This window comes from Misgurnus anguillicaudatus, chromosome 23 (assembly GCF_027580225.2).
Source record: "Misgurnus anguillicaudatus chromosome 23, ASM2758022v2, whole genome shotgun sequence".
Lineage (NCBI taxonomy): Eukaryota > Metazoa > Chordata > Actinopteri > Cypriniformes > Cobitidae > Misgurnus > Misgurnus anguillicaudatus.
In genome coordinates this window covers 8,482,503-8,722,129 of record NC_073359.2, presented here as the reverse complement: position 1 = coordinate 8,722,129, position 239,627 = coordinate 8,482,503, and the positions used below count along the sequence as shown (strand labels likewise).

At 41.4% G+C, this 239,627-nt stretch overlaps 4 protein-coding genes and 2 long non-coding RNA genes across 13 annotated transcripts; 1 reads left to right on the top strand and 5 right to left on the bottom strand.

The window, feature by feature from the left end:
- Positions 1-7,669: 7,669 nt before the first annotated feature.
- LOC129453090 (sialoadhesin-like) lies at positions 7,670-213,001 on the bottom strand. Of its 8 annotated transcripts, none has more exons than XM_073862009.1 (9): positions 170,173-170,330; positions 169,915-169,986; positions 168,058-168,405; positions 167,775-167,984; positions 142,283-142,609; positions 138,123-138,332; positions 31,447-31,555; positions 8,051-8,105; positions 7,670-7,954 (listed from the first exon to the last, which is right to left on the bottom strand). In XM_073862009.1, the coding sequence occupies exons 2-9, from the start codon at positions 169,961-169,963 to the stop codon at positions 7,772-7,774; spliced, it is 1,491 nt and encodes a 496-aa protein (XP_073718110.1). In that variant the 5' UTR covers positions 169,964-169,986; positions 170,173-170,330; the 3' UTR covers positions 7,670-7,771. The 8 variants fall into 8 exon arrangements, with proteins under 8 accessions (XP_073718110.1, XP_073718111.1, XP_073718107.1 ...); XM_073862010.1 differs by having other exon boundaries at positions 169,915-169,968; XM_073862006.1 differs by lacking the exons at positions 138,123-138,332; positions 142,283-142,609; positions 167,775-167,984; ... (1 more) ...; positions 169,915-169,986; positions 170,173-170,330 and adding exons at positions 31,653-31,862; positions 38,489-38,818; positions 40,706-40,918; ... (1 more) ...; positions 50,315-50,367; positions 50,859-51,103.
- On the bottom strand, positions 62,314-62,812 carry LOC141359470 (uncharacterized). Its single transcript, XR_012365939.1, has 3 exons — positions 62,728-62,812; positions 62,555-62,615; positions 62,314-62,458 (listed from the first exon to the last, which is right to left on the bottom strand). It is a non-coding gene; the product is annotated as an uncharacterized lncRNA (long non-coding RNA).
- Positions 75,439-77,452, bottom strand: LOC141359454 (uncharacterized). The gene is made up of 3 exons (XR_012365900.1): positions 77,295-77,452; positions 76,709-76,825; positions 75,439-76,035 (listed from the first exon to the last, which is right to left on the bottom strand). It is a non-coding gene; the product is annotated as an uncharacterized lncRNA (long non-coding RNA).
- On the bottom strand, positions 121,272-136,507 carry LOC129453453 (uncharacterized). Its single transcript, XM_073862327.1, has 6 exons — positions 135,804-136,507; positions 130,547-130,894; positions 130,264-130,473; positions 123,863-124,192; positions 121,336-121,545; positions 121,272-121,282 (listed from the first exon to the last, which is right to left on the bottom strand). Exons 1-6 carry the CDS (start codon positions 135,850-135,852, stop codon positions 121,272-121,274), a joined length of 1,158 nt encoding a protein of 385 aa, XP_073718428.1. The 5' UTR covers positions 135,853-136,507.
- LOC129438270 (uncharacterized) lies at positions 197,023-208,632 on the top strand. The gene is made up of 7 exons (XM_073862020.1): positions 197,023-197,464; positions 199,162-199,188; positions 203,572-203,783; positions 203,912-204,876; positions 204,956-205,025; positions 205,881-206,049; positions 207,723-208,632. The coding sequence occupies exons 4-7, from the start codon at positions 203,959-203,961 to the stop codon at positions 207,883-207,885; spliced, it is 1,320 nt and encodes a 439-aa protein (XP_073718121.1). The 5' UTR covers positions 197,023-197,464; positions 199,162-199,188; positions 203,572-203,783; positions 203,912-203,958; the 3' UTR covers positions 207,886-208,632.
- Positions 213,002-218,173: 5,172 nt separating the features above from the next.
- On the bottom strand, positions 218,174-233,134 carry LOC129453454 (uncharacterized). Its single transcript, XM_055217709.2, has 9 exons — positions 232,496-233,134; positions 232,303-232,411; positions 220,489-220,836; positions 220,208-220,417; positions 219,764-220,093; positions 219,274-219,483; positions 219,003-219,114; positions 218,845-218,890; positions 218,174-218,748 (listed from the first exon to the last, which is right to left on the bottom strand). The coding sequence occupies exons 2-9, from the start codon at positions 232,346-232,348 to the stop codon at positions 218,683-218,685; spliced, it is 1,368 nt and encodes a 455-aa protein (XP_055073684.2). The 5' UTR covers positions 232,349-232,411; positions 232,496-233,134; the 3' UTR covers positions 218,174-218,682.
- Positions 233,135-239,627: the final 6,493 nt, after the last annotated feature.

Here is a 239,627-nt window from a genome sequence, read left to right as displayed (position 1 = left end):
CATTATATTACCACATCAATACCTTAAAATCACTGGTAAAACTAATAGATTTAGCACACACAAAGCAAAAACATCATCAATGTATGTTCAACTTTTTTTCCTTTTGTTTGATTGACATTGAGACAAACTGCTTAAAATCTAAGTGATCTAATATAATGTTACACATCAGATAGTTTTACCCAACAGTTAACCAAACATTTACTTAAAACATAACAGATTATAGAGCCTACCTGCGTGAATTCTTATCAAAACAGATATTTGTAAAACTGTAATTTTGTGTAGATGTCTATATATCCGGGTCGCGCACTCGCGCGTCTGTGTGCACGCGCTTCAGATGTCAGTCAGTCAACGTGAGGGGATCGCTTTTGAGTCTTGTCGCTCTTAATAACTCTTTAACATTAATCAGGAACCGAACTTTATCTCTCTTAATGACTCTTTTAACATCAAGCAAGTCCTGCAGTCTATTTTCTAAGTCATGCATAAAAGAGAAACCAAAATGAATTGAGACGCATCTTTGTATTAGATTAAGCATTAGGAGGACGGTAACGTTACACCTCTCAGACGTATAAATAAAGATCATATCAGATGTCCAACGAGCATTTAGAGCATTGGATTTGGTAGACAATTTGCTTAATGTTCTTATTTCTATGAAAACCTTTTACTCATTTAGAGAGAGTCACATTTGTCTGCGTCTCTGTTCATTCAACTATGGGCTGGACCAAGGGTCAAACAGAAATTGCGCGTTGCGTTAATCTCCGTTAATAAAATTAGTGGCGTTAAAATGAATTTGCGTTAACGCGTTATTTTTGACAGCCCTAATATATATATATAGAACAAATGTAGATGCAGTGTATTAACAGTAATATAATAAAAACAACCTACAAAATTTTCCTTTTCAATTATGGCATGATTGGCATCGTTATTATCAACAAAACCAGACACCTGGGGTCTCATTTATAAATCCTTACTAAAAGTCTACATACGCACAAAAGCCAAAAATGGCATACGGCAAAAAACACCAAGACAAAACAAAGCACTGTTCCCTTTATAAATCACAGATCACCTGCAATTGTTCATACATGAATCATTCTCAGGTCCCACCCTGCAAGCCCATCTCCCATTAAGTTCGGTTTTGTATAGATCACAACCTTTGTGTGGGAACTGGCGTATGCACAAAACGGGACTGGAAATGTGCGTACACCAGTTCCCACACAAAGGTTTTGTTCTATAAAAGAAAAAACTTAATGAGAGATGGGCTTGCAGGGTGGGACCTGAGGACGATCCATGCACGAACACTTGCAGGCGATCTGTGATTGATAAAGGGAACAGTGCTCCGTTTTATAGGTCTTAATATTTTTTTGCGTATGCCATTTTTGGCTTTTGTGTGTACGTAGACTTTTAGTAAGGATCCTACGCACAGTTTTATAAATGAGACCCCTAAACGATGTGAAATTGGTTTATTACCCATCTTAAGGGAACAGCTGGAAACAATATATGTAGCATGAGTTTTTCACTGCTGAAAGTTACAAATCATTTTTCTTCAATCAGTGATGTGCAGAACCTAAACCTATTGTTTTGCACTTTTTTAGTGGTAGAGGCAGAGGATGGCGAGGCAGCGGCAGTAAAAACACAGGCTCTGAGGTCTTAAGCCCATGGTCTTTACACATCCAAGCAGGCCCCACACCTTGCATTATCTGCAAACATAAGAAGTATAAGGTTCAGAAAAACAGCAGTAAAGGGGTTAAAATAAAATTAACAATATAAAACAAGGTATCACTTCACCTGCCCTTACAAAAATTAACCATTGTTTTTCTACAGTTAAAAAAATGGTTACTGTAGTAAAACCATGGTAATCACAAAATAACTATTGTTTTGACAACTATGGTTTTATAGTTAAATCGTGGTTAGTGTAGTAAAACCATAGTTTTGCTGATAGTAATCAATACAACAAAATACATTGGTTACTACACTTTTACCACAATAAAACCATGGTTAATTTTCGTAAGGGTGCTATCGAGATTATACCCGGTACCTCACCACACAAAAACACAAGAACATTAACACACATATGCAAATGGGTAACGTTACAAGCACTTCGGCAAAGCAGTCATTGAGGAGAGGCTGTTAACAACGTGAACTTTGACTGTAAACATTGCAGCTTATAAAAACTATAATACTGTGAAAAGCATAAATTATATAAAAATGTACATTTTCGCTGCTCTAGTTGTCTACACACCCAGCAGCTGTCGAAGTGTGGCTTGCCCACCGGTCATTTTAAAGCGCAGTGGGCGCAAACTTTATGAAATATTACAAGAACATTCGGCTGGGGTGTGTCTCTCTTAAACGGAGATGTAAGAGAAATGAAGACGACACATATATATATTTTGTGTATGATCGGCGGTAAAAGTGAATCTGCACGGAACATCGTTGTTGTACGGAACGGTTAACGTTAGTCTACGCCTACGTAAAACAACACTAACGAGACGCATACATACGTTTGAACAAACCAATGTACACAACAAACATTTTAAATAGATATCAATTAAATCAAATGAATACTTACAATCACACAAAGAATGTCCTTGGCGATGGTCAATTCCGCTGAAGCTCGTGTCTGAATCCGTGTAACAGCTGATCTACTAACCCACGTCTGATTGGTTAATAATAATCCTTTGTCAGTATCTTGCCGCTCTATTGGTTCGACTGATATAGTAGGCAACCGCGTTTGCCTGCATATTTACGGGGACATTTGATCATTTCGGGGGAAAATGTGCAATAAATGCGAGTGGCAACACTTTTCATATCGTTGAGAATAAAACAACCGTCCAAACTTTACAAATTCAGGTTCTCCCTCCATGAGGATCATCCATTTCGAAAAGTAAAGCAGATACGGAGCCTCGGCCCACCGTCTAGAGGGATTTATTATAAAATATAATGATGAGTGAATAAGATTACAGAAGCCTACTTTTTAGATAAGCCTTCGTGTATCTTGTTCTCGTTGGAAACATTTTTACCAGGTTTTGGATATTTTCTAGACAACATATGAATTACTTTCGGGTGGTTTGGGGAATTTTGTCAAGGCTTATTGTCTAATTTACACGAGTAAGCTATTACATGGCTATTATAAAAAAAAAATGAGAACGTTCTTGCAACCTGGTGGCAACTTGTCCATGACCCGGAACTGGGTCGCGATACGGTGGTTGAGGACCTCTGCTCTAGCTGCCATAAAACAGAGCTTTGATGTGCAGAATCTGTCAAAATGAATGCGCTTTCAAGATGAACACGACGCCACTTTCGGTCTGAAACCACTAGCAATGATCCGACTAGCACACTCTTTTATCCTTTCTCACCACAATAATCCTACAGTATTTACTGTTTACTTAACCAAACTTTAGCACGTTCGTAACATTTTAACGTTCGTAAACTTTTGGACAGAAATCACAAACCTACCCACATTTGTCGAAATCCGTGAAATCCTGTCAACTCTTCCTCCTACGAAGAGCATGCGTGACCTAGACAATCTTATATCTGACTTAAGAAGCGCTGAAACATCAGGAGATGGAAATTTAGCATCAGAATAAAATGTTCGAACGTTATGATTTTTTGACAGAAACTCTCTACCCAATTTATTAACAGTTTATCATTTAGCAATGCATATCAGAATTTAACCCACACAAGATGTTTTTATCGTTTTTCTACTTATAGTACATGGAAATATTATATCTCTGTTTCCTTTAGATTCATAGTTAAACATTTGTAACTGTTTGGACAGAAGGAGTTACCACCATTAGTGAATGTTTCCATTGCATCGTGGTGGATTAAGGAAATTATACTTTAAGCAGTCGCTGTCAGCAGTCTGCTTTCATCCATAAACAGCTCAAATACTCATCAGCACTGTAATAATATTTTTGTCTTCATCTCGGCACTGAATAATGAAATAAGTCCATAAGAACGTGTTTGTCACTTTAACGTAAGTAAATTAAAACAGTGGACAGTATATGTGAGTTCATCATGTGTGCTCTGCATTGAGCTATGTGTGAATAGTAAGCAAAATCATTAGCAAATAATGAGAAAATAAAAACTGAATGTAAACAGGAAAGAAGAGTCACGTAAACATCTTTCTGCGATTAAGTCCTTAGTCTGATTATTGGAAATGATAGCATTATTGGTGAACATATAAAGATAGTAAATAGCTGGGTTTCCATACTAGTAACCAACAGTAAACCAAACGGCATGCTTTGAAAATGGACACAGGGTTGCATTGTTGTCATGACTGGGAACAGGAATCAGGACGCACTCGCAGGGTTCACATGAAATAAATAACATTTAATATAAAACGAACAGAAATAAAACACGAGGAGTAAAACAGCAACACAGGAACATCCAATACAGAGAACAACAGGAACTGATGTGGAACGACGACAATGACAATGATCCGGCGACAGGTGAACAGACAGCAGTATAAATACACAACACTTAACAGGGAACAGGTGTGATGAATCAGTCCGTGAATTGTCCAGATGACGTAATCGGAGACACAAACAAAACATGACACGGATCACCGTGACATAACCCTCCCCTCTACGAGTGGCTACCAGACACTCACATAAACAAAAAACAAAAACAAAGTCTGGTAGCGAGAGTCCAAGGGAGGGGTGGAGGGCTTGGGGACCCTGGCGAAGCCGGCAGCCGCCGGGATGAGACCAACAGGAACGGTAGGCCGGACTGCGCCAGGAGAACCGAAGCGATCGCTCCAAGAACCGAGGCAGACGAATTACCCCCCTCCTGGGAATCGCCGACGATCAGCTGCCCCCGGAAGTCATCTCCCATCCCCTCGCGGAAACGGAGACCCTCTCTCGGTAGCCACCCCGGGGAAATGATCGGGCGTGGTCCGTTCCGGATCCCCCTGCGAGCAGGATGGTGATCCTCCGAGGGACCGTCGACGACGACTCAACCGTTGGGGGACCGCCTGGGCCGATCCTCCTCCCGCATGCTCGCAGGAGCGAGCGATCGCTCACGGTGGTCCCCAAGAGACATCGGGGCTGATGGGTAATGAACCCCGATGTCACTACTCCCCCTCGACGAAACTCCTGGGGGAGCCGCCCTCCGTGAACCCGCTGCGTCCAGTCTGGCCGGATCATTCTGTCATGACTGGGAACAGGAATCAGGACGCACTCGCAGGGTTCACATGAAATAAATAACATTTAATATAAAACGAACAGAAATAAAACACGAGGAGTAAAACAGCAACACAGGAACATCCAATACAGAGAACAACAGGAACTGATGTGGAACGACGACAATGACAATGATCCGGCGACAGGTGAACAGACAGCAGTATAAATACACAACACTTAACAGGGAACAGGTGTGATGAATCAGTCCGTGAATTGTCCAGGTGACGTAATCGGAGACACAAACAAAACATGACACGGATCACCGTGACAATTGTAGTCACGATGGGGCAAGTTATTTATTTATTAGCAGTGCAACTTATAATTGTCAAATTAAATGCTGTGCACAGAAGAAGGAATGCAGCATTTTTGATGCAGACACTAGCAGTAAGGGCATTAAGACGACGTCAAGCTCCATATATGTTAAAGACGACAGCGGAAACAGCTAGACGGTCAGTCCCGTGGGTTTAAGGTTTGCTACGTCAGAATTTATTCGGCAAATGTGTTTCCATCCCCCATGATTGACATTTAAACTTTTTCGTATAAATCAAAAACCACCTCAACCAGACGTAAAAACTTTTTTGTGAATTAAAGGATTTTTAATTGAAATAAAAACGCCCAATTTTGATTAAACATTTCTTAATTCAAACTTAAATATGATCCTAACCTAAAGACTGACAGAACAAGTAACAGGGTTTTGAGTTTAAGGGACTTTTTACACCTGGTCACTTCATGTGTTTTCTCGGATCAGATATCTGATCTGATTTGTTTCATTTACATTAGGCCACATAAATGCATCTTGTCAAAACGGTAGGGATGTAACGATTCAATTGCGATTCAATCGCGGTCCTCATTAAAAATCTGACTGAAATCGATTCTGAATCGCAAGGCTGCGATTCTTTGTTTTATGCACAGCTTGTGCCTGTATTACGGCATTTGGTCAGTATGTCCTTATCAATCTAAAATCATTATGAGTCTGAGTCGTTTATAACGTGCATTTAAAAAAGCAACACTCAAAATCATTCAAAATATTCTTTATTATCATGAAAATACCTGAAACAATTTGAAGAACAGCGTAGAAATATTCCTGTGTAGACATTTCCTGGAATAGCGTTTGTAATGCTACTTCTTGTGTGGCACAAAGGGAGTTTCTGCATGAGAGCGCCCCCTGGCGTTCGGATGTGCCGGGTTTTCACTGTAATTCATTCAAATTCATTCATTGAGAAAACGCGCATTTGCAGGATTAATCGTTACACCCCTAGAAAACGGATATGAATCCGATCTTCTCCTGCGCAAAATGCAAATACACTATTCATTACTCCGGCTTAAAAAATTAAGACGACATTTATGCAACAAAAGGCAGCAGTTACTGTATGTTCACTGTATGTTGGGCATGTGATGGATCACGAAGTATAGAGCAGCCGGAAAGTCAGACAGTGTGATAACTGACAGGACCATGACGGGGAAAATTGCTTCACAAAACGCCCTCTAAAAGTTATATTTCTTTGTTTAATTTAATTGAGTTTGTCATTGGTTCTAGAAAGCTTTTTTACTCACTGTCGTAGCTCCATAAAGCAATAAGCATGTCGTCTTTGTTTGTTTGGCTCTCTTCCGGCTAACTTGCGAGTGACGTGCTTAAGTTTGGGAGGAGAAAAGCATTTAGTCTGAAATGCGTCCCAGACCACCTCCTGAAGTGGTTTAAGCGATCAGATTTAAATCCGTCTTGGAAATGTTTTGGAGGGCATTTACACCTGGTTAATTCCGGATAGCTATCCGATCAAAGAAAATGCATCAAGTGATCAGGTGTAAAAATAAATTAAACATTCAGTAGAGGCTTTAGCTAATTTGTGGGTTAGTTTTTTAAAAACATTCAGAAAAATATTTGCACAAGAAATTGCTTATTTTCAGTTACATAATCTGTTTGATTGATAGCGGCCTAAAGTTTTCTTTTTAGATGTGCACATATATTTTTTTAATATTGTTTCATTTGTGTAGCACTCCTCTGTTGATAAGACTCCCAGTGGTTTTATGACGTTGCTAAAAAGAAAATGATTTTGTGTATTTGATGTCTTATAAACACCCCTTCAGGTAAAGTGTTAACTATTATATAGTAAATATAAAACACATTTCTTAAAGTCATTATGATCTCAGTGAGTTCAATACTTTTGCTTTGTAAATGCATTTTCTTCTTAAAGAAGACGCCTTGCCAAGTAAAAAAAAATCATATTTTTCCTTTTTAGCAAATAATCTATAGTGTATAAGCCTATCTCATCCATTTATCACAGCGCACTATACACACAAGCCAAACGAAGATATTAGAGACTGCGTCTAAATTACAGTATAGCATCTAAAAGAAAGACTGAACATTTTAATACTGTATGCATCATCTGCTAAAGTAAATTATTTTCACTATTTAAGGGCTACATTAGGAAATATATAGAATAGATAACATCATAGCTGTTAGATATAAAAACTAAAAGACTCAGTTGGTCTGTTTGTTAATTTTTTCTTCTTTGCAACATACATGTTCAGGATTAATGCTACAACACAGCAACATAATAGCAATGACAAAGTTATGCAATAATTACAACATTCTGTTAACTAAACATTACAGTGGCGTACTGAATATCTTCATTTTCTGTGGTGTTTGTGGTGTCTGAAGATGTCTGCTTTGTTTTTGAATTTACAAAATTAACGCTGCTATAATGAATATCCTCATTTTTGCAATCTTCTTTCTGTGTCTGTTCAGACGGCGCTGCATCAATGTGCACTGAATCATACTAAAGATAAAATAAAGTTAATCAGTTAAGATTACAAACAAGAAACATTTTTAAATATATGTGTGTCAAATCAAATCTTTTATCAGACATTATCACCTGTGCCTCCTCCTTTGCATCCTTGTTATTTCTAGACAAGATACAGCTTCTCATCCTTATAAAGAAACAGATTAAATTATGCATCAGTTTTAAAGAGTTAACATGATCAGTGTCATAAATCACAATTCTAGAGATCAAGACATATGTTTTCTTCATTTTATGTCATAATTTTTCTTTGTTTAAAAACTTAAGCTGAAATATAGCTGCAAGCAGCGATGGCGGGCCCTCGCACGTATTTTTACCGCTACACGGTGCCTCCGAGAAAACAATGCACGGTGGGCAAGTGCATCAAATGGGTAAATATCAGTGGACTATTTATGTTGTTACTGACCCATTTGGGACTGTAGGTAAAAGAAACCCCACATTTTGGACAAACGGGGGTGCTAGTGAGCGACTTAAGAGACACGCCTATGTCTGACCTGTTTGTCAACACTTAACAGTTGACAACTCTGATGTGTGTGCCAAATTTGAAGTTAATCTAAGCATGCCAAGAGGCTTAAATATTCCTGAAATAATAGTAAACTTTGATCCGTTGCCATGGCGACAGCGTTCGAAATGTCAAAAATCCCTTCGCATTTTATCATCTCCAATGTCTCGGCATCATGTTGACCACTTCTCGTGTCAATCGCATGAATGTCCTAGAAGGAGTATTGAAAAGTTCACTGCATGTAACTGTAAGCCTTAAATATGCCGGAAAATGAAAGCAAAGTTTGACACGTTGCCATGGGAACACCGTTTGAGATATCAAAATTCCCTTCGCAATTTATCATCTACAATGTCTCGGCATCATGGTCATCATGTTTGGTGTCAATCGCCTGAATATTCTTGAAGGAGTATTGAAAAGTTCACTGGATGCAACTGAAGGGCTTAAATATGCCTTTAAAATGAAAGTAAAGTTTGACACGTTGCCATGGGAACAATGTTCGAGATATCAAAAATCCCTTCGCAATTTATCATCTACAATGTCTTCGCATCATGTTGACCACTTTTGGTGTCAATCGCATAAACATTCTAGGAGGAGTATTTAAAAGAACATCGCATGCGCCTGTCAAAAAAATCCACCTTTGTGACTGTCACACTTCCTGGCGCCTGGTGGTGGCGCTATACCCGGGAGTCACAATAGGCACATCGATGCGATCGGAATCTTCAGACGAACAAACACCCCGCGTGTCATCACAATAAGACATTTTTTGCCTTAGATATTAGACACTTCCTGTTTCTCTGATTTCACCATGAATTTGTCGCCTCGCCATGACAAAACCGTTCGAGATATCAAAAATCCCTTCGCAATTTAGCAAGTACAATGTTTCAGCTTCATGATCACCACGTTTGGTGTCAATCCCATTAATCCACTAGGAGGAGTATTTAAAAGTTCACCGCATGCATTTTTTAAACAATCCAAAATGGCCGACTTCCTGTTGGGCGGAGCTAATATGTTAGAGTACGAAAGTTGTTCGGGTCAATGAGATCTATATGCGTACCAGCTTTCGTACATGTGCGTACATGTTTGTCCGATCTGTGCACCAATGTTTTTTTTTTCATTACAGGGGGCGCTACAGAGCCCCCCTGCCACGCCCGTGTTCCAGCCTTTGGTTTTCTGCGATGACGGACGACTCTGACGTCTGTGCCAAATTTCAAGAGTTTTCGAGTATGTAAAGGCACTCAAAATTCCCAAAAGTGTTGAAAAAAAAAATAAAAAAAAATAATAAAAAAAAAATAATAAAAAATATAGCTGCAAGCAGCGATGGCGGGCCCTCGCACGTTTGTTTACCGCTACACGGTGCCTCCAAGAAAACGATGCACGGTGGGCATGTGCATCAAGTGGGTAAATATCAGTGGACTACCCATTAAGGGACTGTAGGTAAATGAAACCCAACATTTTAGATAAACGGGGGCGCTAGTGAGCCACTAAATAGACACGCCTTTATCTGACGTTTTTGTCAACACTTTACAGCCGACAACTCTGATGTGTGTGCCAAATTTAAAGTTAATCTAAGCACGCCAAGAGCCTTAAATAAGCCTGAAATAAAAGTAAAGTTTGACGCATTGCCATGGGAACAGCGTTCGAGATGTCAAAAATTCCTTCGCAATTTATCATCTACAATGTCTCGGCATCATGTTGACCACTTCTTGTGTCAATCGCATGAATCCCATACGAGGAGTATTTAAAGGTTCACAGCATGTAACAGTCAGCCTTAAATATGCTGGAAAGTGAAAGCAAAGTTTGACGCGTTGCCATGGGAACAGCGTTTAAGATATCAAAAATCTTTTCGTAATTTATCATCTACAATGTCTCACCATTATGTTGACCACTTCTGGAGTCAATCACATTATTTCCTCAGGAGGAGTATTTAAAAGTTTACCCCATGCAGATGTAAGGTTTAAATATGCCTTAAAAACGAAAGTAAAGTTTGACAGGTTGCCATGGGAACAGCGTTTGAGATATCAAAAATCCCTTCGCAATTCATCATCTACAATGTCTCGGCATCATGTTGACCACTTTTGTTAACAATCGCATGAAAATCCTAGAAGAGTATTTAAAAGAACATCGCATGGAACTGTGAAAAAAATCACCTTTGTGACTGACACACTTCCTGGCGCCTGGTGGTGGCGCTATACCCGGGAGTCACAATAGGCACATCGATGGGATCGGAATCTTTAGACGAACAAACATCCCGCATGGCATCACAATAAGATATTTTTTGCCTCAGATATTAGACACTTCCTGTTTCTCTGAATTCGCCATGAATTCGTCGCCTCGCCATGGCGGAACCGTTCGAGATATCAAAAATCCCTTCGCAATTTAGCAAGTCCAATGTCTCGACATCATGTTCACCACTTTTGGTGTCAATCGCATTCATCCTCTAGGAGGAGTATTTAAAAGTTCACCGCATGCATTTTTTAAACAATCCAAAATGGCGGACTTCCTGTTGGGCGGAGCTAAAATGTTAGAGGGCGAAAGTTGTTCGGGTCGATGAGATCTATATGTGTACCAACTTTCGTAAATGTGCGTACATGTTTGCCCGATCTGTGCACTACTGTTTGTTTTTGCATTACAGGGGGCGCTACAGAGCCCCCGTGCCACGCCCGTGTTCCAGCCTTTGTCTGTTCGCAATGACGAACGACTCTAACGTCTGTGCCAAATTTCAAGAGTTTTCGAGTATGTTAAGGCACCCAAAATGCCCAAAAGTGTTAAAAAAAAAAAAAAATAAAAAAAAAATAAAAAAAAAAATAAAAAATTCGAGCAAAAACAATAGGGCTTCGCACCTTTCGGTGCAGGCCATTCTGGCCTGCTCCTCGGTGCTCGGGCCCTAAATATAGCTGCAAGCAGCGATGGCGGGCCCTCGCACGTTTTTTTACCGCTATACGGTGCCTCCGAGAAAACGATGCACGGTGGGCATGTGCATCAAGTGGGTAAATATCAGTGGACTATTTTATGTCGTTACTGACCCATTTGGGGACTGTAGGTAAAAAAAACCACATTTTAGACAAACGGGGGCGCTAGTGAGCCACTTAAGAGACACGCCTATGTCTGACCTTTTTGTCCACACTTAACAGCCGACAACTCTCATGTGTGTGCCAACTTTTAGGTTAATCTAAGCATGCCAAGAGCCCTAAATATGCCTGAAATAAAAGTAAAGTTTGGGGCGTTGCCATGGGAACCGCATCATGTTGAGCACTTTTGGTGTCAATTGCATGAAAATCATTGGAGGAGTATTTAAAAGTTCACTGCATGCAGGTTCTAGAAAGCTTTTTTACTCACTGTCGTAGCTCCATAAAGCAATAAGCATGTCGTCTTTGTTTGTTTGGCTCTCTTCCGGCTAACTTGCGAGTGACGTGCTTAAGTTTGGGAGGAGAAAAGCATTTAGTCTGAAATGCGTCCCAGACCACCTCCTGAAGTGGTTTAAGCGATCAGATTTAAATCCGTCTTGGAAATGTTTTGGAGGGCATTTACACCTGGTTAATTCCGGATAGCTATCCGATCAAAGAAAATGCATCAAGTGATCAGGTGTAAAAATAAATTAAACATTCAGTAGAGGCTTTAGCTAATTTGTGGGTTAGTTTTTTAAAAACATTCAGAAAAATATTTGCACAAGAAATTGCTTATTTTCAGTTACATAATCTGTTTGATTGATAGCGGCCTAAAGTTTTCTTTTTGGATGTGCACATATATTTTTTTAATATTGTTTCATTTGTGTAGCACTCCTCTGTTGATAAGACTCCCAGTGGTTTTATGACGTTGCTAAAAAGAAAATGATTTTGTGTATTTGATGTCTTATAAACACCCCTTCAGGTAAAGTGTTAACTATTATATAGTAAATATAAAACACATTTCTTAAAGTCATTATGATCTCAGTGAGTTCAATACTTTTGCTTTGTAAATGCATTTTCTTCTTAAAGAAGACGCCTTGCCAAGTAAAAAAAAATCATATTTTTCCTTTTTAGCAAATAATCTATAGTGTATAAGCCTATCTCATCCATTTATCACAGCGCACTATACACACAAGCCAAACGAAGATATTAGAGACTGCGTCTAAATTACAGTATAGCATCTAAAAGAAAGACTGAACATTTTAATACTGTATGCATCATCTGCTAAAGTAAATTATTTTCACTATTTAAGGGCTACATTAGGAAATATATAGAATAGATAACATCATAGCTGTTAGATATAAAAACTAAAAGACTCAGTTGGTCTGTTTGTTATTTTATTTCTTCTTCTTTACAACATACATGTTCAGGATTAATGATACAACACAGCAACATAATAGGAATGACATAGTTATGCAATGAAATCAACTTGGTCTGTTAACTAAACATTACAGTGGCGTACTGAATATCTTCATTTTCTGTGGTGTTTGTGGTTTTTGAAGATTTCTGCTTTGTTTTTGAATTTACAAAATTAACGCTGCTATAATGAATATCCTCATTTTTGCAATCTTCTTTCTGTGTGTGTTCAGACGGCGCTGCATCAATGTGCACTGAGTCATACTGAAGATAAAATAAAGTTCAGTTAAGATTACAAACAAGAAAAATTTTAAATATATGTGTGGCAAATCAAATCTTTTATCAGACATTATCACCTGTGCCTCCTCCTTTGCATCCTTGTTATTTCTAGACAAGATACAGGTTCTCATCCTTATAAAGAAACAGATTAAATTATGCATCAGTTTTAAAGAGTTAACATGATCAGTGTCATAAATCACAATTCTAGAGATCAAGACATATGTTTTCTTCATTTTATGTCATAATTTTTCTTTGTTTAAAAACTTAAGATGAAATATAGCTGCAAGCAGCGATGGCGGGCCCTCGCACGTATTTTTACCGCTACACGGTGCCTCCGAGAAAACAATGCACGGTGGGCAAGTGCATCAAATGGGTAAATATCAGTGGACTATTTATGTTGTTACTGACCCATTTGGGACTGTAGGTAAAAGAAACCCCACATTTTGGACAAACGGGGGTGCTAGTGAGCGACTTAAGAGACACGCCTATGTCTGACCTGTTTGTCAACACTTAACAGTTGACAACTCTGATGTGTGTGCCAAATTTGAAGTTAATCTAAGCATGCCAAGAGGCTTAAATATTCCTGAAATAATAGTAAACTTTGATCCGTTGCCATGGCGACAGCGTTCGAAATGTCAAAAATCCCTTCGCATTTTATCATCTCCAATGTCTCGGCATCATGTTGACCACTTCTCGTGTCAATCGCATGAATGTCCTAGAAGGAGTATTGAAAAGTTCACTGCATGTAACTGTAAGCCTTAAATATGCCGGAAAATGAAAGCAAAGTTTGACACGTTGCCATGGGAACACCGTTTGAGATATCAAAATTCCCTTCGCAATTTATCATCTACAATGTCTCGGCATCATGGTCATCATGTTTGGTGTCAATCGCATGAATATTCTTGAAGGAGTATTGAAAAGTTCACTGGATGCAACTGAAGGGCTTAAATATGCCTTTAAAATGAAAGTAAAGTTTGACACGTTGCCATGGGAACAATGTTCGAGATATCAAAAATCCCTTCGCAATTTATCATCTACAATGTCTTCGCATCATGTTGACCACTTTTGGTGTCAATCGCATAAACATTCTAGGAGGAGTATTTAAAAGAACATCGCATGCGCCTGTCAAAAAAATCCACCTTTGTGACTGTCACACTTCCTGGCGCCTGGTGGTGGCGCTATACCCGGGAGTCACAATAGGCACATCGATGCGATCGGAATCTTCAGACGAACAAACACCCCGCGTGTCATCACAATAAGACATTTTTTGCCTTAGATATTAGACACTTCCTGTTTCTCTGATTTCACCATGAATTTGTCGCCTCGCCATGACAAAACCGTTCGAGATATCAAAAATCCCTTCGCAATTTAGCAAGTACAATGTCTCAGCTTCATGATCACCACGTTTGGTGTCAATCCCATTAATCCACTAGGAGGAGTATTTAAAAGTTCACCGCATGCATTTTTTAAACAATCCAAAATGGCCGACTTCCTGTTGGGCGGAGCTAATATGTTAGAGTACGAAAGTTGTTCGGGTCAATGAGATCTATATGCGTACCAGCTTTCGTACATGTGCGTACATGTTTGTCCGATCTGTGCACCAATGTTTTTTTTTTCATTACAGGGGGCGCTACAGAGCCCCCCTGCCACGCCCGTGTTCCAGCCTTTGGTTTTCTGCGATGACGGACGACTCTGACGTCTGTGCCAAATTTCAAGAGTTTTCGAGTATGTAAAGGCACTCAAAATTCCCAAAAGTGTTGAAAAAAAAATAAAAAAAAATAATAAAAAAAAAAATAATAAAAAATATAGCTGCAAGCAGCGATGGCGGGCCCTCGCACGTTTTTTTACCGCTATACGGTGCCTCCGAGAAAACGATGCACGGTGGGCATGTGCATCAAGTGGGTAAATATCAGTGGACTATTTTATGTCGTTACTGACCCATTTGGGGACTGTAGGTAAAAAAAAACACATTTTAGACAAACGGGGGCGCTAGTGAGCCACTTAAGAGACACGCCTATGTCTGACCTTTTTGTCCACACTTAACAGCCGACAACTCTCATGTGTGTGCCAACTTTTAGGTTAATCTAAGCATGCCAAGAGCCCTAAATATGCCTGAAATAAAAGTAAAGTTTGGGGCGTTGCCATGGGAACCGCATCATGTTGAGCACTTTTGGTGTCAATTGCATGAAAATCATTGGAGGAGTATTTAAAAGTTCACTGCATGCAACTGTAAGGCTTAAATATGCCTTTTAAATGAGAGTAAAGTTTGACACGTTGCCATGGGAACAGCGTTCAAGATATCAAAAATCCCTTCGCAATTTATCATCTACAATGTCTCAGCATCATGTTGACCACTTTTGGTGTCAATCGCATGAAAATCCTAGGAAGAGTATTTAAAAGTACACCGCATGCAACTGTCAAAAAATCCCCCTTTTGTGACTGCCACACTTCCTGGTGCCTGTTGGTGGCGCTATACCCGAGACTCACAATAGGCCCATCGATGCCTTCGGAATCCTTGGCCGAACATACACACTGCGTTTCATCCCAATAAGACATTTTATGCTTTAGATATTAGACACTTCCTGTTTCTCTGAATTCGCCATGAATTTGTCACCTCGCCATGGCAACACCGTTCGAGATATCAAAAATCCCTTCGCAATTTAGCAAGTCCAATGTCTCAGCATCATGTTCACCACGTTTGGTGTCAATCGTATGAATTCCCTAGGAGAAGTATTTAAAAGTTCATGACTGACACACTTCCTGGCGCCTATTGGTGGCGCTATACCTGAGACTCACAATAGGCACATCGATGCGATCGGAATCTTCAGACGAACAAATGCCCCACTTAACATCACAATAAGACATTTTTTGCCTTAGATATTAGACACTTCCTGTTTCTCTGATTTCGCCACAACTTTGTCGCCTCGCCATGGCAGGACCGTTCGAGATATCAAAAATCCCTTCGCAATTTAGCAAGTCCAATGTCTTGACATCATGATCACCACGTTTGGTGTCAATCCCATGAATCCCCAAGGAGGAGTATTTAAAAGTTCACCGCATGCGTTTTTGAAACAATCCAAAATGGCCGACTTCCTGTTGGGCGGAGCTAATAGGTTTGAGTGTGAAAGTTGTTCGGGTCGATGAGATCTATATGCGTACCAACTTTTGTACATGTGCGTACATGTTTGCCCGATCTGTGCACCAATGTTTTATTTTGCATTACAGGGGGCGCTACAGAGCTCCTTTGCCACGCCCGTGTTCCAGCCTTTGCCCGTTCGCAATGACGGACGACTTTGACGTCTGTGCCAAATTTCAAGAGTTTTCGAGTATGTTTAGGCACCCAAAATGCCCAAAAGTGTTAAAAAAAATAAAAATAATAATAATAATAATAAAAAAATAAATAAATAAATAAATTCGAGCAAAAACAATAGGGCTTCGCACCTTTCGGTGCAGGCCATTCTGGCCTGCTCCTCGGTGCTCGGGCCCTAAATATAGCTGCAAGCAGCGATGGCGGGCCCTCGCACGTTTGTTTACCGCTACACGGTGCCTCCGAGAAAACGATGCACGGTGGGCAAGTGCATCAAGTGGGTAAATATCATGCTACTACTGACCCATTTAGGTACTGTAGGTAAAAGAAACCCCACATTTTAGACAAACGGGGGCGCTAGTTAGCCACTAAATAGACATGCCTTTATCTGACGTTTTTGTCAACACTTAACAGCCGACAAATCTGATGTGTGTGCCAAATTTAAAGTTAATCTAAGCACACCAAGAGCCTTAAATATGCCTGACATAAAAGTAAAGTTTGACACGTTGCCATGGGAACAGCGTTAGAGATGTCAAAAATTCCTTCGCAATTTAGCGTCTACAATGTCTCAGCATCATGTTGACAACTTCTGGTGTGAATTGCATTATTTCCCTAGAAGGAGTATTAAAAAGAACATTGCATGCGACTGTCAGGCTTAAATAAGCCTTTAAAATGAAAGTAAAAAGTTTGACGCGTTGCCATGGGAACAGCGTTTGAGATATCAAAAATCCCTTCACTTTTTTATCATCTCCAATGTCTCGGCATCATGTTGACCACGTTTGGTGTCAATCGCATGAATATCCTAGAAGGAGTATTGAAAAGTTCACTGCATGGGCTTAAATATGCCTTTAAAATGAAAGTAAAGTTTGACGCGTTGTCATGGGAACAACGTTTGAGATATCAAAAATCCCTTCGCAATTTATCATCTACTATGTCTTGGCATCATGTTGACCACTTTTGGTGTCAATCGCATAAACATTCTAGGACGAGTATTTAAAAGAACATCACATGGAACTGTCAAAAAAATCAACCTTTGTGACTGCAACACTTCCTGGCGCCTGGTGGTGGCGCTATACCCGAGACTTACAATAGGCACATCGATGCGATCGGAATCTTCAGACGAACAAACACCCCGCGTGTCATCACTATAAGACATTTTTTGCCTTAGATATTAGACACTTCCTGTTTCTCTGATTTCACCATGACTTTGCCGCTTCGCCATGGCAACACCGTTCGAGATATCAAAAATCCCTTCGCAATTTAGCAAGTCCAATGTCTTGACATCATGATCACCACATTTGGTGTCATTTGCATGAATCCCCTAGGAGGAGTATTCAAAAGTTCACCGCATGCATTTTTTAAACAATCCAAAATGGCGGACTTCCTGTTGGGCGGAGCTAAAATGTTAGAGGGCGAAAGTTGTTCGGGTCGATGAGATCTATATGCGTACCAACTTTCGTAAATATGCGTACATGTTTGCCCGATCTGTGCACTCCTGTTTGTTTTTGCATTACAGGGGGCGCTACAGAGCCCCCGTGCCACGCCCGTGTTCCAGCCTTTGGCTTTCGGCGATCACGGACGACTCTGATGTCTGTGCCAAATTTCAAGAGTTTTCGAGTATGTTAAGGCCCCCAAAATGTCCAAAAGTGTTGAAAAAAAATAATAATAATAATAATTAAAGCTGCAAGCAGCGATGGAAGGGCCCTCGCACGGATGTGCACCGCCACCCTATGGCATTAGTTAAGCAGTGAACCAGGGGGATATGAATTAAAGTGGGTAAATATAGGTGGAAATTCAAAGGACAAAAAATGTGCCACACCGCCTGTGTGCAGCAGGTGGCGCTATAACTGTACCTGATTATTGTTATATTGACGTGTTTTAGGCCGGGACCCTTATCAAACTTGTGAAGTCGGGGGCAGATCGGATAATGTATGCCTGAATTACAACAGCTTCCTGTTTCATGGCAAAATATCACACTTTGCCAGGCTGCCACGGACACGCCCTTCAACAAAAAGTCAAGATCTTCGCAATTTATCATCGCAAAGGGCTTAAGATCAGTCTGACCAGATATGATAATGATTTGATTAAATCTCTGAGAACAGTAAATCACAGTGTAAAACAAGGCATTTCCTGCTACCTCTAGGTGGCGCTATGACTGAAGCTGAATATTGGCATTTAAATGTGTTCAGGTCAAGACTCTTATCAAACATGTGAAGTGTGGGGCAGATTGGACATTGTATGACTGAGTTATAACAACTTCCTGTTTCATGGCAAAAACGCTGAACTTTGTCAGGCCTCCACGGACACACCCTCCAACGAAAAGTCAAAAGCTCCGCAATATAACATCGCAAAGGCCTTTAGATGAGATTGACCAAATATGATGACGGTCTGATAAAATCTCTAGGAGGAGTTCGTTAAAGTACAAAGCCTGGAAATGACAAAATTTGCACAGAAATCACAGCAAAAATTCAAAATGGCAGACTTTCTGTGGGGTTTAGAGCTTCGCTCCAAGAGACTTTTTTGTAGGTCTTGGGGTGATAGATGACCCTACCAAATTTAGTATCTGTAGGTTTTTCATAGCGGCGGGGCTGTTCTCTTGAAATTTTGCAGGTGGCCCTATCGAGCCATTTCTACATGCACACTTCTGGCGCCTATGCCACATGTACATTTTCGCCACTTCTGACGTGTGTGCAATGTTTTATGACTTTTTGAGCTTGTTTAGGCTGTCAAAAATGCGATTAATTTAGCGATACTTTGCGATGCCGCCACGGACACGCCCTTTAATGAAAAGTCAAGGTCGTTGCTTTTTATCATCACACAAGGTCTTGAGATTACACTGGTGAAATATAATGTTAATATGGTTAAATATCTAAGAGCAGTAAGTCACAGCGTAAAACATGGTATTTCCGGCTGCCTCTAGGTGGCGCTATAAGTGTTACTGAGTTATGCCATGTTGATGTGTTCAGGCCTGGACCCTTATCAAACGTGTGAAGTCAGGGGCAGATCGGACAATGTATGCCTGAATTACAACAGCTTCCTGTTTCATGGTGAAACATCACACTTTGCCAGGCTGCCACGGACACGCCATTTAATGAAAAGTCAAGATCTTCGCAATTTATCATCGCAAAGGGCTTAAGATCAGTCTGACCAGATATGATAATGATTTGATTAAATCTCTGAGAACAGTAAATCACAGTGTAAAACAAGGCATTTCCTGCTACCTCTAGGTGGCGCTATGACTGAAGCTGAATATTGGCATTTAAATGTGTTCAGGTCAAGACTCTTATCAAACATGTGAAGTGTGGGGCAGATTGGACATTGTATGACTGAGTTATAACAACTTCCTGTTTCATGGCAAAAACGCTGAACTTTGTCAGGCCTCCACGGACACACCCTCCAACGAAAAGTCAAAAGCTCCGCAATATAACATCACAAAGGCCTTTAGATGAGATTGACCAAATATGATGACGGTCTGATAAAATCTCTAGGAGGAGTTCGTTAAAGTACAAAGCCTGGAAATGACAAAATTTGCACAGAAATCACAGCAAAAATTCAAAATGGCAGACTTTCTGTGGGGTTTAGAGCTTCGCTCCAAGAGACTTTTTTTGTAGGTCTTGGGGTGATAGATGACCCTACCAAATTTAGTATCTGTAGGTTTTTCGTAGCGGCGGGGCTGTTCTCTTGAAATTTTGCAGGTGGTGCTATCGAGCCATTTCTACATGCCCACTTCTGGCGCCTATGCCACATGTACATTTTCGCCACTTCTGACGTGTGTGCAATGTTTTATGACTTTTTGAGCTTGTTTAGGCTGTCAAAAATGCGATTAATTTAGCGATACTTTGTGAGGCCGCCACGGACACGCCCTTTAATGAAAAGTCAAGGTCGTTGCTTTTTATCATCACACAAGGTCTTGAGATTACACTGGTGAAATATAATGTTAATATGGTTAAATATCTAAGAGCAGTAAGTCACAGCGTAAAACATGGTATTTCCGGCTGCCTCTAGGTGGCGCTATAAGTGTTACTGAGTTATGCCATGTTGATGTGTTCAGGCCTGGACCCTTATCAAACGTGTGAAGTCAGGGGCAGATCGGACAATGTATGCCTGAATTACATCAGCTTCCTGTTTCATGGCGAAACATCACATTTTGCCAGGTTGCCACGGACACGCCCTCCAACGAAAAGTCAAAAGCTCCGCAATTTAGCATCGCAAAGGTCTTTAGATGAGACTGACCAAATATGATGATGATCAGATTAAATCTCTAGGAGGAGTTCGTTAAAGTACGACGCTTCGAAATGTCAAAAAATGACAGAGATAATTCAAAATGGCCGACTTCCTGTGGGGTTTAGAGCTTAGCTCCAAGAGACTTTTTTGAAGGTCTTGGGGTGATAGATGACCCTACCAAATTTCGTATCTGTAAGTTTTTCGTAGTGGGGGGGATGTTCTCTTGAAATTTTGCAGGTGGCGCTATCGAGCCATTTTTACACGCCCACTTCTGCCGCCTATACTACATGTAAATTTTCGCCACTTCTGACGCGTGTGCAAATTTTCATGAGTTTTCGGGTATGTTTATGCCCTCAAAAATGCGATCCATTTCGGAGAAGAAGAAGAAGAAGAAGAAGAAGAAGAAGAAGAAGAAGAAGAAGAAAAATAATAATAAACGGAGCAAAAACAATAGGGCTTTGCACCCACGGTGCAGGCCATTCTGGCCTGCTCCTCGGTGCTCGGGCCCTAAATATAGCTGCAAGCAGCGATGGCGGGCCCTCGCACGTTTGTTTACCGCTACACGGTGCCTCCGAGAAAACGATGCACGGTGGGCAAGTGCATCAAGTGGGTAAATATCATGCTGCTACTGACCCATTTAGGTACTGTAGGTAAAAGAAACCCCACATTTTAGACAAACGGGGGCGCTAGTGAGCCACTAAATAGACACGCCTTTATCTGACGTTTTTGTCAACACTTAACAGCCGACAAATCTGATGTGTGTGCCAAATTTAAAGTTAATCTAAGCACACCAAGAGCCTTAAATATGCCTGACATAAAAGTAAAGTTTGACACGTTGCCATGGGAACAGCGTTAGAGATGTCAAAAATTCCTTCGCAATTTAGCGTCTACAATGTCTCAGCATCATGTTGACAACTTCTGGTGTGAATTGCATTATTTCCCTAGAAGGAGTATTAAAAAGAACATTGCATGCGACTGTCAGGCTTAAATAAGCCTTTAAAATGAAAGTAAAAAGTTTGACGCGTTGCCATGGGAACAGCGTTTGAGATATCAAAAATCCCTTCACTTTTTTATCATCTCCAATGTCTCGGCATCATGTTGACCACGTTTGGTGTCAATCGCATGAATATCCTAGAAGGAGTATTGAAAAGTTCACTGCATGGGCTTAAATATGCCTTTAAAATGAAAGTAAAGTTTGACGCGTTGTCATGGGAACAACGTTTGAGATATCAAAAATCCCTTCGCAATTTATCATCTACTATGTCTTGGCATCATGTTGACCACTTTTGGTGTCAATCGCATAAACATTCTAGGACGAGTATTTAAAAGAACATCACATGGAACTGTCAAAAAAATCAACCTTTGTGACTGCAACACTTCCTGGCGCCTGGTGGTGGCGCTATACCCGAGACTTACAATAGGCACATCGATGCGATCGGAATCTTCAGACGAACAAACACCCCGCGTGTCATCACTATAAGACATTTTTTGCCTTAGATATTAGACACTTCCTGTTTCTCTGATTTCACCATGACTTTGCCGCTTCGCCATGGCAACACCGTTCGAGATATCAAAAATCCCTTCGCAATTTAGCAAGTCCAATGTCTTGACATCATGATCACCACATTTGGTGTCATTTGCATGAATCCCCTAGGAGGAGTATTCAAAAGTTCACCGCATGCATTTTTTAAACAATCCAAAATGGCGGACTTCCTGTTGGGCGGAGCTAAAATGTTAGAGGGCGAAAGTTGTTCGGGTCGATGAGATCTATATGCGTACCAACTTTCGTAAATATGCGTACATGTTTGCCCGATCTGTGCACTCCTGTTTGTTTTTGCATTACAGGGGGCGCTACAGAGCCCCCGTGCCACGCCCGTGTCCCAGCCTTTGGCTTTCGGCGATCACGGACGACTCTGATGTCTGTGCCAAATTTCAAGAGTTTTCGAGTATGTTAAGGCCCCCAAAATGTCCAAAAGTGTTGAAAAAAAATAAAAATAAATAAATAATAAATATAGCTGCAAGCAGCAATGGCGGGCCCTCGCACGTTTTTTTACCGCTACACGGTGCGTCCGAGAAAACGATGCACGGTGGGCAAGGGCATCAAGTGGGTAAAATATCAGTGGGCTATTTAATGTTGTTTCTGAGCCATTTGGGGACTGTAGGTAAAAGAAACCCCACATTTTAGACAAACAGGTGCACTAGTGAGCCACTTAAGAGACATGCCTATGTCTGACCTTTTTGTCAACACTTAACAGCCGAAAACTCTGATGTGTGCAGAGATGTATAGTAACGAAGTAAAACTACTTCACTACTGTACTTAAGTACTAATATGCAGTATCTGTACTCTACTGAAGTATTATTTTTTTCTCCTACTTCCACTTTTACTTCAGTACATATTTTCGATGAGTTTAATACTTTTACTCCAATACATTTTTTATGTGCTGCATAGTTACTCGTTACACTCAAATGTTACGAATCATTCCAAACCTACATTATCACTGCCGGAGCGGTGATACACATTAGAAACACACACAGATTGTGGTCTAAACCAATAGGAGATAGTGAAGAGCGGACCCCTCCCTCCCTCTCACTCACAAATATGAGCCGCGGTTGTGGACAAATGTGAAGTGAAGAGAGAACCAAAGTGCACGAGAGAGACCGATAGAGAGAGAGAATTCGCGAGAAAGGGCGAGTGTGTGCGAAAGAAGGAAACCTAAATACATTGAAACATCTTGTACCTTTACCTATTACCATTACATCGACTAATATTTTATTAATTCTGAATTTTCTATTGCCATATTAGTTAAATTAATCTGAACATTACTGTCCTTGTACTCCTGCTACAGCCAAAGCAATTGTGAGTGTCCTTTAGCTTAAACATTTGAAATAATATAAACAATATTATATTCAAACTTTTGACTGTTTTCTTTAATAACTACATTACACAATACTTGTACTTTTACTTTCAGTACTTGAGTAGTATATTTTAAAATAAACTACTTGCAATACTTAAGTACAAAACATGTTTAATACTTCAGTACTTCCACTTAAGTGGTGTGCTCACTTTTTTGATAGAGCACTTGTACTTTTACTCAAGTCTGGGTCTCTAGTACTTTATACATCTCTGGATGCGTGTGCCAAATTTAAAGTTCAACTAAGCACGCCAAGAGCCTTAAACATGCCTGAAATTAAAGTAAAGTTTGACGCGTTGCCATGGGAACAGCGTTCGAGATGTCTAAAATTCCTTCGCAATTTATCATCTACAATGTCTCGGCATCATGTTGACCACTTCTGGTGTCAATCGCATGAATCCCATACGAGGAGTATTTAAAGGTTCACAGCATGTAACTGTCAGCCTTAAATATGTGTAAAAATGAAAGTAAAGTTTGATGCATTGCCATGGGAACAGCGTTTGAGATATCAAAAATCCCTTCGCAATTTATCATCTACAATGTCTCGGCATCATGTTGACCACTTCGCGTGTCAATCGCATGAAAATCCTAGAAGGAGTATTTAAAAGTTAACTGTATGCAACTGAAAGGCTTAAATATGCCTTTAAAATGAAAGTAAAGTTTGACAGGTTGCCATGGGAACAGCGTTTGAGATATCAAAAATCCCTTCGCAATTTATCATCTACAGTGTCTCGGCATCATGTTGACCACTTCTCGTGTCAATCGCATGAAAATCCTAGAAGGAGTATTTAAAAGTTAACTGTATAAAACTGAAAGGCTTAAATATGCCTTTAAAATGAAAGTAAAGTTTGACGCATTGCCATGGGAATACCGTTTGAGATATCAAAAATCCCTTCGCAATTTATCATCTACAATGTCTCGGCATCATGGTGACCACTTTTGGTGTCAATCGTATGAAAATCCTAGAAGGAGTATTTAAAAGAACATTGCATGGAACTTTCAAAAAAATCCAGCTTTGTGACTGCAACACTTCCTGGCGCCTGGTGGTGGCGCTATACCCGAGACTTACAATAGGCACATCGATGCGATCGGAATCTTCAGACGAACAAACACCCCGCGTGTCATTACAATAAGACATTTTTTGCCTTAGATATTAGACACTTCCTGTTTCTCTGATTTCGCCACAACTTTGTCGGCTCGCCATGGCAGAACCGTTCGAGATATCAAAAATCCCTTCGCAATTTAGCAAGTCCAATGTCTCGACATCATGATCACCATGTTTGGTGTCAATCGCATGATTCCTCTAGGAGGAGTATTCAAAAGTTCAACGCATGCATTTTTTAAACGATCCAAAATAGCTGACTTCCTGTTGGGCGGAGCTTAAATGTTAGAGGGCGAAAGTTGTTCGGGTCGATGAGATCTATATGCGTACCAACTCTCGTACATGTGCGTACATGTTTGCACGATCTGTGCATCAATGTTTTTTTTTGCATTACAGGGGGCGCTACAGAGCCCCCGTGCCACGCCCGTGTTCCAGCCTTTGCCCGTGCGCAATGACGGACGACTCTGACGTCTGTGCCAAATTTCAAGAGTTTTCGAGTATGTTAAGGCCCCCAAAATGCCCAAAAGTGTTAAAAAAAATAAAAATAAAAAAAAAAAAATAATAAATTCGAGCAAAACCAATAGGGCTTCGCACCTTTCGGTGCAGGCCATTCTGGCCTGCTCCTCGGTGCTCGGGCCCTAATAAAAAGAATAATCCGAGCAAAAACAATAGGGCTTCGCACCTTTCGGTGCAGGCCATTCTGGCCTGCTCCTCGGTGCTCGGGCCCTAATAATAAAAAGAAATATAGCTGCAAGCAGCGATGGCGGGGCCTCGCACGTTTGTTTACCGCTACACGGTGCCTCCGAGAAAACGATGCACGGTGGGCAAGTGCATCAAGTGGGTAAATATCATTCTGCTACTGACCCATTTAGGTACTGTAGGTAAAAGAAACCCCACATTTTAGACAAACGGGGGCACTAGTGAGCCACTAAATAGACACGCCTTTATCTGACGTTTTTGTCAACACTTAACAGCCGACAAATCCGATGTGTGTGCCAAATTTAAAGTCAATCTAAGCACACCAAGAGCCTTAAATATGCCTGACATAAAAGTAAAGTTTGACACGTTGCCATGGGAACAGCGTTAGAGATGTCAAAAATTCCTTCGCAATTTAGCGTCTACAATGTCTCAGCATCATGTTGACAACTTCTGGTGTGAATCGCATTATTTCCCTAGAAGGAGTATTAAAAAGAACATTGCATGCGACTGTCAGGCTTATATAAGCCTTTAAAATGAAAGTAAAAAGTTTGACGCGTTGCCATGGGAACAGCGTTTGAGATATCAAAAATCCCTTCACTATTTATCATCTCCAATGTCTCTGCATCATGTTGACCACGTTTGGTGTCAATCGCATGAATATCCTAGAAGGAGTATTTAAAGGTTCACTGCATGCAACTGAAGGGCTTAAATATGCCTTTAAAATGAAAGTAAAGTTTGACGCGTTGTCATGGGAACAACGTTCGAGATATCAAAAATCCCTTCGCAATTTATCATCTACTATGTCTTGGCATCATGTTGACCACTTTTGGTGTCAATCGCATAAACATTCTAGGAAGAGTATTTAAAAGAACATCACATGGAACTGTCAAAAAATTAACCTTTGTGACTGCAACACTTCCTGGCGCCTGGTGGTGGCGCTATACCCGAGACTTACAATAGGCACATCAATGCGATCGGAATCTTCAGACGAACAAACACCCCGCGTGTCATCACTATAAGACATTTTTTGCCTTAGATATTAGACACTTCCTGTTTCTCTGATTTCGCCATGACTTTGCCGCTTCGCCATGGCAGAACCGTTCGAGATATCAAAAATCCCTTCGCAATTTAGCAAGTCCAATGTCTTGACATCATGATCACCACATTTGGTGTCATTTGCATGAATCCCCTAGGAGGAGTATTCAAAAGTTCACCGCATGCATTTTTTAAACAATCCAAAATGGCGGACTTCCTGTTGGGCGGAGCTAAAATGTTAGAGGGCGAAAGTTGTTCGGGTCGATGAGATCTATATGTGTACCAACTTTCGTAAATGTGCGTACATGTTTGCCCGATCTGTGCACTCCTGTTTGTTTTTGCATTACAGGGGGCGCTACAGAGCCCCTGTGTCACGCCCGTGTTCCAGCCTTTGGCTTTCGGCGATCACGGACGACTCTGATGTCTGTGCCAAATTTCAAGAGTTTTCGAGTATGTTAAGGCCCCCAAAATGTCCAAAAGTGTTGAAAAAAATAAAAAAAAATAAAAAAATAAAAATAAATATAGCTGCAAGCAGCAATGGCGGGCCCTCGCACGTTATTTTACCGCTATACGATGCCTCGGAGGAAACGATGCACGGGGGGCAAGTGCATCAAGTGGGTAAATATCAGTGGGCTATTTAATGTTGTTACTGACCCATTTGGGGACTGTAGGTAAAAAAAAACACATTTTAGACAAACGGGGGCGCTAGTGAGCCACTTAAGAGACACGCCTTTATCTGACCTTTTTGTGCACACTTAACAGCCGACAACTCTAATGTGTGTGCCAAGTTTTAGGTTAATCTAAGCATGCCAAGAGCCCTAAATATGCCTGAAATAAAAGTAAAATTTGACGCGTTGCCATGGGAAAAGCGTTGGAGATATCAAAAATCCCTTCGCAATTTATCATCTACTATGCCTCGGCATCATGTTGACCACTTTTGGTGTCAATCGCATGAAAATCCTAGAAGGAGTTTTTAAAAGAACATCGCTTGGAACTGTCAAAAAAATCCACCTTTGTGACTGACACACTTCCTGGCGCTTGGTGGTGGCGCTATACCCGAGACCCACAATAGGCACATCGATGCGTTCGGAATCTTCAGACGAACAAACGTCCTGCGTATCATTACAATAAGACATTTTTTGCCTTAGATATTATACACTTCCTGTTTCTCTGATTTCGCCGTGACTTTGTTGCTTCGCCATGGCAGAACCGTTCGAGATATCAAAAATCCCTTCGCAATTTAGCAAGTACAATGTCTCGACATCATGTTCACCGCGTTTGGTGTCAATCGCATAAATCCCCTAGGAGGAGTATTTAAAAGTTCATCACATGCGTTTTTGAAACAATCAAAAATGGCCGACTTCCTGTTGGGCGGAGGTAATAGGTTTAAGGGCGAAAGTTGTTCGGGTCGATGAGTTCTATATGTGTACCAACTCTCGTACATGTGCGTACATGTTTGTCCGATCTGTGCCCCAATGTTTGTTTTTGCATTACAGGGGGCGCTCCAGAGCCCCCCTGCCACGCCCGTGTTCCAGCCTTTGCCCAGACCTGATGGCCGACGACTCTGATATCTGTGCAAAATTTCAAGAGTTTTTGAGTATGTTAAGGCCCCCAAATTGCCCCGAAACGTAAAAAAAAAATAAAAAAAATAATAATAATAATAATAAAAATAATAATCCGAGCAAAAACAATAGGGCTTCGCACCTTTCGGTGCAGGCCATTCTGGCCTGCTCCTCGGTGCTCGGGCCCTAATTAAAGCTGCAAGCAGCGATGGAAGGGCCCTCGCACGCATGTGCACCGCTACCCTATGGCATTAGTAAAGCAGTGTACCAGGGGGATATGAATTAAAGTGGGTAAATATAGGTGGATATTCAAAGAAAAATGTATGTGCCACACCGCCTGTGTGCAGGAGGTGGCGCTATGACTGTACCTGATTATTGTTATATTAAGGTGTTCAGGCCGGGACCCTTATCAAACGTGTGAAGTCTGGAGCAGATCGAACAATGTATGTCTGAATTACAACAGCTTCCTGTTTCATGGCGAAACATCAAACTTTGCCAGGCCGCCACGGACACGCCCTTCAACGAAAAGTCAAGATCTTCGCAATTTATTATCACAAAGGGCTTAAGATCAGTCTGACCAAATATGATAATGATGTGATTAAATCTCTAAGAGCAGTAAATCACAGCGTGAAACATGGCATTTCCTGCTGCCTCTAGGTGGCGCTATGACTGAAGCTGAATATTGGCATTGAAATGTGTTCAGGCCAAGACCCTTATCAAACGTGTGAAGCGTGGGTCAGATCGGACATTGTACGCCTGAGTTAGAACCACTTCCTGTTTCATGGCGAAAACGCTGAACTTTGTCAGGCCGCCACGGACACACCCTCCAACGAAAAGTCAAAAGCTCCGCAATTTAGCATCGCAAAGGCCTTTAGATGAGATTGACCAAATATGATGATGATCGGATTAAATCTCTAGGAGGAGTTCGTTAAAGTACGAAGGCTGGAAATGACCAAATTTGCACAGAAATCACAGTGAAAAATCAAAATGGCCGACTTCCTGTGGGGTTTAGAGCTTCGCTCCAAGAGACTTTTTTGTAGGTCTTGGGGTGATACATGATCCTACCAAATTTCGTATCGGTACGTTTTTCGTAGTGGGGGGGCTGTTCTTTTGAAATTTTGCAGGTGGCGCTATTGAGCCATTTCTACACGCCTACTTCTGGCGCCTATGCCAAATGTAAATTTTCGCCACTTCTGACGTGTGTGCAGAATTTCATGAGTTTTCGAGTATGTTTAGGCCCTAAAAATTGCGATTCACTTTGGAGAAGAAACGGAATAATAATAATAATAATAATTAAAACTGCAAGCAGTGATGGAAGGGCCCTCGCACGCATGTGCACCGCCACTCTATGGCCTTAGTAAAGCAATGAACCAGGGGGATTGAAATTTCAGTGGGTAAATATAGGCGGATATTCAAAGGAACGTTGAAGTGCCACACCTCCTTTGTGCAGCAGGTGGCGCTATGATTGTATTTGATTGTTGTAACATTGATGTGTTGAGGCCAGGACCCTTGTCAAACGTATGATGTCTGTGACAGGTCGGACATTGCATGCCTGAGTTACAACAGCTTTCTCATGGAGAAACATCACTCTTTGCGAGGCCGCCACGGACACGCCCTTCAACGAAAAGTCAAGATCTTCGCAATTTATCATCGCAAAGGGCTTAAGATCAGTCTCACCTGATATGATAATGATTTGATTAAATCTCTGAGAACAGTGAATCACAGCGTAAAACAAGGCATTTCCTGCTACCTCTAGGTGGCGCTAGGACTGAAGCTGAATATTGGCATTGAAATGTGTTCAGGCCAAGACTCTTATCAAACATGTGAAGTGTGGGGCAGATTGGACATTGTATGCCTTAGTTATAACAACTTCCTGTTTCATGGCGAAAACGCTGAAATTTGTCAGGCCGCCACGGACACACCTTCCAACGAAAAGTCAAAAGCTCCGCAATTTAACATCGCAAAGGCCTTTAGATGAGATTGACCAAATATGATGACGATCTGACAAAATCTCTAGGAGGAGTTCGTTAAAGTACGAAGCCTGGAAATGACAAATTTTGCACAGAAATCACAGCAAAAATTCAAAATGGCTGACTTCCTGTGAGGTTTAGAGCTTCACTCCAAGAGACTTTTTTGTAGGTCTTGGGGTGATATATGACCCTACCAAATTTCGTTTCTGTAGGATTTTCGTAGCGGCGGGGCTGTTCTCTTGAAATTTTGCAGGTGGCGCTATCGAGCCATTTCTGCACGCCCACTTCTGGCGCCTATGACACATGTAAATTGTTGCCACTTCTGACGTGTGTGCAACGTTTTATGACTTTTTGAGGTTGTTTAGCCTGTCAAAATGCGATTCAATTAGCGATACTTTGCCAGGCCGCCACGGACACGCCCTTTAATGAAAAGTCAAGGTCGTTGCTTTTTATCATCACACAAGGTCTTGAGATTACACTGGTGAAATATGATGTTGATATGGTTAAATACCTAAGAGCAGTAAGTCACAGCGTCAAACATGGTATTTCCTGCTGCCTCTAGGTGGCGCTATGACTGTTACTGAAATATGCCATGTTGATGTGTTCAGGCCTGGACCCTTATCAAACGTGTGAAGTCAGGGGCAGATCGGACAATGTATGCCTGAATTACATCAGCTTCCTGTTTCATGGCGAAACATTACATTTTGCCAGGCCGCCACGGACACGCCCTCCAATGAAAAGTCAAAAGCTCCGCAATTTAGCATCGCAAAGGCCTTTAGATGATACTGACCAAATATGATGATGATCGGATTAAATCTCTAGGAGGAGTTCGTTAAAGTACGACGCTTGGAAATGTCAAAAAATGACAGAGAAAATTCAAAATGGCTGACTTCCTGTGGGGTTTAGAGCTTAGCTCCAAGAGACTTTTTTGTAGGTCTTGGAGTAATAGATGATCCTACCAAATTTTGTATCTGTAAGTTTTTCGTAGTGGGGGGGCTGTTCTCTTGAAGTTTTGCAGGTGGCGCTATCGAGCCATTTTTACACGCCCACTTCTGACGCCTATACTACATGTAAATTTTCGCCACTTCTGACGCGTGTGCAAATTTTCATGAGTTTTCGGGTATGTTTAGGCCCTCAAAAATGCGATCCATTTTGGAGAAGAAGAAGAAGAAGAAGAAGAAGAAGAAGAAGAAGAAGAAAAATAATAATAAACGGAGCAAAAACAATAGGGTCCTCACACTTGTGTGCTCGGGCCCTAATAATAAACCGAGCAAAAACAATAGGGCTTTGCACCCACGGTGCAGGCCATTCTGGCCTGCTCCTCGGTGCTCGGGCCCTAATAATCCGAGCAAAAACAATAGGGCTTCGCACCTTTCGGTGCAGGCCTTTCTGGCCTGCTCCTCGGTGCTCGGGCCCTAATAATCCGAGCAAAAACAATAGGGCTTCGCACCTTTCGGTGCAGGCCATTCTGGCCTGCTCCTCGGTGCTCGGGCCCTAATTAAACTATAAAATCCTAAAGTGGTCTCAGACTTTAGGATCTCACTGTATTGAAACACTTTAAATAAAAGTTTTACTGACCTATACCATCCTATCAGGACTCCTATGAGTGCAAGAGTCAGAAACACAGACAAAATGATTGCTGTATTTAACCATGTGGATTTATTTGGGTCTGTAGAGGACACTGAATCTAAAGAGTTCAGAAATAAATAAGATCAATTAATTACAGACAAACTGCAGCAAACATTTAACACTAAAGTCAGATGTATTATGAGATGTTGTGTTACCTCTTACAGTACATGAATACTGTTGTAGCTCCTCACTGTTGATTGAGTCCAGATACAGCTTGTTTAATAATCTCAATCCATCTGTTACCTGTTGTCCATTCTTATACCAGATGTAAGTATGTTTGCTATCCAGAGTGCATTCGGTTGAACAGCTTAATATCACTTTTTCTCCATCTATCACAGGGTTTGGGCTGGTTATCACCTGAGTATCTGAGATTTCATATAACAGAATTCACATGAAACACTTTTCAGAATTAGGCTTAAAAAATACCAATCAACATTTAAAGTTGATAAAAAAACATTCATTGAAGTTGTCCTAAGACAAGAACAGGTATTGTGTATTGGTTTTAAGACAATTTTAAAGAAAGGTTTTCATCCACTTCAAATGTTGAACGGTGTAGTTTGTCGATTAGCTCAACTGGTGGAGCATGGCATGAGAAAGCCAAGAATATAGATTTGATTCCTGAAGTTCAAAAACATTTTAATAATAGTAATGCAAAGATTTAATGTAATATTAATACTTTTCTTAAGACTCAAAACACATAAATAGAAATAAAGAAATAAAGCTGCTAAAAGGAGTGTCATCAACCAACTGAGCAAAATTTTCTGGCTTACGTAGACAAAAATAGACTGTCTATCCAACAGAGACCAACCACAGGGTTTGTTCCCTTTCAGTCGGTCACTACGACGTCACGTCGTGACCGACGAATTGGGAGCTCGCTTAGAGAGACCAATCTGCTTCGAATACTACTAAAACGCCAATGAACTTGGCATTGAGATATTTGCATAATGCTGGCGCCGCCCCGCCAGGTGCGTATATAAGGCGCACGTGCAAATAGGGAAATCAGCTTTTTATCGCTTCGAAAGCCGGCAGTATCTGCTACTGAGAAGATACTTCACTCTGTTGGGATCGATTGCGGAAGTTGGTTGGACTGGCAGTACCACAGCGGACGCTTCGCAGTATTCCACTGGCTCTGCATCTTTTTTGTTTTGAGTTTAGTGTGTGCGTTGCCTTCCCTGTGCGCATCATCAACTGAGCATCTGAGTGAATTTCCCTAAAAGAGTGATACGAGAGAGCTTTGTGCCTTGTTAAAGGCAGCCACTCTCTCGTATATCCGGACATTAGCGTCCTTTTCAGGATGGCTTTTCGTCCGTGCGATCTTGGATGCGGGAAGTATATGGGTCCGAAGGACGGTCACAAGCGTTGTCTTTCGTGCTTGGGCATCGAGCACGCGGAGGCAGCGTTCGCTGGGGGTAAGTGTTCTCACTGCGAGAATATGTCCCTTGTGGATTTGCGGAGATGGTTGTCTTTCCTTTGGGAAAAACGCAACCCACGTCCGACGAGCTCTGATCGCCGCCACGGTGCGGCTGTGAAGCTCTCGAAGGATGATCTCCGCATCACTGTGCTGAACCGGGCAGGGGATTCGTCCTCTGCCTCTCAGCCTCCTCATCCACAGCCGGTTGATGCGCCGATGGAAACTTCAGAGTCGTGTTCTACGATGTCTGTTGGATCTGTCGTGCCTCCCTCCGGGTCCACGGAGACCGCAGCATCCGAGGGTGGGTCCTCTACCTCTGAGGATCTGGATGTCCTCCCCCCTTCCGGACGGGTCGTGACGCCGGATTTCGATCCAGAGATGGTGGCCGTGCTCTCTCGAGCGGCGGAGACCGTCGGGTTGGAGTGGGTTCACCCCCCACAGCCCGAACCGTCCCGCCTGGATGATTGGTTCTTTGGAGCTGCCCGGGTTTCACAACCCTCTCCGCCGGTACCTTTCTTCCCCGAGGTGCACGAGGAGCTGACCAGGACCTGGAGGTCGCCGTATTCTACCCGTTTACGGCCGTTTCAGCCCTCCCCCCTCACCTCCCTCACCGATGGAGCCGCTAAGGGCTATACGGTAATCCCCCCCGTGGAGCGTGCGGTTGTGATGCAATTGTGTCCGGCCACCGCTTCCACCTGGAAGGATCGCCCAGCCCTCCCCTCCCGTGCTTGCAGACAGTCTTCCGGTTTAACGGGGGCTGCCTATCATGCATGTGGAGAGGCGGCTTCAGCCCTGCACGCTATGGCGTTGCTGCAGGTCCACCAGGCCAAGGCCTTGAGAGATCTGCACGAGGGAGGACACGACTCGCCTGTGCTTTCGGAGCTCCGGGCCGCTACGGATCTGGCCCTCCGTGCTACGAAGGTCACGGCACAGGCGATCGGTCGTGCGATGTCCACGATGGTGGTCCAGGAACGCCATCTGTGGCTCTGTCTGGCTGACATGACGGATGCAGAAAAGAACAAGTTCTTGGATGCGCCCGTATCCCAGGCAGGCCTGTTCGGCGAGTCGGTGGAGTCGTTTGCCCAGCAGTTCTCCGCCGCCCAGAAGCAGACGGAAGCGATCGCTCAGATCATGCCCCGGCGCAAGCGACCTGCATCTCGCCCCCCAGCGCCGGCGGCCCCGTCTGCTCCTCGCCGAGGGTGCCCTCCGGCGGCTGCCTCCGCCCCCCCCCGCTAGAACGTCTTCTAGACCACGGAGAGGGAACAGGGTGTTCTGAGGAGTTCGAGCTCTCCCCTTCGGAGACCGGACCACCAGCAACCCCTTCGGAGTCTGCGTCCTCAGCTGAGGAGACCGGACGACCGTTTACCTCAGCGGGCTCAGGTCAGTGTCACACACACACATACTGTAGATGCTTATGCTGTCACGGCAGACGCACCGGCAGTCCCGCCTGTCCCGCCTCGCTGCCCCGCCGCGGGTACACCGGTAGTGCCGTTAATTCCTCTCGTACGGTCCCTGGGGGCTTGGCTTCAGCTTCCCAGTCCGTCTCGTTGGGTTTTACGCACGATCCGCCTCGGTTACGAAATTCAATTCAATCGGCACACTCCCAAATTTGCGGGCATACGTTTCACCACGGTGAAAGCGTCCGTTGCACATGTACTGCGTGCAGAGGTCGAAGTCCTGCTGGCGAAGGACGCGATCGAGCCGATCCCTCTTACCGAGATGAGATCGGGTTTCTACAGCCCGTATTTCATAGTACCCAAGAAAGGCGGCGGGTTAGGACCGATTTTGGATTTGCGTGTCCTGAACAAATCTCTTCAGAAGAGGTCTTTCAGGATGATTACACCGAAACAAATTTTCAGTGCAATACGCCCCCAAGATTGGTTTGCAGCGATAGACCTGAAAGACGCGTACTTTCATGTGTCCATTCTCCCTCGTCACCGACCGTTTCTCCGGTTTGCGTTCGAGGGGCGGGCATACCAATACAAAGTACTACCGTTCGGGCTGTCTCTCTCTCCCCGTGTGTTCACGAAAGTGGTAGAGGCGGCGTTAAAGCCCCTCAGAGAGAGCGGTGTTCGCATTCTGGCTTACCTCGACGATTGGCTTATAATAGCGCATTCTCGGCGGACGCTGTGCGAACACAGAGATCTAACACTTCAACATCTCGCCCGTTTGGGTCTTCGGGTCAACTGGGAAGAGAGCAAACTCTGCCCCACGCAGAGGATCTCTTTTCTCTGTATGGAACTGGACTCGATCGATTTATCGGCACGTTTAACAGAAGAGCGCGTCCAATCAATTCTGACTTGCCTCGGTTCATTCCGAGGGAAGAATGCGGTCCCTCTGAAACAATTTCAGAGACTCGTGGGGCGTATGGCAGCAGCAGCGGCCGTGACACCGCTCGGGCTGCTCCATATGAGACCGCTTCAGCGTTGGCTTCACGATCGAGTCCCGAGGAGAGCGTGGCGCGCTGGCATTCATCGTGTAACCATTACACCTGCGTGTCGCCTAACATTCCCCCCGTGGTCAGACCCCGCGTTTCTCAGGGCCGGCGTGTCCATGAGACAGGTCTCCCGGCATGCTGTTGTGCACACAGATGCCTCCGACACGGGCTGGGGAGCCACGTACGACGAGCTCACGGCTTCGGGGGTGTGGACAGCACCCCAGTTGCATTGGCATATCAATTGCCGCGAGTTATGGGCAGTACATCTGGGACTCGTACGCTTCGCTCAGGAGCTGCGAGGGAAGGATGTACTAGTGCGCTCAGACAACACTGCGACCGTAGCGTATATCAACCGTCAAGGCGGTTTGCGCTCTCGTCACCTGTCGCATCTCGCTCGTCGTCTCCTCCTTTGGAGTCAGAAGCATCTGAGGTCCCTTCGTGCCATTTACATACCGGGCTCGCTCAATACAGCGGCAGACGCGCTTTCCCGAGCGGCGCGCCCCGGCGAATGGCGACTCCACCCCCAGACGGTCCAGCTGATTTGGAGGAAATTCGGCCGAGCGCAGATAGACCTATTTGCGTCACCGAACAATACCCATTGTCGCCTGTTTTATTCACTAACCGAGGGCAGCCTCGGCGTGGATGCGTTGGCACACAGCTGGCCGCGGGGCATGCGCAAATATGCGTTCCCCCCAGTGAGTTTAATAGCACAGATACTGTGCAAAGTCAGGCAGGACGAGGAGAGCCTTTTAATGATCGCCCCATATTGGACGACCAGGAATTGGTTTCCGGAACTAATGCTCCTCGCGACAGCCCCTCCCTGGCGGATTCCCCTGAGGAAGGACCTTCTTTCTCAGGGAGGGGGCACATTATGGCACCCGCGCCCCGACCTGTGGAATCTCCACGTTTGGTCGTTGAGCGCGCGCAAGGTTTAAGTGATTTGTCCCAGGCGGTATCTAACACTATTGACGCGGCACGAGCTCCGTCCACAAGACGGGCTTACGCGTTAAAATGGAACCTTTTCGTCACCTGGTGCTCTTCGCAACGCGAGGACCCCAGAGAATGCCCTATTAACATTGTGCTTTTATATCTTCAACAAAGGTTAGATGGTAGGCTGTCACCGTCCACTATTAAAGTTGATATCGCCGCTATATCTGCGCATCACTCACTTATTAACGGCAGATCAGTGGGCCAGCATGATTTGGTTATTAGATTCCTGAGAGGCGCTCGCAGGCTAAACCCCTCGCGCCCTCCTTCTATTCCTCCCTGGGACCTGTCCATGGTGCTGAAAGCGCTACAGAGTCCTCCGTTCGAGCCTTTGCAGTCTGCGAGTCTGAAGCTTCTATCCATGAAGACTCTGACCCTACTAGCATTGGCCTCGGTGAAGAGAATAGGGGATTTACATGCATTCTCTGTTGACGATTCGTGCCTTCAGTTTGGTCCTTCTGTCTCGAGCGTGACCTTGAGACCCAGACCAGGCTACGTGCCCAAAGTTCCCACTACTCCCTTTAGAGATCAAGTGGTGAGCTTGCAAGCATTGCCTTTGGAGCAGGCAGACCCAACCGAGGCTTTGTTGTGCCCCGTACGCGCACTGCGATTCTACGTGGACCGCACGCAAAGCTTCAGGACCTCAGACCAGCTCTTTGTTTGTTATGGTGGCCAGCAGAAAGGGAAAGCTGTCACTAAGCAGAGGATGTCTCATTGGATAGTTGATACTATCGCCCTGGCTTACAATTTGCAGGGCATTCCTTGCCCCTTTAATTTGAGAGCGCACTCCACTCGGAGTGTTGCCTAATCTTGGGCATTAGCTCGTGGTTCCTCGCTAACAGACATCTGTAGAGCTGCTGGTTGGGCGACACCTAATACGTTCATTAGATTCTACAATGTTCGTATCGAGCCTGTATCCTCTCGTGTTCTGTCCTCACCAGGGAGGACACGGAGAGCAGACTCGCAAGTCGGCTTGCAGCCTCCGACTGAGGCTCCAAATTGAGTTTTCAGTATGGAAGGCTAACAGAGCAAAAATGCGTAATGGTTTGATTTGCTCTCTCCACTGCCTTGACAGCCTTTGTTGCGGAGCATTGGCTGTCAGCCTTTCACTAGTTGTATTCTTACGAACCTACGTGTTTGGCCAGGGCCCCACATTGTGTCCCAACGGGTTCCGTTGTGAGTATTATTCCGTGGGGTTAATCCTACCAGCCCACGTTTCCCTTAGCAGAGCACTGCTTTGCTTACACAGCCACGGCTGTCATTTTTACCTCAACTACGGTTGACTTTCGTCCACCATTAGCCCTTAACGGGGCGGTGGCTTCCGCAGCGTCCCTATACCGCTCAGTTAGGGCGCTTCCCAGTCGCTGGCACTACTGTGGGGTTAAAGGAACATCTAGTGCCCGGCCTTCTGCCTTGAAACCTAATTCTCCTATCCTTAAGTGGAACCGGAGGGCTTTAAGCAGACACTGGAAGAGGTCAGCCCCTAGTGGCGTTTTAGTAGGGTTTCCCAATTCGTCGGTCACGACGTGACGTCGTAGTGACCGACTGAAAGGGAACGTCTCGGTTACGGATGTAACCCTCGTTCCCTGAAGGAGGGAACGGAGACGTCACCTCCCGTCGCCACAGGTGCTGCCACCTGCTGTTTAGGCCGGTCACCTTCCGGCTTTCTCAGCGAACAGAAGCTGATTTCCCTATTTGCACGTGCGCCTTATATACGCACCTGGCGGGGCGGCGCCAGCATTATGCAAATATCTCAATGCCAAGTTCATTGGCGTTTTAGTAGTATTCGAAGCAGATTGGTCTCTCTAAGCGAGCTCCCTATTCAGGGAACGAGGGTTACATCCGTAACCGAGACGTTTTATTGTATGTGATATTAAGGACAATTTTTAAATTTAAGTATGCATTACATTTATTTCTTATTTAATCTTAGGAGAATAACTAACAACTAGCAAAACAGCATTCTATGCAGAAAACAAAACACAAAATATTCTGCTTTTCTTAGAAATTAAAACCTCAAACATTCAGTGTAAACTTCATGGAAAGAAGAGCAGGTCAAATTCATCAGCTGTCTGGACACCAAATCAGCAGCATAAATATATTCATTATAATCTGATCAGTGAATGCAGCTTAACAAAGAGTTTATTATGAGCAGTTACCTGTAACAGTAAGAGTGACTCCAGGATAACCAGAAAATTCTTTTGATGTGTTGGTGATGATCCTGAATAGATATTGACCAGAGTCACTCGTTTTGACATCTTTGATTCTCAGTGTGTTTCCCACAAACTCCACACGACCAGCAAAATGATGATCCTCACGCAGATCTTGATATTTTGAAGTATTATTGTTTGGTAAATGCCAGAATGTTTCCTCTACTGTATATCCAGTGGGATGTGAGTATGAAGAGTGAATATCTACTGTTGATCCCACTAAAGCACAAACTCTTCTAGAGGTGTAAGTCACACCCCAACAGACACTGTTAGAAGGACCTGCAAGAAACAATTGATTTTGAACATCTGTATAAATAAAATCAACACAAGATTGTACAAATTTTACTCTTTCATTTTAAAGTCTTCATGAAATCAAAATTAAACTTTTTCTTTTTAGTATAAATATATAAAGGACACAGTATATAAGCTGTTATGGCCCAAAACACAGACAACATTGGCATATATAAACATTAAAAAAATGTTTTTGAATGTGGACAAAAAGCATTGGCAGCCGGTGACGGCGCACGACGTGTAGCTCGTGAAAACGTATTTAACCCATCATGTGTGGCTCATCATGTCAAAATACATGTCTGCTGCAGATGCTTCAAAGGGGTTTATGATAAAACAGACGCTTGTGTGTGCCAGATAATCAGAGTTTAGTGTTAGGTTAGTGTCTTGAGAGGTTTTTTTATGCGAGCGTCTCTTTATCATAAACCCTTATAATGCGTCTGCAGCAGGGACCTATTTTGACATAATGCATGATGCTCATAGGTTCAAATGACTCACTGAACACATATTTTGACATGACGAGCAACACAAATAACACTTCAAACACATATTTTGAATTCACACCTCTCAGAAGAGAAGTCACCGGCCGCCACTACACCCTACACCAGGGTTCCCCAAATCTTACCATTAGAAAGTCCACCTCATACCATACATTAAAAAACCATATTAAGGACTGGCTTTTGTGTACACAAAGATGTGAGCATTTCTCATAATAATTTATATATGCTTGTATTTACATTTTAGCTTTTTGTAACGTATGACAGATAGATGGATAGATGGTAATTTTATTAATTTCCCAACAGTTGTATGGCTGTCTGGTCATATGTTTTAGGTTTTTATGATTTGATGTTTAATGTAGCTAGTATTATGTATATTAATTGTTTTGTGATTTAATATGTTGCGTTTTTAGCCACTATAACATCTTGCCAAATGGACTACAGTTGAAAATTAGCCTGCTGGCTAATACTGGCACATTTACAGAAATGTTTATTAATGTGCACTGTCCTTAAATAAATAAACTAAACTAAACTAAACTACCCTGGAGGGCCGGAGAACTACAGAGTTTAGGTCTAAACCTAATCAAACTTACCCATCTGTGATTTTCTAGTGATCATGAAGACCTTGTTTAGCTTGATCAGGTGTGTTTGATCAGGGTTGGAGCTAAACTTTGCAGTGCTCCGTCCCTCCAGGGTAAGATTCGGGGAACCCTGCCCTAGACTTTAGCTCAGCATCAAATTTCCTTTCCAATCAAATGCTCTATAGGCGCTAAAGGGTACCACCCCCTATATTGCACTTAACCTCCGCCTAAAAATAACAAGAGGCTGAAATGAGACACTTGTTTATACATTTACTAGTTTTTTGGCACATAGCGCACTATGTAGGGGATAAGAAGTGATTCAGACTGTGTACTCGGCTTCGCATTGTGCCGCATTACCACCTTGAGTGTGCATTATTTTCAAATAATTCAACAGTTAATTATTCCTTACATAACAGTTTTTATATTATATCAAAATCAGGACTCTATTAGACTTTATTTTAATAAAACTGTGATGCTCATAAGTTGTCAAATGCGGCTTTGCTGGACTGCTCTAATTTAAATGCTATTGGTTACTTTTCAGACCCCTTTAGCACTTAGTGACAAATCAATCAACTATTTGGATGACCCTTATACAAATCCCCTGACTTTTTGGATGAGCTGTAGCTTGAGATCTGTTTGTATTTTGTGTGCCCTGTACTGTCCCGCAAACACAAGGTTGTGTATAATAGATAGCAACACTACTTCCTGTTTCAGTTAAAATGATGTCACCACATCAAATGATGCTGCACGTTTCAAAGCACTTCAGTGAGCCTTTAAACTAAATATTGAATCACACTTACACACAGAAGAAGATTGAGTGTATTCGCTATACGTGGAGCAGGAATAGCTGTCAGTGTTTCCTCTGGATAGCTCAAGTATGTTTGTGCTGGATTGTAAATATCGTCCATTCTTGCACCAGAAGTAATAATTTTCAAAAATGAGATTGCAGGAAGAATCACAGATCAGTTTTACTTGACCATCTGTAGATTCAGGATTCATCCTCACCTGTAAAACTAAATAAGCAAAACCTTACATTACATGAGAAATGAAAAGAGTTGAACTGGACTGATGAGAATGTAAATGTACCTGTTACTGTTAGATTGACTGTGTCTGAGCTGAGATATTTAACTCCATCCTTCATAATGATCATGAACTGATATTCTCCACTGTCTCTCTCTATCAGATCATATATTTTGAGTCGTGAGTAGCCTTCATTGATCTCCTGTTTCACTCGTCCTGAGTAATCTGAATCTAAAGTCAAATCTTCAGGTTCATCTTTGTTTCTCCAGTTTGTTCTCTGTTTTTGGCTTAACCAGAATCCAGTTTTGATGTTGATGTTTGAGTAATCGTACCTCAGTGTCACCTGTCTCCCTCTCACAGCACAAATATTCAATTTATCACAGGTCACAGTAAACCTGTTCAATATTATGGACCCTGAAAAAAAGGCATTATACTGATATTTGTAACATACTGTACTGTAAATGTAACTTTTTTAAGTAAAGCAAAATCAAGGTTTTAATCTTAATCCAACCAACTTTAAGTTAAACATCTTACATTAAATAATTTTAACAGTTATAAATATTTATAAATATTTCCCTGTCTCGTATCTTGACCCCCTCTTTCTCCTTATTAATTATCCCATTATTGTTTCATGATCATCACCTGTTCCCCCTCTTGATTTTCAGCCTTATTTAATGCCCTTGAAATGAGATTAAGGTCTAGTTCACACGGACACAGGTAATTTTACAACCGGAGGTTCCCCTTCGAGGGAACTCAAGCTGCGTCGCCGAAGTTACGCTATGGGAACGCCCTCTGCGTGATTGCGTCTGAAGCACGTAGGTCAAATCAATCCAATGGTCAAGTGACACGTCATAGGCGGGTGACGTGGGAACCAGGAAGCTATAAAAAGAGCACCCGGCAAGCCGACTTCAGCTCTTTGTGCCTCAGCAAGCGAGTGTGTGTCATTATCATGTCCAAGTCCAAACAAAGTTTTAAGGAGTGTGCTTCCCCGTGTCCTCGTTTCATTACGAGCGAGGACTCTCTGTGGACACAGACTCTCTCGGGGCACAACACGCACAATCATCTCTTGAGAGGGGTTGTTGTGCACATTGTGAAAGGATGCCGCTCCGTACGTTGCGCTCGCGGCTCGCACTCTTCAAAGAGGGTGGTGAGCCGCGTGTTCCCTACGGTTCTGGCCCCGCTGCTGACGAGGCAGAGTGGAAGCTGCGATCGTGGGGATCACAACTAGATCTCGCGGACGAGCTTGAGACGGATCTTCCCCTTTCTCAGCCTTCACCAGCGGGATCTAGTGCCTCGTCTCTGGATTCGGAAGCCCGCGCTGCGGTTTCTTCCGCCCGGGGGGAGCCCAGATTTGCATTTATCGTCGTCCGAGGAAGTCGATATTATGTCTGTGGACGTGGTGGACGCTGAGGAGCCTTCTCATTCGTCCCCCGCGTTTGATGATTTAATGGAGGTTGTCACTAATGCCGTGCCTCGCTTAAAATTAGACTGGCCGGCGGAGACACAGAGCGCGCATCCTCAGAGCATGTTAGACGAGCACTTCTTAAAACAGAAACCTCAACCTTCGCGGCGCAACATGCCTTTCTTTCCTGATCTCCACAGCAAGCTGTGGATATTTAACGATGCCCCGGGTGGAGCAGACGCTTGCGAGCTATCTCTCCCCCGCTGCGGCGTCATCATTAAAATCGCCTTTGCTTCCCACAAAACCGGTTAGATTAACTTCGTCTTTAGTGGGTAAAGCTTATAAGTCTGCAGGGCAGGCTGGGGCTTCACTGCATACCTTAGCTATCTTACAGGCGTACCAAGCAGAACTGCTTAAAGATTTAGATACCGAGGCGGGGGGTACATCTGATATATTTAAAGAGCTTCATTGAGTTACTGATGTGTCACTCAGGGCGATTAAAGAAACTGCGAAAGCCGTGGGTAGATCAATGGAAGCTCTTGTAGCCACGGAACGCCATTTATGGCTTAATCTGTCCGAGCTTAAAACCTCAGATAGGGCATTTCTCTTAGACGAGCCCGTTGGGCCCTCCGGTCTCTTCGGCGATGCCGTTAATACTGTCGTTGAGAGATTTGCGGAGGCTCGTAAGCAGTCGGCGGTGTTCGAAACGCTATCTCCCCCGCCGTGCTCTTGATTCTAGGGCTGCTGGGCGGGAGCAGCCATCGACATCGTATAGAGCATCGCAAAAGCATAGTGTTGCCACTCATGGTCCCCCTCAAAAAAACTGGGGTTCGGGCGGTCGCACTCAGACTTTATCCAAGCAGAAAACAGACCTGAGGACTGTTATTATGGCGAGGAAGGCGTCGGCTAAAAAGAAGTCCTGAGGGACGTAGTGTCATATTTCCGAGGGCAGCCCCCAGTCGGGGAGAGCCGGCAGTCACCTCACAACACGGTGCCCGTCTCTCCTTGATGCCATCGGGATGCCAGTGTGTTAACCCCGCCGCAGTGTGTGTTTCGGGGCACAGCGGCTTCATATTCTTGTGTGCCTCATGCGCGGGGCACGCAACACCTCTCTCCGAGGAGGGAGGCATTAATATCACCCAGGTTAAACCCTGCCAGTTTGGTTCAGGGCACCGGGAAAAGTTTAAGCAGTACACCAAAAGCCAGTCTCGAGAGGCTGGTCCCCCTTATAGAAAATTTGGCAGCGTGGAAACTCCTGCCAAACGTGTCTCAGTGGGTTCTGCAAATAATAGAAAAAGGCAACCAGCCACCCCAATTCAACGGCGTGTTATCTACCATAGTGGGATCTGGGCAGGCTCTAATAATGGAACAAGAAGTAGAAACTCTCTTGTGCAAGGAAGCCATAGAATGTGTTCCTCCTCACAACAAGGAGTCAGGGTTTTACAGCCGCTATTTCATAGTTCCAAAGAAAGACGGGGGGTTACGTCCTATTTTAGATCTACGTCATCTGAACCGGTCTGTTGCAAAACTAAAGTTCAAGATGTTAACTATAAAGCAGATCGTCACACAAATCAGATCCGAGGACTGGTTTGTGACGATAGATCTAAAAGACGCGTATTTTCACATATCTATCCTCCCGCAACACAGGAGATTCCTGAGGTTCGCCTTCTGGGGCCTGGCTTACCAATATCGGGTTCTCCCTTTCGGTCTATCTCTGTCACCTCGTACATTTACAAAGTGCATGGATGCAGCGCTGGCTCCATTACGACTCCGGGGCATCCGTGTCTTAAACTACATAGACGATTGGTTAATTTTAGCCCAATCAGAGAGTATGGCAGCGCAGCATCGAGATGCTGTGCTGACCCACATGAGAGGACTGGGGTTAAGGCTAAATGCAAAGAAAAGCATCCTCTCTCCAGTACAGAGGACAGCTTTTCTTGGCGTTATATGGGATTCAACAACAATGCAGGCACATCTGTCCCCTGCTCGTTTGGAATCCATACTTTTGGCTGTAGGCAGTGTGAAGTTAGGCCAGTCACACAATGTAAAACAATTTCAGAGGTTGTTGGGGCTCATGGCAGCAGCGTCCAATGTGATACCCCTTGGGCTGCTTCACATGAGACCGCTACAGTGGTGGCTTAAAACCAAAGGGTTTTCCCCGAGGGGCAACCCGTTCCGTCTGATCAAGGTCACACGCAGATGTCTTCGTGCCTTAGATCTTTGAAAGAGACCATGGTTTCTCTCCCAAGGACTGATGTTGGGGGCTCAGTACCGTCGAGTTACGCTGACAACGGATGCTTCCCTCACAGGCTGGGGAGCAACTATGGAGGGCCATTTGGCTCATGGATTATGGGGGGCCAGACACTCATCTGGCACATAAATTGCCTAGAGATGATGGCGGTGTTCTACGCCCTGAGATGTTTCATCCCTCACCTGCGGGGCCATCACGTGTTAGTCCGGACAGACAACACGTCGGTAGTCGCGTACATCAACCACCAGGGGGGTTTGCGTTCACGCCCTTTGTACAAATGTGACCCGTCAGGGAAATCAGGGACACACGTCGGCAGCACAAGTTTCGAGAAAATGAGAAACGTTTTTTTTTTTCAAAATTTGTGATTTTTGTTTTATTGCAGAGTCTGTTAGTTGAGATCACGAAGAAGCCTCTCCATGTTTGAGATAGCAGTTTATGTATATTTGAAAGCGTACATTTTTATTTTACATTTTAAAATAGGCTTGTTTTTCCGGAGATTCTAGCGTGCAGCGGGGGGTGTCATTGTCTGTGTGTATATTTACATACTGGATAAGCTTGTGTTTTCGCCTCCGCCCCCAAAGGGAACAGCGTGAAACTGAAAATAATGTCATTAATGACTTACCCTTATGTCGTTCTAAACTCGGAAGACCTCCGTTCATCTTCGGAAGACAGTTTAAGATGTTTTAATATTAGATTTAGTCCGAGAGCTTTCTGTCTCCTCCATTGAAAATCTATGTACGGTTTCCATGTCCAGAAAGGTAATAAAAACATTATCAAAGTAGCCCATGTGACATCAGTGGGTCAGTAAAATTGTGTTGAAGTTCCAAAATACAGTTTGGTCCAAAATAGCAAGAATTATGACTTTATTCAGCATTGTCTTCTCTTCCGGCTCGAGCGTGAAGTCACGTGACTGTAGTGACGTGGCTGCTCTGTCCCTTAGACATGTTTGCTTAGTTTTATTTATTTTTTTCAAACTTATAGCGTGTGTCTCCCCAGACTGTAAATGAAGCTCGGGCGCACAAAACAAAAGAAATATAAAAGAAGCTGGGGCGGAACAAATAACAGTCAGCCGCATCGTACGTCAGCCTGACTTTATGGGGCGCCGCAGTCGGATGACGTCAAAGTACCGTGAGAGCTCTTTAAGAAATCTTACGGAGTAGTTCAATTTCGACTCGCTCTCGCGGTACTTTGACGTCATCCGACTGCGGCGCCCCATAAAGTCAGTGATGCGGCTGACGTACGATGCGGCTGACTGTTATTTGTCCAAACACACAGAAGTTACACAGAGATCGTTGTATTCTTTATATAATTGGCTACATGTTTTGTCTATCAATATTTTCCATGAAGTCATTGGCTGATGGAGGAACGAGCGAGCGATTGGTAACATCTCTTAAGGACTTCACGTTTTCGACGGTGCTGTTTTTGGATTATCTATTATTTTAAATACAAACTTTGAAGGCGGGTTCATGTGTTTAACGGAACGTAAAAACCGGAGTGTAATCTGATATACCCTTACATGTTACGATGTTAATAGTCCTCCGATTGTATATTATATTGTATTACCAGAAGTTCATGCGAAATAGACTATATATCTATATTTCACGGATTATACGCATTTGTGGACAAAAATCATTGGATGATTCACACATCTGAAACAGACTGGATTCGACTTGTGATCCCCACAAAGGTAACGTTAAAAGTCCTGTTTATTTTTGCATTTTGTCATTCGGACTTCTGTAATAAAATACTACATATGCTGCTAGAACAGCTGTATCTCAAAACGGCTTTACAGGGGGTATGGCTTAGCTAAATGAGATGTAAATGAGCCCTATTGTCTCTCCAGCCAGGGAAAAGGGAAAGTGTTAACTTTTTTCTTTCTCAAATTTCTCAGCATTCTCTTTCTTGAATGTGTTACATTCAAATGGCCACAACTTCTCCAAATCTTATCAGATTTCCATGTGTTGCACATCGTTGGAAAGCTTAGAATCTGCACTTTCAGAATCTATGAATAACTCAAAATGCCCCAGATCCGACATGTGTCCCTACTTTCCGTGACTGGTCACAAATTGGCGCGGCATATCCTTCTGTGGACACAGGGGAAGTTGTTGTCCCCCAGAGCAGTGTACATTCCCGGGTGTCTGAATCAGGGAGCAGGCGTCCTGTCGAGACAGGGGCTGAGGCCCGGGGAGTGGAGGCTCCACCCTCAGGTGGTGGAGTCCATTTGGACGAGATTTTACCAGGTGGAAGTGGATCTGTTTGCTTCCAGAGAGACGACACACTGTCCGCTATGTTTTCTCTCACACGCCCAGCACCGCTGGGACTGGATGCCATGGTTCACCCGTGGCCGAGGCTACGGCTGTAGGCTTTTCCCCCAATCGCTCTGCTCCCGGGAGTTCTGGAGAGGGTTCGTCGCAACAACGTCCGCCTGTTGTTGGTAGCCCCACTCTGGCCGAACCGAATATGGTTCTCGGACCTGGTGTCCCTCCTTGACGGCTCACCTTGGGAAATACCCGTCAGGAGGGATCTCCTCTCTCTGGGGGGTGGCTTGATTCTTCACCCCCGCCCAGAGTTATGGAAACTGTGGGTCTGGCCACTGAGGGGGCCAGACTCATAGAATCTGGTCTCTCAGCTGAGGCTGCCGAGACCATTCTTCACTCCAGAGCTCCCTCCACGAGGAAGCTTTATGCCTTTAAATGGAGAGTTTTTACTTCCTGGTGCAGCAAACACCTGCATGACCCTGTGAACTGCCCAATTGGTACAGTCTTGGAGTTTCTGCAGGAAAAGTTCACCGCAGGGTTATCTCCTTCTACGCTGAAGGTGTATGTGGCGGCCATCTCGGCTTACCATGTTCCTTTGGTCGGGCAGTCCCTTGGGAGAGACCCGCTGGTGGTTCGCTTCCTTCATGGCACTTGGAGGCTGAGGCCTGTAGTCTGACCCAGGGTCCCAGCTTGGGACCTGGCTGTTGTGCTGGAAGGTCTGTCCATGGCTCCGTTTGAGCCCATTGAGACCGTTCCAGTCAAGTTTGTGGCACTTAAGACAGTACTTCTGTTGGCAGTCACTTCTCTGAGGAGAGTGGGTGACCTTCAGGCCCTGTCGGTTTCTCCTACGTGCCTTGAATTTGCACCGGGGATGGTTAAGGCTTTCTTGTACCCAAGGCCCGGCTATGTGCCTAAGGTACCGACTTATGTGCCACGACCTGTCGTACTTCAGGCCCTCTGTCCTCCCCCATTTAGGGATAGGAATCAGGAAAAGCTTAAAGGAATATTCCATTTTCTTAAAAGAAAAATCCAGATAATTTACTCACCACCATGTCATCCAAAATATTGATGTCTTTCTTTGTTCAGTCCAGAATAAATTATGTTTTTTGAAGAAAACATTGCAGAATTTTTCTAATTTTAATGGACTTTAATAGAACCCAACATTTAATACTTAACTCAACACTTAACAGTTTTTTTCAACGGAGTTTCAAAGGACTATAAACAATCCCAAACGAGGCATAAGGGTCTTATCTAGCGAAACGATTGTCATTTTTGACAAGAAAAATAAAAAATATATACTTTTAAACCACAACTTTTCGTCAAGGTCCAGTCCAGCGCGATCTAACGTAAATGCGTAGTGATGTAGGGAAGTCACGTGTTACATATCTAAAACGCACATTTGCGGACCATTTTAAACAATAAACAGCCACAAAGACATTAATTAGTATCAGTTGACATACAACAACGTAGGAACGGTCCTCTTTCTCAACACATGTAAACACTGGGGCGGAGTTTCGCGTTCGTCCTCTGTGACCTCTTGACGTGATGACGTATTGCGGTGACGTAGTGGGGTCAGCTGGCGCATCAAGACCGGATCTACACGACGAGAAGTTGTGCTTTAAAAGTGTATATTTGTTATTTTTATTGTCAAAAATGACAATCGTTTCGCTAGACAAGACCCTCATGCCTCGTTTGGGATTGTTTATAGTCCTTTGAAACTCCGTTGAAAAAACTGTTAAGTGTTGAATTAAGTATTAAAGGGGACATTCCATGAAAATCAGACTTTTTCCATGTTTAAGTGCTATAATCGGGTCCCTAGTGCTTCTTCCAACCCAGAAAACATGAAAAATAGCAACCCTGTAACTTTGTTTTGGTAAGGCTCTCTCTGCAAGCATGTGAATAAATAGGTCATGCGGATTTCGCTCCCCCCATGACGTAGGTAAGGGCTCCAATTATAATGATACCGCCCCTTTAACTGCGCTATCCAACCATGAACGGCCTCACGAGTGCGATAGACAGAGAGAAAGAATGACTGACAGCACGACGCGTTTGTATTCCATCAAACACAAACAGGAGCCTACAATCTTATAACTTGTAGTTTTAATAATCTTTCTAAAGATTGAATCAACGTTCTAAAGGATTAACGTTACCTTAGTGCAAGAGAGAGAGAGCGAGTGAGCGAACGAACGAGAGAGAGAGAGAGCAACGCGACGGTTCGCTTTCAAGCAAGTTATGTTGTTTAATATGTTTCTCTGAAGTTTATATAAATGAACACGAGGATTAATGCACTGCACGAGACCGAGTGAGTGAACAACGCGTATTCACTATCATACACAATAAGTAAATATGTTGTTTAATGTTTCTCTGAAGTTTCAAATGAATGAGGAGTTACAAAATAGATGAGAGACTGACAGAAACGCGAATGTGTTCAATATGTGTGCACAATAAACTTAAACATGTAATTTGATCTGTTTCTCTAAAGTTTAAGCATTAAACGTGTTGTTTTATTACAGATCATTTAAATGTGCTCGTGTGGTTTGGTCAAAAAGCAAACTTCTGAGTGTTTGTGGACGTGTATTTTATTGTAACATGCTGAAAATCATTGTGCCTGTTTAAAACAAGGGTCCCATGAGACCTTAAGTCTTTATTTTTATTCCACAATGTTCCCCATCTACTGATAAACATGTATTTAGTATGCATAAAACAGATACTTGACTTTTTAAACTTGTTCATATTTATAATGCTTAACATCGCTCACAAACTTCTTTCGTGAGAGAATCTCCCTCGATGTTCTGTCAGCTCTACAGCGGGAGCGCTTGAGACTCCGCCCACCTGAGCAGCTCGTTTGGATTTAAAGGGATACACACAAAAACGGTGCATTTTTGCTCAGCCCCATAAATTGCCTATTTTAACATGCCACAATAAATTACCTATATGGTATTTTGAGCTAAAACTTCACATATGTACTCTGGGGACATCAAAGATTTATTTAATATCTTAAAAACGTCTTCTGGAATGTCCCCTTTAAATGTTGGGTTCTATTAAAGTCCTTTAAAATTAGAAAAATTCTGCAATGTTTTCTTCAAAAAACATAATTTCTTCTCGACTGAACAAAGAAAGACATCAACATTTTGGATGACATGGTGGTGAGTAAATTATCTGGATTTTTCTTTTAAGAAAATGGACTAATCCTTTAACTTGGTGTGTCCTTGGTCGGCACTGGATGCCTATGTGCACAGATCTTCTTTGTGGAGGAGGTCTGAACAACTGTTTGTGTGCTTTGGCTCACAAAAAAAAATCCATCCACACATAGAGACATAGCACAAAATGTCATAACCTGAAAACCACGCCCACCAGGGGGGAAAACAATCCATCTGTCCCCATTGACTTTGTTAAAAGGTTCAAGAAGAAAGCTTTGGTGATTTTAACAACAACAACAACATCAACTAAACTGTAGTGCACTCAATAGTGTTCATACCTTGAATGTGTAACAACAGGATCGGATATGAAAGTCTGGAGTTCATCATTTCACTTTGAAGAATTCACAAATATTCAAACATGCTTGAAATATTATTTTATAATTCAACTTCAGTAAAAGATTAAACATACATACAGTATATACTGGTGTTGAGTTGTCTGACTTCAAGTTGCAGCAGTGGTGTTTAAGATTTTGTTTTATAAACTAATAGCTATAAAAAGCTGCTGATCTCAGTTCCTTCCTTTTTCTTACTAAAGCCAACGTAAACACTTGCAGCAGTCTTAAACTGTAAATGCAGTCTAACACAAACCGCATGAATCAATTTCTTTATTAGTAAATGTTCAACAAAAATAGCTTAACTCTTAGAAAATGTTAAATACAAATTCAGTGTCAAAATAAATATTATACACTTTGTTTTTTTTCAATTGTGTGAACAGTATTTCAGCCATGTTTAACACGTTGACTCATAAACTGAAATCAAATAATACCAGAACAGCTAAATTAACCTAATTTAAGAGAAGAATAAAAATCATAACATACATACTTAGTTGTTCACATTTACACATAAATTATTTTCATATCGCTGCTCCAAACTCCAGCACAGTTCTTGATGTCAATGTGTTTTACAGCTGCCAGTAAACACAATAAGATCAAGAGGAAGAGGAAATACTCTGGGTGCTTCTTAGATTCATGATTCATCTTTTTCTCGCTCCTCTGTCCACCAACCCACAACTCAGAAAACTCAAACTCAGTCATGAAGCACATTTCAAAAGTTTAATAGCAGAGCGAGAAGCTGAGGATGGAGGAGTGAGGAGGTTTTCAGAGGAGTTGTGAGAGAGGATACACAGGTGTGTCACACGTGAACGTGTTGTGTCGACAAAACCTGACGCACATATAAATTCTCTCTTTTCACATCATCACATAATTCTGTCTTAACTTGATTTTAATCTTTGAAGTTCAATTATAATTACAGTAAAACACAACTGTTATGACCACAAACATGCTTTGAACTTAAAATATTAAATATATTCACATTACATATTGTTGTGGAGTTGACTGACTTTAAAGTGGCAGCGGTGGTTTGTGAAGTTCTCACTTTAAGTCTAAGTTCCTTCCTTATTTTTTACTGACGTTGGAGTCTAAAACGGAATAATTTTTTTCCAGTGAATTGTCAAACAGCTTAACCAGTCATGCTCTGAGGTAATTTTGGGTAATTCCGCATGTATTTGGCCTATCCAAATTCAAAAGCTTCCCATACCCACATGCAGAGGTTTACATATGTAACCCTATAGTAAGACACAATGGCGCTATTAATAAATGAAACAGTACGTCCTGTGCCCTCAGCTGCTTGAATGTTGAATTCGTGCTGAATTTTCTCTTTAAGTATACAAGCAGAAATAAGTGACGCGGTGCCTCCAATTAAGAGAGGTGTACACACAAGAATTTGTAATACACTACATCTCTTAATAAAATCAATAAAGTTGGACTAAGTGTCTTTGTGTAGACTTATTTCCTTAAATAATTTCTTCAACAAGGTAATTAGAAAAGATGAAACACTGGTTTATTTGTTTACATTCTCATATGTCCACAAATTAAATGGTTATCAAAAAAAACAAAACAAAAAAAAAACAAAGAAAAGTACTCTCTAATACTTTCCTTTTTTAAACTTTCAATATAACACGACCACAAGCTCTGCCCACATGCAAATCTTGTTCAAATACCGTGACGATTCTCTATTGGGAAAAACTGACCGAGAATTTGATTCAGTTCGAAGGAGCCGAGTAGGTAAATGACTCAGTAGAACAATCTAGAAATGTAAACAGTGCCCTTTTACATGTAACTCTAACTCCGCTTTCAAACGGAGTTAAACTCTGCAATGAAACAAAATGTAAACCTAAAATCACAAATGTTTGAAACACACAGTTTAATAAAACATTACCCAGATTAATTTACATTATCCAGTTCGACATTCAACTGTCTCTATACCAAGCGCTTGGATTTTCGTTGGGGCCCTTTACGTTGGTGCACATTGAAATACGCTGAAAACCCGAGTGTATATAAATCACTTGAAGTTAGTACTCACAACCTCCACGCAATATGGCCGGAAAAATCCTCCGATACAGACCCAGGGTGCTCAACACTGCCAGGCCGCGAGTCCTCGCGGTTACGCACGGGCGAATCCACCAACACGACGAGCTTGCAGATCACACGAAAATGAAGGACGGCTGCTAAACCTTGACGATGGAGACGGGGTGTTTTCCCATCAGGTGATGTCCGTCTTGTTATCAGCGTGTGCAGAACTGTTACCACAACATGGCGCCCGCTGAACTCTGCGCCGACTTCGTAAACAGTCACAAAACGCAAAACAACAAGAAAACTGTCCTACTATAAACCCAACGGAGAAATAAGAACAGTTCTGGATATATGTTTACTCCTAATAGTTGTTAGTCATTGACCAACTCATCCGATCTCTGTCTCCGTCTTTCTGAAGGGCTCCTCTTTTTCCCCCGCTCTATATTAAAAAAAAAAACTTTATTTTTCCCTTGAAAACCTCCCACTTTTACTCTGATTGGTCATTTTCCAAGTCCATCAAATTACACATAACAGCTCATTGGATACAATATATATAACAAATATGATGCATTACCACTTACAGTAAGGCAGAAATAAACATAACACAAATAAACAAATTGTATTTTAATCTACAGTAGGTTACACATACAAAAGTTTGGTATCATTTTACAGTAAACTATTTGAAATTACATAAAACACATTTGAAAGTGCTAAACATGGTTGTACAGTACATGGTGCTGTAAACTCCAACCCAGGAGGACACTTCAGAGGAATCAAGGGTGCGTTAACTTGTTCGATGATATAATCTGAATAATCTTTAAAAGATTAAGATTTTATGTAATGAGACGATTTGTTAAAATTACCAAAATTTATCCTATAAATTATATTTTCATTTAATCCTCTCTAAATGTGATAGTACTGTAATGTTTTACTCTTTCTCAATACACAGATCTAACAGTGGTTTGGGGGCATTGTAAGACCATGATTACCTGGAAACATCTCCTATTATGGAAGAGCACAACATCATGCTCGCAACATTTGTGTCTTGGATCAGTTTTCTTGTTTCTCTGCTGTATGAGGCAGGGGCTTCTTTCCGCAGATTTAGCTGTAAGGTTTAAAGGTCCCGTTTTTCCTGATCCCATTTTTTAAAATGAAGTTTGTGTATAATGTTGCCGTTAGAGCATAAATAATACCTGTAAATTGTAAAGCTCAAAATTCAATGCCAAGCGATATATTTTCTTTAATAGAATTTCCCTTTTAAAGCATACAGCAAACGGACGGTTTGGACTACAGCCCTCTACTTCCCGATTGAATGATATCCAAAGAAGAGTTTTTTTTACTAACTTTCACCCACAGGAATACGTCAGTCGCAAGCAAAGCTCAAATGGGTCTGCTAAGCTAAGTTGCTGTTAAATCACAACACACTAAACAAACAACTACACAATCAAAACTCGATATATATTTCTGAAGGAGGGACTTCATAGAACAAGGAAGAAACCAGCCCGATTTTAGGACAGTGAAAACAGTGCTATAGAGATAAGTAATTATGTGAAAAATACTGTGTTTTTTTACACACAAAACATGAACACACGCTATATTGCACAACAGAAACACAATCATAGTTTTAAAACACAGGAAAAACAGGACTTTTAATCTGTCCAAGGCAACAGTCAGTCGGATATGCATAACATGGGCTAATGTCCAAACATCTTTTCACTTCACAAGAGGTGCAAAGTTTGGACTCTCATTCTCACGGCACCCATTCACTGCAGAGGATCCAATTGTAAGCAATGCAATGCTGAATTTCTCCAAATCTGTTCCAATGAAAAAACAAATGCATATATTGGGTGAAAAATTCCTTTAATCCCCAAAACAGACATTTCATTTAAATGTTTTTACTTTGCTTTACTATTACAATTTGTACAGTAGATAGAAAATATACATTGGAACAAATTTATAAACAGTGGTGTGAAAAAGTGTTAGCCCCCATCCAGATTTCTCATGTTATTGCATATTTGTCACACTTTAATGTTTCAGATCATCATTCAAATTTAAATATTAGTCAAAGAAGATAACACAAGTGAACACAACATGCAGTTTTTAAATGAAGGTTTTTATTATTAAGGGAAAAAAAATCTATTGTATTGTATCTACCCTTTCCGTAATAAACGTAAATTTGTTTTACAACTTGTAATTTTATTCGCTCATTGTAAATTTATTTAAACACTTGTAAATTTGTTAAAAAACTTGTACATTTGTTTACTTATTGTAAATATGTTAAAAAATTTTGTTTGCTCATTGTAAATTCGTTTAAAAAACTTGTACATTTATTCACTCATTGTAAATTTGTTTAAACACTTGTAAATTTGTTAAAAAACTTGTAAATGTGTTCATTCATTGTAAATTTGTTGTAAAACTTGTACATTTATTTAAAAAATTGTACATTTGTTTAAAAAACTTGTAAATTTGTTTTAAATCTTGTAAATAAAATTGCACCTCACGGCCACCGTAGTTGTTGCTTGCCACACTGTGCGATCAATATCGTAGTTAAGTTCATGTCACACTGTATAATCTCTGTTTCCATCAATGTCAGACTGTACGAGTTTAAAGACTTTTAAAAAGCGGACGCACGCAAACAAACGCGTCCGCAGTTTTATGTCATCGATCGACGACGGCTGGGCAAACATGCTAAAGCGAAGGCTAGCAAACCGAAACAACATCTAAAAAACTAAAGCACATAATCGAAATATATTTGACATGCTTTGTAGTAATGTTAGCTTACCTGTCCAAAAGGATGAAAGCCAACTCCGGATCCGTTTTATACCCAAAACAAAGCGGAGGTTTCTCCATAATTCAAATGCCCTGCCAATGTTAATCCGTATTTTTGTCCGAAGTTGATCCGATTCGCGTTTGGTCTTACGAGCTTCAGCAGATAACTTTTTTCTTCACAATTGTGGAGTTTGTGTTGGAGTCTGTGTTGTGCTGGGAGCAGGTCGTTTCAGTCTGTTATCAGACAGTGTTGTCGCTGTTGAGCGCAAAGTCAGTAGACGAGGCGAGAGGCTCGGGAGCGTGCATGCAGGTGACATCACTGGATTTTGCGGCAAATCCGGCCCGGTACTTTCACATAAAAATAATATTTTTTTTCAGAGGTAATAGCAAACCCCGCAAAGTGAATAATTAGGGCCTGAGCACCGAGGAGCAGGCCAGAATGGCCTGCACCGAAAGGTGCGAAGCCCTATTGGTTTTGCTCGAATTTATTTATTTATTTAACACTTTTGGGCATTTTGGGTGCCTTAACATACTCGAAAACTCTTGAAATTTGGCACAGACGTCAGAGTCGTCTGTCATTGCGAACGGGCAAAGGCTGGAACACGGGCGTGGCACGGGGGCTCTGTAGCGCCCCCGTAATGCAAAAAAACATTGAAGCACAGATCGTGCAAACATGTACGCACATGTACGAAAGTTGGTACACATATAGATCTCATCGACCCGAACAACTTTTGCGCTCTAACCTATCAGCTCCGCCCAACAGGAAGTCGGCTATTTCGGATTGTTTAAAAAATGCATGTGGTGAACTTTTAAATACTCCTCCTAGGGGATTCATGCAAATGACACCAAACGTGGTGACCATGATGCCGAGACATTGGACTTTTTGATATTTCGAATGGTTCTGCCATGGCGAGGCGACGAATTCATGGCGAATTCAGAGAAACAGGAAGTGTCTAATATCTAAGGCAAACAATTTCTTATAGTGATGACACGTGGGGTGTTTGTTCGCCTGAAGATTCCGATCGCATCGATGTGCCTATTGTGAGTCTCGGGTATAGCGCCACCAACAGGCAACAGGAAGTGTGTTAGTCATTAACTTTTAAATACTTCTCCTAGGGAATTCATACGATTGACACCAAATGTGGTCAACATGATGCCGAGACATTGGACTTGCTAAATTGTGAAGGGATTTTTGATATCTCAAACGGCGCTGCCATGACGAAGCGACAAATTTATGGCGAATTCAGAGAAACAGGAAGTGTCTATTATCTAAAGCAAAAAATATCTTATTGGGATGATACGCAGTGTGTATGTTCGGCCAAGGATTCCGATCGCATCGATGTGCCTATTGTGAGTCTCGGGTATAGCGCCACCAACAAGCATCAGGAAGTGTGGCAATCACAAAAGGTGGATTTTTTGACAGTTCCATGTGATGTTCTTTTAAATACTCCTCCTAAGATTTTCATGCGATTGACACCAAAAGTGGTCAACATGATGCCGAGACATTGTAGATGATAAATTGTGAAGGAATTTTTGACATCTCGAACGCTGTTCCCATGGCAACGCGTCAAACTTGACTTTTATTTCAGGCATATTTAAGGCTCTTGGCGTGCTTAGATTAACTTTAAATTTGGCACACACATCAGAGTTGTCGGCTGTTAAGTGTTGACAAAAAGGTCAGATAAAGGCGTGTCTATTTAGTGGCTCACTAGCTCCCCCGTTGGTCTAAAATGTGGGGTTTCTTTTACCTACAGTACATAAATGGTTCAGCAGCAACATGAAATAGTCCACTGATATTTACCCACTTGATGCACTTGCCCACCGTGCATCGTTTTTTCGGAGGCACTGTGTAGCGGTAAAAAAAAGTGCGAGGGCCCGCCATCGCTGCTTGCAGCTATATTTTTAATGTGAGATTACAACCCCTTCACACAAAGGCAATCAGAGGTGGGTAGTAACGAATTACATTTACTTCGTTACATGTACTTGAGTACATTTTTTGGGTAACTAGTACTTTTAGAGTAAATTTAAGGATAGGTACTTTTTACTCTTACTCAAGTACATTTCTAGTGAAAAAACTGTACTTTTACTTCTGCGCTACTGTCAAATGGTATTAATTAATGAATATATTTTAGAGCTGTCAATAGATTAAAAAAATTAATCTAGATTAATCGCATGATTTCATGAGTTAACTCGCGATTAATCGCAAATTAATCACACATTTTTATCCGTTCTAAATTTACTTTAATTTAACACTTTTCAGGTTTTTAATACTCTGATCATATATACATATATAGATGCTTTATGCAAATGTATGTTAACAACAGCCTGTTTACATTTTTAACAGAACCATCAAGCCATTGTTTTGTATATGCATTTTCCATTAAGAAGAATTTTCTTTCTCCATTTTTATTTGATGCTGCATCATTTTTGACATGTGCTGTCAAATTTAGTCGAAATTAGCAAATTTTCAAAGAAATTGTTGTATATATTTTGACATTCTCTATTAAAACATAGAACAATGCATGATTTGGTGGAATATAGCAAAATAAGACAGAACTACACCTGTTTGAAGTTGAAAGAGTCAGCAAAGTTAAATGACCAGAAAAATCACCACATCCATACATTAAATTACCACATCAATACCTTAAAATCACTGATAAAACTATAAGATTTAGCACACACAAAGCAAAAACATCATCAATATATGTTAAACTTTTTTTCTTTTGTTTGATTGACATTGTGACAGACTGCTTAAAATCTAAGTGATCTAATATAATGTTACACATCAGATATTTTTACCCAACAGTGAACCAAACATTTACTTAATACATAACAGATTATAGATCCTACCTGCGTGAATTCTTATCAAAGCAGATATTTGTAAAACTTTAATTTTGTGTAGATGTCTATATATCCGGGTCGCGCACTCGCGGGTCTGTGTGCACGCGCTTCAGATGTCAGTCAGTCAGCGTGAGGAGATCGCTTTTGAGTCTTGTCGCTCTTAATAACTCTTTAACAATAATCAGGTACCGAACTTTATATCTCTTAATGACTCTTTCAACATCAAGCAAGTCCTGCAGTCTATTTTCTAAGTCATGCATAAAAGCGAAACCAAAATGAATTGAGACGCATCTTTGCATTAGATTAAGCATTAGGAGGACGGGAACGTTACACCTCAGACGTTTAAATAGATCATTTCAGGTGTCCAACGAGCATTTAGAGCATTGGATTTGCTAGACGATTTGGTTAATGTTCTTATTTCTATGAAAACCTTTGAATCATTTAGACAGGATCCCATTTGTCTGCGTCTCTGTTCATTCAACTATGGGCTGGACCAAGGGTCAAACAGAAATTGCGCGTTGCGTTAATTGGCGTTAATAAAATTAGTTGCGTTAAAATCAATTTGGGTTAACGCGTTATTTTTGACAGCCCTAATATATTTTAAAAAAAAGTTTATAGGGCGTGTTCGAAAGTTTCGCGAGACAGGCTGCGTCCGCGCGTAGATGATAGGAGAAGCAGATGAGGGCGCGTGTGCGTTGTGCGAGATATCGGAGGCAGAGCATGCATGGCGGCTTCAAGTTCGGTCTATGTTTTCACTCCAAGAGGTCAAAAAGAATAGTTTCATAATGCGATGCATGCTTTGTTCAGCATCCAGGAATTCAAGATCCAACCTGAAGTGGTAAGTCACAGTAATGTCTATTTGAACACTGGTCATTTCCAGTGATGCCAGTAACGCGTTACTTAGTAACGCATTGCTCTAATTTGACCACTTTTTTTAGTAACGAGTAATCTAACGCGTTAATATTTCCAAACCAGTAATCAGATTAAAGTTACTTATTCAAGTCACTGTGCGTTACTATTTTTTAAATTTTCCTTAGTAAAATATATATTTTCTTGTATATTTTTTCTTGCGTCTTGGGAAGTGAAGTCAGGTGTGCGACAAGTCACGTTTTCAGCACGAGGACAACTCAGGTCACGTGTAAGCGACACAAACGTAAACAACATACAATGGAGAGAGAAGAGAGATGCAGCTACAAAAACACTACGTCAAATAAAAAAAAAACATTTGGAGTCGCGGCACGGCACAGACAGTCAAACTAAGAGCAAGTCCCACCCAGTGGTGCGAAGCACGCAGTGAGCAGCAGGAGGTCATCCACTCCCCAAACAACAAAAGCTGGACTTCAGTGCAAAACCAGTAAGTGTGGTAGAGTTGAAGAACGAAAGTAACAAAGCGATTTTCTCCGAGCCTTGATAACATCTGCATCTCACTATGACAGCATATTAGCACATAACCTCTGAAAGAGTTGACAAATATCGCGTTTTTTGTCTCAGCAATTTAAGTTTGTACTGTTGGTTGCTTTTGAAACATTTGATAAAACTGAAATTTAAAATAAAAATGTAATTTAATTATTTTTTACAAAGATAAATGACAAAATAAATTTGCAGTTACATATTAAAGAGGTCATAGTCATATATATTTAATAAAACAAGTATAACACAAAAATCTATCATGTTTTGTTGTATTACTTTTGACCCACCTGTGTGTTACTTTCATCCCTGCTGTCAAGGTCAAAAGTAACAATTCACTACTCTTGTTTAAAGTGAAATTATACAGAAGTCGTTTTACATTTGTTCAAAATTCTAGCTGGTTTTGATAGACCACACTTGTAAGTTATTGACCACAGCAAAAATATAGCTCTGTCTAAAACATTAGCTTTTAAAATTAAGTTTTTCTGAAAATGGCCCCTGCTATTCCCTATTTCAATCAATCAATCAAAAGTTTATTTATATAGCACTTTTTAAAAAACAGCAAGTGTCTCACAAAGTGCTGCACAGACAAAACCAAACAGCTTAAAATAAAATATAATATAAAATAAACAAAAGGTTAAAAAAAACACACAACATTAAACTCAATAATAGAATATCAGTACAGTCAGTATTTATGTTAAGTGAAGTCAAGAAAGACTCATATATATATTTTTTAAAACACAACAGTTCAACTTAAAATGTCAGGAGATACATTGTTGACGTTACTGTTAAAAATGCACTTCCAATAAAGTAAGTGTTGGACTGGAATGTAACTAACAAAGTAACTTGTAATCTAACTTAGTTACTTTTAAAATCAAGTAATCTGTAAAGTAACTTAGTTACTTTTTAAAGGAGTAATCAGTAATCAGTAATCAGATTACTTTTTCAAAGTAACTGTGGCATCACTGGTCATTTCACACACTGAGTTTTTTTGCCATATGCACTCTTGTACAAGCGATGACCAAACAAGTGTAAGTTAAACCATACAAACAGCACGTTCACATCTGCACATTTCCATATCATTTCCCCACAACTAAACAAACTGAACAGCATAATGTAAGGACGTCTTGCATTTATACACAAATCCGGACACCTCACTAATGTGTAGAAAATACATTCAAATAAAAACGGGATTGTATTTTATTTAAATCCTTCCTAAAGAATGAATGAATAAAAATAAAAGAATAAAGTTTGATTTTAAAGAAACATGTATTATATATTATAATAAATGTAGAGTTGATTTGCACAAACAGATAAGTTCCATATGAAATTTTAAAATGATCATTTTTATTAAGCTCCTGTTTATGTTCAGTAATTGCACTTTAATGGCAATGAAAAAAACTATTCATATAAAAACATGATAACAAACAGACACACACGTTCTTTTTTGGTTAATGTTTGCCTGTTTAAAGGCAGATACTGACAAGTTTGTGTTGTGAACATGAAAATAAATACAGAGTTAACCGTCAGAAAAACATCTGTGTGTGTGTGTGTGTGTGTGTGTTTTAGATTTTTTCTCAAATGACACGTTATGTGATGTTAATGTACCCATTGCAGGACTGAGATAGGCTGCTTTACTTATAAGCAGAACAATGAGACTTTTAAGGAGAGTTTGTGAAAACCCTAAAAGTAGTCTGAAATTCAGTGCTTTTGCACTTACTTCTCTATCAGATCGGAAGTAACGAGTAACTAACTACTTAAGTAGTTTTTTCATCTAATACTTTTTTACTCTTACTCAAGTAAATAATTAGATTGATACTTTTACTTTTGTACATTTTTGTATAAGTACTTGTACTTTTACTTGAGTAAAGATTTTGGGTACTCTACCCACCTCTGAAGGCAATTGAAAAGGGATTAGTTTAAGTAGAAACACTGCGGACAGCTCCTTTAAGAAAATGACTGTCATTTTTACCCGTCTGTTAAAAGAATACACTGTAAACATTAATTACAGCTTTAACTTGGCAAATAACCAAGGTATAAGCGGGATAATCCACGGCTAGCCATGCATTAAAGGGTTTTAATGCACTTTGCATTACGACGCTACGCGTCGGGTGGTTCTTTGCCTCTACGTCGTACATTAAAACCCTTTAATGCATGGCTAGCCGTGGATTCTCCCTTACATATTTTGTACAGCTTTAATCACATAAACCAAACATTGGGCTGTTCCAACCCAACATAAAAGTTATTTTTACCCAACAGATGCGTTAAAAATAAACCCACAGAGTTGGGTTGATTGTACAACCCAACCTGTTGGGTTTGTCCATCTTTTATCAGGTTTTGTTAAAGGTTATTACATCATAGGTTGCCATCATAGGTGACATGGTGAATATTATGTCCATTAGCATACCGCATCCACACTACATTATATAAAACATTAATTTAAAGGTTGATTTACTTTAGGTCTTGACTGTGAATAAACAAAGCTGTTAAAATAGTGATGTTTATCCAGAAAATGTCAAATAAAACTATTTTTTTTTTGCATTCGGATGCAAAAATTTTGCAGGTTTTTATTGCCACAAAAAGACAACTGAGTTAATTAATAGTTCAGAAAGTAACTATAATGTAGTGATGGCATATTTCATAAATTATAAAATTCAAAGTGTTACAGTATGTCTCATTAAAAAGAAAGAAAAAAATATCAGAGAGTTAACATCTTTGTGTTTTGATCAGAAATATTAAAATGCTTTTGCAAGATTTAGGCATTGTGAAGTCCTCTCAAATTTTTCTAAGAAATAAGTACTAAAACACACGTAAGAGATTAGCAGTTTTTGAAAAGCAGTCTGGAATTCAGTAACAGCCTGGTTTAGTAAAGATGTAATCGAATAGATTGCAGTATCATCCTACACTGACACAAGACTGTCATTGTTACTGTATATATCATCACTGCATCAATGATGTCACTGCTGAGAGATTTTTGATAGGTGATGATGTCATAGAGAGTTGTGACATCACTCCAGCAGTTCAGCTGATCACAGACATGTGCACCACTTGAGTCTAACAATGACAAACACATAAAAAGAGATGATGTTATAAAATCTGAGCATTAGTTTATTGTATTACAGAAGATTCTCTATATACAGAATTTCTCACCTCTTCATGTTTGTCATCAGTTCTGTTTTTAGATTTTAATTTGTTCATGTTGATGAAAAACCTGTAGGATCAGAATTCACACTCCATAATTCAAAGTCTTTAAATCTGAATTTATATTAAAATATCCACAGTGTGTTGTGCAGTTTTGAATTTTACTTGATATTTTTTCTTACCACATCCACAGAGCTCCTAAAATGAGAAACTGAGGGAGAAACACCAGCAGACAGACTGTGAGATGACCAAACACGGAGGATGTTTCTGAAAAAATAAACACAAATTTTGGATGGACAGACTATTTTTGTATATGTGGGACAAAGTAGAACCTTTTTAACATTTTTCAGCGATGATGTCAAGAACTGATGCTGATTGGCGATCTATTTGATCATTTTGTATTAAAGTTAGATGTATGATGAGATGTTGTGTTACCTCTTACAGCACATGAATACTCTTGTAGCTCCTTTCTGTTGATTGAGTTCAGGTACAGCTTGTTTAATAATCTCAATCCATCTGTTACCTGTTGTCCATTCTTATACCAGATGTAAGTATGTTTGCTATCCAGAGTGCATGGAGTTGAACAGCTTAATATCACTTTTTCTCCATCTATCACAGGGTTTGGGCTGCTTATCACCTGTGTACCTGAGATTTCATAAAACATAATTCACATGAAATACTTTTCAGAATTAGACTTGAAATAGTTTGTTGATCTACTCAACTTCCTGCTGGAAAAAAACATAAAACCATTACAGAAAATTCTAATGGTTTCCATTAAATACCATAAGGAACCATAGCTTTTACCATTAAAACCACTACACTGTAGTGTGTTTTGGGCCATATTCCATTAGAACCAATAAAATTTCCAATATAACATGCTGTTTCTGCATTTCTGATTTTAATCTGGATTACCTATAGAGTAGTATGACATCCTTTATATCTCCGGAGAGTCTTTAGTTTAATCAGATTTATAAAAGAAAGATTAGCTTTACCGAATCTTTCCGATAACGTACGAAAAAAGGAAGAAGGAGGAGTTACTACTGCTGGAGGAGCGAGTACAAGTCATGCAACACTATACAACACTGTTCTATTTATGATTCACTACATGTTCGTGTCATTTATATAATATGCATGCGCCTATTTCCAACATAAGACAGAAGTCTTACCGCATGCAACTCGTGACCCGGTTGGGAATATCCAGCGCATCAAACACACACCCAAAACTCTGCTGCTACCCCGGATAATAATTTCTTCTCCTTACATCCAAAAACACACTTCTTTCGTGTCATTGTTGAGTTTTGAAATTAAACAAAGCTGTGTCGCGTGATCAGAGGTGGAAAGAGTGGAAAATATTGTACTCAAGTAAAAGCAGTTACTTAAATAGTATTTTACTTAAGTAAATGTAAAGTTACTGGTCTAAAAATCTACTCAAGTAAAAGTAAAAAGTAAATCATTTTAACTTTACTCAGAGTAAAAGTTACCCTTTTTGGTAACACTTTAGAATACTGTATCTTACTTACTGTATAACTAATAAGGAATTACTGCAGAATTAATCGTTAGTTCTTTATTAACACTCAAGTCACTACTATTGTCACGGATTTGCCAGGTCCTTCTACACACACCCCTCATCATCACAGATCACAATCACCAGAGTACTAATCAGCTGCACCTGTCACCTCTCACCCAGCCAACATTTGTATATAGGGCCCATATGGGTATGAACTGGGCTGAAAAATGGGCCCTATATAGGATTGTCCGCGGGTTCCATAATGGCCTCATGCCAGTTGCCCACATGGATTTCATGCAGGATTGCACTTGCTACTAGGTGGGCCCCACCTGGGCAACATGCACGACACCCATATTGGGCCCAGATTTGAGTTTTATATGGGTACTACATAGGGACAACATGGTCATGAAGTATGGGTTGTAAGTGGGATTGTCCACGGGTTCCATATTTGCCCCTTGTTAATTACCCATGTAGGTTATCTATAGGATTCCACTGGGTGTTTGGTGGGCCCCAATTGGGCAATATGCATAATGCCCATGTTGGGCCCAGATTTGAGTTTTATGTGGGTACTACATAGGGACAACATGGTCATGAAATATGGGTTGTAAGTGGGATTGTCCGCGGGTTCCATGTTTGCCCCTTGTCAATTACCCATGTAGGTTATCTGTAGGATTCCACTGGGTGTTTGGTGGGCCCCAATTGGGCAATATGCATAATGCCCATGTTGGGCCCAGATTTGAGTTTTATGTGGGTACTACATGGGGACAACATGGTCATGAAATATGGGTTGTAAGTGGGATTGTCCACGGGTTCCATATTTGCCCCTTGTTAATTACCCATGTAGGTTATCTATAGGATTCCACTGGGTGTTTGGTGGGACCCAATTGGGCAATATGCATAATGCCCATGTTGGGCCCAGATTTGAGTTTTATGTGGGTACTACATAGGGACAACATGGTCATGAAATATGGGTTGTAAGTGGGATTGTCCGCGGGTTCCATGTTTGCCCCTTGTCAATTACCCATGTAGGTTATCTGTAGGATTCCACTGGGTGTTTGGTGGGCCCCAATTGGGCAATATGCATAATGCCCATGTTGGGCCCAGATTTGAGTTTTATGTGGGTACTACATGGGGACAACATGGTCATGAAATATGGGTTGTAAGTGGGATTGTCCGCGGGTTCCATGTTTGCCCCTTGTCAATTACCCATGTAGGTTATCTGCAGGATTTCACTGGGTGTTTGGTGGGCCCCAATTGGGCAATATGCATAATGCCTATGTTGGGCCCAGATTTGAGTTTTATGTGGGTACTACATAGGGACAACATGGTCATGAAATATGGGTTGTAAGTGAGATTGTCCGTGGGTTCCATGTTTGCCCCTTGTCAATTGCCCATGTAGGTTATATGCAGGATTTTACTCGGTTTTAAGGTAGTTCCCAAATGTACAACATAAGCAAAACCCATCTGGGACCCATCTTACAGCTCTAAATGGGTGCTACACGAAGACTACCTGATCTAAAATCTGGGTTGCTGGTGGGATTGTATGCGTTTCTGCTACATCTACATGAGTTTCAGCTTTGAAAAGCTGTGGCAGAGGTTAAACCAAAAAAATTAAAATGTTAGTCTGAACTTGCATTAAACTACACAAGAAAAACTTTTTGAGTCTGTTACCATAAATACATTTGTTGCAGAATTGATCAAACTTTCAGAATAGGAAGTTGTGAACCAAAGAATCATACAACCCCCTTGACTATATTTAGGCAAAAAATACCCCAAAAGACACAATTCACAACAAAAGGTACAGCAAAATATAGATTTCTTTAAAATTATAACTATAAATCCTAGGTCAGCAGCTAGTAAATACAATAACTATAGTTAGGCTGTAATTAATTTGTTGCAGGTAAATACATTATTTTAGTAAACTGCATATTCAATAAGACATATCCAGTGTTATCCAGTTAGCGTATTGTAATGAGAGGAGTGTGATGACGCCCTGTATTAACAGGGCAGAAAGAAGTAAAGCACACAGTGACACTGAAATCCTTTCAAATTCCATTTTTATTTAACTAACCATCATGCCACATTTGTTACAATGGCACAAAACTATGTTAGAACCTTTTAGAGTCTTGAGTGTTTTGAAAAGAAGTATGTCCTTCAAGAAATACAGTAACAAGATAAAGTATATTAACCTTTTGGAATTTCATAGCTTTCTAAATAAATTTGTCATAAAATGTGATCTGGTCTTCATCAAGTCAAGGGTATTGACAAACATAATGGTTCTAAAAAAACAAAACAATAAAGACATGAAAGAACAGAATTATTTAAGAACAACCTAAAAACTCATAGTGCTTGTGAAAAAAGTATGTGAACTTTTAAGCGAACGAGACCTCGAAAAAGCAAAATGGAGTCAGGTTTTATCACACCTGGAGTCTCTTTAAGATAATGTATTTGGAGGTGTGGACTACAGCTACTTTAAAGTTTACTTTTGGAGTTCATTTTTTATATGGGCCATGCCTCACCAAAAAGAGCTATCAAAAGAGCTTTAATCAAGAATTGTTGCTTTACATGGAGCTCGAAAGGGTTAAAAGTTATGTCAAAGACTGTAGAAATTCACCAGTCTACAGACATACAATCTACAAATGGAGATGCTTTGGGACTGTTGCTACTCTACCAAGAGATGGACACCCAGTCAAAATGACACCAAGAGCACCACGAAGACTCATTAAAGGAATAGTCTACTCATTTTCAATATTAAAATATGTTATTACCTTAACTAAGAATTGTTGATACATCCCTCTATCATCTGTGTGCGTGCACGTAAGCGCTGGAGCGCGCTGCGACGCTTCGATAGCATTTAGCTTAGCCCCATTCATTCAATGGTACCATTTAGAGATAAAGTTAGAAGTGACCAAACACATTAACTTTTTCCTATTTAAGACGAGTAGTTATACGAGCAAGTTTGGTGGTACAAAATAAAACGTAGCGCTTTTCTAAGCGGATTTAAAAGAGGAACTATATTTTATGGCGTAATAGCACTTTTGGGAGTACTTCGACTCGGCGCAGTAACACCCTCCCTCTCCCATTATGAGAGTGAGAAGGGGAGCGGACTTTTCAGGCGAGTCGAAGTACTCCCAAAAGTGCTATTACGCCATAAAATATAGTTCCTCTTTTAAATCCGCTTAGAAAAGCGCTACGTTTTATTTTGTACCACCAAACTTGCTCGTTTAACTACTCGTCTTAAATAGGAAAAACGTTGATGTGTTTGGTCACTTCTAACTTTATCTCTAAATGGTACCATTGAATGAATGGGGCTAAGCTAAATGCTATCGAAGTGTCGCAGCGCGCTCCAGCGCTTACGTGCACGCACACAGATGATAGAGGGATGTATCAACTCTTCTTAGTTAAGGTAATAACATAGTTTAATATTGAAAATGAGTAGACTATTCCTTTAATGAGGTATAGAAACAACCCAGAATGACAGGCAAAGATTTGAAGGCATTATTGGAACTCTCTGTATTTGAGTCTACAACACGTAAAACACTGAACAAGCAGTGTATTCACGGCAGGACACCAAAGGAAGTCACTAATTACAGTACTAAAAAGAACATTGCTGCACGCCTGAAATTTGCAAAAGAACAAATTGACATTCCAACAGTGGTATTTGGCAAAATGTTTTGTGGACTAATGAAACGAAGATTGAACTATTTGGAAAAACACACAGCACTACATCTGGCATAGAAAGGGCACGCAATATCATTATGAAAACATCATCCCAACTGTAAAGTATTATGGAGAAGACCTGTTGATTTGGGCCTGCTTTGCTGCATCAGGGTATGGCCAGCTTGCAATCATTGAGGGGAAGATAAATTCCCAAGTTTATCAGACAATTCTTCAGGATAATGTGTGAATGTCTGTAGGAGGAATGTCTGGGTGATGCAACAGGACAAAGACCCAAAACACCGGAGCAAGTCCAGAGGAGAATGGCTTCAGAAAAACAAAATCCGCCTTTTGGAGTGGCCAAGTCAAAGCCCAGACCTCAACACAATAGAGATTTTATGGATTGACTTGAAGAACGGCATACACATGAGACGTCCAAATATTGAAGCGTGAGCGCTCTTTTGCTGTTAACTGTCATATTAGCAGAAACTTTAAAAAGAGGGCGTTTACTGTGACCTTGTTTGAGGGTGAGAGGTGCACAAACACGCAGGAGAGAGTGAGAGAGTCCGGTTCTTCAAAGCAACTGTAAACTTCCCTCACCACACCGTAAGGCCTGCCTCTCCCCTCATTCGATTGGAAAATGGAAAGACGCGAATGACGTCGTGCGCTTTTCCGCTCTCAGCGCTCCTTCAAAAGCAAGTGCTGCGACTGGCAGCAAAAACCGCAAGCCGTTCGGCACGCATAAACAGCACGCAAACGCTCCCTGCCCAAAAAATATCATTCAAAAAAAGGCGCCTGCAACTTCCATAAACACGTTTGATGTGGTTGGCCACTAAGTGTGTTCAATAAAGACATAAAAGATCAGAAGTTGTGTTATTTTTTTAGACACATTATGTTAGATGGAGATCAGATCACATTTTATGAAAAAATTATAAAAAAAAGTATGAAAATCTAAAAGATTCACATACTTTTTCTTGCCACCATATATAGTATAAGGAGGTATGTACTTTGATAAGTATATTGCGAATACAATTAGAAAAAAAATTATATTTAAAGGGCCCATAGCATGAAAACCTGGTAAAATGTTCGCTGCAAGCATGTCAAAAATAGGTAATATAAATGTGGCTCCCCTTGTGATATCAGAAGGGGATCTTATTATAATAATAACACTCCTTAATCTGCACTATCCAAACATGGCACTGCCATTTAGTGCAGAGAGTGAGAAAAAATAATTGACAGAACAACTGAGTTTCAATTTCAACAAACCACCATCATTGTGATCTGTGTTTGCATTTTAAAGGACACGTTTAAAGGACGCAGTTTTGCTTGGACCTACAAAGTGGCAATTTCAACTTGCTATAACAAATTATCTATATATACGATATTTTGAGCTAGAGTTTCATATATGTACTCTGGAGACACCAAAGATTTATTTTACATCTTAAAGGGGCCATTTCACAAGACCTTTTTAAGATGTCAAATAAATCTTTGGTGTCCCCAGAGCACAAATGTGAAGTTTTAGCTCAAAATACCATATAAATAATTTATTATAGCATGTTAAAATAGCGACTTTGTAGGTGTGTGCAAAAATGTGCTGTTTTGGGTGTGTCCTTTAAAATAGGGGTGCACCGAAATTTCGGTCGCCGAAATTTTCGGTCGAAAATGGCATTATCTGTTTCGGGCCGAAATAAAAAATCCAGCCGAAAAAGTAAACCGAAAATGAATATTAACTGCGCCCCTCCCATCCGTGCACTAGCGCTTGGGTTTCACTCACGGTGATCAGTCGTCTCCCACCCCTCCCCTTCGTGCTCAAGCAGGTTTCACTCACGGTCGAGCTGTTTGCACGCGTCTGCAAAGATTAAGCATGTCTTGATGTGTAAACTTTAGAGAGAGTCACGCTAATATGTCTCATACTGTAATCCATTAACATACATTCGGCGAATAAAGCAACGAAACACAACGTAACGTTTTTATGTGGAGCGACTGTTGCGCTGTTTGGGATCCACCCTCGTTCTCTATGTGTGCGCGCGTTTAATAGTGCACATACGAGAGAAACGCATTTAAAAAAAAAAAACAAGCAAACATAAAATCTCTCTGTTATTGACAGGGCACATATAAACAAAATTATCTCCACAGTATTCTTTTTCTAATAAAAACATTTGTTTATGTCTTAAGTGTATGTATAGATTACAGTCAGATTAACCTACTTAAGTCTGTGTCATTAATGTTAATCAAACAACCCATGACAAAGAGACAAATAGCTCTAAAAATAATAATACATTTAATTTATTGTGTTATGATTCATTTAATTTGATTTCTGTACCTAATGCTAATTTCAGACCTTATTAATGTACAACTTTGTTCTTTTAGGGCCCTATAAAATCCGTTTTATTTTTTCCCAAATTCCGTTTTATTTTTTCCCAAATTCCGTTTTCTCCGTTTTAATTTTTGCAAATTCCGTTTTATCCGTTTTAATTTTTGGCAATTATATTTTTTACCCTTTACTTTTATTTTAGTCATAAAAAGAGTGTGCCTTTTAATGTTAATGATTAAAATGTAAATGATTTGGGGCAAAAACTGGATAACAGGATTACTTTTAATGACTATAAAAGATGCATTTACACACGCACATACACACGCGCGCGCACGCGCACACACAACTCCATTCAATGCATTGTTTTTTTTAGTGTTGTTGCAGGAGGAGGCTACAACAAGGTGTCAACGCAGTGGTGCCTTCAGAAGTGCCTTAAACACATCAATCCAGCGGAACGCGATCCATATTTTATACACAATCGCTTGAAATGCATATAACTTTACAAACATACAAAGTATAGTGATCTGACTTAGGACAGCATGAGCACGCAGCTCTTTACACGTGCGAGCGAAAGAGAGACAGAGAGCGGCGTCATGATGCAGATGATTATATTTTAAATGCGAGGGATAGTTAGTTTGCCTCAGCTCGCTTGAAATGCATAAAACTGAACAAATACATGAGGATTTGTGTTCGCACTTCGGACAGATGCGAGAGCACGTGCACATGAGAGAGGTACAGTGAGACAAACATGGATGAGAGAGTGCATGTATCTTTGCGCTCACCGTGAACAGAGTGTTGACTAAACTTCCAAACTAACAGTTCTCCGGTCACATAAAAGTCATGTGAGACCTGCTCGGAACTAAGTGCTTAGCGTCGAATTTCTTAATTTTTTCGCTGACGAAAGCAGAGTCGTGGAGAGCCGCGTCGCCATGGTTTCAATGTTTTGGAGGAGGTCTGAAATGACGGGAGGGGGCGTGTCGCCCAGATTTACTTCCCCCGGTCTGCATTTCCCACAGACATACGTTCGTCTCCCACACAAAAACATAATTTTATTCAAAATATGTCAAATTCCGCGAAATTCCGCGTTTATACTAGATTCCGTGTTAATTAGCCAATTCCGCGATTCCGTCCGCGATTCCGTGATCGCGGAAATTATAGGGCCCTATTCTTTTTTGTAAATGTTTGCAATTTCCTTATTGTTTATTAGATTTTTTCCCACCTGCTTTTTGCTGATCCGAAAAATAATCTGATCTGTGCCTCAAAAACTGTAATGTGATCCGAACTGTGAGGTTTTTTTTAGAGCCCGACCGATTTATCGTTTTGCCGATTTTATCGGCCGATATGAGCATGTCGCAGATATATCTGTATCGGCGTATAAGCCGCAGATATGAAGCCGATATGAAGCCGATATGAACGTTCCTTACAGAACACAATTAATGCTTTTGAAAGATGTAAGTACTTGTTTGTCCAGCAGAGTGCGCCCTATTGGTTGCTAATGGCGACTCAGGTCACTCACTGTAGTGACATCAGCCAATCCCCCACCCCCTTCACTTCAGTCAGTCTCTCAGTTCAGGTGGCGGGCGCGGCAGTCACGCGGTTTCTTCAATACATTTTACACCTGGTATTAAGACGCGCTTTGGTCGATTGGATTATAAGTGGACGAGAGAGACACATTCCTGTTTACATTTGGTGGTTTTAATCAGTCTTTTTTGTCCACTTGCGAGTTGTTTCAAACGCAAGCTGAAGAAATGACGCGAGGCGGAGAAAGGACGCGCTTAAACTGATGCGCAGTCTGTGGGAGTACAGCTGCTTGTGCTGTTACATGCTCATTTCAAAGCAATTGATTAAATAAGCTCGCGCAACTTTACACCCTTTCTTAAATAAAAGAGGCGGAGAGCAGACGCTTTAGTTTTATAAAAGTTTAATGTCCCGGCAGAACACTGTGGGTTCGTGTTATAAAAAAGTTGTGCAGTACATTAAACATTAGCCTACATTAGTATGTTGTCAGTAATTCAAGCATTGTCGTCTTAACGGTAAGTTTTTAATTAATTTGTGAAGTCTATAACTTACTCTAAAGCTAAGCCCAATATAACAATGACTTTATAAGTTTCCATTTTTTAAAATAAGCCTAATATAACATTATTCTCGTTAAAACTGACAATGGTTTAAGTTATATGTATTTTGTTTTGTTTGTGTTTTAAAGTTATTTATAATAAGTCAAATTACTGTTTTGTGCACTTATATCAGAATCATTTTGGATAATAAAGTTTATTGTTAACTTGTAAAACACACCTGCCTATATTACATATCTTTGTCACGTCATTTTAAGTGTTTGATCACCACATTTGTGGTGTGATCATAGAGTGATCATTGCAAAAAGTATTTATATATAGTATATTCTGTTAATGTATAGTGTATTCTATGTACAGTACTGTAGTAGTATAATATACTGTAGTATATGTGTACTGTACTATAATATGCACATAATGAATATCGGCCGATATATCGTTATCGGTCTTTTTTTACTCTCTAATATCTGTATCGGCATCGGCCCAAAAAAATGCATATCGGTCGGGCTCTAGTTTTTTTTATCCATCACACACCCCTAGTAAAGTTAGTACACAGTGATAGCCATGAATGCAATTGTACTTATAATTTGCATAATAATTTCTTTCGGTGTTTCGGCCTTGGTTTCCTTTTTTTCGGTTTTCGGTTTCGGCCAAGAATTTTCATTTCGGTGTATCCCTACTTTAAAATGCAAATGAGCTGATGAAATTCAAACACTGATAACAATGATGGTGGTTTGTTGAAATTGAAACTTCATTGTGCTGTGAATTTTTTTCTCTGTCTCTCCCTCTCTGCACTAAATGGCAGTGCTGTGGTTGGATAGTGCAGATTAAGGTGTGGTATTATTATAATAAGAGCTCCTTCTGACATCATAAGGAGAGCCAAATTTCAACTACCTATTTTTTCACATGCTTGCAGAGAATGGAAGTTACTGGGTTGATCTTTTTCACATTTTCTAGGTTGATAGAAGCACTGGGGACCCAATTGTAGTACTTAAACATGGAAAAAGTCAGATTTTCATGCCATGGCCCCTTTAAAAAATTATTGAAATGGGGCCCTTAAAAGTAAATGAAAGTAAGATAATTACAAACACAGTTTTTCAATATTTTACTATGTTCTTCCATCAACTTAGCCGAATAAATACATATCTCTCTTTTCTCAATGCGTACACTTAAACTTAACTTGATATTTCGCAGAGTCTGCTCAATGTACTAACATTAGTACAGGCGTGTTGGTTATGTTGACTGTAGTTTAAGCAAGAGGGGGAGTAGTCAGGAGTGATGATGTTACTGTGCCCAAGGTCGAGTGCTACAAACTAAGTGCTCTTCCGCCATACAATATAGTTATATTTTTTACCATACTTCCTCGTGTAACTACTAGAGATGCGCGGATGGGCTTTTATTTCATCCGCAACCGCATCACAAAACTCATCATCCGTCCGCCATCCATCCGCACCAACGTTTCTGACCAGTTTTCAAAACCGCACCCGCCCGCCATCCGCTGACTGGGCGATGCAAGGCGCTGCTGATGACAGCCGCTGCTGATGACAGCCGCGAGACTAGAAAGCCCTAGAATATAAGCAGTGAACTCAGGCTATGTTTACATTAATGCGTTTATCCTTTAAAATGCGTTACTTACTTTTGCTACGTTTACGCCTTTCATCTACATCACCGTTTTCGACCCTCATAAACGGATTCGTTCGTCAACGCTGCAGACCCTGTTTTAGTTTAAGAAATCAGACGTTGCGCTGAGTGTAAATGTAGATGGAGTCTTATGTAAACAAACAGCTGGTGTTAACGTGACAGCGCATCATTTTCAAAGTAAAAATTATTTTATTCAGGTAAATGGAGGTTTGCAACGGAGGTTTTGACAAAAATAGTAAACATCTACCAACCAGCTATTATAAATGCTATATCGGATTGTTTTAACATGTATCATAATGTCTATTTTATATTTATGTTTGAGTATTGTTGGGTTTGAATATTGTTGTAATGTGTTTATGTTTTGTTTAATTTTAGTTCGCTTATTACGAAAGATAGACTGTAATTTTAAACGCCATATAGGGCGTTGTAAAGGCCAATATGAAGGGAGAATTGTAATGGGCCAGACATTATTTTCGAGTTTAATTTAAGTTTTGTTTTCTACTTTAAAATGAATTTCGTTTCAGATAATTTGTCTCTTAATTTTAATCAATGTTTTGTTGATAAGTTTTGTGAATATAAATTAATAAAAACAATAAACTCAACGTCATTAATATTTAATGCTCGTTTAGCTAGCGAAGGACGTGCACGGACCTCGCACACATTTAAAAATTAATGCAATAAGCATTTCTGTAGGCTAAAGCTATACTTCACCTCTTACTATGTTTGATTGAAGTTTGCATTTGCTGAAATTTAGTTCGTTTAGTACTGTTCACTTGAATGCTTTCTTTTTAAATCATAAAGACCAGTCTCCGATCGGCGCACATGACATGGGACAAAAATAAATAAATAGCCTAAATTAAACGCACAAATACATAGTCTGCACTAGTGTCATCCTACTGATTTACCACTTTGTAAAACCTATTCCAGGCAACCCTTTTCTGACCTTTTATTTCCTTTGTTTTTAATTCTCATTTTTTTGAGTTTGCCACGTACCTCCTTCGCCGGCGTTGATAAGAGCTGTGTCAAAATGCGTCCTCATTTCTCTGCGCTGTTAATGATAGAACGAATGGATCCTTAACATGCCGAGGCTATCCCAAACAATTAAAACCTTTATTAAATAAAAGTGTATTTAGAAAACTTTTTCTTGTCACTGTTTTAGTATTATAAGTTATGTTTTGTGTTAATATTATTCGGTTTATGTTGCGTATATTTCTAAGGTTGATTATTTGATATACTGTTGTTGAATAGTTTAATCTACATCAATGTGTCATATTTTCTAAAATAAATTCATATTTTTCTGATTACATATTTATTTTAATGAGTCAGAAATGTCTCCGCTGTTTTTTGCTGACAGGCGCAATGGGCGCTACTGGGGGCGCGTGCAACAGGTGACCCAAATTATGGGTCCTCTGAAGGCTAGACCGTCTCATTTCAGTTCTCTTCGCGAACTTCTTAGCCTGCCACCTTGATAGACATAATGCTCACCTTTAAGGTCGTATGCTTTGAAGAACAAAGCTAATAACAAGCAGTCGATCCGCCACCCGCCCGAATTTAATTAAAATATTATTTTTCGTCACGTCATCCGCCCGATCCGCGGTTTATCCGCGGAGTCCGCGGCTGTAACCGCCAACCGCGCATCTCTAGTAACTACTCATGTAACAGTCTTTGAATAGGGAAAACATGAAAGTGTTTGGTGGCTATTAAATTCATCCCTGTTTGGACCCTAATGAATGAATGGTGCTTGGCTAAATGCTAACACATTCACGCCACACTTTACAACAAATAAAGGCAGGGTGCATGAAAGCCAATGTTGATATTTGAAATCATCTAAACAAACACACCCTTACCCTAATAGAATCTGGACCTTCTTTTGATAGACCCGCCCCACACATACGCAACCCAGGCAACGATGTCATTTAGTAGACATGCTGCTAATTGGCTACAAGTGTGTTTTGATAGTCGGCCTGTCTCCCTTTTCCAAAACGGTTTTTTTAGAAATTGTGCACCCCACCTTTAAGTGCACACATTGAGAAAAGAGAGGTCTGCATCAATTCATCCAAGTTGAGGGAAGAACACGGCAAATACCGAAAAATGATTGTGTTTTCCTTTAAGAAAAATTAAAGAACTACAACAGTTCAAATCAACAACTGTAGTTTTAACCTTTCTCAAACAGACATCCTTTTCTGCATTCTTGATGCTCTCTGTCCTCCTCTGTCCCTTGCCCCAGTAAACCATTTTGGCAGTGCCTTCTCAGCTTCTTGCTGGTTGACCTTGGACATCAGGGCGTTGTTCTTAAGAGCATCTGCAAAACCAAATACATTTTTAAGATAAAGAAATATTAAAAATGGCACATTTGTACTTTTTACAATGACAGTCTTTGGCATACAGTAGGTATTAAAGGATGGATACTCGAACCGAGCCAGCGGGACCCGACGGTACCCGACGGGCCGGGTTCGGATAGATATTTAGAAATTATGTTCGGGTTGGGCTCGGTGCAATAAGGCATTGAACATTTGAAATTTAAAACAGCTTATTATAATATGTAGGCAGCCAATGGGCCTGTTTATAGCGATACTTCATCTTAAAATGAAACACGCGCATTCACACATCACCTTCTTATTCATCTAATGTTTAATAGCGGGTTGCAAAACAACTTCATAGGTGCATACTGCCACCTACTGTATCGGGTGCACAGAATGAGGGCGTAGGGGCTGCCGTTTCTCTGGGGATAATGTTGTATTAGAGGTAAAAAATGATATAAATACTGTTCGGTTTCTCGCACAAACCGAAGGTTTTGTGTCTTAAGTAGGACACGGATGTGTCGTCACGAGCTGCAGGGTTTTATTTGGATTTGTCTGTGCATGTTTTTTTTCTCTTTCGGTTTTTGTTACCATCCACTTATACAACTGACAGACTGAAACTGTTGGAGTTAAAAATCTACATTTGTGTTCTACTGAAGAAACAAAGTCACCTACCTCTTGGATGGCCTGGGGGTAAGCTGATAAACATAAGTTTCATTTTAAGATGAACTATCGTCATCCATCTTCATGTGTGCGGAAATGTGTTTATGTTGAATAACAGCTACTCAGGATCTGAAAAAAATCCATAAAAATGACAAAATTATATGAGTTAACAGCTACTGTTAAAGTTCACTAACCAAGTCTATACTATACAGTATGTACGCTAAAAAAAAATTCATGTAAAGGTAGGCATAGAAGTCAACAGTCTTGTTATAACGCTGCACCTAATTGCTTCCCTACATCCAAAATGACATTAAAACTTGTAATAGATATCAGTGATCAAACTGAGCAAACAAAATAGTGCTCTTACTAGATGCAGCCAAACGAAAACGTGATTTCCATAGGAGGGGACAGCAGTCAATATTTTACTTGAGTAAAAATACAGTAATTCGTGTTATCTAATATTATCAAACTAATGTGTCACAAAAAGCACTCACATCTGAACAAACATTACTTTTTAGAGCGAATCAGACGCCAATCGTCGATGGATTTTCTTCCTGCTGTGATTCAAGTGAACATTTCTGAAAGCGCGTTAACTTACTTTGTCAGCTCGCGTGCGTTTATCCGGGTCTGACGCACAGGTCGCGCGAGCATTTTCGTCTTCGAATACATTTCCCGCTTCTGTTTCAGTAGATTGATAGTTCACTTGCATCCACTCCTTGGCGTGTTTTTAAGTTTCACGTTACAAGCGAGAAGTGCTGCAGCCTGCAGATGTAAGTTACAGATGATTCAGATCCTGCAGCAAACGGAACAAATCATTCAAACTGATTCAAACCGTTCAATCAATAGCTAGTTTAGAATCGACCCGGTACAAAACAGTAATTCATTTGCAATATTTTGTGAAGAACCGACTCGTTCAAAAGAGTCATTCATTCACAAATCAAATGCTTCGGCAAATTATGAAATAATAATAATAATCTGAAGTTCGCATTTCGTACTGCATTAAAATAAAGTGCGTCGTGCAAAACTGAGGGCATGTCAATAGAAATATCATCGAGTTACGAGTAAAAGTAAAAATACCCACTATAACTGTTATCCTAAAGCGCTTCTTAAGTAAATGTTACGTTAACAGAGTAAATGTAATGTTTTAAAACTCTAACAATTTAAACACAAGGTTGATTTTCGCAACCTCGACCGTACGCATTCACCAAACGTTATCCCGGCGAGCTTCGCCACTGATTTAGAATAACATCCAAGAATATTTTAATGTTTGACTACTTGAATATACTTTTTATCAACAGTTTAATGTCATATATTGTAATAAAACAGATCTACTCACCACACTTCGAGCTTGCAGCACTCCAGTGAAGACAGCAATGTACCAGCTCTACGTTAACTGGCTCAGGAGAACAATGCGCATGTCCTTTCTTTCTTGGCGCCGTTTTTTTAAACGAATACAACATAGTGATGATGCAGGACAAATCACTTTTTAGCATTAATACTGCATTTTCTGTAGGATACACATATAATTCGAGTTTATTGCAATACACGTACACACACACAAACACACACACACAATGTCTACGGTTTAGAATTTGTATGGGTCTGTATCTGCATAAATATACCCCAAAACACAATGTGCATATAGCCCTTACGAAAATTTACCATGGTTTTATTGTGGTAAAAGTGTAAACATGTTTTTTTGGTGTATTGGTTACTAGCAAAACCATGGTTCTACTATGTTTTTTGTTTTTGTTTTAACTATAGTAAAACCATGGTTAATTTTCTACATGAAAGTATAATAGCCCATTGAAAAAAGAGACAGCCTAGCTAACGAAAATTAAGCATGTTTTTTTGTGGTACAGTAAAATGTTTTTTGGTATTGATTAGGCCTACTATTGGCAAAACCATGGTTTTACTAGAGTATGTTTTTTTTTTTTTTAAACTGTAGTAAACCATTTAATTTAATTTAATTATTTAATTTTCATAAGGGTATATTTTGGAAAACTGTAGCCCATAGACCCCAAATAAATAAAATCCAGTAGCCATTCACGCAGTGACGGCCGCTTGGTGACTTCTTTATCGAGGGCACATGATGCAAATCTCATCACAACATGTAGCCTGTCATGTGTGTGGCATGAATTTAGTGTAGTGTCTTGCAAGTATTTTGTGAGCGCCTCTTTAATTACAAATCCTTTCGATGTGTGTCCAGCAGGCGCGAAGCATGATGCACATGGTTCACATGACGCAACAAACACATATTTTGACATGATGAGCAACACACATGACACCCCAAACACAAATTTTTGAATCCTTCACAAGAGAAGTCACCAGCCACCCCTGCACCACACCATAGTTGGTGAAACAAACTGTAAACTTATTTCTGAAATCTGATTGGTTGATTGAAATGTTACCCCCGGGTCAACATAAAGTTGCCCTGAGGACATCAACCACTTGGCAAAATCAGGAGAGCCTAGTTGCTCAATGCTCTTCTCATGGACCTAAACTCATGGACTCAGCATGACTCAGCTTGTCTCAATGTTGGCTAAACATTCTAAACACTTTCAGTATTGAAGGTCTGGCCAGAGCATGATAGAGGCCTTTGGTGTATGGTGATAATTCACTTAGTATCTATCAAAACATAAAATCAGTTCTACATATGAACAAATCCTCTCAGTATAGCAAACATTGGAGACAATGTAAATAAAAGATTTTTGTGCAGTTTTGACTGTTTAATTTATTAAAATTACACTCAGACATCCCACCCTACAAAAACTGATTGGGAAGGAAGCTCACCAACAAGCCCCCGCAAAAAAAACATACATTTAAAATAATTAAATCATCAATATAAATTATATATTATTTTGTGTTATGTTGTTTATTAGCCTACTTTAATATGGTTGCTCTTTTAACAGCTATAAAATATATGTACAATTATGAAGGACACCTTAAACTCCTTTGACCCTATATTTATAAAAAACTACACATATTTAAAATAAGATAAAAAGGAACAAATAAAGATAGGATCAAATGTTTTTGTTTTGTTTAAAAGCAGAGGGTTTACACACAGATACACTTTTATGTACTTGAAAAATAAAGTAAATATTGTATTATTTTCCAGTGTTTTTTTTGGACACTCTGTCATTTACTGTACATTGTAAATAAACTACTGTACAGTGGTTTACTGAGCTGAAGAGAGAGGTTGATTGTAAGCCTGCCCACAGTGAAAACTGATTGGTCTAGATATCAGAATACGGTGAATATGGTCTGTCACTTTCTCACTTTTGCTAATTATGTTAGATCGCTTTAGACTTGCAGGAAAATTTTAACCTGAGCCTGAACCTAACTAATTTTTGCAATGTTTTGTCATCATATTACAAATAACATTTTAAATGCACTAATACCCATGCAAGCTTTGGGTAAAAAATGCAAGGCTTCTGTTACATTGATGCAGCCGTCTTTACTTAGAAGTTATCCTGCAGTCCTTTGGGACTTCATAAACTATTAGGCTACATGTCTTGCTTTTAGCGTCACCATGGTTTGTGAAGTAAGACAGTCTGAAAACATAGGCATAAACCTTTCAGGATCCCTGTTTAAAACAGGGCATGAAATGACAATTACATATGGGGGTCCATGTCGGGAGCTTGTATGGGACTGATTGTGTTTGCCCATTTTGGTCTAATATGATTTGACAGAAAGGGTCCCATAAGTGTTTCCTTATTTAGAATCCATATACTCATGACCTATGTGGGTCCCACTTTGGGCCCATATAAGGAGTCTTTATAGGAATTATTGTGTTTGCCCATGTTGTACCCATATGGTTTGGCCGAAAGGGTCCCAAATGTGTATCCTCATTCAAAACCCATAAACTCATGACCTATGTGGGTCCCACTTCAGACCCATATAAGAAGCCTACATGGGAATAATTGTGTTTGCCCATGTTTTACCCATATGGCTTGGCCCAAAGGGTCCCATATGTGTTTCCTTATTCAAAACACATATACAGGTGACCTATGTGGGTCCCACTTCTAAACCATATAAGAAGCCTATATGGGAATAATTGTGTTTGCCCATGTTGTACCCATATGGTTTGGCCAAAAGGGCCCCATATGCGTTTTCTTATTCAAAAGACATATACAGGTGACCTATGTGGGTCCCACATTCAGCCCATATAAGGAGCCTATATGGGAATAATTGTGTTTGCCCATGTTGTACCCATATGGTTTGGCCAAAAGGGCCCCATATGCGTTTCCTTATTCAAAAGACATATACAGGTGACCTATGTGGGTCCCACTTTCGGCCCATATAAGGAGCCTATATGGGAATATTTGTGTTTGCCCATGTTGTACCCATATGGTTTAGCCAAAAGGGCCCCATATGTGTTTCCTTATTCAAAAGACATATACAGGTGACCTATGTGGGTCCCACTTTCGGCCCATATAAGGAGCCTATATGGGAATATTTGTGTTTGCCCATGTTGTACCCATATGGTTTGGCCAAAAGGGCCCCATATGTGTTTCCTTATTCAAAAGACATATACAGGTGACCTATGTGGGTCCCACTTTCGGCCCATATAAGGATCCTATATGGGAATTATTGTGTTTGCCCATGTTGTACCCATATGGTTTAGCCAAAAGGGCCCCATATGTGTTTCCTTATTCAAAAGACATATACAGGTGACCTATGTGGGTCCCACTTTCGGCCCATATAAGGAGCCTATATGGGAATATTTGTGTTTGCCCATGTTGTACCCATATGGTTTGGCCAAAAGGGCCCCATATGTGTTTCCTTATTCAAAAGACATATACAGCTGACCTATGTGGGTCCCACATTCGGCCCATGTAAGGAGCCTATTTGGGAATATTTGTGTTTGTCCATGTTGTAACCATATGGTTTGGCCAAAAGGGCCCCATATGTGTTTCCTTATTCAAAAGACATATACAGGTGACCTATGTGGGTCCCACATTCGGCCCATGTAAGGAGCCTATTTGGGAATATTTGTGTTTGCCCATGTTGTACCCATATGGTTTGGCCAAAAGGGCCCCATATGTGTTTCCTTATTCAAAAGACATATACAGGTGACCTATGTGGGTCCCACATTCGGCCCATGTAAGGAGCCTATATGGGAATATTTGTGTTTGCCCATGTTGTACCCATATGGTTTGGCCAAAAGGGCCCCATATGCGTTTCCTTATTCAAAAGACATATACAGGTGACCTATGTGGGTCCCACATTCGGCCCATGTAAGGAGCCTATATGGGAATATTTGTGTTTGCCCATGTTGTACCCATATGGTTTGGCCAAAAGGGCCCCATATGTGTTTCCTTATTCAAAAGACATATACAGGTGACCTATGTGGGTCCCACTTTCGGCCCATATAAGGAGCCTATATGGGAATTATTGTGTTTGCCCATGTTGTACCCATATGGTTTAGCCAAAAGGGCCCCATATGTGTTTCCTTATTCAAAAGACATATACAGGTGACCTATGTGGGTCCCACTTTCGGCCCATATAAGGAGCCTATATGGGAATATTTGTGTTTGCCCATGTTGTACCCATATGGTTTGGCCAAAAGGGCCCCATATGTGTTTCCTTATTCAAAAGACATATACAGCTGACCTATGTGGGTCCCACATTCGGCCCATGTAAGGAGCCTATATGGGAATATTTGTGTTTGCCCATGTTGTACCCATATGGTTTGGCCAAAAGGGCCCCATATGTGTTTCCTTATTCAAAAGACATATACAGGTGACCTATGTGGGTCCCACATTCGGCCCATGTAAGGAGCCTATTTGGGAATATTTGTGTTTGTCCATGTTGTAACCATATGGTTTGGCCAATAGGGTTCCATATGTGTTTCCTTATTCAAAACACATATACAGGTGACCTATGTGGGTCCCACTTTCAGCCCATATAAGGAGCCTATATGGGAATATTTGTGTTTGCCCATGTTGTACCCATATGGTTTGGCCAAAAGGGCCCCATATGTGTTTCCTTATTCAAAAGACATATACAGGTGACCTATGTGGGTCCCACTTTCGGACCATGTAAGGAGCCTATTTGGGAATATTTGTGTTTGTCCATGTTGTAACCATATGGTTTGGCCAATAGGGTTCCATATGTGTTTCCTTATTCAAAACACATATACAGGTGACCTATGTGGGTCCCACTTTCAGCCCATATAAGGAGCCTATATGGGAATAATTGTGTTTGCCCATGTTGTACCCATATGGTTTGGCCAAAAGGGCCCCATATGTGTTTCCTTATTCAAAACACAGACATGTGACCTACGTGGGTCCCACTTTCGGCCCATATAAGGAGCCTATATGGGAATAATTGTGTTTGACCATGTTGGACACATATGGTTTGGCCAAAAGGGTCCCATATGTGTTTCATTATTCAAAACACATATACAGGTGACCTATGTGGGTCCCACTTTGGACCCATATAAGGAACCTATATGGGAATAATTGTGTTTGACCATGTTGGACACATATGGTTTGGCCAAAAGGGTCCCATATGTGTTTCCTTATTCAAAACACATATACAGGTGACCTATGTGGGTCCCACTTTGGACCCATATAAGGAATCTATATGGGGATAATTGTGTTTGCCCATGTTGTACCCATATGGTTTGGTTAAAAGGGTCCCATATGTGTTTCCTTATTCAAAACACATATACAGGTGACCTATGTGGGTCCCACTTTCAGCCCATATAATGAGCCTGTATGGGAATAATTGTGTTTGCCCATGTTGTAACCATATGGTTTGGCCAAAAGTGTCCCATATGTGTTTCCTTATTCAAAAGACATATACAGGTGACCTATGTGGGTCCCACTTTTAGCCCATATAAGGAGCCTGTATGGGAATAATTGTGTTTGCCCATGTTGTAACCATATGGTTTGGCCAAAAGTGTCCCATATGTGTTTCCTTATTCAAAAGACATATACAGGTGACCTATGTGGGTCCCACTTTTGGCCCATATAAGGAGCCTATATGGGAATATTTGTGTTTGCCCATGATGTACCCATATGGTTTGTCCAATAGGGTCCCATGTGGGTTTCCTTATTCAAAACACATATACAGGTGACCTATGTGGGTCCCACTTTCAGCCCATATAAAGAGCCTATATGGGAATAATTGTGTTTGCCCATGTTGAACCCATATGGTTTGGCCAAAAGGGTCCCATATGTGTTTCCTTATTCAAAACACATATGCAGGTGACCTATGTTGGTCCCACTTTGGGCCCATATAAGGAGCCTATATGGGGATAATTGTGTTTGCCCATGTTGTACCCATATGGTTTGGCCAAAAGGGTCCCATATGTGTTTCCTTATTCAAAACACATATACAGGTGACCTATGTGGGTCCCACTTTGGGCCCATATAAGGAGCCTATTTGGGAATAATTGTGTTTGCCCATGTTGTACCCATATGGTTCGGCCAAAAGGGTCCCATATGTGTTTCTTATTCAAATACATATACAGGTGACCTATGTGGGTCCCACTTCGGGCCCATATAAGGAGCCTATATGGGAATAATTGTGTTTGCCCATGTTGTACCCATATGGTTTGGCCAAAAGGGCCCCATATGAGTTTCCTTATTCAAAACACAGACATGTGACCTACGTGGGTCCCACTTTCGGCCCATATAAGGAGCCTATATGGGAATAATTGTGTTTGCCCATGTTTTACCCATATGGTTTGGCCAAAAGGGTCCCATATGTGTTTCCTTATTCAAAACACATATATAGGTGACCTATGTGGGTCCCACTTTGGACCCATATAAGGAACCTATATGGGAATAATTGTGTTTGCCCATGTTGGACCCATATGGTTTGGCCAAAAGGGTCCCATTTGTGTTTCCTTATTCAAATCACATATACTCATAACCTATGTGGGTCCCACTTTGGACCCATATAAGGAACCTATATGGGAATTATTGTGTTAGCCCATTTAAGACCCATATTGGTTGCCCAAGAGGGCCCCATATGTGTTTCCTATTATGAGCCCATGCCCTCATTTCCCATTAACATCCCAACTAGGACCCATATAGGGAGCCTATGTTTTTTAACCCATGTGGGGCCTACTACACTAACCCAAGTGAGTCCCATATAAGATGCCCATAATAGGACCATGCCCACTTGGTACCCATGTAGCCCAAGTAAAACCCATGTGGGGCCCACATATACATGTTGGCTGGGCATCAAGCATTCCCTTTATATATCACTCACAAACACACAGTCATTGTCCGGTCTCGTCACAAGAACATATCTGTCAATGTGATTACCAGACTCTCTAACTTCTATATCTTTGCAGAACTTCTCCTGAACATCATCATCATCGTCATCATCATCATCTTACGGATATTATCTTCCCCAGTGTGTCTGTGATTCCCTTCTGAAGATCTACATCATCCATCTCTACTCTGCTTATTCAATCATTCAATAAACTCTGTTACATTTTATATATATCTGTCTCCGTAGTCTTCTGTCAGTGACAACTATTAACTACTAAGGAATGTGTGTTAACTAATCAGTATGTCATAGCGGTTTTTAATTATGTTAAGTAACTATTAGTTAATTAGTAACTCATCAATTCAGTCATGCTTCCTGAAGAACTACGATTAAGAAACTACTAATTCCGCTTCAGGAGGAATAACTATTAAGTAACTATTAATGAACTGTGATGCTCAGTATCAGGTTATGGCCTGTCGTCTTCAGGTAAACAGGTAAAATTAAACCTGTAGCTTAAATGATTGACAGCATTGGGCTTTTCAATTTTAAAATGTCACCCTACTGTTTCTAGAATCCACAACACTAAAATGAAAAAAAAAAAAATCAGCTGCATGGACACCAAATCAGTAGCATAAAAATATTCATTATAAATCTGACCAGTGAATGCAGCTTTACAGAGAGTTTATTATGAGCAGTTACCTGTAACAGTAAGAATGACTCCAGGAAAACCAGAAAATTCATTTGATGTGTTAGTGATGATCCTGAATGCATATTCATCAGAGTCACTCGTGTTGATGTCTTTGATTCTCAGTGTGTTGTTTATATACTCCACACGACCAGCAAACTGATGATCCTCACGCAGATCCTGAAAGTTCCATAAATACCAGTATGTTTTCTCTACTGTATTTCCAGTGGGATGTGAGTATGAAGAGTGAATATCTACTGTTGATCCCACTAAAGCACAAACTCTTGTAGAGGTGTAAGTCACACCCCAACAGCTACTGCTAGAAACACCTGAAAGAAACAATTTGATTTGTATAAATAAACTCATATATAGAACCTTTTACAGCCCACGTGATCAAATAGCCTAACAGAAGTGGTCTTATTTCTCATTGGTTCTAACGTGTTAGCAACTCAGAAAGTTTATTAAAATGGTTTCCCAGCATCAAAATGTCTGGTTGTTGCATTTGGTTGCACTAATATAATATACGTATATGTATCTGGCTACTTTATACTTGACCATCTGCTAACGTCTTCTATCCACTCCACTATAGTACACGGATCTGGTAGCTGTGTTGAAAAAGTTGATAAGTCAAATTTTTTAAATAACTTCTCTCTGTGTTGCTTCACTGCTGATTCTTGCCATACTTCCGTTGCCAAAATGCCCGAGCATACGCTGCCACGTCCTAGGGGTGGTGATGGCGCAGCGGATAAGACACTCGCCTTTAGTATGAGAGACCTGGGATCGAATCCACTGACACAACATTGTGTCTTGAGCAAGACACTTAACCCCTAGTTGCTCCAGAGGCGTGCGACCTCTGACATATATAGCAATTGTAAGTCGCTTTGGACAAAGCATCAGCTAAATGAGATAATACAATTATAATATTGTGTACAAACAGTAAAAGGGTCTATAGATAAACACAAGTGTCACAGGTCGGAGCGGACCACAGGTGTTGTGAGTCTCGCCCCTTCCTAGTTTCCACCTCGAGGAGGTCCCAAGAACACCCCAATGACCAGACACACAAGGAGCGCAAGTAAAAATTAAAACAAACTTTATTTAATTTAATTAAAAGGTAGGTAGGGGAGGGGAAAGGGAATCTAAAAGCAAACTCTCGGGGCCAGAGAGCGTCGATCCTGAGTCACTCTGACTCCATCAGGGGGGCTTCTCAGGTAGGTCTTCAGAACGTTTCGTGCTTGTCCCTCACGTGACTTCAACCAGCTTATTCCAATGTGTCTGGGTTCTGTGTTGCAGGGGGACATTTGGTGGAGCCTTCCCTTCTTCCTGGATGTGAAGAAATATGGACTGTGAGTGACACTGACAAATTGGATGAGGTGATTACCTTGTGCTGATGGCGGCGGTTTCCGGGGCCCAACTCTGGAGGCGCCTAGAAGATACACAGGTCAGTATTCAGAGAGCAACTGGGCCTAGTAGAAGGAGTGTGCTCGTAAGTATGTGGACAAGCGTAATGGTTCCTTGGCCTTCGGTGTGTAGGTGAGTATGCAAGAGTGAATGCACGGGATCTTGATTTGGTTCGTCCAGGTAAGTCTTACAGGTGGGGTATGCAGGGGTGTTACTCTGACTCGTAGCTTTGGATGTAAAGATGAGTATACAAAAGGGCTCACTGGGTCTTTACTTTGAGCATACAGGTGAATATACAAGGGCAAGACGCTGGCGCTCAGCTTTGGACGTACAAGTGAGTATACAGAAGGGCAACTGGATCTTCACTTTGGGGCATACAGGTGAGTGTACAAAGATAATGCGCTGGCTCTTGGCTTTGGGCGCACAGGTGAGTATACAGAAGGGCACACTGGATCTTTACTTTGGGCATACAGGTGAGTATACAAGGGCAATAAACTGGCTCTTAGCTTTGGGCTTACAGGTGAGTATACAGAAGGGCAACTGAATGGGTACAACTCACAGACCCTCGAAGAGGTGGCGAAAGGCTTTAGCACTTTGGAGCTTAGGAGACTGGAGAGGATGTATTTGCCGTGACACTTGTAACCTTCTTCACCGGGACAGACTTCCCAGACCAACACTCAACACGGTCACTTGCAACCGCAGAAAACACTCCCACGACGACACAGAGCCTTAGGCTCGGACCTGCAGAACTGGTAGCAGACAGACACACAGAATTCCTTCACAAGTTTACTTGACTTCAGTGAATATATGGGGAAAGATACACCACCTCTTGGCTTCGAACAAGGGCAGATGGAGGTACGGGTCAAAGCTGCTGCTCGTTGGGCCTAACACGGCCTCGGCCAATGTCACCACAATGGGTGAGTTCAGGTAGGTTGTTTACACCAAGTATGTACCACAGGAATGGATCGAACTCTTCCCTCTCCTCTCTTCCAACCAACAGGACAAGAGATCTAGACAGGGGCAAACCTCTGAAATCACTCCACAAACAGGTAATCATACACAGAGGCCACACAGCTAGTGTTTCATGCAGCAGCCAATACTTCCCTCCGTTGAAGTTTCCCCACAATATTCACACTGTTCCTTACTTGTTATCGTTGCCTCGCCACCACCAGGTGGGGAAAAGGGGATCAGAAGTCACAAGTGGGCATGCATAGAAAAGTGGTCGCCGCCAGCACCAGCGCACGTTCTCTTCACACAGGGTCTCCTTCCCGGCCTAGGGAGTAAATGCTGACAACAGGGACACGGCACAACACTGTAATCTTTAGGTGTACACACGTCAAAGAAAGACTCACCCACTGCACTCCACACACTCCAGTGAAATAGGGTCAGCACTCTACGTTTGAACCGGGGATTTCGTCCTGGTTAATCGAAATCGCGGATACAGCGAATGGCCAAGTGTAAACGTCACAGCCACGACAAAGTAACATCCTCCCTCCTTAACTGGTTCCGGCTCGCCCACCGATCTTTTCCACTGTGGGGCCGCTTACACACTGATTCACAACTCACAAGAGAAACACTGGTATTCCATACTTATAAGGAAAACACAGACACTATGGCAGCTCAGCGTACTCACAGATACGTTGACGCTAATTCTTCTCCCCTTCCTTCCAGATACTCAACGTAAACACGGCCGGCAGAACAGTATCCTCGTTCCTTGCACTGTATTTCCGGCAGCTCTTCAATACATACGTATTTAACTTATCATGTGTGGCTCATCATGTCAAAATACACGACTGCTGCAAACACTTTAAAGGGGTTTATGATAAAACAGATGCTTGCATATGCTAGATAATCAAAGTTTAGTGTTAGGTTAGTGTCTTGAGAGTTTTTGAGACGCACCTATTTTGACATAATGCATGATGCTATAGGTTCACATGACTAACTGAACACATATTTTGAATTTGTGCCTCTCGGAAGAAAAGCCCTTGCACCCTACACTTCAGATTACCATCAAAATTCCTGTCCAATTAAATGTTCTCTAGGCGCAAAAGTGTCCCACCCCCTACATTGCACTTAACCTCCACACAAAAATAACAAGTGGCTAAAATGAGACACTTGTTAATACATTTACTAGTTTTTTGGTAAATGACTCATTTATATAGTGTGATCAAGGCAGTATTGGTGGTTTGTTCACTGTCCTTACCAAGGGTCAGTCAATTGTGCTGCAGAAATCTGCCCGCTGTTGTTTTGCTGCTGCGTGTTACTGTTATCCGTGGGGCTGCGCTGTGGAGATTGGAGAGTGCGCGCTCAAGTCCCATTGACTACTTTAAAGATGTACGGTTATGTAACAGATGGCTCGGACTCAGTTGAGGCCATTGGGCATCTGGATCGTAGCAGCTCTAAAATTGTGACTTTAGATAACCCTTTCTCCTGATAACACAATCACCCAGATCTCTATCACCTATCAAGGTTGTAAAATGGGCAACTATTAAAACAAATGCAGTCTTCAAAGGAGGTTCAAAGGAATTCCACCAGAGAAACCTGAGAGCCGATCGAATGACAATCGCCTCAGACACAGCAGGGGGGCACGGACTATATGTCTCTGATGAAACCACATTTAAAGATCACAATGAGCTGTTTCAATGTATATATATTTTTAATCCCTTTACTGCATGATCGTGTATATGTGATGTAACTGTGTGTTAACACTTTAGTTAGATTTTGTTCACTGTAGCATGGTTCATATCTTAGGTATGAAATTATTATTCAACGTGATCTTAAACCCATGTCTTGTCTAGTATCAAATTAATCTACTTTTTATTTCCTAATCATTGCTATGCATCATATTACCATAAGCCGCATCAATGTAATTTAATATCGATTTGAAGAGTTATGGAAACAAACTTTTATCATTATGCAATTACACAAATGTGATGTCTGAAAGAACAAAGGCTTGTTTCCCCACGCGATCGAACACTTCGCACATTGGTCATTCACCTAAAATGGGCTGGGTGCGTGAAAGGTCAAAACGGCCTATCGCCCAAGCCATCATCGCTCAGTTTGCTCAGTTCGCTCAGTAACTCAGCCACCCGTGGCTCAGGAGCGCTCAGTCGCTCAGTTACTCAGGTAACCCATCAGCGCAGTTTTCTCTGAGCCCTGTCTTTTCGGGACAGTCTTTCCTGGCTTGCACTTTGCACTTCGAGTTTGGACAATCTATGCGGAACAATCCGCCATATGGAAACACCTAACGGACTATATCATCTTACAAACACACCTGGATTCTCTCTCTCTCTCCCTGCTCGCACCGCGCGCATCAGAAACTTCTCACCACATCACAAAGAGCCAAATGCAAGTATAAACTTGTTCTACTCGCTGATGTTGAAGCTGTACCCCTTATAAAAATTAAGGCGCTCCTTAGAGATTTTCAGATGGTTTGTGCAGATGTTAAGCAATAGTGCTATTGCCAATCTTTTATACTCTCTCTAGCTTTTTCAATCTTTTCTTTCTCATCTATGTTTTATGTTATTGTATGTGTGTATGTTTAGTTAGTCGTTATGTGTACTTCGTTTTATAGTTAATAAACCGGTTTTGCATTTTCACAATTGAATTGTTTCTGTGTTCAATGCTCATGAAATTAAAGTCACTATTTCTGCCTTTTGATCCAGCTACACGCTGCGAGTAGCACTGTATATCAGTGAGAAGGTTAATTTTAAAGGCCATGAAATTAACATTTCTTAGACATTATTATACGATTATGGATATATGTCTTTGGTGGACGAACACATTAATTAATTGTTATTATTAATTCTGCTACGCCAGGTAAAACCTGATAAACTTGTATAGTTAATTACAGTTAATTATACATAATATTCCCTTTTGAGCTAAAATCTAAGATTCCCATGGGAATCCCCGTAGTGTTTCGGTCGAAGGTTCATAGTGTTTCAAATAACGTTATTCCCCTCCTCCCGCGGAATCGCTACAGTTATGTTCGCTGAGTTTTATGTGAATGAGTTTTGTGTGAGCGGGGGCCAGGGCGAGTGCGTGTTTGAGTGACTACAATGTGTGTTTTTGAGTGACTACATTATACGTGTTTGAGTGTGTGTGTGGTTGTTGAGTAATTTATTTTGTTATTTTGGCAGCATTAATGTTATTTGTTTCTTTTCATTTTGTCAACTGTGTGGAATATTGTGGTGAGAGTATTTGTTATTAAAGGAACAGTATGTAAGAAATTTATATCAATTAATCATAAAATGGCCCTGATATGTCACTAGACATTAGGGGTGGAACGGTACACAGAAGTCCCGGTTCGGTTCGTACCTCGGTTCAGGCGCCATGGTTCGATTCACTTTCGGTACAATGGAAGGAAAAGCAAAACAAAAATGAAGGCGGCATTTTTTTTAGTACTTAAGCTAATCTTAAAAACATTCAGATTTTCATATGTCATGAATATGAACTGAAATGCATTTAACATACTATCTCGTATTTCAAAAATGTATACCACTTTAAGTAATCTTTTTACTCATCTTTCATACAAATATGGGTTCAAATGTATTATAATTGTTACCTAAGTGCAATTTAAAATGACATTTTGGCCTTATTTCATATTAATGTACTAAAGAACAAAAAAATAGGCTTGTAGGATGAATTAATAGGGGTGTATGACTTCACGAGGCGCTGCAAGAAACGACAAGTGGATGACGTCAGAGTAACGCGAGAGCGATTTGAAATCAGCCTCCTCCGCAAGATTTCTCGCGGTACTCTGACGCTAATGACGCTGCGTAAAGTTGAGCACGCTTAAAAAACTGAAAGCAGCTGAACTGGACAGAACTGCCCTGCGTATGCCTGTTGTATATAGCAGGACATTTTATCTCCTACTTCTCAGCGTGAGAAATACAAAGTGTGGCGTTTGAACTGACTGAAATGCGTGTCAAGGTGAATGCGTGAGACTTGAGAGCCCTGATTAGATGTATTTCCACTCACATACCTAACAACTGCTGAACAACGCCAACGCAAAGTCCTCGTCTTTTCCACCACTCTCTCGCCTGTACTACTGTAACTGACTGGAAAACTGAAGTTTTGCCAAACTTGCGATCTTAAAGAGGCTGGCGGAGCGTCTAACTCTTGTGAAACACCACTTGCCATCCTCGCTATCGCTGCTCACTAACTGACTGAGTGGAGTTGCAGCCCTCAACTGATGTTTATGTTGTCTTTTTGTGTAATGGCCACCAGTTGTGTGATTGCAGTACCAGTTTTAGCCACAAGTTTTGTGATTGCAATACCAGTTTTGGCCACAATCCTACATACTGTTCCTTTAAATAAGTTGTTTTGGTATATTGGCCAAACTGTATTTGTATTTGTTTTTTCATTTTATTTTTTGTTTGTTTGGGGTTTGCTTGTCAATCGTGTTGAGTACTGTGAGTGGTTATCAGCACGGCTCTTATCTATTATCAATCCCCTTATAAAGGGTAATTGGTTGCTGGGCTCAGGAGGATTTTTTTTTATTTATACTTTATAATTTGGTTTGGTTACAGTGTGGATTGTGATTTTGGTTATACAATTGCATGACGGTGTGAACTGAGGTTGGTTGGATTTCATTTATTTCGACTCTTATTATTATTTTTCTTGCTTTTCTCCTCCCCAAATTCTAATTTATCCATTGGGATATTGATATTGATGGTCCGAGATTCGATTTTACAAGTTACTATTGTATGACATTAAGAGTCTGTTTTTTGTGTGTGAATGTTGTTGTTGTGTTTACAAATTGTGTATCTTCCCCCCAAAATTGTTTTGGGTTTAATTATAAGTTTATATTTTCTGAGAGTAAATAAAGATTGTACACATCTCTGCTTGTTCTTCCATTTGCTTGGAAACCCTGTATTTGGGGCATTTATAGAAGAAAACAATATACTATTCTTTTGGAGGGTTTAGCCTCCGCCCACACTTAGTCGGGCAGGGTATGGTGTTCAGGCAGGGGTGTGTACTTTCAATCTGGTGATACATTTTTTGCATTAAAATTTTGAGGTGTGTAGCGCCCCCTACCATATTTGATGTGTATGACTTAAATTTCTTTAGAGTGGGCGACGGGTTCAATTTGTTTGTCTCTCGACTAAAAAATAAACATCCTACTCTGATACCCTTAAAGCTGCTTTTGGGAACTCAAATAACCCAAACAGATTGAAAAAAAACTTTAAGTGGATTTATTTTAACAAAATATAGAAAAATATGAATATGAATGCAATAAAATATATATTTGTGTTTAAAGTATAGAATTTTATAAGAAAAGAATATTCCAAAATTTGTAGCTCCCACCCCATTTAAGTGTGACCACCAAACACCAGTTACATGCTCTTACTGAAATACCCTCTTATAACAGTTTGTGAACTATTAATTCACTGTTCAACTGTTATTTTTACACTACACAGTATACATCACAGAATAACCCACTATAGCAAAGAGAAAAAACTGCAAAACCCCAAATAACACTTTACAATACACACTGGTATGCAAAATCTAAGTGGAAATTAGTATGCTCAAACACACATGAGAACCTTTAGCTTATGGTTACTCCTCATTATAACACGGGATGTAATTTTCACAGATTTCTCACAGTATCAAAGTAAACAAATGATAACAAATAGTAACGGGTCAATTAATAACCACCAACAATATACAGAATGGGCCCACTCTCACAAACAACAGTACTCACACACCCCAACTTACACGCAGGCCTGTGTAACTTTAGTTGCTTGAGATCGTAGAGGCCTTTGAAACTTTAAAATGGCCGTTTCGCTCGTGTGAGCAAATAAACAAAGCAAACACGGTACCTGTGCTCCTTAACCAGCAGCAATAGATCCTCTACCGGGCAACCGCGTCCACTCGCGACAACGCTCACCGTCACTAGAGTCACTAGAGGGATAGAGTCCAAGGGCATAGTTTACCCTCCCGTGGTCAAGAGAATCACTCTGAGCTGGCTGAATTGAAAGAGATGTTGAGGGCCCAACAAGAGCAATTAACCAACTCACCCAAGGTTTACAGCAATTGCACTCACAACATGCTTTTAATCAGTCTAGGGGAGTTAACCCTATTATTTGCAGACGTTGTAATCAAGCAGGCCATATTGCCCGAAATTGTTTTTTGGATTTTCAAAGACCCACAGAGCAGCAGGCATCTTTGTCACAGCCAGGTAGGTCTCTGAATCCTAATAGGCTGATGGAAAACTTCAACCCCCTGAATTAATGAGCCACACTTCAGGAGGGGTAACAGTTGGGTCTCGGCCCTCTGAAATAGTTGGGAACCAGGCCCTTACTAAATTATTAGGTAACTGTCCTTCTGCCACTATTACTATGGGTGGGGTAGAGGTTCCCTATGTATTGGACACTGGGTCGATGGTGACCACTATTTCAAAGGGGTTTTTTCTCCAGCATTTTGAGCCTTGGGGTAAAGAAAAGTTGCCACAGAAGACCACAGAACAACTGGCTAGGGTTGGGGGCCGAGAAACTGTGTGAATCCCTGTAGATTAATTTCGGTTTGTGCCCGTTACATTTTCCTTACTGGTAGGCCCTCTACCTATGTTGCTGTTTGAGCCTTTGGGGAAAGAGAATTCACTCCCTGCTGGCCTTTTAGCATCGGTTTCTCTGGTACCAATTGTTCGAGGGGTGGCCTTTGTACCTATAGTTAATATAGGCGAACAAGATGTCCTACTGCACCCTCATGTTGCGGTGGGAACATTGTGCAAAGTTGAGACTCTCTCACAGTTAGAGGGGTGTGATGTTGTACCATCAGAGGAACCAGTCCATTAAGCCACCATTGCATTGCAGGCAGTCGAGGTTGATAGAATGGAGGAGACAATCCAGAAGATGGTATAGACGGTATAGAGGTTTAGACGGTTGCCCCCTTTAGATTATGAGGCAGTTAAGCAGCATATTTACCAACCGCTGCAGAATCAGGTGATCAGAGAGAGCTCTAGTCCGTATGCCTTGCCAATTGTAGTTGTGAAAAAAAAGATGGTCAGATCCGTCTTTGCATTGATTATAGGCAGTTGAATGTTAAGACATGGAAGGATGCTTTTCCTCTGCCTCTGATTGAGGAGTCCCTGGATGCCCTGTGTGACGCACAGAGGTTTTTCACTTTGGATCTCGCCAGTGGCTATAGCCAGGTCCTGGTGGCAGAGGAAGATTAGTGGAAGACCCCACTTTGCACGCCCTTTGGGTTATTTGAATTTAATCGAATGCCCTTTGAGTTGTGCAATGCACCTAGCACCTTCCAATGCCTTATGGAGCACATGTTTGGGGACCAAAAAGGGACTTAAGGGCAAGTTGGAAAAATGTTGCTTTTCTGGCAAGAAGTAGGCTATCTGGGGCATCTGGTGTCTAGAGAAGGATTATTGACCGATCCTGCTAAGATCAGCACAGCGGCCGAGTGGAAACAACCAACTGATGTGGCGGAGTTGCGGTCATTTTTAGGATTATTATAGGCATTTTGTAGAGGAATTTGCTCAGTTAGCTGCCCCACTACATCGGCTTGTTGCAGACTTGGTAGGGACAAAGAAGAGGAGGGGTTAAGGGAAGTCAATTGGCAGCTGTTGGACTGAGGAGTGTGAACAGGGGTTTTAAACTTTGAAGAAGCGATTGGTGTCTGCTCCTGTTTTGGCGTATGCAAATTTCTCCCTCCTATTTGTGTTGGAAATTGATGCTAGCCACTCTGGGTTAGGTGCAGTGCTTGCACAGGAGTGGGATGGTAAGAGGAGGCCGGTTGCATATGCTAGCCATGGATTCAGATCCACTGAACGGAATATTCTAAATTATGAAGATGGAGTTGTTAGCATTAAAATGGGCTCTGACCGAAAAGTTTAGAGACTATCTCTTAGGACACAAGTGTATAGTTTACACAGATAACAACCCCCTGATCTATTTGAAGACTGCCAAACTGAGTGCTTTGTAGCAACGCTGGGCTTCCCAGCTGGCAGCGTTTGATTTTGATATTTGGTATCACCCTGGCTGTGCTAACAGTAATGGGAGCGTACCTATGAGCTGATACACAGCTGGTGTTATTGGCAGGAGATGGAGGCAGATGTCTGGAAGCAATGCCAGGAGTGTAGTCAGTGTGCGGTTGCAAAATCAAATCAGCCAACAGCCCGTGCTCCAATGGGCCATTTGTTGGCCTCAAGACCAAATTTGGAGCAGGCCAGTGATGGAAGGGAGCATGTCCTTGTCATTACTGATGTGTTCTCAAAATACACTAAGGCGGTACCCACATGAGACCAGAAAGCAGCAACAGTAGCTGATATTTTGGTTCATGAGTGGTTCTATAGGTTTGGTGTACCGGCGTAAATCCGTAACATTGCAGTGGTTTCCCAGCTCTGGCAGTTGGGCAGTGTGAGCGCTTCAATCGAACCCTTCATGACTTACTTCGCACACTGTCTGTAGAGCAGCAGAGGTCATGGACTTGTCATATAGCACAGGTAAGTTTTGCATATAATATCACGCCTCACCAGACCACCGGTGAGTCACCATATTTTTTGATGTTCGGGCAGGCCCCCAGACTTCCAGTCGATTTTCTGCTCTCAGCAGTGGATAAACCTGCCAGTGGACAGGTGAAAGACTGCGTGGTGGAGCATAGAGAGAGACTTAACACAACCTATATGAGAGTAAGGGCTCGGCTGGATAGAGCTGCTGAAGTTCGTAAGAAACGTCATGATCAGTTGGGAAGGGATTTTGCGCTGATGGGAGGACAAGAAGTTTATTCGAGGGACTATGGTGTCTGTGGTCATCATAAAATACAAAATCACTGGTCCAGCATTGTTTACAGAGTTTTTTAAAGCCCCTAGAGATGATGGTGGTGTATACTTCTTTGGTAAAAACAGGTACACAGGTCTCACTTAAAGTCAGTACCACATGTATCATGTTCAGGCCATATCGTTGACCCAGGGTTGGGGTTGTTAGATGACAACACGGATGAGGTTTTAGCTTCCCCAGTGGCAGTGGTAGAGTAGGATGTATCCCTTATAGATGTAACCCCAACTGCCTCGAGTTCAGCAGAAGTAGATTTAGCACTGGAGCTAGAGAGGGTTGTAGAAAGTCCTGCAGAGATGGGGCGTGAAGGTCCTATGTTGACTCTGATTTCCCCAATTCAATAAGGGGAAATTCCCTTTTACCTCTCGGCTTGGGCCTGTGGATGTGCAACTGCATTTAAATAAATTAAGGTATATTATTATACTGATATGGTGCTGCATGTTTTTTTAGTAGTGCCATTATAATGATGACTGGTTTATATAGTGTGATCAAGGCAGTATTGGTGGTTTGTTCACCGTGCTTACCAATGGTCAGTCAATTGTGCTGCAGAAATCTGCCCACTGTTGTTTTGCTGCTGCGTAGCGGCATGTTACTGTGATCAGTGGGGCTGCGCTGTGGAGATTGGAGAGAGTGTGCTCAAGTCCCATTGACTACTTTAAAGATGCACAGTTAAGAGTTTTATGTGAGCGGGGGCCAGAGCGAGTGCGTGTTTGAGTGACTACAATGTGTGTTTTGAGGGACTACATTGTGTGTGTGTGTTTGAGTGACTACATTGTGTGTGTTTGAGTGACTACAATATGCGTGTTTGAGTGTGTGTGTGTGGTGAGAGTGGTTGTTGAGTAATTTATTTTGTTATTTTGGCAGCATTAATATTATTTGTTTCTTTTCATTTTGTCAACTGTGTGGAATATTGTGGTGAGAGTATTTGTTATTAAATAAGTTGTTTTGGTATATTGGCCAAACTGTATTTGTATTTGTTTTTTTATTTTATTTTATTTTTTGTTTGTATGGGGTTTGCTTGTCAATCGTGTTGAGTACAGTGAGTGGTTATAAGCACGGCTCTTATCTATTATCAATCCCCTTATAAAGGGTAATTGGTTTCTGGGCTCAGGATGATTTATTTTATTTATACCCTATAATTTGGTTTGATTACTGTGTGGATTGTGATTTTGGTTTTTCAATTAGCCTTTCGCCGAGCCCCGCCCCCCCTTAGTTACTGTTGCTACTTCCGACAAACAAATGACCAGCGCGACAGATTGCCATGACGGAAGCAGTATACCCGTGCGTGTCAGTGACCTTTTTTGGATCAATACCTCCGCGATATCCTCCAGATCGAGGCAAAAGGGGTTACAATATGCAGTGGAGGGATATATTCAAAATATAAAAATACGCAATGAAGTAGACACGACTACTATCAAGGCTAATGCTTACCGGTCTCAAGCTAAAAATGAGAAACCACATGACCTGTAACTCAAATGCAACCAGCACAGCCTTGTGGACCAGTCATGCTCTTGCACTGCCGGGTAAGTTTTCTTTCATATGGTATGGTCTATTCATGTCTATTGTGAGTAGCTATTTTGTTAAAATACAAGGGTATGTTAGCTAGCTAAAGCTACATGTGCTTCAAAGCCATTCAAAGCTAACGGACATTTCTCTGTTGTTTTGAGAATAGCCGTTTTGAGAATCATAATGTTTTATTTCCTTTGGTGATAATCAGAATTCACAAATAGGAAATTGCTTTGGCTTAAAAGTTGCAGAACAGATAGTAATATAATAAATAAAATCTATAATATAATAAAATTGCACAGCATTTACAGGATTGGGAACTCGGGGGTAGGTTTTCCGTTCATAAAATGCTACCCCTGCTGAAAAAACAGCATCAAACCAGCATGGACCAGCATGGGAATTATGCTGGTCTATGCTGGTTTAGCTGGTGGTCACAGCATACCAGCACCAAAACACAACATATGCTGGTATGACCATGGGATGCTGGTGCTAAAGCTGGTTTAGCTGGTGCTAATGGTGGTTTGTTGCTGGTTTAGCTGGTGCTAATGCTGGTGCTGATGCTGGTTTGATGCTGGTTTAGCTGGTGTTCACTAGCAAACCAGCACCAAAACACAACATATGCTGGTCTTGCTGGTATGCTGGTTTTTTCAGCAGGGACATGAAAGATAAAAACAAATTATTTAAAGTTCATTTTTAGGGCGCTATGTTCGACTTGGTCATAAACTGACGAAAAATAAAGTTGAGGAGCTGAAAGTCCCAACACAACAGCAGCTAATGTAGCTAGCGTTAGCTAACATGTTAACTAATGTTGGCTAAAGAAGTCATTAAACTTAGCTTAGAGAGTAGGTTAACATTCTGGCAATTATATTCATGGTAATTATAACTTTGGTCCAATTTGTGTTCTTGCCTCTAGTTAGTAGATCTGGACAACACTGTAACTAGTTAGCTGTAAGCCTTACCTTTGTGCAGACATATTTATGCTTCATAAATGTTCGACACATTTAACTGGGAGTGGGGCCGTCCACACTGTTTTATCCATTGGATGCACCGCTCACGTTGTGTTTTCGGCTTTGGGAATGGAAAGAACACAACTTCTCCATACAATCTCTGAGGGTAGCTTATCTAGTGTCCGATTTACAAATGCAGGGGGCATTAATGTTTGTCAGTGCTCGCATAGTAACGGTTGCTGTGATGTGTGATTGGACAATGGCCGTTTTGGTGGAGGGGCCGGCGGATTTAATTTATTTGGACTCTTAATATTTTTTTCTTTCTTTATTCCTCCCCAAATGCAATGGGATAAATTATCCAATGGGATATTGATATTGATGGTCCGATATCCGATTTTACAATTTACTATTGTATGACATTAATGTTTTTTGTGTGTGAATGTTGTTGTTGTTGTTGTGTTTACAAATTGTGTATCTTCCCCCAAAAATTGTTTTTGGGTTTAATTATATATTTATATTTTCTGAGGGTAAATAAAGATTGTACACATCTCTGCTTGTTCTTTCCATTTGTTTGGAAACCCTGTATTTGGGGCATTTATAGAAGAAAATAATATACTATTCTTTTGGAGGGTTTAGCCTCCGCCCACTAGCCTGGTGCAACCAGACTCTCTTAGCCTACATTCATTTCACGAGTTCACACTTACATATAATTTGGAGGGTAAAGTTTAATGCGTATTTGGCGTGCTGTCCGGAGGGAGGGCTCCGAGCTCGGAGTTCGGCCCGAACCCAGAGTACTCCCCCCTATGTAAGTGTGTTTTAGGACTAAAATGTGTGGAGAAGGGGTGGTGGGGGGATGCTGCGAACTGACAACATAATGAGGTAAGACTGCTGAGTCTATTTGTACCCTCTTAGGTTGATTGCTGAGTGCTTCCACCTCTGTTTGATTATCTGAAAATGCTTTCACCTGTGTTTGATTATCTGAGAAAGTTTAATGCGTATTTGGCGTGCTGTCCGGAGGGAGTGCTCCAAGCTCGGAGTTTGGCCCGAACCCAGAGTACTTCCCCCAAAGTTCAAGAGCAGAGGACAGCCGACAGACTGAAGACCCCCCAAATGAGTGCAGAGTTTGGCGGGCTGGCATCTCGAGAAGGTGCCTGGATGCTTGACCGGGGAGGCCCGTAATAGTATCTCTCCGTCTGAGCTGACGGCCCCTGTTGGTCTGTGAATGGGGAGCGATTGTAGGGAGGAAAAATTGAGTGCTTGCCCGGGAGATTTTCTCACATTGCATCACTGGATGAAAGAGAAAATGTAAATGCTCTACCGGAAAGTTCTCACTCTTTCTGATATGGGACCAGTGCTTGCTGGACAGGAAGAGAAAACTGGAAAGTAAGTGCTTGCCCGGGAGATTTTCTCACACTGCATCGCTGGATGAAAGAGAAAATGTAAGTGCTCTACCGGAAAAGTTCTCGCTCCGTCTGCTGTGAGACCAATGCTCACTAGACGGAAAGGAAACAGCAAAATGAGCGCTTGCCCAGGAGATTTTCTCACACTGCATCGCTGGATGAAAGAGAAAACGTAAGTGCTCTACCGGGAAAGTTCTCACTCCCTCCACTGTGAGACCAGTGCTCGCTGGACGGAAAGGAAACAGAAAGGAAAACGAGTGCTTGCCCGGGAGATTTTCTCACACTGCATCGCTGGATGAAAGAGAAAATGTAAGTGCTCTACCGGAAAAGTTCTCGCTCCGTCCGCTGTGAGACCAGTGCTCGCTGGACGGAAAGGAAACAGAAAGGAAAATGAGTGCTTGCCCAGGAGATTTTCTCACACTGCATCACTGGATGAAAGAGAAAACTTAAGTGCTCCACTGGGGAAGAGCTCACTCCGTCCACTGTGAGACCAATGCTCGCTGGACGGAAAGGAAACGGAAAAGGAAAACAAGTGCTTGCCCGGGAGATTTTCTCACACTGCATCGCTGGATGAAAGAGAAAATGTAAATGCTCTACCAGAAAAGTTCTCGCTCCGTCCGCTGTGAGACCAATGCTCGCTGGACGGAAAGGAAACAGAAAGGAAAAATGAGTGCTTGCCCAGGAGATTTTCTCACACTGCATCGCTGGATGAAAGATAAAACGTAAGTGCTCTACTGGGGAAGAGCTCACTCCGTCCGCTGTGAGACCAATGCTCGCTGGACGGAAAGAGGAGACAGGAAAGAGGAGTTTAATGATGTAAAGGTAGGAGATAAAAGAGGTGGTTTCAGGAAAAGAAAAATCAGGGAAAGGCAATTTATGAGATACATGGAAAGGTGGTAACGTAGGATTAAAGGGTCCTGGGAGATACTGTTTGGAGGATAACCAAATTATGTCGAGTGATGCGTCAAGCCGGGGTTTTAACAGGTGGGTTAAGGGAATATTAGTTCTGAATAGCGAGGAACCGGGGTTGGGAATTGATCCGCCTCTGGAGCCAGCGTCCTAAATTTCTGAAACAGAAAACGAGACAGAGAGTCAGCGATTTGGTTTTTTGACCCAGGGATGTGTTTAGCAATGATAATGAATTGATCGCAAGCTGAAATCCAGATAAGACGCCTTAAGAGTGGCATCAGTGCGGGTGAATGGGAACGGCCTTTGTTAACTCTTTCACCGCCAGCATTTTTTTAAAAAATTGCCAGCCAGCGCCAGCGTTTTTCATGATTTTCACCAAAGTTTAATGCCTTCCAGAAAATGTTCTTCTTCAGATATATAAACATACAATATACGAAAGAACAGACCCTCCGCTTTCAAACAAAAAAAAACGTTTCATCCTACCTTGAGTAGTTCTTTTGTAATCAGCTTTTGAATATGGGTAGGTTTCTGCAAAAACACCACATTTTGAGCAAAAAGCAGAGATAATTCCATGTTTGTGACGGACTTTTCATAGAGATCCCATTCAGAGCGATCTTTAAAACAGACACGGACATGCAGCAGCTTGCCATAGGGCAGTACTTCCAGGTTTAAAAAGTTGCGGAAGGGCGCCACCTGGTGGATAATAGCGGTATTGCGGAAAGACGGAAAATCTCGTCATTGGCGGGGAAGCGTTTTCTCTTAATTGACGAGATATCTCGTCAATGGCGGGGAAAGAGTTAATGCAGTGCACTGTTGCGTCATTGTCGCAATTTACTAACACACTACTAGCGGCCCATTCTTTCCCCCACAGGAAAGCTGCTACTACGAGAGGGTAGAGCTCGAATAGAGCAGAGGATTGAGATATGTCCTGGAGCTGTGGTGGCCACGGAGCCGCGAACCAACGACCTTGGTAGAATCCCCCGAACCCTATTGAGGGGGCGGCGTCTGTGAACAATTGGATGTCGGTGGGTGATGAAAGGAGGTTATTGTAGAAAAAAGATAGGCCGTTCCACTGTTTTAGAAATGTTAACCATAACCTGAGTTCGTCGCGACATGCTTGAGTTATGGAAATGCGGTCTTCTAGCGAGTGGACAGAGGATGCGAGTAAGAGGAGGTGCAAGATGAAGGGGCGACCTTGAGGGATGATGCGCATTGCGAAGTTTAGATGTCCGAGCAGGGACAGGAGTTCTCGTTTGGAAAAGTTAGGTTTTTCGAGGAAAGTAGAAGAGACAAGGATTATTCTGTCGATTTTTTTCTTTAGGGAGAGATGCTTGGAATTTGACTGAATCCAAATTAATTCCAAGAAACTCGATAGATGTTACAGGGCCCATGGTTTTTTCCTGAGCGATAGGAATTCCTAGCTCAGAGAAAACGTGTTGTACCGTGATGAGGTGGGATTGGGAGGCGAGATTATTAAAAAATCATCTAGCAGGTGAATGAGATAAGGAATGGCGTAGTTGTTTGACAAGATCCAGCAAACGGCTTCTGATAGCATGTCAAATATTTTTGGGCTGCTTTTGCATCCGAATGTTAGGCGAACTGCGAAATAATATTTCTCGAGCCAGCGAACTCCAAATAGGTGCCATGAACCTGGATGGATAGGCATTACTTTAAAAGCAGATGTAACGTCAAGTTTTGCAAGCCAAGCACCCCGACCTGCGATTTTAATCATGTCTATAGCCTGATCTATATCGTGGTATTTGAGCGAAAATTCGCTGAGAGGGATCAAGCTATTTATGCTTGGGAACGGGGAATTTTGCGGGGCTGACAGGTCGATTATTAGACGTTTTTTCCCTGAAAATTTTCTTGTAGCCACCCCAATGGGGCTGATCCGAAACAATTTAAATGGAGGATTATCGAACGGACCGATCATGAAGCCTGACTCAACTTCGTCTTTGATTAGTTTGTCTACGACTTCGGGTTCTAAAAGGGCGGATTGGAGATTATTACATATGATGTTTTGGGACAGCGGACATTCTAAGCCAGGTTTAAAGCCGTTTTTTAGACCTGAAAGCAGGTAATCAGTGAATTCGGCATCCGGGTGATGAGCCAGTTCGAAATGCATGCGTGAAATATTCACAGGAGTCTCCCAATATTGTTTAGATTTTTTATTGACAGACTTGAAAACTGGACATACAATGCGAGCATGAGCGCCGCCACAAAAACTACAAATGTGCAAATACCGGCAGCGCAATCTTTGGCATTTGCCTGCATTGAAATGATTACAAGGCTGCGTGCTTTCGTCGAAAGCAGAGTCCTGTGTAGCTCTGGTGGTTGCGGATCGTGGCACATAGCTGGTGGATTTACTTTGACTTTTCCCCTCGAAGGGGAGAGAGGAAGGGTTGACCTGAGGGCATGATGCGGTTGGGTGTGCCACTGACCTGCAAACTGCGCAGGTGATATTTTTGCAGCCTAGAAACACTCTGTTGTGGAGATCTGAGTCGAGAGCACCCCAGTATGTGCATTGATTCCACTGTGCGACTCGCACGGCACTTTTGGCTGAAAAAAGTTTGTGGTATGTGTAGAAATGCCCGCCCCCATAGGACAGCGTGAGTTCGGCAATGATTGCTTGGTAATCGTTCAGTTCGCGCCGCTTATGGGGGAAGGCTGCACAGATAATTTCGGTGAAACGTGAAAAAGCAATTAAAAATTCAGAAAATGAAAGGACGTGAGATGAGTGTGTGTTTGTGTTTTTTAGGGTAACTGAGAAATCCACTTGGCGTTCTGGTTCAGCTGCGGGGAGGAGAGACAACAGAGAAGATAAATTTACATCCGCCCCTGAGAGGATCTGCGCTCTGATGGATTGGGAAACTGGTGGGGGTTCCATAGCGACTGCATTGGAAGGAACGGGCATCGGAGTGGCTGTAAAAAAAGAATATGGTGATTTATTTTGTATTGTAGAACTGGAAAGGATATAATCCGGGGCTGCAAATGACAGCGGTGCCCTTGTAATTGGAAGACCTGTGTGAAGATGAAAAGGAAAGTTATTATGAGGATGTGAGGGATGATTGAACTTGCTGTGTGCTTGGGCTGCGAGCGGAGGCGGAGCCACACTCGTTTGGGTTGCGGCAGCTGCAGGCCCTTGGAAATGGGCGGGGTTGTAACCTGTTGGGTAGAAATGTTGCTCTTGTTGTCGTATCTGTGATGCTAGCACTGAAAAGGAAAAGGGTTATTAACAGCGGGAGAATAGAACTGTGCGGCTGTGGGGAGGCTTCTGGGCCCGTCTGCATGCAGCGCTGCTGTAGCGGAGGCAGAGGGGGAGGGCTGAGCCTCGTTGGCCGGTGATAATGGACATGCCATGGTGAAATCTGGAGCTTTGCCCAGGCTAGCTGAGGGCCTGTTGCTGCGGTGACTTGACAGCTGTTGGGAGCTGCGTCCTGAGCGTGAAGACATCGATGGTGACTGGGCATGCGATTTTTGAGCCTTGCGGGCTTTGCTCTGCTTGTGAGTCGACTGAAGGGAGACGTACAGAGAGTACAGCACTGCTTTGTTCATCTTCCTCTGAGCTTGAAGGTCTGAGTTACTCAGTGCTTGCCTCAGTCTGGCTATGGTCCATTTCCCAATAGGAGGGATCGTCGGGACGGCCGAGCGGTAGGAGGAAGCTGGAGAATGATGTGGGTGTCTAGCCGGGGGCGGTGAAGAATGGTTTCTGCGTTTTGGTGAGCGCCGGGCTGATCGGGCCGGTGTGCGGCCGCGGGGAGAAGCCGGGGGCTCGAGTGCGACGTCCGGTGTAGGAGGGATGACCGTGGGCTCGGTGGGGTGCGGAGATGCATCCCTGGAGGTGTCTGTGTCTTCGTTGGAAGAGGAGCTTGATTGAGACATAATGCTGCGAACTGACAACATCTATGCTGCGAATTGACAACATAATGAGGTAAGACTGCTGAGTCTATTTGTACCCTCTTAGGTTGATTGCTGAGTGCTTCCACCTGTGTTTGATTATCAGAGAGTGTTTTCACCTGTGTTTAATTATCTGAACATGCTCCTCCCGAACCTTGTTAATAAAACATCATTTAATTTGTACAGAGAGTCTGGCCACGCTCCATTGCAAAGCGTTACTTCCGTTAAGGAGGGCCCTTTTTTTAAAGTTTAAAACTATTGGATCTGCCCAGAGTCACTCTGAATCTGCCATAACCAATCGCTAACATTTGGTCATGACTTATGTCACTCAGTCTGGCGCACGACCTCAACATCTGCGTTCTTAGCCACTCCCCGCTGTTCGCTGATTGGACCTGCAGATTTTTGACGGAGAAAACGAAATTCTACAGAGCAGTCCCAGACACTCTTCTGAAGCGAAATGAAAATTAAGCGGAAGCACGTAGGAGGGCGGAGCCAGGCTATCCGCCCACATAGGGGTTAAGAAACTATTCAGATTGTGTACTCAGCTTCGCATTGTGCCGCATTACCACCTTGGGAGTGCATTATTTTCAAATAATTCAACAGCCCATCATCAATTATTCCTTACATGACAGTTTTATATTATATCAAAATCAGGACTATTAGACTTAAGTTTAATAAAACTGTGACGCTCACAAGTTGTCAAATGCTGGACTGTGTTGTAAATTAAATGCTATTGGTTAGTTTTCAGATCCCTTTAGCGCTTTGCGACAAATCTATCAACTATTTGGATAAACCGTAGACAAATCTATTGACTTTTTGGACGAGCTGTAGCTTGAGATCTATATGCATTTTGTGTGTCCTGTACTGTCCCGTGAACACAAGGATGTGTATTATAGATAGCAACACTGCATTCTATTTTAGTTAAAATGACGTCACCACATCAAATGATGCTGCACGTTTCAAAGCACTTCAGTGAGCCTTTAAACTAAATATTGAATGTCACACTTACACACAGAAGAGGATTGAGAGTATTTGCCAGCCTCAGAGCAGGAATAGCTGTCAGTGTTTCCTCTTGATGGCACTAATAAGGATTTTGATTTTTTATCTTTTAAATATCCATTCTTGTACCAGTAGTACGTTTCAGATATGAGATTGCAGGAAGAATCACAGCTCAGTTTTACTCGTCCACCTGTAAATTCAGGATTCATCTTCACCTGTAAAACTAAATAAACCAAACTTTACATTAGATGAGAAATGAAAAGAGTTGAACTGGACTGATGAGAATGTAAATGTACCTGTGACTGTTAGATTGACTGTGACTGAGCTGAGATGTTTAACTCCATCCTTCATAATGATCATGAGCTGATATTCTCCACTGTCTCTCTCTCTCACATCTTTTATTGTGAGCATTGATTCAGGGTTTGTGATCCACTGATTCACTCGTCCTGAGTAATCTGAATCTAAAGTCAAATCTTCAGGTTCTTCTTTGTTTCTCCAGTTTGTTTTCTGTTTTTGGCTGAACCAGAACACAGTTTTGATGTTGATGTTTGGGTAAGAGCAACTCAGTTTCACCTCTGCCCCTCTCACATCACAAATATTTTGTTTATCACAGGTCACAGTAAAGCTGTTCAATGTAAGAGACTCTAAACAAGAAAAAGGCATAATACGGATATTTGTAACATACTGTGCTGTTAACTTAAGTGTTTTTTAAAGTAAAGCAAAATCATGGTTTTAAAGGTTCTCTAAGCGAATCTGTGTGTTGATTTATGAAATGTGTTTTCAAACAAACTGAGCGTAGTTAACTCCTCCCCCTCCCCCTCCCTTCCGTGCTTTCATGAACGACGGGTAAGTCTTCCGGCTCCCTTAGAGCCTCCTGGATCGGTTCGTCCGCCTGTTCCATCGCAGCAGGTACGTGCTCCGGTTCCTCTGGGACCTCCCGAGCCGGTACGTCTACCGGACCCCCTGGGACTATAACCCACCCTTCGATCCAAGGAGTAACGGGTACCGGCTCCTTCGGGGTCGCTTCCATGGGCAGTGGGGGGTAGGTTGGACAAGGGCGGATCATGTTCCGGCTGTCCCGGCCTCTGTTGGCTCTGGACTACGTAGGGCCTGGCCTCCCACCGGTCGCTCAGCTTACCCTTCCCTGGCCTTCGGTTGTCTCGCACTAGGACACTCTCTCCAGGAAGCAAGGGGGCTTCCCGCGCCGTCCTGTCATACAGCCTCTTGTTCTTAGCTCCTGCCTCCTGGAATCTTTTGTTGACCTGTTCGTAGGCCGAGCAGAGGGGGTGGTGGTGTCGCCCTACCCATTCGGTCACGTTCTCTTCCCCTTCACTTCCAGCCGTCCCGAACAACAGATCTGTAGGCAGGCGGATGTGTCTACCAAACATCAGGTAAGTGGGAGCGTACCCCGTGGTGCTATGTACACTGTTATTGTAAGCTTGTAATAGGTTCGGCAGGGCACTCACCCAGTTATCTTGACGTGTCCGGTCCAGGGTCCCCAACAAGCCCAGCAAGGTTTGATTGAACCGCTCACACCCCCCGTTCCCTTGGGGGTGGTAGGAAGTCGTGTGCGTCTTCGTGCAGCCGTACAGTTGACATAGTTCTCGGATGATCCGTGACTCGAAGTTGGGCCCTTGGTCTGAATGGAGGAACTCTGGGCACCCAAATGATTGAAAGACCGCTTTCCACAATGCGGTAGCGGTGGTACTCGCCGTCTGATCCAAGGTAGGAATGGCCCAGGCGTACTTGGTGAAGAGGTCGGTTACGACCAAGATGTCCTGGAAGCGGTCTGTGGGGCGACCCAAGGTCAGGTAGTCCATTGCGACGATATGGAGGGGGGCTCTAGCATGAATGGGGACCATCGGTGCTCGGGCCTCCTGTCGAGACTTAAACAGAGTACATCGGGGACAAGCTTGAATAAATGAACTCACAGACGTCTCCATTCCAGCCCAGTAAAAGTGTCGACGTAGTAGGGACAGCGTCCGCTCCTGTCCTTGGTGCCCCATCTGATCATGATATGCCATCATCAGCGCCCGTACATGGCTTGGGGGTACCACAATCTGACTATTCTCCTCTCCCGTCCCTGGATCTCGAACGGTCCTGCATAACACACCTTCACAGAGTTTTAATCTTTCCCACTGCCCCAACATCTTCCGGCTCACCTCTGTCTGCCCTTGTTGCTCCACGGGAGTTGGCCATCGGCCTCGTCCTATCCACTCACCCAGCCTCCGCAGCTCCCGGTCCTCCTGCTGCCGGGTCCTCCACCGGTGGGGGTCCCATCCCCAACTTACAGGTACTGCCTCCTGCTGACTTTCCGGGGCTTCCACTACCCCGACCGTCAATTCCTCCTCTTCCGATCCTTCCCCTCGCTGTGTCAGGCCCCTCGAGCCTCCCCTCACCGGCAGCCGGGATAGCACATCGGCGTTGGTGTGCTCCCGCCCAGGGCGATACTGCAACTGGTAATCATAGTTAGCTAATTGTGCCACCCACCGTTGCTCTACTGCTCCTAGCCGGGCCGTTTGTAGGTGTACCAAGGGATTGTTGTCCGTTACCACCGTTACCTTGGCTCCCCAGAGATAGTCCTTAAACTTTTCACTCAACGCCCACTTCAAGGCCAGCAGCTCGAGTTTAAAGGAACTGTAGTTTGCGTCATTCCTTTTGGCGGGGTGAAGGCTCCGGCTAGCATAGGCGATTACTCGCTCCACTCCCTCCTGCTTCTGGGCGAGTACGGCCCCCAGGCCCAGGTTACTTGCATCTGTATACAGCAGAAAAGGTTGTGAAAAATCAGCATATGCTAAAATCGGGGCTTGTAACAGCTCTTGTTTTAGTGCCCTAAAGGCCGCCTCACAATCGGCGTTCCACTCTACTGTTGGGGATCCCCGCCCCCGTGGTCGTCCTGTTCCGACCAGCAGTTGGTTCAGGGGTTTGGCGATCTTAGAGAATCCCTTTATGAATCGCCGATAGTATCCCACAAAGCCCAGAAATGCTCTCACTTGCCTTACGGTCTTGGGGGCCTCCCAGTCTCGCACTGCCGCCACCTTATCGGGGTCTACGGCCACTCCAGATGCACTCACCACATGGCCCAGGAACTTCACTTCGCGGCGCAGTAGGTGGCACTTTTCGGGCTGCAGTTTCAAGCCATACCTCTCCATCTCTTGGAACACCTTTTCCAGGTGCTGGAGGTGGGTTTCAAAGTCTGGGGAATACACGATTACATCGTCCAGGTATACTAGTACAGACTCCATTAACTGACCTCCGAGACACCGTTGCATCAGCCTCTGGAAGGTGGCGGGAGCGTTGCAAAGCCCGAAGGGCATCCGGTCCCACTCGAATAGACCAAAGGGCGTGGTGAAGGCCGTCTTCTCCCGGTCCTGTTCCTCAACTTGGACTTGCCAATACCCGCTGGCCAGATCTAGCGTGGAGTACCAAGCGGACTTGGTCAAGCTTGCCAGTGAGTCTTCGATCCGAGGTCAACTGGTTCAGCTTCCGGTAATCTACGCAGAACCTCCATGCCCCTGTCTTCTTTTGGACCAGCACTATCGGGGCCGCCCAAGGGCTGCTACTCTCCCGTACGATCCCCTGCTCCAACATACCTTGTAGCAGAGATCTCACTTCTGTGTATAGGGTGGGGGGTATCGGACGATACCGCTCCCGACTTGGTCCGGCAGTTCCCGTGGGGATGCTGTGTCTTACCACCGTAGTGCACCCATAATCCTCGTCGTGGGTGGAAAATACATGTTGCCACCTCCTAAGGAGTTCCTGCAGCTTTTCTGCCTGTCCTCGTTCTAGGCCCTCCCCTTGTAGGGAGTCGCCTGTCAAGTGGTTCGGCATCCTCTTTTCCTTCGTCCTAGATGCTCCCTCAGCCTGTGTTAAAGCCACTTCAACCACTGCGGGACGTACCTGACGGAAACTCACATCTTCTCCATCCCGTACTTGATGGTCCTCAACCGTGGTCACCGTCACCAGTCGTTGGTGTTTGTGCAACAGCACCGGATAGGGGTTCTCGTTACAGATCTTGACCGGTACTCGGCCTCGTTGGACCACTGCAAGCCCTCGGGCTACTCCTACCTGGGTGCAATCTCCATGGGGTTCGACCAACACCCAGCTCCCAGGTTGCTGATGCCACTGGGGGACTCTGGCCCACACTATGGCTTCGCTCCTTGCTGGCACAGATAGTGCAAACCGGCATGATACTCGCCCAACTTCTTCACAACTGCCTTGGATCTTAGCCATCTGTACTCGGCGGCAGTCGGCCACTACACGTTCCCAGCCCGGCCGTTCAGCCCTCGGTATTTTCTCTACGGGCCTAGCCCGAAATAGCTCCTCCCAGCACTCCGAGAGAACATTCATACCTATGAGGGCCCGATGCCGGCCGAGGCAGTGATCCTGAACGATAATAATCCCTTTCTGTGGCACTTGTACTCCGTAGAGCTCGAGGTCCGTGAACCTGTAACCAATGTAGGGAATCTCCAGCCCGTTCGCCCCCGTCAGGGTAAGCCAAGGGGCTTCAGCTTCGTGTGCGGGTTGGGCTCCAAACAATTCGTGGGACAGGCTTTCTGAAAATAGGGTGACCTGGGATCCAGTGTCGACCAGGCACCGTACCGTGGTACCACATACTTGTACCTCAACTGTCGGGCTAAGCCCGACCATCCTGTCCCTGGACTCCATTCTTCTCGGGGGGTCTGTTTGGGGGGCTCCGACCACATGACCCACTGTGGCCGGTCGTCCTAAAAACCCCCCTCGGAGGCCCTTCGTGGGTCGCATTGCCGGCTCACATGGCCAGCAGTCCCACAACGGTTGCAAATGGGCCTCCCCTGCTCGTCCCACTCGAACCTGGGCCGATTTACCTGGTAGGGCCGCCTCGTTGGGTCTCGACCTCGTTCAGAGTACACCCGGTCCCGAGGGTTGGGGCCTTCTTCTCTCCTTCCCGGCCCTAGGCGCAGCTCTCCTACCAGGGTTTCGGCCAACTCGGGGCCTTCTCTTAGCCCTAGCAGAAACTGATCTCGCAGCAGGGTCTCTCCATCTCCCAACCCATGGTCTCGACGCCGTTGTAGGCGTCCGTACTGCTCGCGAAGTTTCAAGGCGAAGGCTCGGATGGACTGGTGTGGGCCCTGCTTGCAATTGAAGAACTGTGCCCGTAAGACGGCCACAGGGGTGGTATCGCCGTATTGGTCGGCGAGGAATTGAAATATGGACTGGGCGGTGGCTCGAACGGCTTCAGGGGCAGCTTGTACTTCCCGCCGTGCTTCTCCTTCTAGAGAGTTCAACACCAGTTGTTGCTGCTGGGTGGCACTCAGCCCTTGGAGGCCGGCCAGGTACTCCAGTTGGGCCCTCCACTCGGCCAAGCGGACCTCTGACTCGGTTCCGCCATACTTCTGCACCCAGGGATTCCCTAGGAATATGGGCATGGCACGGGGTGGGGCTTCGGGCTCTTCAGGCACCACACAAGGTGGGGCTTCGGGCCTCTCGGGCACTACATGGGGTGGGGCTTCGGGCAACTCGTCGTCGGCCATTGGAGGGCCTTGGTCGCTCAACTCGAGGTGGAACCCTGCCGACTACGCCAAATCTGTCACGGCCGGGGCGGACCCGAGATAGCTAACAGGCCACGCCCCTCTCTACTTTCCACCTCGAGGAGGTTCCCAAGACCCAATCCCAATGACCAAACAGACGAGTATACTACAGTTAAAAGGTATCTTTATTAAATATTAAAAAAAGGGAAGGGAAAAAGGGGAAGGGCAGCTTAAAACAATCTTTTCGCCTCCAGGATGAGTTGGACCAGGGGATGGGGGCCAAGGGTCTTCTTCCTTGTTTCTCTTGAACTCGTGGCGCCCTCCGCTTCCTCTTGGAGGCAAAACAGGAAAAGTACAATCAATGTTGGTCTAGCACCGGGTCACAACTTATCTGACCGTTATTTCTGTCTTTCTCTTGTCCTCAGGTCACTCCGTCTCGACCCCACTGGACGCAGGGGATCCACCACAAGGCACGGCTCCAGACACAGGTAAGTTACACTCTGTACAGGTAGGTTACTCACAACACTGGGCCTGTAATACACTCCAAAGCATTCGTGGAGACAGAGGTAAAGGGTTTCTCACTACTGACACTACTTGGTCCTCTTCAAGGCGTTGCTGCGAACACAGGTAAGTGATATACTGCACAGGTAGGTTACTCACACTACTGGACCTTTAATATACTCCAAAGCATCCGTGGAGACAGAGGTAAAGGGTTTCTCACTACTGACACTGCTTGGTCCTCTTCGAGGCGTTGCTGTAAACACAGGTAAGTGATATACTGCACAGGTAGGTTACTCACACTACTTGACCTTTAATATACTCCAAAGCATCCGTGGAGACAGAGGTAAAGGGTTTCTCACTACTGACACTGCTTGGTCCTCTTCGAGGCGTTGCTGTAAACACAGGTAAGTGATATACTGCACAGGTAGGTTACTCACACTACTGGACCTTTAATATACTCCAAAGCATCCGTGGAGACAGAGGTAAAGGGTTTCTCACTACTGACACTGCTTGGTCCTCTTCGAGGCGTTGCTGTAAACACAGGTAAGTAATATACTGCACAGGTAGGTTACTCACACTACTGGACCTTTAATACAGTTTCTCTCCTCTGGCTCAGGCCTCAACATGCTATTTTCTTCGCACAATCTGCACAGGGCCCGGGCGGCTTCGTTTACTGTCAATACAGCACACACACAGCAAGCTTAGTGAAACACACGGTAAAAGCCACACTCACCACAGCACTCTGCACACGCACTCCACGTGAAGTTTAAGGCTTGGCCGCCTAGGTCTTGGCTGCTCGAGAGGCGGGTTGGGCGTTGTACACGCCAGAGAAAGAGAAAAGATCTCACAGGTAAATATATTCACAACGCCCCTCTATGTCTTCCGGTTACTTCTTCGGCTCACCTACGCATTCAACCTCCGCAGGGCCGGTAACCTTCAACGCCCCCAAAAAGATAATAGTAACTCCTCTACTGGATAACACAGAGCGTTTCGTTGTGATTGTTTACTCACGCTTGGTCGTCCAACCGATTTCCCAATATACATCCACCAGCGTCGTGTTTGCTTCTCCACATCCAAATCACATGATAACTTCCTTATTCTAACGTCTCCAACCTCTCGTCTTCCCTGAGGGATAAATGTGAGTCAACCCAGCCGATCTCCACCGTAACAACGAGCACAAGCAACGTATGCACAAAGTGCCACCAACAACAACGTCTGACATCTTCAAAGCTCTTTATATTCTCAACCTTCTCTCCACTTCAGCCTATCAGCGATCGCTGTGTTGATCGCTCTCACCTGAACGATATCAGGCTTGATTTGGAGTTTTGGGGAAACCCCGGGAATTCCGGTGTTTTGCCTCAGTCGTCCTGACGGAACCATCGTCGGGCGGAACCGATCTTACACACTTTTGGTTCCGCCCTCACAGATCGTCACTTGGTGACAAACGCGCCCAAACCCAACCCCCAAATCCTTCTTGGCGTTTATTGGTTAGAACACTTTGTTATGGTTTCTGGTGCAGGTTTGGCCAGTTTGTTATTATTGCAGTTTGTGGAGGCTGGGCTGTCTAGAGATCACGTTTTTTACAGTTTGATCAGCGGACAGGAAGCAAGCAGATAGTGAGGAGATGTTTGCTGTATGTAACAAAAAATGTTTTATGGTCTAAAACACGTGAATTCGCTTAGAGAACCTTTAATCTTAATCCGACCAACTTCAAGTTAAACATCTTACATTTAATTATTTTAACAGTTATAAATATTTAGGTATACAAAATCTTTAAGAAAATCATTAATCATATATCACAATGTTATTAGTATTAATAATAATAATAATAATAATAATAGTGCTTTAGTCAGTGTTTTAGAGAAACAATATTAATGCACATTCAATACACTACAATTATGGAGAAATTGTCATGATCTTGTCTTCATGTCAATTTTTTAGCTCTTTGTGACAGGATCATGACAGACCCACGTTTTGTGTGAAAGCATGTGGCCCGCCCCTTGTTCTCCTTATTAATTATCCCATTGTTCAAGTCAAGTCAAAAGTTATTCCTGTCTAAGTTACTGTCTTTGGGATGGTTTCCCGTACAGGGATTACACTAGTCATACACTAAAATAAATTTAAGAGCTGTCCAAACTGACATATTTTGAAATACATCAGTGCCCTTTTGTTTTGCCTCAAAATGCACACAAGTAATGTTTTTAGTAAGGCATGTTTGTTAAACTAGTTATATTTCATATTTAAACTAAGGCCCTGGTTTAAGAGTGTATTGTCTCGTCTAGTCTTAGTTTTATTGTGCCGGTTTTGTTTCCAGTTGTGTCGCTCCGTTGTGGGCCATTGTTTTGTCTTCAATAAATTGTTCATAAAAAGTTAATACCTGTCTGCGTCTGGGTTCTGTCCACCCAAACCAGAAAGATACATTTTCCAAAATTGAACTTTATTGTATGGACACATTTCTCTTTTATAGGAATGAGATTAAATAGGTTTAAGAAGAAAGCTTTGGTTCATCTGCTTACTCTAACATCAACTAAACTGTAGCGCACTCAATAGTGTTCATACCTTGAATGTGTAACAGCAGGATCAGAGATGAGAGTCTGGAGTTCATCATTTCACTTTAAAGAAATTCACAAATATTCAAACATGCTGAAAAAAATATGTTTAAGATTAAACATACATACAGTATATACTGGTGTTGAGTTGTCTGACTTCAAGTTGCAGCAGTGGTGTTTAATAAGCTGATAGCTATAAAAAGCTACTGATCTTACTTCCTTCCTTTTTCTTATTAAAGCCAATGTCAAACACTTGCAGCAGTCTTAAACTGTAAAATGCAGTCTAACACAAACTGAATGAATTAATTTTTTTAGTACTAAATGGTCAATAAAAGGAGCTAAACTCTTAGAAAATTTTAATACAATTTCAGTGTAATATTATAATATTATACACTTTGTGTTTTTTTTTAATTCTCTGAACAGTATTTTGGCCATGTTTAACACACTGACTCATAAACACTAAGATCAATGCCAGAACAGCTAAATTAACTTCACATATGAGAAAAATTAAAATCTTAACATACTTACATAGTTGTGCATATTTAAACATAAATTATTTTCATATTGCTGCTTCAAACTCCAGCACAGTTGTTGATGTCAATGTGTTTTACAGCTGACAGTGAGCACAAGATGATCAAGAGGAAGAGGAAATACTCTGGGTTTTTTTAAGATTGATGCTTCCTTTTTTCCTCACTCCTTTCAAAAGTTTAATAGCAGAGCGAGAAGCTGAGGATGGAGGAGTGAGGAGGTTTTCAGAGGAGTTGTGAGAGAGGATACACAGGTGTGTCATACATGAACTTGTTGTGTCGACAAAACCAAACACATATATAAACTCTCCTCTCTTTTCACATCATCATATCATTTTGCCTTAATTTGATTTTAATCATTGAAGTTAAATTATAGTTTCAGTAAAACACGACTGTTATGACCACAAACATGCTTTAAACTTAAAATATTAAATATACTCACATTACTTAATGTTGTGGAGTTGACTGACTTTAAGTGGCAGTGGTGGTTTGTGAAGTTCTCACTTTAAGTCTAAGTTCTGTCCTTATATTTTTACTGACGTTGGTGTGAAAAAATTCAATAGCCCTTGCTAGCTCTTAGGACAGGGTATAAAACTGAGTCTAAAACTGAAGAAGCATTTTTTCCAGTAAATTGTCAGACAGCTTAACCTTAAGAAGATTAATTGTGTCAGTAAAGAAGTTATTAAATTTTACATTTACTTAACTTGGATAACTATTATTGCAATCTTGTAAGTAAAACCCTGACTTTATGACCTTAACAGACTTAAAAGACTGACAGAGCAAGTAAAATGGTTATGAGTTTTAGTGAGTAATTTTTTTAAATATAATTTTTTGGCCATTTTGCCTTTATTTGATAGACTGTAATTAGAGAGATGACATGAAAGTACAAGGTAGAGAGAGGGGTTTGGGATCGGCAAAGGACCTTGAGCCAGGTTTCGAACTCAGGTCACCGGATGTGCGTCTGCATCTTATGTCAGAGCACTGTCCACTACACCATCAGCTCCGACTGAGTTCAAATATGCTAAAACAAAACAAAAACATATTTCTAGTCATTCCAAGTTCTATTTAATTTTATGCTAAAAAATTGAGTGAGTTGAGAGCCTTCAAATATTGTTGTGGGCAACTAGAATCAGAATCAGAAAGAGGTTTCATTGCCAGGTATGTTTGAACATATCAGGAATTTGTTTTTGTGTTACAGCTTCCAGTGGACAGAGACAACAACGACACACAGATAAATAATGATAAAAATATGAGTAGAAATAAAATAATAAAACAAGAAATGAATAAAAAATACACATTATATACAGTATTGTTCAAAATAATAGCAGTACAATGTGACTAACCAGAATAATCAAGGTTTTTAGTATATTTTTTTATTGCTACATGGCAAACAAGTTACCAGTAGGTTCAGTAGATTCTCAGAAAACAAATGAGACCCAGCATTCATGATATGCACGCTCTTAAGGCTGTGCAATTGGGCAACCAGTTGAATTAGTTGAAAGGGGTGTGTTCAAAAAACAGCAGTGTGGCATTCAATCACTGAGGTCATCAATTTTGTGAAGAAACAGGTGTGAATCAGGTGGCCCCTATTTAAGGATGAAGCCAACACTTGTTGAACATGCATTTGAAAGCTGAGGAAAATGGGTCGTTCAAGACATTGTTCAGAAGAACAGCGTACTTTGATTAAAAAGTTGATTGGAGAGGGGAAAACCTATAAAGAGGTGCAAAAAATGATAGGCTGTTCAGCTAAAATGATCTCCAATGCCTTAAAATGGAGAGCAAAACCAAAGAGACGTGGAAGAAAACGGAAGACAACCATCAAAATGGATAGAAGAATAACCAGAATGGCAAAGGCTCAGCCAATGATCACCTCCAGGATGATCAAAGACAGTCTGGAGTTACCTGTAAGTACTGTGACAGTTAGAAGACGTCTGTGTGAAGCTAATCTATTTTCAAGAATCCCCCGCAAAGTCCCTCTGTTAAAAAAAAGGCATGTGCAGAAGAGGTTACAATTTGCCAAAGAACACATCAACTGGCCTAAAGAGAAATGGAGGAACATTTTGTGGACTGATGAGAGTAAAATTGTTCTTTTTGGGTCCAAGGGCCACAGGCAGTTTGTGAGACGACCCCCAAACTCTGAATTCAAGCCACAGTACACAGTGAAGACAGTGAAGCATGGAGGTGCAAGCATCATGATATGGGCATGTTTCTCCTACTATGGTGTTGGGCCTATTTATCGCATACCAGGGATCATGGATCAGTTTGCATATGTTAAAATACTTGAAGAGGTCATGTTGCCCTATGCTGAAGAGGACATGCGCTTGAAATGGTTGTTTCAACAAGACAATGACCCAAAACACACGGGCAAAGTCTTGGTTCCAAACCAACAAAATTAATGTTATGGAGTGGCCAGCCCAACCTCCAGACCTTAATCCAATTGAGAACTTGTGGGGCGATATCAAAAATGCCAAGAAATGTGAATGAATTGTGGAATGTTGTTAAAGAATCATGGAGTGGAATAACAGCTGAGAGGTGCCACAAGTTGGTTGACTCCATGCCACACAGATGTCAAGCAGTTTTAAAAAACTGTGGTCATACAACTAAATATTAGTTTAGTGATTCACAGGATAGCTAAATCCCAGAAAAAAAATGTTTGTACAAAATAGTTTTGAGTTTGTACAGTCAAATGTAGACACTGCTATTTTTTGAACACACCCCTTTCAACTAATTGCCCAATTGCACAGCCTTAATAGCGTGCATATCATGAATGCTGGGTCTTGTTTGTTTTCTGAGAATCCACTGAACCCACTGGCAACTTGCCTGCCACGCAGCAACAAAAATATACTAAAAACCTTGACCACTCCGGTCAGTCACATCGCACTGCCACCACTCCGAACAACACTGCATACATAGGGAAGACCGGGGTTGGTTGTCACACTGCTTATTCCAGACATACTACATGGCGCTGGGGTACAATTTTGAGATAAATTTGTTAGCCTTTAATAGCTTACTCATTTGCACTTGTAATTTTGCTGAGCAGACACAAAACATTGAGGTTAGGAGACATTTTAAATTTTTATGGGTCAGAGTAAATTTTCATGTTTACAGTATGTTGTTTTTGTGTTGAGATCTTGTAGGATATTAGTCATTCAAAAACAAAACACTCAATAAAAAGCCAAAAGTAGCTTTATTTTGAGTCATCTTTTAGCTATCAAGTTAAAGCCGTGTGGCAGCTTATCATGTTTGTCAAGAAGTCAGTTGTGGATGGTTGTCACATAGCTTGCGGGGTTGGTTATCACATGTGAATATTGGACATGTAGACATTTTAAGACTTGTTATGATGGTGTGTAGGATGAACCCAAATACAGACAGCGGTGGATGAACACAAATACTTTTAATATATAATAAACAGAAAACAAAACCCATGAGGGGGCAAAATAACATAAATAAGAAGACTTAAGAACACTAAACTAGACAAGACACAGGACTAAACTATGACACTAAACTGGATACACTTAACAATAACCTAGACTAAACACTTGATATAGATCAGTGGTTTTCAAACGGGGGGCCGCGAGATGATGCCAGGGGGGCCCCGGATTTATGACATTTTATGAAATACATTCATTTATCATGAATTCTGTGTAATTAAACCTAAAAAATAACAAGCCAACTAACCAACAGCACTACTAGGTAATTTTATATGTTTTGTTTAATTAAAATATTACATTTTAAAACTGTTTTTGTCATAAATTTTCTTTTGGGGGCCCTCGAAAAAATGCACTGTACACAAGGGGGGCCGCACGCTGAAAAAGTTTGCGAACCACTGATATAGATAACACTTGACTTGACTTGACTTGACTTGACTTGACTTGACTTGACTTGACTTGACTTGACTTGACTTGACTTGACTTGACTTGACTTGACAGCAGAACACAGTACTCACAGGTATGGTAACAATGCACAGGACTATGAATACAAGAGGATTAAATAGGGGAACAAATCATGAGGGGAACAGGTGATATAAATCAAACAATAATGAGGAGGATGACAAGGGAGCGGGGTAAAAGAGACAAGACACTGGGAACACGTGGTCCAGTAAACCAATGCTAAGACCACGTGAACCCACACAAAACATGGATCTGTCATGATTCTGCCACAAGACTAGATTAAAAAAAAGGACAAGATGGCAGAACCATGACAAGACTGTTGGTCTGTTTGTTTGTTTTTGTTTGCTGTTAAAATAAAATAAATAGCATAGCAAATAATTAAAGAGGTTTTAACACTAAAAAATATTTCATTTTATTTCTCAACACAGTAGACAATTCAAGTAACTGACCACCCATCTGCGGCGCCATCTTCTTTATATATCTAGGGGGCCTTGAATTGAAAAAGGTTGCAAACCACTGCACTAGTACACTTGGCCAAATACAGGAAATACGTCATGTAAGTAGTCAGATGGTAAAGTGCAAAGACTGCAAGTGTGGGTGTTTGGACACAGCCCAAGTCACGTGATTTTAGCAAGTGAGGCTTCATGACGTCACAACTATTTCTAAACGTTTCGAAAATCCAATGGTTCACCACTAGGCGGAGTTGATTACAAATGTCTAATATGGTTAGGTGAACTCGGGTCAGTTTAATTATGCAAGTTCATAAAACATTCATCCTTCTGACTGATAACGTTACCATTTTGTCTATTTTTTGTTCATAGACAGATCTATTGACAAACATGTGCATAATTAAAAGTGTGGCTAGAGTGTTAATGATCTGTTTGTCCTAAATAAAAACAAAGAATACACTTTTACTTAATAGCTTAAGTTAAATAATTTATTTTTCTTAAAAACATATTTTTGAAAAACCTTTGCAATTATTTTGTAAAAAGTGTGAAATGTTTGGACTGAAAGCTTTTACAACATTTTCACCAGCAGGTGGCGCCCTATTTAGGTGTTTCGATCACTTCTAAAACACTGAATTGGTCTGTTTGTTATTTTATTTCTTCTTTTTGCGATATACATGTTCAGAATTTATTGATACAACACAGCAACATAATAACAATGACAAAGTAATGCAATGATATCAACAGTCTGTTAACTAAACATTACAGTGGCGTACTGAACATCTTCATTTTCTGTGCTGTTTGTGGTGTCTGAAGATGTCTGCTTTGTTTTTGAATTTACAAAATTAACGCTGCCATAATGAATATCCTCATTTTTGCAATCTTCTTTCTGTGTGTGTTCACACATAAAATAAAGTTCAGTCAAGATTACAAACAAGAAACATTTTGAAATATATGAGTGCAAATCAAATCTTTTATCAGACATTATCACCTGTGCCTCCTCCTTCGCATCCTTGTGATGTCTAGACAAGATACAGCTTCTCATCCTTATAAAGAAACAGATCAAATTATTTATCAGGTTTAAAGAATTAACATGATCAGTGTCATAAATCACAATCCTTCATGTAATGTCCAATTTTTTCTTTGTTTAGAAACTTTCAGAGCACTCATTAATGAATTAAACAATAAAATCCATAAGTGGTCTCAGATTTAAGATCCCACTGTATTGAATTTAAATAAAGGTTTTACTGACCTGTACCACATCAGGACTCCTATGAGTGCAAGAGTCAGAAACACAGACAATATGATTGCTGTATTTAACCATCTGTATTTCTCTTGGTCTGTAGACACTGCATTTAACCAGTTCAGAAATAAATAAAATCAATTTATTACAGACAAACTGCAGCAAACATTCAACACTAAAGTCAGATGTATGATGAGATGTTGTGTTACCTCTTACAGCACATGAATACTGTTGTAGCTCCTTCCTGTTGATTGAGTTCAGGTACAGCTTGTTTAATAATCTCAATCCATCTGTTACCTGTTCTCCATTCTTATACCAGATGTAAGTATGTTTGCTATCCAGAGTGCATTTGGTTGAACAGCTTAATATCACTTTTTCTCCATCTATCACATGTTTTGGGCTGCTAATCACCTGTGTATCTAAGATTTCATGTAACAGAACTCACATTAAATACTTTTCAGAGTTAGGGGGCATAAAGGGGCAGTGCCACCCCCAGATAACATAGCGTGCCCCTCTAATCGTATGGTCTTAAATTATTTAAGACAAAATAAGTCATGTAAACTTGATCACTTTCATATATGTATTGTGCACTAAGTGCTTTCTTCAGCAGTATTTAAAAAACAGGAAAGAAACTACTGATCTCTACAATGGCAACTTTATAAAAAGGATCTTTAAAATATAAATCAGAAAATGTAACATATTATTATTACCTTAAACGTACTTATATAAACATTATAATATTAAACAAAAAAATATTTAAAGTAAAACATCCCCAAAACAGCAGCATACCTTTCAATACGTTTAAATTTAGTTTTAGACATTCTGTTATTAAATAAAACAGCTTGGTTGTGGTATAATACGTAGTAGACATAAATGACATAAGATGTTTATACAGTAGTGATGTGCGGGTCAGGGTTTTTTCCAACCTGCGGGTGAAATATTTGGCTCGCCCCAACCCGCCCCACATCACTTTATCTATTTTTTCAACCCGACCCGCACCCACAACCATTAAAATAGACATACTTGCACAAAAGTGCTTTTAAAAACCCATTAGATAACATCGCCCTGTAAACTGGCAACAACATACGCGTTTGTATTATCTATTCACAAATTCCCGACCTAATTTCTTCCGCACCTCGTCTTTCATTTACACTTTTATTTCTCCGTTTTTTGTTGTTGTTGTGGCCGGCAGTGCGAGCTGTTTGGTGCATTCGTGATGTGAGGCCAATGGTTTCGGGATATCAAGTGACGTCACAGAAGTTACGATGCTACGTAGCACTACGTAATTTAACCCTATTAAAGAACCTAATAAAATATAATATATATATATATATGTATTTCCAAATATTTAATGCAATATTTGCACGCAATGTACATGGTTTTTGGGGGGGTTTTCTTTGAGTGACCGGCACCGCCCTGCAATAAAGTGAAAATTTCTTTACCCACTCCAACCTGACCAGTGCATCACTATTATACAGTAAGCATACAGTATTGTGGGTTCATATATCACTCGTTATTCCTGTGTGCAGTCTTAAAATAAAATTTTGGTGGTTTTGTGCCATCATCAGCTCATCCAGCTTATGTTTAAGAAGCTTAATGGTGAGTACACTTTAATATGCTACAAATGACATTTGTTTATTGCTATCGGCATGTATTGATATTATTGTTGCATTGTTGGTGAAACTGAAGACTCTTATTTACATCATGTATAGACGTAAGATATGTGTTTTTTTTGTTGTTGTTGTTAAAAAGCCTTGTGTTGGTCTATTTCCAATTATCTGTTTAGTCTGTTTCTCACTTTATAAATTGTGTCCTCCCCATGAAAACAAAATGCCCCCCGTTCTGTATTTTCCTCTAATGCAGGTTTTTTTTAACCTTTTGCAAGTTACGTCCCACCAGGGTCGTTGTTAGGCCATTTATAGGGGGGCTTTACGTCTATCTAATGTGACAGAATTGCTGATGAGATATTCAAACATAAATAATGTTTAAGATCATTCATCTTCAATGAGCATTTTTAATTCATATACATTCATAGGAAAAATCTGATATGAATATAACGTGTCAGTAGTCTACCACTGCCTGTGTCGCCCACCAGATGGCGCTCCGAGGACCCCAGTTGAGAACCACTGCATGCAACTAATGAATTATTGCTGTCCCTTGAAATGTATACTATTACTATAATTGCCTTCCATCTTCTTCAAAGAGTGAGTTTTAGTCTTTCATAATGCCACTGTTGTAAAATAGATCAATGAACTGGAATCTCTGCACAAAAACAACTTTTACTATATCTTCAATGTATTACAGGATTAGACACCCTGTAAGTGCTGGTTTCTGAAGCATCATAGTGTATCTGGTGTATTCACTATAGCAAAACTTGGTCAACCAAGGTGGTCAAACTGTATGGTCTTTCTTTTTAAGTTGGTCATCTTGGTAATCTTATAGTTCATTTAAAAGCTTGACATGAACAGCAAAGCAGCAATGCTGCTCTTCCTAGCAATTAAAAATTCAAATATTCAGTGTAAACTTCATGATAAAAAATTAATTAAACCTGTAGCTCAAATAATTGACAACATTGGGGCTTTTGATTTCGAAATGTGATTTTCCTCTTTCTAAGAATGCTAAGATAAAAAAAATAATTTTCCAGCTCTTCGGACCCGTGACCAGTAGCATAAATATATTCATTATAAACCTGATCAGTGAATGCAACTTTACAGAGAGTTTATTATGAGCAGTTACCTGTAACAGTAAGAAAGACTCCAGGATTACCAGAAAATCCATCTGATGTGTTACTGATGATCCTGAATTGATATTGACCAGAGTCACTCGTGTTGACGTCTTTGATTCTCAGTGTGTTTCCCACAAACTCCACACGACCAGAAAACTGATGAACCTCGTGCATATCTTGATATTTTGAAATAGTATTGTTTTGTAAATGCCAGTATGTTTTCTTTACTGTATATCCAGTGGGATGTGAGTATGAAGAGTGAATATCTACTGTTGATCCCACTAAAGCACAAACTCTTGTAGAGGTGTAAGTCACACCCCAACAGACACTGTTAGAAAGACCTGAAAGAGTCACAAATCACTGCTGTAAAATGAACAATTCATTTAAAATATCTGTATGAATTTATGGATGGATGAAAGTACAAAAGTTCCCTTTCAGTCGGTCAATTGGGAACTCGCTTAGAGAGACCAATCTGCTTCGAATACTACTAAAACGCCAATGAACTTGGCATTGAGATATTTGCTTAATGCTGGCGCTGCCCCGCCAGGTGCATATATAAGCAGCACGTGCAAATAGGGAAATCAGCTTTTTATCGCTTCGAAAGCCGGCAGTATCTGCTACTGAGAAGCTACTTTACTCTGTTGGGATCGATTGCTGAAGTTGGTTGGACTAGCAGTACCACAGCGGACGCCTCGCAGTATTCCATGGCTCTGCATCTTTTTGTTTTGAGTTTAGTGTGTGCGTTGCCTTTCCCTGTGTGCATCATCAACTGAGCATCTGAGTAAATTTCCCTAAAAGAGTGATACGGAGAGCTTTGTGCCTTGTTAAAGGCAGCCACTCTCTCGTATATCCGGAGATCAGCGTCATTTTCAGGATGGCTTTTCGTCCGTGCGATCTTGGGTGCGGAAAGTATATGGGTCCGAAGGATGGTCACGAGCGTTGTCTCTCGTGCTTGGGCATTGAGCACGCGGAGGCAGCGTTTGCTGGGGGTAAGTGTTCTCACAGCGAGAACATGTCCCTTGTGGATTTGCGAAGACGGTTGTCTTTCCTTCGGGAAAAACGCAACCCGCGTCCTGCGAGTTCTGAACGCCGCCACGGAGCGGCCGTGAAGCTCTCAAAGGATGATCTTCGCATCACTGTGCTGAGCCGGTCGGGGGATTCGTCCTCCGGCTCTCAGCCTCCTCATCCACAGCCGGTTGATGTGCCAATGGAGACTTCAGCGTCGTGTTCTACGATGTCTGTAGAATCTGTCGTGCCTCCCTCCGGATCCACGGAAACCGCAGCATCCGAGGGTGGGCCCCCTCCCTCTAAGGTCGGGTCGTGACGCCGGAGTTCGATCCAGAGATGGTGGCCATGCTCACTCGAGCGGCGGAGACCGTAGGGTTAGAGTGGGTTCACCCCCCTCAGCCCGAACCGTCCCTCCTGGATGATTGGTTCTTTGGAGCTGCCCGGGTTTCACAACCCTCTCCGCCGGTACCATTCTTCCCCGAGGTGCACGAGGAGCTGACTAGAACCTGGAAGGCGCCGTTTCAACCAGATTATGGCCGTTTCAGCCCTCCCCCCTCACCTCCCTCAGCAATGGAGCTGCTAAGGGTTATACGGGGATCCCCCCGTGGAGTGTGCGGTCGCGATGCAGTTGTGTCCGGCCACCGCTCCCTCCTGGAAGGACCGCCCAACCCTCCCCTCCCGTGCTTGCAGACAGTCCTCCGGTTTAACGGGTGCTGCCCACCAGGCATGTGGAGAGGCGGCTTCAGCCCTGCACGCAACGGCGTTGCTGAAGGTTCATCAAGCGAAGGCCTTGAGGGATCTGCACGAGGGAGGACACGACTCGCCTGTCCTATCGGAGCTCCGGGCTGCTACGGATCTGGCTCTCCGCGCTACTAAGGTCACAGCGCAGGCGATTGGTCGTGCTATGTCCACGATGGTGGTCCAGGAACGCCACTTATGGCTATGTCTGGCGGATATGTCGGACGCGGAGAAGAACAAGTTCTTAGATGCTCCCGTGTCCCAGGCTGGTCTATTCGGTGAGTCGGTGGAGTCTTTTGCCCAGCAGTTCTCCGCCGCCCAGAAGCAAACACAGGCGATCGCTCAGATCATGCCCCGGCACAATGCATCTTGCCCTGCTCCTCGCCGAGGGCGCCCTCCGGTGGCTGCCTCCGCCCCCCGCTAGAACATCTTCCAGGCCACGGAGGGGGAACAGCCGTCGGCAGCCCGCCCCGCCCGCTTCCCGTGGCAAACGGAAATCGAAGCGGCCCTGAGACGGGCGACCTGGATTTAGATGGGATCACTCAGCGGGAGACGGTGATGGCACTGCTCCTTCCACCGGTAGAGGGCCGGGTGGAAAATCTTTGGTTTCGTTTTGTTTCTGTTCTGCCGGCTTCTCAGCCGGCACCCACAAAACCACAAAAAGAGTGCATTCCTATTCCTTCTCCAGGTCTCCAGAGGATCGAGAGAGATGTGAGCGGGCAGTCAGATGCTCTTCCTCCCTCTCCTCTATCGCCAGTGGGTATTCTGAGGAGTTCGAGCTCTCCACTACGGAGACCGGACCACCAGCAACCCCTTCGGAGTCTGCGTCCTCGGCTGAGGAGACCAGACGACCGTCTCCCTCAGCGGGCTCAGGTCAGTGTCACACACACACATACTGTAGATGCTTATGCTGTTACAGCAGACGCACCGGCAGTCCCGCCTGTCTCGCTTCGCTGCCCCATCGCGGGTACACCGGTAGTGCCGTTAATTCCTCTCGTACGGTCCCTGGGGGCTTGGCTTCAGCTTCCCAGCCCGTCTCGTTGGGTTTTACGCACGTTCCGCCTCGGTTACGAAATTCAGTTCAACCGGCACACACCCAAATTCTCGGGCGTACGTTTCACCACGGTGAAAGCGTCCGATGCACATGTACTGCGTGCAAAGGTTGAAGTCCTATTGGCAAAGGACGCGATCGAGCCGGTCCCTCTTACCGAGATGAGGTCGGGTTTTTACAGCCTGTATTTCATAGTACCCAAGAAAGGCGGCGGGTTACGACCGATTTTGGATTTGCGTGTCCTGAACAAATCTCTTCAGAAGAGGTCTTTCAGGATGATTACACCGAAGCAAATATTCAGTTCAATACGCCCCCAAGATTGGTTTGCAGCAATAGACCTGAAAGACGCGTACTTTCATGTGTCCATTCTCCCTCGTCACAAACCGTTTCTCCGGTTTGCGTTCGAAGGTCGGGCATATCAGTACAAAGTTTTACCGTTCGGGCTGTCTCTCTCTCCCCGTGTGTTCACGAAAGTAGTGGAAGCGGCGTTAAAGCCCCTCAGAGAGAGCGGTGTTCGCATATTGGCTTACCTCGACGATTGGCTTATAATAGCGCATTCTCTGCGGACGCTGTGCGAGCACAGAGATCTAACGCTTAGGCATCTCTCCCGTTTGGGTCTTCGGGTCAACTGAGAAAAGAGCAAACTCTGCACCACGCAGAGGATCTCTTTTCTCGGTATGGAACTGGACTCGATCGATTTATCGGCACGTTTGACAGAAGAGCGCATCCAGTCAATTCTGACTTGCCTCGGTTCATTCCAAGGGAAGAATGCGGTCCCTCTGAAACAGTTTCAGAGACTCCTGGGGCGTATGGCAGCAGCAGCGGCCGTGACACCGCTCGGACTGCTCCATATGAGACCGCTTCAGCGTTGGCTTCACGATCGAGTCCCGAGGAGAGCGTGGCGCGCTGGCATCCATCGTGTAACCATTACACCTGCGTGTCGCCTAACATTCCCCCCGTGGTCAGACCCCGCATTTCTCAGGGCCGGTGTGTCCATGAAACAGGTCTCCCGGCATGCTGTTGTCCACACAGATGCGTCCGACACGGGCTGGGGAGCCACGTACGATGAGCTCACGGCTTCAGTGGTGTGGACAGCACCCCAGTTGCATTGGCAGTTGCATTGGTATATCAACCGTCAAGGCGGTTTGCGCTCCCGTCACCTGTCGCATCTCGCTCGTCATCTCCTCCTTTGGAGTCAGAAGCATCTGAGGTCCCTTCGTGCCATTTACATCCCGGGCTCGCTCAATACAGCGGCAGACGCGCTTTCTCGAGCTGCGCGCCCCGGCGAATGGCGACTCCACCCCCAGATGGTCCAGCTGATTTGGAGGAAGTTCGGTCGTGCACACAGCTGGCCGCGGGGCATGCGCAAATACGCGTTCCCCCCAGTGAGCCTAATAGCACAGACGCAGTGCAAAGTCAGGCAGGACGAGGAGAGCCTTTTAATGATTGCCCCATATTGGACGACCAGGAATTGGTTTTCGGAACTAATGATCCTCGCGACAGCCCCTCCCTGGCGGATTCCCCTGAGGAAGGACCTTTTTTCTCAAGGAGGGGGCACATTATGGCACCCGCGCCCCGACCTGTGGGATCTCCACGTTTGGTCGTTGAGCACGCACAAGGTTTAGGTGATTTACCCCAGGCGGTATCTAACACAATCGACGCGGCACGAGCTCCGTCTACGAGACGGGCTTACGCGTTTAAATGGAACCTTTTCGTCACTTGGTGCTCTTTGCAACGCGAGGACCCCAGAGAATGCCCTATTACCATCGTGCTTTTATATTTTCAACATAGGTTAGACGGTAGGCTGTCACCCTCCACTATTAAAGTTGATATCGCCGCTATATCTGCTCATCACTCACTTATCAACGGCAGATCAATTGGCCAGCATGATTTGGTTATTAGATTTCTAAGAGGCGCTCGCAGACTAAACCCCTCGCGCCCTCCTTCTATTCCTCCCTGGGACTTGTCCATGTTGCTGAAAGCACTCCAAGGACCGCCACTCGAGCCTTTGCAGTCTGCGAGTCTGAAGCTTTTATCAACGAAAGCTCTGACCCTGCTAACATTGGCCTCAGTGAAAAGAGTAGGGGATTTACATGCATTCTCTGTTGACGATTCGTGCCTTCAGTTTGGTCCTGCTGTCTCGAGTGTAACGTTGAGACCCAGACCAGGCTACGTGCCCAAAGTTCCAACCACTCCTTTCAGAGATCAGGTGGTGAGCTTGCAAGCGTTGCCTTTGGAGGAGGCAGACCCAACCGTGGCTTTGTTGTGCCCCGTACGCGCACTGCGATTCTACGTGGACCGCACGCAAAGCCTCAGGACCTCAGATCAGCTCTTTGTTTGTTACGGTGGTCAGCAGAGAGGGAAAGCTGTCACTAAGCAGAGGATGTCTCATTGGATAGTTGATACTATCGCTCTGGCTTATAATCTTCAGGGTATTCCTTGCCCCTTTAATTTGAAAGCACACTCTACACGGAGTGTTGCCTCATCTTGGGCTCTCGCTCGTGGTTCCTCGCTAACAGACATCTGTAGAGCTGCTGGTTGGGCGACACCTAATACGTTCACTAGATTTTACAGTGTTCGTATTGAGCCTGTATCCTCTCGTGTTTTTCCTCACAAGGAAGGGCACAGAGAGCAGACTCGCAAGTCGCCTTGCAGCCTCCGACTGAGGCTCCAAATTGAGTTTTCAGTATGGAAGGCCATCAGAGCAAAAATGCGTAATGGTTTGAATTGCTCTTCCTCCACTGCCTTGGCAGCCTTTGTTGCGGAGCATTGGCTGTCAGCCTTTCACTAGCTGTATTCTTACGAACCTACTTGTTTGGCTAGGGCCCCACATTGTGTCCCATCGTCTTCCTTTGTGAGTATTATTCCGTGGGGTTAATTCTACTAGCCCACGTTTCCCTTAGCAGAGCACTGCTTTGCTTACACAGCCACGGCTGTCCTTATTACTGTTTATTTAGTCCACCATTAGCCCTTAAGATGGGCGGTGGCTTCCGCAGCGTTCCTATCCCGCTCTGGTAGGGTGCTTCCCAGTCGCTGGCACTTCTGTGGGGTTAAAGGAACATCTAGTGCCCGGCCTTTCTGCCTTATCCTATTTCTACATTCCCTTAAGGGGATTTGGAGGGCTTTTTGCAGACACTGGAAGAGGTCAGCCCCTAGTGGCGTTTTGGTAGGGATTCCCAATTCGTCGGTCACGACGTGACGTCGTAGTGACCGACTGAAAGGGAACGTCTCGGTTACGGCTGTAACCCTCGTTCCCTGAAGGAGGGAACGGAGACTTCACGTCCCGTCGCCACAGGTGCTGCCACCTGCTGTTACGGCCGGTCACTTTCCGGCTTTCTCAGCGAATAGAAGCTGATTTCCCTATTTGCACGTGCTGCTTATATATGCACCTGGCGGGGCGGCGCCAGCATTATTCAAATATCTCAATGCCAAGTTCATTGGCGTTTTAGTAGTATTCGAAGCAGATTGGTCTCTCTAAGTGAGTTCCCAATTCGTCGGTCACGATGTGACGTCTCCGTTCCCTCCTTCAGGGAACGAGGGTTACATCCGTAACCGAGACGTTTTTGCACTTCCACTTTAATCTATCAGTAAATCTACAGTAAATGTTTCACTTACACACAGATGATGAGGGATTGCCATCTGTAGAGCAGTAATAGCTTTCAGCGTTTTTACTGGATGACACCAATATGGATTTTGATTTTTCATATTTTAAATGTTGTCCATTCTTGTACCAGTAGTACTTTTCAGATGTCAGATTGCAATAAGAATCACACATCAGTTTTACTTGCAGTCCTGTAGATTCAGGATTCATCCTCACCTGTTGAACTAAATAAACAAAACCTTACATTACATGAGAAATGAAAAGAGTTGAACTGGACTGATGGGAATGTAAATGTACCTGTTACTGTTAGTTTGACTGTGACTGAGCTGAGATGTTTAACTCCATCCTTCATAATGATCATGAGCTGAAATTCTCCACTGTCTCTCTCTCGCAGATCATCTATTAGGAGCTCTGAATTGTAGTTTGTGATTCGCTGTTTCAATCGTCCTGAGTAATCTGAATCTAAAGTCAAATCTTCAGGTTCATCTTTGTTTCTCCAGTTTGTTTTCTGTTTTTGACTGAACCAGAACACAGTTTTGATGTTGATTTTTGAGTAAGAGCAGTTCAGTGTCACCTGTGCCCCTCTCACAGCACAAATATTCATTTTATCACAGCTGACAGTAAAGCTGTTTAATGTTAGAATCCCTGAAAAAGAAAAGGGCATTATACTGATATTTGAAACATACTGTAAATCTTGTTTAAAGGTCCCAAAGAATGCACTGATACAATATGTTATATTGTTCGCTGATACCTTACATGTCTATTTATAAACCTAGGATTTGTCCCCAGAATGAAATGGTCCATTATTACCTTTGAAAGGGTCATGAATAATAATGTTGAGCTCTGCTCTGATTGGCTGTTTCTCAGAGCAGCTCATTTCAGTAGCTTTGTGTGTATGTAAACAGAGCCTGTATTAGACAAAGATACACATTTTAAGGAATAATCAATTATTTAGAGTTTCTGAGTGGAAAGTTTGGTTTTTTTCAGTATGGACCTGCAAAACTTAACCCTCTGGGGTCTAAGGGGTTTTTAGGGCCCTGGGGAAGTTTTGACATGCACGACATTTTTGCTTTTTTCAGTTGCTTAAAAACATAATAATGGCAAAAGTCTTATAACACTGTGTTCAGCACAAACGGGGCTACTATATTATATAATCAACATGTATGTACATGTTTGTATTTTTGAGAGAAAAATGTTTATGCGTGGTTTTTGAAAAAGCTACATTTTTAAGTGACTGATATAAGTCCAAAAAACCCATACTAAACATGTTTTAACAAGACTTTTCAAAACAGGTTCTAGTAGTCTAGAGTTTTTTCTTTAAAATGATGTGAAAATCATTCTGCTTACTCATTTACTTAAGACAATATATTGATTTACAATTTCAAAGTCACTTTTTGGTTAGGAAGGCAATATGCAAGGAGGCTGGAAGCTCTTGAATAGTCTGTGATTGACAGCTGAAGAACAAAACACTTGCATAATGAGCTGCATAATGAGCCTTTAGGCAGTAAGACGACGCCTTGTTACGTGTTTGTTTGTGAAAGCAACACAAAAGAAATGCCTTCCCATGTGTGATCCTGCGTTAAATAAACTTACTGTGCAGAGATATACGCGAACAAACAGGGTTTTAGATGTGTTTAGATGCGTCTTAATACAAAAGTGCGTCAAATATGAGGGATTGTGTGTTTGTTTGTGCGTTTGGCCATCGACCGCGTCTGACGGAAGCACAAAGAAAACAAGCCTGGAGATAACTTGTATTTACAGGCGAGAGAGCATATTTTACAATTTTACGACAAAGCGCGTCAAATATGAGGCATCGTGTGTTGGTGTGTGCGTTTGGACATCGATCCTGTCACACTGACGAAGCACACACTCACGTCTGTTTGAAGATAACTTTATGCGCGAGTAAACAAGTAGATGTGATGTTTACAATCGCACCTTTTATAAGAATACCACAAAGCTTGTCAAATATGAAGCATCGTGTTTGTGTGTGCGTTTGGACATCGCGTCACTGACGAAGCACACGCACTCGCGTCTGTTTGGAGATAACTTTAGGCGCGAGTAAACAAGTAGATGTGATGTTTACAATCGCATATTTTATAATGATACCACAAAGCGCGTCAAATATGAGGTATTTGTGTGTGCGTTTGGACGTCGATCGCGTCTGTTTGATGAAGCACACACACTCGCGTCTGGAGATAACTTAAGGGCCTTTTTACACCTGGTCACTTCATGTGTTTTCTCTGTTTGGTTAGCTATCTGATTTGTTAAAGCTGTTCCATTTACATTTGGCCACATGCGCCTTGGCAAAACGGATATGAGTCTCCATGCAAAATGCAAATACACTATTGATTACTCCACCTTAAAAAACTTAAGACAACGTTTATGCAACAAAAAGCAGCACTTACTCTATATTTTACTGTATAACGGGAAAAGCGTTCACAAAACTCTCTTTCTCAAAGTTTTATTTCTTTGTTTAATATCATTCGAGTTTGTCATTGGACTCTTTTATTGGTTCTAGGAAGCTTTTTACCCCCTGTTGTCCCTCCATTAAGCAAAGAGAGTGTCGTCTTTGTTTGTTTGCCTATTTGCTGGCTAACTTCCGGGTGACGTGTTTGCATTTGGGAAGAGTTATGTGCTGACATATGTGGTTTCATCAACCAGATTTATTTACACTTTCGTGTGAAATTTGTCCCAGACCACCTCCTGAAGTGGTTTGGGCGATCGTATTTAAATCCGTCTCGAAAACGTTTCGGAGGACATTTACACCTGGTCTTTTTACAATCAGATCAGTGTTTTAAGTGGGCCGGAACGCGCCGGTACTCAGTACCGCCACTTCTAAAAATAGCTCTTGAGCGTACCACCACCTCTCCCTGAGCCCAGAACGTGCTTTTAGCGTATGGGAACGCTCATTTGCACATCTGTTTAAATCAGAGGTTTTAATCCTTTGGCTGCGCTGCCGCTTTTCAGAGCGCTCTTCACAATGTACACTTCCTAATTTGTCCCACCGAGTGCAGAGACTACATTACCCATACACCCTTGAGTTTACAAGTTAAAAGCGCATGCGTCACCTTTGCTGTCCGTCAGCCTCAACGTGGTGTGGAGAGGTGTGGCCGGGAAAGTCCCGTATTTTACCCTTCTTTCCCGCCGTCCTCCTGTATTAGTATTTTCCCGTATTTTACCTTCCGTAATTTCGCACGCAAAGGTTGTGATCTATAAAAAGATCCTAAAGATCGCTAAAGATCCACTGATTCCGCTAATCCACTTCGTGTCTTCCCGCCCGCTCTGCAGCATCTCTGTGTGCACTCTCTGCCTGGACGACAGTTTCTGAAGTTCGTTGCATTAACAGGTAGATTTATTACATTATATCAGCTGTTAAACCGCAGAATTACTCATTTGGAAGTTTGTTTATGTATTTGTAAAATGTAAAAGTGCTAACAACTTAGCAAACAACAACAAAATATCCACATTCTTACTATTATCGCTTGTCTAATGGGTTTAATGTTCCCGATCAGATCTAAGTAAATATAAACACTTAATTTGCTGTTGTTGGCACACTTTGTAGGCAAAAATAGATAAAAACACAAATGCCTTCACAAAACAAAGACAGAGAACGGCAAGGGAGGCTGCTTCTAAAGGCAGTTCAACATTGCAAACATGGATTCAAAGATCCATCAAGCCAGCAGGTAAATCATATTGAATATTTTTTGTCACACTTTAATTCTTGTTATTATATTTCCCATTATAATCACTTGTCTAAGTTGATGCTAGTAATATAACTAATAGTACCACCCCCTTTGGTGCCCTTTTTGGTTTGGGACACTGCCCAACGAAAATTCAATGAATTTGAACGACGTGCACAGTAGTTTTACCACCCGCAAAATGGAAAACAATGGGAAAAAATAAAGTGCTGACTTTCTAGTTTTAAATTGCCAGTATTTTGTTATTCTTGAACCCATAGACATGGTCTTGGTGTCATTTTAAAGTTTTTGTTTTTAAGCTCTTTCTATCTGAACAACTAGTTTTAGCATTTGACCATGCTGAAAATTTTACTTATATATCTACCTTTTGCACATTTTATGTATGTTCAATAGCTATTTTTAGCTCAAGCAAATCCACAAACTTATATAAGGATTTATTATTTTTTACAAGCTCGTCTGTTGACTGCTGAATATAAAACCCCTTCAATATAGAAGTATAGAAAAATAGAGTACCGGCACTTCTTTTGGGCCACTTAAAGCACTGAATCAGATAGCTATCCGATTAGAGAAAATGCATGAAGTGACCAGGTGTAAAAAGCCTCTAAGTTACAGTCTGAGTAAACAAGTAGATGTCATGTCACCAACACTTGGATTAAAACTCAACACAGCACTGAATGGCTATAGAGACGGAGTCTCCATTGACTGGGGTTGACTAATGAATATGGATGATCTCTGCTCTTCTCTTCAATGGAGCGGGGCGTGGCTCATTATAGATAATGCAGTAACACGAGAAAGACGGTACATCTCCCTATTCTAACACAGTTAACAACGAATTACAATATTTAATTTCGATTTCACTTACATCTTCCAAAAGCATTATGTAGATATGTATATTTTGTTTATATGACAAGTATTCGTTAAGTTACAGTTCATTTTTCTGACGTGTTTCTGAAAAGACTTCACTGAGGGAGAGAGAACAAAACACGCATCGTGTTTATTTTCTTAATTTTGCGAAAAGCACAACATTCTGTTTTTATTGGTAGTGGACAGATAAAAACTAGACACTTTAACGTTTTAAATGATGTATAAATCATATCTGTATGTCCAAAATCAGCAGAGTTATCTAACTCTCTTTGCGGAGTGATTGAAAAATAAAGACTTTGCGGCGCCCGCGCCGCCGTCGACCCCAGAGTGTTAACTGTAACGTCAATAGTAGGACTTAAGCCTAAACACTAGAATATAGCGCTAATTCAACAGTCACAGCTTTGTTTTTAGCATTGAAACATTGTAATTTATTTAATGTGTAATTTAATGTTGGGGTGTACATCTCAACTATAACGTCACAGTCGTGTTATGTTGCGGTTGGACTGTTTTCCAGCGGTCTTTTGCATCTACATGGTTTACATGAGAAGGAAGTATGGCCCCTTTAAAGTAAGGTTTAACAGTTTTAACAGTTATAAATATTTTACTTTAAAAACCATGAAAAAAATTACATAAAATACATGAGAATGATGTATTCCAATATTATTATGATTAATAATACCAGTATTATTATTGCTATCTGTGTTTTAGAGGAACAATATTACTGCTCATTCAATACACTCGATAGACAATAGATTTTTGTTGAAAAAATGCAATCTCCTTTTTTTAAATGCTTCACTTAAACACTGTACAAGTATGTAGAAATAACTTGAAACATTCTCGGAATGGAAACATTAAAAAAAAAGCTCAATTTTGGCATTTTGGACACAATTCTCTTCTATAGGAATGAGATTAAAAAGGTTCAGATGAAAGCTTTGGTACATCTACTTGCTCCAACAACAACTAAACTCTAGTGCACTCAATAGTGTTCATACCTTGAATGTGTAACAGCAGGATCAGAGATGAGAGTCTGGAGTTCATCATTTCACTTTGAAGAAATTCACATACTGTATACAATACAAGACATGAAGCAGCAATTCTGATTTATTGTGACCTTCAATTCATGAATACAGTTAATTTCTGCCTCATTACAGCAAAATCAAAATCACAATAACACACATAACTGTTATGACCACAAACATGCTTAAAATAACAACAGCAACAACAAAAAATATATTATAACAATTCTACTTCAGTTAAAAGATTAAACATACATACAGTATATATTGTTGTGAAGTTGTTTGACTTTAAGTTGCAGCAGTGTTTGTAAAGTTTTTAGTTTGAGCTGGTAGTTACGCTGTTATGATCTCAGTTCCTTCCTTTTTCTTACTAATTGTAAAACACTTGCAACAGTCATAAACTGTAAATGCAGTCTAACACAAACCAAATGAATCAATTTCGTTATAAGTAAATGGAGCTAAACACTTAGAAAATATTAAATACAATTCCAGTGTCAAAATAAATATTATACACTTAGTGATTTTCTCTGAACAATATTTTGGCCATTTAACAGACTGACTCATAAACATTAAGATCAATGCCAGAACAGCTAAATCAACCTCACGTAAGAAAATAGAGGAAGATCAAGAGGAAGAGGAAATACTCTGGGTGTTTCTCAGATTGTGAAAGATCTCAGACTTTTATCTTGCTCTTCCTTCCACCAACCCACAACCCAGAAAACTCAAACTCAGTCATGAAGGACATTTTAAAAGTCTAATAGCAGAGCGAGAAGCTGAGGATGGAGGAGTGAGGAGGTTTTCAGAGGAGTTGTGAGAGAGGATACACAGGTGTGTCATACGTGAACGTGTTGTGTTGACAAAACCTGATGTACAAATAAATTCTCCTCTCTTTTCACATGATCACGTATTCAAACACACATGAATGTCAGTATTTATTATTACGTTGAGTTTCTTGTGTACTGCTTTCAGACAGTTTGTTTAATACTGATTTGACACGTGCATTATAAAGCACTTTTATCTGTTTTTGAATTTATTCTGGTATATAACCTCCTAAGACCTGACACATACATGGACATCACATTATTTTGTTGTTTGCACCATAATACTTGATTCTGTGTAACTGGAACATGTAGTACACAAATGTGGACAATTACACTGCTTCATGATCTAATAAAAAATATTTGGTTATTATATTTTTTGGTTCTTTCTGACCTCAAATAGCTGGAAGAAATCTAAAATGCACGCCAAACCAAAGCTCGGGCTATCCTTTTAGGAGGAAAATATAAAGACAATATTTTACTGTTTAACTCAGACGTGTCTTTAAGTGCCTCTTACGAGTGTGAAAATGAGGCTTAATCTCCACAAAAGATCTCAAACAATACATATAGAGGAATCTTTAAATAAACTCAGTATGCAAATGCAATATGTGAGGATGATGGACTGCTTCTGCAGAGATTTCTCAGTTTGCCTCAGATGGACATTTTTCTTTTTATGACACGATGGGAGCTGAGGAGCCTCCAAATTCAAATAATGAAACCCATGTAAGAGATTAGCAGTTTTTATACATATGTGCCATAGCAAAGTTTTTACAGGATTTTTTTAAGCATTGAGATGTTACAGTTTGTCCTACACTGACACAAGACTGTCAATATTATGTTACTGTTTGTGGCATCGCTGCATCGATGATGTCACTGCTGAGAGATTTTTGATAGGTGATGATGTCATAGAGAGTTGTGACATCACTCCAGCAGTTCAGCTGATCTACACACAGACATGTGCACCACTTGAGTCTAACAATGACAAACACATAGAAAGAGATGATGTTATAAAATCTGAGCATTAGTTTATTGTATTACAGAAGATTCTCTATATACAGAATTTCTCACCTCTTCATGTTTGTCATCAGTTCTGTTTTTAGATTTTAATTTCTTCATGCTGATGAAAAACCTGTAGGATCAGAATTCACACTCAATAATTCTATATAAGTCTTCAAATTTGAATTCATATCAAAATATCCACAGTGTGTTGTGCAGTTTTGGATTTTACTTGATATTTTTACTTACCACATCCACAGAGCTCCTAAAATGAGAAACTGAGGCAGAAACACCAGCAGACAGACTGTGAGATGACCAAACACTGAGAATGTTTCTGAAAAAAAGTATTTAGTAATACTTAGAGAAGACTGACTAAAAGTAGCTCAGTGATGATGTGTTAATAAATCAAAATCAAGGACTTAAACTATTTATTTTAATCATTGTGTATTAAAGTCAGATGTATGATGAGATGTTGTGTTACCTCTTACAGTACATGAATACTCTTGTAGCTCCTCACTGTTGATTGAGTCCAGATACAGCTTGTTTAATAATCTCAATCCATCTGTTACCTGTTGTCCATTCTTATACCAGATGTAAGTATGTTTGCTATCCAGAGTGCATTTGGTTGAACAACTTAATATCACTTTTTCTCCATCTATCACATGTTTTGGGCTGCTTATCACCTGAGTATCTGAGAATTCATAAAACAGAATTCACATGAAATACTTTCAGAATTAGTCTTGAAATAGTTTGTCAATCAACTCAACTGATGGAGCATGACATGATAAAGCCAAGAATATGGATTTGATTCCTGAAATATATATATTTTTTAATAGAAGCAAAAACACAAACTCAAATCACTTGAACAGAAATAATAAAGCTGTGTCATCGATCGACTGGGCAACATTGTCTTGCTCATAGACAGGTTCAAATACCATATGGTTAGTGTAGTAAAACCATGATTTTGCTGATGGTAATCAATACACAAAAAAATGGTTACTACACTTTAACCACAATATAACCATGGGTAATTTTCATAAGGGTGAACTTGAAAACGCATCGTGTGCACGGCACTTCCTACCCAACAATAGCACGCAAGCACAGAGCTGAATGAGTTCATGTTTGTGTCTTATAGGTTTACGGACAAACACACACTAACACGTCTCAAAATAGCTGTCTTAAAACAATTGATTATCTTAAAGTCGCCATGAAACGGAAGTAGCGATTGCGTTATTTTCCCCGTTGTGACGTATATCCGAATGAAACAGCTTTTGAGATTAAATAAGACAGGGCTGGATTTGAATTTGTCCATCGAGATCTGATTGGATGGTTTGAAGTTGGGTCGTGTTGGTAATTGCTAATCGCTGCGATCTTCTCCCAGACCCCGCCCACCTGCCATACTTATGACCGGAAGTGAAGAGAGATCGTTTTGAGGAGGGGAGGAGATTTGCAAGATTATGAGCACACACAAATTTTTTAAAAATAATGAAGCTCACAGATAAGTAATTTGTTAATAATACCACAATATTAAAAATATATAGTTTTTCTTTTCAATTTCATTGCGACTTTAAACATTTGATTACTATCAGCAAAACTATGGTTTTACTACACTAACCGTGGTTTAACTGTGGTTTTTCAAAACCGTGGTTGTCAAAACCATAGTTATTTTGTGGTTACCATGGTTTTACTACATTAACTATGTTTTTTTTAACTGTAGTAAAAACATGGTTAATTTTCATAAGGGCTGTTGAAGTATCTGTCATTAAGGTTTACTAAATAAGAAAACAAGAAGAGAAAATCTGTCTATCTATAATTTTGTAACAAAGATAAATTCAAATTTATCTTGAATAGGCTCAATTATTTTTTTGCCAAAAGTGTTATGTTGAAGGTGTATCATGGAGTTACAACCCCAAAACAGAAAAAGTTGGGACATAGTAGAAATTATGTGTAAAAAAGGAATGGAATAATTTACAAATCTCATAAACTTATATTTTATTCACAGTAGAATATAGATAACATATCAAATGTTGAAAGCAAGATACCTTGAAATGTCATGCCAAACATTGGCCCCCTTTGGACTTCACTAGAGCCACACATTCCAAAAAAAGCTGGGACAGGCAGCAACAAGAGGCCAGAAAAGTTAAATGTGCATATAAGGAACAGCTGAATGAGGACCAATGTTTAGGAATAGAAATGTTGTCCTATTCTTGTCTAATACAGGCTTCTAGTTGCTCAACTGTCTTAGGTCTTCTTTGTCACATCTTCCTCTTTATGATGCACCGAATGTTTTCTTTGGGTGACAGATCTGGACTGCAGGCTTGCCATTTCAGTACTCAGATCCTTCTTCTACGCAGTCTTGATGTTGTAATTGATGCAGTATGTGGTCTGGCATTGTCATGTTGGAAAATGCAATGTCTTCCCTGAAAGAGACGACGTCTGAATGGGATCAAATGTGTCTAGAACTTGGATAAACCTTTCAGCATTGATGGTGCCTTTCCAGATGTGTAAGCTGGCCATGCCACACGCACTCATGCAACCCCAAACCATCAGAGATGCAGGCTTCTGAAAAGAGCGCTAATAACAACTTGGGTTGTCATTGTCATCTTTAGTCCGGATGAAATGGCATCCCAGTTTTTCAAAAAGAACTTCAAATTTTGATTCGTTGGACCACAGAACACTTTTCCACTTTGCCAAAGTACATTTTAAATAAGCCTTGCCCAGGGAAAACACTTGTGCTTCTGGATCATGTTTGGATATGGCTTCTTTTTTGACCTACAGAGTTTTAGCTGGCAGCAGCGAATGACACGGTGGATTGTGTTCACTGACAATTTTTGGAAGTATTCCAGAGCCCAGGTTGTGATTTCCATTACAGTAGCATTCCTGTATGTGATGCAGTGCTGTCTAAAAGCCCGAAGATCACGGGCATCCGGTATGGTTTTCCGGTCTTGACCCTTACGCACAGAGATTGTTCCAGATTCTCTGAATCTTTGGATGATATTATGCACTGTAGATGATGATAGCTTCAATCTCATTGCAATTTTTCTCTGAGAAGCTCGGAAAACTATCTTTCGCCGCAGCATTGGGAGAATTGGTGATTCTCTGCCCATCTTGACCTCTGAGAGACACTGCCACTCTGAGAGGCTCTTTTTATACACAATCATGTTGCCAATTGACCTAATAAGTTGCAAATTGGTCTTTCAACTGTTCCTTATATGTACATTTAAATTTTCTGGCCTCTTATTGCTACCTGTCCCAACTTTTTTTGGAATGTGCAGCTCTCATGAAATCCAAAATGAGCCAACACCCGGCACGACATCTCAAAATATCCCACCTGCAACACCCGATATGTTATCTATATTCTACCGTGAATAAAATATAAGTTTATGAGATTTGTAAATTATTCCATTCCTTTTTTACTCACAATTTCTACAGTGTCCCAACTTTTTCTGTTTTGGGGTTGTAGATTTTACAAAAGTTACTGCAGTTAACATGAGATGTTTTGTTTCATTAACAGACAGTAAATCAGATGTGAGAAATAGAAAAGGTTCAAATTCAGATTTACATTATGTTTACATGCCAGTAATCCATGCAGTCAGTGTACTAGCCTATACTTATAGGTATGATGACAACATTTTCAAAAACCCCAAAGCTCAAAATGTATCACATTACAAGACAGTGCAGACATTCCCATTTACAAAGATCATGAACATTTACTGTTTTAGTTGGAATGGGCATCAGACTCGTGGTACTCATGGTTATTAGAATGATGCCTGCAGTTCTGATATTCTGACAGGACGTTCACTAATCTACAACCACAAATGTGACTACCAAATTTTCGTGATTTATTTAAATACCTTCTCCTTCAAAGGTTTCAATGAAATGTTGTCAGTACCAAGATTAAAGATATATATTTTGGTCCCCCTACCTTTCATTAGATTCCAGAGCTTAGCGGAAGCACATCGACCGGTTGAAAGTGACACAAATTTTCAAACAGTTGCTGTGAACTGGGTTGAACATTTCAAATATCAAATGCTTCCGGTGGTCGGACTTGACATTTTTATTGTCGTATTTAGTAAAAACATACTATAAAAATGTGGTGAGAAGGGGATATTATTGCATGACACACATGGTAAAACTACGGTCTGGGCGGAAACAGATTTTATGCCTCAGTATTTCCATGCGTGTGCCCGCGATGCCAGCATTGTCAATATTTGTCTAATGTGGGCTAATATGAAGTAATCAGCATTCATGAGATTCATTCATGCCTTTTTGATGCTGTTTGCACATCGTTTTCTGTACTTTGGTTACTGTCAACCCCATTTATTTCTAACTCTGTCGTTCTTTGTATATAGACATAACCTTACACTGTATTAAAAAAAATGCTCATCTTAGCAATTACAACCTCAAACATTCAGTGTAAACATCATGGTAAAACATTGATTTAACCTGTAGCTCAAATGATTGACAACATTGGGCTTTTTGATTTCTAAAATGTGATCTTCTTCTTTCTAAGAATAAAGAATGCTAAGAGGAAAAAACTATTTCCCAGCTCTTCGGACCCGTAACCAGTAGCATAAATATATTCATTATAAACCTACTCAGTGAATGCAGCTTTACAGTGAGTTCATTATGAGCAGTTACCTGTAACAGTAAGAAAGACTCCAGGATAACCAGAAAATTCCTCTGATGTGTTAGTGATGATCCTGAATGCATATTGACCAGAGTCACTCATGTTGACATCTTTGATTCTCAGTGTGTTTCCCACAAACTCCACACGACCAGCAAACTGATGATCCTCACGCAGATCTTTGAATTTTGAATCAAAGTTAAGGTAATACCAGACTGTTTCGTCTACTGTATCTCCAGTGGGATGTGAGTATGAAGAGTGAATATCTACTGTTGATCCCACTAAAGCACAAACTCTTGTAGAGGTGTAAGTCACACCCCAACAGACACTGTTAGAAAGACCTGAAAGAGTCACAAATCACTGCTGTAAAATTAACAATCAATTTCAAACATCTGTATGAATTTATGGATGGATGAAAGTAAAACAGTTTTTGCACTTACACTTTAATCTACCAGTAAATCTACAATAAATGTTACACTTACACACAGATGAGGAGGGATTGCCATCTGTAGAGCAGGAATAGCTGTCAGTGTTTCCGCTGGATGACACAAATATGGATTTTGATTTTTCATCTTTTAAATATTGTCTATTCTTGTACCAGTAGTAATTTGTAGATGTCAGATTGCAGGAGAAATCACAGATCAGTTTTACTCGTCCATCTGTAGATTCAGGATTCATCCTCACCTGTTGAACTAAATAAACAAAACCTTACATGACATGAGAAATGAAAAGAGTTGAACTGGACTGATGAGAATGTAAATGTACCTGTTACTGTTAGATTGACTGTGACTGAGCTGAGATGTTTAACTCCATCCTTCATAATGAACATGAGCTGATATTCTCCACTGTCTCTCTCTCTCACATCATCTATTATGAGTTGTGAGTAGTGTTCAGTGATCCGCCGATACGCTCGTCCTGAGTAATCTGAATCTAAAGTCAAATCTTCAGGTTCATCTTTGTTTCTCCAGTTTGTTTTCTGTTTCTGGCTGAACCAGAATCCAGTTTTGATGTTGTTGTTTGGGTAAGAGCACTTCAGTGTCACCTGTGCCCCTCTCACAGCACAAATTTTCTGTTTATCACAGCTCACAGCAAAGCTGTCCAATGTTAGAGACCCTAAAAAGAAAAAGGCATATTATAAAACGGCCAGTTCTGGTTCTTCATTCTGATTGGTTGAAACGCGTTCTCAGCTGTGATAAAACTCACCGGTAAACCCACGGCTCAAACCGTATTACATAGCTTGTAACACTGCGCCACTGTTGTTGTGTACTGTAGAAAATAACTGTCAAAATGTCGGATTTTGTTGTCAATTTTGATTTATTGCGTGGGCTAATTATATTATATTGTATTAATTATAATCCTCAACAATTGAACAATTAATGGCGATATCCAGATAAGTGTCAATAAATATTGTTGAGTTTTCTTGTTAATGCTTCCGTGAGGAGTAGTTGTACCGTATATTATCCACTGGGTGGCGATCACTGATCAGTGGTGGCGATCTTACACAACATAAACACTGATGCTTTCACTCAACACTTTAAAACTCAAGTGTATTTTTTGATCAGCGATCTGAATCGGATCTCTAACAAAAGTCATTCACAGAAATGGAATTATCCCAACATTTTGCTCAAAATTTGAGAGGATAAAAGAACAATTGAAGGTAGGGTGAAACGTTTTTATTTTGTTGTTTGAAAGCAGAGGGTCTGTTCTTTCATTTGATATATTGTATGTTTATATATCTAAAGAAGAACATTTTTCTGGAAGGCATTAATGTTTAACTAAAGCTGGGTGGCAACTCTTTTAAAAAACGCTGGCAGGGAAAGTGTTAAGCATGCTTCCAAGCATATTTGATCCACACGTCAACAGTTGCACGGTATAAATGTTAATGTATAAATTAGATGAATGTTGATTTATGAAAATAAACCACAGTCTTAATGAATCATATTTTCATTTTGTCTTTGCTCCGTCTGTTTTGCTTGGGAACCGCTCTGTTGCAGACACACTTGAGTCTGAGGAACTACTTTGTTTGGCGGAAGACTAATATCTGTACTAATATAATTACAACTTATTTGCTGTGTTTTATTATATGAAATCCTGCTATACATAATTTGAAGCAACCGTTTTATAAACGCAATAAGCCCCGCGAAGCAGTGGGTTACCAGTGCATTTTATAACGGCTAAGGGGGTTTTAGGCACTCCGCTTCGCGTCGTGCCTAACAACGCCCCTTAGCCGTTATAAAATGCACTGGTAACCCACTGCTTCTTGGGGCTTATTGCTTTAATACTGATATGTGTAACATACATTAAATATTTTTTAAAGGTGCCAAAGAATGCACTGATACAATATGTTATTTTGTTCTCTGATACCTTACATGTCTATTTATAAACCTAGGATTTGTCCCCAAAATGAAATGGTCCATTATTGAAAGGGTCATGAATAATAATGTTGAGCTCTGCTCTGATTGGCTGTTTCTAAGAGCGGCTCATTACAGAGTTTTGTGTGTATGTAAACAGATCTTATGTTTGAGCCTGTATCAGAAGACACACATTGAACTCTTTCCCCGCCATTGATGAGTTATCTCGTTAATTAAGAGAAAACATTTGCATAAAAAATCTAATAATAATATTCTGCAATACCGCAAAAAAAAAAAACTGATGCCAAAACATTATTTACTAATTTTAAACTCTGTGTATGTTTTGATAATCGTTCTGAATCTGATCTCTAACAAAATTCCTTCACAAAAATGCTTTTTGCTGAAAATTTTGTATTTTTAAAGAAAAATACCCATATTTAAATGTTTATAAGCAGAGATTAGGATGAAAAGTTTTTTTCCTGTTTTGTTTGTTTGAAAGCAGAGGGTCTGTTCTTTCATTTTATATATTTGTGTGTTTTTAAATTTTTTCTGTCCGGGAATGAGTTAAGGATTAATAAATTATTCGGACGATTCTGAGTAGTAAGTTTGTGGGGTTTTTTTCAGTATAGACGTGCAAAATGGAACTGTAACGTCAATAGTAGAACTTCAGCCTAAACATTAGCATATAGCATTAACTAGCATATAGCGCTAACTCAACAGTCACAACTTTGTTTTTAGCATTAAAACAACATTGTAATTAATCTAATGTAAATTTGATGTTGAGGTGTACATCTCAACTACAGTATAACACAGAGATGTTCACAAGTCTCTGAGCTCGAGTCCAAGTCAAGTCTGAAGTCTCGTTGTAACAAATAAAACTCTAATAACAAAAAAAGAACAAAGTTGCACATTAAGTAAGGTCTAAAATTAGCATTAGGTACAGAAATTTAATTAAATGGACAATAACACTGTCTTTATTGTACAAATTAAATATTATTATTATTATTATTATTTTTAGAGCAATAGAAGTGATGTACTATTTGTCTTGGGTTGTTTGATTAACATTAATGACACAGACTTAAGTAGGTTAATTGAGGTTACTGTCTCTTTAAGAACAAATAAGCACAGACTGGTTTCTGACTGGTTTCTTAAGACATAAACAAATGTTTTTATTAGAAAAAGAATACTGTGAGATCATTTTGTGTGTATGTGTCCTGTCAAGAAAAGAAAGATTTTATGTTGGCTTAACTTCTGAAACACTTCTCTCTGTATGTACACTACTGAGGGCACTTAAACGCCTGCTCACAAACAGTGCTTCAGAAAGAAGAAGCAGCAGTCGCTTCACATAAAAACATTAAATTTTTTTTCATTGCTCTGTCCAGCAAATGTATGTTAATGGACTACAGTATGACACAAAATAGCGCAACTCTGGACCTGACTGGAGTTGGACCGGAATTTTTTTTACCGCATGTGCTTACAGAAACTTGCTCACTTGAGCGCCTTTTTGCGGTGAAATTGTTTAACCATTTAACTATTTAAATTGCATATTAATCCGCGAATCGCATGCGAGTCGAACCGCGGGTCCGTCACAGAACTACCCAAAGCTTCAGATGAGTGGCACAGCAGTGGCCGGTGCAGTCAACATGTATGTTTGCGGCAGCGCTCGCGGAGCAAATACATCATGTGTTACATCGTTGGCAGGTTGTAGGTAACAGAGGGAGGGGATTAACAGCAAGCTCATCAGATGTTTCCTAAAAATAAACATTGTTCACGAGTCGCACGGCTCGAGTCGAGTCTGAAGTCTTTGAGGACGAGTCTGAAGTCGAGTCTCAAGTCACTGTGTGTGCGACTTTAGTCGCACTTGAGTCCGATTCTCAAACTCGAGTCCCCATCTCTGCTATAACATCACAGTTAGTGTTATGTTGAGATTGGACTGTTTTCCAGCAGTCTTTTGCATGTACATAGCTTACATAAGAGGTACGACCCCTTTAAACTAAAGCAAAATTGAGGTTTTAATCTTAATCCAACCAACTTCAGGTTATAAAAATGTAACTATAAAAAAACATGAAAAAAACATAAAATGCATAGGAATAATATATCGCAATATTATTATTATAATTAATAATACCCCTATTATTATTGCTATCTGTGTTTAAGGGGAACAATATTACTGCTCATTCAATAAAGGTGGATGGAAAACAAACAAAAAACTCCAAGGCACTTTCTTTAGAAAAGTAAAAAAGCCTTTATTACTATGGCTTGGTCATAATAAATCTTTAAAAAACTCTGAAGCGTTTCAGCATCTTCTTCAGGTGGATTTTGTCAGAATCCTGCCGGATCCTGTTGGTATTTAGATCTAGTTTAGCATGGCAGGGTTCTGACAGTACATATGTTCTATGTGGGAAATGTGTGGTTGTAGTATTGGTTTATTTCGACCACGCATTTCCCGGGTCTCGTCACTTTTTCCCCGATCCCTTACTTGTAATTATTTCCAGCTGTATGTAATTTACTTTCTCCCTATTTAAGAGTCCTTGTGTTTGTTGTCCAGTGCACGTTCGTCTTGTCTCATGCCCTGTCGGTTCCTGTGAGTTTTTGATGTTCATTATCCTGATCTGTGTAATCTGTTGTAGAGTTTATTGTTAGTTTTTGTCAAGTTTAGTATTAGTTTAGTGTCGTGTTTTCCCTGCCTTGTTTTGCCCCCTCGTGGGTTTTGTTTTCCTGTTTTTCCCCTGTTTTGACAATAAATTCCTTTTTGTTACGTCCGCATCTGGGTTCGTGTTTTGTGTTCCCCAAATCCTGACAGATTTTTGTTGAAAAAATGCAATCTAATTTTTTTAAATCTTTACTTAAACACTGTACAAGAAGTATGCAGAAATTACTTAAAAGAAACCTGAAACATTCATCAAATTTGCTCCATTTTGGCATTGTATTGTATGTACGCAATTCTCATCTATAGGAATGAGATTAAAAAAGTTCAAGATGAAAGCTTTGGTACAGAAAGCTTTTACTCAAACAACAACTAAACTGTCATTCACTTAATAGTGTTCATACCTTGAATGTGTAACAGCAGGATCAGAGATGAGAGTCTGGAGTTCATCATTTCACCTTAAAGAAATGCACATGCTGTATACAATACAAGACATACAGCAAAAACTTTTCTCAATTCAATAATACAGTTCAGTTCTGCCTCATTACAGTAAAATCAATAACACACAACTGTTATGACAACAAACATGCTTAAAATAACAACAGCAACAACAAAAAATATATTATAACAATTCTACTTCAGTTAAAAGATTAAACATACATACAGTATATATTCTTGTGGAGTTGTTTGACTTCAAGTTGCAGCAGTGGTTTGTAAAGTTTTTAGTTTGGGTAGATGGTAGATACGCTATTATGATCTAAGTTCCTTCCTTTTTTCTTACCAAAGCCATTGAGAAACACTTGCAACAGTCATAAACTGTAAATGCAATCTAACACAAACCAAATGAATTAATTACTTTATAAGTAAATGGAGCTAAACACTAAATATTAAATACAATTCCAGAGTCAAAATAAATATAATACACTCTGTGATTTTCTGTGAACAATATTTCAGCCATGTTTAACAGACTGACTCATAAACACTAAGATGAATACCAGAACAGCTAAAATAACCTCGCGTAAGAAAATAGAGGAAGATCAAGAGGAAGAGGAAATACTCTGGGTATTTCTCAGATTGTGAAAGATCTCAGACTTTTTTTCTCACTCCTCCTTCCATCAACCCGTGACCCAGAAAACTCAAACTCAGTCATGAAGGACATTTCAAAAGTCTAATAGCAAAGCGAGAAGCTGAGGATGGAGGAGTGAGGAGGTTTTCAGAGGAGTTGTGAGAGAGGATACACAGGTGTGTCATACGTGAACGTGTTGTGTTGACAAAACCTGATGCATATATAAATTCTCCTCTCTTTTCACATCTTAACATCATATTCAAACACACATGAATGTCAGTATTTATTATTAAGATGTGCTTCTTGTCTATTGCTTTCAGACAGTTTGTTTAATACTCATTTGAGACGTGCATTATAAAGCACTTTTATCTGTTTTTGAATTTATTCTGGTATATAACCTCCTAAGACCTGCCACATACATGGACATCACATTTTTTGTTGTTTGCACCGTTATACCTAATTCTGTGTATCGTGAACCTGTTGTACACAAACGTGAACAATTACACTGCTTTATGTTTTAAGAAAAATATTTGGTTATTATATTTTTTGGTTCTTTCTGACCTCAAATAGCTTGAAGAAATCTAATATGCAAGCCAAACCAAAGCTCGGGCTATCCTCTTATAGAAGGATAATATAAAGACATTATTTTACTGTTTAACTCAGATGTGTCTTTAAGTGCCTCTTACCAAGATGAAAATGAGGCTTAATCCTCACAAAAGATCTCAAACAAATACAAAGAAGGATCTATAAGTAAACTCAGTATGTAATTGCAGTACACTGTCAAAAATAAAGGTACGAAGCTGTCACTGGGGCAGTACCCTTTAAAAAAGATCCTAATATGTACCATTTAGGTACAAATATGTACCTTTAAAGGTACATTTTGGCAGTTCAAAGTACTAATATGCACTCTTTGGGTACAAAGGTGTACCTTTTTGAAAGGATACTGTCCCAGTGACAACTTTTGTACCTTTATTTCTGAGAGTGTATGTGAGGATGATGGACTGCTTCTGCAGAGATTTCTCAGTTTGCCTCAGATGGACTTTTTTCTTTATTTTTCTTTTTTATGACGCAATGGGTGCTGAGGAGCCTCCAAATTCAAAAACGTTTTAAATTACAACAAAAATACTAGAAAACTGTGAACTGTGTATATTTTTGCAACTTTAAGACACATAGATACCAAAAACCTAATTCTAGTTGTTACATTTTAGTTAATGTGCAATTTGTAAATTTTAGCGAAAAAATCTAGCAGTAAGGTTGTGAATTGCAACCAACTGCTCAGCCCACTGCTCACCCCTCCCTTTTAAAGCACATTGAGAAGTTACGGTAGCTGACACAGGACAAAGATGTCATCGTCTGAGACAGCAAAGAGCAGCCAATCAAATAATGAGGTTAATATAATATATAAAAATATAATGACGAGACCCGTGGTGTATGTAGATAAAATGGCTAATTTTAAGGTAATCGAAACATAACCTTTGATTAATACTAATCAGAGTTTAGTATTAAGTGAGTATTTTGTGAACTCTTTCATCATAAACCCGTTCGTTAAGACGCATGATGCACATGGTTAACATGATGACGCAACAAACACATATTTTGATTTTGTGCCCCTCAGAACCGAAGTCACCGGCCACCACTGTCAGTGAGTTAAAGAAACCAGATTACATGAAGATGAGAGAGAGGAAATACATTTATTCAAAGAAAAAAATCTAAATAAAATCTATAATACGTATTAGTTATATTGTAATTTAACAACTGAAATGATAACTGAATACATGAAAAAATGGCTGTTGCTTTGGCTAATGATGTTCAGTACAGAGCCGGGTTTGACTGTTCTGTATTTTTTAAGTTATCGTCTTGTGTACAGCAGGATAATTTAATGTTCATCGTTGGTTATTAACTTAAAAAAACTTTTGTTTATTGAATTAAATTGCATATTTCCTTTAACTGTACTTCAAGAAATCATCAGATGTTTTTGCGAGATTTAAGATATGTCCCCTCCTACTTTTCTAAGCAGTAAGTACTGAAACCCATGTAAGACAGTAGCCATTTTTATCTGGAATTCAGTAACAGTCTGATTTAGTGAAGATGTAATCGAGTACATTGCAGTATCATCCTACACTGATGATCCTACACATTATTATGTTACTGTATGTGACATCACTGCATCGATGATGTCGCTGCCAAGAGATTTTTGACAGGTGATGATGTCATAGAGTTTTGACATCACTCCAGCAGTTCAGCTGATCACAGACATGTGCACCACTTGAGTCTAACAATGACAAACACATAGAAAGAGATGATGTTATAAAATCTGAGCATTAGTTTATTGTATTACAGAAGATTCTCTATATACAGAATTTCTCACCTCTTCATGTTTGTCATCAGTTCTGTTTTTAGATTTTAATTTCTTCATGCTGATGAAAAACCTGTAGGATCAGAATTCACACTCCATTATTCAAAGTCTTTAAATCTGAATTCATATCAAAATATTCACAGTGTGTTGTGCAGTTTTGAATTTTACTTGATATTTTTTCTTACCACATCCACAGAGCTCCTAAAATGAGAAACTGAGGCAGAAACACCAGCAGACAGACTGTGTGATGACCAAACACTGAGAATGTTTCTGAAAAAAAATATTTAGTAATACTTAGAGAAGACTGACTGAAAGTAGCTCAGTGATAATGTGTTAATAAATCAGAATCAAGGACTGATCTATTTTATCATTGTTTACTAAAGTCAGATGAAGTATGATGAGATGTTGTCTTACCTCTTACAGCACATGAATACTCTTGTAGCTCCTTTCTGTTGATTGAGTTCAGGTACAGCTTGTTTAATAATCTCAATCCATCTGTTACCTGTTGTCCTTTCTTATACCAGATGTAAGTATGTTTGCTATCAAGAGTGCATTCGGTTGAACAGCTTAATATCACTTTTTCTCCATCTATCACAGGGTTTGGGCTGCTTCTCACCTGTGTATCTGAGGGTTCATATAACAGAATTCACATGAAATACTTTTCAGAATTAGGCTTGAAATATTTTGTTGATTAACTCAACTGGTGGAGCATGACATGATAAAGCCAAGAATATGGATTTGATTCCTGAAATATATTTTTTAACAGAAACAAAAACACAAACTCAAATCACTTGAACAGAAAAAATAAAGCTATATCATCGATCGACTGGGCAACATTGTCTTGCCAACAGACAGGTTCAATAACCATAAGGTTAGTGTAGTAAAACCATGATTTTGCTGATGTTAATCAATACACAAAAAAAACATGGTTACTACACTTTTACCACAATAAAACCATGGTTAATTTTCATAAGGGTGAACTTGAAAACGCATCGTGTGCACGGCACTTCCTACCCAACAACAACGCGCATGCACAAAGCTGAATAAGTTCATGTTTGCGTCTTATAGGTTTACGGACAAGCACACACTAACACGTCTCAAAATACAACAGCTGTCTTAGTGAGTATCATATAAAACAATTGATTATCTTAAACATTTTATTGCATTCGGTCTTATATGCCTACATCCCTTACGAAAATTAACCATGGTTTATTCTGGTAAAAGGGTAGTAATGGTTTTCTGGTGTATTGATTACTATCAGCAAAACTATGGTTTTACTACACTAACCATGGTTTAACTGTGGTTTTTGAAAACCGTGGTTGTCAAAACCATAGTTATTTTGTGGTAACCAGTAACCATGTTTTTTTTTTTGTTTTAACTGTAGTAAAAATATGATTAATTTTCATAAGGGTTGTTGAAGTATCTGTCATTAAAGTTAATTAATAAGAAAACAAGAAGAGAAAATCTGTCTAACTATAATTTTGTAACAAAGATAAATTCAAATTTATCTTAAATAGGCTCAATTATTTTTTGCCAAAAGTGTTCAGTTTAAGGTGCATCATGGAGTTAGATTTTACAAACGTTACTGCAGTTAACATGAGATGTTTTATTTCATTAACAGACAGTAAATCAGATGTGAGAAATAGAAAAGGTTCAAATTCAGATTTACATTATGTTTACATGCCAGTAATCCATGCAGTCAGTGTACTAGCCTATACTTATAGCTATCAGGGATGGGCAGTATTTTAAATACATGTATCAACTAGTTCAGACCAGACAACAGAGTTCAGGTAAGCAAATATATCTGTGCAGCTTTTAGTGGGCAATAATTGAAATGTTGGAGTGGGAAATAAAGCAAAGGCGATTGAATTATTGGGTGTGATGTGATTTGTGTTATTATAACTGTCGCAAAAGGAAATTCAAATTCACACTTGCACGTTGGCAGGCAGTTTAATGCACGACTGAGACAGAGTGTTGAATGCTGACAAATTGGCCTACACTTTTGACTTAAAGGAAAACTACAATTTTTTTATATTTTACTATGTTCTTACCTCAACTTAGACAAATTAATACATAACTATCTTTTTTCAATGCATGGAGAAAGAGCACATAGTTTGCAGCACTTCGACCTCAGTGCGCAGTAACATCTTCACAGGAGTAATGCTGTTACTGCGCCAGAGGTTGAAGTGCTGCAAACAAAGTGCTCTTCCGCCATACAATATAGTTCTCATTTTTTTATTCACTTAAAAATCACGTTTTATTTTGTGCCACCATACTTACTTGTGTTACTATGTAACAGTCTTTAAATAGGGAAAACATGGAAGTGTTTGGTGGCTTCTAAATTCATCCCTGTTTGGATCCTAAGGAATAAATGGGACTAGGCTAAATGCTAACACATTCATGACATGCTGTGCAAAGATTAAGTGCAAATACAGTATTGAAAAAAGATAGGCATGTATTAATTCATCAGGTAAGAACATAGTAAAATATTAAAAAACTGTGTAAACCTAAAAGGCTTTTATGCTTGACGTGCTTTCCATTATAATTCTGTGAAATGACAGAGGGCGACTCGTGAGTAATTGTTCTCAAAACCACCAAAAAGCAGCAATGAGAGGAATTAGTTTGCCGAATAATTTGTCTCGTGAGACGTTTGTAAATCCATGGATTTCTTAACATATAAACTGATTAGGTTGTGGGTCATTTTGACGACACATGAAAAAGTTTTTATGATGTTTTTATAAAACATCACTTTACTTGAAGGGGTGTTCATAAGGCTGACATGAAACATTCATAATCATAACATGACACGTGTCATGAATATGAAGGAGATTTTATGGATGTTTATGACAACTGTCATTAAGTGTCATTGTTCAATTATGTCATTTTTATTGCAAAGATGACATTAGCTACGAATACATGGACACATTTTGCCTCCATCGGATTAAAATCCTTCCGATTAATAAATCCTATCATAGCGTTTACATGAACACTTAATAATGTGATCGGATTGATATGCGTGTTTATATGACACAAGATTTAAATCAGATTTGATCATTTGACATGCGCACATTACACAAATATAGTTTCACACTGTTTCAAGATTTGCTTTGTGCCTCACTCTGATTATAAAGCAGCAGCTAAAACACCCATTCACGTGTGCCCAAAAAGCGTATTTTACTTCACGCAGACCGTTCGCGAGAGCGAATCTAAACACACGCGTTTGTGGATCAAAGTATAAATCATGGACTGACCAGACAGCGCTGTCTTGTATCACTTTATGGGGAATTGGAAGGATAATAGGAACAAGATTAACAAGACAATCACTTCTTGTGACTTCCTTCAACAAAACAAACTCGAGTTATTTGCGTCACATATCATTACGCCAATTCTACGTCATTGCACGTGTGCATATGCTCCACACTCCCATCCTGTAGGTGGCGGAAATGCACCTTTCAGTGGGTTTGCCAACCGCCATTAAAAGAAAAGAAGATGGCACATGCGCAGAGCGTCCCAGTTTCAGTTATCCATCCGATCAAGTGTATACATGTCCTTTTTGAACGGATTACAAAAGGTATAAACCACCCCTAACAAGCGGATTAGATTTTTAATCAGATTGGCACTTTTTAGTCCGATTGAGGTGTTTATATGGAGCATTTTTATTCAGATTGATCATTTAAACGGATTACAAATGTCCATGTAAACGCAGCTATTGTTTGAGATGTCTTTGTTATGACAACTTGACATTAAAGCAACACTATGTAGTTTTTTTACCTTTAAATAATGTCTCTAAAATAATTTCAGTGATAGAACAACTTTTAACTGGACAAATTGTACTGTTGCTGCAACCTGAGCAGCCTCCTAGCTGCTACAAGCACACTCTGAAAGTGGCGGTGGAGGGTAGAGCACACAGCCCCGCCCCTCCCCCTGCCTGCAGAAGAGTGTCTGATACCAGGCACTGTTGCACTTTTCAACCACATGGGGGAGCTGTAAGTCATTTGTACATGGAAACTACATTGTGTTGCTTTAACCCATACATCATAACTTGCCATGACAACTTGACATTAACCAAGACAACATAACTGACCACTTTTTACCAGTGATACAAAAATAATTTGTCATTAAAATGTCATTAAGTGTTAATACTCTGTTGAATAGTTTTTATAACAGCATCATGAATATTCTTCAGTTCATAATGTTTATTTGACCGAGTATTAATAATATTTGACATAGTATTAACACTTAATGACATTTAAATCATGGTTTAATGTAATGTTAACCCACAAAGCTAGGTAGTTTCTTAAGTTTGATAATTATTGTTTATAATTTATAACAAGTTGTGTTGTATTAGTTTATGTGTCAAGTTGTCATAACAAAGATATCTCAAACAATGTCATCTTTGCATTAAAAATTACATAATTGAGTAAATGACACTTAATGGCAGTTGTCATAAATGTGCATAAAATCTTCTTCATGTTCATGACACATGTCATGTTATGATTATGTGTCATGTCGGCCTTATGCACACCCCTTCAAGTAAAGTGTTACCAAGTTTTTTTTTCTAGTTTTTTATTTTTTACAGGGCAGGGGAAAGCAAGAGGTACGTAAAATAAAATGAAAGTTTCTAAGTAGTTGCACATATCTAAATGCTTTTTGGCATTCAGAAATAGACCCAGATAGATTTCAGCCTAATAGGGATACTTGCACAGAATCACCAATTTCACATGTATTTTGTGTATTTTCAAAATACAAAATACCGTATTTGTATTTAAATACATTTTTCCTCACAGTATTTTGTATTTGTATTTAAATACATTTTTCGACACAGTATTTTGTATTTGTATTTGAAATACATTTCCATGTATTTATGCCCATCTCTGATAGCTATGATGACAAAATTTTCAAAAACCTCAAAGCTCAAAATGTATCACATTACAAGACAAAGCAGACATTCCCATTTACAAAGATCATGAACATTTACTGTTTTAGTTGGACTGGGCATCAGACTCATGGTACTCATGGCTTTTAGAATGATGCCTGCAGTTATGATGTTTTATTAACAAAGTTCGGGAGGAACACGTTCAAATAATCAACCTAATCACCTTAACTACGACCAGCTGTTGACAATCAGCAATCAGGTATCCACCTGATCGGCATCAACAGAAACCTATATAGACTGGAAACCAACTCACCCTCATTCCTCGATAGTTTCAGCATCTGTGACAACATACGAGCTAAAATGTCCACAGAGTACTCCTCATCGGACGAATCCAGCATTGCCCAGGATGTGGCACATGATACAACACCACCTTTTACCAAAGGAAAGAGCCTTCACACTCAGGAAACAGCAACTAAAGCCTCAGCTTCTCCACACGATATCCGACCCAGCCGTCCGGCATCTCGCACTCCTCGACGCCGAAGCTCACCTTCACCTCCACCACCAAGACACCCGCCATCTTCTCCAGCTTCTTCATACGCCTCAGCACATCCGGCAATCCCAGCAATAGAAAAATGAACAGTGCTCGGCTTGAGAAAAGCATTAAACAACGCCGACATTTACTTCTCCAAAAAACTAAACAAAGTGGAGCTCTATAATCTCAACACTTCTCTTCAACCAACGCTGCCTTCTCCAAAAGCAACCCCCCACCGCAAAGCCGCACACAAATCAAAGACCATTACAGTTATTTCTCCATACTCACCAAAAGGAAGTAGACCACCCTCAGCCAGTCAAAGCCAGGCTCCAGATTCCGCTGTTGAGCCTCAATCTTTTCCATGCTCGCACCAAGAGCGCCGCAAAACATCATGCCGTGCACCGCACGATGCAACTCAACTCATCGATACAGGTAACGTTTTCCCTTCCAGCTCAAACATGCTTCCGCCAGCAACATTAGCCCCACCTCCACAAGCCTTTCAGTCTGATTTCTCCAATCCTTTCCTCTGTCCATGGCTGGCAGCTACACCATCGAGCTCCAGTGTGAGGCTGCCTCCGCTAGCTACCCAAGCTCAGATGCCGCTAGCTTCACCTCCTTCCAACCCCTTTTCCTCTTCTCAAGCCCCAGGCTGCGACACAAGGTACCCACAACAAATGATACCTGCGTCAGCTACCAACACCAAATACCCATACACTTTATTTACAACAACTCCGATGCCCCTCCCACCGAACGCTCCAGCCCTGGAACCACCCCCCGTCTCTCACAACATCAGAGCACAGATCCTCTCAGGTACGGACGTAGACCTATCTTCCCTCCTTTCTCAGCTTCCTCCCCCCGTTTCAAACAGCCAAATTGAATGTGGGGATTTTGCAGTCACGTTAAAGAACCCACACAACCTATCACGTGCACTTTCTTTTGCTGAGTTTTCACTGGCTTTCAACCGATATAGCGAAATTATCTGCTCCGCCTTTCCCCAAAGACGACGGGAATTAAACGACTACCTCGTGATCGTTGCAGAATTCGCTTTATCATACGGAGACGCCCATTTCTATACCTATCACAAGCTTTTCTCTGCCAAATGTGCCGTTAGAGTATCCCAATGGAATCAATGTCCGTACTGGGGCGCCATTGATATAGACCCCCACAACAGAGTTTTCCTAGGATGCCAAAACATATCATGCGCAGTCTGCAGATCTTCCTCCCATTCTACCACAACCTGTCCGCTCATTAACCCTTCAATCACCCCATGCCCAAACCCACCTCAACAAAAATCTTCCAGCTACGTTCCGCGCCCAACCAACACCAATTTCAACGCTCCCAATCGCCAAAACAACCATGCTTATGTCACAGGTCGGGGTGGACCCAGATGTTAATGAGGTCACACCCCTTTTTAATTTCCACCTCAAGGAGGTTCCCAAAGCCACCCCAATGACCAGACACACAAGGTAAGAGTCAAATTAAGATACACTTTATTTAAATTATTTAAAAAAAATATCTTAAAAATGTCGGCCTCTTCGGGGTTCACTGTCTCTTCCCCTCTTCACAGGCTGCTGGCTAGGACACACAGAATGGTTGAGTACACGACTGGGGGTTTGCTCTCACCTCTCCAGCGGACACGTCATACAGTAAGTATGGTAAGCCCGATCTCCTCTTCTCTCTCTCTCTACACAGGCTGCCGGCTGGGACACACAGAATAGTTAAGTACACAACTGGGGTCACACAGTAAGTATGGTAAGTACGATCTCCTCTTCTCTCTCTCTCTACACAGGCTGATAGCTGGGACACACAGAATAGTCCAGTCTACAACTGGGGGTTTCTCTCACCTCTCCAGTGGACACGTCATACAGTGAGTATGGTAGGTATGATCTCCTCTTCGCTCTTTCTCTGCACAGGCTGCTGGCTGGGACACACAGAATGGTTCAGTACACAACTGGGGGTTTCCACTCGGGGCTCGCTCACAGCATATAATAGAAGATGCAGCGACTGGCGCCGGCAGCCTTTCCGTCTTTCCACAGTTCAGAGGATAGAGGCGGGGGTCTGGCAGATAATACACACACACAGCAAGGACAAGACACTGCACCACTTCAAGTGAAAGGTTCCACACAATATAGACTCACCACACCACACTATAAGTGAGCACTGAGGAACCCCGTCTTCTCCTTCTTCCCCGGAATTCGGTATGGCGTTGTTTATCGACTCAGTCTACGTTCATAAGGGCTATAGTCACCCGAGCTGGCTTTCATCCGGCGCTCCCACCGTCCTACTTCCACTAAACAGTCTATCACACAATGGGTTAGCAGCCAATGTCTAAAAGTATTTATTTGTACTCACAAGCGTCGCACAGTATGCTCCGTTTTCAGCCTTCCCTTCACACACAGGCTCACATCCACAGCAGCAGACGAGTTGGTGTGTGACACACACAGCGCAATGTTTACACCAATAATGCCAGCAGTTCTTGTTTCCTTCGAATCATTTATTACTCACTCTACGTTGATTTCTCTCTCGGTTTCGTTTCAGATTCCAGCAGTATGCTTTCCTTCGTCCCACACAGCCACGCCAGCCCAGCCTGAAGAGAATATACAACACAGCAGCAACGCGAACTCACGCCAACAAAGACTCCAACAATCGACTCCTGCGGGGTGCTCCTTCAATTGTTCCACAGCATACCTCTCTTTCGCCTCCTGTGGCTCCGTCCTCTTTCCGCTCGCTTCCTGGCGATACCCGGATCAACGGAGCCTTCGGGCTCTTCAAAAGGTGTGTGTCATTGATCTGCCTTTGGCAGAAGGAGCTTTCCCCGTGTCCATCGCTGCTCGTGTCAATCGCTCCTCTTTTACTTGTGTTCCAATAGAGCTATTTATATGTTTCATCCACGCCCGGCCGCCAATCACAGTTTGCTTCGTTGATTCTTCGCACCTGTGGCTCGTAAAGCCCTGATTACGTTGCCCTGGCAACCAGGAAGTGAAGGAGTGCGTCGTCGAATGCGGCCTGGGCGGAAACCATCTTCGGGCGGAACCGATCTCTGCCGCTTTTGGTTCCGCCCTACAATAGTCTCCCTGTGACACTTATGATTCTTCAAACCCACCCTGCAATAATTTTAACACCGGACACTGCACGAGACAACGATGTCGTTACATGCACATATGTAATTACTGTGGCGGCGCTCATGCTCTCATTATCTCTCCTGTAAAAAAGTCACAAAATAAAAATGCCAAAAATTATTTGTCGACTCCTGTGAATATTTCCCAATTGTCTGCAGCTTTGTCCCAACACCCTGACCCTGAATTTTCTAATTATCTTTTGACAGGGCTCAAACACGGTTTTAAAACCGGCGTGGAATGCCTCCCCACACAAAGCCTAATCTGCAATAACCTACAGTCCGCACTCACTGAGCCAGACACAGTAAATATGCTAATTAAAAAAGAAGTCGAATCTGGCTTCATGATTGGTCCCTTTAATTCACCCCCTTTTGAATGTTTCCTTGTCCACTTAAACAAAGTAATGCGGTGGTAAAAGCCAGTTTCTTTTAACTTAGGGGTATTGCCAAATTAAAGAGTTTTCTGAATTTTAAGGATCTGGAGACGGTTATACATGCTTTCATATCTTCCAGACTTGATTATTGCAATTCTTTATATTTGGGGCTGCCAAATAAGCTGTTGTCCCATATGCAATTAGTTCAAAATGCAGCGGCTAGGCTTTTAACTGGCACAAGGAAATATGACAGCATCACTCCGGTGCTTGCTTCGTTGCATTGGCTGCCCGTGGAATTTATGGCGCTATTCCATTGCATAGTACCCCATGGTTTGGTTTAGTTTGGGTCGGGTCAGCTTACTTTTGGGAGCTTTTCCATTGGGATCACTTCATAGTGCCCGATACTTTTTTTCGTACCACCTCGGTTGGGGTTCCAAGCAACCCGAGCTGATACCAAACGTGACGCGTAAACACTGTAGATCACTGATTGGTCTGAGAGAATCGTCATCGGTGTCATCCTATTTTTAGCTTTAGCTTACTGCTAGCTTGCGCTGTCTCGAGCAAACATGTTGTCATTTGTGCTCTGCTGTAAGTTTCCAAACACCCTTTTAGCGATGAAAAACATCCAGAGGCTCGGAATCAGGAACACATAAAAGTTTTTTCCAGACTTGCAGTTTGTGGCGGCACATTCGCGACGTGCACGTCAGTATTATTTATGCTTTAATGCAACTTCATTGAGGCTCAGCGAAGCGCCGTCGACAGACGCCACGGGTGTTTGAACAGAAACTGTCATGTGAGACAGAGGTAGTTATAAACGCGATGTGCAAACATCTATTTGTGGTGGCCAATTTTAATTTTGTGGCGGACTGATAAATAAATAAATGTATGGGAATGTACAAGGACGCTCTCAGTTGTATGATGTCACAGCCGTATGCAGCGCAAATATAACGACACGCCTATAATCCCTCCCACTGCGAAGTGATACTAAACTCAATGGAAAAGCTAACCACGCCAAAGTGAGGTGAGCTGACCCGACCCAAACTAAACTAAACCGTGGGGTACTATGCAATGGAAAAGGGCCATTAGAGTGCAAAATAAAGTCTTGCTATTGGTTTTTAAAGGTTTACATGGGCTTGCCCCTGAATATATTGCTGACATGTTGATATGCAATGACCCTACTAGATTGTTGAGGTCTTCCTCTGGTTTTAAACTGAGTGTTCCAAAATCAAGACTAAAAACAAAAGGGGATCGTGCTCCTGTGGAACAACCTACCGTCTCATATTAGAGCCTGCAACTCGCTGGAGTGTTTTAAATCTTTACCTAAAACGTATCTTTACTCAGCTGCTTATAATTGTCCTTAGTGGTAATGGTTGTGCTCAAACTGCCTTTTAGAGTATTGTTTTAGGAATTTTTAATGGGTGTTGTGTTTTGTCTTCCTTGTTTTATGTAAATTGTGAATTGGAAAGCACTTTGGTCAACAAGTGTTGTTTTAAATGTGCTATACAAATAAATGTTGTTGTTGTTGTTGTTGTTGTTTCCGCATCAGCCCAATCGGAGTGGCCACCCGAAAATTCTCAGGTAAAAAACGGCTAATAATTGACTTATCAGCCCCGCACAATTCCCCGTTTCCAAGCATAAACAGCCCCATTTCTCTCGAAGAATTTTCTCTCAATTACCACACTATTGACCAAGCTTTTACCTTAATCAAAAGCGTCAGACGCGATTCTTGGCTCGCCAAAGTCGATATCACGTCTGCTTTCAAAGTGATGCCCATCCACCCTGATTCATGGCATCTTTTTGACATACGTTGGCACGAAAAATTTTACTTTGCCGTCCGCCTTTTCAACTTTGCAAAAGCAGCCCCAAAATTTTCGACATGCTTTCAGAAGCCATTTGCTGGATCCTCTCTAACAAACACCCAATTCCTCACATTATTCACCTGCTCGACGATTTCCTAATCATATCGCCTCCTAATGCCATTCCAGCAGCTCACCTTCTAACAGTACAAAGAGTTTTCACTGATTTAGGGATCCCCATCGCCCAAGAGAAAACCACGGGCCCAGCCACGTCCCTCGATTTTCTGGGCATTAATTTAGACACTGTTAATTTCCAAGCTTCACTACCTAAGGACAAAATTGACAGGATAATTGTGGTCGCCTCCACCCTCACAGACATTCCCAACTGTTCTAAACGTGAGCTGCTTTCTTTACTCGGCCACCTAAACTTCGCCATGCGCATAATCCCTCAAGGTCGCCCTTTCATTTCCCACCTCCTCACTCTAGCGTCTTCAGTCCATGCACTCAAAGACCAAATCTCCCTAAACAGCTCATGCCTTAACGAGCTAAAATTATGTATAACGTTTCTTAAACAGTGGAACGGCCTATCCTTTTTCTACAACGATTTGGTTTCTCTCCCTACCAACATCCATCTGTATACAGACGCAGCCCCCTCAGTTGGTTTCGGGGGTTATTACCAAGGGCGCTGGTTCGCTTCAACATGGCCCCCCCAGCTGTTGAATTTACCACAGCCACTATCCTCCTCAGCACTATTTGAGCTGTATCCGGTGGTCGTCGCAGCATTTCTTTGGGGGAAAGAATGGTCCACAAATAGCATAATAGTGCACTGCGATAATGAAGCTGTCGTTCACTGCATCAATAAAGGGCGTTCTCATTCCCCCACACTAATGTCCCTTCTGCGACGCCTCGTTTGGATTTCCACCTGTGACCAATTCATCATTACAGCCAAGCATGTTCCCGGCTCAAAAAATCTAATAGCTGACTCCCTCTCTCATTTTGCCTTTCAGAAATTCAGGCAGCTAGCACCACAAGCGGATCCACACCCAACTCCGGTACCTCACTATTCAGAACTCATATTCCCATAAACCCCCCTTTAAAATCCCTCCTCAATGCTTCCCTAGATACTATCCTCCAAGTTGTATCCCCCAGAACCCTACAAACCTACCTAACCGCTTGGAAGAGCTTCAAAACTTTCCACTCTGGTTAAAACCTGACCTTCCCTGACTTTTCCCTACTCACCATCACCTCTTTAATATCCTACCTCAACCAACACAAGAACATTCAAGCCAGCTCTATCAAAGGATACCTAAGCGGAATCCAATTTTTCCACAAACTAATTTTTGGCTCACCCTCCCCAGTAATAGCTAGCACCCAGACATCTATGCTCATTAAAGGTATCCAAAGAACCCACCCTACCCGTCCGGATGCAAGACAACCAATAAGCTTGGAATTACTCACCAAATGCATCACCACCATCCGTCGAGGCTACCACTCTACTAACACCGCCCACACACTCGACGCTTATTTATTCTAGCCTTCTTCCGGTTCTTCAGGTGTTCAGAACTCACCATCACTTCCAATTTCAATCCAAATAACCAACCCGCAATCTCAGATCTATCACTTCTGGACAACGACACCATCTCCTATTTCATCAAACAAAGCAAGACGGACCAAACGAGAAAAGGCCACTTCATTTACATTTTCAACTTCCCATCACCAATTCAACCATACCAGACACTCCTAGCCTACCTACATTCCAGAAATTCCCAGGCTAGATCTGCATCAGACCCACTCTTCATAGATGACTCAAACCGCCCGGTTACACGTTTTTGGTTCCAAAAACACCTTAAATCCGTCCTACTCCTATCTGGCATCCCAGCAGACTCCTTCTCCAGCCATTCTTTCCGCATAGGTGCGGCAACCACAGCCGCCCAAAAAGGTCTTTCACAACAACAGATCCAAGCACTCGGATGCTGGTCATCAGAAGCCTTCAAAACCTACATTCAATCAAACCGCTCCCACATCAGAGAAGCCCAACGAACCCTCATCAGCAGATCCCACCAGCTCCAGCCTGCCCCAGGACAACACAAACTATAAGACTCTACCCAAGTCACAACAGTGATGTTTCCTCTGCTCCCGCAGGAGCCAGCTTTTACTAAAATCCACTGCCGCAGTAGTGGGGTTTTTACCATCTCCCGCAGGAGATCTGTTCTCCATTGCTGCAGCGGTGTCATTTTCTCTGCTTCTGCAGGAGCCCTGCTTTTACTAATCCCCACTGCAATAGCAGTGATGTTTTCCCTGCTTCCGCAGAAGCCCTATTCTCCACTGCCGCGGCAGTGACGTTTCCTCTGCTCCCGCAGGAGCCCTGTTTTCCACCGCCACAGCGGTGTTGTTTCCTCTGCTCCCACAGGAGCCCTGCTTTCACTAACCTCCACTGCCATTGCAGTGATGTTTTCCTCTGCTCCCGCAGGAGCTCGTTTCCACTGCCACAGCAATGTTGTTTCCTCTGCTCCGCAGGAGCACCACTTTTGCTAACCTCCACTGCCACAGCAGTGATGTTTCCTCTGCTCCCGCAGGAGCCCTGCTTTCCACAATTTTCCTCAACTGCCGCAGCAGTGATGTTTCCCCCTTCCCTCACAGGAACCCTATTTTCACAGTGGTGCCATTTCCTCTGCTCCCGCAGGAGCCCTGCTTTCCACTAATTTCTACTGCCATCACAGTACTGTCTCCTCTGCTCCGGCAGGAGCCCTACATTTCACAAATTCTCCACTGCCACAGCAGTGAGGTTTCCTCTGCTCCCGCAGGAGCCCCCCCTTTTTCCCTGCACTCTACTAACTTCCACTGCTATGGAAGTTGTTTCCCTCTGCTCCCGCAGGAGCCCTCCCTTCCACAATTTCTCCACCGCCACAGCAGTGATGTTATCCTCTGCTCTCACATCAAACCGTTCCCACATCAGAGAAACCCAACAAACCTTCATCAGCGGATCCCACCAGCTCCAGGACAACACAAACTATAAGATTCTCTCCAGTGCCACAGCATTGATTTTCCCTCTGCTCCCGCAGGAGCCAGCTTTTTACTAAAATCCACTGCCGCAGTAGTGGTGTTTTTACCATCTCCCGCAGGAGATCTGTTCTCCATTGCTGCAGCGGTGTCATTTTCTCTGCTCCCGCAGGAGCCCTGCTTTTACTATTTCCCACTGCAATAGCAGTGATGTTTCCCCTGCTTCCGCAGAAGCCCTACTCTCCACTGCCGCAGCAGTGACGTTACCTCTGCTCCCGCAGGACCCCTATTTTCCACCGCCGCAGCGGTGTTGTTTCCTCTGCTCCCTCAGGAGCCCTGCTTTCACTAACCTCCACTGCCATCACAGTGATGTTTCCTCTGCTCCCGCAGGAGCCCTCATTTTCACAATTTCTCAACTGCCGCAGCAGTGATGTCTGTACTGCTCCCACAGGAGCCCCACCTTTCACAATCTCCACTGCCACAGCAGTGTCACTTTCCCTGCTCCCGCAGGAGCCCTGCTTTTCACAACCTCTGCTCCCACAGGAGCCCTGTTTTTCCCAACCGCTGCAGCGGTACTATTCCCTCTGCTCCCGCAGGAGCCATGCCTTCTCACAATCTCCACTGCCAGAGCAGTGTCACTTTCCCTGCTCCCGCAGGAGCCCTGCTTTTCACAATCTCTGCTCCCGCAGGAGCTCTATTTCTCCATCACCACAGCGGTGCTGTCTCCTCTGCTCCCACAGTTTCCACTGCTCCCGCAGGATCCCTGCTCTTACATTTTCCCACTGCCGCAGCAGTGTTGTCTCCCCTGCTCCCGCAGGAGCCCTGTTTCTCCACCGCCGCAGTGGTGCTGTTTTCTCTGCTCCGGCAGGAGCCCTGCTTTTCACAATTTCCAACTGTCACAGCAGTGATGTTTTCTACGATCCCGCAGGAGCCCCGTTACCTCCCACTTTACATTCAGCAAATTTTTGGGGGGACACACACAGTTCCCGGCTGCTGTCCGATGCTAGTTTGCGATCTTTTGGGGGATTGTTCTGGGTTCGAGTCTAAGGCTGAGCCCGGAACCCTCTCCCCGCCAGGAAGCGCTCCGGGCTCAGTCCATTAACGAGCTCGGAGCCCTCTCCTTGGACAGCACGCCAATACGCATATTAATAACTCTGTTCTAAATTATTTGTAAGTGTGAACTAGTGAAATGATGTTTTATTAACAAAGTTCGGGAGGAACACGTTCAAATAATCAACCTAATTACCTCAACTACGACCAGCTGTTGACAATCAGCAATCAGGTATCCACCTGATTGGCATCAACAGAAACCTATATAGACTGGAAACCAACTCACCCTCATTCCTCGATAGTTTCATCATCCCTCCAACTTCCCTTCTCCGCACGATTGCCTAAGTCACCTTACTAACCAGAACAGGGGGGATTGTTCTGGGTTCGGGCCTAAGGCTGAGCCCGAAACCCTCTCCCCGCCAGGAAGTGCTCCGGGCTCAGTCCATTAACTCTTTCCCCGCCATTGACGAGATATCTCGTCAATTAAGAGAAAACGCTTCCCCGCCAATGACGAGATTTTCCGTCTTTCTGCAATACCGCTATTATCCACCAGGTGGCGCAACTTTTTAAAACCGGAAGTATTGCCCTATGACAAGCTGCTGCATGTCCGTGTCTGTTTTAAAGATCGCTCTGAATGGGATCTCTATGAAAAGTCCACAAAAATGGAATTATCTCTGCTTTTTGCTCAGAATGTGGTGTTTTTGCAGAAACCTACCCATATTCAAAAGCTGATTACAAAAGAACTACTCAAGGTAGGATTAAATGTTTTTTTTTGTTTGAAAGCAGAGGGTCTGTTCTTTCATTTGGTATACTGTATGTTTATATATTTGAAGAAGAACATTTTCTGGAAGGCATTAAACTTTTGTGAAAATCATGAAAAACGCTGGCGCTGGCTGGCAACTTTTTAAAAAAATGCTGGCGGTGAAAGAGTTAACGAGGTCTGAGCCCTCTCCTCGGACAGCACGCCAAATACGCATATTAATAACTCTGTTCTGAATTATTTGTAAGTGTGAACTCGTGAACTGATGTTCTGACAGGATGTTCACTAATCTACCACCATAAATGTGACTACCAAATTTCCGTGATTTATTTAAATACCTTCTCCTTCAAAGGTTTCAATGAAATGTTGTCAGTACCAAGATTAAAGATATATATTTTGGCCCCCCTACCGTTCATTAGAGTCCAGAGTTTAGTGGAAGCACATCGACCGGTTGAATGTGACACAAATTTTCCAACAGTTGCTGTGAACTGGGTTGAACATTTTAAATATCAAATGCTTCTGGTGGTCGGACTTGACGTTTTTATTGTCGTATTTAGTAAAAACATACTACAACCATGGGGGTTGAAGAGTGGATATTTTGCATGACACACATTGTAAAACTACAGCGTGGGCGGAAACAGATTTTATGCCTCAGAATTTCCATGCGTGTGCCTGCGATGCCAGCATTGCTAATATTTATCTAATGTGCGGTGATATTTAGTAATCAGCAGTCATGAGATTCATTCATGCCTTTTTGATGCTTTTTGCACATCGTTTTCCTTACCTTGGTCACCGCCTGTCAACCCCATTTATTTCTAACTCTGTCATTCTTTGTATATAGACATAACCTTACACTGTATTAAAAAAAAATGCTGCTCATCTTAGCAATTACAACCTCAAACATTCAGTGTAAATTTCATGGTAAAAACTTAATTAAACCTGTAGCTCAAATGATTGACAACATTGGGCTTTTTGATTTCTAAAATGTGATCTTCTTCTTTCTAAGAATAAATAATGCTAAGAGGAAAAAAACTATTTCCCAGCTCTTCGGACCCGTAACCAGTAGCATAAATTTATTCATTATAAACCTAATCAGTGAATGAAACTTTATAGAGAGTTTATTATGAGCAGTTACCTGTAACAGTAAGAGTGACTCCAGGATAACCAGAAAATACATTTGATGTGTTACTGATGATGAATCGATATAAACCAGAGTCACTCGTGTTGACGTCTTTGATTCTCAGTGTGTTTCCAACAAACTTCACACGACCAGAAAACTGATGATCCTCACGTAGATCTTGATATTTTGAATTAAAGTTAAGGTAATCCCAGACTGTTTTCTCTACTGTATATCCAGTGGGATGTGAGTATGAAGAGTGAATATCTACTGTTGATCCCACTAAAGCACAAACTCTTGTAGAGGTGTAAGTCACACCCCAACAGCCACTGTTAGAAAGACCTGAAAGAGTCACAAATCACTGCTGTAAAATTTACAATTCATTTAAAACATCTGTATGAATTTAAGGATGGATGAAATTATACAAGTTTTTGCCCTTCCACTTGAATCTAAATGTTAAACTTACACACAGATGAGGAGGGATGTGCATCTGTAGAGCAGTAATAGCTGTCAGAGTTTCCACTGAAGGACACAAATATGGATTTTGACTTTTCATCTTTTAAATATTGTCCATTCTTGTACCAGTAGTAATTATTTTCAGATATGAGATTGCAGGAAGAATCACAGATCAGTTTTACTTTATCTGTAGATTCAGGATTCATCTTCACCTGTTGAACTAAATAAGCAAAAACTTACATTAGATGAGAAATGAAAAGAGTTGAACTGGACTGATAAGAATGTAAATGTACCTGTTACTGTTAGATTGACTGTGACTGAGCCGAGATGTTTAACTCCATCCTTCATAATGATCATGAGCTGATAATCTCCACTGTCTCTCTCTCGCAGATCATCTATTGTGAGTCGTGAGAAGTCTTCATTGATCCACTGATCCACTCGTCCTGAGTAATCTGAATCTAAAGTCAAATCTTCAGGTTCATCTTTGTTTCTCCAGTTTGTTTTCTGTTTCTGGCTGAACCAGAATCCAGTTTTGATGTTGATGTTTGAGTAAGAGCACCTCAGTTTCACCCATGCCCCTCTCACAGCACAAACATTCTGTTTATCACAGCTCACAGTAAACCTGTCCAATGTTAAATACCCTAAAAAGAAAAAGGCATAATACTGATATGTGTAACATACATTAAATATTTTTAAAGGTGCCAAAGAATGCATTGATACAATATGTTATATTGTTCGCTTGATACCTTACATGTCTATTTATAAACCTAGGATTTGTCCCCAGAATGAAATGGTCCATTATTGAAAGGGTTATGAATAAAAATGTTGAGCTCTGCTCTGATTGGCTGTTTCTCAGAGCGGCTCATCACAGAGCTTTGTATGTATGTAAACAGATCTTATGATCGAGCCTGTATCAGAAGATACACATTGAACCCTGCCATTGATGAGTTATCTCGTTAATTAAGAGAAAACATTTGCATAAAAAATCTAATAATAATATTCTGCAATACCGCAATTTATGAAAAAAAACTGATGCCTCTGTGTATGTTTTGATAATCGTTCTGACTCTGATCTCTAACAAAATTCCTTCTCAAAAATGCTTTTTGGTGAAAATTTTGTATTTTTAAAGAAAAATACCCATATTTAAATGTTTATAAGCAGAGAAAAAAATATTAATAGGATTAGTTTTTTTCCTGTTTTGTTTGTTTGAAAGCAGAGGGTCTGTTCTTTCATTTTATATATTTGTGTATTTATAAATTTTTAAAAGAAAAATTTCCTGGTGATTATCACAAAAAAAAAATGGTGGTGGTTTTTCAAAAACTTGCTGTTCGGGAATGAGTTAAGGAATAATCAATTATTCGGACGATTCTGAGTAGTAAGTTTGTGGGTTTTTTTTCAGTATAGACGTGCAAAACGGAACTGTAACGTCAATAGTAGAACTTCAGCCTAAACATTAGCATATAGCATTAACTAGCATATAGCGCTAACTCAACAGTCACAACTTTGTTTTTAGCATTAAAACAACATTGTAATTATGTAATCTCAACTATAACATCACAGTTAGTGTTATGTTGAGATTGGACTGTTTTCCAGCGGTCTTTTGCATGTACATAGCTTACATAAGAGGTACGGCCCCTTTAAACTAAAGCAAAATTGAGGTTTTAATCTTAATCCAACCAACTTAAGTTATAAAAAATTTAACTCTAACAAAACAAAAAAAAAAACATAGGAATAATATATCACAATATTATTATGATTAATAATACCCCTATTATTATCTGTGTTTTAGAGGAACAATATTACTGCTCATTCAATACAGGTGGATGGATTTTTGAAAAGCAAACAAAAAACTCCAAGGCACTTTCTTTAGAAAAGTAAAAAAGCCTTTAATACTATGGCTTGGTCATAATAAATCTTTAAAACACTCAATGCAATTTCCTTTTTTTAATTCTTCACTTAAACACGGTACAACAAGTATGCAGAAATTACTTAAAAGAAACCTGAAACATTCATCAAATTTGCTCCATTTTGGCATTTTATTGTTTGTACGCAGTTATAGGAATGAGATTAAAAAGGTTCAGATGAAAGCTTTGGTACATCTACTTGCTCCAACAACAACTAAACTGTCATTCACTTAATAGTGTTCATACCTTGAATGTGTAATAGCAGGATCAGAGATGAGAGTCTGGAGTTCATCATTTCACCTTAAAGAAATGCACATGCTGTATACAATACAAGACATGAAGCAAAAACTTCTCAATTCAATAATACAGTTCAGTTCTGCCTCATTACAGTAAAATCAATAACAAACAACTGTTATGACAACAAACATGCTTAAAATAACAACAGCAACAATAAAAAATATATTATAACAATTCTGCTTCAGTTAAAAGATTAAACATACATACAGTATATATTGTTGTGGAGATGTTTGACTTCAAGTTGCAGCCGTGTTTGTAAAGTTTTTAGTTTGAGTAGCTGGTAGATACGCTGTTATGATCTCAGTTCCTTCCTTTATTCTTACCAAAGCCATTGAGAAACACTTGCAACAGTCATAAACTGTAAATGCAATCTGACACAAACCAAATGGATCAATTACTTTATGAGTAAATGAAGCTAAACACTAAATATTAAATACAATTCCAGTGTCAAAATAAATATTATACACACAGTGATTTTGAACAATATTTCATCCGTGTTTAACAGACTGACTCATAAACACTAAGATGAATACCAGAACAGCTAAATTAACCTTGCGTAAGAAAATAGAGGAAGGTCAAGAGGAAGAGGAAATACTCTGGGTGTTTCTCAGATTATGAAAGATCTCAGACTTTTTTTCTCGCTCCTCCTTCCACCAACCTGTGACCCAAAAAAACTCAAACTCAGTTATTAGGGACATTTTAAAAGTCTGATATCAGAGCGAGAAGCTGGGGATAGAGGAGTGAGGAGGTTTCAGAGGAGTTGTGAGTGAGGATACACAGGTGTGTGAATGTGTTGTGTTGACAAAACCTGATGCACAAATAAATTCTCCTTTCTTTTCACATCACCAAATCATATTCAAACACACATGAATGTCAGTATTTATTATTAAGTTGAGTTTCTTGTGTACTGCTTTCAGACAGTTTGTTTAATACTGATTTGACACGTGCATTATAAGGCACTTTTATCTGTTTTTGAATTTATTCTGGTATATAACCTCCTAAGACCTGACACATACATGGACATCACATTTTTTGTTGTTTGCACTGTAATACTTAATTTTGTGTATCTTGAACCTGTAGTCACAAATTTTGACAATTAAACTGCTTCATGTTCTAATAAAATATTTGGCTATTATATATATATTTTTTGTTCTTTCTAACCTCAAATAGCTAGAAGAAATCTAATATGCAAGCCAAACCAAAGCTCGGGCTATCCTCTTAGGAGGATAATATAAAGACAATGGGCCCTATTTTAACGATCTAAGCGCATTGTCTAAAGCGCACAGGGCAACGTCTAAATGGGCGTGTCCGAATCCACTTTTGCTAATTTAATGACGGGAAAAATGATTTGTGCGCTGAGCGCATGGTCGAAAAGGGTTGGTCCTATTGTAATGGGAGTATTTTGGGCGTAACGTGCAGAAAACCAATGAGATTCTCAGCTCTCATCCCCTTTAAAAGCAAGTTGCGCTGGTGCTATGTTTAATCCCTATTTAGATGACGGACTTTGTAAACTGAAAAACTAAGCGGAGGAAGAAGATCCCCAGTTTAAAATTAATGTTAAATAATTGTGTTGTTTTTTACTTGTATTGAAATAGTTATTTTTTTATTAAAACCTTTAAAACCCGTTTTCTTTTAGTCATGGAAGTAAAAAGCAGGCTTGTAATTGCTTTAAATGTATAGCTATCCAATATCATCAAAAAATAATTTACAAGTATGTAAGAGAAGGTTTGTACTCTAAAAATACTTTATTTGTAACAAACAGGAGATAAAGAATTCACAAACGGCTCTCCTCACGTTTCAGCACTTTGGACAGCGTTTTTTTAGCAAAGAGTTTTTTTAAGCAATACTTAAAAATGTTTCTCATCTCACCATACTGACAGGTACAGAGTCATCATATACAATAAATCTGTGAGGTAGCATTTAAAACATTTAAAAACAGATGCATTTGTTTAAAGCAAAGTATTTATTTACCTACCAGGCTGCAGGTGAAGCAGCTCTTTGTGCCTTTTAACGTCTCATAATTAGTCCTCATTTATGTCCAAGAGACTCAATAATAATCTTTTACATTCAATCCTTTAATCTTTCATATTTAAAAGCATTTTTGTGCTGCTGCGCATTCATGTACTTTGTGATAAGCAAACCTGCGTTGCCCGAGCTCCCGTTTATAGGCGCATATTACTAATGCGGTCTTTAAATAACATAAATCATATTGCGCCATTGACTTTAGACTTTAGACCAGGTTTTTGTTGGTCAATGGCGTAGTCTATTTTAGTTGCCTCAAAATAGCAACGCGCCAACAATGCGCCTGAACACACCTCATTTTTCAGACCAGAACGCCCATGGGCGCAAAGCGGGCGCAAATGCATTTGCTATTTAAACAACGCGGCGCTAAACGTGAAAATTAGGGTGGAAACTAGCGAAAGACACTTGCGTCGCGCATTGCGGTGCATTGCGCCGGGTAGAGCCCAATATTTTACTGTTTAACTCAGTCGTGTCTTTAAGTGCCTCTTACAAAGATGAAAATGAGGCTTAATCCTCACGATCTAAAACAAATACAAAGAGGGATCTTTAAATAAACTCAGTATGTAAATGCAGGGGGCCCTATCTTGCACCCAGCGCAATTGACTTTGTCAGTGACGCATGTATCATTTCGTATTTGGCACCGGCGCACAGCGGGGTTTTCCCTCCACAGACGCACATCGGCAAACTAGGGAATGAACTTGCGCTCCCTGTGCGGTTCAGCGCAAAAAGAAAGCGGGTTCCGGTGCAAACCATCTCTTATGCTATTTTGCAGTTTCAAAAAACAATTGCGCCACTGACCAAAAGAAACTAGTCTAAAGTCAGTGGCGCGTAGTTCTTTATGCTATTTTAAGGACGCATGCTTGACCATAATGTATAGCGTGCACAACGCGCACACACTTTGCTTATCTAATCTACACAGATGAAATAGTTATTTTTGCAAATCATAAATTGTTACAATAAAAAATTTTAACATATGAGATAAGGGAAATCATTGTGGTGAGCATTGTGGTGATAGTTTTTATTTATTTTGTGTGGCTGCGTTAAAACATTCTCATGCAAATAAAGATTAAAATATTTTCATAAGTTTGTTGTGTGGCTGTATTACGTTTATTTTATGTAAATAATTATTAAAATGTTTTCATAAGAAACCTTAATGTATATGAACTTGATTTGTAAGTGTACTTTGGGGTTGGACCCTGCTTGCGTTTCCGATTTCAAAGCCCCCAAACCCTTTCAGCGTGAGGGTGCACGCAGCGATGTCCTCTGCTGGCGTCAGGTCATGTGTAGAGGCAGATCCATCTCCCGTTACACGCCGTGCCCGATTTATGCTGGCAAGCTTGGGATTCCCCCGTCTCCTGATATCACTGTAGCGGATGCAAGCTGATGAGACAATTGTGGCTATTTCCTCTCACGCCTGTTTAACCGACGCTGATTTGGGTGGGTTTCTCGCAAGTCCCATCCCCATACAAAACAACTTCTCTGTCTTTGACTGCTCTTACAAGAACGTGGGTCTCCTTAGCTGTGAACCACTCCTGGCGTGCGCCTGGTAAATCCGTCATTATAATAGCAACCCGCCATGGAACTTGCGCCCGTGCGTTTAAAGGGAATGTTGGATAGCGTTCTGATTGGTTTATTTGACGTTACGCCCAAACCACACCTATGAATAATGAACCTACTTCAGACCAACCCCTTATTGATTTGCACCTCGTGCAAGAGTCATTTCTCCCGCCGGGAAAATAGCAACAGTGCGTAAGATCCGCCCACAAAGTCACTTGCGCTTTGGCTTCGCACTTGCGTTTCAGATCGTTAAAATAGGGCCCAGTGTGTGAGGTTGATGGACTGCTTCTGCTGAGATTTCTCAGTTTGACTCAGATGGACTTTTTTCTTTTTTGTGATGCCTCCAAATTCAAATACTTAATAAATTACAACAAAAATACTAGAAAATTGTGAGCCGGTATCTTTTTTCAAGTTAAAGCCATATAGATACCAAGAAACCTATTTTAGTTGTTAAATTGTAGTTAAAGTGCATTTTGTAAATTTTAGCCACATCTTAGCAGGAAGGTTATGAATTGCTGATATTTTTCTCCATTTACGGCAGCTTTATAAACTATTTTTTAATCTAAGTGTTCTCTGTATTGTCATTTTAAAACTGTAACATAATTTTTTTTTGACAATGATACCTTAACTTTTCTTATCCAAAAATAGGCAAATATGTTTGCTGTAGGCTAATCCAGTAACTATAAAGCTACATAAGAAAGTGTGACAAGACTGACAGGTTAGGTTCCATTTGCAACTCTTTATTGATGTTCTCAAACAGCAAACAGTAGTAAACAAAGGGCACATCCAAGTAATCATAAACATATAACAGACCAGGTTCGGGGCAGGCGGCTATCAGTCATAAACGATATTCAGTCCAAGATCGGGGCAGGCAGAAAGCAGTCGTAATCCAGTCCAAGTTCGGGGCAGGCGGCAAGAATCAATAAACCAAGAGACAGTCCAAAATAACACCAGGAAATCAAACACGGGTACACACAGGGAAAACGCTCAGAAATGCTGCAAGGGCAAACAAGACTTCGCAAAGTTCAAGTGGCAGAGTCCCAGGTTAAATAGACCCGCTGATACGCTGCAGCTGGTGTGTAATCAGCGGGTCACAGTGCATGATGGGGAATGTAGTTAGTATTCGGGTGAATGGGATGTACCGGGAGCGTTGGCGCTGACATCCGTCACAGAGCCCCCCCCTGCGAGCGGCTCCAGACGCGGGAAGTGTTCTTTCGAGGACGACCTCGGGAACGAGGGGTTGGTTTATCCGGGTGTAGTCTGTGAAATTCATGGATGAGGTTGGGATCCAAGATGTTGTTTGCATTCTCCCACGACCTCTCCTCGGGACCATACCCCTCCCAGTTGACGAGGTACTGTAGGTTGGAGCCCTGACGTCTGGAGTCCAGCAGCTCGCTGACCAGATAGGCCTCTTCACCGTCCACCATGATGGGAGGGGGCCCTGATCCTCCAGAATCTACAGCCGCTCCCGGGTCCTCGGCAGGTTTTAACAGGGAAACATGGAAAGTGGGAGAGATACGGTAATTAGGGGGGAGATCAAGACGGCAGGAGACAGGATTAACTTGTTTGATAATTTTAAATGGGCCAACATACCTGGGACTCAACTTTTTGCAGGGGAGACGAAGTTTCAGGTCTCTGGACGAGAGCCAAACTAACTGACCAGGTTCGTAGTGGGGTTCTGGGGTTCTATGTCGATCCGCTTTTTCTTTAACCTTCCTGATGGCTCGGGACAGATGAACGTGAGCTTCTTGCCAAGTTTCCTGACTTCGAGTGAACCATGCATCGATGGCCGGGATGTCTGCGAGTTCTTCGTCCCAGGGGAAGATGGGTGGCTGGTATCCCAGGACGCATTGGAATGGAGTGAGACCCATGGAAGTTTTCTTAAGGGAATTCTGTGCATATTCCGCCCAAGGTAGGAAGCGACACCAGTCATGCTGATTCTTGTGACAGTAAACTCTGAGAAACTTAGTTAACTCTTGATTAAGACGTTCAACTTGACCATTGGATTGTGGATGATAACCAGATGTAAGACTGATGTTGATGTTTAATGCTTTGAAGAATGCTTTCCATACCTTGGACGTGAATTGCGGCCCCCGGTCAGATACAATGTCCTCAGGAAGTCCGTAATACCGGAACACCCAATGAAGCAGCTGTTCAGCGGTTTCCATGGCGGATGGCAGCTTGGGCAGAGGGATAAAACGATATGCTTTAGAAAAACGATCAATGACAGAAAGTACCACTGTGTTACCATCAGACCTAGGCAGATCCGTCACGAAGTCCACCGCTATATGAGACCAAGGTCTTTGGGGAATCACCAGGGGTTGAAGGAGACCAACTGGGTTCTGATGTGGAGTCTTATTAGCTGCGCAAACTGTACAAGCATTCACCACCGCGCTGACATCAGGTAACATGGACTGCCACCAGAACTTGTTCTTCAGCATCACCAATGTTGAGTTAATGCCCGGGTGACCAGAAGAGAGAGATGTGTGTACCCATTGGATGACCTGCTTCCTGTGAGACGGAGGAACATAAGTACGGTCTGCAGGGCATTCCGCTGGTGGTGGGTTAGCATTGTTGAGCTGGTTTATCTCTTGCATTACATTCCACTGAACAGGAGCTACAATGAGGGAGGGTGGGATGATGGGCTCGGAACAAACAGGCTGGGGTGAAGAATCAAAGATACGTGACAATGCATCTGCTTTGGTGTTCTTTGATCCAGGTCGGTATGTGATAGTAAATTGAAATCTAGTGAAGAACAGAGCCCACCTTGCCTGCCGGGTATTGAGACGTTTGGCAGATTGTAAATATTCCAGGTTGCGATGGTCTGTGAGAATCAGAAAAGGATGTTTGGCGCCCTCTAGCCAATGCCGCCATTCTTCCAAGGCCGCCTTCATGGCCAAAAGCTCCCGGTTACCCACATCATAATTTCTCTCAGCAGGATTCAGTTTTCTAGAATAGAAAGCACAGGGGTAAACTTTGCCTGGGTTACCTTGCCTCTGTGATAATACCGTGCCCACTCCAGAATTCGAGGCATCCACCTCGACTATGAAGGGCTTCTCGGGATCTGGATGATGCAGAATAGGAGCTGAAGTAAAGCGAGTCTTGAGGTCACTGAAGGCAGCTTCGGCTTCCGGGTTCCATGAGAGTTTGTGACTAGACTTATGCACAAGTGAAGTTAAAGGTGCAGCAACTATACTGAAATTCTTGATAAATCTTCTGTAAAAGTTAGCGAATCCCAGAAATCTTTGGAGTTCTTTTACCGTAGTTGGTTTGGGCCACTGTAGAACTGACTCCACCTTCTTTTCATCCATAGCCACCCCGTCTGGACTTATGATATACCCCAGGAAGGACGTAGATCACTGATGAAACTCACATTTTTCTACTTTCACGTAGAGTTGGTGTTCAATGAGGCGTTGGAGGACAGTTCTGACATGTACCACGTGTTGTTCTAGAGAATCAGAGTAAATTAGTATGTCATTAATGTAAACAATAACAAATCGGTTAAGCATGTCCCAGAGCACATCATTAATAAAGGACTGGAACACGGACGGACTGTTAGATAGACCGAAGGGCATCACCAAGTATTCATAGTGACCATCACTGGTGGAGAATGCTGTCTTCCATTCATCCCCTTCCCGAATACGAATCAGGTTGTAAGCACTACGGAGGTCCAATTTGCTCTAGATCTTGGCGCTACGTAGTTGCTCCAAAGCAGCAGGTACTAGGGGTAACGGATAGCGGAATTTCACAGTGATGTCGTTCAAACCTCGATAATCAATGCAGGGTCGTAGACTGCCATCTTTCTTGCCCACAAAGAAAAACCCTGCAGATGCTGGTGACGTTGAATGGCGTATGAAGCCCTTCTCAAGTTCCTCAGCAATGTACTTCTAAATGGCTTGTTGTTCAGGTTCGGATAGAGGAAAGATGCGCCCCCTAGGTGGTACTGTATCAGGTAACAATTCGATAGCACAATCACTGGCTCGATGAGGTGGGGAACATTATCAGGTAAACTGTAAACTGAGTTAATTTGTGATGTACACACAGAGAGATCAGGTGACTTACTCAGACAGGATTTCCTACATTCATCACTCCACTTCAGAATACTCTTTTCCTTCCAAGAAACGAGTGGATTGTGTAGATGCAACCAGGGAAAACCCAAAATGACTGGATTATGAGGAGATGAGATGACATAGAAGACAATCTCTTCTGTGTGGTCGTGTTTGGTAACAAGTGTGATGCTCTGTGTGATATGCGTGACATGACCGGTGCCCAATGGTCGTCCGTCTAACGCTGCGATAGAAAGAGGGGCTACACAAGGGGTTACTGAGATTCCATGAGACTTCACTAAACCCGTGTCAATAAAGTTTTCCGCAGCCTCGGAATCAAGTAGTGTTTTGGTATTGAATTTACTTTGTTGCCATGACAACGAGACCGAAACTTCCATACATTCAAATGTAGTAGATGGTATAGATGCACTCACCCAACCTAGGCGTGTCTGAGCTGGTCGTGAGGGACAGACAGCAAGGACATGGCCAGCTTCACCACAATACAGGCATAGACGTTGACGAAAACGGCGTTCTCTCTCATCCGCCGTGAGACGTGCTTTACCCACTTGCATGGGTTCACTCGTGTCTGGTGAAGGTACTGAGTGAGTTGTGTGAGTCTCAAATACTCGGACTGGTCTGCGACTGCGTACTAATTTATCCACTCGTATGGACAGCATGATGAATTCATCAAAACTCCTCACTTCGTCTCGGCAGGCTAAATCGGACTGTAACTCTTGACTTAGACCTTGGCGAAACAATGTCTTCAATGTATCCTCAACCCAACTGGTCTGTGCGGCGAGTGTGCGGAAGGTCAGGGCGTATTCGGCCGCTGAGCGGCGCCCCTGTCTAAGGGTGAGTAGCTGTTCACCTGGGTCTCGACCTCCTGCTGGGTGTTCAAACACAGCTCTCATGGTGCTCTTAAACTCATCAAAGGTACATTGGTTAAAGTTGCCAGCTGCCCATAATGCCGTAGCCCACTCCAATGCTTTCCCAGTAAGCAAAGAACAGATCAACAAGATTTTACTAACCTCCGTGTTGTAAATGTTGAGTTGCTGGGCGATGAAAAGCTCACACTGCATGAGGAAGCCTTTACATCGTTCTGGGGTGCCATCAAACTTTTCGGGGAATGCCAGATGGGGTGTTACTGAAGCCGGAGGCGTGGCTATGGGTCGAGGTGGAGGAGGAGTGGGATCTGGTGTAGCGGCTGTGTTAGCCGGTGTTGCTAAGCTCTGCACAGAGCGAACTAATTCCTCCGTGAGAGAAGTTAACCGGACTAACTGATGTTGATGAGCCGCCAGGATGTTTGCTTGTGTGGACAGCTCGCCTGAAAGCTGTGCCACGGTTGCTGGAGCCTGTGGTGGCGAAGTCTTCTGTGACGAGACTGACAGGTTAGGTTCCATTTGCAACTCTTTATTGATGTTCTCAAACAGCAAACAGTAGTAAACAAAGGGCACATCCAAGTAATCATAAACATATAACAGACCAGGTTCGGGGCAGGCGGCTATCAGTCATAAACGATATTCAGTCCAAGATCGGGGCAGGCAGAAAGCAATCGTAATCGTAATCCAGTCCAAGTTCGGGGCAGGCGGCAAGAATCAATAAACCAAGAGACAGTCCAAAATAACACCAGGAAATCAAACACGGGTACACACAGGGAAAACGCTCAGAAATGCTGCTAGGGCAAACAAGACTTCGCAAAGTACAGGTGGCAGAGTCCCAGGTTAAATAGACCCGCTGATACGCTGCAGCTGGTGTGTAATCAGCGGGTCACAGTGCATGATGGGGAATGTAGTCAATATTCGGGTGAATGGGATGTACCGGGAGTGTTGGCGCTGACATCCGTCACAGAAAGAATGGGGATTCACATTTTATAACTGTCTATCAATGTATTTCTGAGGTGAAATCGTTGCGAATTTCAGTGAAATGCATTTGGACAAAACATAAGCTGCCTAACTAACTATATACTTTCTCACCTTCTTCGAAGTCTTAAAAAATATAAATCATATATCCATCTATAAAAAAGGAAATATGCCAAAATGAGCAAGTTTTTTCAAAGTTTTAATTCACTGTTATTAAATGTACTTTAAATACAACGTTACCAACCACAGTGTGCACAGCAGAGGAGGCAGACTAGGCCAGAGCGCAACAATAAGTTAGACGTTAGCCATGCAGATAATATATCAGTTGACGCTATTTAACAGTATTTAAATCACATAACTATAAATCTACACTTACAGTAGTAATAACGGAGGCACTAAAATAATAAAGACACTTTGAAAAATGCGCCACCTAGCGTCCTGGATGAATGCATTTTACAGATCTAAAAAGATTCGGGGCTTTTGACAAAACATTCGGGGCTTGAGCCCCAGAAGCCACCCCCTCGCTCCGCCCCTGCACAGGACAAAGATGTCAGCGTTTGAGACAGCAGAGAGCAGCCAGAGTTGGGTTTGAGTAGGGATGTCATTTCATATAAATCTAACCCTAAATCGAAGCGAAAAAGTTAAGAAAATAGGACAAAACAGTTGAGTAACCAATCCGTGAGAATGCCACGGACAAAGACAGTCCGTAACATAAACTGTTGCAACATAAACTTAAAAACACCTGAGGCCTATACCATGAAGGTAGCTGAACAAACTCGGGGTTACAGGATTGGTTTTGAGTTGACAAAACCATACCGATGCAATCAGGCTTTATTGGTCCCATGAAGCGGCTTATCAACTTTCTCTGTCAACTCAGGCTTTGATCTTTAGGCTATGATTACTCCACCCACGCGTGCACATAAAAGAGTGACGTCGGCACCGAACAACCAATCGGAATAGAAATAGAGAGAGCACGTACGAGCTATGTATTTTTTGTTAGGGGAGGAGCATGAGCTAATTATACAAAAGTATGAAGATTATTTTCAAGAGCGAAATAATACTGCCTCTGCTCTTTTTAATATAACATGTACATTAACATGTACTTCATTGTATAATATATTTAGGTACCCAAAAGTGAAACATGCTTTTAATGTACATTGTTAAATTTGTTAATAATCTTACAGGGAATTTTATAATAGCCCTCTTTTAGAGACATGGTCGGGAAATGTCCGGGGATCACTATGAAGCTGTTAATGTTGGCTTTCTTACAGTGCGAGGACCACCTTGTGCATGGTTCCACAAAACGTGTTTTCCCCATCGACCGCATACAAGTATGTACCACTTGCAAAAAAGCGCAACGCAATACACATCATTTACGGTACAGTAAGGGCACTGATTCAACGTAATACATTTCTTATGTGAGGCTAGAAGTTTGCAAAGATAAGAGATTCCTTCCGTGAAAAATCTAGATATTTCATACAAATAACTGGGCAAGGGAAAACTAAAAACTCTCTCTACGAAGTGCTCTAACAATTTGCGTGGAGAGACTTCTTTCTGCTTTGGATGTTTAAGATTAAGACCCTCACCCTCCTTTTCTTTTTGTTTTTTCTTAGGTTTTTCCTCTTTTTTCTTTAAATGCGGTATTAACACGAAAAATAGTGATTGTTAAATATGCCTTAATGTTTGTATTTGAATATGTTCAATAAAAAAATACAAATAAATAAAGTTTGCGCAGAGACGCTAGTAGTTACGTCACCTATATATTTCTTTGCTCGCAGCTGATTGGTCAAACTGCAGTCTCAGACCTCGAATCCAGAACATAACCTGCCCTGGGGCAGGTTAGTCGTGCAGCGTAAGATACCATGGCGACGAACACAGATTAAAGCCGCGCTACTTTCATGGAACCTAAAATCCAGGGTTGGCGCAAACTAATCTTAAACTTACCTGGCTATCCACTTAAACCGGCTTCATGGTATAGGCCCCAGAGAAGTTATTTGTGTGCCTGTTGTTATGACATCATAAGTCGCCAAACATACAGGTGACATGGCGAATAGTATGTCTATATGCATACTGCAACTACACTACATAAAATATTTATTTCATAGTTGATTTACTTTAGGTCTTGACTGGGAATAAATAAAGCCGGTAAAATTGTAATATTTACAAACTCTGAAATTTACAAATAACTAGAAAATGTCAAATAAAACTATATATTTTTTGCACTAGTAGTTCAGAAAGTACTTTAAGGCATTGATGGCATATTGTATTATAACATTCAAAGTGTTGTGTTCGTGTCTCTTCAGAGAGAGAAGAAAAAATCAGTGAGCAGTGACGGCTGGTGATTTCTTTTTCGAGGGCACAAAAACCTTTTTGACGCATGGGCAGCGCCCCCAAAAGAGAAGTCACCGGCCGACACTGTCAGGGAGTTAAAGAAACCAAATTACATGAAGGTGAGAGAGAGAAAATACATTTATTTAACTAATAAGTATTAGTTATACTGTAATTTAACAACTGAAATAACTGAATACATGAAATAATGCCTGTTGCTTTTGCTAATGATGATTAATCTTGTTTTTGCAAGATTAAAGATAAGTCCCCTCTTACTTTTCTACAATAAGTACCGAAACCAATGTAAGAGATTAGCAGTTTTTATAAAGATGCGCCATAGCAAAATTTTAACAAGATTTAAGAATTGAGATGTTTCAATTTGTCCTACACAAGACTGTCATTAATATGTTACTGTATGTGACATCACTGCATCAATGATGTTGCTGCAGAGAGATTTTTGATAGGTGATGATGTCATAGAGAGTTGTGACATCACTCCAGCAGTTCAGCTGATCTACACACAGACATGTGCACCATTTGAAAAACACATCGAAAGAGATGATGTTATAAAATCTGAGCATTAGTTTATAGTATTACAGAAGATTCTCTATATACAGAATTTCTCACCTCTTCATGTTTGTCATCAGTTCTGTTTTTAGATTTTAATTTGTTCATGCTGATGAAAAACCTGTAGGATCAGAATTCACACTCCATAATTCAAAGTTATCAAATCTGAATTCATATCAAAATATCCACAGTGTGTTGTGCAGTTTTGAATTTTACTTGATATTTTTTCTTACCACATCCACAGAGCTCCTAAAATGAGAAACTGAGGCAGAAACACCAGCAGACAGACTGTGAGATGACCAAACACTGAGTTATCCATTGTTTCATTGGTTTTGGTCATTGTTTCTGAAGAATAAACACAAATGTAGTAATAGCCTACTTAAGACTGACTGAAAGTAGCTCAGTGATAATGTCATAGCTGTAAATAAATCAGAATAAAGGACTGATGCTTGTCTATCTATTTTATCATCGTGTACTAAAGTGAGATGTATGATGAGATGTTGTGTTACCTCTTACAGTACATGAATACTCTTGTAGCTCCTCACTGTTGATTGAGTTCAGGTACAGTTTGTTATATAGCATGACTCCATTTGTTACCAGACTCCCGTTCTTATACCAGATGTAAGTATGTTTGTTATCCAGAGTGCATTTGGTTGAACAGCTTAATATCATTTTTTCTCCATCTATCACAGGGTTTGGGCTGATTATCACCTTTGTACCTGAGATTTCATAAAACAGAATTCTGTAATATTTTATTTAAAAAAAATCTTTTTTTGCATAAATCTGTTTATCACCCTCAGTACTGAGCAAAACTACCAAATGTTTACAAAATTTCCATGATTTTAACTCTTTAATTGCCAAGTTCATAAGTGATGCCACTGATTTGGGGAAAATATACACAAAATGACTGATTTTCAATATAAAAAGTGACTGTGGACTGGATTGTTTACATTTTTGGTCTTGGGCATGTCAAAGATTATTAAAAACATTGGCTTTGATGCATTTTAGCATCAGATTTTATTTTTTTCTCCTTAATTGTTCGTGGTTTCCATTAACTTCCATTATAACTAGGACTGAGCAATTTTATCGATCCAGCAATATTTATAGCAGAGCTGCCAACTTTACGCATTTTGCATAGCAGATACGTTCAACTGTGCATTTGTGCACTAGGCAACTCGTCTATGGGTGTAACTGCATTGGGCAGCAACCTGTTGGGAAAAGAAGACTTCGACCAATCATGGCGCTAGTTTTAAACTCTGTTTTAAAGTGGAGAGCCGGCAAAACGAATAATGAAAATAACAAAATTATTTTCCATCTTCATGCTGTGACTTGTTTTACCAGGGAGGACGGTTCTAAACATATTTTTTAAACGTAGGCTAAATGGGCTATGGGAATTGCATCAATTTTAATAAGCCTGCCAACCAGGGGGTCTAGACCCCTTTTACTGTTGCGCCTGCCCCATTGTAAATCTGTTGTGCTTCAAGTTTAAGTTTAAGGCCCAGTTTAACTTTATTTTCCAGTATATGAATTTACATTGCTAATCTCGGCAAAAATCTGAGCTATATAAAAATTTAATTCACGCTTGTAAACGCGTTGCAGTCCCACATTAATGGAAAATACAAACTGGCGCGAGCACGCAGAAATCATTGTCCATCAATGTGTTTCCTTTTTGTTGCACACAGCTGCCACTCACTCAGAAATCCAGGTGACGGCACACCAGAAAACATGACAAAACTAAAGTAAGTTTCTAAATAATATCAATCGTATTCTGACTCGATCGTTACTGGCTCCTGTCGATGTACATCAGATTTTTTTGTGCAAAGCAGGGAAATAGAGGCAGAAAGTTTAGATGATGAGGGAGGTAAAACAAACTATATGCTCAGCCAGTCAATATAGTCAAGTCTAGAGAATTGCATTATTGCTGAGAAATGCAAAGTATTTTTATTGTAAATTCTTCTTAGCAATTCAAATCTCAAACATTCAGTGTAAACTTCATGGGAAGAAGAGCAGGTAAAATTAAACCTGTAGCTTAAATTATTGACAACATTCGGGTTTTCAATTTTTAAATGTGATGATTGTTTCTAGAAAACACAACATTAAAATAAAAAAAAACTAATTATCAGCTGATCACCGAAAGCAACTTTACAGAGAGTTTATTGTGAGCAGTTACCTGTAACAGTAAGAAAGACTCCAGGATAACCAGAAAACTCCCCTGATGTGTTACTGAAGATCCTGAATGCATATTGACCAGCGTCTCTCGTGTTGACATCTTTGATTCTCAGTGTGTTTCCCACAAACTCCACACGACCAGCAAACTGATGATCCTCACGCAGATCTTTGTCTTTAGATGGATTGTTTGTTAAATGCCAGTATGTTTTCTTTACTGTACCTCCAGTGGGATGTGAGTATGAAGAGTGAATATCTACTGTTGATCCCACTAAAGCACAAATTCTTGTAGAGGTGTAAGTAACACACCAACAGCTACTATTAGAAGCACCTGAAAGAATCACAAATCACTGCTGTAAAATTAACTTTTTTAATTTGAAACATCGGTATGAATAAATTCATGTATAGGAGATATTCGATTTACGTCATCAATGTTCGCGGCGGCCATGTTGTTGACATAGAACTGTCAGTCTGTCAATTGACAAGTGAGGCAGCATGGGTATTATCCATGGTATTATTGATGTTTGTTTTTTTTTAAACCGTGCAATGGTGTGTGGTGTGATACACGGCTGTTCTAACAACAGCAAAAAGAACCCCGGAATTAGTTTTTATGCAATACCGACTGTCAGAAAACATGAAAGGAGACAGAGGAGTTGAACCAGCAAAGGAGAGACTCCCAACAGCAAAGTCTGTCCCCATCATTTTACCACAGGTAACGTTAGGGACATATGCCTCACAGCAAAGTCTGTCCCCATAATTTGATCACATACTGTATGGTTAGCTGTAAGCAGTGGCTGAAACTGCTCTTTCAAATAAGCTGCCATAAATTGAGACAGTTATTAAATTAGTATTAATAATTATTATATGAACATAATAATAGGTCTGGCATTGATACTAAGTAGGGAATTAAGGGCTGTTCACATTATAAGGATAACTATAAAAAATATAGTTTTGAAAATCGTTTTATATTAAAGAGAATAGCGGCGCTCACACCAAAACTATAACGATACAGATACAATGAACAACATCATTGGGATCACTTTCTGAGCGATTTTTCCCACCTGATGAAGGATAAACCATTGATAGCATTAAAATCTATTTAAACTTCAAGTGCACGAGTACTTAAAATGACAGTGAAGCTCATTGCTGCGGTCTATAACATTAGATTACCTGCAGTTGCTGTGAAAATTGACTACGTAATGCTTTTTAATCTATTACATTAACTAACTGTTATGCCAAAAGGTAAGAGATTACACAAACTATTAGAATCACTAAGGTAAGATATTACACAAACTATTAGATTCACTGTTTAGAGTTACGGGAAACGCAGCGTGTTGAGGACAGTTTTTATTACAAGCAATATTAAAGGCAAGTGATTTGCGCAAGTGCTGTGAGCGAATTAGCATAAACGTATTGTTTGGTGATGTGGACGGTAATATAGTTATTGTTATAATGTGAACGGCCCTTCAGTGCTTGTATGATATATGCGGATACTGAATGAACGATATAGTTATAAATATCCGGATAAGTTACGCCTGGCAATAATGACGGATCTTTACTTAAGGCTATTGGGTCTGTTTGATACGGTTCCACACCAATCAAGCTTATCTTCTCTTGATACCGACGAGATGAAGCCATTAGGCTACTGCTCCCCTCAACTCAAATCTACGTGTGGCTAAGGGAAGGACAGATGTCATGTCAACAATATGGCCGCCGTTAGCTACTTCCGGTGTTTGCGAATAAGCCCTATAGATAAACACAAAATTTTGCTCTTTCATTTTAAAGTCTTCATGAAATCAAAATTAAAACTTTTTCCTTTAAGTATATGTTAGGCTTAAGGATAGAGTGTATATAAGCTTTTATGGCCCAAAACACTGACAAAATGTGCCTGAAATGAGACACTTGTTAATACATTTACTAGTTTTTTTTTGGCACATAGTGCACTATGTAGGTGTAAGGTTTTGTTCTGTGTTTTCTTGTATTCTGTGTATTTTGGACTTTTATTTTGACATCCTGTTCTGTTCCTGCTTTTATTTTGATATACATCCTGCCATGTTTCACTTCACACTTCCTGTCTGTTTTGTATATAAGGGGGTTTTCACACCTGCCTTGTTTAGTTCGATTGAATCGTACCAGAGTTCGATTGCTCAGTTGGTGCAGTTCTTTTGGGCAGGTGAGAATGCAGCAATCGAACTCTGGTGCGCACCAAAAGCGGACCAAACAAGCGGACCGAGACCAGCTTGCAGAGGTGGTCTCGGTACGCTTTCAAACGAACTCTAGAGCGGTTCGTTTGTGGTGAGAACAAGATCCGAGATCGAACCGACCTAACTGCAAAAGTACTGCGCATTTTGGACTAAACCAGCTGCCGTAGGCAACTGCGCAGTGCATTATCGGATGAGGAAGTGTTTGTTGACCCTCTCTGTTAGCAATATTAGCAAAATGACAAATCGCGGACATACCTGGAGTTGCAAGGAGGTGCGGGCGGAGCCTCTGATTTTTTTTGTCTTTGCCGCTTGTAGTGCATTAAACCGTTGTTTTCAAGCCGCGTCCGCGATTCATTCTGAAAATGAACAGTTTGTCTAGAGTGCTGTATACAAATGTATAACAACCACGGAGACATATTCACAGCGCGCAGCCGTTTGTCCATGGTGTCTGCTGTATTATCCTTCTTTTGTTTACTTCCGGGGGTTCCGTTGGAATTTCCCGCACGTTGTTCTGACCAATCGTGAAGCCGTTTAGGAAATACGTTCAAATACATGTGGCCAATGAGTGATGTTGATCTTATCACATGACAGAATTTTGGTTCGTTTCAATTGGTGCGGATCAGAGCAATCAGTGTGATGTGAAATGGAACCAAATCTGCTAAAAAAGTTACAATGTATCATTTTTTGCTTTTGGTCCGGACCAAATGAACCGAATTACAGATGTGAAAACGCCCTAAGTCACTTCCTGTTCACCTGTTCCTGGCTGAATATACACATAGTAGGCCCAGCCTGTTACCTAATCTTGTCACCTGTCTGTATCTGTATCTGTATCTGTAATCTGTTATCTGAATCTGCCTGTGTTTTTGACCTGTGCCTGCTACTTGGATTTTGATTGTTATTCTGCCTGCCCTGAACCCTAGCCTGTATTTGGATTTATGCTTTGGATTTGCCCTACTGGATTTGTTTGCTGGCCCTTTTTGGGATTTTACATAATAAACACCTTCTGCACATGGATTCACCTTTTCTCCGTTTTTTTTTTAAAGCCAACACGTTACAGAATAATCAGCCTACACCGGAATCCAGCGACGGTTAGTAACTTCCCACCAGCAACATGAAACCCATTTTTGCACTACTTGAACTCCGCCAGAACCACCGCCGTATTGAGGATTATGTGAGTGATTTTCTGGAATTGTCTAATCAAGTACATTATGATGAGGAAACTTTGAAACCGATCTTCTATAATGCTCTGGATGAACATTTACGTTTGTGTATGCCACATGATATGTCTGCCTGGTCTCTGGAATGCTATATTGACTTTGCTCTGTTGTTGTGTGGCTCTCCATTCACGGTGGGTGTTGTGGATAGCAAACCAGAGGCTATTCACAACACGCCACGCCACGTCATGCCTGTTCTGCCCAAACCTGTTAAGGTCTTGCCTGATCCTAAAATGGCCGCCCCCATGCTTGCTCCCAAAATGGCCGCCATCCTGCCTGTCCCTAAAATGGCTGCCATCCTGCCTGTTCCCAAAATGGCCGCCATCCTGCCTGTTTCTGCACCCACACCTGTTTTCGAGAGAGCTACCATCATCCCTGCACCTGAACTTCAGAGAGCCATCATCACAACCCCACCTGCACTCATGAGGGCTGTTATTCACCCAGCACCTAATGTCAAGATGGCCGCCCTGCCTGAACCGACGACCACAGAGGTATGTTCCATTGACTCTATACTGCCTGAATTTGCAATAGCCCTGTGGTGCATCTGGTCTGCCTTCTGCTTTGTTGTTCCCGAGGTCCTCAAGGCCCTGCATCTGAACCATCGGAACCATATGATCTGCCCGACTCATCTGATCTGCCCGACTCATCTGATCTGCCCGACTCATCTGATCTGCCCGACTCATCTGATCTGCCCGACTCATCTGATCTGCCCGACTCATCTGATCTGCCCGACTCATCTGATCTGCCCGACTCATCTGATCTGCCCGACTTATCTGATCCGCCCGACTCATCTGATCCGCCCGACTCATCTGATTCGTCTATTCTGCCTGATTCACCTGTTCCGTCTGATTCATCTGGCTCATCTGGCCCACCATCTGGAACATCGCCACCCTGGGCTGTGGAAGCTTTCCCAAGTTTTTTTTTTGGGGGGGTAGTACCCGGACACAGGAAGGAGTCAGAGGACACAGAGGCGGAGACCGAAGTGGACTCTGATCCTTCCTCTTCTTGTGTTCCAGGTCTATTCCTATCCCATGACCTAGCTTCATGTCTGCCCATTGATCCTGCTCCGTGTCTGCCCCTTGATCCTGCACCATGCCTGCCCCACGACCCTGCACCATGCCTGCCCCACGACCCTGCTCCAAGCCTGCCCCACGACCCAGGCCCGCGCCTGCCCCACGACCCAGGCCCGCGCCTGCCCCACGACCCAGGCCCGCGCCTGCCCCACGACCCAGGCCCGCGCCTGCCCCACGACCCAGGTCCGCGCCTGCCCCACGACCCAGGCCCGCGCCTGCCCCACGACCCAGGACCTCTCCTGAACTGCCCTGCCATTGCCAAGAGGTCCTGGCCCGCCCGCCCACCTTCTATTGGAGTCGCCCTTTAGAGGGGGGGGTTCTGTAAGGTTTTGTTCTGTGTTTTCTTGTATTCTGTGTATTTTGGACTTTTATTTTGACATCCTGTTCTGTTCTGGCTTTTATTTTGATTTACATCATGCCATGTCACAGTTCACACTTCCTGTCTGTTTTGTATATAAGTCACTTCCTGTTCACCTGTTCCCTGCTGAATATACACATAGTAAGCCCAGCCTGTTACCTAATCTTGTTACCTGTCTGTATCTGTGTCTGTAATCTGTTATCTGTTTTTCTGAATCTGCCTGTGTTTTTGACCTGTGCCTGTTACTTGGTTTGTGATTATTATTCTGCCTGCCCTGAACCCTAGCCTGTATTTGGATTTATGCTTTGGATTTGCCCTACTGGATTTGTTTGCTGGCCCTTTTTGGGATTTTACATTATAAACACCTTCTGCACATGGATTCACCTTTTCTCCACTTTCTTTAAAGCCAACCCGTTACAGTAGGGGATAAGAAACGATTCAGACTGTGTACTCAGCTTCGCATTGTGCCGCATTATCACCTTGGGTGTGCATTTTTTTTTTGAATAATTCAACAGCCTGTAATCAATTATTCCTTACATAACCGTTTTATATTATATCCAAAATCGGGACTCTATAAGACGTTATTTTAATAAAGCTGTGACGCTCACAAGTTGTCAAATGCGGCTTTGCTGAACAACAATGTTCTGTATAATAGATGGCAACGCTGCTTCCTGTTTCATTTAAAATGACGTCACCACATCAAATGATGCTGCACGTTTCAAAGCACTTCAGTGAAACTAAATATTGAATCACACTTACACACAGAAGAGGAATGAGTATATTTGTCAAACTCAGAGCAGGAATAGCTGTCAGTGTTTTCTGGCACAGATATGTTTGTGCTGTATTTTAAATATCGTCCATTCTTGTACCAGGCATACTTCTTTTCAGATGTGAGATTGCAGGAAGAATCACAGATCAGTTTTACTTCATCTGTAGATTCAGGATTCATCTTCACCTTTTGAACTAAATAAACAAAAACTTACAATACATGAGAAATGAAAAGAGTTGAACTGGACTGATGAGAATGTAAATGTACCTGTGACTGTTAGATTGACTGTGACTGAGCTGAGATGTTTAACTCCATCCTTCATAATGAACATGAGCTGATATTCTCCACTGTCTCTCTCTCTCAGATCATATATTAAGAGTTGTGAGTAATCATCACTGATCCACTGATCCACTCGTCCTGAGTAATCTGAATCTAAAGTCAAATCTTCAGGTTCATCTTTGTTTCTCCAGTTTGTTTTCTGTTTCTGACTGAACCAGAACCCAGTTGTGATGTTGATTTTTGGGTAAGAGCACTTGAGTGTCACCCATGTCCCTCTCACAGCACAAATATTCTGTTTATTACAGGTCACATTAAAGCTGTTCAATGTTAGAGACCCTGAAAAAGGTATAATACTGATATTTGTAACATACTGTACTGTAAACGTAACTTTTTTAAGTAAAGCAAAATCAAGGTTTTAATCTTAATCTGACCAATTTCAAGATAAACATCTTACATTTAATTATTTTAACAGTTATAAATATTTAGGTATAAAAAATATTTAGGAAAATATTAATCATATATCACAATGTTATTAGTAACAATACTGATAATAATAATAATAATATTAGTTCTTTCAGTGTTTTAGAGAAACAATATTACTGCACATTCAATACACTACAACAATTATGGAGAAATTGACATGATCTTGTCTTCATATCACAGTTTTTTAGTGACAGGATCATGACAGACCCACATGTTTTATGTGAAAGCATGTGCCTTGGTTTGTTTTGAAACAGAGTGCTTTTCCTGTCTCTTATCCTGACCCCGCCCCTTGTTCTCCTTATTAATTATCCCATGATTGTTTCATGATCGTCACCTGTTCCCCTCTTGATTTTGCTGCCTTATTTAATGACGTTCCATACTATATAGTCTGTAAAAAGCGCTACTTTGCGTACTATATAGTAGGCGGTTTGGGACGCAGGGTAGGTTTCTGTCTTTGGGGCAGTTTCCTGGATGGGGATCAGACTAGTCCTATACTAAAATAAATGTAAGAGCTGTCCAAACTGACATCTTGAAATACATCAGTGCCCTTTGTTTTGTCTCAAAATGCACACAAGTAATGTTTCTAGTAAGGCATGTGTGTTAAAACTAGTTATATTTCCTATTTAAACGAAGGCCCAAGGTTATTTTCGTAAACGAAAACTGAAACTAAGACTAAAACTATCAGCTAAAAAACATTTTCTTTAACTGAAATAAAATGTAAAATTCATAATAAATGAAAAACTAAACGAAACTTGCAACAGTTATTGAAAAACTAACTGAAATAATATAATAATTATCAAAAATAGGTATTCGTTTTCGTAATTAATAAGCTCTCATCCCGTGGTGGAAAATTTGACGTTGTTTAGGCTGCGTCCGAAAACTCTACATTGATAATTGATGCCTTCTGCTGCAGCTTTCCAAGGCAGGAAGGCATCAAGGCATGCCTGAATCCAAAGTTAGGTTTCCTTCTTGACTCCTGAGATCATGTCCCACAATTCTATGCGTGTGCGTGCATGGGGAATGTGTAAATAAATGTATATTTCCACTTTTTACACCTTTTAATTGCATTTCTAGTGAGAAATTAATATTGTAGTCTTCAAATATGTGATTAGTTATCACAAAGGCGCTCTCTGTTTATATTTCAAACACGCTGCCTTTGAAGTGTTTCCGAAAGTGTTTCTATTAGCTGGCTTCATGCCTCCGAAGTCATTTCCTTATGAGGCAGCGAGGCAACAAGTCAGCTGCCTTAAAGGTATAGCGGAAGATTTCCCCGAATTTTTGAAAAGAACCGCCCCTCCACTTTAAAAAAAAATGCACATGTGCAAAACTCTACCTGCCCCAGAGAGGGAATGCCTATTAAACGCGTGCATGAGAGAGAGAGAGCATGCAGGTGCCTAGTTCTTCTCTTTGCTCTGTTTACAAGTTGCTGTCGGCATGTTTACCGTGTCTGTGCGGTTCGTGACTTGTGCCAGGGCTAGCATCGCTAATCATAGCTTACATCAACTTTTACTAGCAGTGTTTTGAAATGGATTTTTCCAAATAGCATGACAAGCTTTACCTGTAGACTAGAAACTTCGCTTGTCAAGCCCAACCTGTGCTTTTAGCGCACGCCAGGGTGTGAAATAGTCTCCCAAAAAACACTTTCTCTTCTTGTCATACAATTCGTAGACACTTTTTGTCTTGCGACCCTCAGACGTTTTGAAAAAATAAACACGGTGAGAATGCAAGTTTTAAATGAATGGTTCAAACCGTAGCCCACCACACATATACACCTGAAAGTGCGCATGTGCAGAAAGCGAACCTAGGTATGAGCACGTACGACGGCCTTACATTAACATATCATCAGAATGATTGACGACTTGAATGACCAATAGTCTAGGTGATCCACCCGGAAAAAGAGAATCTTCCCCTATACCTTTAAGTTTTCGGACAAATATGTTTCATATTCTTATGTCATCCAGTCAACCTTCTTAGGGGATGGCTTCCGCAGTGTTCCTAGCTCTGCCCAGTTTAGGTTGCTTCCCCAGTTCGCTGGTTCACTATCGTGGGTTAAGGAACGGGTAGTGACCGGCCTTCTGCACTTTGCCTCAGGTTCCGCCCCCTACGTGGAGAGCAGAGGGCTTTTGCAGGCACTGGAAGGGTTCAGGTGCAGTGGCGTTTTGGTAGGGATTCCCTAGTCGTTGGTCACAACGTGACGTCGTAGTGACCGACTGAAAGGGAACGTCTCAGTAACGTAACCCTCATTCCCTGAAGGAAGGGAACCGAGACGTCACGTCCTGTCGCCACAGTTTGCTGTTCCATTGCTGTTTCAGGGAACGAGGGTTACATCAAAACCGAGACGTTTCATAGTTTATACAAGTTAAGTTTTTGAATAGGATTTGTTTCCAAATAAACTGAAAATGTCCTACTGACCTTCATTTCTATTTTGATTATATTGCTAACTTCTTAATAAGCCTCAAACAAACATGTATACATTTGTCCTCACATTCTTTCCTGTAGTTCCCTCTCACATTCCTGCCTAAAGGCTCATTATGCAGCTCATTATGCAAGTCTTTGTTTGCTCAGCTGTCAATCAATCCTTTTCGCATACGGCCGCTATAAACAAAAAGTGTCTCACAATTTCTAAATCAATACATTGTTTTATGTAAATGAGTAGGCAGAATGATTTTCACATCATTTTAAAGAAAAAACTCTAGACTACTAGATTCTGTTCAGAAAAGTCTTGTTAAAACATGTTTAGTATGGGTTTTGTGGACTTATATCAGTGACTTAAAAATTTAGCTTTTTTAAAAACAACGCATAAACATTTTTCTCTCAAAAATACAAACATGTACATACATGTTGCGCATATAATATTGTAGCCCAGTTTGTGCTGAACGCAGTGTTATGAGACATTTGCCATTAATATGTTTAAAGCAACTGAAAAAAGACCAAATGTAAGAGCATGTCAGAACCTCTGACAGCGTCCCAAAATAGTCGGACCCCAGAGGGTTAAAGCCAAACAGGCTGTATACCTCTTAATCGCCTACGTCACTGTAACGTCACCGCTCTAGCTGGGGGTAAAAAAAACATAAGGAAGAACTCATAGAAGGTGCGCTAAAAGTTTGAGGTTTTGACTTTAAAATGTCGTCTTGTTGTGTATTTGGCTCCCAAAATAGAAGGAACAGCACTTTTGGTATAAAACTAAAGTTTTACTAGATTTACAGAAATAAAGAAGACATTGTGGTTGAATGGACAGAGACGATCATAAAGAATGCTCGTGTTTGCAGTGAACACTTCATATCTTCACTTCAAATCTATGCATATGCACTGCAAAAAATGACTTTTCACTTTTTTGTTATGTTTTCAGAAGAAGTATCTAAAAATTCTTAAATTAAGATGCATTTTCTTGAAGAGCAAAATTACCTAAGAAAAGAAGTCTAGTTTATAAACAAAAAATATACAATTTAAGTGAATTTGTGCTTAAAACAAGCAAAATTATCTGCCAATGGGGTGAGGAAAAAAATCTAAAAATAAGTTTTCTTTTTTCTTAAACACTAAATTTAAGCAAAATTTTCTCACCCCATTAGCAGATAACTTTGCCTGTTTTAAGCACAAATTTACTTAAATTGTATATGTTTTGTCTAAAAAACAAAACTTATTTTCTTAGGTCATTGCGCTCATTAAGAAAATCGTCAGGTTACGACTGTAACCATGGTTCCCTGAGATAGGGAACGAGACGCTGTGTCATGCAATGACACCACGGGGAACGCCATGCAGCGCGACGCATGTGAATATTCTTTCCAACCAGGTCTATATATAGACGCTGGCGGATGACGTCATGTGACGTCGCAACGCGAGGCTATAAATAGGCGGAGATAATGTAGGTCAAACAGCTTCTCTTAAAATGAAGCGAATGCTACAGGCACAAGTAGTTATGGCAAAGGGACACAGCGTCTCGTTCCCTATCTCAGGGAACCATGGTTACAGTCGTAACCTGACATTCCCTTTCAAGGGATACTTGACGCTGTGTCATGTAATGACATTATGGGGAACGAGATACCCACTACGCCATAATTAATTGTGACTGTCTGTAAGTGTGAAGGTGTCTACGCACAACTTAAGACATAAAGACCTGAGATCCCGGTAGAAAAGGGAGGTCTAAAAACATAATACCTCATAAAAATGTGTGGGGGAGATTATCCCGCCACACCACAAAGCATGGAGGTCCCTGACAAAGGGGCCAGATAAGACGCCATACTCCTAGTCGAGTGTGCCCTAATTTTCGCAGAGGTGCAAACATAATGTGCACCTCATACGCTATAAAAATAGCCTCCACAATCAATTATTGATTGTTGGTTTAGAGGAAGAATGTTCTCTCTTGGAGAACCAAACACAGACCAAAGGTTGGTCGGATCTTCTAAGGTGGAAGATCTATTAATGTAAACCTCTAAAAACCCCTCAGGGCATAGAAGATGTGGCCTCTGTTGATCCGCCGACTCTTGAGGAGGAGGATGAAAAGCCTAAAAGACCAATGTTCTAGCCACATTGCTAGGAACCTTGGGAACATAACCCGGTCTTGGGTGCAAATAGCCGCAGCATATACTACAATAGTAAATGGATATACACCAGATGAAAAAACGGTATTGTAAAAACTCTTTATTGTAAAAACTCATTAATTACATCTAGATCCTCAGAACTAGAGTAATTCACAGCCCTCACAGTTAAAACGGGTGAAGCCGACTCGCGGGCACCCGTTGAACCATGATGGCTAATAAAAAAGGCTAACTTCAGTGACAGAAATGTATCTGTACATGAGTCAAATGTGTTCGAAAGAGGCCATGAGACAGGCTTTCGAAGCACTACAGATAGAACCCTTAGAAATAGGAGCATAGACACAGAGATAGCCGGAGCCTATACTCTGGTAGTAAATGGATATAAACCGGATGAAAACCGATTTTGTAAAAATTCCAGAACTGAAGCCACTGGGCAGTTTGGAAATAAATGTTTGTCACTAAACCGAGTAGTGAATAGTCTCCATTTAAAATAGTTTTTAAAATAGGAGACATATGTGCCTACATCCTCACTGAGTCCCAAGTTACCCAAAGAAATAATATTTTCTGCTAGTGGGTTAAAATGCCCTTTTTGGCATTGTTCCGTAGCCCTAGGCGCTTCATATGGGCAAGGACGACATCTCGATGCCGAACTGCCATGTCTTGAGACTGGACTAACACAAGCCAATAGTCTATGTAATTAAGTATTTGGATCCCTTGAAGTCTCAGAGGAGCAAGGGTTAAATCCATGCATTATGCACTGTGAAAGAACTACTCTGAACGGCAGAACCCGATATTGGTATGGTTTGCCCCCGAAAGCAAACCAGGGAATTTCCAGATGCTGCAGGAGGATAGATATATGGACATAGGGGTCCTTAAAATGTATCATGACGAACCAGTCCTCAGACCTGATTAACGCCACAATAAAAGGAATTGTCAGTTTTAGAGTTTTTATCTCTTCAGAGATCGATCTAAATAGGCCTCAGCCCTCCATCATTCTTTGGTACAATAAAATAATGGCTATAAAGCAATGACCTATTCCTTTAATAAGGTGGTCTTTTTCCGGGGCCCACCTCGGTGGGTAAAACCCCTCCGAACCTGGGAGGATGGGAAACAAACTGAATTATGTAGCCTTTCTCTATAACCTCTAGCAGCCATTTTGTGACATTTTTTTCTCCACTCATGGAATAAAATGCCCTAAAAAGGAGATGGACTCCAGAATGCTCACTGCCCTGAAGCGGAGGACCGGCAGGGCACAGCTGAGCTACTAAAAATGCCCTATTGTTCTGTTTTATATGTCTTTTTTAATGGAGACAAAAATTAGGTCTTCTTTAATGAAGACGGAACATAAGGGGTTAACAAACTATTTTGTATGTGAGGGCACATCGGGCACAGGTTTTATCTGTGCTCCATGAGAAGTGCCTTAAAGGAATAGTCTACTCATTTTCAATATTAAAATATGTTATTACCTTAACTAAGAACTGTTGAATCATCCCTCAATCATCTGTGTGTGTGCACGTAAGCGCTGGAGCGCGCTGCGATGCTACGATAGCATTTAGCTTAGCCCCATTCATTCAATGGTACCATTTAGAGATAAAGTTACACTGTAAAACTTTTCTGTAAATTTACAGGCAATTTCTAACAGTATTACACTGTATTTTCATAAAACAGAATTATACTGTATATTTTATGATATGGCTGTAAATACGCAGTATTATGCTATATTTTAGGCCGCTTGGTTTGAAATACAGTATTAAACTGTTGACGCGTTGCATTGTGGGATGATTTAGCGCTTTTTCAAAGTTTGTTGTGACCTGTGATGGTGCGAACAGAGATTAATAAAAACTTATCTTGTCAGCGGATTTAATCAAGTAAATTCCAGGAAATCGCTTAATTAACATAGTCAGTGTGTGTGTGATTTTGTGTAAGTTTTGTGAGCATCGGTATGCTTTTAAACAACTGACCCAAACAGTGCTGCACATTCGTCAGATTTAAGGAATCCAATCTGACCATATTTCAGGACGAATACGGAGTGTTATTAAGGTAAGTCAATCTTTATTTTGACGTTGTTTCCACTAACTTAATGGTTTATTTTGGGAATATTAAATAACCGTTCGGATAATCTGATGAACATCCAGCTGAATATCATCTTTGTGATTTTGCTCGTGTATACGTTTCATTATTTTGTCGCCACAAATGTAATGTTTCATACGGGAAACGTTTAATTTACCGTCTCAATCATTTGACCTGCTGTAAGCATTTATTTTGTCGCTTAAAATTGATTAAAGGCGGAGTCCATGATGTTTGAAAAACGCGTTGGAAAAGGAGACGGGCCGACTACCAAAACACACTTATAGCCAATCAAATCAAATCAAATGCCGGTTTGCGTATGTGTGGGGTGGGTCTATCAACAGAAGGTCCAGATTCTATTGGGCTAGGGGCGTGTTTGTTTAGGTGATTTCAAATATCAACATTGGCTTTCAAACATCATGGACTCCGCCTTTAATATGACGAATGCAGTGTGCTTACGTGAGTGCTGCTTAAGTTACGTTTTGTTTTATCACGTGTTAATAAAATAACTTATCTGTTCTGTGATTGTGCACGTGTTTAACTTTTCTAATTTTGTCAGCACATACAAATGTAATATTTCACATTATACAGCTAACTACCATCTAAATCAATCATTTGACCTGCTGTTAGTATATTTTTTTGTCGCTTAATGTACTAATAGGATGAATATACCTAACGTGAGTGTTGCTTAAGTTGCGTTTCATTACCACGTGTTAATAAAATAACTTATCTGTTCTGTGATTGTGCACGTGTAACTGTTATCTTTTTGTCAGCACATACAGATGTAATCTTTCACAATATAACGTACAGCTAAATTTACCATCTCACTTATTTGACCTGCTGTTAGTATTTATTTTTGTTGCTAAAATGTACTAATATGATGAGTATAGCGTTGCTTAAGTTACGTTTTAACACGTGTTAACAAAATATATGTTCTGTAATTGTGCACGTGTATAACTGTTATATTATTTTGTAAGCACATCACTTGATCTTGCACAATGTAACGTTATAGCAAAATTTAGCATCATATAATTGCTGTTCTTTCAAATAAAATAATGTGATGATGAATATCTAAAGTAAGTGTTGCACAAGTCAACGTTTTAGTTAACCGTGCACGTGCACAGAATATCATCTATGATTGTGCTCGTGAAATAGTTTAATTATTTTGTCGCAACATACAAATGTAATCTTTCACAATGTAAAGCTTAATTTACCATCTCAATAATTTGACCTGCTGTTAGTATTTATTTTTGCCGCTTAAATTGTTTACATATGAACATTATGATGAATATAGCGTGCTAACTTAAGTGTTGCTCACGTTTTATTAACACGTGTTAACAAAATATCTGTTCCGTAATTGTGCACGTGTATATCTTGTATCATTTAGTCAGCACACACAAATTTGATATTGCAATATATACAACTAAATTGCTGGTAGTATTAATTTTTGTCGTTTAAAATTAAATAATTTGATTAATATACTTTGCTAACGTTAGTGTTGCACAAGTTATATTAGGGTTTACAGTACATGCGTGCTAATATGAGTTCTGTGATTGTGCTTCTGACTTAATGTTTTCATTTTGTTAGCACATACAAATTTGAATTTTCAGAATATACAGCAAAGTCAAAAAAATTTATGATTTGAACTGTTGTTTTGTTGTTTGTTTCAGGTTGAACAATCTGATGAATATCACATGGTAAGTGCTGTAGTTTACATTATAGTTATAGTTCACAACAAGTATTAACAAAAATGCTGTGGTGTCAGTTTTGTCATCGTCAGTTTGCTTCAGTGTTGTCATTTTGCCATCACATGAAAATTCATAGTCATGTTCCCAATGCCAAGTTCAAATGTGGCATTCCTGATTGCTCCAGATCCTTTAAAAAGTTCACAGCTTTCAAGACTCATATTTACAGAGATCACAGAAAGAGAATCACAAAATCTGTTGCCAAACAATTCGGAACTGATGCCTTTACTTTAGTCTGTGACATAGATTTATGTCAAGAGAAATGTAGTGATTTAAGAAATTTCATTTTACACTTGAAGTCTCATATCAAAGAAGGCACCACAGTGCCTTGCCCATTTACATGTAATAAAAGGTTTTCTGTTGCATCAACACTGACTTCACATTTGTCCAGAAATCATCGCAGCTCTTCATCAGAAACGTTGCGTCACAATATAATGAAACCAAATGTTTCAATGCAGAGGTCTCATGATGATGATGAATGTGATGTGGCCGAACAATCACATGCACAGTCTGACTTTTTTGTTGATTGTGGTGATGGTGGAGAGCAGTTGGATATTCCATTGTATTCAGATAATGCAGATGAATCTATGTTTTTGAAGAACATGGCACTGTTTTACCTGAAGTTACAGGTGAAACATATTCTCCCATCATCTGTAATTCAGTCAGTAATTGATGGGCTGCAGGACATACAGTCTTGTTCAAAATAATAGCAGTACAATGTGACTTACCAGAATAATCAAGGTTTTTAGTATATTTTTTATTGCTACGTGGCAAACAAGTTACCAGTAGGTTCAGTAGATTCTCAGAGAACAAACAAGACCCAGCATTCATGATATGCATGCTCTTAAGGCTGTGCAATTGGGGTATTAGTTGAAAGGGGTGTGTTCAAAAAAATAGCAGTGTCTACCTTTGACTGTACAAACTCAAAACTATTTTGTACAAAAAAAAAATTTCTGGGATTTAGCAATCCTGTGAATCACTAAACTAATATTTAGTTGTATGACCACAGTTTTTTAAAACTCCTTGACATCTGTGTGGCATGGACTCAACCAACTTGTGGCACCTCTCAGCTGTTATTCCACTTCATGATTCTTTAACAACATTCCACAATTCATTCACATTTCTTGGTTTTGCTTCAGAAACAGCATTTTTGATATCACCCCACAAGTTCTCAATTAGATTAAAGTCTGGAGATTGGGCTGGCCACTCCATAACATTCATTTTGTTGGTTTGGAACCAAGACTTTGCCCATTTACTAGTGTGTTTTGGGTCATTGTCTTGTTGAAACAACCATTTCAAGGGCATGTCCTCTTCAGCATAGGGCAACATGACCTCTTCAAGTATTTTAACATATGCAAACTGATCCATGATCCCTGGTATGCGATAAATAGACCCAACACCATAGTAGGAGAAACATGCCCATATCATGATGCTTTCACCTCCATGCTTCACTGTCTTCACTGTGTACTGTGGCTTGAATTCAGAGTTTGGGGGTCGTCTCACAAACTGCCTGTGGCCCTTGGATCCAAAAAGAACAATTTTACTCTCATCAGTCCACAAAATGTTCCTCCATTTCTCTTTAGGCCAGTTGATGTGTTCTTTGGCAAATTGTAACCTCTTCTGCACATGCCTTTTTTTAACAGAGGGACTTTGCGGGGGATTCTTGAAAATAGATTAGCTTCACACAGACGTCTTCTAACTGTCACAGTACTTACAGGTAACTCCAGACTGTCTTTGATCATCCTGGAGGTGATCATTGGCTGAGCCTTTGCCATTCTGGTTATTCTTCTATCCATTTTGATGGTTGTCTTCCGTTTTCTTCCACGTCTCTCTGGTTTTGCTCTCCATATTAAGGCATTGGAGATCATTTTAGCTGAACAGCCTATCATTTTTTGCACCTCTTTATAGGTTTTCCCCTCTCCAATCAACTTTTTAATCAAAGTACGCTGTTCTTCTGAACAATGTCTTGAACGACCCATTTTCCTCAGCTTTCAAATGCACGTTCAACAAGTGTTGGCTTCATCCTTAAATAGGGGCCACCTGATTCACACCTGTTTCTTCACAAAATTGATGACCTCAGTTATTGAATGCCACACTGCTATTTTTTTGAACACACCCCTTTCAACTAATTCAACTAATTGCCCAATTGCACAGCCTTAAGAGCGTGCATATCATGAATGCTGGGTCTCATTTGTTTTCTGAGAATCTACTGAACCTACTGGTAACTTGTTTGCCACGTAGCAATAGAGAATATACTGAGAACCTTGATTGTTCTGGTTGGTCACATTGTGCTGCTATTATTTTGAACAATACTGTACATGATATTAGCCAGTCTCATTTGTTTTACAGACTAGGTGAAAAATTGACTGTGCTTGGAATGTCTGAAAATGATATAAAGAGTGTTGTTGATGTTTTGAAAACTGATGATCTTTTCCGGATATCTAATACCCATGCACTGAAAACAGATAAGAGGAGAAAGTCTTTCTATAAAAAGAATTTTAGGTTTGTGGATCCTGTCCCCATCTGCCTTGGGAAAAATGATTCTGGCAAGGAAAGCTTTGCCCAGTATATTCCCATTAAGGAAAGCTTAGAAGCGCTGTTCTGCTGTAAAACAGTAGTAGAACAACATGAGAAAGCACAAATGCATGAAGTCAGAAAACAAGACATCCTCTGTGATGTATGGGATGGAAGAAATATTGAGGAAAACATGCTTTTTAAAAATGATAAAGATTCGTTAGCTTTAATTTTGTATCAAGATGCCTTTGAGGTTGTCAATCCGCTTGGGTCGGGTAAAAAAAAAACACAAAATTCTTGCAGTTTACATGACACTTGCAAACCTGATGCCTCACTGTAGGTCAGGTATTGATCATATGCAACTCGTTCTGCTGTGTAGGGAAAATGATTTTAAGTTTTTTGGCCAGGATTTGGTCTTTGCCACCCTGATTAAAGACCTTAAAGACCTTGAGGAAAATGGTGTTGTATTGGCTGATGGAAAGATACACAAAGGTACAGTGTGTGCCATAGCTGGAGATAATCTTGGATCACATTGCATTGGTGGCTTTATTGAAAATTTTAGTAAAAGCAACAACTTTTGCCGATATTGTGAAATAGACCGCCAAACATTTACCTCTGCAACTCTAACAAAAGCCTTAACAAGAACTGTTAAGTCATATGAGCAGAATCTTAAAGATTTGGATGCTGGTGGAGCTGAAAGTGCAGTTGGTGTCAAAAGTAATTCTGTCTTTAATGAGCTGAAATATTTTCACGTTTGCCAGCCAGGCTTACCTTCCTGTCTTGGACATGACCTTTTTGAAGGTGTTGTGTCATTTGACCTTGCACTGTACATTGACCATTTTGTGAAACAGGAGAAACAGTTCACATACACTGAACTAAATCGTCACATTAACCAGTTCAAGTATCTTGGGAATGATGCTCGTGATAAGCCAGCTGACATAACTCCCAGTAGTGGCAAATTAAGTGGACATGCTGTTCAGAATTGGTGCTTTCTTAGGCTTTTGCCTCTTTTGATAGGGGATAAGATCAACAGCCCAACTGACAATGATGTTTGGCAGCTGATTCTTCAACTCAGACAAATAGTAGAGCTCATATGTGCTCCTTCAATTACTGCTGGTCAGATTGCATATGTATCCGTACTAATAGAGGAGTATATTGAGACTCGAAAGTTGACTTTTCCAAGTCATCCACTTAAGCTAAAGCACCACTACATGTGTCACTATCCTGAGCTGACTGATCGTTTTGGTCCACTTATTTGCATGTGGACGCTACGTTTTGAGAGTAAGCACTCATATTTCAAAGAGTGTGCAAGAAAATTGCATAATTTTAAGAACCTGACTGCTACATTGGCAGAAAGACATCAACTTCTGCAGGCTTACCTAAGTGCAGGAAGTCCTTTCCCAGAAGATGTTGTGGTGGAAAGAGGAACAGAGTTTGATGTGAAAGACTACAATGATGACATTCAGAGATCTGTTGCCTGCTTTAACTTTCAGCCAAGTGATACACTGACATCCAATGACGCAACTGTAAAGGGAACACTTTACAAAAAGAACATGCATGTTGTTTTGCAGAATAGTGATGAGGGAATTGTGTTTGGGAAGATTCACTTGATTCTTGTTCACAATAATTCCAAGGTTTATTTTGTCACAAAGAAATGTCAGTCATTTTGTCTCATAGACCAGGGTGTTCACTGCTTGACATCACAAGATGAAGGCTATTTATGCATTAATCAAGACAGCCTACTAGATTACTATCCTCTGCCTGAATACTCCTTCTGTGGCTTGCCAGTAATAGTTCTCCATCATTTCTTCCCTCTTCTAGAATAATGTCAGGACTTGGAGAAGTACTGAAACATGCCATATTATCTGTGTTGCCGACCCTGTCTCCAGATGTCATTAATCAGTTGGTTGAGAAGCTTGTGGACCAAGGAGTTGAGAGTGTGGATGATTTGGTGTACGTTAAAGATGATGACATTTTGGAGTTCTTGTGACCTATTCAATGCAGAAAACTTCTTTGTGCTTGGAAAAATCAAGGTAAGGTTGTGTTGACTAAATTAACTATGGATGAGACAATTTAACATGTGCAACACTGCATTGCATTATTTTATATTATCTAAGTTTTAAGGCAATAAATGATTTCTTTCTTTATGTTTAATCCACAGAAAATCAGAACAGCACAGTTGTTTCACTTCCTGTTGAAGTTCTCCCCATGGCCTCCTCTGAAACCAATTCTGAAATAGTTTCACCTCAATCCAGCTCCTCGAGCACATCAATCTGTGTGTCACAGTCATGGCCTGAAAATTTCAAAGTTCCCTGGAACATAATGCCAGCAGGTATTCAGAGTGCTGCAAAGAATGGTCAGAGACCTTCCCCTGCTGACAGACGCCAAATGATTAGAGTTCTTGCTGATGAAATAAGAAAGCATGACCTAAACCCCACCAGATCACAGTGTGCCACTGTTACTCGCAAAGTCGTTAGGGAGTATCCAAAATCTTTTGCTGACATGATAGGTGACAGGCAAATTGGGGGTGGAAATGAATCTCTTCTGTCACAGCTAAAAGTACGGATAGAGCATCTTAATAGAAATAATACTCTAAGTCAAAGGATCCAAAGTAGTGACAGTGGAACTAGTCGAAAACGTAGTTCTACTGACTCGTATGGTTGTACAAGATGGCAGCCTTCTCTTCCACCTGGTGAAAGTTCTGAAACTCTTGAACTGAAGCGTCTGAAGATGGAGGAGATATATCTTCATGAAGGAGACTCTGGTGCAGAAAGAGGAGATGTTTGCAAGCTCATGGAGGAGACGTATTGCCTTCAGCGTCACATGATCAATGCAAGCCCACCCCCAACAATTGCAGAGTTGAAAAAGAAATGGCCTTATCTCTTCATACAGAGGCATATATATGGTCATTTTGAACTGCTCACTGAAAAAAAAGTAAAAAGACTTTTGGAATTGTCAATTCAGGAGTGTGGACAAATAATTACGCAGTTTTTTAAAGGCAAACCAACCAACGATGATGTTCGGAACATCCTTTCCAAAGGTGAAAACGATGTGGCTGCCAATGTCCTACAGCTGCTTCTTGCACACTTCAAGGAAAAGTTAGATGGCATCATTCTTCAGGCAGATGTAAGTATAGTTATTCAGAATTATTTGTAACATTTTATGTTTTGGTTCTGTTAATTGATGAGTGTGCTTTCTGTTTCAGGAATTTGCAACTCCACATGATGTCAAGCAATCTCTGCATCTGCCAGGGAGTCCACGTCTTATAATTCTTGGTATGTAAACATTAAGGGACTTAAAGGAATAGTCTACTCATTTTCAATATTAAATTATGTTATTACCTTAACTAAGAAGAGTTGATACATCCCTCTATCGTCTTAGTGCGTGCCTGTAAGCGCTGGAGCGCGCTGCGACACTTTGATAGCATTTAGCTTAGCCCCATTCCTATTTAAGATGAGTAGTTATACGAGCTAGTTTGGTGGTACAAAATAAAACGTATCGCTTTTCTAAGCGGATTTAAAAGAGGAACTATATTTTATGGCGTAATAGCACTTTTGGGAGTACTTTGACTCGCCTGAAAAGTCCACTCCCCTTTTCCCTCTCATAATGGGAGAGGGAGGGTGTTACTGCGCAGATTCGAAGTACTCCCAAAACTCCTATTACGCCATAAAATATAGTTTCTCTTTTAAATCCGCTTAGAAAAGCGCTATGTTTTATTTTGTACCACCAAACTTGCTCGTATAACTACTCGTCTTAAATAGGAAAAACGTTGATGTGTTTGGTCACTTCTAACTTTATCTGTAAATGGTACCATTGAATGAATGGGGCTAAGCTAAATGCTATTGAAGCGTCGCAGCGCGCTCCAGCGCTTACGTGCACGCACACAGATGATAGAGGGATGTATCAACTCTTCCTAGTTAAGGTAATAACATAGTTCAATATGGAAAATGAGCAGACTATTCCTTTAATCTCTCTTTCACAGACAAGTGTTGGGTGCATAGTGTACCTTCTGAATGGGAAGTGTCAGATTTCTATTCATATTTATTTATAACTCTGTGTAGACAACCAAAGAGAAACAGAGTAGAACTTTAATTTGTCTTTATTGAAAGTGTTTTTCTTGTCATTTTCAGGTGAATCTCTAAGCAACAAGCGTTGGATGCTAAGTATGGAAGGTGAAATTGTGTGTGAAGGAGCCCAACCCTGTTTCGTCTCTGGACTTGCAGCGTTGTTTTCCTTATTTTACAATTTCAACCTTGAGTATCAGGATGAGGCAGCGTGCACCCTTGAGTTTGTTCAAAGGTTACATATTATCATATTTGTCAACCATATTTGTCTATTACTGCAAAATGACATGTCTCAACTCGGAACCATATATTAAGGTGTACACTATTCTTATCGTACTGTGCCAGAGTTCTTTCGAGCCCCTAAGTATTGTTAATTTGGCCAGTTTGATCGTACGAGACCATTCTTGAAAAGCTTACCAGGGTACGCTTAAGTGTACCGCACCCTGGTAAGCTTTGCAGCGGTGGTCTCGTGTACTATTCACTTTGATTCAGAGGCGGGGTGGGCACACTACTCATGTTGGGTGCAAAAAAACGTAAGCTGCCACTGTTAAAATGTTTAAAAAATCCTGCACGCTTTGCAGACTGATTGGTTTATGACATAATACCACAAAAGAGATTTAAAAGCCTATTAGTAGCAGTCTGCTTTGCACTCGCTCTTTACCAATCCATCTGCGCAGCTCAAAGCAAAAATCTAGTTTCTTAAAGATCACTCAAATAATGTTTTTCAAATGTAAATGTTCTTCAAAAAGATCTTCACTATGTACAATTATGCACTAAATACTTTGTTGGGGCTCCTTTCCACAAATTACTGTTTCAGTGCATTGTGGCATGAAGCCCATAAGGCTGTGGCACTGCTGAGGGGTTATTGAAGCCCAAGTTGCTTTGAAATTGGCCTTCAGCTCCTTTTAATTATTTGATAATGCAAATAATTCATTTGACTTGATAATGCATAATGGACCAACACCAGCAGATGACATGGATGGCACATCATCACTGACTGTGGAAACACTTCACACTGGATTCTCGGCCTCTCAATGTTTCCTTTAAACTCCGGGACCTTGATTTCCAAATGAAATGCACAATTTGCTTTCATCTGTGAAGAGGATTTTGGAGCACTGATCACCAATCCAGACTTTTTCTCAATTAGCCCAGGTGAAAATATTCTGACAACGTTTGTGGTGAAGAAGTGGCTTGACTCAAGGAAATGGGCTACAACTGTCACATTCCCAAAGACATCTGTGTGTGGTGGCTCTTGATGCGCTGACTCTAGCTTCAGTCCACTACTTGTGAAGCTCTTCCAAGTTCTTGAATCTTCTTAACTTAAAAATCTTTCCAAGGCTGACGCAATCTCTGTTGCTTGTTCTATTAAAGCAACTTGGGCTTCAATAACCCCTCAGCAGTGCCATAGGCTTATTGCCTCCATGTCATGCTGCATTTACACAGCAATTCATGCAGAAGAAGCTCCAACAAAGTATTGAGTGCACAATTGTACATAGTTTGAAGATTCTGTTTGTAAATCATTTTTTGAGTGATGTTTGAGAAAATACCCTACTTTGAGAAACTTAGATTTTTACTTTTTTGAGCTGTAAGTGTAAATCATCAGAATTAAAGCAAAAAGTGTCTACTTGATGGAAAGTAATTCTTGGCCAAAATTGTATTATTCTGCCATGTATCGCTTTAACATTATCATGTACAGTAGTCATGAATGCACAAGTAAAAAAACACATGCTCTAATTAAATTGCAAATAAGTAAAATTATTAAAGCCACTGAGGTTTGAATTTCATTCTGGAAAGACAATTATGTCCAGTGTATGAAATTATTTGGCCCTATTCATTAGTGAATATTTAGTTATGCATAACTAATGTGAAAAATGCATAATATTCACCTCTGTTTTTTCTGCCATTTAGACGTTTCATTGACATCAACCCTGAGCGTGGCTCAAAAGCCAAAAAGGGCAAAGTGACATCTAAGAAGACTGGCAAAGTCGTCCAAAAAAAGAGCTGTACCATGAATCCGCAGGTAGCCTCTCTATTGCGGAAATTAACAGACTTTGAGTGGGATTTTGTTTAGATTCCCCTTTTTTGTTTAGTTTTTTTGGTTATTTTAAAAAAGTTTTAGAAAATTGTTAAGATACCTGTTGATTGTCAAATGAATATTCCCAAGTGTATATGACTTTCTTTCTTCAGCATAAGATATTAGCTATAACATTATTTCATATACACCAAGAATGGCACAAGGCTCTTTTTGTTGGTAAATTGTTTACCTTCAGTTGTTTATATAAAAAGGTCACTTTCCAGTCTTTCTGGTTATTTAAAAATGGTTTAGAAAATTAAGATACCTGTTGATTGTCAAATGAATATTCCCAAGTGTATATGACTTTCTTTCTTCAGCATAAGATATTAGCTATAACATTATTTCATATAACACTGATTGTGTTCAGTTGAAGAAAGAAAGTCATATACACCAAGAATGGCACAAGGCTCTTTTTGTTGGTAAATTGTTTACCTTCAGTTGTTTATATAAAAAGGTCACTTTCCAGTCTTTCTGGTTATTTAAAAATGGTTTAGAAAATTGTTAAGATACCTGTTGATTGTCAAATGAATATTCCCAAGTGTATATGACTTTCTTTCTTCGGCATAAGATATTAGCTATAACATTATTTCATATAGCAGTGAATGTGTTCAGTTGAAGAAAGAAAGTCATATACACCAAGGATGGCACAAGGCTCTTTTTGTTGGTAAATTGTTTAGTGGTTTATTTTAAATTGTCATTTTCTGGTCTTTGCTTTTAAAATAAAAAAATGCTTTATGCTTCAAAGTATGTTGTGCAGTATTTATTCTTCTTTTGTAAGTAATGCTATAAAAAGGTAATTTAGTAATTTTGGAAAACACTGTAAAATTATGTCATAAATACAGCACGTAATGTTAAATTACAATACACCCTGCAAAAATACAGTCTATTTCTATGAAAAACACAGCTGTAAACTGTAAAAGGAAGTGTCAAAAATACAGTACAAAAGCATTAATTACAGTACCCCCTGCAAAAATACAGTCTATTTCTATGAAAAACACAGCTGTAAACTGTAAACGGAAGTGTCAAAAATACAGTACAAAAGCATTAATTACAGTACCCCCTGCAAAAATACAGTCTATTTCTATGAAAAACACAGCTGTAAACTGTAAAAGGAAGTGTCAAAAATACAGTACAAAAGCATTAATTACAGTACCCCCTGCAAAAATACAGTCTATTTCTATGAAAAACACAGCTGTAAACTGTAAAAGTAAGTGTCAAAAATACAGTACAAAAGCATTAATTACAGTACCCCCTGCAAAAATACAGTCTATTTCTATGAAAAACACAGCTGTAAACTGTAAACTGAAGTGACAAAAATACAGTACAAAAGCATTAATTACAGTACCCCATGCAAAAATACAGTCTACTTCCATGAAAAACACAGTTGTAAACTGTAAAATTATGTGTCAAAACAGTGGGATACTGTATTTGTAAATTACAGAAGTGTACTGTAAATTGTGTTTACAGAACTGACCCTGTAAAAATACAGTAAATGGCTGGCAACCCAGCTGCCAGTATTTTACTGTAAATTTACAGTGAAAAGTTTTACAGTGTAGAAGTGACCACACACATCAACGTTTTTCCTATTTAAGACGAGTAGTTATACGAGCAAGTTTGGTGGTACAAAATAAAACATAGAGCTTTTCTAAGCGGATTTAAAAGAGTAACTATATTTTATGGCGTAATAACACTTTTGTGAGTACTTCGACTCGGCGCAGTAACACCCTTCCTCTCCCATTATGAGAGTGAGAAGGGGAGCGGACTTTGAATGGAATTTTCTCACAATGCCCGCACGCCTCCCCCTCGGGGAAAGCGTGCGTGTAGTCCGCACCAAACACACACACACAAAGCTCGTGCTATCCCCGTCAATAATAATCTAGGACAGGGGGTAACACACTTCTAAATCCCTTTCTCTTATCCATGTTTCCCTAGTTTTTTAAACTAATCTAATCTAATCTCACTAGATATAGATTTAGACACATTCACACAAGCGTTCGCTGAAATAGCAGAAGCTGTTTGACCTACATTATCTCCGCCTATTTATAGCCTCGCGTTGCGACGTCACATGACGTCATCCGCCGGCGTCTATATATAGACCTACCGTGTGTCTCAATCAGCTCCCTTGTTCAGTAGTCAGGGCACTGATCAGGGAGTCAGCCATTTTAAGGGCTGTCTCAATCGCAAAATCCGTTCAGTGCACTGGAGCGTTCGTTCCCTAAGAATTCCCACAATGCAACGCAAAAACCAGTGAGCATCGATGCTCCCTATGTTCCCTAACCAGAAATCACGTGACCTTTACTGCAGCTCGCCAACCGAACATCACGTGATCCAACTCAATAAACTGTTTGAAATGTTACAAAACTTTTATAAAGACAAACGTTTGTTTTAGTTGTAAATATAAACACGCATTGCTACACAGTAAGGGACCACAATCTACTCAATATTTAAAATAGTAATATTTATTTAAAATTGTAAATATATTTATTACATTTAAAATGTAATTATATGCCTCCAATTTTACGCACATATATGTAAGAGAATAATGACAGCATTTTTGACAATGTACTGTTTTTAAAATTAAGTCAGAGAGATGTTGGTTTTGTCGGTTGTTGATGAGTAACAGCTGTGAGTGATTACAACGCGCTTATAGCCACGTGACAGTAAAATAAGTGAACATTGTCCCAATGTGAAGTGAGCTAGGGTCCTTACCAGTGCCCGAACCTGTGTACACGATATACTGATTCACGACCTCGGGAGCTAGGGAACGAATTGAGACACACGGCTAGTTGGAAAGAATATTCACATGCGTCACGCTGCATAGCGTTCCCCATAATGTCATTACATGACACAGCGTCAAGTATCCATTGAAAGGGAAACATCTTGATTTAAGAATTTTTTGATATTTTTACTGAAAACAAGACAAAAAGACTATGTAAGAAAAACATGTTTTTGCAGTGTGTACTGGTGTGTTGGTTTTATCTAGTACAAATCAGCAAGTTCCTGTTTTCTAGGTGAAAAGTCGCCAACCAGTGCCCTACCAAGCTTAAATGTGAAACAAACATACAGCAATAGATGTTTGCACAAAAAAAAATGATTTTCAAGAAAAAAAATATCTTAGTATTTTTGTCTTGTTTTCAGTAAAAATATCACAAAATTCTTAAATTAAGTTATTTTTCTTGATTAGCAAAATGACTCAAGAAAAAAAGTGTAGTTTTTAGACCAAAAATATAAAAACTAAGTGATTTTGTGCATAAAACAATCAAAAAATCTGCCAATGGGGTAAGCAGAAAAATCCTGAACATTTTTCTTTAACACTAAATTCAAGAAAAATTTGCTTACCCCATTGGCAGATTTTTTTGCTTGTTTTATGCACAAAATCACTTAAATTTGATATTTTTGGTCTAAAAACTAGACTTATTTTCTTGGGTCGTTTTGCTCATCTAGAAAAACCATCTTCATTTAAGAATATTTAAATATTTTTACTGAAAACAAGACAAAAATACTTAGAAAATGTTTTCTTGAAAATCATTTTTTGCAGTGTGTGCCATCCTTTGAATGGTCTCTTAAAATAATCCACATTGCTAATCATAGTTAGGCGATAGGTTACATTAGACAATACAGTGCAAAAAATGACTTTCTTACTTGGTATTTTTGTCTTGTTTTCAGTAGAAATAAAAAAATCTTACATATTTTCTTGATGAGCAAATGACCTAAAAGAATTTTAGAAGAACTTTTTAGACAAAACATATCAAATTTAAGCGATTTTTTGCTTAAAACAAAATAATAATAATAATAATAATAATAATAATACAAATATGCCAATGGAATAAGATTTTTTTGCTGAATTTTTCATGTATTAAGTAAGAAACGATTCTTATTCCATTTTGTTGTATAGATTCAATTCTCTTTTAAAGTAATGAAATTAAATAGGTTCAAGAAAAAAATTTGGTACACTGCAAAAAATGTTTTTTTAAGAAAACATTTTCTTAGTATTTTTTTCTTGATTTCAAAAAAATATCTAAATATTCTTGATTTCAAAAAAATATCTAAATATTCTTAAATTAAGATGCAAAACAACCCAAGAAAATAAGTCTAGTTTTTAGACCAAAAAATATAAGATTTAAGGGATTTTGGCCATAGAACAAGCTAAAAAAAAAATCTGCCAATTGGGTAAACAAATTTTTCTTGAATTTTTCTTGAATTTGGTGTTAAAAAAAATTTAAAGATTTTTTTTGCTTACTCCATTGGCAGATTTTTTTGCTTGTTTTATGGACAAAATCACTTAAATTTGGTATTTTTGGTCTAGAAACTAGCCTTATTTTATTGGGTCGTTTTGCTCATTAAGAAAAAGCATCTTAATTTAAGAATTTTTAGATATTTTTACTGAAAACAAGATAAAAATACTAAGATATTTTTTTCTTGAATTTTTTTGCAGTGTACATCTACTTACTCCAAACAACAACTAAACTTTAGTGCACTCAATAGTGTTCATACCTTGAATGTGTAACAGCAGGATCAGAGATGAGAGTCTGGACTTCATCATTTCACTTTAAAGAAATTCAAAATTATCCAAACATGCTTAAAATAATATTTTATTCCAATAATTTAACTTCAGGTAAAAGATTAAACATACATACAGTATATACTGGGGTGGAGTTGTCTGACTTCAAGTTGCATCAGTGGTGTTTAAGATTATAAGATTATAAGCTGATATAGTTGATAGCTATAAAAGCTGCTGATCTCACTTCCTTCCTTTTTCTTACCAAAGCCAACGTGAAGCACTTGCAGCAGTCTGTAAAAAGTGTAAAGTGCAGTCTAACACAAATCAAATTAATAAATTTCTTTATAACAGTATGTTCAGTAAAAGGAGCTACACTCTTAGAAAATTTTAGTGTCAAAAAAAATTATAATAGTTTTTTTTCAATGTTTTGGCCATGTTTAACACACTGACTCATAAACACTAAGATCAATACCAGCTAAATTAACCTCACGTAAGAAAATAATAAAAATCATAACATACTTAGTTGTTCACATTTACACATAAATTATTTTCATATCGCTGCTTCAAACTCCAGCACAGTTGTTGATGTCAATGTGTTTTACAGCTGCCAGTAAACACAATAAGATCAAGAGGAAGAGGAAATACTCTGGGTGCTTCTTAGATTCATGATTCATCTTTTTCTCGCTCCTCTGTCCACCAACCCACAACTCAGAAAACTCAAACTCAGTCATGAAGCACATTTCAAAAGTTTAATAGCAGAGCCAGAAGCTGAGGATGGAGGAGTGAGGAGGTTTTCAGAGGAGTTGAGAGGATAAACAGGTGTATTATACGTGAACGTGTTGTGTTGACAAAACCTGATGCACATATAAATTCTCCTCTCTTTTCACATCATCACATCATTCGGCCTTAATTTGATTTTAATCATTGAAGTTAAATTATAATTACAGTAAAACACAACTGTTATGACCACAAACATGCTTTTTTCTCTAAAAGTTCAACTTTAATTAAAGCTGCAAGCAGCGATGGAAGGGCCCTCGCACGCATGTGCACCGCCACCCTATAGCCTTAGTAAAGCAGTGAACCAAGGGGATTTAAATTTCAGTGGGTATTCAGGTGGATATTCAAAGGAACTTTGATGTGCCACACCTCCTGTGTGTTGCAGGTGGCGCTATGACTGTAACTGATTGTTGTTATATTGATGTGTTCAGGCCAGGACCCTTGTAAAATATATGAAGCGAGGGTCAGATTGGACGGTTTAAGCCTGAGTTAGAACAACTTCCTGTTTTATTGCGAAATACAGAATTTTGCAGGGAACCACAGACACACCCTCCAACAAAAACTAAAGATCTCCGCAATTTAGCATTGCAAAGGCCTTTACATGACACACACCAAATATGGTGATGATCTGATTAAATTTCTAGGAGGAGTTTGTTAAAGTATGAAGCCTGGAAATTACAAAATTTGCCCTCAAATTTCAGAGAAAATTCAGACTTTCTGTCGGGTTTAGAGCTTTGCTCCAAGATACTTTTTTGTAGGTCTTGGGGCGCTTATTGGTCCTACCGCATTTTGTATCTGTTCGTTTAATGTAGCTGGCGGGCTGCTGTTTTGAATTGCGGTGGCTCTATCAAGCCTTTTTTACACCCCCAGGTCTGAAGCCTATATCAAATGAAAATATTCCCCACATTTGACACGTGTGCCATGACTTCTTAAGCTTGTTTAGGCTTTCAAAATTGCAATTAGTTTAGCCATACTTTGCCAGGCCGCCATGGGCACGCCCTTTAACAAAAGGCAAGGTCGTCGCTATTTCTCATAACAAAAGGCCTCAAGATTAGTCTGACCAAATATGACGTTTATAGAGTTAAAACTCTAAGAGCCGTAAATCACAGCTTAAAACATGGTATTTCCTGCTGCCACTAGGTGGCGCTATGGCTGTTACTGAATATAATCATGGGAATGTGTTTAGGCCACGACCCTTATCAAATGTGTGAAGTCTGGGGCACATTGAACATTGTATGCCTGAGTTATGACAACTTCCTGTTTCATGCGAAAATGGTAAAATTTGTCAGGCCGCCATGGACACACCCTCAAACGAAAAGTCAAAAGCTCTTCAATTTAACATCGCAAAGGCCTTTAGATGATACTTACCCAATATGATGATGATCTGATTAAATCTCTAGGAGGAGTTTGTTAAAGAACGAAGCCTGGAAATGGCAAAATTTGCACAGAAATCACAGAGAAAATTCAAAATGGCTGACTTCCTGTGGGGTTTAGAGCTTGGTTCCAATGGACTTTTTTGTAGGTCTTGAGGTGATAGATGACCCTACCAAATTTCGTATCTGTAAGTTTTTCGTAGCGGGAAAGCTGTTCTCTTGAAATTTTGCAGGTGGCGCTGTAGAGTCATTTTTACACGCCCACTTCTGACGCCGGCACCACATGTAAATTTTCGTCACTTCTTACGCGCGTGCAAATTTTCATGAGTTTTCGAGCATGTTTAGGCCCTCAAAAATGCGATTCATTTTGGAGAAGAAGAAGAAAAAGAAACTGAGCAAAAACAATAGGGCTTTGCACACCCGGTGCAGGGCATTCTGGCCTGCTCCTCGATTCTCGGGCCCTAATTAAAAGAGTAAATATACTTGACAGTATATTCTTGAGAATTGACAGACTGTAAGTGGCAGCAGTGGTTTGTGAAGTTCAAGGACAGAGTATAAAACTGAGTCTAAAACTGAACAAGCAATTACTTTTCCAGTAAATGGTCAGACAGCTTTACCTTAAAAAATTGTATGTCAATATAAAGAAGCTATTAAATTTTACATTTAATTAATTTGGATTGCTATTATTGCATCTTGTAAGTAAAACCCTGACTTAACTTGACCTAAACTTAACTGACAGAACAAGAAACAGGGTTAAGAGTTTTAGATTTTGGGTATTACACTTTATATTTTCGATTTTGAGTCAGTGCCGCCGCTCCCACCACGCGCATCACACGCTGTGCGTAGAGCACCAATTGCTCAAGGGGCACCAAAAATAGCCTAATGAAAAAAAATATTTCATTAGCCTATAAAAAATATTATTAGGCACTTTTTAGCCATGTACATATAAGAAAAAAGGGGGAACGAGATAATTGAATTGCTCTATTCTAGAAAGTATGCCCCCCTCGCCTTTGATGGTCTCCGCCGGTTGATCCTGCGGGCGCCTGACAAAGTTTGACAGTCAGTAAGCAACTTTTATGGAAATGGCCCTGAAAAGACAGCAGGAGTCAGGATTTGAGAAAAGAAAGAACATCGCTTCAGTGCAAGTTAAATTGAGATTTTACTGTTAAACATTACCTGCATATGCATTTAACAAATAACTGATGCCAGCTAGCTGTTACTTTCTTTATTATCTTTCTTTATATACTAAGCAGTAGTTTATGGTTTATTTTGACGTGACGGTGCTTAATACTTTCTCAGTAACAGTTAACGTTTGCAGTATATATATACATATATATTTATTTATACACATATATTTATTTATTTTGCTATTCTATTTACTGAAGAAAGTTTGCACTTTTAAATGTGTAGTGTGTGTTGGCTATTGTACATATGTTTACAAAGTCAGCAAAGCTGTGAAGATTTGACATTCTCTTTAAACTGTTCTTAAGTTTTATACTGTGATGCTGCTATTGTGCTATTGGTATTGAGTTATATGTTTAGTAAAAAGTTAAACCGGCAAAAACTCTTTTTTTTCGGGGTTCGGGTGGGGGGCATCATAAAGAAATTATGCTTAGGGCACCGAAATGGCTAGCAGCGGCACTGAGTAAAATCTTCAGCTAATTTTGTATACTGAATTGAACCTGTAAGTAATTTTTGTGAAGAAAAAAATAAATAAACATATTGATAAAAAAAAAATCTTCAGCTAATTTGTGAAAAAGATTTAGAAAAAAGCTTGCACAGGAAGGAATTGTTAAGGAATTGTTAAGTGCAAAGACCGCAAGTGTGGGTTCATGATGTCATAACTGTTTTGACACATTTCGAAAATCCAATGGTTCACCACTAGGTGGAGTTGATCACAAATAACTAGTGTCTTATATGGTTAGATGAACTCGGATCAGTTTTATTATGCAAGTTTATAAAACATTCATCCTTCTGACTGATAACTACCATTTTGTCTACTTTTTGTTTATAGACAGATTTATTGACAAACGTGCATAATTAAAAGTGTAGCTAGAGTGTTAATGACCTTGTCCTAAATAAAACTAAAAACAAAGAATACACTTTTAATTAATATCTTACGTTAAATTATTTATTTTTCATAAAAACATATTTTTTAAAAACCTTTGCAATTATTTTATAAAAAGTGTGAAATGTTTGGACTGAGATCTTCTGAGCTTTTACGACATTTTCACCAGCAGAGAAAGAGAGAGAGAGAGAAAGTGAGTGAGTGAGAGAGAGACCTCTGGTGGAGAACCTGATGGATGATACAATATATACGCACATCCGCGTTCCTTTGTCATCACACCAGCATTTCAGTTTACAGTTCATACACATATTTAAGAATGCTGTACATTTATGGTTAGGATTGCAACAAGACATAAACATATTTTACCAGAAGCCTAAACTAGAAATGACTCGCTTACTGAAACCCTAATTCAATCAATCAGTGTTTATATTTTTTGTATAATGTTAACAGTCATTCCTTATTATATACAGTATTGCTACTGATGACAGTCATAATCAGAAAACAGCTGTTTTGAGTACATATTAAAATAAAACGCACGCTTTTTGTGATAATCAGATGGGCGGGGGAGCGCTGTACACGTTAATATCTTCGTGCACGCTCTTTCTCTCTCTCTCTCTTTCTCTTCTTTTTCATAAAAAGAAAAGCCATGCATTTCTATATACTAAAAAAACAACAACATAGATTTAAAGGGTTTATTTCCGCTCATATTTTTAACAGGAAGACAGTGGCAGTCTAATGGAGCAAGCAGATGATGAGTTAACATGAATAACTTTTGTGGGTGTGTTCTCTGGTGTCTAATAAAGTTTGTAATAAAGGTGTTTTCCAAGTATCCTTTGTTTTTTTCTCATTCTTTGCATGTTGCTGTTCTTCCAGAAGATGTGACTGTAGTCTTGAGAGTAGGTAAGACTGGACGAAACCATCTAGTGAATGGGGGGCGGGGGTAATTTTGCTCGAAATGCAGAAACAAGCCATAACTTTGTTTTAGTGGTAACTCTTTTGTATGTACATTTATAATATCTATTACATTATTACTATTACTAATAAAAGGATCTCTGGGGGCCCCAAAAGTGCGTGGGCCTTGTAATCGTCCTAACTTTTCTCCTTTGTGGCGCCTCTGTAAGCGTGTGAACTGACTGAAATGCGTGTGTCTCACACGGTGAATACGTGAGACTTGAGAGCCCTGAAAATAAGAGAAGATACTTTTAAACATTTTGTAAACCTTAAAACACAATAACCAAACATTGGGTTGTTTCAACCCAACATAAACGTTATTTCTAACCAACAAATGGGTTAAAAAAAATCCCACCCATAGAGTTGAGTTGATTGTACAACCTAACCTGTTGGGTTTGTCCATCTTTGACCAAACATTGGGTTACAAAACAACCCAAGTTGGGTTAATTTTACCCCAACATTTTTTAGAGGGTGTATGTAGATAAAAATGGCACATTATAAGGTAATAAAAACATAATAAATTGCAATGAAAAAAAATAACAGCAAACAATATCAGTTTTTTAAAGTTATTACATCATAGGTTGCCATCATATGTGAATGGTGAATCATATGGTGAATAGTATGTCCATAAAACATTAATTTAAAGGTTGATTTACTTTAGGTCTTGACTGTTAATAAAAAAGCTGTTAAAATAGTGATATTTACACACTCCTGTACTTCTTGTCCAAGAATATAAATTCAAATCCTCATAAAGGTAAATCTTGATCATCTTTGCGTTTTGATCAGAAATTTTACAATGTTTTTGCAAAATTTAGGCATTGTAAAGTCCTCTCATATTTTTCTAAGAAATAAGTACTAAAACCCATTCAAAGAGATTAGCAGTGTTAAAAAGCAGTCTGGAATTCAATAACAGTCTGATATATTGAAGATGTAATCAAGTAGATTCAGTATCATCTGTATAAAGATGTGCCATAGCAAAGTTTTTACAGAATTTAGGCAGATGTTTCAATTTGTCCTACACAAGACTGTCATTAATATGTTACTGTATGTGACATCACTGCATCAATGATGTTGCTGCAGAGAGATTTTTGATAGGTGATGATGTCATAGAGAGAGTTGTGACATCAGTCAAACAGTTCCGATGGACTGACAGCTGATCTACACACAGACCAGATGTGCACCACTTGAGTCTAACAATGACAAACACATAGAAAGAGATGATGTTATAAAATCTGAGCATTAGTTTATTGTATTACAGAATATTCTCTATATACAGAATTTCTCACCTCTGTTCTGATTTTAGATTTTACTTTGTTCATGCTGATGAAAAACCTGTAGGATCAGAATTCACACTCCATAATTCAAAGTCTTCAAATCTGAATTAATTTCAAAATATCCACAGTGTGTTGTGCAGTTTTGGATTTTACTTGATATTTTTACTTACCACATCCACAGAGCTCCTAAAATGAGAAACTGAGGCAGAAACACCAGCAGACAGACTGTGAGATTACCAAACACTGTGCTGTCATTTGTTTTATTGGTTTTGTCCATTGTTTCTGAAGAAAAAACACATATTTAGTAATACTTAAGACTGACTGAAAGTAGCTCAGTGATTATGTCATAACTATCAATAAATCAGAATGAAGGACTGATGCTTGTCTATCTATTTTATCATTGTGTACTAAAGTCAGATGTATGATGAGATGTTGCGTTACCTCTTACAGTACATGAATACTCTTGTAGCTCCTCACTGTTGATTGAGTTCAGGTACAGCTTGTTTAATAATCTCAATCCATCTGTTACCTGTTGTCCATTCTTATACCAGATGTAAGTATGTTTGTTATCCAGAGTGCATTCGGTTGAACAGCTTAATATCACTTTTTCTCCATCTATCACAGGGTTTGGGCTGCTTCTCACCTGTGTATCTGAGAATTCATAAAACAGAATTCACATGAAATACTTTTCAGAATTAGGCTTGAAATAGTTTGTCAATAAATTCAACCGTGGAGCACTGCAAGAGAAAGCCAAGAATATGGAATGTTGAAGTGTATACTTCAAAAGCATTTCAAATAGAAATGCAAAGATTTAATGTAATATTAATAATTTTCTTAAGACTCAAAACACATAAATACAACAAACAAAGCTGCACAATTGACTATACAAAAAAAACTGAAACTTTACAGTGAGTTCATTATGAGCAGTTACCTGTAACAGTAAGAGTGACTCCAGGATAACCAGAAAATCCATCTGATGTGTTAGTGATGATCCTGAATTGATATTCACCAGAGTCACTCATGTTGACGTCTTTGATTCTCAGTGTGTTTCCCACAAACTCCACACGACCAGCAAACTGATGAACCTCACGCAGATCTTGATATTTAGAATTTTTATTGTTTGGTAAATGCCAGTATGTTTTCTCTACTGTATCTCCAGTGGGATGTGAGTATGAAGAGTGAATATCTACTGTTGATCCCACTAAAGCACAAACTCTTGTAGAGGTGTAAGTCACACCCCAACAGCTACTGTTAGAAAGACCTGAAAGAGTCAAAATATACTGCTGTAAAATTCACATTCACAAAGTGAAATGCCCATTTGACTTTCAAAGCACTTCAGTGAGCCTTTAAACTAAATATTGAATGTCACACTTACACACAGAAGAGGATTGAGAGTATTTGTCATACGTGGAGCAGGAATAGCTGTCAGTGTTTCCTCTGGATGGCACAAATATGTTTGTGCTGTATGTTAAATATCGTCCATTCCTATACCAGTAGTAATTATTTTCAGATATGAGATTGCAGGAAGAATCACAGATCAGTTTTACTTCATCTGTAGATTCAGGATTCATCCTCACCTGTTGAACTAAATAATCAAAATTACATTACATGAGAAATGAAAAGAGTTGAACTGGACTGATGAGAATGTAAATGTACCTGTGACTGTTAGATTGACTGTGACTGAGCTGAGATGTTTAACTCCATCCTTCATAATGATCATGAGCTGATATTCTCCACTGTCTCTCTCTCTCAGATCTGATATTGTGAGCTCTGATTCAGTGTTTGTGATTCGCTGATTCAATCGTCCTGAGTAATCTGAATCTAAAGTCAAATCTTCAGGTTCATCTTTGTTTCTCCAGTTTGTTTTCTGTTTCTGGCTGAACCAGAATCCAGTTTTGATGTTGATGTTTGAGTAAAAGCACCTCAGTGTCACCTGTGTCCCTCTCACAGCACAAACATTCTGTTCATCACAGCTCACAGTAAAGCTCTTCAATGTTAGAGACCCTGAAAAACAGGAATATGTGATGATGATATTTGTAACATACTGTTAATGTAACTTTATTGAAAGTAAAGCAACATTTTGTCTTTTTATCTAATACTGACCAACTTCAATTCAGGTTACTGTCTCTTTAAGACCAAATAAGCACAGACTGGTTTTTGACTCTAATCTATACATACAATTAAGACATAAAGAAATGTTTTATTAGAAAAAGAATACTGTGAAGAAACTTTTTTTTATTTTATAAAAAAATTATGTACGCTTGCTTTTAGGAGTGTGTCACGGCCGGGGGCGGACCCGACTATACTAAAGGCCACGCCCCTCTCAACTCTTCCACCTCGAGGAGTTTCCCAAGACCACCCCAATGACCAGACAGACGAGTATACTATAATTAAAACAAACTTTATTAAATATTTAAAAGGAAAGGGGGAAAGGGGAAAGGGCAATTTAAAACTAAAATGTCTCTTCTTCGCCTCCAGGGCCACTTGAGGGAAAGACTGGGGACAGGGGCTCCTTTGGGGGCTCTGGCCCAACAATCCGTGGCGCGCTCCGCTTCTCCTGGAGGCAGAATCAAATATCAGTCAGACAAGGGTAAGGTACTTTGTTACTAGTCGCTGTTCGTTCAACACGGGACCTTCGTTGGAACGGTAAGTGATGGCTATGGCCACAGGTCAAGTTCACTCCACAGGTTACGTTACTCACAGTACTGGAGGATCTTCGTTCCCACACAGAGCTCCACCGGCACAGGTAGGTAATTGCTACGAGTAAAGAACAGTTTCACTTCACAGGTTATATTACTCACAACACTGGAGATCTTCGCTCACACGGAGCTTCACTTGCACAGGTAGGTAACTGCTATAAGCACAGAACAGGTTTACTTCACAGGTTACGTTACTCACAGCACTGGGGATCTCCATGCACACAGAGCTTCACTTGTACAGGTAGGTGATTGCTATAAGCACAGAACAAGTTTACTTCACAGGTTACGTTACTCACAGCACTGGGGATCTTCATGCACACAGAGCTTCACTTGTACAGGTAGGTGATTGCTTTAAGCACAGAACAGGTTTACTTCACAGGTTACGTTACTCACAGCACTGGGAATCTTCATGCACACCGAGCTTCACTTGTACAGGTAGGTGATTGCTATAAGCACAGAACAGGTTTACTTCACAGGTTACGTTACTCACAGCACTGGGGATCTTCATGTGCACAGAGCTTCACTTGTACAGGTAGGGGATTGTTATAAGCACAGGACAGGTTTACTTCACAGGTTATGTTACTCACAGCCCTGGGGATCTTCATGCACACAGAGCTTTACTTGTACAGGTAGGTAATTGCTATAAGCACAGAACAGATTTACTTCACAGGTTATGTTACTCACAGCACTGAGGATCTTCATGCACACAGAGCTTTACTTGTACAGGTAGGTAATTGCTATAAGCACAGAACAGATTTACTTCACAGGTTATGTTACTCACAGCACTGAGGATCTTCATGCACACAGAGCTTTACTTGCAAACAGTGGATTTTCGCTACAGTGTTGGTGCACCGTATTCCTTCGCCCATCCACTCAGGCTGTCCGGGCGTCGTAGGGACTAGTGGGTCCGATGACACGGAGCCGAACGCTTCCCAAACTCCCCCCTCCTTCTTCCACGACCGGGGTCACGAGTTGGGGCGAACTCTCGTCGGGGCTCCGCTCACCACAAGCTTCTGTTGGAGAGGTCAATACACACACCGCTACAACCCACAGTCCGCACGGTACACTCTTGGTAATACTCACTGGGTTTCACCACTGTCTGCTCTATGGATGAACCAAGCTCTCGTTGACACACCCCGGGCACAGGGCTCAATTTTCTCGCTCTCCTTAGGACCCAGGCCACAACAGATGTCGCCGTCTCGTGACTCGTCGGAGGCTAGGCAGTTTGAACGCTACAAGCACAGCATACACACAGCAAGTAAGACGTAAACACCATCAATCCGTGAAACTCACCCACAGCACTCTTATACACTTCACGTGGTTTTTAAATCGCCCTTGCCACCTGGCTACGACGACCTCGAGAGGAAGGTTGGGCAATAGCTGGACCGCCAATGAGGGTGAGATGTGTGTTATTTACAGGCCCGGTGTGTTGATTATCACTCCTCTGGCTCACCTGTGCTTCCGTTTTCCCACAGGGCCACTATTCTGCTGGTGAATGGTGCTTCCTACCAGATGCTTCGTCCGTGCTTCCGGTCAACCCGCGGCTCGCCCACGCTCTCCTCTCCAGTGGGGCCAGGGACCTCAAAAACACAAAGGAACACACCAAACAACTCTTCGTACAAGTATTGCACAGATAATTACCACAGCTGTTACTCACGCTTAGTTGTCAACAACTGTTATTAGCTACACTCTTGATAGCTCTGTGTCCACTCTTTCTCTGATGAAATCCCTCAGTATTCCTTCGTCAACTGACTGTTCCTCTTCCTCTTTTCCCCAGATACACAATCCAGCCAGCGTGGTCCGTCTGCAAAGCAGCAACACAACGTATACAAAGTACACCACAAGCACACCGTTTGAAGTCTTCAAAGGTGTTGTTATACACTGACTCTTCTCCTTGTCAGCCTATTAGCAACCGCTGTGTAAATTATGCGCGCAATCAGGCTTAATTTTGACTTTGGGGAAACCCCCGAAATGAAATGTGGAAGACGGGTTCCGCCCGTCGTCGGTTCAACCAAGGATGTGGAAGACGGGTTCCGCCCGTCGTTGGTTCAAAACATCACCTGTGACATCCTCCCCCGCCGAAATGGTTCTAGTCCCTAGAACCGCTTCCTGTGACCCACTCTCCATACCGGATGGGTGGCCGCCCCCGGGTTTCCCGCTGGGGGCGCTGTGGTAGGGGCTCTGGGGCTTCTTCAGCAGGTAAGTCATCCGGCTCTCCTGGAGCCTCTGGGGCTCCTTCAGCAGGTAAGTTGTCAGGCTCTCCTGGAGCCTCTGGGGCTACGTCGTTCACTGGACCCACTACGACAGGTAAGTTCTCAGGCTCCCTTGGGGCCACTCGGGCCGGCCCCTCCGCCGGGCCTCTTGGAAAGATGACCCACCCTTCATACCAGGGGGTAGCAGTCTCCGGCTCCTTAGGAGCCACCTCTGTGGCTAGTGGGGGATAGTTTGGACAAGGGCGGATCATGTTCCGATGAACCACCCGATCCGGTCCAGGCTTCCCTTCTGGCCGGATCGTGTATACCGGCTGCCCCGGTCTCTGCTGCCGTTGCACAATGTACGGCCTCGCCTCCCACCGATCACTCAGCTTGCCTCCACCTAGTCGCCGATTGTCCGGGACTAGTACCCTTTCTCCAGGGAGCAGGGGAGCATCCCGCGCCGTCCTATCATACAACCTCTTGTTCTTCTCCCCGGCTGCCTGGATCCTCTTATTGACCTGTTCGTAGGCAAAGTGGAGACGGTGGTGGTGTCGTCCCACCCACTCGGTCACGTTCCCTTCTCTCTCACCTCCCGATGTTCCCAATAGGAGATCTGTGGGCAAGCGAATGTGTCTCCCAAACATTAAGTACGTGGGGGCATACCCCGTTGTACTGTGTACGCTGTTATTATAGGCTTGTAGCAAGTTCGGTAAAGCACTCACCCAATCATCCTGGCGTCTCTGGTCCAGAGTTCCCAGCAGGTTCAACAGGGTCTGGTTGAAGCGCTCACATCCTCCGTTTCCTTGGGGGTGGTACGAGGTCGTATGGGTCTTTATACACCCGTACAGCTGGCATAGTTCTCGGATTATACGGGACTCGAAATTTGGGCCCTGATCCGAGTGCAGGAACTCAGGGCACCCAAATGGCTGAAAGACCGCCCGCCATAGCGCCGTGGCCGTGGTACTTGCCGTCTGGTCGAGAGTGGGAATAGCCCAGGCGTACTTGGTAAACAAGTCAGTCACGACTAAGATGTTCTGGTAACGGTCCTTGGGACGACTCAGGGTCAGATAGTCCATCGCCACAATGTGGAGGGGGGCCTTTGCGTGAATCGGGACCATCGGTGCTCGAGGTTCCTGCCGGGATTTAAACAGAGTGCATCGGGGACATGCTTGAATGAACGTACTCACAGAAATCTCCATCCCTGGCCAATAGAAGTGTCGGCGTAGCAACGACACGGTGCGCTCCTGCCCCTGATGTCCCATCTGGTCGTGGTATGCCTCCAGCAGTGCCCGAACTTGGCTGGCCGGTACCACAATCTGGCTAACCTCCTCATCGGTCCCTGGGTCCCGAATGTTCCTACACAACACACCTTCTCTCAATGTCAATCTCTCCCACTGTCCCAGTATTTTTCGACCCACCTCTGTCTGGGCTTGTCTCTCGGCGGGGGTTGGTCGCCGAGCCTGCCTAAGCCACTCGCCCAGATTCCGCAGCTCCTGATCCTCCTGCTGCCTAGCCTTCCAACGCTGGGGGTCCCATCCCCAACTTACGGGCGCTGCCTCCTGTTGGCTCCCAGGCGCCTCCACTACTCCAATCATCAGTCCTTCTTCTGCTTGTTCTCCTTCGAGTGGGGCCGGGCCCCTCGAGTCGTCCCTTGCTGGCAACCGGGAAAGGGCATCGGCGTTGGTGTGCTCCCGCCCCGGACGGTACTGCAGCTGGTAGTCGTAATTTGCCAGCTGTGCCACCCATCGCTGTTCCACTGCTCCCAACCGGGCCGTCTGGAAATGTACCAGAGGGTTATTGTCAGTGACCACGGTTACCTTGGCTCCCCAGAGGTAATCCTTAAATTTCTCACTCAGGGCCCATTTTAACGCCAGCAGTTCAAGCTTGAAGGAACTGTAATTCGCATCATTCCTTTCGGCGGGGTGGAGACTCCGGCTGGCGTAAGCAATTACCCGTTCTACCCCGTCTTGTTTTTGTGCGAGCACTGCCCCCAGGCCCAGGTTGCTGGCATCTGTGTAAAGCAGAAATGGTTGGGAAAAGTCAGCGTATGCTAGAATCGGGGCTTGCAAAAGTTCTTGCTTCAGGACCCTGAAGGCCGTCTCACACTCCATGGTCCACTCTACCGTGGGGGATCCCCGTCCCCGTGGTCGCCCTGTCCCGGCCAACAGCTGGTTCAAGGGTCTGGCGATCTTAGAAAACCCTTTGATAAATCGCCGGTAGTATCCCACAAAGCCTAGGAAGGATCTCACTTGCCTTACAGTCCTCGGGGCCTCCCAGTCCCGCACTGCAGATACCTTCCCGGGGTCAACGGCCACTCCAGCCGCACTCACCACGTGGCCCAAAAACTGCACCTTGCGGCGCAGCAAGTGGCACTTCTCCGGTTGTAATTTCAGCCCGTACCTCTCCATCTCTCGAAACACCTTTTCCAGGTGTTGCAGGTGGGTCTCGAAGTCTGGGGAATACACAATCACATCATCAAGGTATACTAGCACAGATTCCATTAACTGACCTCCCAGGCATCGTTGCATCAGTCTCTGGAAGGTGGCGGGAGCGTTGCAGAGCCCGAAGGGCATCCGGTCCCACTCGAAAAGACCAAATGGCGTGGTAAAGGCGGTCTTTTCTCGGTCCCGTTCCTCAACCGGTACCTGCCAGTACCCGCTGGCCAAATCTAAGGTGGAATACCATGCAGACTGGGTTAGACTTGTCAGCGAGTCCTCAATGCGAGGCAGGGGGAACGCATCCTTCTTGGTTAGCTGATTCAACTTCCTATAGTCCACGCAGAACCTCCATGCCCCTGTCTTCTTCTGGACCAACACTATAGGCGCCGCCCAGGGACTGCTGCTCTCCCGCACAATCCCCTGCTCCAGCATACCTTGTAGGAGGGTCCTAACTTCTGTGTATAAGGTGGGGGGTATCGGCCGATACCGCTCCCGACTCGGTGCAGCTTCTCCCGTAGGGATACTGTAACTTATTACCATCGTACACCCATAGTCTTCATCATGGGTGGAAAACACGTGTTGCCATCTCTCCAGTAATTTCCGCAGCTCCCCTGCCTGTTCCTGTTCCAGGTCCTCTCCTCGTAAGGAGTCCCCTGTCAAATGGGCCGGTACCTTCTTTTCCCTCATCCTAGATGCTCCTTCTGTTTGTGTTAGGGCTACCTCAACCACTGCGGGGTGCACCCGCCGGAAACTCACGTCCTTTTTGTCCCGCACCTGGTGGCCTTCGACCATCGTCACCGTCACTAGCCGCTGGTGTTTGTGTAAGTGCACTGGATAGGGGTTTTCATTGCAAACTTTTACCGGTACTCGGCCACGTCGCACCACCGCCAGTCCTCGGGCCACTCCTACTTGTGTGCAATCTTCGTGGGGCTCGACCAACACCCAACCTTCAGGCCCTCGATGCTGCTGTGGGACTCTGGCCCACACTATGGCTTCACTTCTCGCTGGCACTGATAGCGCAAACCGACATGCCACTCGTCCAATTTCTTCTCGGCCATCTCGGATCTTAGCCAACTGTACTCTCCGACAATCGGCCACCACGCGTTCCCAGCCCGGCCGTTCAGCCCTCGGTATGGTCTGTACGGGCCTAGCCCGAAATAGCTCCTCCCAGCACTCCGAGAGGACATTCATACCCACAAGGGCTCGATGACGGCCGAGGCAATGGTCCTGCACAATAATGACCCCCTTCTGCGGGACTCGCACTCCATATAGCTCGAAGTCGGTGAGCCTATAGCCGATGTAGGGAATCTCTAAACCGTTCGCCCCCTTCAGGGTAAGCCAGGGCGCTTCAGCTTTGTGTGCGGGGTAAGCTCCAAATAACTCATGGGACAAGCTCTCTGAGAATAAGGTGACCTGGGAGCCAGTGTCGACGAGACATCGCACCGTGGTGCCACATACCTGGACCTCCACTGTTGGGCTAAGCCCGATCATCTCCTCCTTGGGTTCCACTCTTCTATAAGGGTCACTTTGGGGGGCGCCGACCACATGACCCACTGTGGCCGGTCGTCCTAAAAACCCCCCTCGGAGGCTCTTCGTGGCCCGCATTGCCTGCTTACATGTCCTGCGGTTCCACACCGATTACAAATGGGCCTTTCTCGGGGGGCAGGCCCTTCTTCCTTCTTGCCTGGCCCTAGGCGCAGTTCTCCTACCAGGGTTTTTGTTAGTTCAGCCATCTGGTCCCGCACATCTTTTAAAAGTTCCCTCTTCAACGCTTGCTTCCAGTCCATTTCCTCTGCGGCCGCCACCGGGCCACTCACTGCTGCACATACGGGGGTCTCCTTCACTTCAACTTGGTCGCCTTCCAAGGCCATGGCCTCCTTCTTCAGGTCGTCGAACGTAAGTTCAGGGTCTCTTCTAAACTGTACCCGGAGATTTTGACGTAGGGGACCTTCTCGTAGCCCTAGCAGGAACTGGTCCCTTAACAGGGTCTCTTCGTCTCCCAACCCATGGTCTTAACGCCGCTGCAGTCGTGCGTACTGCTCGCGCAGCTTCAGGGCAAAGGCTCGAATCGACTGGTGGGGGCCTTGCTTGCAGTTGAAGAACTGCGCCCTCAGGACGGCCACAGGGGTGGTGTCACCATACTGCTCGGTCAGGAACTGGAATATAGACTGGGCGGTGGCTCGAACAGCCTCGGGGGCGGCTTGTACCTCTCGCCGGGCTTCTCCTCCTAGTGAGTTTAACACGAATTGCTGCTGTTGATTGGCCCTCAGCCCTTGTAGGCCGGCCAAATACTCCATCTGGGCCCTCCATTCGGTTAAACGGATCTCGGACTCGACCCCACTATACTTCTGCACCCAGGGGTTTCCCAGGAACACGGACATGGCACGGGGTGGTGTCTCCGGCCTTTCAGGCACAACACGAGGTGGGGCTTCCGGCCTTTCAGGCACAACCCGGGGTGGGGCTTCGGGCAACTCGTCGTCGGCCATTGGAGGGCCTTGGTCGCTCAACTCGAGGTGGAAACCCTGCCGACTACGCCAAATCTGTCACGGCCGGGGGCGGACCCGACTATACTAAAGGCCACGCCCCTCTCAACTCTTCCACCTCGAGGAGTTTCCCAAGACCACCCCAATGACCAGACAGACGAGTATACTATAATTAAAACAAACTTTATTAAATATTTAAAAGGAAAGGGGGAAAGGGGAAAGGGCAATTTAAAACTAAAATGTCTCTTCTTCGCCTCCAGGGCCACTTGAGGGAAAGACTGGGGACAGGGGCTCCTTTGGGGGCTCTGGCCCAACAATCCGTGGCACGCTCCGCTTCTCCTGGAGGCAGAATCAAATATCAGTCAGACAAGGGTAAGGTACTTTGTTACTAGTCGCTGTTCGTTCAACACGGGACCTTCGTTGGAACGGTAAGTGATGGCTATGGCCACAGGTCAAGTTCACTCCACAGGTTACGTTACTCACAGTACTGGAGGATCTTCGTTCCCACACAGAGCTCCACCGGCACAGGTAGGTAATTGCTACGAGTAAAGAACAGTTTCACTTCACAGGTTATATTACTCACAACACTGGAGATCTTCGCTCACACGGAGCTTCACTTGCACAGGTAGGTAACTGCTATAAGCACAGAACAGGTGTGCATCGCGTGGTAAGTGGCTCACAGGTCTGGGGAGGTCCATGCACACAGAGCTTCCCTTGTACAGGTAGGTGATTGCTATAAGCACAGAACAAGTTTACTTCACAGGTTACGTTACTCACAGCACTGGGGATCTTCAGGCACACAGAGCTTCACTTGTACAGGTAGGTGATTGCTATAAGCACAGAACAGGTTTACTTCACAGGTTACGTTACTCACAGCACTGGGAATCTTCATGCACACCGAGCTTCACTTGTACAGGTAGGTGATTGCTATAAGCACAGAACAGGTTTACTTCACAGGTTACGTTACTCACAGCACTGGGGATCTTCATGTGCACAGAGCTTCACTTGTACAGGTAGGGGATTGCTATAAGCACAGGACAGGTTTACTTCACAGGTTATGTTACTCACAGCCCTGGGGATCTTCATGCACACAGAGCTTTACTTGTACAGGTAGGTAATTGCTATAAGCACAGAACAGATTTACTTCACAGGTTATGTTACTCACAGCACTGAGGATCTTCATGCACACAGAGCTTTACTTGTACAGGTAGGTAATTGCTATAAGCACAGAACAGATTTACTTCACAGGTTATATTACTCACAGCACTGAGGATCTTCATGCACACAGAGCTTTACTTGCAAACAGTGGATTTTCGCTACAGTGTTGGTGCACCGTATTCCTTCGCCCATCCACTCAGGCTGTCCGGGCGTCGTAGGGACTAGTGGGTCCGATGACACGGAGCCGAACGCTTCCCAAACTCCCCCCTCCTTCTTCCACGACCGGGGTCACGAGTTGGGGCGAACTCTCGTCGGGGCTCCGCTCACCACGAGCTTCTGTTGGAGAGGTCAATACACACACCGCTACAACCCACAGTCCGCACGGTACACTCTTGGTAATACTCACTGGGTTTCACCACTGTCTGCTCTATGGATGAACCAAGCTCTCGTTGACACACCCCGGGCACAGGGCTCAATTTTCTCGCTCTCCTTAGGACCCAGGCCACAACAGATGTCGTCGTCTCGTGACTCGTCGGAGGCTAGGCAGTTTGAACGCTACAAGCACAGCATACACACAGCAAGTAAGACGTAAACACCATCAATCCGTGAAACTCACCCACAGCACTCTTATACACTTCACGTGGTTTTTAAATCGCCCTTGCCACCTGGCTACGACGACCTCGAGAGGAAGGTTGGGCAATAGCTGGACCGCCAATGAGGGTGAGATGTGTGTTATTTACAGGCCCGGTGTGTTGATTATCACTCCTCTGGCTCACCTGTGCTTCCGTTTTCCCACAGGGCCACTATTCTGCTGGTGAATGGTGCTTCCTACCAGATGCTTCGTCCGTGCTTCCGGTCAACCCGCGGCTCGCCCACGCTCTCCTCTCCAGTGGGGCCAGGGACCTCAAAAACACAAAGGAACACACCAAACAACTCTTCGTACAAGTATTGCACAGATAATTACCACAGCTGTTACTCACGCTTAGTTGTCAACAACTGTTATTAGCTACACTCTTGATAGCTCTGTGTCCACTCTTTCTCTGATGAAATCCCTCAGTATTCCTTCGTCAACTGACTGTCCCTCTTCCTCTTTTCCCCAGATACACAATCCAGCCAGCGTGGTCCGTCTGCAAAGCAGCAACACAACGTATACAAAGTACACCACAAGCACACCGTTTGAAGTCTTCAAAGGTGTTTTTATACACTGACTCTTCTCCTTGTCAGCCTATTAGCAACCGCTGTGTAAATTATCCCCACCTGCGCGCAATCAGGCTTAATTTTGACTTTGGGGAAACCCCTGAAATGAAATGTGGAAGACGGGTTCCGCCCGTCGTCGGTTCAACCAAGGATGTGGAAGACGGGTTACGACAGTAGTTGGTTCAAAACATCACCTGTGACATCTGCGTCTCTCTGATGTGCACTATTGAGTGCCCTTAAACTCGTGCGTGCACACACAAACGGAGGGGGAATTCCAAACTGTGCACATAAATGCCCCACATACGTTGTTTTTCCTTACTCTATTCGCAAAATGTATGGTAATGTACTACTGTATAAGACACAGTAGCGCAACTCTTAAGTTTACACATAAAGAGTTCTGATCCGTTACAGCACTACACATCTGTGCAACTGTGATTGTACTGTTGCCTATGTCAGCATGGCATTCTCATCCCATCTGGGGGAAAATATTCACGGCCGTGGGAGGTTTTTAAAAATATACATACATAGATACAGGTCATTGAAAGTGCTTGAATCTATTTTATGCAATATGTTTTCTGGAAAAAAATCCATATTATCCCCCTAAACTAATAAACTGTTTGTCTTTAAATGTTTATATCTTCTGTATGCGAATGTTGATTCATACCAAAATGCTTTGCGTAGTTGTGTTTGACACATGAAAATGTCTCGGGTTACGTATGTAACTGTTGTTCTCTGAGAAGGGAATGAGACGCTGCGTCTCTCTTGCCATACTTCCTGCATCCCTGTAATGCCGTTTTTGGCAATATTTCAGATAGCGATATACTTACTGGCTCCCGTGTCACCCCGTCTTTGTCATTAAGCCTCACCATTGGTTGAATTTGATAAACACATTCAGACGCACTTATCCTAGGAGGCGTCCCCATAGTGTCACCGCAGTGACGCAGCGCGAGTTCCCTCAAAGGGATCTGTAACAATGTATCTTTAAAGGTAACACAATGTAACCTTGCTGTCACTTGAAATGTGTCCCCTATTTATTCCTTGAATTTGAGGGTATTGGACCTGGAAAGTCCTTAAAAGGTCCTTGAATTTGAAGTTAACTAAGGTGTGGGAACACTGAATATGTGATGATAAAGGGTTTTATCTATGTAATATTTTGCATTTTTCTATGATAATCCAAAACTTGTGTCATTTAAAGTGCTACAGTCATTATAGAGGAGCTAAATTACTGAAATTACAAGCTTTGGTACATCTACTTGCTCCAACATCAACAAAACTGTCACTCACTCAATAGTGTTCATACCTTGAATGTGTAACAGCAGGATCAAAGATGAGAGTCTGAAGTTCATAATTTCACTTCGAAGAGATTCACTTATACAATACTAGACATGAAGCAAGAACTTTTCTGATTCCTGAGAACAAAACACTAATTTACTTTCACTGTAACACTCAGTAATTAATAATTCAATTTTGATTAAAAGAATAAATATACCTACATTTACGCGTGCTTCGTTATGTGACTGCAAGTTGCAGCAGTGGTTTGTAAAGTTTTGTGATAGATGATCTGGTAATCTTAGTTCCTTCCTTTTTCTTATTAAAACTGAAAGAAGCACTGTTGTAAAGACTAAAACATGCAATACTCACCAAAACAACAGTGTTTCCCATACATTGATTTATCTGCGGCGGCCTGCGATATACAATAAAACTATCACTCGTATTTAAAATAAAAAAGTGCTCATAAATGTATGGTGATTTTGTCAGACGATGTCGCGTTTTTAGCAGCAGTTAAAGAAAGAGCTGGTTGGATTTAATGGGTCGTGGGTTGTTACTTGGTCATGTTTAGTCACTATTTTATAGACAACAGACAATTAATATGTAAACAATAGCATTCAGTTGGGTTAAAATGCAATATAATTTGACAGATCAAAGAGTAAAATATAACGCTATGACGTCACATATATGCTAATTGGTGTGTGATGTCATCACCGCCACAGTCGCTCAAAATCCTGTGGGAAACACTGCAATACATCAAAATGTATTTATATATTTTTATGAATACATTTTCCATATATGAATTTGTATTATTCATATGTTGTCCATTTAAACTTGTATCTATTTATTTGCTATTTTACCCAGAAATGTTTATAAGTGTTTTGATGATTGCTTAACAGTGAGAAAGGCTTTGACAGAGATTGTTCAGTCAAGTAAACATCCTGTGTCTCTGCCGAATAGCACGTGCATATAAGTGCATACCCAGGTCAGGAGAAGTGCAAGAGAGCATTGAATTGTCAGTGATTCTTTTAAGCAATATGTGGGTTTACAAAAGAGGAAGTATGAAATGTTCTGCACATGAGAGTTGACCTTTCCACCTATAAATACTGAGACACATAGAAGGGCTTTAAGCTTTGGGACAGAAATTCACTGTGATCATCACTCCCAAGATCTTGTAAATTGTCAACCTTTATCATCTTGACCATTGAATTAAATATTAAAAGACAAGAATGTTTGTCATTCAGAATTTTTTCCACAACAATTTGGTGTAAGAAGTGGGATCCCTTGACTGGACTACTCAGACCTCGAAGGGACGATGATTGCGCATCTTGAACTTCCAATCCTGCCCTGCCAGAATTAAGGGACTGTCCTTTTGTAGGATCCTGGGGAAACAGCAACGGGATCCAAAGAATCCTGTGGAAACTTACAAAATTAAGGTAAATGAACAATAAAAATTTCTCTGAACACATTCTGTTCTAGCAGAAAGGGGCCGTAGCTGCCATTGTCAAGATTGAGGGATTGATCACCCTTTGAGACTACGCACAGGATCTCGAAAAAATGTAGCATTTGATAGAGAAATGTTTTATTTGGGATCCAGTAAAATCGTGAGCTAGACGCTATATCTGACAACGAATTCCAAGTGATTCCCGGCATTTGGTACTGTAGGACAACGATTTCCGAGTGATTCCCAGTGTTTGGTCTAGGTAGACGTGTGTTGGAAGCCCAGTAGTTTTGTGTGCAAGTCCAGACACTCCCTTGAAGGTAAAAGAATGGGCTTCTCAAACAGCAAACTGCTGTGAACCTGTTTACCTTTCAATGAGAAAAAAATATTGTCAAGATTGCATGCAAAATATAGAAGAACTGATTAAATACCATTTCCTGCTAAAAGTACTCTGAACTCACTGAAATTGCAAAGAATTAATAGGAAAAGGGAAGGAAAAGAAATATGGAAGTTGTTGCAGTCATGATAGTTCTGATTGTCCGGACACGCTTGATTTGTGGTTAAAAATGGCAGAATGTTAAAAAACATCCCCAAATACAATACAGGCAGAACCTAAAAAAAATTGCAATAGCACAGATAGCTATATACACACCACAATAGCCTCCAACTAACCCATCCTTTTCTGTCTCATTCACTTCACCACCACCCTACCACGAGCTGCGAGCCCTGAGAATCGCCACTGACCTTGACAGCTGCCCCCAACGGTGACACATCCTTAACCAACTTCACCATCAGCCCTGCCCAGTACATCAGCAACATTGGACACATCAGAGAAGCCCGGTTTCTCTACATCACTTCCACCAATGACCAAGACCCCAACATTTACACCCGCCGGACCTCAGTATGGCATCAGGTCGAAATCCAAGAATAAAAAGGCAAAGTGGAATCTATTGAAAATGGAACAATGTGAGGACATTGAAGAGAAAATTATGGTTATGGCTCCCATGGTTGTAGTGTCTGGACCAGGGGTGGTTAACCTTGGTCGGTCGTGGAGAGCCGCAGTCCTGCAGAGTATAGCTTCAACCCTAATTAAACCTCACCTGTCTATAGCTTTCTAGTAACTCTTTAGACCTTGATTACCTGTTCAGGTGTGTTTAATTAGAGTTGGAGCTAAACTCTGCAGGACCGCGGCTCTCCAGGACCGACGTCGGGACCTACAGGACCAATCATGGTTTTTCGTCCACGGACTATTTACGCCATCAAAGAAACAATGCTAACGAACTGTTGATTACATGTCAAGAATTTTCTTCCACCATTCCAGAACTCCACAGACCTTTGGAAACAAAATGTGTACAGTGAACTAGCGAAAAGCCAATGCAGCAGCAGGGCAAGGAGATCAAATAAGCCCAAACTCCAAAGACATTGTTTCCAGCATGACAACCAGTCACAATACATTATGTAAATCCTGAGGAACATTATCAGAGTCTGAGAGAATGGACCTCACAGTGAACGTAGACAAACTTCTTTTTGGAAAGAGTGCAACAATCCAATTATAACACTTAAACACGGAAAAGGTCACATTTTATGGTATGTCCACTTTAAAAGTAAGACAGAGATAGTTCAATCCAGTAAACTTGCAAAATAGCCAGTGCATACCCAGGTCAGCAGAAGCAGTGGCGGAGCTAGACTTTTAAAACAGGGGTGGCAAAGGGGTGGCAAGGTATTATTTTGGTGGGTCAATATACAAAGTGTTCAATTACACTAAAAATAAATTATTTTCCACAAAATGTATATAGATTAAATTAAAGTTGTTTATTTTCCAAAATGTACAAAATTATATACGTATGTATTAAGTATACAGCAAAAATAGAACAACTGGGATCTGTTTGGCCCTGATCTGCACCTGACTTTTGCTTCTTTAGAAAGAAGTTGGTAATATCGTCCCTATAGTTACACACCTCATGAAGAAACCAAAATTTTGAACAATTTGCTTGTTATTATTTACCATAAGTACACCGTTACTAATAATACAAATATTAAAATAATACACTACGACAAAATCTGAGTATATTGAGGTCTAGCCTATTTGACAACACAAGGAAAATTGCTTACAGACGTCTAGACATGTTATGTTAAGGGAGGAGGGAACTAGTTTCCGTTAACTTTAATGTAATGATGTAAGACTTCTGTCCCTCACATTAAGCTATGGAATGGCTTCAGATGACTTTGTGAAATTATAATCCAACCCTCTCAGACCCAAGTTACCCAAACTGACGTTTAAAAAGCGTGAGGCACCGAAAAGCGGGCTGTTAACATCCCTGTACTATATCCACGGTCGTTTAATTAAGTTCAATATGCTGCATTACACGTGACAATATGAATAAGCCCACCTAATGTGTGTGATTGTTGCTGAACAAGTTTTTTTATTGTTTTAAGCATCTTCACAGTATTAGTCAGTTTCACAAGACTAGTAATGCTCATTGAAGTATTAATGCTAAGCACTACAGTGCAATGTCTTCCTTCCCGTTAAAACAGTACTTCGTTTAATTTAATACCAATAAAAGCCGTACATACCAGCAAAACGCTCTTCATCGATCCTGTGCGTGCTGGCGCGTTATGTTTTGGAGCACGAAGGAGCTGCGTGTCAGCTTAACCAATAGGCTTGTTCGACGTCATGCGGCGGCGTGAGAATAGACAGCTGCATTACGTCAAAGTACCGTGAGAGCGATTCACAAAATCATATGGAGGAGTTTGCTTTTAAATCGCTCTCGCGGATCTTTGACGTCATCCGGCAGTCGGTTCTTGCGGCGTCGCATGAAGTCGAACAAGCGTAATGAAAAGATAGCAGCAACAACACGCTTGTGCATGCTGCGTAAGGATGCATTCACGTCCGCTGGGAGATTTGAGAAATGTTCGTAAAAATCAAACAAAGTAATGTTTTCAGCGGGGTGGCAACAGGGGTAGCAAGGACTTCGTCTGGGGTGGCAATTGCCTTGTTGCTAAGCAGTTCCTCTTTTACTGTGGGAACTGCGTACAGTAAGCAGTCCCACCACTGAACTATACGTATAAATAACTGTATTGCACATGATGTCACAATTGTGAAGCCACCGGAGTGCCTCAAACCTCCTTAGCTGTTATACAATGCACTGTATCCCCACTGCTTTGCAGAGCTTATTGAGGTTATTGCAAAAGAGGCTGGCTGTTCACAGAGCTATGTATCTAAGCACATTAACAGTGAGGCGAAGGGAAGGAAAAGATTTGGTAGAAATGTCACGGCCGGGGGCGGACCCGAATAAACTAAAGGTCACGCCCCTCTCAACTCTTCCACCTCGAGGAGTTTCCCAAGACCACCCCAATGACCAGACAGACGAGTAACTACGTTTAAAATAAACTTTATTTAAATATTTAAAAAGGAAAAAAGGGGAAAGGGGAAAGGGGAAAGGCAAATTAAAACTGATGTGGCTTTTTCTCGCCTCCAGGGCCACTTGCGACAAGGACTGGGGACAGGGGCTCCTGTGGGGCTCTGGTCCTAGAATCCGTGGCGCGCTCCGCTTCTTCCTGGAGGCAGAATCAAACAAGAATTATCCAGCTGTACTTTGTTACGGGTCACTACTTCTCTAACTCTTCGTTTTCTCTCTCTCTCTTCAGTGCCTTAGGTACGTTGCTCTTTAGACCCTGGAAACAGAGAATCGTTAGCGAGGCGTTCAGGGAGACAACTCACGGTACGGGGGCTTCGGACACCACAGAGCACTCGCTGGCACCAGGTAGGCAGTTACCACATTTCCCGGTAGATGTCACCACACCAAGGTAAGTTACTCACGGCACTGGGGGTCTTCGTTCCCACCAAGCGTGCACTGGAATACAGATAGGGGTTGCTGCGAACCCAGGTAAGTGTCACTACACAAAGGTCAGTTACTCACGGCGCTGGGGGTCTTGGTTCTCACAGGGCCTTCCAGTACCGGGGATCTTGGTTTACACGGAGCATCCACTGGAACACAGGTAAGTGATATCTTCAGACACAGGTCAATTTCACTCCACAGGATAGTTACTCACAGCACTAGGGATCTTCGTTCGCACAGAGCATTCGCTGGAACACAGGTGAGTGATTGCTTTTAAGCACAGGTCAATATCACTACACAGGATGAGTTACTCACAGCACTGGGGATCTTCGTTTACACAGAGCATTCGCTGGAACACAGGTAAGTGGTTGCTATAAGCACAGGTCAATATCTCTACACAGGATGAGTTACTCACAGCACTGGGGATCTTCGTTTACACAGAGCCTTCGCTGGAACACAGGTAAGTGATTGCTATAAGCACAGGTCAATATCTCTACACAGGATGGATTACTCACAGCACTGGGGATCTTCGTTTACACAGAGCATTCGCTGGAACACAGGTAAGTGATTGCTATAAGCACAGGTCAGTATCTCTACACAGGATGAGTTACTCACAGCACTGGGGATCTTCGTTTACACAGAGCCTTCGCTGGAACACAGGTAAGTGATTGCTATAAGCACAGGTCAATATCTCTACACAGGATGGACTACTCACAGCACTGGGGATCTTCGTTTACACAGAGCCTTCGCTGGAACACAGGTAAGTGATTGCTATAAGCACAGGTCAAATGTTACTACACAGGTTGAGTTACTCACAGCACTGGGGATCTTCACACTCACTCACAGACAGTGGACGTACGCTACCGCGTTGGTGCACCGTATTCCTTCACCCGTCCACTCAAGCTTTCCGGGCGTCGTAGGGACTGATGGGTCCAGTGGCACGGAGCCGAACGCTTCCCGAACTCCCCCTCCTGTTTCCACGACCAGGGTCACGAGTTGGGGCGAACTTTCGTCGAGGCTCCGCACACCACGAGCTTCTGTTGGAAAGGTCAGTACACAACAGCTATGATCCTCAATCCGCACGGTGCACTTTCTACAATACTCACTCCTATTCACCACTGTCTGCTCTTTAGAGGAGTGAAGCTCTCGTTGACACACCCGGGGCCAAAGACTTAGTTTTCCCCTCTCTCCGTATGGCTCAGGCCACAACAGATGTCGTCATCTCGCGACTCGTCCGAGGCTGGGCAGTTTGGTCGCTACAAGCACAGCATACACACAGCAAGCATAGAATAAACACCATTTTGACGTGAATCTCACCCACAGCACTCTTGTACACACTTCACGTGATTCTTAATCGACCTAGCCAATTTGCTTCTACTCCCTCGAGAGGATAGTTGGGCGATAGTTAGGCCACCGATGAGGGTAAGATGTAGGTTATTCACAGCCCCGGCGTGTTGTTAATCACTTCTCTGGCTCACCCACGTTTCCTTTTCCCGCAGGGCCACTGCTCTATTAGTAAACGGCGCTTCTTACCAAATATCTCGTCCATGTTTCCGGTCAACCCGCGGCTTGCCCACGCTTCCCTCTCCAGTGGGGCCAGGGACCTCAAACACAAGAAAACACACACCAAGCAACTCTTCTTCCGAGTATTACACAGAGAAGTACTACAACTGTTACTCACTCTTCGTTGTCAATAGTTTTCCTGTATCTGCAAACTCAATAGCTCTGTATCCGCTCACTCACGAGTGAAATCACCCAGTATTCCTTCGCCCAGCTGACTTTCCTTTTCTCTCTTCCCCAGGAGAACGATCAGACCAGCGTAGTCCGTCTGCAAAGCAGCAACACAGCGTACACAAGGTACACAACAAGCACCCCGTTTGATGTTTTCAAAGGTCTTTATATCCTCTACCTCTTCTCCTCATCAGCCTATCAGCAACCGCTGTGTAAATTATCCTCACCTGGGCGAAATCAGGCTTGATTTCGTCTTCGGGGAAACCCCGGAAATTCCGGTGTTCAGAGTAAAACGTCCGGGCGGAACCGTCGTCGGGCGGAACCCGTCTTCCACACTTTTGGTTC

Coding starts and splice junctions, on each gene's coding strand:
- LOC129453453 (XM_073862327.1), bottom strand. CDS start 135,852: ATGATGAACTCCAGACTCTCATCTCTGATCCTGCTGTTACACATTCAA. Junction 130,474..130,546: donor AGTCAAACTAACAGTAACAG/GTACATTTACAT, acceptor TTGTTTATTTAG/TTCAACAGGTGAGGATGAAT. Junction 121,546..123,862: donor AGTCTTTCTTACTGTTACAG/GTAACTGCTCAT, acceptor ATGAAATCTTAG/ATACACAGGTGATTAGCAGC.
- LOC129453454 (XM_055217709.2), bottom strand. CDS start 232,348: ATGAACTTCAGACTCTCATCTTTGATCCTGCTGTTACACATTCAAG. Junction 220,094..220,207: donor CTCTCAATCCTCTTCTGTGT/GTAAGTGTGACA, acceptor TGACTCTTTCAG/GTCTTTCTAACAGTAGCTGT. Junction 218,891..219,002: donor TTAGGAGCTCTGTGGATGTG/GTAAGTAAAAAT, acceptor CTGATCCTACAG/GTTTTTCATCAGCATGAACA.
- LOC129453090 (XM_073862005.1), bottom strand. CDS start 212,930: ATGTGTAAATGTGAACAACTAAGTAT. Junction 212,436..212,904: donor AAATGTGAACAACTAAGTAT/GTTATGATTTTT, acceptor ATTTCTTTAAAG/TGAAATGATGAAGTCCAGAC. Junction 142,610..142,750: donor CAATCCCTCCTCATCTGTGT/GTAAGTGTAACA, acceptor TGACTCTTTCAG/GTCTTTCTAACAGTGTCTGT.
- LOC129438270 (XM_073862020.1), top strand. CDS start 203,959: ATGGCCTCCTCTGAAACCAATTCTGAAATAGTTTCACCTCAATCCAGC. Junction 204,877..204,955: donor GCATCATTCTTCAGGCAGAT/GTAAGTATAGTT, acceptor TTTCTGTTTCAG/GAATTTGCAACTCCACATGA. Junction 206,050..207,722: donor ACCCTTGAGTTTGTTCAAAG/GTTACATATTAT, acceptor TCTGCCATTTAG/ACGTTTCATTGACATCAACC.